The 288,358-nt window shown below is 32.7% G+C and overlaps 6 protein-coding genes and 1 long non-coding RNA gene across 21 annotated transcripts; 4 read left to right on the plus strand and 3 right to left on the minus strand.

The window, feature by feature from the left end:
• Positions 1–13,428: 13,428 nt before the first annotated feature.
• LOC140443732 (ATP-binding cassette sub-family F member 1) lies at positions 13,429–56,332 on the minus strand. The gene is made up of 12 exons (XM_072535126.1): positions 56,092–56,332; positions 55,767–55,832; positions 51,281–51,627; positions 47,264–47,895; positions 42,664–42,982; positions 40,453–40,592; positions 36,938–37,175; positions 30,582–30,756; positions 25,627–25,805; positions 23,570–23,803; positions 23,403–23,512; positions 13,429–13,990 (listed from the first exon to the last, which is right to left on the minus strand). The coding sequence occupies exons 1-12, from the start codon at positions 56,264–56,266 to the stop codon at positions 13,840–13,842; spliced, it is 2,766 nt and encodes a 921-aa protein (XP_072391227.1). The 5' UTR covers positions 56,267–56,332; the 3' UTR covers positions 13,429–13,839.
• Positions 56,333–57,891: 1,559 nt separating this feature from the next.
• Positions 57,892–127,400, plus strand: Galphaq (G protein alpha q subunit). 8 transcript variants are annotated; one of them, XM_072535140.1, is made up of 9 exons: positions 57,892–58,503; positions 77,070–77,254; positions 78,976–79,130; positions 85,510–85,638; positions 109,535–109,664; positions 111,729–111,882; positions 115,745–115,852; positions 121,889–121,972; positions 123,979–127,400. In XM_072535140.1, the coding sequence occupies exons 1-8, from the start codon at positions 58,386–58,388 to the stop codon at positions 121,969–121,971; spliced, it is 1,062 nt and encodes a 353-aa protein (XP_072391241.1). In that variant the 5' UTR covers positions 57,892–58,385; the 3' UTR covers position 121,972; positions 123,979–127,400. The 8 variants fall into 8 exon arrangements, with proteins under 8 accessions (XP_072391241.1, XP_072391237.1, XP_072391236.1 ...); XM_072535135.1 differs by lacking the exon at positions 85,510–85,638 and adding an exon at positions 97,443–97,571 and having other exon boundaries at positions 57,895–58,503; positions 77,070–77,257; XM_072535141.1 differs by lacking the exons at positions 115,745–115,852; positions 121,889–121,972 and adding exons at positions 97,443–97,571; positions 118,847–118,954 and having other exon boundaries at positions 57,895–58,503.
• Positions 111,906–160,936, minus strand: LOC140443733 (uncharacterized). Of its 6 annotated transcripts, XM_072535132.1 has the most exons (5): positions 160,870–160,936; positions 160,437–160,619; positions 160,258–160,383; positions 151,392–151,548; positions 148,739–149,301 (listed from the first exon to the last, which is right to left on the minus strand). In XM_072535132.1, exons 2-5 carry the CDS (start codon positions 160,555–160,557, stop codon positions 149,163–149,165), a joined length of 543 nt encoding a protein of 180 aa, XP_072391233.1. In that variant the 5' UTR covers positions 160,558–160,619; positions 160,870–160,936; the 3' UTR covers positions 148,739–149,162. The 6 variants fall into 6 exon arrangements, with proteins under 6 accessions (XP_072391234.1, XP_072391231.1, XP_072391233.1 ...); XM_072535133.1 differs by lacking the exons at positions 148,739–149,301; positions 151,392–151,548 and adding an exon at positions 111,906–115,433; XM_072535130.1 differs by lacking the exons at positions 148,739–149,301; positions 151,392–151,548 and adding an exon at positions 140,528–143,367.
• A 5,982-nt stretch (positions 160,937–166,918) lies between these two features.
• LOC140443736 (uncharacterized) lies at positions 166,919–192,820 on the plus strand. 2 transcript variants are annotated; one of them, XM_072535143.1, is made up of 4 exons: positions 166,919–167,140; positions 167,358–167,533; positions 167,587–167,712; positions 189,949–192,820. In XM_072535143.1, the coding sequence occupies exons 2-4, from the start codon at positions 167,413–167,415 to the stop codon at positions 191,688–191,690; spliced, it is 1,989 nt and encodes a 662-aa protein (XP_072391244.1). In that variant the 5' UTR covers positions 166,919–167,140; positions 167,358–167,412; the 3' UTR covers positions 191,691–192,820. The 2 variants fall into 2 exon arrangements, with proteins under 2 accessions (XP_072391244.1, XP_072391243.1); XM_072535142.1 differs by having other exon boundaries at positions 166,919–167,017.
• A 35,295-nt stretch (positions 192,821–228,115) lies between these two features.
• On the plus strand, positions 228,116–232,401 carry LOC140442785 (uncharacterized). Its single transcript, XR_011951143.1, has 3 exons — positions 228,116–228,218; positions 228,276–228,325; positions 229,375–232,401. It is a non-coding gene; the product is annotated as an uncharacterized lncRNA (long non-coding RNA).
• A 3,350-nt stretch (positions 232,402–235,751) lies between these two features.
• LOC140443737 (uncharacterized) lies at positions 235,752–256,271 on the plus strand. Of its 2 annotated transcripts, none has more exons than XM_072535144.1 (4): positions 235,752–235,875; positions 236,040–236,215; positions 236,271–236,396; positions 250,880–256,271. In XM_072535144.1, exons 2-4 carry the CDS (start codon positions 236,095–236,097, stop codon positions 252,499–252,501), a joined length of 1,869 nt encoding a protein of 622 aa, XP_072391245.1. In that variant the 5' UTR covers positions 235,752–235,875; positions 236,040–236,094; the 3' UTR covers positions 252,502–256,271. The 2 variants fall into 2 exon arrangements, with proteins under 2 accessions (XP_072391245.1, XP_072391247.1); XM_072535146.1 differs by having other exon boundaries at positions 235,789–235,875; positions 236,066–236,215.
• Positions 256,272–283,193: 26,922 nt separating this feature from the next.
• LOC140444563 (uncharacterized) lies at positions 283,194–283,874 on the minus strand. The gene has a single exon (XM_072536325.1). The coding sequence runs from the start codon at positions 283,872–283,874 to the stop codon at positions 283,194–283,196; it is 681 nt and encodes a 226-aa protein (XP_072392426.1).
• Between the last annotated feature and the right edge of the window lie 4,484 nt (positions 283,875–288,358).

A 288,358-nucleotide genomic window follows, 5' to 3' on the forward strand; every position in this document is an offset into this window, starting at 1 on the left:
TTAACGCCCGTGTTGGCAGTGATTTAGTTCCAGCGATAAAACAGCGATATAACGAAAATATCAGAAATGAAAACGGAAACTTTCTAACGGACCTCTGCAGCAAAAACCAGATACGTAATAATAATACATTTTTCCCTCACAAAGAACAATACAAATACATTTTTGAAAACAGTAGAGGACAAAGATCTATTATAGACCATATTCTGTCGAATAGAGAGCACTAACATCAGCAGAAATAGGAAGCGATCACAAATTGGTATTGTGCCGAATGAAAACACATATATGTGATAACAAAACACCGTAATACACCACAAAGATAAAAGTCGAAAGCTTACAGGATGACTCGACAAGATACCTATTCCAGAAAAGAAGAACCGAGAAAAACAGAAATACATATATCACAGAAAGTGATGGAGTCGAAGAAAGCTGAACGATGAGCCGAGTCTAATATCTTAGCCTCGGCCAAGAAAGTTCTCGGTAAAAGAAATATAAGTAAAGTGAAGGAAACATGTAAAGAAAACAAAAAAGCTTACCTGAAATACATGTCAACCAAAACACAAGAGGCATAACATAATTACAAGACAATTAGAAACGAAACACATGCACTTATAAGAAAAATAAAAAATGGTCACTGGGAACGTTTTTCGAAAGAAATAGAACATAATTTTTCTCGTCTGCAAAAGGAAATATAGCGCTTCATCAGACGTCAAAGAACGGAGGTAAAGTAACTAATAGAACTAAAATACATAGAAAATGATACGTGGATTGACTACCTAAAAAAGCTATATACAGGAGAAGAACAAACGACGCTAGAACCGGAAACATCAGAAATTCCAACATATAAAGAACTTAATATAAATGTACAGGAAGTTCGGAAAATACTTGAAAACCTGAGGAACAGAAAAGCAGCAGGTCAAGACGAGATACCAAACGAATACTGAAATATTGTGGAGCAGCAATGACAGAACAATTAACAATATTAATTAATAAAATTATAAAACACAATAAAATGCCGGAAGAATGGAGAAGGAGCGAACTAACTCTACTATATAAAAAAGGAGATAAAAACAGACAAAAAACTACAGAAGTATAAACTTGTTAAATACTACGCTCAAACTTACATCTAAAATTTTACAAGTGCTAATTAATCACAATATAAGTTTAGCAGATGTACAACCGGGTTTTTTAAGTGGTAGATCGTGTACAGATGCAAAATTCGTTATAAAGCAAATTACTGAGAAATCACTGAAGTATAATAGACTAGCATTTCTGTGTCTGATTGACCTAAACTTACAGAACCTATAGAAATAGGCAGCAGAATAAGACAAGGGGATTCGTTGAGATTGAGCCCCATGCTCTTCAATTTGATCATGGATCAAATCATCAAAAGCGTTAACAAACGAAGAGGATACAGAATGGGAAACAAAGAAATTAAAATACTCCGTTACGCAGAGGACGCAATATTAATAGCCCAAGATGAAGATAGTCTGCAAAGATTGGTCCACAAATTTAACATAAGAGCAAAAGAATTTAATATGACAATCTCATCTCAGAAAACTAAAACAATAGTAGTCAGCAAAGGACCACAGATGTAAAATAGAAATTGTTGGCATTAGCAGAAACAAGACCCGACACAGCCACAACGCAAAGAATAATGGACGCGGCAGAGATGAGAGTACTGAGAAGAATTACAGGAAATACTCTGAGAAATCGAAAAGAAAATGTAACATATAGTGTATAAATGAATGGATACAAAATAGAAAATAAGAATGGAATAACCACATAGGTAATGGAAATAAAATACCTGGCATTATGAATTTATTATGACAATTTCATCTCAGAAAACTAAAACAATAGTAGTCAGCAAAGAACCAACTAGATGTAAAATAAAAATTGATGGCATCAGTATTGAACAAATAATAAAAATAATATACTTGAACTTTATTTTACTGTCGTTTTGAAATTTTAAACTTTCTAGTGGGTATCTTTATGTCTTTATTACCAATTGTTATTAACATGCGTTTACACAACGTTATAACGTTGTGTCTTATAAAAGTATTCTATTTCTTTTTATCGTAGTAAGTCATTACTCAGACAAAATATTTTGGTGTCTTATGGTATTGGTAACTTGATTCTGTAATAAAATTCATGGCAGACGACAAGCGGTTTCATAACCACTAAACATATCTATTTCTTTATTGTTTCCGTATATACTATGTTTTACAGTTATGATATTATGTTCGGTCTAATTGTTTTAAAAACTTTGTCGCTTGTATAAGCTTTAACTTTAATAATAATTTTATAGACCTTAATCATTTAGAAGTAAATGTATATATAATTTTTTTTCTGTCACTTGGTTTAAATATAGTTCTTATTATATATATGAGCAGAAAATAACACTTATTTCAGTTCGTACGATTTGCGGTAATTTATTTAATGTTAATTCTGGAATTTCACGTTTATACTCAGTTTCTGTTGTTCCGCTTATTTATCTGAGAGATGTTACTTTTTTTTCTTGTTATTATTTCTCTTTATAAGCAATTTTACTTGTTCATTGGTGGAATATTACCTCTATGGAAGGTTATCACTTCATTTTTTGCGCGATCGTCCGATACTTCTTCTGCCGATTCGTGACTTATCTCTTCCAATTTTGACGTCACGGGTCTCCTCCATTCTGCTTATGTGATTATTCCATTCTTTTTTTCTATTTTGTGTAAATTCATTTATATACTTTACGTTACATTTTCTTTTAATGCCTTCACTTCTCTTTTGATTTCTCAGCGTATTTCCTATAATATTGTTCTCAGTACTCTCATCTCTGCCGTTTCCATTATTCTTTGCGTTGTGGCTGTGCCGGGTCTTGTTTCTGAAGCATATGTCATTATTTGTCTTACACTGGCTTTATAAATTGATATCATCTCAGTGTTAATGTGTCTGTTTAGCCATATAGTGTTATTAAGGCATCCTGCCAGTCTATTTGCTTTTAGTACTTGATCTCTCATTTCTTTGTCCAGGTCTCCGTAGCTAGACAGTGTAATTCCCAGGTATCCCAGGTAGATATCTCTACTCCCCGATTTCAACAAGCAGTCACCAAACTATTAAAACTGCTACATTCATGCTTCCTATTATCCAACGATTAGCCAGTCCATGACTATATGCATTATTATGGTACTGATATTGCTGCTGCCCCTCATAAGTAAATAGAATATGCAAGGGCGATTTTGGCAATTTAATAGGATTTTTGTGAGTTAGAATATAATTTCTCCGAGAAAGTAAAGAATATCTATCCGCTATCCGGATTTAATCCATAGATTAAATATTAGAATACTATATAATAATGCTATTAGCCGCAAAAAAAAACGATATAGTAGTCAGTAACGAGAAAACCAAATAAATGTTCATTAACAGACAAAAGAGACGATGTAGTAGGGCATATAACTTAACAATAGATCCCTATAATTTTGAAAGATAGGAGCGTTTTAGATATAGCAGATAATGTTTTCACATAAGAGATCAAAGGGAAAATTCAGGTAGCAAACTAATATAAGTATAACCCTCATAACAATTTTAAATCCAAAAGTCTAACACGAACTACTAAAATGAGGATATATAAAACAATGTAAGTAAAACTCAGGTATTAATTAGATCAGGATTGCTAGGAAAACCTCCAGAAGTGTTTTACGACCGGGAACTAATGCTAAGGTCAAACAGGTATAAAGATTGCAACGTCGTACAGGAAACTAAATCTCAACGCCAAAGTTATTGTTTTGAACTCTGTATTGATTGGTGATTCATAAGATTCATATATTTCTCTAAGAATTCTTCTTTCTGCGACGCTCAATCGGCTCTTATTTTGTTTTTTCATTGTCCGTGTTTCACTTACATACGTAGATTCTTATTTTTGGTACTGCGGGATGTATTTTTGGATTTAATTTTTTTGCTTAAAACGTAGCAATTACCAGCTTGTATTCTGTTATTATTCTCTTTTGTAGTGTTTTCATTAAAAGTGCTCTTAAATCCCAAATATTTAGACCGATGAACCATTTCAAAGTTGTACTAGTCTATTGAAATATTATGTCCTATCCTGTTTCGTAGTGCTCTTCTTATGATAGCCATATATTTTTTTGTCATCGTTGATTTGGAGGACCCTTCTTTGCGCTTGTTCCTATTAAATGTCTTAATGTTTTTTTCTTACTAATAATTATACTTGCTACTATATTTAACTCATCGTCGAAAGTCTGTATAATGTAAGGACCTTGCTTATTAAACTGAGATTTTCTGTATTTACTTTGCGGGTGATGCTCTCCAACACGATGGTAAACACGATTGGAGATACGGCATCTTCCTGTTTGAGGTCACTGTACATTTGAAAGTAAGTTGACAGTTAATTTCCTTAGGTATGCCTAGTTCTGCCATACAATTACATAACTAGTGTAATGTTTTTTTTATTCCTAACATTTTTTATTATGTATATAATTCTGAATATTTGATCAATGGTTCATTCAGTTTTTCTAATTTCATACTAATCTTTCCTAATTTCACATTTGTGGTTGCTGTCTGTCAAAGAAAACACCATTTTCCAGAGCTGATGCTATGATTTATATTTGTTGTTAAAATTACTTTGCTGCTGTATTGAGTACCGTTTACTGGTATATGAATTTGGTTACGAATTTATCTTGTGTGCTGAACTCTATTAAATCTTTTACCGCGAATTGAAAAGAATGTTTTAACCTTTATTTGTAACATTTTTATCGTTAACGTTCAGTGAAATATTTTACGTTTATCTAAATAAGTATTTACTATATTGTATAATGATTGTACATGTTTCCTGTTTGAGATCAATGTACATTTGAAAATAAGTCGATAATTTTCCTTGAAATATTACATTACTTGTACGTTACTCCTTGTTAAATTAATTAATTTCTTAGGTAAGCCTAGTTATGCCATAGTATTCCATAGTTTTATTCTTATTATTATATCATGTGTTTGTTCAAAATCTATAAATAACTAGTTTAATGTTTTTTTTTGTATTCTCAACATTTCTCATTAACTGCCTAATTGTCAATAATTGATCAATTCCACACTAATAGTCTCCTATTTGATAGTTCACCTATTCACTCAATCGTTATAGGTTTATTAGAAAAAAATCTGTATATCCTAATAATTAATATATAGCTTATACCGCTATAGTTTGTGCAGTACATTTTATCATCCCTTTTGTGTATGGGTATGCTTTTCAGCAAGTTGGTACTTGCTCATACTTTTAAATTGACAGGTTAGCTGTTTAACTGCCTATACTGAACTTTCTTCTTCATGTTGCAAATATAAATAAAAATTAATAAAAACAACTCTGACATACCGTTGACTGAAATATTGGAGACCCTATATTATTCAATCAATGGAAATACTAAGATCACACGGGGGGAATATTATGGGTTATTTCTGGTTTCGTCATAATTTACACTAGTAAGTAAGTAAGTTCGTGTAACCTTCTGGCCTAGTGTTAGGGTTTTCAGGTCGCGCAAGCGCCCCTAACATGACTTAACGACTACTTTCGTAGCCGGGACCGACGGCTTTACGTACCCTCCGAAGCACGGTGGCAGCGCAGTTAAATTAGAAATTGAAAATTTTGTCGGTGCCAGGATTCGAACCCGGGCCCTCCAGCTTGTTAAGCCAGTAACGCAGCCACTGAGCTACGGCTGCCACATAATTTACACTGAAAATACTAACAAGAGAGTGCTCTCACTTCCACATGTTAAAATTGATATATAGTACCAACAGATGCTAGTTATATACCATCAGTACTAATAAAATGGAAACTATTAAATTAATGTCAATTTCATTTAACCAAACGTACTAACCTTAAACATGGTCATTTAAGGAAACACCTCAAAAATATTGACAAAAAAATAAAAATAGCTTAAGCGTTATACAAGTAACAGAGCAGCAAAGCTCACAGCATGAGAATATTGCCTCGTACTTTTATATAGCAATTTGTTCTCACAATTTTATAGTTTTTCGAAAAATTAACTCCGATTAGAAGATTAAAACGTCAAACAAAATGTAAAAACCTATTCATATTTTGTGATACAAAATCTTCAATTTCGATATTGAATATTCTTAATAAATGTATAATCTAATATTTAAGCCTGTTTATGTTTTACAGACTTGGAAAACACTAAACAGACAAATATTTATTCCTTTATGTACTATGTTCTAAAAAAAGTGTACTCAAAACAAATAAATATTATCTACCAAGTGTTTTATTCCAGTTTCATATGAAAGCACCAGATATTAGATATGTATTATAAATTTCGTCATAGGTGCAAATTTGAGATAAAAACCAAATGATAGAGCATATAGTGAAATATAGATATCTTAGAATAGCTGTATCGAGCGAGGATAAGATAAGGTTATTGATGAGGAAAAAAAGACCTATCGCTGAGGAAGTGAAAAAGTAATTGGCAAACGCAAATGAAATATGCATTACAATCTATCATGATACACATATATTCGTACTGCAGAAACAAGACAATTAATAAACACGTTAAGGGAATCTTAATAATAAGCAAAATTTAACTTTTAATACACAGAAGAAATAATGATATGCAGAAGAAACACAAATTAAAAAACGTTATTCACTTATTGTACGCAAAAGAGATAACTCTAGGAAAAATCAAAACGACCGAAAATATATACCAAAATAACACAATAAAAGTAAAAGTAGAAGAAGAACCAACCGACCCTAATAAAGCTGACAATGGGATAAGGCAGGGATATTTCCTGAGTCCTCTATTGTTCAACCTGATTATGGATGAAATAATAAAAAAGTAAGAACTAAAAAAAGATACCAAATGGAAGAAAAACAAATTAAAATTGCTCTGCAAACGACGCAATACTACTCTTTCAAAATGAAGATGATTTACAACGTGTGCTGCACCAATTTCATATAACTGCCAGAAAATTTAACATGTTAATTTCCCCAAAAGAGACAAAATTCATGGTTACAACAGCAAATTTACTAAGATGTTAATTGGAGCTGAAAGGTCAGATAATAGAACAAGTGATGGAGTTTAAATATCTAGCCATCACATTATCTAGCTACGGAAAGCTCGAACCTGAAGTGGAAGATCCAGTGAATAGAGCAAACAGAGCCGCAGGCTGACTAAATGAAACAATATGAAGCAATAAAACTATCGGGAAAGAAACGAAAGGCAGAATTTACAAAACAGTCATCAGACCAATGACATACGCGGCAGAAACAAGACCTGACACAGAGAGGACAAAAAGGATATTAGAAACAGCAGAGATGAAAACACTTAGAAAAATTGATGGTAAGACACTATGGGACAGAGCTAGAAGTACAGATATACGACGTAGATGCAAGATGGAGAAGATCAAGAACTGGTTAAGAAATAGAAGAGTAGAATGGAACGATCATATAAGCCGAATGACAACAAATAGAGTAGTAAAGACGGCAAGAGACGGTCAACCCGTAGGAAGACGATCAGTAGGAAGATCACGAAAACGATGGAACGGCAACTTACTGGAGGCACATTGAAAAATGACAGTCATGTCTATATAAATAGAAGAAGAAGAAGAAGATACACAGGATAAACATTAAAATTGCTGCAAGAAAGATAAAATAAATCAGTCATATTAATGTAGAATAGCAGAGGACAGAGTGTTTAGACAAAATAATGAATCAGTCATATTAATGTAGAATAGTAGAGGACAGAGTATTTGTCATAGCTTTGGACAAGTGCCCAATTAAAAAAAGAACACAGGTCGTTCAAAAAAGACGGAACTCTAAAAAGAAAATAGAATAGATTTAAAAAAATAAAAGCATAAACATGTCTTTTCCTACTTTTTTAATATTGAAAATACGTAAATAGAACATTGAATTAAAATGTAATCTTTGATAATCTGTGATAAACCCATCACCTGAACAGTGACACCGATATATGTAGTTGAAATTGTTTACACTTATTTTAACTGTTTATTTTGTTATTATCTAGATATGAGTTGCGACCGATATCACAAACTTATTTATTTTTCACAAAGAGGATCTTTAGTACCTTAAATTATTACTATACAAATCTGATTCGAAATATCGTCAAAAAGTAATACACGGCATGTAAAATTTAAATTTTTAATAAAAAGTAAAAGATTAGGCATTACTTATGGGATTCAACGAACGAGCGTTAAGGAAGATTGAAGTACTAATAAGATCACCGCAATCGGGCATACCCCGGGTAATGATTAATTGGTCCTTTTTAGAACCAGCTATTCTAATAACATATGTCTATAACTGTTAAGGGTATATCTAGAGATCAAGAAACTTTACTTTACTTAAACTTATCAGACATATGAGCTAAACACGAATGTAACTTATCTCTAGTGCAGGAAACACATATAGGGTCTAACCTAGGGTATTTGGTATATAGCTGATCGCTGAAAACCACATCATAGATATAGACATGCTATTTCTGTCGCAAAAGAAGCAAAGAATAACTTAAAGTAAGAAAGGACAAAACCGGTCAGCCGAGAGAACCTTTTAACGATGTTGAGCTTGGATACACCATCTACATATTTAATGAAAAATAATACAACTACCGACATTGAGGATCTGAGCACAAAGCTTATTACGAAACCTGGACCAAAAACACTCTACAATGGCTTATCCGCATGATGAACAACTGTATTCAAATTATGGAGATAGCCAAAATTTAGAGACAAGACAAAGTTGTTACCTTGCTTAAACCTGGCAAAAAAAAAGACGGCTACGAAAAATATCCGGTATCAGGGGTGGTATTTTTCAATCTAAATGCCGCTTACGACACCTTAAATTACAGAATATTTCTCCAAAAACTATATGATATACCCTTAGATAACAAGCTCACTTACATTGTCTGCGTATGTCAACATAAGAGAATATTTTTTGTATCACTCACTGGTAAGAGTAGCAGATGAAGAACGGTCTCGCTTGGGGTAGCATAAAGGCACCTACACTGTATAACATTTACACAAACAAACGATCCATACCGGTAGATACTAGGACTTTTATTATATAGACGAGACACCTATTATTGCACAATAAAAATAAACTATGAATAAATTTTCAGCCAAAACCCCTGAAAAACTCGTGGGTGCTCCTTCAATTTCCTCAACATAGACGTTTTCACAAAACTGAACATCCAATCTTGTCATAAAATCATTGAACTGTAGACTTCCTATAAATTCCTTGAAAATAGTTTGTATCACACCGGGTCAGTCATAAATTATTGTTTAAAACTAAAAGGTAAATTGAGGACCAGAAATAATATTCTTCGCAAGCTTGTCAGCTAAAAACGAGGCGCACATCCTTCCGCCCTTAAAACATAGACGCTTGTACTATATGCTTCTGCTGCCGAATATACCTTTTAGACAAATTAACCATTCTTTCTTTTTGTGCACACTACTACCCATTTTAACACAAAAATATCTATTGTAGCACTTAACCATATTTATTTTGAGATAACCTTCTATCGAGATATCACATGTAGTACACAAATAAGACCAGAACTAAAATATTAAAAAAGCTTTATACAATATACCGCAGAAGATTAAATAAAATAAAAGTAGTTTTTATTAATCAGATGCTTGCATAAAATGTACAAAGACACTCACGTAAACAAAATATATTACGAAATTTCTGTAATTAAAAAAAAACATCAAGTTCGGCATTGAACTAATAAAATTATATTAAATGAAAAAACAACATCTTTAAAAATACAGAAAAAATAAAATTTTCTATGCAAGCGAACATTCCATTCAATAATAAGCCCAAATCCTTTTGTATCTTCATACCTGTTTTTTAAAGAACCAGTTACATTTTAGTACGTAGTTATACCAGGTAATATGATATCCTCTGTTACACAGTGTTATGCGTATGACATTCCACTGTCTACAAACAGTAGATAAAAATAAGGAGCCCATATAAACCGTTCAGGGTATATGTTGAAAATATACGGTATAATCGCACAGTTGCCAAACTCTCAGAGCTTAGTTAAACCGATAAACGTATGGTTCAAATATACAATGAAGAAGATCTGAACGACCCCTATAATATATACACGTGAACTAAGCGATATACATTTATGATACAGGGGTATTTACGGGCTCCAAAAAATTTTTATAAATTATTAAACTCTACATGCTGATGAATCGACTGAACCAATATTACGGAATTGTCAAGTGAGCTCCGTATATCGGTATCCACTTGACCACGGAGCTCAATTGAACCTGAATTTTAACATGGGCGGAGTTCACTTAATGCCGTAGATATATATATATATATATATATATATATATATATATATATATATATATATATTCGTATGGACTTTACACATTGCTTAACATTATCCACAAAAATTACATATTACATTACATTATAATGAAAATAATATCATATGGCATTTTTGCCAGGGAGATCCCTTCGTACAAGTTCCGGCGCGATTTGCATCTTTAACCCTGTTTCAAGTAGCTAGTGTCGATGCACACATAGCCCAGGGAAACCGGCGGCTTAACGTGCCCTTCGAAGCACGTTGAACGGCTCGAATAATTTTTAGAAATAAAAATGTCGTTGTTGCTGCCGATATTCGAACTCATGTGCTATGGCTTAGAAAGGTCGGAAAGGACGGTGAAAAGCCAGTAGCAACTCGTTCCAGTGAAACAGGGGAAACCTCCCTACTTATGGAGGTTCAGGAAGAGAAACAACCTTCTCCAGGTGGAACTGACACACTCATAAGGACTAGTGTCCAAGTGTGTGTCGGACCAACGGAAGAAGGAATGTCCACAGATCCAGAACCGGCCATCTCTTCGCAATGAAGAGAGAAATAGGGCTCCTGTAGGCCAATCTTCAACACGCAAAACCCGCATCAGCAACGCTAGTTAGAAGATTGGAACAAGAAGGCATTGATGTGGCCCTCCTGCAGGAGCCTTGGGGCTAATGCCCCTTCTATATCTAAATAATGTTACCACCAGCTCTTTGATAGGAACTATGAGTAGACGAGGCGCACCTGCGGTAATATGCAGATGGATAAGGGCATCCCTGGAGAATAGGACAGTAATTTCCACTCTGGGTAAAGCAACCATCAAAGCAAAAGTAGGTGGAGGCTGTCCACAAGGAGTTCTGTCCCCTCTACTTTGGGCAACCTTGGTAGATGATCTCCTCAGAAATCTGTCCACAGAAGGCTTTTATTGTCTAGGATATGCTGGCGATATAGCAATTGTTGTCAGGGGCAGGTTTGCTCAGATGGTGTCTGAGAGAATGCAAGCAGCCCTAAATATAGTTGACGACTGGTGTAAACAAGAGAGACTGATAGTCAATGGGCAGAAAATACAAATCGTCAACTTCACCAAAAAAACAGCACTACAAGGCCTAAAACCCCCGGTGCTGCGAAGAACAGAGATTTCATTTGCCAAAGAAACAAAATACCTTGGGATATATTTTGATCATAGGCTTATATGGAATACTCACATTCTGAAAACCACACAGAAAGCTACTATGTCCTCGGGCAGATGTAGAAGAATGTGCGGTAAGAATTGGGGATTTAACCCCAAAATGACTCTATGATTGCACACAAGGGTTATTAGGCTATGGCTCGGTGACGTGGTGAACAAAGACGCAGCAAGTGGGAGCAATAAGGCTGCTAAGTAATACACAAAGGCTAGCATGCCTGTGTATTACGGGGGCCATAAAACAACTCCTACTGCATCGTTGGAAGTCTTGCTGAATCTACCACCACTTCATATCTTTATACAGGGCGAATACAGATTAATCCATAGTCAGCGACATATAAGCCAGATGCATGGTACTGACAACAGAAGGCTAATCGAACAGCTAAAAGCCGATATTGTGATGGGGAAACCTATCGATGCAACAGCTACGAGATATAGCTTTAACAATAAGTTCACAATTAAGATACCAGGCAGGGAAGACTGGAATAAAGGTGTACCTATACAAGCTGCTGCTACATGGTACACATGGTATACATTTCGAGCCATGGATGGCTCAAAAACATCGGAGGGTGTGGGAGCCGGCATAGTACGGACAAATCAAGGGATACATTTCCCGGTAAGTCTATCTAAGGATGTAACAGATTTCCAGGAGGAAATAACGGCAATACATCATTGCGTGGAAGAAATAGAAAGGCAAGAAAGAACGTTCTGTTCAGTTGCCATCTTCACAGATAGTCAGACAGCGCTTAAGGCACTCAATTCGGTAGAGGTCAATTCTAAGCTAGTAAGGGATTACGTGTGTGCCCTAAATATACTAGGAGACTGTAGCAAGGTTACGGTAGCGTGGGTACCGGGGCACGAGGGTCATAAGGGCAATGAAAAAGCAGATGAAATGGCTAAACAAGGCTCCGCAATGCCATTCATTGGACCGGAGACAGCGAAACAGTTCATTACAGAACATTTGCCAAAATTTACGGCAGACCTAATAAGCAAAGACAGGAACACAGTCAAAGCCATAGTAGGTCTTCTAACACGGCACTGTTAGCTGAATAGACACTTGAATCTGATGGGATTATCAGATGATGACCTGTGCAGATTCTGTCACCTCGAAGAAGAAACAGCAGAGCACATTTTATGTCAGTGTGACAGTCTGGCAAATGTGCGGTTCTTTGCATTGAGTAGAAAATACACAGACTAGAGAATGTTATCTAGGACTAGAGGACCACAATAGATCTGAAAAGGTCGCAATGGAATAGGCCAAAAGGCCACCTTTCTAAATCTAATCTATGTGCAGAACGCAACACTTAATTCATATAAAAGTTAGCAATAACAAATTTTATATATATACTTCATAAAAATAAAATTTTTTTCTGGATTATATTTCATTGCTAATATCACAAACTTTATTTGACAGCAAATGTGACAGCTCTTAAGTATGGAATTTCATGATATTTACTTAACTCTGTTAAATAAATTGAACATAATATTAATCGTACAACCAAGCCACAGCGAAGTCTGCCCGGGTCAGCTACTATATTATCTATTTATTTTAAATATTAAGGTTAGGCTGTACAGCCAACAAATTACTACCCATTAATCTACATCTACATGTATGTGAGTGTATTCACTTGGCTGAGAAAAGTTTTCTTTTCACTTTGTATAAAATTGTCGTCAAAATGAAAATAAAATTAATATCGTTCAATAAAACTATATTAAATTAATGTTTTGTATTTTGGGAACGATTTCCAAAGTGGAAATCGAAATTTCAAAAATAAACTTATTTTAAAGTAAACTTGTGGCTTATTTCCAATAAAAATAGTAAACTCCTTTTTATTTTATTATTATACACGCAAGTTCTTGAAATTTGAAGCATTTTCTATGAAAGGTCAAATGATTAAGTAAATAAAACAGCGTTAAAATAAATGTGTCTTCAAGTCGATATATTTATAAAATGCATAATATACAATGAGCAAAAATAATTATATAAAAGATAAATAAACTTTCTGTAAATTATGCATTTAATTAATATTTATAAGGCCATTCACAATTACATAAACATGACTTTTTAAATTCAAACATCTAATAATCATATAAAGGGGCACAAAATTTTAGAGACTGATTTGTTTCTCAAAAGATACTTTTCTATATTTATGATATCATATAGTCCGAATATGATAATTCTTCAAAGTAATTATAATTGGTAAAAGGTAATAAGTATTATTATCATAATAAAATAACCATAAGTTTAATATGTTTTAAGTTTTTTTAAAAATATGGTCAAATCATGATTGCAGAATTTAAAAAAATCATATTTCAAGGACAAAATTATATTTATTATTGGGCCACCGCTGCATTGGCTGCTATACTGGGACTATTGATGACTTCTCCCAAACTTTCCAATAATTCCTTCCTGTAGTCATCGAAGTCTCCGTCTAGTTCGTTGATGGTTTGATCTTCTATGATATATAAAGAGCAATTGGTTTCCCTATAACCGAAATTATTAATTAGTCAATACTGTTTTTAAATTACAAGATAGCAAGTCTTAATCATTGAAAGTAGAGAAAATTCAAATATTAAGAAAGAAGTGTAAACAACATAAATTAGTAATAACAACAAACTGGAAGTTGCACTACTCATAAATAAATACAACAGTATCACATAATTAGGAAGCAAAGAGTTATTCCAAGCACAATGTTCAAACGGAATAATAATACTCTCAAATCCCATCAAACTGACCACCTCTCAAAACTTTTTAAAATTCCTAAGCTTTTCATAAAAAAGTTCATTGTATTTCATTCAACACTTGTTAGTCAATGACACTATTGGAAAAATAACATGAACATTCTTTAAAAATATTTAAAATTATCAGTATTTAAAGTGTATGATTGGCAGACTAAAGCAGACAGTCCAAATTTGAGTTTTTTCAGTAAGTGAAAATAAACTATCTTAAAATTAAACAAATCAGTCAATATAGTTGTTATTAACTACAATTATGTATATAATATACATTTAATATAAAGGAAAAAACATAAATGTTAAATATTTTGGATTTTGATTTACTTGTCCAGTTAGGTATGTCCTTCTTTAAGGCACAGGTCCTTATCTTATAAGGCACAGACGAAGTGCAAATTTTAAATAAAAAAACATAGTATTACCTATTATAAAATAAAAATAAAGAATACAATTACAAAACAACAAAAGCATTTTGAATTGATTTGTTTCTTCATCATCACTTACAAGACCGGAGTGTGAATTTTGAGCTGTAGCATTCGTATGTAAGCCTTGATAAAAACTATGAAAGCAAATAGGAATTAGAGGCAGTGGAGAGATAAGATCTGTTTGTTCCTTCTAGAAATAGGAACTGCTTGATTTGTTATAATGAGAACTTCCAAATGTAGTTGGCCCCCTCTTTCGTTGAAATTAACAGGCTTAAATGGATCATCTCTATTAAGGTAGTCTTTGAATTGAAGGGTTGCAATCTCTAATAACGATTGCAAAGTCTTCCGTATATCGAAGCTATCTTTTATCTAGCCACCGAAACTGACAACTATCAATCAGTGTCTCTAGTTCTTAATACCATGCAACCTGTAGGTAACGATGAGAAATCAAAGAAGTCTGTTTATGACATTTCCATCGATCCTACGGCTCTATAGCCCAATTCGAGCCTTGGCCTTTCCCAGCAAACCTCTCCATTCGTTACGGTCTGTTGACATTCTCCTCCACCATCGACTACCAAGAAGATTTCTGGCATCCTCATCCACATGCTATTTCCATAACAATGAATTTAGAGCTACTTGAATGGACAAGTTGCCTTCAGTGATAAGGGTGAAATATTTAAATATCCGTTTTCTTCTTTTTTTTTTTTCTCAAAGCTTCTTCTATGCTGTGATCAGTATCTACTTCCAAGTGAGTGTGGTCTGGTACAATAGACTTATGATCTATCACATTATTAAAAGAGAATTTATTCAAGGCCCATGTAACCATGGCAGGCACGTGAGAGTTACGGTTTTGTCTCCACATGTGTCTGAATAATAAATTACATGTTCTGTTGCAGGTGGTACGATCGTTTGCAGGTGTTTGTACAGAAAAGAGCTCTTATTTGCCCCTCTACCTGCAATAGATTCATACCACATAACCTGTGCAGTGATCATGAACTGTCAAATTTATCGTCCACAGCAGTCTCTTGCTCTCTCACGTAACCGATGATTTTCTATCTGTGATCTGGAGTTGGTGAGCACTGTTGTAGGTCGAAAGTGTATGTACTGAAATGTGGAACAGGTTTGTCAGTTACTGTTTCAGCTTTTCTTCTGTAGATGCTTGGTCAGCTTCTATTTGGTGTGATCTGTGGTCTGAAAAAAGTTTTTCATTCGAGTCATCTATACAAGTTTTTAATTGAATAATAAATTTGTTGTTCCATGGGGAGTTGTCTGTCTCCCATTGGACGCATCCGCAGGTGGTGGATAGGGGAACGCCCTAACCGGTCATAAGAACGGTGGATAGCTGGGAAATAAAAATACCAACAGCGAACCAAAACAGACTAAGGTATGGCAACCCTAACAGAAGAGTCCCTGGCCCTCCAGGTTGGAGTTTAGGCTAGAGGCTGATAACCTCTTCCTGTAAAAACATATTTTACGGAACCTCAGGAACTATTAGCTGGACGGAACTCACAACGACGACTCTGCAAAGGAAAAATGGAATTGAGATTAGGAATATGTACCGAACTGAAACACTCACATCTTTATTTGACATAGTGAACACATACAAATTAGATGTTTTAGCACTGCAGGAAATGCGGTTGACAGGAACTGGCACTTCTGACAAGAGAATCCATTCCATATATTATAGCTGCAATGAAAGCCAACACATAGATGGGGTGGTATTTATTGTAAACCGAAGAACAAAAGGCCTTGTTATTGACTTTAAAGCCTACAGTCAAAGAATGTGCTATTTGCGCTTAAAATGGAAATTCTTCAATTACAGTTTGATCGATGCACATGTCCCAACTGGTGAAACCAAAGGAAATAAAAGAACAGTTCTTCAAATACCTAGAGCAAGCTTACAGGAGATGTCCCAGAAACAAGATTGTGATTAAGATTGTAATAGGTGACATGAATGCAAGAATAGGACGAGAGCGAGTTTTCATGCCCACAATAGGAAAGCATAGCCTACACAATATCAGTAGCGATAATGGATTACGACTGATAAACTTAGCAGCAGCACTCAATATGACAGTCGCTAGAACCTATTTTGAACACAAGAACATACACAAGGTAACCTGGACCTCTCCTGATGGAAGAACAACGAGTCAGATTGATCACATCTTAATAGATTCAAGGCATAGGAAAAACGAAGTTATAGATGCGCAAACATAGACTCAGATCATTGCCTAGTGATCTCAACACTGAGGTCTAGAATTTCAAACACCAGTAAATAAAATAAAATGGTTACAAAAAAATGGAATATGCAAAAGCTGAGAGACGCGACAATTGCAGAACGGTACTCACATCACCAATAGGCTAAGATGTCAAAATTTAAAAGAATAAGGCCAGACAGGTATAGACTTCTACTAGATCAGAATAAAGGAAAACATTGAAGCAGTAGCGAAAGATGAAATATGAACAGAAATTTGTGCCTGTAAAAATCATTAGTTTGACGATGAATGCAAGAATGCAACAAAAGAAAAAAATGAAGCCAACAGAAAGATGCTCACCCGACGAAGAGAAGAAAAGAGGATATACAAAAGAAAAAAACGAAACTACCCAAATAAGGAACTTAAATATATAGAAAACCTCAACAAAGAGAAAGAATTCAGAGCATTCTATAGGAAAGTTAACATCAATAGAAAATAATTCAAGGCAACCACAAGACAATGCAGAAGTCAGAATGGCGACCTATTAACAACAAGGAAAGATGTATTTAACATATGGGTGGAATACTTTAACCAGGCACTTAATATAGAGGAAGAAAAAGAACACCTGGAAGACGAAAGAGATGAGGTAAAGGGAACAGACAAGAAGGAAGAGGAACCACCAACTATTCTTGAAGTTAAAGATGCAGTTAAAAACTAGTCAGAATCAAATCACCCGGAATAATCTCCCAGTTGAAATATATAAAGAAGGTGGCCATGATACCATAATGGCATTACAGCAGTTTATAAAATAAATATGGACACATAAATCTCTCCCCAATGATTGGAATATTGGAGTACTTTGCACCATACACAAAAAAGAAGATATCTTTGAATGCTCCAAACACAGAGGAATTACGCTTCTAAATGCAGCGTATAAAATATATTCCACAGTACTATGTTACCGTATGGCACCATATGCAGAACGGATGGTTTCAGAGGTGGTAAATCGACAATTCATCAGGTTGCAACCCTGAAACAAATTTTGGAAAAAACACTGAAATATGGCATTGATACTCATCACATATATATAGACTACAAAGCAGCCTACGACTCTGTGAATGGAAGAGAAATGTTCAAAGCAATGAAATAGCTAGGAATGCCAAATCAGTTGGTGAATTTAACAAAACTAACTCTTGAAAAAGTTGAATGTAGAGTATGAATTCAGGAGGAACTGTATGAACCTTTTAACACAAATAAAGGGCTGCGCCAGGGAGACCCTCTCTCCTGTATACTGTTCAATCTGGCTCTGGAGAAAGTAATACGTATGTCACAAATCACAACCACTGATTCAATATATAATAAATCAGTGCAAATCCTGGCCTATGTTAATAATATCAATATTGTTGGGAGAACGGAAAACACTGTACGAGAGACGTATGTAGCATTAAAAGAATCAGCTACAAAAATGGGTTTAATAATAAACACCAACAAAACGAAGTATATGAAAATAAGCACGCAACCACAAATCCTACGACCACGTGTTATAGAAAACGACGTAATCGAAGCGATGAACGAATTTTTATACCTGAGAGCGCTGATTAATACTGAAAATAATACTACCACCGAGATAAACCGCAGAATTTGCACGGCCAACATATGCTATTTTGGGCTCAATATCCTCCTTAAATCCACAATTATATCGAGAAATACAAAAATAAAACTAACCAGGCCCAGTACTAACATATGGTTCAGAGACCTGGACTCTAACAAAAAATACTAAAAACATGTTGGGATGTTTCGAAAGAAACATACTAAGACGAATCTATGGAGCAGTGAATGACAATGGAGTGTGGAGAAGACGATACAACTTCGAACTTTATAGAATATACCAGGAACCTGATATCGTAAACATATTAAGATAAAACGTCTGAGGTGGATAGGGAATGTAATGTGGATGGAACAAAATGACCCAGCTAGAAAAACGCTCCTTGATAGACTCATTGGTCAGAGAAGAAGAGGAAAACCCAGAACAAGGTTTCTTGATAAGATTCATGAAGACATGAGTAATATGGGAATACATTTTTTGTTATGTGTTATGTAAGATGGTAAGTACTTTTTCGAAGTACGATTTCGTGAACAGTGACTATCATAAAGAGAAAATGAAAGTATATGATTTTTTATTTCTAATGGTTTTTCTTCACCAATTTTCTTTTTTTGGTGCAGTCTTTCATCTCTTACCTTCGATCGTAGATCTTATTGGCGATATAGTTAAAATGAAGTTTTTGCTTTCATCGAAAACATTAAGAAGACATCCACGACAGATAGGCTCCCTTTTTTCCGTTTATAAAAAGAGAATAGACAAAGTTCTTGACCTACATTTTAATCTTGTCCATATCCATGAAAGTCTACTACAATTTATGTCACTTGATACTGTATATAAATATATTGCTGGCCATCTTTTATATTTTATATATTTTTTATGTTGTTTATTGTATTTAAGTCCTATATATTCTTAGTATTACTTTTAATGCAATTTTTTTAGTTTTTTAGTTGTATACATATTGGCTTACATATATCATCTATTTCAGCCTTTAGTTTCTTGAGAGACTGATGATGCTGTATAACTTGTAAACAGCGAAACCGGTCGCCCAATCTTTCGTTTAATAAAAATCTACAGCGTCTATAGCTAAATCTACAGCCTAACACGGATTACGAGTATAATTCCCCAGTCCCTAACATTCATGAATATGTGCTCACACCAGCAGTCTTTTCATCAGTAAAAAAATATTATTTCATATATTTCAAAATATGTAATACAAACTATATACAGTGTAGGTAAAAGTTTATGGTCGGTATGGTAAAATTTAACAGGATATCTAACACAGATATAAAATCATATTTTCAGCGAATAGACAAAGGTAACAATCATATTTCCCCTTGGTCTCCCCTCCATATTTCTTATTACTGCCCATTGCCCAGTAGTAAGACGATTAGTTCCGATTAGTTTCGATTAGTTCCGATCTGAGATATGCATATCTCTGGTTCCGATCCTAAGAAACTAGAGGTGGGTCGTTGACATTTTTATCGGAACCGTTTTTCGTAAACTGTAACTAGTTGATTGTTTATCAGTAGTTTCAAATAAGCGAGCACACAAAAAACATATTGGCTATTATATTGAAAGAAACTAACGAAGGATATATTTATTATAACTTAAAAAATAAATTAAACAATACAAATAGTACTTACATTTACATGACACATTATTAAATCGCGAATCGTCTAAATTGACATTTAAAAACATACGTTTTTCCACTTTTCTTGTTGTTTCTTCTTTTGTTTAACATTAAACCAGATTTTGAACATGTGTTCACAAGGAACAGATTTTGTTACAATACTACAATATTTTATGAATATAGTGGTTAAGTTAGGATATACATGGCGATGGTTTTTCCACCACTGTAATGGACAGTTCCAATCTCCGTTCGAAATTTTTTGTGGGTAATATCATCAGACAAATACATGTCAACTTCTTTTATATCTCTAGATACAGGTGTATGTTTAGATGAGTCATGTCCAATAAATTCATCAAAAATACACCATGGACTTAAGTCATCTTTATCAGTTTCTTTTTCTTGTACTGGTTGATTTTCACTAGCACAATCTTCTTTTTCTTTTTTTATAGAAGTAACCAGCTTCTTAACTCTTTCTTTTGTTTTTTATAACTAGGTATTCTGATTAATGAATGAGTTTCGATGTACGATTGATCTACATTTTCGATTTCAAATCTTTATTGATAGTTCGTCAAAGGATTTATTTATTGTAAATATTCAATTATGAATTATTTTTCTTAGTCAAAATTATTGACCTAGTATTAGAATAATTTTATTTTTAAAAAATGCACATTTGTAGAAGATGCAGCTTTTATGGTCCGCTTTCTGAATATTGCAATGATTGAAACTTCTCCTGACGCATTTCTGTCCGTTTCGACTACTTCTACTACAAGTACTGACATACTGCCACCGCCACCCAAGCGTCAAAAGGTGATGGATACTTCCATTAATAAAAATATTAGTTCAGAACAAAAGTAACAAATATATATGGATTTACTAAACCTATGCAAAGACTCGTTTCATCCGTTTTCCAGAGTTGAAGAACGAGCTTTTAAAAAGTTTGCATGGTGGATTCCTGGATATAAACCGCCAACAAGAAAAACTTGTTCATTACGTCAGGTTCATTTCTTCAGGAATGTTATATCAAAACTAAGCAAATTATTAGATCACAAGTTGTTAAAGAAGTAGAAAGGCTTTTAAAGTATCAATTACAACATAACAAAGTTCCCAAACGGCCAATCCAAGATGTGGAAACTAGGTAGAACTTCACCTATTACATGTTAAAAAGAATTAGAAGAGGCAATCCGTTCCACATTTGTATTAGTTAATACAGACTTAGACTTGGACCAAATCTAAATAATGAAGACTGGATTATTTGTTCTCAACTTTCCCAAATTTTACGGCTTTTTAAAGAAATAACAAGTACAATGAGTGGCCAAAAATACTTGAAGGGGAGTTCAGTGATTGCTATGGTACGCTGCCTGCAAGAATCTTGCAATAAAATTTTAGCAAACGGTAACCTTACATCCATAGTATCCGACGTAGTACAATTACTAATATCGGGTTTAGCAAAAAGATTTAGAGGGATAGAACAGAGTGGCACATTGTCATTATGTACATTTATGGATTCACGATTTAAAGTGCAGGAATTTTCTGATAAAAATGCAAGTAAAAAAACAAAAGAAAGAGTTAAGAAGCTGGTTACTTCTATAAAAAAAAGAAAAAGAAGATTGTACTATTAAAAATCAACCAGTACAAGAAAAGGAAACCGATAAAGATGACTTAAGTCCATGGTGTATTTTTGAACAATTAATTGGACATGACTCATTTAAACGTACACCTGTATCGAGAGTCCATTACAATGGTGGAAAAAGCATTGCCATGTATATCATAACTGAAACCACTATATTCATAAAGTATTGTAAATGTGAACACATGTTCAAAATCTGGTTTAATTTTAAATAAAAAAAGAACACGGTTAACAAGAAGTAAAGTAGAAAAACTTCCGTTTTTAAATGTCAATTTAGACGATTCGCGATTTAATAATAACGTGTAATGTAAATGTAAGTACGATTTACTATTTGTATTGTTTAGTTTATTTTTCAAGTTATAATAAATATATCCTTCATTAGTTTCTTTCACTTCAATAAATATACACATAAACGATAATATCCATTATGTTTGTTTATGTAGGTACTCTCTTACTTGAAACTACTGTTAAACAATCATAGTTATTGTTTACGAAAATCGGTTTAGTGGTGTTAAGAGCGTAGGCGCAAAACTTCGGGCCAATGCTTTTTAAATGTATTCATTTTTTTCGAATCCTGAGAAAACTGACAAATATTTTTGAAAAATTTAAACGCAGAATGAAAGGTGACATTATTGCCGAGGGCCGAAAGTCCCTTAGAATAAACAAAAAGTTTTTTTGAATGAGATACTTAAAATTCAAAATCACACTAAATTTTCTCTTTTTTCACCCCTGTAACTTATTAAAATAAACATTATAGAAGTTTTCAGAGACTTTCGGCCCTCGGTAATAATGTATTCTTTCGTTCTGCGTTTAAATTTTTCAAAAATATTTATTAGTTTTCTCAGGATTCGAAAAAAAGAATGCATTTAAAAAGCCATTGGGCCGAAATTTTGCGCCTACGCTCTTAACGATAAAAACATCAAAGACCCACCTCTACATCTGATTCGGTGCTTTTACTACGCGACATGAGACGTTGCCAAATAATTTCGTATGAAGGTTTATTTATTGTGGAGTTATATTCATTTTATTATTTTTATTGGAAATAAGGCACAATGTGACTTTAAAATAAGCTTATTTTGATGTTTAGATTTTTAATTCGGAAATCGTACTTAAAATACGAATTATTAATTTTATTTATATAAAACGATTTCCGAAGTGAAAATCAAAATGTTATATTACACTTATTGTAAAGTAAAATTGTGGCATAATCCCAATAAAAAACAGTAAGCTGCCATTTAAATCCATTTCGCCCAAATTTGATTATCTTAGAACATTGTTCAAATGCTAAAAAGACAACAGGTCAAATAAAACCAATAAGTTTGGCAACGTTGAATTTCCCCTTTTGTATTATTTCCACTCATGCAAGTTCGGCGATTTAAAGGGCGGACCTACTATACCTCTCTTTTTAAACAGGTGTTTCTCACTCTATCTCACATAAGGTCCATACCGACCATAAACTTTTACCTATACTGTATGCCCGCCAGTGAATGGCAATTGGCACCAATGAGATTATATATCCGGTCATGTTTATGTCGTTAAATTCCTCTTCGAATACAATTTCGTATCTTTTCGATAAAAAACATGCAAAAAAAAAGAAATTTTTATTGAAATTATAAAACCGAAATACTTTCTTATTCTTCACGAAGATCTCTTGTGGAAACAATGTTGGTATATATTATTTTCTTACCTAATAAGTCGCTCGTCGTGAGACACAATTATGACTCCTCCGGTATATTCGTTAATTGCTTCGGCTAAGGCATCTATGGATTCTATATCTAAATTGTTCGTCGGTTCATCCTAAAATTATAGAACATTAAAACTGATAATACTAATTAAATATTTTTATTGTCTCACCAAAATTAATACATCGGGAGCATTTAAGCAGAGTTCTGCCAAGGCTACTCTTGCTTTTTGACCACCAGATAAATCTTTCATCTTAATGGTATGTGCATGACTAGCTAATCCAAATGTTCCTAATTGTTTACGCGCCTTTTCATAGGGAAGATCGAAAAGACGCATTAGATATTCGCTGGGTGTTTCTTCGGCCGTTAAATGTTCACCAGAGTGCTGGTCAAATCTACCAATTCGCTAAAAATGTAGTTTATAATTAAGTTTATTCATCTTCTATGAATTTCAGTTACAAATAAAATCTCACTTCCAAGCAGTTACTTAGCATGTATGTAAAACATTGCAAAACGATACTTAGCAAAAACAACGTTACAACATACCTTTGTAGATATGCCAACAGCGGGCGCTACTGATAAATATGGGAATTTGGTTTAATAGAATATAAATGAACTGTTGGAACTTTATAGGAAGGAAATGGAAGAGGCCTATATTCGAACAAAAATCGAATAGAAAAAAAGAGTTAAAAAATGAACTGTTTCAAATTTTATAAACAAACGATTAAGTATAATACTTAGATTATCATTATATTTAACAATACGTCTTTATTTATATTAAAGGTAGTAGAAATGAAAAGATGAAGATGAGATGTTGACTACATATTCAATAGTATTTTAACCTATGTCAAGAGGAAATTATATATCAAGTTTCAAGGGTTAAACCCCCAATTAACATACCGATGCTTCTATGCGATATTAACCCTAAAATTATCAAAATTCTCAGATTCCTACAGATCAACCATATAAAATTATAACCTTCATAATAAACTATCCAATATTAACATTTAAACCATTTATAACAAAACAGAAAACATAAATAAAATGTAGATATTATGTAGATGAAATGTCTATATTTATGAGAGTGGCCCAAAAATTAACAAAACAAATGTACTGGCTGATTATTTAGTAGAATAAAGCCAAAAAGAAGAATAAGAAGAAGAATACAACAACAATTACATTAGGTTGATATACTACTTCGCTTAACATGAACATTATCAGTACATGTTTTCAGCGCAAAAATATAAACAAAGGAACATGGAGATCTCCGGATGGCACGACAGTAAACATGATAGACCATATTCTTGTAGACTATTGATCAGAACTACTTTTTTTAAGGTGAAAGGTATCTCAATATATTTAAAGTAAATTTACGGAATCTTTATTGAGTAATTCTAAACGAGCGATTTCTATCACTTTGTGATAGAAATCACAAAGTGATAGAAATCTATCACTTTGTGCACATGATCAAAAATAATGACAATTATGACATCTCCTTACACGGCTAACTAGAATAAAACAATAAATATCTTACATTTAACAATAAACCACAATTATCTACAAAAATATTAACTTTAGGTATAGGAAACCCTAATACTGTTTGAAAGATAATAAATTTCTTTTTGTATTAAAATTATAAAATATAGGGTGTTTCATTTGAAATTATTGACTTACTGTAGTTTGAAGTTTAAAGAAATAGTGTACCATTTGTGAACACCCTATAGTTAGAAATTAAATTTCGATATAAATTACTGAAAGAACGTTACCTACTCTTTGTATGCAGAGGTTTTCAAGACATGATTGCAAATTGATAAGATATTAACTTTGAAAAGTTTGTCCCTATCTGTCAAAATTTTTGAAAAAGATGAATATCTCAAAAAAATATGAAGTTTTGACCTATGGTAACTTAAATAGCAATAACACTGCAATGATATACAGGGTGTTCCTTTTAAAATAACAAAGTTGCTGCTCACTTCCGGCATAACCGGAAATATATTTGTTTGGCAAAATATTTTCTTTAAGTTCTTCATAACTTATAATCCCCATAAACTAATTTTCATAAATACCGTGTAAGTAGTTTTCGATATATAGATAGTGTAAGCTCTCGTGAAACATCCTGTGTATATGTATATTGTATATATATATATATATATATATATATATATATATATATATATATATATATATAATCGCTAATAATTTTTCTTTGGCACAATGATGACTACTTACCAATCTATGGTTTTTCCTATTTTCTCCTTTATCAGGAGATAAGTCTCCTGTTAATAACTTTAAAAATGTTGATTTACCAACACCGTTTGGACCTACGATTGCAACTCTACTGCTCATATCAATACCAAAATCTGTGTCTACAAATAGAGGTTTTTGTCCGGGATAGGCAAATCTTGTATCTAAAAAAATATTCTTATTTAATTCTTATTAGATTCTTGTATAATGTATAAACATTTGTTAAATTAGTAACATATAATGTAAACTGAGAGAGTATATATTCATTTTTAACGATGACTGCTATTATTATGCACGTTTCGTTCCTGGTCGTCTTCAGAATATTTTGTTTAAGTCTTTAACCATTAGAAATTATAATTAATTATTATTAATATACTTAACACTAAACTGACTTTTACAGTAGAGATGAAACAGAAATAAGGGACAGATCTAAAATCGTAGTTAACGAAAATATCGAAAATGAAATGTCCGATGTAAAAAGCCTACAGAAATTAAATATGAAACATCCCGAATAGGACCGAATTTTAAACGAGTGACTGAAATGTCGAGATGAAAGTTTGGTATAATAGTTGACAACATTATTACAGAAGATTTTCTATCACCATAAAATTTCAAACGAATGGTCGACCACTACCATTCTTATATTTAAGAAGAACAATACAGCATTTCTGTTATTGGCCCTACTAACAGTCTTAATGATTGTTTTTGCTTCGTTCTAATTCTGAGACTTTCATTTTGAAAAATGATTGAGATATCAAAACAAAGAACAAAAAATGAACACTGGGAACAGTTTATAATAAGGGTGGAAAGCGACTTCTACGGTAAACAAAATCAAATATGGAAATTCATAGGAAAGAAACAAATGGAAAGAAATTGCAGAATTGAAGGAATACAATAACATACCAGCAAACGAATGGGAAAGATACCTGACGGAACTGTTTAAAGGAAAGGAAAATAATAATCAACACAATAAAATACCTGAATTAAGACACGAAATAGAAATTTCAGGAGTTTTGAGGAAGTAGAGATAGCCACAAATACACTCAAAAATAGAAAGTCACCAGGACCAGACGGAATAACCAACGAGCTTCTAAAACACGCAGGAGAAAGTATAACCCTAGAGATGACAAAACTTATACAAAAACTAATGTTGCACTGCAAGATACCAGACGCATGAAGAAACAGCATAATGATACTAATGTTCAAGAAAGAAGATAAAAAAGACCCCAAAAATTATAGAGGTATAAATCTACTGAACATCGCACTTACGCTTACCACAAAAGTCCTAACCAACAGTATCAATAAACCAACAACTTTATCAGATGAACAACAAGGATTCAAATCCGGAAGATCCTGCGTAGACGCCGTATTTGTACTAAGACAAATCACAGAAAAGGCCATCGAGTACAATAAACCAGCATATCAATGTTTTATAGACCTGACAAAGGCTTTCGATCGCATCCAAGTCGAAGACGTCTTACACCTACTGTATAAAAGAAACCTAGCAATCAATATAATACAAACCATCGAAAACATCTACTTCCATAATCAAATGCAGGCAAAGATAAATGGAAAACTAACACAGTGTATACCAATACAAAGCGGAGTCAGACTGGGTGACTCATTAAGCCCACTTCTCTTTAATACAATAATGGACGAAATAATACAAGCAGTACGTAAAGGTCATGGTTACAGAATGGGGAACAAAGAAATCCAAATATTATGTTATGCAGACGACGTCGCATTAATCGCCGAGACATAAGACGAGCTCCAAAGATTAACACATATCTTCAATATAACAGCCAAGAAATACAATATAATAATATCAGCAGAAAAAACCAAATGTATGACAACATCTAAATACCCCTACGATGTAAAATCGAAATTGATGGGGAAATAATAAATAAGGAAGCAAGGTTTAGATATCTGGGAATATATATAACTAGTTACGGAGATGTTGAAGAAGAAGTACGACAACAAAGCTTAAAAGCAAGTAAAGGGCGGGATCTCTTAATGACACAATCTGGAAGAACAAACACCTAAGACAAGACACAAAAACAAGAATCTATAAAGCAGCAATTAGAACTATATTAACATACACGGAGGAGACAAGACCTGACACATCTAAAACGAGACGACTACTAGAAACAACAGAGATGAAAATACTTCCGACGAATATCAGGGAAAAGTCGGTTGGATAGGGAGAGAAGCGAAAACATAAGAAGAGCCTGCAATATAGAAGACATAAATGGATGGGGATAAAACGGAAACAGGAGTGGAACGAACACATAAGTAGAATGGCGGAGGATAGGATAGTACGAATAGCACGAGATAAGTCACCAAATGGACGAAGAAGTATTGGCAGACCAAGAAAAAGATGGTGCGATAATCTAAACAATTTAGGAGGCTAATATTGAAGAAGAAACAGGCTTTAAAGCCTACATACAAGAAGGAAGAAAAAGAAGAAGATTGATATATCTCACGAAGGTCTTGATCTTTTGTTTCTAAATGACGTCAAAGTTTGGCCGGTTTCATCGACTCATTCGACAAAACTTCGTAGAATATGACGCACTGACGAGGTCTTTCTTCACTGTTTAAATGAATGTATGTAATACCGAAAGCTAAGTATTCATCACAAAACTTATGATGAGTATTAACCTTTGAAGTCTATGGTTTTTCATTTGCCTCGTCTAAAGTCATTCGGCTTTAACCAGCGTTTCATTGTCGCAATTACATTAAAAACGCAATATCTATAAAGTTATCTACACTGTAACGCAACACAGAACAAAACAATGGGAATATGCGTAATTAAATCTTAACACACAAATAATAAAGCAGCCGAAGTGTAAATCGTAAAGCAAGTGTGGTGAAAGGGCGCGGCTTTGTGTGACAGGGAGAAGGTTCGCCGCGCGCACATGTTTTACTAACTTCACTCGGTCATCTTGATCGTCGTCTCTCGGTCAGTCTCGGTCGGATCACGCTTGCTGGCGCACGCTCGCGATCGTAACGGTTGGGTTGCGAAACTTACATTTATTAATTCACATGTCCATAGATAAGACCCCGGACCTCATAACCCCAATTTTTTTTATGTGTATTTTAAAGACTTTAGAGATAATTATCAAAGTTATACTAGAATGGTGGATACCTCACATTCTGGGAGAAATTCTGGAAATAAAAATGAAAAAAAGATTGAAAATGCTACAAGACCCCACAGATGAGAACAAAGCAGATTTTAACAGAACAAGAGCACAAACAAGGCGACTATTCAGAACTAAAAAGAAGAGCTACCTAGAACAGTAAATCCGGGAAATGGACAGAAGTAGCGAGAGGAATCAAATAAGCAAATTCTTTAGTGAAGTGAAGTCAGTCAGAAAAGGTGCAAGTGTTGGAGTAACACAGCCTATGAGAAATGAAGCAGGTGAACTTATAATGATAGAAACGGAAATCGTCGAACGATGGAAGGAATACTTTCGGAATTTACTAAATATTGAAAGTGAGACGGAGGAAGCAGATATTACGTTTCATTCTGCAGATATCGAAATACCAGCACCAACACATAAGGAAGTAAAGAATACGATCGCGTATCTAAAAGACCATAAAGTACCAGGAAATGATAGCATAAATGGAGAGTTGTTAAAAAAAGGAGGAAACCTTTTACACCAAAAATTATATGACATCATTCTCAGAGTATGGCAAAAACAGAAAATGCCTAAAGAATTGAATAGAAGCGTTATAATTCCCATATATAAGACAGGAAACAAAGAACAATTCCGACACTACAGAGGCATATCGCTTATTAGCACATCATATAAAGTGCTATCAATTATCTTGCTAAAGAGACTCACACCATATTCGGAAGATATTGTAGGCGACTACCAATGCGGCTTTCGTGCTGGAAGGTCAACTATAGATCAGATATTTACCATCCGACAAATATTAGAAAAAAACTGGGAATTAAACCGCGATGTGCACCAAATTTTCATAGATAGCAATGTTAGAAATGGGAATACCAAGAAAATTAGTTGAATTAACGCAAATGTGCGTGACAGACTCATATGCACAAGAAAAGATAGGAAGCAGAACATCGATGCCATTTGGTATAAATTCAGGACTTAGGCAGGGGAACTCCTTGTCGCCGTTGCTGTTCAATTTTGCTTTAGAATATGCAATAAGTAAAATATCGTCTGAGCTGACAGGAGGATTTGCTGATCAAGGATCAAAACTGTTGCTGGCTGATGATATAGATGCAGTCACGCATTCTACAAGAGACGTGAGAGAGGTCTTTTCACAGCTCGAGGAGGAAACAGGTAGTCTGGGTCTCCGAATAAATGAAGAAAAGACGAAATACATGGTACTAACAAAAAATCCTAAAAAGAGGTTTAATTCTTTGTAAGTAGGTATATTTAAATAATCCTTAGAAGGGCTACATTAAAATAACTAACGTTTTCGAAATAATAATTCCATCATCAGGTTAAAAGCCGGTTAACATGCCTGAGCCACCAAAATATTAGGGTAAAACCCTTTACAGAAGTTAAAGTTGCCAAAAAATGTACATATTGTTGTTAAAAATGAAGGATGTTTAAGATTTTATTAGATTTAACTTCAGGCAACATATAACCAAGCCTCACGTGAGTACCAGCGTCCGAAGGGTAGACCTCTTCCGGACGCTGGCTGACCTAGGATGCAGACAATAACACTGCAATTCAAAATTTATAGAAACCAAACCATTTCAACATTTTATTGTTAATGATAGACTTTAATGTATTGTTGATTTCGTTCTTTAATTCAATAAGCAAGGTTGTGAAGATGAACGTTTTCAATAAATTTTCGTTTGTCCGAACATTTAATTGTTGGGGCTCATATACTATTTTTGATAACAGTATAAGATATATTTAATCAAAATTAAGAAAACAGTAGTTACGAGTGATTTTTGTACTTACTGTGTAACCCTAAAACAGGTGGCTGTAAAGGAGGAGGTTCTGGGAAACGAAATTTGACTAAATAATCTTTAGGTCTTTGTAATAGTTCTGTGGGAGTTGTATCCTCTTCTTGTTTCTGCATCTTAGTTCTATTCTTCTCCTGTTTTCTAGTAAGGGCTTCTTTTTGTTTCTTTTCCTAAAATGTAATTTTTAATAAATACCTTTTAAATTGATTATCCCAAAAGGTTAGAACATTTTACTAAATTTTAATAAGTACAAAAAAAATTTTCAATTTCAGTTAAATTTAGAGAATTCAGAAAAACCTGAAAATGAAGCTGCGTTGTACTACGGAGGCAATATTTATATTTCCCACTCGCCTCCCCTCCACTGGTTTCGGCTTGAGGGGGCGTGTCGTTGTTTGTAGTAGCTTTTTCTTCGTGTTTGACGGGAAGGGTGTTTGTGGATTTTAACATTTGTATCTATGTCTTGTTAATTTTCAGTCTCTCTTCTATCCGATTAAAATTATTTGGGTGCTTATATATTTCCACCGCTTCCCGATACAACCATGGGTAGTACTGTGAAGTTTTGTCCAGCATCTGCGTTTCTTCAAAGAGTATTCGATGTTCTCCGCTTCCCAAAGCGTGTTCGGCAACGGCAGATTTGTCGATGTGTCCTAAACGACAATGGCTTTTATATTCATTTATCCTTGTGTTTGTGTGTCTTTTCGTGGTTCCCACATATACCATTCCACATGTGCATGGTATTCGATATACTCCGACCGTTGCTAATGGGTCGCGTTTGTCTTTCGCCGATCTTAAACAGTCCTTGATTTTCTTTGTAGGCTTGAAAATGGTCTTTACGTTGGCTTTCTTAAGTATTCGCCAATTCTGTCCGTTACCCCCGATATGAAGGGCAAGAACGCTTTGCCTTTACATTCTGATTCTTCGTCCTTTCTTCTAGAGATGTTGTTCATCGCTTTATGTATTTCTCTTCTGGTATAACCATTGGAGGTGAGCGCTTTTTCAATATGAAGAAGTTCACTTTGGAGATGCTGTGGTTCACAAATTCTCTTCGCCCTCTCCGCCAGAGTTTTGATGATATCTTGTTTTTGGCTTGGATGATGATTTGAGTTCCTGTTTACACTTTATGTCCTAAGTAACCTTCCTTTCGATTTACTAATACATCTAGGAACGCTAGTTGTTGATCTTCTTCTGTTTCCATGGTAAATTGAATATTTGGATGTAGTGTGTTTATATAGGACAGGAAATCGTTCAGTTTTTCTACTCCGTGACCCCAAATCACAAAAGTGTCATCGACGTATCTAAACCATACTCTTGGCCTGAATGCTGAGTCCATTACCCTCTTCTCTAAATGCTCCATGAAAAGGTTGGCTACGACCGGACTTAGAGGGCTTCCCATTGCTACTCCATCTATCTGTTCATAAATCTGGTCTTCACATAAAAAGTAGGTGGTAGTGAGGCAAATACGGTATAATTCCACCATATCCTTGGAAACTAGTCCCTTAATAAAATTCAGAACGTCTTCCAGGGAAACTCTTGTAAATAGGGAAACAACATCAAAGCTAACAAGAATGTCAGATTCCTGTAAAGTTATCCCTTTGATTTTCTCAATGAAATGGGCGGAGTCTTTTACAAAGGCATCGGTTTTTCCTATATGTGGTTGTAAAATATCGGCCAGATGTTTAGCAAGGCTGTAAGACGGAGATCCTATGGAGCTCACAATAGGGCGTAGAGGTACATCGTCTTTGTGGATCTTCGGCAAGCCATACAAGCGTGGTGGGACTGCTTCGCTGTTGCATATTCTTGGCTTTATATCCTCTGGTATGGACGAAGATTTTATAAGTCTATTGATTTTCCGTAGGGTGACTGCTGTGGGATCTTTTTTAAGTTTCTTATATACCGCAGGATCTAGAAGATTTTGTATTTTCGTTTTGTAGTCGGTTGTCTTCATTACGACGGTGGCATTTCCCGTGTCTGCTGGTAAAATAACAACATCTTTGTCTGCGTTTAATGATTTTATGGCACGGATTTTTAGATGGTGAGCAGAGTTCTGGAATTTATGGATCAAATCCTAATACTGACAGAACGTGATTTTGGAATTTACCTATTTCCATATTTTTTTTCATGGAGCTGTTGATCATCTTCTTTATTTAAAAGCTTGTTTACTTTTAAGTCTTCTAAAATACTGTAACGAGTCCGTTACTTTAATAATCCGTAAACATTTTTAAATACAATTTTAAAATCCCAATCCTCTTAATGCTTTTCTGAATTTTGAATTTCTAAGTTGGCTTAAACAGCGACACCTACGATGATGTAGGGCAACATGATCATCCGGCTAGCAATTAGCGATCATTCTGGTTTTAACCTTTTGGTAGACAACATCGTTTAACAAAAAAAAAGGGTAGGCGACAGAAGAAGGCTAAATTTGTTTTAAAGAATATTAATTTCGTTGGGAAGGAAGAATATATACAGTTTGAGTTGTTTCGTAGTGTATACCCGTTGATTTATAAGCCACTTCTAGTCGGTAAGTTGATTCAATTATAAATAACAGTGTAAAAACCATCAGCCATTTTAACTTCTATAATATCGTCATTTTTCCCTTCGTTAGGGATATATCTATCTGTCATTTATCACATTATTTCATTAAGAAACATTCTGGATTTAGATATAGTAATGTTATAAAATCATATCAATTTTCTATTTTACTTCCCGGCCTTAAAAACATATAATTAGGTATCCATTTTTAAAACTATCTATTATCTATTAAGTCTATCTGTAAAAATATTCTGCCTCATATCGTTCTTTTACATTCAAAAATATTTCCGTAGCAAGTTTTCGTTAAAAATTATCTATTTGATCAATTTATTTTAAATTTATCATTACAGCTTTTTTCTTTGATACAAGCTTCCCAGCAACTTTTTGTAATATTTTTCAAGTTATTTCATTTGTTAATAAACCTTGTATTTTTCCCTTCTTTTTATTAAGCGTAAGGAGGAATTGTAACACAACTGTTCTTTTTAGCCTACCCCAAGAAGTTAAATGCAGGATCGAGGATTTTTTTTTTCTCATTTATTTTTGGGGATTTTTTTTACAAGGAGGAAAAGAATTTGCGTTTTTGAATTTGCCCATTTGCCCGTCTGTTCCATCAGAGGTCCAGAGCTCTCTCAGACTACTCTCGGACCACTTCAGGATACCAGCCCGAAAGACCTCCCTTATTTAGAGGGTGGAACATTGTTCATTTTTTTTTATATTTTTTTTTATTCATTAATTGTTAATAATTTTGTTTATAATATTTTGTTTCCAATCTTAAATCATACTGTTTCATTTAATAATAAAGACCCGTCATTTTTTCTAAATAATTATAATATATATATATATATATATATATATATATATATATATATATATATATATATATATATATATATATATATATATATATATATATATATATATATATATATATGCAGTAAAATTGTCACGTCCAGGTCGAGGTTTTAAATCCTCCCATTTAACTTAATTTGTGCGATTTTATGTGTACACATCTAATCAGAGAGTTACTTATTAAGATTTTATTATTATTATATTTTCAAACCTTTGGACATTTATCCCTTCAGGATATTGTCCTCATTACTTTATTACAACCTTCGATTGAAAGCCAAATGACAGAGTTGCATCTCTGAGGCAAGTAATTACCTTTTTAGGTCAATCATTACAATTTTTTCTATATCTTATTATTGGTAAATTTAGATCATCAAGGATCAGTTGCGTACAACTAGGGCATTTATTTTTTTGTAGATAATTAACTAAGTTGACTGTACATAATTGGTGGTGGGTATTTTAGGGTAAATTTAGATTGTATATATTGGATAGGGATTAAATTTTTGGTGAAAACTAAATATTTCAATTCATACCTGTATCCTTTTTTTTGTATTTCAGCAAATAGCTTTACAAGATACATGGAAAGTTTATGTTAATACTTTCCTGGCGCCCACTCACATTTTGGAGCAACTTCTATAATCATTTTTATTTACCTCAGTTATATACCTATAGATTGTTTATTACCTTGTCATTCATTTTTTTATTCTACGGTCTCTGTAGGGCATGCAAATTTGCCGAATCCTCTTTTGAGTGTTAAGTAGTCACTCTCCGGCACATTCAGCTAGCCAGCTTTAATTTATTTGTTTTGTTACATCCTTCCTCATTTGTTTTTGTTACAATACCAGGTTTCTGCTGAAATACAGATGTTTCTTTGAGTACCTGAATCTTAATATTTGGTTTAACACTTTTTCCTTTCAAGGAATTTCCCAAATTTACTACAGACATATCTTCCAAAAACATTTCATCTATTATAATTTGTGAATTATCGCCTTCTTCATTATTTGGATGTAAAATGTTAAATAGATTAAGTAGTACCCTGAAACTTTTGCTAGTGTTATCAGAGTTTCCATTTTTTTCTGGCTTCTTTTAATAGCTGTAAAGTATCTTCATCGCATATGTTGCAAAAATCGGTTAAATTGATTGATTCTGTTGTGGTTTCGCCAAGTTTATCTACGGTATATTTTTACCTAGGCATTTGCTGTAGTCAATACTATCCGCGTTCCAAGGACAGAGACCACACACTCTAAAACCACTTAAGATAGCCGATGGTTTAAGAGTATCTACCGCTTCTTTTAAAATTGGAGCAAAGTTACTCTTGCTTAGTTGTTCAAATGGATTTTGTCTCTTCCAATTCAACAAAGCTCTTTTCCACGCATTTTAAGTGGCTTGAAACTAAACACGTCGGCGGGTTGAAGAATTCTAGTGGCATTTGGATATAATGCTACTAAGATTATTTCGAGTTCTGTACATAGTTGACTTAGTTGATATATTAAATGTGTTTTGTGCCGGTCTACAAACATTATAATTGGAAATGTAACATGTTGTTTTACTAAATAAGGATATAATATCTTAGATATATAATCATGAAAAACATCTGCTTTCATTCAACCTTTTTCACTAGTAGCAATACCCCACCCATCTGGAACACCTTCTGCGATGCTTTTGGGTCTGCTTCTGCGATCTTTTATAAGCATAAACGATCATAGGTGGCGTTGTAACTCCCGCAGCAGAAAATGTGAAATGACGGTAATATTTGTTTTCGATGGGCCTTGCTCTATCTGATAAACATTTTTGGCACCTTTTGGTGCAAGAACCCTATCTTCTTTCGGACAAAGGGTAAAATAAGTTTCATCTCCGTTGTAAACTTTGCTAGGATCAGAAAGAATGTCAAAATAGTTCTTTTCCATTAAATATTCTTGTATATTATTAAACCACTTTCTGATATCATTTTCTGACACGTTTTCACTGGCATTGTTTACAGCTTCAGGAATTCTATTTGTTAAATTAGGGTGTCTTCTAAAAACGATTGATACCAATGATCCCCAGGAAGATTGTTTTTTAAATGGAGTTGGGTCGGGGGTTCTGATCCAAAAATGACTTAACGTAAGCTGGGATGTCCTCTTTTCTTTTCGGAAACCCTTTTCTGTGACAATCTACCCATTTTTCTAATACAGTTCTTCTGAAATACTTAAATAAGTATTTGGACCATGTGCTACTTTTTTAAAATTTTTGCTTAGTCTAAATTGCATAGTAACTGTGGGTATCCCATATTTAACTGCTTCCGTCGACTTTGGCATGCCATTAATTATTTCCCGTAAAGCTTCTTGAAGAATTTCTTCATTATATTTTTTTGTATATTTTCTTTTGTACTTTAGGCATTTTTTTCTTCCTCAATTAAAGGTGCCAATCACTAAATGTAAATAAATACCTCGGCTACCTAATTATTGGCAGCACTGGCAATCACTAGCATTTGCTATAATATGACATCTAATTGTTGGCAAATTATGCTTATGTATATGACAAAAAAAATAATTATGCTTATGTAGAAAATAAGCATAAAAACGAGAAAACGGTACAATGTAATCTAGAGATTAACCTGATATATCATTCTAGTTATCACAGCCAATATTACAATTATAAACTTACCTCTAACACGGATAATGCCTTACTGAAATCAGGTAAAATGTAAGGATAACTTAACGTCTAACCTTCACTTTCGAATAGTTTTCGGAATATACCATAAATAATACATGTTGCCAGATCATTATAAAAGTGGAAGTAAGTACTTACAGTGAATTGCTCCTTAATTATTTAAAAATAAAGTGTCCACTGATAATAATTGGGCTAGTGACAACAATTGGGTGGTTTACCCTGATATTCGATAACTATTGCTGTTTGATTTTCAGATTAAACAAACACTTGAATACTAATAATATCGAAAAAATATTATTAATTAATTCTAGTCACAAAACTTACCGCCTGTTTTTTGGAAGAACCTGACGACTTCAATTCTTTTATCCTCTTTTCTTGCTTCTCATACTCTTTGATCATCTCTCTTTTCTTTTGCACATGCATCTTCTTAAACATAGAATAATTTCCTTTATAATAGTATAATTTCTTATTATCCAAATGAATAATTTCATTGCAAACGTTGTCTAAGAAAGACTGGTCGTGGGAAACGATCAACAGAGTCTTTTTCCAAGCTTGCAAGTAACTGTAACGAAAATATCAAATTTTTAAATTTTACAAAAAAATAATGAAAATAAATATTTTTTGGTAAGCTTATAAAGGTGCGAACGATTCGCAGAAGTTAAAATTTCAATAGTGCAACAAAATATAAGTCAGTCGACCAATACTCTTTATTGGTCAATCCGACAATCACTGGTATGACGAAGATCCAATAAGTAGCGTAATGATAAACAATATAGAAAGTGAAGAGGCATATGCTGAAAAATATCAATCACTAGTATGACGAAGACCGAATAAGTAGCGTAATGACAAACAATATAGAGAGTGAAGAGGCATATTCTGACAAACACGAGAAGCGAAGAAGATATGTAGAAGAAAAAACAGATTGTTCTAGGAGGAGAAATTGTGCTATAATGAAGGAGATTATAAAAATAAACAAATCAGGAACTTCTACGAAGAAATAAAACAAAAGAGAACCCAACATAATACAACACCAAGCCATTACAAATATCAAGAAGGAAATCATTAGGTGAAATTCAGAAAAAAATTAGAAATATGGGCCAAATATAGAAAATATATTAAACGCAGAGGATCAAAGTCAACAAATGCAACTACCAAATGAAGAAGAAACTACAAAGGAAAAAAATGTAACTATGATAAAAAACTTGAAAAACAACAAGGCATCTGGTAAAAATGGAAATGGAAAGAAGGCGTCGAAATGTTGCAAGAAGAAATCACTGAGTTAATACATGAAGTGTGGATCAAATAACAAAAACCCAAGCAGTGGAAAGAAGCTATCCTATGTCCAATACAGAAAAAAGGAGACGTTACAGAAAGTAAAAACTACAGTGAAATAGCATTACATGATACAATATATTTATAATGTTTGGCTATATCAATAAGAAACAACACTAAAACCAAAGTTGCAAATACCCTGTTGAATATCAAGCAGGCTTTAGAGCAAACAGATCAGTAATAGACCAAATTTTTATAACGAAAAAAAAATATTATCTAGCTAGAATATTTTAAATTTCCACAAAAAATAATAAGATTAACTAAATACATACTCAGTAACAGTAAAAAATATGATATAAGGGCGTGTCTCGGACAGTTTGAACATCGACATAGCATATGCGGATGAATTAAATAAATTTAATAGATTAGAGGGGAAAGCCTTTGCGTATGAATAAGAAATAAATGAGGAGAAAACAAAATATATAGTGATAAGAGCAAGTTCACACCATTTAGAACATTTCTTTTAAGATACATAACCCAATTAAGGATTATAATTTCGACATTGTTGGGAAATTGGACTACTTAGGAATAACACTAACAAACAGAAATGACAAGAACCAAGAAAACGTAAAAAAAACGCTAACAATAGTAAGAATGCTGGATTTTGTTTCTGCACTTGTTTTAAGTCTATTAGAACTACGTTGTCCCTTGCTTCTTGTTGCATAAAATTCGCTATAATTTTTTGGCTTTGCACGGACAAAACTTTTCGATTCAACTTTGATTTAAATTCCATTTCACACCACTTTCACTGTTATTCAAGAAAACTCTATAACTCACTCTCTCTCTCTCTCTCTCTCTCTCTATATATATATATATATATATATATATATATATATATATATATATATATATATATATATATATATATATATATATATAGTTCTATAGCTATATTTCCACGATCTGGAAATATAGCTGTAGAGTTACTTAAAGCAGGAGGTCCACTCCTAATAGAATGAATAACTGTTCTGATGAATCAATGCTGCCAACAAATTAAAGTACCATCTGAATGGAAAACCGCTCACCAAGGGTCCATCTTTAACAGGGTAATCCAAAAGATCCTAACTGCTACTGCTACTCCTACCTACTTTCGGGAGTTTGTTTAGAAAGATAATAAATGAAAAAATACAAGATGATGTAGGACATCTAATTAGCGAAGACCAAAGTGGATTTACGCCTGGTAGATCTTGCACTGATAACTTGTTTATACTCCAACAATTAATAGAAAAAGAATAGCGGTTGGTACCGAAGTACATCTAGCCTTCATCGACCTAGAAAGGCGTATGATACAGCCAGATTGTGGAAAGCTTTACAACAACTCGGCATTATTCCATACCTTCTAGGAATAATCACTGAAGTATACAGGGATAACACTACTTACCTAAAAATTGGAAATATACTATCAGAGCCAATAAAAGTAACTAAAGGACTAAGACAAGGATGCAGTATGTCACCCTTATTATTTAATTTATATATTGAGGCAGCCTCCAAAATTGGAAAAACCACTGCCAGGACATGGGAATCCCCATAGGAAATGACGTACTGTTCTCCCTGAACTTTGCGGATGACCAAGTCGTCCTAGCTCAAGATTCTTATGATCTAGAATTTATGATAAAGCTTCTATAGAGAATATGTAAAATAGGGGTTACAAGTCAGCATGAAGAAAATAGAATATTTAGTTATCAATTTAGATGTAAGGTTTGAAGTGTTGATAGACGAGGACGTGGAAATCAAACAAGTGGAAAAATTTAAATATTTAGGTGCACTCCTTGATAAGAACGGCTTAGGAGAAACCGAAATTAAACACCGAATTAATCAGGGACGTAAAATTGTAGGATGTCTGAACTCCTTATGGTGGGATCGCAACATTTCCAAAAGGAACAAAAAAGAATAGTTCCAACCACGGTTTAATCAGTTCTTTGTTATGGCTCTGAAGTATGGACAATTAATGCAGACCTGAAGAGAAGATTGTTGGCAGTTGAAATGGATTATTTGAGAAGTGCTAGAACATCAAGACTGGAAAGGAAGACCAATGAATCTATAAGAAATAACATGAATGCTACAGAAACGGTTATTGACGGAATAGAAAGGAGAGGTTTAAAATGGTTTGAACAGACACCTATTGAGAATGCCTGACGAACGTTGGCCCCAAAAACTTCACAGATGGAAGCCCCCTGGAAGAAGAAAAAGAGGTAGACCTCGACGATCATGGAATGAAGGAATTAGAAGAGCGATGGAATCGAGAGGTTTGGAGGAGGAGCCTGCCTTGGACCGGAAGGATTCTAGGAGGAGAACGGAAATACGGTGTCCAAAATGTATTGTATTTACAAGGTGGATCCTGTAATATATATATATATATATATATATATATATATATATATATATATATATATATATATATATATATATATATATATATTACTCTGCTGATCGCCACAAGCCACAAGATTCAAACTCGCGAAGATTGTTCCAGAAATACTAGTACTTATATAATAATGCATACTCACTTGTCAAGCCAAATTACAGCGTTTAAATCTAAATGGTTAGTCGGTTCATCAAGCAAAAGTAACGTTGGTTCGATATACAATGCTCTGGCTAAGGATACTCTCATTCTCCAACCTCCAGAGAAATTTTTGGTAGCACGATCCTAAAAAAAACCGATTTAAATATAAAATAATATAAAAGATAAATTAATATTAAAATCTATATATAAATTAAACTTCTTAAACTTGTTAAAAGTCTTAAGAGACTCAATATTATTAATTGTTGATAAAATAAATAGTTATTTTAGAAGATCCAAATTGTTTCTTATCTTGTGATCGAAGGAAGGTAGAGTCGTACTTGTTCGCAGCATTTAACATAATATATGTATAGAAATAATATGGGTCTTTTTTGGCTATGACTATTAGTCACTTAGCCATTCACCTACTGGATATCCCTATATCCCTAGCGTCATCTACTGCACCTAAAAGCAGAGAAAGAAACGGACGAACAATGTGGGATTTATTAGTACCAATATACAGAGTGATTGATTAGTGTGAGGAATCCCAGTAGATATATTATAATAAATGTTATTTACAAAAATTGCACGCGACTTTAAACGAAGGATTGTAACTTAAATGAGTTCAAATCCTTCAGGATGTTTCATAAAGGCGTGACAGATGAAAGGTATATACTTTTAACGGAACACCCTATATTTTATTTCAAATTTGAAATATGCTTTACTTAACCTGTTTTACCGGGCATTTAAAAAGTTATAACCAATATTACATAAAAATCGTGTCAAGTTTAACTCTCTGTATAATTAAAAAGGAGGTAGGAACCATGATCCATTGCATTCATGGTTTTTTAATAAGTATATAATTAATATACAGGATGGTCCTTAAGTAATTGTACAAACAGAAACCATAGATTCTGCACTTTAAAATATTACGATTTAAGCCAACTTGCTTTAATAAAATGTTGATACATATTAAGAAAAATACAGAGTGTAAAGTAGAAATTTAAAATTGTATTTTTCACTATAACTTTTAAGTTTGTAAAAATTTTTGGAAAAAAAAAATACAATTGGATGCTTTTGAGTAGAATAAATTATAATTTTATACATACTTTAATGTAACTGATAGAGGGCGCCACATATGCTACATGTGTGGCATAAATTTGCGCTTAACTTTTTTGCTGTTTAAGTTAGCTCTATTTGTGTCAATGACATTCAAAATAAAGGTCTTAAGCTCTCTTTGTTAGAATCTATGGAAATCAACAAATTAAAAAACAGATATAATTCTGAATGACCAGCTTGAGACAAACAGTTCTCCCCTCCTCAACCTATTTCATTAGAGACTATAAAGTGTAAACCCATGCCAAAAACAGATCACTTGAGAAAGGCAATCAGCCGAAACAGCTGTAGTGATAAGAATTTAAAATAAATTTTGTGGAAGTTTTGAAAACAAAGTTTTCAGTGTTTTATTGTTACTATTATTATTTATGTCTTTTATGTAGCTTGGGTTTATTTTTTTATGTCTTTGGTTGATGTTATGTTATTATTTGATGTTCCCCCCAAGGCGAATTCTAGATCTGTCACTGCAAGCAGGTAACCGTTCTTGATCAATTCTAGCTGAAAATAATGTATTTTCATTGCATTTCTCCAATATCCAGATCATATCTACCATTTTATCAGTAGTAAAATTCATGATTGCTAATTTAGGGTGAATTGATTACTGAATTAATAAACAATAATGGTTGCTAATTTAGGATGTACTACAATCCTGAATTATATCCAGAGAAAAATGATTGAGAACTTAGATGACGAGTAAACGGGATGCATGAAGAGCTTTAAGTGACAAAGGGAAGCACAATAGATACGTAAAGGTCGTAGTCTCTCAAGCTGAGAGCCTCCCTAGGTTGTAATCTGTAGCTGAAGATAGTGATAGTGAAATACTTTTGAGCTTGGATAATGTGTGATGATGGTTAATTTTATAAATATGGTTGTCTATTTATGTTTCCTTTTTTTCTGTGTTTATTGCCTATGTAACTGACAACCACATATTTATTTATTAAATTCAAGGAATTTGTTTAAAAATTCAAGATCAAATAAAAGACACAAATTCCGTATTGTTGTGTACCGTGTACCGTACCCAAATACCCGTTTTCAAATAACTTTTTACCATATCAGCAATTAATAATAACCAGTCTCTTTTAGATCTTTGGTCAAACCTTACCTGCATTTCCTTGTCGAATCCTAAACCAGCTAAAATTCTCCTAGCCCTAGGTTCAGCAGAATCGGCCCCTATAGCTTTAAGTTCACTGTAAACTTCGTTAAGTCTCTCCTGAATTTCTAAATCTCCACTATTAGCAGCGGTTTCTAATTTTTTACATTCGGCTAATAAATCATTACGTTTGACATCGGCTGCTAGGACAGTTTCAACAGCAGTATTATCATCTGCCACAACTTCTTGTTCACAATAGAGAATATCGATATTTGGAGGAATATCAAATGCACGTTGCGCTACATGTCTCAGTAGTGTTGTTTTACCATGGCTAAAATATAATACGGGATGATTCAATGAAACGGTACGATTTCAAACAAACAGACAAAAACTGAAAAAATGTCTTTTTATTAAATTTAATAATAAAAACGTATACTATACAGATGGAAATTAATGTTAAACAAACAAACGACTATCTGTTAAACAAAAATGTCAAAAATATGATTTTTGCCTATCTGTATCTGTAGAGTAGAGAGGGCGAGTTAAGTTTCATAGCACTTAGGCCACAATTGACCCATTGTGCATCCTCCCAGGGAGCTGCCACCCTTTGCTCATTGTCCAACCTGCCATTTCTAGGAAGGTGGACAAGTCACCAGGAGACATCTCTCTTATGTGGGCAGGTGTGGGCCAGGACTCGCCGAACGCGTACTCTCGTATTAACGATAACTCCGGGTATTCACATAGGACATGCTCTACAGTTTCGTCTTCTCGGTCACACTTCCTACATAGAGGTGTGTCTGCTAGCCCCAGTGTGTGAAGGTGTTTGCTTGGTTGACAATGACCAGTTAAAAAACCAACTGCCAAACGTAGGTTTTTCCTAGTCATTCCCAAGTACTTCTTTGATGTTGACTCTTCAAGGTTACTTAGTGTTACCCTGGCAAGTTTACATCCTTGCCCTTCTTCCCATCTTTTTACGGTTTGCGTATGGTAGTGGCATTTGACAATTTCCGCGATTGTTGTAGTTGACCAACCAAAAAGATCCCCAGGTCCTAAGAATCTTATGCCTGCCGCCTTCCTAGATAATTGGTCAGCAATGCGGTTGCCTTTATTCCTTTTGTGTCCTTTAACCCACCTCAGGATGATGGTATTACCATCCGAAGCTTGAGTTAGTGACTCGTGACACTCCATTACTAAACCTTATGTGACACGTGGTCTATTAAAGGTTAGTAGCGCTTGTCTGCTATCTGTGCAGATCAATAAAGTTTTCCCTGCTATACCTTTTTGGGTTATCTCTTTTGCGGCTATGGAGATACCAGTCAGTTCTGTCTGAACTACGATGGCATTTTTGCCCATACCCCACTTTATTCTTAGGTTCAGTGATCTGGAGTATATCCCGCATCCTGAGCCTTGTTTCATTTTGGAGCCATCGGTGTATATGCAATAGGCATTTGCCACGTTTGTCTTCATATACTTACTGATTTTAGCCTATTACAATCTTCCATTAAGAAGATTCAATAGAAAAATATTTTTTTTCTGCAGAGAAAAAGTCAGGTCTGAAAGGGATATATCGTTCATTTAATGATTGGTGTCCTAAGCGATCAGATCTTACCAAAATCCTATCTAATTCCATGCATCAAAAACCAACTCTGCAACAATATCACGTTTTGTACAAGAAATATCAAAATTTTTCCTTCCTGCAGCTGTTCCTAGCCATCAATTATTGCTTTTTTATCCGATGCTGCACCATATAATGGTCAAGGCAGAACAAAATTTACAAAATATTTTATACCAATTTAATACACGTTACTTGCTTAACACATGGAATGAACAAAGTTGCCGAAGAAATTAGAAAAAAGTTTCCTTTTGTAAACTCCTGATATCAAGCATAAAAAAGTATTCCTTAAATTTTCTATAAGAATTCAACTTTATAAAGAAATCCAAATATTCCACTTCCACCAGAACCCGTTCAAACCGATGGGTAACATAATTGAAGCTTTAACGGATGAAAATTCCCAATATCTGCTAGATGCTAAACATATTTATAACAACAACGTTCTTCGGCAGCAACTTTCATTCATTTAATCAAATTTTAGTTTGCTTCAAACACTATTACTCAATTAGAATCATCAAAGTAGTCCTTGGTAGAAGGAAAGAAATTAGATCGGCTTGTCAAAATTTGACACTGGAAAATATATTTTTCAAAAATTTTAAACAATAATTCAAAACAACAATGGTTTTCAGAAATTTATTGAGGTAGGTGACGTTCTTGTCGGTAATTTGTGCGGAGAAATAGATTTAGAGCCAAGTACATTGGAATTTAAAATATGTCCCATTACATCCATTGATGTGGAAAGAAGTTTCTCAATTTACAAATATATGTACACAGATAGAAGCTATCAGTTTTTATTGGCAATTTTTTAAAAAATTTAGTCATTTACTGTTTCTATAATTCTAGGGAATAGTATTTTACATTTTTACTACTGTCATTACAATTAATTAGTACATTATAACTACCTACTTAGTTTTTTAATTTATTTATATTGTTTTCTTTATTAAAATAAACATTAATTAATATACCGCTATTAAATATATGTTTCCATTGACAGTATGCATATTTTCTAAAAAAAATCCATATTTAATGCATATTTTCTAAAAGAAATGCATATTTTTGGGTAAATTAGTACATATTTATGCGCATATTTTTCACTTTTTTGCATATTTGCCCAAGTCTAGTAATCAACAACTATTCACTATAGTGAGTTACGAGATTTCTTTGAAAAATAATAATTTGGGTAGTGTTACTTTCGTTTTATTTTTAGAATTTCATTGACCATTCTTGCCTCGCTGTAAGAATGGTCAAACCAGCAGTGGAAAGTCGAAAAGTGATCCTGCTATTGACAATCCCAATGCCAGAGTTTTACCAAATATCCGGCTGCTTTCATGTGATATTGCTAATGACCGGAATGATAATATCAAGGATCCAGATTCACACTCTAAAGAGTGAGTCGGAGAGTTCGACAGCCATGATAGTGGAGAAGATTGGAAAAATGCTTGTGCGCCTGAAGGTGTAGAGGGAGTTAAAATACTTCAGCAGCTATTCTCGAAATATTCATGTACATTCGTGTATTATTTTGAACCCAAAAATTCTACTATTCAAACGCGGTCTCATTTAAAAAAGGACACTGAAACTGACTCGTTGAAGTACTATTTTAGACAATACTTATGTGTATTTTATTTCATATAAGAATATTTATGTTTGTTTCATTTTGTTATAAGAACAAACGTTTTATTTTTCTTCTGCCATGTTTTTTGCTGTGTGTGAAAAGAAAAACAAAAAAAAACGAAAGAGTGATATTAATATACTACCAAACCTCGTAAATCCTGAAATAAAATGCCATATAAAGTTCAAAAACTCGTATCTCACTTCTTAAAAAAATAAAAAAAATTAAACCTTATTTTCTTTAAATTTAATAATTGTCACAATAATTAAATTCGTTAAAATATCCACTGTATTTTTTACTATGGGAAGTTTTTACGTGATTTCTCAAAATATGCTAATTTTGAGATACAAGGAGTTGACGACGATATATTTTTATTAAATATTTTTATAAGTAGTAATATATAGTATTTTTCATATAAAAATGTTTGCACGTCACAATTTATATAAAGTGACGTCACTTATATTTAAAATTTCCAGAACGTCAACCTTAGAGTTCAAATTTTCCTAACACAGCTAATAATACGAAACCCATACGGAACTGCTCGATCTTTCATAGGCGTCAACATGGTATAATATTGACAAAATTTAATTATCATTATATTGGAAATTTTAGAATTATATTGATTAAATATCCAAAAACATTTGTTATTATTAATAATATAAATTTTATGAAATAACTCTTTAAGTCTAATATTCCACAAAATAATAATTTTAATGTAATATATTAGACAATTGTACGCAACTGATATGGGAATACTTCAAATTTTTTGACAGTTCAGCGTGTGGCAAAATTGTTTTAAAGGGTTGCCGCTTTTTTAGAGTAAGAATTTTGTTTATGTTTTGATTTCTTACACAATTTCATCATAATACATTATATATTAATAAATTGTATTTATAAATACATATTAAATTTAGATTAATAACTTTAAAAGCCAAAACAACTAAATAGTCTGTAGAAAGCTGATAAGCTTTCATATAAGATAGATTATTTTGAACAAGAAATAATGGCAGGACGTTTTTACTATTAATGCTCTAAAAGTGGTAAGTTTAAAATTTAGAATATATAATTTTGTATTAAAATGTTTCCTTATGTATTTTAGTGTGTTGCAGTAATCTTAAAACTAAGTGTATTTACTGTTAATATAATAGTTTGACAAATGATTGACATTTTAAAAATTCCTCACTTACTTACTATTCTGATTTTTTTGGAAACGCTATGGGGTTCTGACGTCATAAATCTTGAATAACGTGCACGCATTTTTGTATGAAAAATACTATGATATGTATGTTTTTGTTTCACATTTCTATGAAATAAAAAACAGGTATAAATTGTAGCAAAATTAAATAAAAAATTTACTTTCAAAAACTCATAAACTTAAAATTATTACTTACCCATTAGGTCCTACTAAACCATAATGTCTGCCCTGAGCTATCAATAAATTGGCATTCACAAATAAGTCATTACCTTTAGCAGAAATACTGAAATTTTCAACTTTTATATCTACAGCATTCTCAAATGCGGCTAATTGTCCAGCAGTCTTTTGAGTTTGTGATACAGTAAAATTACTATCTAGTTCAGAATGTCCTTGTCCACCCTTTTTCAACATGGTTTCCATTTGTTTTTCGTATTCCTGTTGTTTCTTCATTTTTTTCTTTTCTTTATGCGTAAGTTTTTTTTCTTTAGATTCCTCTAATTTATCATCACTTATTTGCGTAGTACTTATTTTTTCTGTTAAGTCTTCTACATCATTATCATTTTTATTTTCTAACTCTTTGTTATGTTTTTCAGTTTTGCCATTTTCTATTATTTTTTCCTCTACTATAGGAGAATCCTCTTTAGATTCCTTAATTTCTACTTTAACTTCTATATCAATTTTATTTTCGTCTTTCTTCGATTCTTTGCCTTTACTTTTCTTTTCGTCTTGTTTAATAGGTTTCATAATTTCTTCTTCGCTTACGTCATCCTCCTTAAAACCTTCATCTTTTGGTTCCATTTCCTCATCTTCTTGAGATTCATCAAGTACCTTAAAAGAAAAATATTAAAAATTCAATAATTATAGAAATAAATGATTTCAATTAAAATAATAGACTAAATGGGGATTAAACGTTGGTATAGGTATCGGAGGGGTTGTTCTTTTGCTGGTAAGAACAAACCATTAAATTCTCCGGTAAATGCCTAAGTGATAGTGACGAATGGGTCAGCTGATTTAAAAAGTCAGCCAGCGATGCCAACGAATCCTACCTCCTATGTCCACGAAGACATAATTGCGTAATCCCCGACAATCTATGGCGTATTATGGGAGTACGTTATATAGTAGAAGAAGGATGAATGGCGGGTTTCATCGCCTTATAATCGGAACAAACCAGCGAATCCTTACCAACCCGAACTGATGCAGTGTTGTAAGGTACGCCTCACAACCCCTAACATGAAAGATACATTCAAGTCATGGCCCTCATTATCCGTAAGCCCAAATGGAATCAATTCAGACTTGTAGAACTGGAAAAAGAAACTGAAAATATAAAATGGGAGGTCAAAGGAACCAGCGAAGTAAGAAGGAAAGATGAAGAGTTATTGGAATTAGCGTCAGGAAACACATGCTACTACCGAGGAACATCAACGGGCAAGACATGCGGTATTGGACTCCTAATCTACAAGAAATGGAAACAAAGAGTAGTAGAAATAACTAGTATCTCGGATATAGTAGCTAGCTTAACCTCACAATTATTAAAGATATACAATTTACAAATTATACAAATATATACCCAATTATTACTCACACAGATAAAGAAATCGAGGAACTCTACAGTACAGTATGTACAGTACAGTAACAATGAAAATCACTTCAAATATTTAATTAATGACTTTAATGCCAAAGTGGAAAAGAGAAACAACAAGGAACAAGTCATGGGAAAGTATGGAGTTGGTGAGAAAAATGAAAGGGGAGAAAGACTGATTCACTTTGCACACTACCAAAACATGCCTATTGCAAATACATTCTTTAAGAAAGATCGAACAGAAAATGGACTTGGGTAGCACCAAATGGCACCACTAAGAACGAAATTGACTTCATTCTAACTCTAGCCAACAATATTGCTACAATAAAAGATGTCAGTGTAATAAATGAATTTCAAACAGGCAGCAACCATAGACTAATCAGAGAAAAAATTGTTCTAGATCTAACTAGAAAGAATAAAATTAATCACAAAACCAACAGTAACCAGTATAAATATTAACAATCTAAAATAAAACTCAGATCACTAGCAAAGGACAATTGATGAAAGATTACATGACCAAATCGACAGATTTCAATTAATGGAAATCATCCTTAATAGTGCCAAAGAAATCGGAGGCCCGCAACAACAAAATGAACATAGTAAACTGTCTGATAAAACGAAAATAAGCTAAAATAAAGAATGGAAATGACAGTAAGTAGCAACATACAGAGAATACAATACACAGAACAGTGTAAGACAATCAGGAAAAATATTAAGGAGGAATAAGAAAATACAATGAAAGACTGGTAGAAAATGCAATCGAAAACAGAAAAAACTATAAGAAAACAAGAAAAAAATTAATCATTGGAAAGAAGCAAATCATTGCTCTACCAAACGAAAACTCCAGACTTACAGACAAAAATGAAATAATACAACTCGTGACTAAATGCTACAGTGAACTATACAAAGCCCCTGAAACACTTACAGAAGTAATCAGTAACCAAGACAATGTACAATTAAAAAATGAAAAAAGGTAAAGCAGCTGGAAAATCTTAGCAGGTATATTTATGAACTGCTTAAGATCAAGATGCATACCATACAACTGAAATACAGCAAAGATAATTCTCATTCATAAGAAAGGTAGCAAAGAAGATATCAAAATCTACAGCCCTATAAGTCTACTAGCAATCATATACAAGATATTCACAAAGATTGTCAACAACAGATTAACAAATGCATTAGATGCTGCACAGCTAAGAGAGCAAGCTGGCTTCAGAAGTGGACTCAGTATCTTAGATCATATCCATACACTTTGAGAACTAATGAGTAGAGCTAAAGAATATGAAATATGAAGGTTTTCATTTTTCAAGGCAGTAATAGAAGCTTTGACAAACCAAGGCATTGACAAACCATACATACAGACTTTAATAAATATATAAAGATAAGCAACAGCTAAGGTAAAAATTTATGAAAACACTCCAGAATTTCCCACTACCAGAGGCGTCTGACAATGAGACGCAATATCACCAAAGCTCTTCACTGAAACTCTATAAAATATATTCAGCAAAATGAATTGGCAGTACAAAGGCCTATTCATTGATGGAGAATACCTCAGCCATCTAAGATTTGCAGACGACATTGTTCCTATTGCTAATAATTGTGCAGAACTACAAGAACTTATAAGCGACCTAAATGAATCTAGCAATGAAGTTGGCCTAAAAATGAACTTGACAAAAACAAAAACCATGTACAATGAGCTAGTGGATGTCCAAGATGTAATAATAAACAACACTGCATTTAGTAGACAATTATGTATACCTGGGGCAATTAATATATAAATCTGGCTCCTGACTCCTAGAAATCAACAAAAGAATGAAACTGGCTTGGGCATCTTTTGATAGAAATGCAGTTATATTCAAATTGAAGACGACACTCCACATAAAGCACATAAAGAAAAAAGCATACAATCAGTGTATACTCCTGATCATGACATACAGCTGCGAAACTTGTACACTAAAGAAAGAGATAATAATGAAACTTATAAGTCATTGAAAGGTCAATGGAGCGATGCATGTTATGTATAACAAAGAGAGATCGAAAAATAATAAAATGGATCAGATAGAAAACCAAGGTCACTGATGTAATCCACAGAATTTATCTGCCTTTGTGTGTTTAAATGTCTTTCAAATGACAGAAGGCGAGAAGAACTGACAATAGATGGTTCACTAAAATTACACTGTGGTATCCAAGAGGCGCCAAGAGACCAAGAAGATGTCTAAATTTTCGATGGAACTATGACATAAGGAAACAAGCCGGTACAACATGACACAGACAAGCGAATATTAGACAAGAGTGGACAGAAATAAAGAATGACTATGTAAGGGATGCTGCACCATAATCAGTGGAATATGCTGAGAATAATGATGATGATGAATAGAATAAATATCAGCTTATTAAATAACTTAATTACATCGTGTGTAAAACACCTTATCATTGATATTTATTACAAAATACAAAAAAGTCTCACAATTTATCACATACAGCAAATAAGGAGTAAAATTTAACTGGAAAGAATTGCTGATAAATATCCAGCAGTTGATGATCATGCTCATAAGGGAGAAAGAATATGAAAAAGAAAATTATATTAAATATTAATATTTTTGTCAATTATAAAACTTTACTAAACTTTAATACCTGATTTTTATTCTTTTTATTTTTCTTAGTGGACTTTTTAACAATAGCTGGGGCTGGTTCTTCTTCACTCTCACTTAATTTAGTTTCTATTTCTATATCTTCTTTATCAGACCAATCATCTTTTTTTTTACTTTTCTTAGCTGACTTCTTAGCAATTTTAGGTGCCTCTTCAATATCACTTTCAGATAATTGTATGTCAACATCTTTATCTGACCAATCATCTTTCTTTTTCTTATTTTTCTTAGTAGATTTTTTCACTGCTACAGGTATTGACTCCCCTTCACTTTCTGAAAGTTTTATATCTACTTCTTCCTTGTCTGACCAGTCATCATTCTTATTGCCTTTACCTATAAAAAATATCTTTTTAATTTATTTTAAATACTATATTAATAACAACATAAAATAAAATGTCGTATTCTAATAAAATGGAATACTTATGTAAGAGATCTTGTAACACACCAAATTTTAAATAATCTCTACCACAGTTTATAAACCAAGGACTGGTCGATAATTTTTTTAAAAAATCTGTGTATTCTTAGCAGTGGCTTCAACAAAATCGATGATTTTATTGATGAGTAATGGAGTTTTATCCCCCTAGATTTTTTTAAGTTTCTTTGTTCCAAAAATTTACTGGTGCCTTTTTCAAATTTAAATTTTTTAGTTTAGTAATAAAGTAGAAAATAAATAAGACAGATCATTTTATCGGGTTTAAATGCTTCAGTAGTTTAGTCAAGTGAGTGAGGAATTAAGTACTTCACCCTTTGAAAACATTCATTTTAATAGAGCCAAGTGGAAGAATAGAAGTGGCAATAGTAAAAGGTTTTTTGCTTATCAGCGATTTTGACATCAGCTTATTCATGGTGGCACACGGCTCGCAAGTCAATGGTCCAAGGATACAGTTATGCTTTGTACATTAGAACTTAATAATTATTTCGGCAAAGTTAAAGGGATGCTGCATCTGCAGTTTTTCTGCAACTTTATGAGTATATAAACGGGAAAGTGATGGAAACCATTTTTGTTTTAATATGTCCATTTAGTTTCGATTTAACATGTAATAAATAATAATATTGGTAACACAATCGAAATAAGTGTAAGGAAAAATTAAAAGTTAGTGAAAATGAATTTTAATTGATTTTTTTTAATGAACAGAGCTGTATAGTGTATTATTTATGGTAAGTATAAAACTTTCTTTTATTCATTTGATGTCATGTGCTAAGGTTCAGGTTCACTAACTCTCCTATCCCCTGTCCCAGTTTTGCATTTTAAAGAAAAATGTCTTAAATACTAGCTCTTGATTAAACTTATTTATGAATGAATGAAATGTTTTTCAGGATGTGATTTTCAGAATATTTAGGTAAGAAATTTTTTAAAAATGCTCATTGTCACGTGTTCAGTTTATTTATTTCACAAATAATTACAGAATGTTGAAACTTTATTTTTAATTGTTTTAAACTACCTATGAAAAAATAAAATTTTCTCACAAAATTTTGTAAGAGCTGGGGTTTTTTGAGGGGAGTAATTATAATTTAACTAACTTTTTTAAAAGGATAGTCTTAGATGTCTTCCAGAAAGACTAAAAGACAGTCAGGTGAGTTCTATAGATAAGACAAGAGTAGAAGAACAGAGGAAATCTCTAAACAGGTGGAAACATTGAGAAAATATTTCAGACAACCAGAAAAAACTGAGCCCGAACAAAAAGATTTGATTCAAATATGACATTTGGTAACTCACACACAACTCTTCACATCCAACAGTACTAATGACTGTACAAACACTAAATCAATGGATTTCACACTAGATAAAGGCAATGGAATGGCAAGATCATCATCAACATTATCAAACAGTTCCATTCCCAGTGGACCTGAATGTGAAGATGAGGGTAAAGAGGAATAGGATTCTGCTTAAATCGCACTAGATGAGCCAGGTACTTGGCCTAATATTGTAACAAAAAGATATATTGATTTATTAGTAGAAAATTGTCCCGAACAAGTAACAAATTTTAAAATCGCTATATTTCACATTTATATTATAAAACAACTTTAGTGAACAGGGAGAAATGTAAATCACGTGTGACTCTCATATTCCATAATACTTCATAAAAAATTCCATAAAAAAATCATATTTTTTGTTTTTCATGTAATTTTCTGATTGGCATCATTGTTATGACTACCTTAATAAGCATGAAAATACTCTGCAACAAGTAAATTCTATTAGATTGTGATGTGAGTTAAAGATGAGACTGGAAAAAAATTGAACTATTGACATGGAACAACAACATATTCACAATCGAGAGAAAAAACGATGACATATTGATTGCTGTAATAATTGATTTTTAGCAAGTCAAAAAATTTGGCATTTAGAGGGACTAATCCGAAATTGTATTACAGAGATAATGGTAATTTTTTAAGGACAGTGGAGATGTTGGCCAAATTTGATCCAGTTATTTCAAAACACCTTAGGAATGTCACAAAATGTAAAGATAACAAAAACCCATAATCCACATTACTTGGAGTAGTATTTTCAAAATGAGATAATAATAATATGATAAATATTATTCTATAACTCTCGACTCTACACCAGATATTAGTTACACAGAACAAATAATGTTTGTAATTGAGTCTGTGAACACTACTGATAATAAAGTAGATATTTTTAAATTTTTTCTACACCTTTTTCCAGTAACTATGTAATACCACTGGAAAAGCTCTCTCTCTCTCTCTCTCTCTATATATATATATATATATATATATATATATATATATATATATATATATATATATATATACAGTAAAACCTCTGTTAACCGAAATAATTGGGGGGAGGCTGTTTCGGTTAACAGAGGTTTTACTGTATATATATAATATATATATATATATATATATATATATATATATATATATATATATGAGAGAGAGAGAGAGCTTTTCCAGTGGTATTACATAATAGTTACTGGAAAAAGGTGTAGAAAAAATTTAAAAATATCTACTTTATTATCAGTAGTGTTCACAGACTCAATTACAAACATTATTTGTTCTGTGTAACTAATATCTGGTGTAGAGTCGAGAGTTATAGAATAATATTTATCATATTATTATCTCATTTTGAAAATACTACTCCAAGTAATGTGGATTATGGGTTTTTGTTATCTTTACATTCTTTAACGGAAGAATTTCAGTTAAAAATAACATGGTTTTTTATATTATTCTTGATCAAAGTATTGGTATTAAAAAATACTGTGAGTAAAGGTTTAATTTCTTCTGTCGTTTCCCTACCAATCTTTACCTTTTCTTCTTCAGGATCGTCAATCAAAATCTTATCAAAAAGTTTGTTCCAGCATTTTTCCAAAGTTAAAGATTTGATCTTGGCCCACGACTCAGCTCACCAATAAACATGTTTCATTGTTAAAGATTTGAGAATTTCGGGAACACTTTTGGATTAATTCGTCTCATGTAATAACAGATGTCTTAAGGATGCTCCTCTATAATGTCTCTATGACTCCCTGGTCTAACAGCTGAATTAAGCTTGTGACATTCGGTGGCAAAAATCTGACAATTGTCATCATTTTGTAGATTTTGAGGGTGAGGGCGCATTGTCAACAAGCAACAATGCTTTCATGGGAAGTTTTTTTGATTTTAAAAAGGATTTTATACTTGAGACAAATTCATTTTCGACCCATTCTAAAGATAAAGTGGTCTATAATAAGTCTAAATATCTTTTAGAGCTCTTGGTTTTTGTGATCTCCCAACACACATAGACATCAATTGGTGAGTGAAATTAACGGAATTGTTTACGTTTTGCAACAAACATTTACTTTTTATTGACGAAATTATTGAAACTCTCAGCCGTTTCGGTTAAATATATATACTTATTCAATTTATTCAATAAGTAGAAATAAGTAGAAGTATACTCCTGCTTCAACTCCTTTATTGGTTTTAGATTCATCCATATAGAGCATGATCTACCATTTATTAGTTTTGTTTTATTTGACTCCCATGTATTCCCTCCCTGGAAAGAAAACAGTAATTGGCTTTTCAAAATTATATTTAGGTTGCATTGCATCTGGTAAAATTTCCAACTCTGGATGATTTTTATTACTCTCCAGATTTTCTTCTCCCTGTTTCCTGGCATCTTATCTACCTTCTAGATGCTCCTCCCACATACTGCGCATATCCCAGATCCATCTATTTACCAACAATAATATATATATTTTTACACCAATTAATAGCAAAATCTATTGATATTTTTTTGATTAGATTTTTTATTATTAAGACAATTTCATATTATTCTCAGCAGTTTCTGTTGGCAATTTCTGATACACTACTGCTTACTTTAAATTAAATTATTCTACACACCAGGAAAAAGTTTATTCTTTCTTTTACAGTAATATAGAAGCAGTAAAATGGTAAATACATCACCTTATAGTTGTTTCTAATAACTAATAAATGAAGGTTAAGTATACTTATATAGTATTTTAAATTAGAGTTACCCTTTTTGGCCTTTTTCTTGGCTACTGGTTTACTTTCAGATGGTTCAGATTGATTAATTTCTTTGCCTAAAACACACACATTAATATATTTATTTTATATTATATTATATAGATGAATCACAATTTATATAAATTATTATAATGTTTAACTTTACATAATAATATTTTTTACTGAGTTAATTTTATTGTATGCTTAATAATCACGTAAAATTATTTCTTCCTTAAAAATAAAATAAGCCTTAAAAGGAAGTAGTTATATATTTAGATACTAAATGTTAAGAATTATAGAGGTATTTTGAGTGATCATTATAGGGGGTTAACCAACCTTGTTCAATTTCCTCGTCATCACTCCAATCATCCTTTCCTTTTTTCCCTTTTTTAGTAGTCTTATTTTTGGGAGCTTTTGAATTTGTTTTTTCTTTTTCGCTAATAATACTGGAAGTGTCTTCAAAATCCTCATCCAAATTTTTTCCCTTTTTGGCCCCACGTTTTTTCGACATTTCTAAATTAATATATTAAAATTGGTAACAATATGTTAACCTTACTTTTAAAAAAGGGTAAGGACACTTGTGTCAAAGTCAAAGTCAATCATTCAAAAAATTATGTCAATGTGGAATATAAAAATTTAGCCTTCTTAGTTATAACATATGTAGCACTTCTTAATAAATAAAATGATTAGGAACAAACAAGGATGCGCTGAAATACTCTAACCAGAATAAAAGTGTTTGAATCAGTTTGAATCTAAATTAAAATATTGTATCTAATATTTCTTTCACAAAATTCAGAATTTTTATAGTTATCGTAAAGTAAGTTAATTTAAAAAAAATGTACAAAATCATTTATATTACAGAATCGAACTCTAAACAGGTTCTGAAACTGTTTTCTTGTGTCGTGTTTAAGTTAAATATCATATTTATGTGTGATTAAGCCACAATTGATTGTAATAAAAATAACATTTTAAATTTGTTTTGATGTTTCCCGAGCGAAAACCGAAACATCAAAATAAACGTAAAATGTAATTTTTATTACAATCAATTTTGGTTTAATCCCATGTAAATACAATATTTAAAGATATTTTCTGCAGTTGTTCAGAACTGCTCGTTGCAGTTTACCAGATAGAACGTCGGATATCTAAATGTAGATATTATGGTCAAATATAAAAAAAATAGTTGCAGTAAAACGATAAATAGTTACAATGTAATTTAATAACAAGCCTTTCAATAAAACGATTTTAGTTTATATCTTGATTGTGTTGTATAAGTAATATTAGGAAGTATAATATGAAGTCATAGTATTACTAGATCTCAGAATATTCTTCACATACGCTACCAAGGCGGTATTCGATGCTCATGTGATCAAACTAACATTCAGGTTTAAATAATTTTACGAAAGTCTTTATAATAAATATGATAGAAAATCTTTATAATAATTAAAATTAAAATATTTAAAGAAAATCAAATAAGGATTAATCTACTCTAATTAATAAAGATTATAGTTTTATTCTTACGACTTACCGGTCAGTGGTATTTAATTACAGTGATATTTTTCTCCGGATTAATTATTAATTTGTTTGATTATTGTATGTTTTATGTATCACTCATTTGTGTGATTATTGTATGTTTTGAATGTTACTTGTTATGGAAATAGGAAAAATATTTTTTATTCCTAAATGGCTGTTGAAGTAGTTAGTTTATTTTTCAATTGTTTTTGCTCATTATAATAATTATTAAAATGAAAATAGAATAGTTTCACGAAGATAAGGATAATTTATTTTTCATTATGTAGAGATATCTAAACTTTTGTACAATAAAATTCCAGAATAGAAACTGTTTTAAAATTAGTTTTATAAAGTATTATTTCAGAAGTAATCCTAGAGGTAGAATACCTACTCATAATGTGGATAATTAAGTGAGCCGATATTTAAAAACAGATAAGAGTTATCGTTGAATTTTAAAATAGAGTCTACAATAATTTAATGTTTTAGGGGATTTACCATAATCTTAAATTTTATTTCTTCAGGTATGGCAAAGACAAAAATAATGCTTTGATGTAATTCAATAACAAAATTCTTATCAGCAATTCAATTTTTCCGCCAGTGGAATATGGCTTCAAAACTTCCTGTCATGCGTGATTTCATTCATGAAATGTACAGGGGCAGCGCCATATTGACAATAGGCGGCTGCACTTGGTGAAAATGGAGGTTTTTTAAGTGTAATTAATCGTGTAATAGCAGACAGTGGCAATGGTGAACGTTCTGAAGGAGTGCATTAACGAGTGGTTGTGGCTATAGATCGCCGGGGTTGCCGGGTCGTCGCGAACCGCATCGGATCGTGCAAGTTGTGTGCAGCAGAGAACTAGCAAAGGCTCGTAGTGGCCGCTAATCCCCTTAGAAGGCCATCATAGAGGCTTCTTTAATCTTATTAACGGTAACTAGATTTAATTCTGGACTAAAGAGAATATAAGAGCATGTCAGTGGTCAAAGTTAATCACCACACCCAGCTTACTACGATGGTGGCCGTGGCCGTTGCGGGAAGTGTCAAATTGTAGGTGTGTGTTTTTCGCGATATTGTAGGACGCGGCGTGAATGAATATCGTGGCCCCATCAAGTAGTCCACGACCATGCAGTGTTGTCAGTCAGATGAGGCTCGGGAACAGAAGAGAATTAACGCCGAAATTGAGAAACAACTCCGTCGAGACAAGCGAGATGCCAGACGAGAACTTAAATTATTACTTCTCGGTAAGTAATTTGCTTGAATCTACACTTTTTTAAAAATAGGTTCATAGTTATTTAATAGCGGCTTGATAATCTAAGATTGCTATTTTAACGGTACACCGGATTGACTCTTAGAATTGAGTGTAGGTGTTCTTATCTATTCTTTCGAATTAACCCTAGAATACTGACGGTAGAATACTAACTACCTGTTACTATAAACAATTATAAATTTTCTGCACAGAAATAAGGTCTAACTGAAATTTATTATATTTATAGTTATTATTAAAATGATGTTTCCAGTGATAAAACAATAGTTTATAGCTTGGAGCCACACAAAGATCAAATTTTTCTATATTAAAAACTTTCCATAGTGTTCTCAATGGCTGGTTGTCATTTTAAGCACTTTTTCAACTAACCCATTCTACACTTAACCTGGCTAAATGTGATTTTTCTTTTGTACTTAATATTTCTGTAAACTTTCTTCAGTATCCTGCTTGAAACTATTTTTATGGCAGTTTCTAGTGTTATGACCTTATATAAAATATATTCTGTTGTGGTTTGATTTTCTCCAGGACATTTATTTTTCATTTGTTTTAGAGCTACTCTTATTTATGTTAGGTCTATGGAAGGAATTCCTGTTCCATGTTCATTATCTTTCTTGTAATTCCTTGCTGTTGTACATTAGAACAGCCTATTTATTTTTCATTGTTGTGATCTTTGTTTTTCCCTTGCTGTTCAGAGATGTTCAAATCTCACATAAGTTTTCAGATGGTGTAAAGTTACTACATAAATAAAATTATCCCATATGCAAAATGATAAGAATGTTCTCTGGCATTTTGGCAATCTTAGATAACCCCTTTTTATTGGAACACAGGATGACAGAATTAAAGTGTAGGTGTTCTTATCAATTTACTCAAATTAATGTGTTGCCATGTTCATGTTTTTGATAACAGGTCATATCTTAAGGTTTCCTTTCCTTGTGAAACTAGCATAATCCACATTCACATATATTCTGAAGTTAGGCCATAAAGCACCTCAAAAATTTCCATAAAGTTGTCAAACCAGTTGTTTATTAAAAACCATATAAAAAATCATTAGATCTTTTTTTATTAAAATTTATTAAAATCATTAGATTTTAGTTATATTTAGATTTTATAAACACAGCAACTTATAAATTAATTCCCAATAAAAATAGTGAATACTATTAAAATGCCACAAGAAAATAGCTTTAGATGAATTTTATAAGCTCTGTTAAATGCTTAAATTTGATCTAAACATATCTATAGAGAAATATATTTGTTAGTATTAGCTGGGAGTGTAAGTATACATTGAAAAACTAAAAAAGTTTCATCTCTTAGTCTTTTCCTGATGTGCTGTAGGCTTCACAGGAAGGCATGGCATAAAAAGTGAATATTTTTTACAATCATGACCTATCTGTTTCCTAGCATTTCTTTTTTGACTCACAATACTCTTAATTGAATATTTTTATATTCACATAATATATTTCACATATATTTTAAATTTATTTTTATAAAAGTTCAGGTCGAGTACATATTATGGTCGATGGAGATTGTTAAATTAGTAGAATAAAATGATTAGTAAATAAAGTATTTTACTTTCTGAGAAGTTAACACATACATAGAAGTGATGAACACATTCACTCAAAATATCATTGTTTCCTATTTTTTAATTAGTACTTGAATTTAATATGTTTAATATCATTTACAGTAATTGTACATATGTGATAATAATATAAGTTTATTAGAAAATATAGAAGTGTTAAAATGAGTCAATTCAAAATGAAATATAATAGGTCTAAAAATGATAATGTATTTGTTTGTTTTTGTTTTGTTATTTGGTACTGTAAATCTTTGGATGCACAGGCACACACACATATAATATCAATATCCTTTAGCAACATGCCCTACTTAGTGTCTCCCCCAGGTCTTCTTTGGCCTTCCTCTCCCACTCCTCCCAGGTACCTACAGAAAAGCTATTCTTCATATTAGGTGATTAACTTCTCAACATTGAACATGCTCTAACCATCTTAACCTATGCTCTCGCATTTTGGCCACTAATTTTATTGTTTTTTATCACTCCACTCATCCATATAAGCATTCTCATTTCCATGACATGCATTTGTTGTTCCTTTTTCTTTTTAACTCCTCAACTTTACTTTGTAATACTGATCCTAGGTAATTAAAATATATTACTTTTCACAATCATTTCACCTTCCAAAGTTATCATTGTATTTGTAGTAACTCCATTGCAAATACTTTGTTTTTGTCAAATTTTAAACTTTACAGGAGCTAGTTTAAACATAAAATTGTTCAACATGTTGACTGCCACAGCAATTTTCAGAAATCTGGCCTAAAATGACAATTTTATTTAATCACATTACATTATTAGTAGATAACTCATAGTTGGTGTCCTAGAACATTTATTAGTTATCTCATAGTTGACACTTAACATATTAAAACCTAGTATTATAAAAAAAATAATGAAAATCTAATATTTTTGGTAAAACATCAAATTTATACCTGGGTTAGCTCTATGTGAAGTTTTGATACTATAAATAAATATTTGGAGTTACAAGTATTGGTGATACAAGATTTTCTACCTTGATTTTAAGTAATGAAACTAGGAGTCAAACATTAAATTAATTATATAATAATTAATTTTTTGTTTATTGTTACAAACACACATAATAAAACACTGCAATTCAGTATTTACTTATAATGTATTAAAATTACAGTTGATTGTGAGGAATATTATTTTAAAATTCATAATAGTCCCTGTCTACAACTGACTTCAAATCTTGTAGCCCATCAAACTTCCCTTTCTTAGTCATCAGTCTTCCATCATAAATATTTGGAAGATTTTCGATGAGCACAGGAGTAAACTTTGGTGTCTTTCCTTTAGGGAAGATCTTCCCAGTCATCTGAAAAGTTTAGTTTGAATTGGATTTTACCATCTGGGAACATCTAAATCTCTTACATCCACAACACATGATGAACCAACACTCTTTCCAGGTCTAACCCATTAATAAAATAAGTGTTTATCAAAATATTTGAAGAAAACATAATGAAGATACTGAACATTATGAGGTTGAGACTTTCTGGCTTCGAGGCACATGGGAACATAGTAGACTGATATATTGATCTTCTTATTTTGCAGCCTTCTTGCGATAGTGAAATGCATACAATCAGCTTCCATCTGAGTATGCCCTTCCTCTAGGTATTTTTATTCAATTATAACATTATTACTAGAGATATGTAATAGGGCATTGGAAACATTACAACTTCTATTTTGATAGGCACATTTGTCACTGTAGAGCTCAATTTTTTCCTTATCTTCTGACAAAGAAAGAAGGATAACACAAAATGAGAAATAATGCTAGCAGATTCATTAGATATTAAATCTCATTCTGTTTTGTTCTAAAGAAAACAACATCCATCATTAGGTTTTAAATAAAAAAGGATTATGTACAGCTAGCTTGGATTTATAGTACATAGTAGACACTGTAGATTTTGGTGCAAGCAATAGGGCTTGAAGGTCCATTGTAAATGTTAGCATTTTATATCTTTTTATCATTGCCTTTCTCCATTCTAGCTTCTTGTTTCCATAATATATGGGCATAAATATTTACATCAAAATGTCCACACTTGTAAGACTCACATTTGTAATAGGTTCTTCTTGGGCTTAAAAAAACCTAAATTTAAGTAATTGAAAAAGTCATTTATTGATGTTAATAAATTTATTAACTGCTAAAATTACTATGAAATTATACTTTGACACTTAATAAGAGGTATATAATATAGAGCCTTAGGAGCTGTTTTAATTTAGTAAATAATTGACAACAATAAAGGCACTCAATCACCTGTTGATACGACAATGAAAACTGATGGGAGTTAGGTTTGAAAATTCAAATTAATAGATACTGGAGTTAAGGGGTTTTCTATAATATTCATTATAAAGTTAACATAATCAGCTGACACATTAGTGTTTTTTAGACAGAAGGAGAATAATTTTTGTATAATTTGGTGTAATAAAGTCATATTTGAAAAAAAAAGGAAAGAGTGTTGCTAATTACAATGATAATATCTCATATTCCTATCTGGTTTTATTTCCAATCCATCTCCATTAGTTTTTCATTATATTTATACTGATGTCTTTTATTTTACCACAACATGCATAGGAAGTATTTCTTTGTTCAATTTGAAAATTGTAATTACTTAGTTTGTTTTTCTACCTGTTTTTTTTGGCGTAATGTGTAACTATATTCTTTCCGCTACATATGGCTATTAATCAGTAAATATTATCATGTTTGTTTTGTGGTTGTGCCTGCAAAATTCAATATTTTTTAAGAAAATTGATTTAGTTCAAAATTTTCTTTTTTTTTGCTGGTTTAAAATATAACAAAAATACCTATTTTTTTCAGATATACCTACATATCATGACACTCTGTGAGCATAAAAATACATGTTTTGAAAATCTTGTTTGTGAGATTTTGAGGGAGATGTTACAGAGTGAGGTTTTGTTCCATTGATTTTTTTGTACTTATTGTATTGGTAAAATCCATTATAAAATCTAAAATTATTCAAATTAAATATTGTTTCACCATAGTCTAGATTATATCTCCACAAAATTCATTCTGCTGTATATTAAAAGGGAGACACTCACAATTATTTAATTTATATATCTGTTACAGCAGCCTAACCATACAGCCTAACACAGTTTTTCAACAAAAACATTTTATTTTTAATATTCAACACATTTATGACAATATTTGAAATTAGCAATGCCTCCATTGTAGCTTGATGTATCTACATCCTCAATTAATTTATATCTAGACAATAATTTCTTACCAGTAAGCCATTTTCCAGGTTTTAAAGCAGATGATAAATAATGATGTTAGCTAAATCTAGGTAATACAGTGAATGAGGCACTAATTCAAAATACAGTTTTTTAAATAGGTACATTATCTGTACCTGATGAATGATGGAAAAGTACTTTCTTGCTTATCAAATGAGCCCTTTTCTGTTTGATTTTGCCAAGTTGTAATGTTTGCAAAAAGTTGGCATATGTGTCATTTATCAGTCAGTTCATCAATTGTTATTGATATTGAAATTCCACTATTTTTATTGATTATAGTAGTCTTGCCTATGGATTTCATAATAAAATCTGTATAACAGGTTGGTGATCTTCCTTGGCTTCTTTTCCCTTAGACTATGCCCCCACTTTAAATCTTTCTTTATGGACCCCCATACAGAACTCATAATTGTTCAGTTAAGAATAGTGGACACTGATAGTGCTGTAACCAGTTTCGCTTTGATTTTGGTTTTTTTGCAGATTTCAAAGGGGTGATTTAGCCTGGCTGACCTTTCCACACTGTGCTATCTTCATCCATTTTATGTTCATAATTTTATTTTGAACATTCTTAAGTATTGTAAGTTATAGAAAATGTATGCAGAGCTCAGAGGTTGACAGTAGACTATGGTTATGATATCTTCAATAAGATTTTTTCTGTTCCTTGAGGAAGTATTGAAATAAATAGTTTATACTATATGAGCAAATGCAATCTTAAATTTAACTTTTAAATGACATAAATAAAAAATAATCCAATAAAAGTGCCAATAAGGAGATTTAGTATTCTAGTGACTGTTTACAACTATGTTCAGAATTTACTTTTACACACTAATGAATCATTTTAAGTTTATAAATACAAGCTACTAAAAGGAGAAGAGTGTGAAAATAGGAACCTGTTTTTTAGCTGTTAGAGCAATTCCTTAGATAGGTAGTTTTTCAAAAGGGGATCCATCCAATTCCATCATTCATGCATAAATTATACTGAACTGCAATAACTATTATCCAGTTTAGCATAATCTTTCAGTTTCATTAAAAAAATTTAAAGACATCTTTATTATTTGAATTACTTTAGTAATCTGGCATCTTCATTTAATAAAATTTGTTCTATTTATTTAATGTATCCTTGGCATGCTTGGCAAAGTTCACCCAAATTTCTCTTGTGCGCTTCAGAAACATCACCTACACAAACAAGCCATCTTCTGACCCCCAGCTCCTTAGTAGTCCACTACTTCTCCATTTGAAGATCATTCAACATGTTTTATCTCTGCTACTACTAGAAAAAAAAAAGAGGAGTACCCCTTCTTTGAAGAAGCATAAGCTTAAACAAGGTTAAAACTCAGGACCTATATGTATATGTATGCTTGTATGATAGATTTTTTAATAAACTCGGTTCGCTAATCCCAGTCCGAACTGTCTAGTGAATTTAGTAATTATTTTTTTGCGAAGTTAGTTACTTTTTGACAGACTAAAAGTGGCTGGAAATTACTATACAACCAAGCACCCGTACTCATAGCCAATATTAATAGTAAACAAACTAAATAGTAAATAAAATAGAACTTTGCGAATTACCGACAATCAATATTTATTTATCTGCACCATATAATAAATAGTTATGTTAAATTATAACAACTAAATATATATTTTTTAAATATATACTACCCAAAATTTGATGGGTTTAGTATACACTTCGACTATTTAGAATAATTCTTCTTTTTTTAAAGAAAGAAGTCTGTAATAGCAGGATACTTGAGCTATTAATACTGAGAAGTAGGAATTGTTGTGTTGTAGGTTTCCGACAATGAATCTGTCAAAATTTGTCCGAGCTAAGCAAATGGAGTTTATAGATACTCAATGTAATATTTTCTTAAACTATCTGAATACCATATTTACAATATTTGTTTATTAATTTAATTTTTACCATTTGATAAAATTGTTATATCGAATAGAGTTTATGGTTTAACTTGATTTCAGGTTCTATCTAGTTCTTTTTCATTTTCTATATTTAACTTATTACATTTTTTTTCTCTGCTCTCTGTTCTGTCTCTTGTCTAAGTAGATAATGAAACTGGATAGTAGTTGAATATACTTCTGATATAGCTGATTTTTTGTAAAAGGTAAATTCATATCAGATGTTTGTAATTATTCAGAAAATATGTGATAGTTTCTTATCTTGTCATAGATAATTCCATTATGTTATAAAGTATTACTTGTGAAATATTTTAATTATTGATAATTAAAAGTTTGATAATATTGAAGAGATAACAGCTCTATACATTTTTCAAAACATCAATTTCATTTTTATTGGTCTAAAATATGCTGAGAATCTTCTAGAATGACAGTTTATTCTTATAATTTACAGACCCACATAAATAAATATCTCTGGCAAAATTAAAATTACCATAATTTTTTATTATGATTTCAAATTTAATTACACTATCATTAGTACCACTTCAGTATTTGAACAAAAAGAACATAATTTTCTAGCTTGATATCATATTTTGTGTGTGTATTACTGACTTTCCATGCTTTACTTGTAATCTTACACTTATAATTTTAGGCAAAAAAAAGTGAAAAATATGCGCACATATATGCACTAATTTACCCAAAAGTATGCATTAAATATGTATTTCTTTCCGAAAATATGCATTAAATATGCTTGTTTTTTTTTTAGAAAATATACAAACTGTCAATGGAAACATTTATGTTTATTTTAATAATTAGAAAACAATATAAATGAATTTAAAAACTAAGTAGGTAATATTGTAATGTACTACTTAATTAATTATAGTAAATATTTAAATACCAAGGACAACATTGATGATTCTAATCGAGTAATAGTTTTTTGAAACAAACGAAAATTTGATTAAATGAATGAAAGTTGCTGCTGAAGAATTTTGTTTTTATAAATTTGTTTAGCATTTAGCAGAGATTGGGAACTGTCATCCGTTAAAGCATCAATTATATTTTTAAATCTACGAAATAGGCTGAATAGAAAAAAGCAACTTCCAACCATGTTCCCCATCATGTTAGAATGGGTTCTGGTGGAAGTGGAATATTTGGAAGCATTTCTTTATAAGTTGAATTCTTGTAGGAGATTTGAGGAATACTTTTTTATGCTTGATATCAGAGAGTTTTCAAAAGGAAACTATTTTCTAATTTCTTCTGCAACTCTGTTCATTCCATGTGCTAAGTTATTTTTGGCATTTTAAAATCAAAATGTTAACAAATTAAACCAGCTCAACTGAAAATGCTTTTTTCACTTTCACAAGTTTTCACTTTCACTTTTGAGAACAAAACGATTTGCAACATTGGTTACCTGCCTCAACAATACCAGGAATATTAGGTAGTATGTATAGGTACTATCCGTAATATTGAAGACTGAAATATTTATATAAAATGAACATTGAAAATTCCAGTTACTTAGTTATACCTTTGGTTAGATAAATATTATTTAAAATCCGCAATTCGAAATAAATTGACATTTATGCATTTTGTTCAATTTTTTGTATAAATTTGCAAAATCCTTAGATATTTGCATAAAATATGCAATATATGAATTTTGCATATTGGTCCGGTCTAGTTATAATGAATGCTACATAGGTATATTAGTGCTGAAAAAATACCAAACATATATTAAGTAGCCTAGTTTTTCGTTGTCAGATGTGACAAAAATGCACCTTGAAATTCTAGATTTGTAGCAAACATTGCACCAGCTCCACAAAATACCCCAAATTTAATTACCTTACAAAAATGGCTTATTTTGAAGATTTGCTCATAGTACTTTTCTTTGCCTAAACATATTATTCAATATTAGTATGTTATATTTTTTTTAATAAATGGTTAAAAAATCTGTTTACTGCATATTTTTTTCATTAAAAGATGTTACGATCTGTTAAGAAGTTTTTTTGATATGAAATTGTTGCTTGGCATATGTCAATGCATATAATATAATACATGAGCAATTAAAAAATTAATATAAGCTATAGAATCGCATGGCCTAGTCGCCGCTGAATTATACTTTGAAATTATCAATGCAATATTTTTAACTAATACTTTTGGGAAAATTAAGTAAAAATTATGTCCAAAACAGCAATTATTAATGAATATTAATTCTATGTAGATGTAAAAGTAAATAGCTAGTATCAAAATAAACACATCAAAATATCAGTTTTTTCCCCATATACTTATACATAAATTTTGATTGGATTTTGTGACATACCATTATAATGCCTGATTAGCCAGCAATGAACTCATCTCCATTTCAGTGGAATATGGTTTTTCTATGATGAAATAATCAAGCAAAAGTCAAGAAGTATACTAATTTAATGGAAATTTTTAACATAAAAGTCAATATAAACTGTAAAAATCTAACAAATAAGATCTACGGTGTTAACGCTTTAAACAACCACTATATAATGACTAATTATTAGCGACGGGACAACAAAGCAGGTTCGTAGAAAATTGACGGCGCGCAGTGTTGTCATTTATAGGGTGTATATCTAATTTAAAACTTAACATACTGTATGTGAATTTGTTGTTGTTGTGAATTGTTTGTTGCATGTTCTTTATCATATATTATAGAGTATTATATATAGAGTGTTGTTGTTGTGCTTATCTATTTGATCTGGTTTGTACAAGTAATTTTGTTTTATTTATATTAATTGCTAGTATTATATACATTGTGTGCCAAAATTTATGTATAATTTTAAAATTATAATTTCAGTCGTAATGAAAAAAATTTAGTTTGTTTTGTTTTTTTTTTTAAAGTTGCTTTTAGAACATCTGAAATAAAAAACTTTTCTTTTTTTTTTTACGAAAAATGTATTGCAATAAAACTACCTAACTTCTTAAATGACTGAGAGAATGAAAATTTTTCAAAAAATTAAAAAATTTAAGAAAATTAAAGAAGCCTTCTCTGGCATTTATTACTGCTTGACGACGATCTCCCATACTGAGAATTACCGTTCTTATTTCATCTTTATCAATTTGATCCCTAATTTCCACTAATCACAAAAACAGTTGATCTAATGTGTTTGGTGCGTTAGGTAGTTATCATAGTTGTCTCCCTACGATGTCCCATACATGTTCTATTGGGTTGAGGTCGGGACTTCTTTCATGCCAAACCATGGCAGGAATCCCAACCTCCTGACGATATTGCTGCACAATTCTTGCAATGTGTTGCCTGGCTTTATCTTGCATAACCATGAAATTATCCCTAATAAATGGTGCAAATGGTACGACATGCTCTTCTAAAATGTCTATACATGTGTGATGTAAGCCGCCCGTGATCTATTCTAACTCCGTACGAGCCTCCAAATTATCCTCACCCCACACCACTAGTCCCTACAATGTTACACTGTGCGTAGCGTTCCCCAGGCTTTCTGTACACTCTGTTCCCCCTTTAATCAGAAAAAAGACATAACCTGGATTCATCAGTGAACAATATTCTTTCACATCCGTCATTATTCCAAACAACATGTTCACGAGTAAAATGAAATCTTTGCCTTCTATGATCTCTGGTCACTAATGGGCCAGTGGGTGTTCTTCCAGGCCGCAGGTCGTTTGTGGCAAGTGTTCCCTTCTACGGCCTTGAGCAAAACTCAAGCAATATTATTTAAATATTTCAATTGTTGCGATGTCCAGGGCCGGATATCACTTTTAGGAGAAGATCTCAAAAACCTTGTTGCACATGTACAAAAATTTTGTTAGACCGATCGTCGAATACAAAGCATGCGTCCATGTCTCTCTGAAGACCCACCAACTTAGCGTATGACAGTGTCCCATTAGCCAAGCTATGGCAGGTGCTAGAAGACAAGAATATTCCACTGATTTACATTAATGCTGTAAGGGAGTTGTACGATGATATGACGAATGTAATAAAGATTGGACAAAAAGTGACAAAAAAGATAAGGACTTCGCCAAGGCTGCTGCATTGCACCTACACTCTTTAAGATTTATTTGGAGGGGGTTTTGGATATTTGGAAAAGAAAATGTGAACCTATGGGTGTTAAAATTGGAGACCATACACTGTACAGCTTGCATTTTGCTGATGACCAAGTAATACTTGCAGAAGATCAAGATGATATTCACTACATGTTACGAAAAATAGATGAAGAATATACTAAGTGAGGTTTATCAAAAACAGTGTATGTAGTAGTGGGAAGTGAAGGAAAGCACTTAGAACTAGGAAGCAAACAAATTCAAAATACTGATAGCTATAAATATCTCGGTGTAAACATTACAAACAATGGTCGGAATACAAAAGAAATAGCTACTAGAATTGGTCAAGGAAATTCAGCAATACGTCAACTGAATAGTATACTTTGAAACAACCACATCACCCGAAACACAAAAATTAGGATATACAAAAGTATCATAGAAAGCATTGCTACATATGGTTCAGAGCTTTGGGTAATAAATAAAAATGACGCATCCAAAATAAAAGCAATGGAAATGAATTATTGGAGAAGATGTTGCCAACTCACTAGAAGAGATAGAGTAAGGAATACTGAAATCAGAGAGCGTATGGGCATAGACATTGACGTCCTGGAAACTATAGAATGCAAAAGACTGAAATGGTATGGCCATGTAGAAAGGATGAATGATCAACAATGGCCAAAGAGAATGTTACAGTGGATCTCCACCAACCGCAGGAAAAAGGAAAGACCAAGAAGATCGTGGAGACAAGAAGTAAAAGGTGCAATGGAAGATAGGGGTCTACAAGTAGATGACTGGAACGATCGCAAGCGTTGGAAGCTAGGTTGCGAGAAACGGCGGCAGCTATATATATATATATATATATATATATATATATATATATATATATATATATATATATATATATATATAATTATATATATTAGCCAATATAACACCAATCAAGGACGGAATCCTAACCCTCAGCAAGAGGAAGAAGGAAGAGGGCAAATACTCACTAGGCTTCCCATCAGAAAAGTTCCATTTCCTCAAGCTAAATTTCTCCACAACACTGGACATGAACTTCCTGATGAGTATTTTGATATTCTAGAATCATTCCCCATCCAATATCTAGAGCTTAACAATCATTCCCCATCCAATAAGGCCTCTCTAGAGCTTAACAAAGAAAGATGAGAAAAAAGGCAAAAAGGCAATAAAACCAAATCAGCAACACCCGAGGATAAAAAGAGACTTCAGGAGAATACTATCAGCCCCTCGTAACAGAGTTATTTCAATAGGACAAACATAGGACAATTGTTCAATGAAATAATTTCGAAAATAGTCTAAAAAGTTTAATGAAAAGTCCTGAGAAAATGAAATTTTTGATTGATCAATTTTGAATTTTGAAACTTTTTTAAAATGTTTCGTAAATTTTTGGACAGGAAGTTTTGGTTTTTCGTAGTGTTGGAACAAACCTATTTTTAATTCAAAGCTATAAAATTTTATTTACATGTAATAAAAAAAATAAATACTTTGAATATTGTAAATTTCATACCTTTTAAAGTTTTAAAATTAAAAATTTAACAATTTAATATATTAAAAATAAACATTTTATGAAAAAAAAAACAGTTTGCAAATCAATGAAATCAAAATTTGATTACGCGTGGATTCTTAAGTTAAATAAATAGCTCTGTTCCTACTCCTTTCCTACTTCCCCCTATAACCTTCTTTCATGATGGTTTTAAGACGACGGCCACATCTTAGTTTATGCAGTCGCCCTCTTAAGGATTGTTTTGAAATATAATAACTGTAACCAAATCGCCCATTTGGACTGTCCTTCTTTATGCCTCTATATTGTTTGGTATTATACTGTGGTATGCAATTTATAATAATTATAAGTAATATTTCCAGTAAGAGAAACAAACAAGTTAGTAGTCAAAACTTTATTTTTTACTATTTAAATAAAGACAATCTAAAAGTTGTGGAGAATGTACAGAATAGCAATCATGTATTACAAAATATTGATTACTTGATTAATTTTTATCATATATTTACATAATCCAACTTATATGTTTTATATAAGAGTTTAATTTAAAAAATTAATTCTTTAAGTTTATTGAGATTAATATTCTTTTATGGTTCATAAAAATGTATTACAGCATTATCAAATTTAGGATTTTCTTTATTTTCTATTTAAAGAAATTAGATTAAATTTAAAGAATATACATGGGGAATTCAAGTTTTCTCTCTGTAAATATTTTTTTAATATTGACTTTCATATTGCACGAACTATTTAGGCGCGGTATGTGTGTTCTTTTTTAGAATCACTTTGCTGAGTACACTGGCATTACAGCCACTAGACATATTTTATTATATACGATTTAAAGATTTCTATTAATGTTAACGTAAAGAAATACACAATAATATGTTTCATTTAATTTGTATAAATGCATTATAAAGCGTTTTTATGAAGAACATTTGTTCGGAACACACTGTAGCTGTAATCGAACAAAGGTGATATTTTGGCATAAATTGGTAACACTTATTTGACAGTTGCGGTGTGTTTTCGCAATTTTCTCTAATTTTAAATTTTAATAAGTGATTCAGAAAGTCTTTAATATTTAACCATTCTACATACTTTGTTCAAATTACACGATTTTGGAAATATTCCAGTAATGAATTTGACCATCGAAATATGTATAAAATATACTTAATTTTTATGCTTACGAATTGGAAAGACATTTTTATATTCCTGCGTTATTATGAATATACACACTTTATGCAGAGAAACGTCGAAAAAGGTTGTTTTACTTTTCAATAAATCAGAAAACCCGTCCAAATCTCTGAATTTGTCTTCTTCTTCTTCTTCTTCTTCTTCTTAACATGCCATACACCAAAGTGCGTAGGCGACTATCTCATTACTAGAATTCTGTTCTTGGCGGCGTGACACAGCTCGCCTGTATTGTGTATTCCTGTCCATTCTTTAATATTCCTTAACCAGGATAATTGTTTGCGGCCGACTCCTCTCCTACCTTCGATCTTCCCTTGTAGGATTAACTGTGGTATTTCATATTTTGCTCCTCTCAATATGTGCCCAAGGTAACCAATCTTGCGTTTTTTAATTAATTCAAAGAGTTCTCTTTCCACGCCGGCTCTCTTAAGGACGTCATCGTTTCGAACTCTATCCACCCAAGGTATGCGCATCATTCTTCTCAATGACCACATTTCAAATGCTTCAAGTTTGTTGATAGATGTTTTTTTCAAAGTCCACGTTTCCATGCCATAAAGCAAGATGGACCATATGTAGCACTTGACCATTCTGTAGCGTATTTCGAAATTTAGGTTTTGATTACATAGGAGCGGTCTGAATTTCACAAAAGCTTGTCTTGCCATTTGTATTCGGGTTTTTATCTCTTGTTGTGGATCCGATTGGTCATTGATTGTGGTGCCAAGGTATTTAAAAGTTTTCACGCGTTTTATGCGATCGTCACCTATGCATATTATCGGGTTTTCTGGAGGGTTTCTGCTAATGACCATATATTTCGTTTTCAAAATGTTGATTTTGAGGCCATATTTTTTACCTATGCTATTCACCCTATCAAGTAATAACTGCTGATCTTCCAAATTATCAGTTATAATCACTGTGTCGTCCGCATAGCATAGGTTGCTAATTGGTATGCTGTTCACCTTAATGCCTAATTCCGTGTCTTCTAATGCTTCCGCAAATATATTTTCCTTTGCTTTCCTTTTTCACCTTTGCCATTTGGTTCCAGTATAGATTCTGAATAATTCTGATCTCCTTCTGGTCCATGTTGGCCCTATGTAGTAGTTCCATCATGATATCATGTTTAACATTGTCAAATGCCTTCTCGTAGTCGATGAAGGTGAGGTAGACATCTTTTCGTTGATCTAAACAGTTTTGTATTAAGGTGTTCAAACATAAAATTGCCTCTCTTGTTCCTAGTCCTCCCTTAAATGACTCATTAAACTGATTAAGCGGTGTTCATTGCATTTTGTGGCATTAGTTGTTTTTGGGATCATCACAAAGGATGACTGCAGCCATTCTCACGGAATGTAACCAGTATCATAAATTCTATTGAACAGCTTTACCAAGATTTCGATATTCTCCTCGTCTAGTAGTTTTATTGCTTCTATATTAATTTCATCTGGACCTGTTGCTTTATGCATCTTTGTGGTTCTAACTGCATATTCTATTTCACTTCGCATTATTGATGGCCCTGATAAGTTTTCGGAAGGAAGTTTGCGCGTTGGTTGTGTTGGTCTTTCCTCATTAAAAAGTCTTTCTGCGTATTCTTTCCACGCCATTGCTATTTCCTCTTCTGACTCTATGTATTCGTTTCTGTCGTTGCGTATTCTTGTTCTGTGGTGGCTTTTGTGTATATTCGATATTTCTTTGATCTTCTTATGTAGTCCAAAACTATCTCCTTTTTCCTGCAATTGTTATATTTCGTTGCACCTTTCCACCATCCAACGTTCTTTTGCTTTCTTAATTTTCTGGCGAATTTCTTTGTGTGAATTTGTCTGAATTTATATAATTTTGGCGTCCACCCTTTCCATTTTACAAAAAATTATTTTTTATTTGAAAATCCAATCTATGTGTTATTTTTTCAATTATGCTTATTATTTTAGAACTACTTTTCTTGACTGAAAAATATTACAAACATATTTTAAACAAATTACTTACTATAAACTTTGTATAATTATAAATAAAAATAGTAAACTTAAGTATGTAAATTGCAATATGTTAATTATATGTACAGACTAATTCCATAATTTTTGTTTATAATTATACAAAGCTTGTAACAATTAATCTGTGTAAAATATATTTGTAATGTTTTTGAGAAAAAGTAATTGTAAAAATAATAAGCTTAATTCAAGAAAAATTAACAAATATCGATTTGATTTTCAAATAAAAAATTAATTTTTGTATAATTTATTGTTAAATGGTATTATTTATAACTATAATAAATAAATGTTAAAGTTGCTTATTATTTAAAAACTTTTTCTACTAAGAGAAAAGTAAAATTTTGTAAAATAAATGGGTATCTATTTTAATAAATAAATTGTTTAAACAAATTACTCTGTTAAATAAACAAATCACAAATTGACTAAATGCATTTTTATAATCTATGTCACGAGGGACCTAAAAACATCAATTTTCGTTTATTCGAACCGGACATATTGCGAGTTTTATTTATGAATTTATGAATTCAGTTTTTGAAATAGTAAAATCGCTTCGCTTTTAAACCCTTTATCTTTGGCGACTCCTTTTTAAAGGAATGGTTTTTAATTTTTTTTCTTCTAAACTTTTATTGGTGAAAGTGGTTCGTTTTAAATTGCTCATTGTTTATAAACTCCGGTGTCGCCCCCGAACGGGTGACAACCAGGGCGGGTCGACCATCCCGCCCCACCCTAGCTACACCATTGCTTCCTATATGTTATTGCATCTGACATATTTTAATTGTGCTTTCAGAATTGATGTAGATCTAATAGTTTATGCATAATTACGTTGTAGATAAAAGCCTTTTGGGATAAACAATTTCAATTTTGAAATAACCATTAGGTGATATTGTCTCTGTTATCACGCAAAATTAAAGTTTTTTTTTGAATGTTTAGAAAGTTGTCATAATTTTCAAAAAATCAATTTTTGAAGCTATTTTTGCAATAATTAACCAAAGAATTAACAAAAATAACTTTGCAAACCCGTATTTTAAGGGATTTTCTATGCTTTATGAGTAAAATTGTCCCACTTTTCCATATAGTTTACCTGTCTTCAGCTTTAAAATGACATTTAATCCTTTGCATATTTTGTTTAATACATATTGTTACCACGAAATTTATCAAAAGCATTCTTAGTTCATTCAATTCAATTTATCAAAAGTTCCAATTCTTATGTGTCCTCCTTGTATATCTATGAAAATCTTATGTTTGTTAAGAGGAGCGGGGGGGACTCATGAAGAGATGCATGATCATAACACTAGACACAGGGGTGATCTTGTTCCAGCCTACTCGAGGATAAAGAAGTGTCGAACTGGATCAGGATATTGGGCAATTAAATTTTAGAACAAATTGCGTGATAACTTAAAGGATCTTCCCACAACACAGTTTAAAAGTAAAATTAAGGAAATTTTAATAAAAAATATATTTTACAGTAGTGATGAGTATCTGAAATTTCAATTTTAAACTATTTTAGCTGAAACTGATATGTGTTTTTAAGTAATTAGAATTGAAAACTTTTCAATAGAACTATTGTTCTGCTTTTATTTTGACGTGTGTTAGGCTACTGACAAAATTACAATAAATGAATTTGAATTTATTCTCATTTAATTTGGTGAAAGACTAGTGAGGATCTGTTCTATCCTTCATGTCTCCTATGACTCACATGGTTAGGTCTCTTGCGGCTAGGTCTCTTAAGGTTTAATTCCAGTGTTCTCATTAATTATATTTTTAAAAATCAGGAAAAAACCACATTTTCACTTCGGAAATCGTTTTCAAAAAAGATTAAAATACAAATTCAGTAAAATGTATACTTAACCAAAGTTTTTGTTCCCGGTTATGTCATCTCTGAAATGGCATTATCATAGACATATAATACAACATAGACTGATCGTTGCAATACTAGCCTATTCCCCCCAGTGCAACAGAGAAAACTGATACAAAGCAGTCCCTACATCTCTTTCTAATTTGCCAGGTTTATCGACAACGTGACCTAAAATGACCAATGATAAGGTCACGTGGTCGATAAACCCGGCCCATTAGACAGAGATGCAAGGATGGCTTTACAACAGTTTTTTTTCTATCATACTGGGGAACACGATTGTATTGCAGCAGCCAGTCTATCTTGTATTTATGATGATATATAATCATGTTAAGAGTTAAATTAGCAAATTCTAGCATGATTTTGTAAGTGACAAATTAGCAGTAACAAATCTCTGTGTTTTCTCTGAACATTTTCTCTAAGGCTATTGAGGCAAGGGAGCAGTTGGATGTTCTGTATACTGATTGCGAAAAATCATTTGATAACGTCAATCACTGTATTCTTTAAATAAACTGGTACAGTTTGGTTTCTCAAGAAAAACTTTTAATTTATTAAAATCTTATTTGTCAGATAGGAAGAATATGGTAAAAGGTAAAAAGTAGTGCCTTTCTCACCAATATGTGTCATCCTTAGCAGTTCCACAGGGGAGCAAACTTGGACCACCACTCTTTATTTTATTTATTAACGACTTACTAGACTGTATTAAATCTTGTAACAGCTTAATGTATGCAGATGATTTTCAACTTTTTAAAACAATCTCTAATAAGAAAATGCTGTTAAATTGCAGGATGATCTAAGGTCAGTTATTCAATGGTTCAACAATTTGAAAATGATCAAGTAATGTTAAAAAGTGTGCAGTAGTTTAAAATACTCGAAAACTTAATAGTGTTATTGAGGATTATTATATTAATGGTGATTGAGTGGAGAGAGTGAGTGTTATGAAGAATCTTGGAGTTAAATTTCAAACAAACATTAAGTTCAATATATACTTTTGTGAAATAACTAACAGAGACTATCGTGCCTTTGGTTTGGTTATTAGAAATAGCAATAACTTCAGAATAAGCAAAATTATAAAACTCTATAATGCGGTGATGAGACCATATATTTAACATGCTTCAAACATGTGGTCTCCTACATTTTAAATTTTCAAACATTTTTAACAATGGTACTGTTCTCCATGGTACTGCTCTTTTCCTAATGTAATTAAACATAATTTATATTCTATTAATACATCATTTGGTTTTAGGAACTGGTGAGTCCGGCAAGTCCACTTTCATCAAGCAAATGCGAATTATCCATGGTGCAGGTTACTCAGATGAAGATAAAAGAGGTTTTATCAAACTTGTCTACCAAAACATATTTATGGCCATGCAAAGTATGATTAAAGCTATGGACCTCCTTAAAATACAATATGGTGATTCCTCCAATCAGGTAGTACGTTTTTTTTTATATTTACATATATATATATATATATATATATATATATATATATATATATATATATATATATATATATATATATATATACATGTATTTTTACTTCTAAATTAGAAATGTAGATATTGTATACCAACTCTTTGTTCAACAGGCAACATTCTGCTTATCTTTTTCTTAACAGTTGTTAATTTACATATCTGTACCTCGGAGCTAAACTATATTAACTCAAAAAATTGAAGTTTTAAAAGAGAGCAGTTTAAAAGAAATATAAACAGTAAATTTTAAATTAAATTTTTATTTGTTTTTCTTCAAATATGTGATGGATACTATTTGATGGGTATAATTGATATTATATATTACTGTATTTGTAATTTTTTCGGCTCTTTAATTTTTTGAAAAAACGTGGAGTTAATACTATTTGGCATGAAAACAATTATCATGTTCGGGAGATAATACAATGGTAAGTTGACAGACATGAATAAATAATCCGCAGATAATATGGTAAATGAAACAAAATTTAGTCAAGAACACTTCTTTGTATTTAATTAAATGAAATAAACAAATCATATGTATAAAACAAAATGAATAAACAAAACTAATGCAAAACGAAACTCAAAGGATCATGTATGTTGTTCACTTAAATCATTTTGGACGCATTTTTTAAATCCTTACCTACTTTATAGGGGTGGGATAAATTTTGATAAAATTATGAAATTCACTTGGTTGAGCAAACTTTGCAGATGTGTGTATTTTTTTGTCATTATTTCCTTTAGCTTACCGTGAATCACAAGCAAGGGCACATGAAACTAAACATATCTAGTATTTCTGTTAAGATCAACAGATTGGAATGTTTCCTAATTAAAATTAGTTTTGAAAAAAGTAATCCCACATTATCGCTGCATACTTGGTGTTGGAACTTTGTCTGATCCCCACCAGTTTTTGGGGGAAAGTTTATTGAATTACTTTCCCCATTGGGTACAGTACCAAATATTTTAGGACCACGGACTGTTAACGATATTCCTTTGATATATGTAAGCAGACTTCTCGGCGATGATTCCTTATGTGTTTGATTGGATCGGGTTGTACTTAGCGAGAGATAAAGTGTAATCAATCGATAATACACATTTAATAACTAGAGAATATTTACAAATCATACAGAATATTTACATAGTGTTTTTGGGGCGCGCGAATATAGCGAAAACTAAATGCATTTTTTCACTGCATTTTTGAGAGTAAGAGAGCGTAGGTACCAAATTACCGTACACAGCCGCACGTTCGGCTATCAACTTGAGACACACAATCACATCTGCGATTACTTTGACTTGAACCAATCTTTATCTAAAAGTGTCGACAGTACAGCGTCAGTTATAACCCAAGGCCCTACTATAAAGTATTTATAACACAAATATCCTACAGGCAAGAAGTACAGTCTGTCACATAAAATCCAAGCCAATATTTGCGAGAACGAAAAACAAACTAATATTAATATAACTTATTGTTTTTACAACACTTCTTTAGAAAATGGTAGTTTCAAATCATATACAGAATTTTGTTTTTTAAATGTATTGACTGAATTATTGAAAAAAAAAACAGTAAGAGATTGATGGTTGCCTGGATCAAGCTATGGTTGTCATAGTATGTAAAGAGTTGAAGAAACAAATCGCTATTTTATTTTTCCTCCACTACTTTTATTTGTTTTTTTTTTGCTATTTCAGGAAAAAGCAGAACTGATTAAAGGCATTGACTATGAAACTGTGACTACTTTTGAGAGTCCATATGTTGAGGCTATTAAGGATCTCTGGGCTGATGCAGGTATTCAAGAATGCTATGATCGGCGCAGGGAGTACCAACTTACAGATTCTGCCAAATAGTAAGTCTCACAACTGCCATTTCTTCAAACCAAAAATTGCCACTCAGTGTTGGAAAAACTATTTTTTTAAATTAAAATAAAATTGATGAAGATTTATACCATTCCTTAACCATAAATTGTAGTAGTATATTTATCAATATTTCAAATTTATCTTTATTTTCAGTCAAGCATGCATACAATTGTTAACCCTAATTAAAATATTTTTGACTTAAAGACATGGTAATGGTTAAAGACTGCAATTATTGACTAATTACTATACCATCAAGGTTATCATTTCTTCACTAAGCAACACTATTAAAATTGATATCAACATAGACATGTCTGATTATATAATGTTATATATTTTCTCTTATGTCTCAGTTAAATTTGTGTGTGTCAGTTTTTAGTCCTTGTGAATAATACATATTTGTAAAATATACAGAGTATTAGTAAATACCTCCAACCAACTTCATCGAATAATTCTAATTGAAAAATAATGTCAGTTTGCTGTATAAAAGTTTGCCTGTAAATACTGGCTTTTCTGAGATACAGGGTATTAAAATTTTTCCTACAGCTACTGATTTATTTATTGCCCTGAAATTGTTTGAAATATGCAAATGGAATTTGGTGGGTTTTAATAGTTGGTTATTGTGCATTTTTTACAAACAACTTGGAATTTGATTTTCATTATTAGCGCTCATACAGGTAATGGTCTTAATTTTTTTAAAGAAAGGAAAAAAAATGCCACTGAGATTCTTCAAATTAAAAAATCATTTTTAAATTCTTCATTTAATATTTGTCAAAAAATCTTTCTCCTTTTTTTTTCATATCAGGCACTGTGTGTAAACAACATCTATACAAAAACAAAAATAAAACATCTTAATGTATAATTTTTATTCCTTTAATACATTCTCCAGAACTATCTAATACAATAACATTAAACCAGAACAATAACAGAAAGTACCACTAATATAATTTTAAATAGGCGCACAGCTACAAAAAATGTTCAAAATTACCTCCCTGAAATATGGCATAAGTTGCAACTCCTAGCTCCATTGGTTGTCGTATTCATGTAAATATTCCTGGTATTTGCTTATTTACTTCTTTTATTTAACTTATTATACTTATTTAACTGTCACATTTGCTTTAATTAAAGTGGTTATACTTATTTTAGGATAGCACTGTGATGTAGCCTGATATGGTTTTTACATTAATATACCTTTTATAAAGGAATTTTTTTTTAAATAATACACTAGGAATATTTGCATGACTACGACAACCAATAAGGCTAAGAGTTGCATTTTGTGTCGTGTCACGTTCCAGGGAGATGATTTTTGAAAAATTTTTGTAGCTTTCCGTCTATTTAAAATTTTATTAGGGGTATTTTCTGTTATTGTTTTGGTTTAATGTTATTGTATTAGATAGTTCTTGAGAATGTATTAGAGCCATGAAAAATCGCGTTAAGATTGTTTATTTTTTGTCCCAAATTAAAACAAAGAATATAAAACTGATTTTTTTATTTGAAAAATCAAAGTGGGATACCATTTTTTTCTTTAAAACAATTAAGACCATTACCTGTCTGCGCCAATGATGAATATAAAATTCCTAATTGTATTCCAAAAATGCACAATAACCAACTCTTAAAACCCACCAAATTTCATTTGAATATCTCAACCAGATTCAGGGCAATAACTAAATCGTTAGTTTGTAAGAAAAATTTCAACACTCCATATATCGGAAAAGGAATCACATCTGGGCATACGTTTTTATAGAAAACTGTCATTATTTTTCATTCAGTGTCACCCCCTGAAGTTAGTGGCATGCATTTACTAAAACTCTGTATATTTTCTAAATATTGTATTATTTAAAAGGGCTAAAAACCAACACTTTAAACCTTTGTACTCAGAAACAATTGATTTCTAAGTCTTGGTGCAATGATAACTTATGTTCAGAATGGTCAGGATGCAAAGTTTCAACCAACCTAAAACCCCACAGTTTTAACTGAAACCACTTTTATATAAGAAAAGCGCTGGGGTCCTTTGTCATTCATTATAATTATTATACAAATATGTGCCACTAACTTACATATTGTCTTTCTCTTCTTTATGAGTTTTGACCTGTTTAACAATATTCTTCCTTTCTGCCATATCATTTACTTTCCTTCTTCACTAGTTGATGTTCATGGCTTTAAGGAGCTCCTCTATATAATCCATATATCATTTACAGGCCCTTTCTTGTGTTATTTTTCCTTGAGTTTTCCATCTCTGGATTAATTTTACAGCTTCATTATCCAGCATTCTTTCGGTATGATCCAGCCTGTTTAGTCTTTGTGACTTTAGAAATTTGCGCTCAACATTGATTCATCTAGCTTGTGGTTCATTTTAATTTTTCATGTATCATTGCTACAATGGGATGGTCCAAATAACTTTCTTAGTATTTTGTGCTCAAATATTCTCAGTTGATTTTCATCAGTGCTTGAGATAGTCCATTGATACAATGGGATGGTCCAAATATCTTTATTAGTGTTTTGTGCTCAAAGATACTCAGTGGATTTTCATCAGTACTTGAGAGAGTCTACATTTTGCATCCATATGTGACTACAGATCTAATAACTATTTGTAGAATCTTAGCTTATACAATTGATTCAGTAATTTGCTTTTCATTAAATGTTTCAAAATCAGATTTTGTGCTTTTCATATATTTTGTTTTCTTTCGTTAATATTTCGGCCAGTAGATTAAAAAGTACTATTGATCATGCATCATCTTGCCTAACTCCATTTTCAATATCTAAATGTCTATTTAATCCCCATTTATGTGCAGCTCCCTTTGAACAACCCTAGATCATTTGTATAAGTTTAACTAACTTTGGGTATACCTATCATGAATAATTGCTTTAACATCTATTGTTTGCACATTCCATCGAATGCCTGTTTGAAATTGATATATAGGTTGTAAGTACACATTATATTCAAAACATTTTTCTTGTATATATCTCTTACATATGTATTTTGGTATACAGTTGATATTTTTATTCTGAAACCACAGTTGTATTCACCTATTATTTCTGCTGAAACTAGCTTCAGTCGATGGTGTATAATTCCTGTTAATATCTTACAGATGACATTTAAAAGTGTTATGCCTCTATAATATTCACAGAGTCTTTTGTTTCCCTTCTTGTACATAAGAAGTACAATTTTTAATTTCCAATCCTCTGAGATGACTTCTAGTATCCATATGCAGCAGATTAATTTGTGAATATATGCCTGAAGGCATAAAAAATAAAATAAAGGTGACTAAAAAGGGTGATTCACGAAAAAGAAGAATAATGGAATGAATGGAATGACTTTATCAAAATCAGAGCTCAAACCCTGAAAAAACAGAGTCTACGTTTCTGCAGACTTGCAGAAGATAATAATGTTGGCACATTTGGAAACCTGTAAAGAGGTCTTGTTTACGCAGAGGTTAACAACATACCACGAAAGTTTTGTTCCATTAGGAAATCAAAGTACTTCTTGCTGTTGTATGGCATAAGGCAATCAGTGGTCGAAAAAAAGGAAAGCTCCAGTCAAAATAAAACCTGGTGTTGGTATAGTTTTCTTGTATTGGTTGTAAATTCTCCTGAAATTAAAGCTGAAAATCACCCTCAACTACTTTGAAGTTGGCCATACATTTATATCGGCAGATAGCTTGCATCATAATGTGGTACAATCTCTAAGAAAACACGGTAAAACCTTTGTCTTCCAAAACTTTTGCAATGCAGTCCAGACTTCAAGGAAATCTATAGAAGTGAAACAAATGAATATTTCAGATTTTTATCAATGGATTAATTATTATACCTTACAAATTAAATTGAAAAAAGATCAAGAACATGGTTCAAGTACACTTTGTCAGAAAAAAAGTGTTTGTATTACAAGACATCTATCTCCATCACTACCTAAACCAATGGGATTTCAAAAAAAGAAACTTATTGAAGCAACTTATCCAGTTATTCCAGAAAACAGAAAAAACTTTTGGATTAATTTACCTGTGCATGAGTGAAAAACGAAAGATAAAAAATATGTAACAATAACAACTTGTTTAAAACATGTGTAAAACTATTTTGCTGTTTAAAAAAATATTTCTATTTAACAATATTTTCCTATCTGTTTAAGTATTTACTCTTTCAAACTGATTTGAATATTATAAATGTTCATTTAAATCAGTATTATTATTAGTTCTCTTCAACTCCTTATGCATTGTTCCTAAAAAATGCAAATTATTACAGTAACCATTTTTTATGTAATTTGCCACTTGTTTCTAGCAAACCACCTAAGGCGAATTCTCAAATTGTTACCACTAACGCAGTATCTGTTTTTTTATTGATAAATATGAAATATTGTGTATGTTTACCAAACACTGAGTTTTTCATAAATTCAGACTTACTAAAAAAAAACCTTCACATGTGAGTAACTTTTGAAATGATGACAGCTTTGCAAAGTCAATCTAATTTTTCTCTGTTTCATATCTTGTGTAAATACTGCGTTTGGCTTACGAGGGTAGTGTATATGATTGCTCCCATACTTTTAATTACAACCAACATGAAAAGGACAAGGTGTATATATTTTTTTTAAATTATCTCTGATGAAAAATTTTGAAAAAGATATGTTTATTCAGTCTGTAGTGGCAATTTTTGTTTATAGAATTATTAAATAAGTAATAAAGTATATTATAACAAAACAAAAAAGTCTAACAAAGAACTTTGTTTTAACCAGTTTTTCCAATAAGTCTTTCATTTGGATAAAAACTGGTTATTTTTATAGTATTGGTATATTTTGTAAGCAAAAAAAAATATCCAAAAAGTGTTGTGTAGCGAATTTACAGGAAGTATCCTTTTAAATAATATTCAATCTACTCTATATTCCATTAATATTCCAGGTTATTAAAATAAACTTTGTATTCATTAAAAAATACTGTGGTCAAATTATCATTTCCTATTTTTTATGTTTCCAATTACTAATTATATTTACAGTGATTCTGAGTTTTCATATTTTACAACAGTTTTTTAAGATTTTTTAAAATCAGCTGTATGTTTTCACGGATTTGTCATCAATTACCCCTCAAATACCTTTAAGAACCTTCAAATATCTGTATAAGATTTTTAAATGAAATCTTATTTTAGTTCTTATAGTTATTATTATTACGTATCTCAATTTTCTCTTCCCATAAGATAATTTCAGATATTTAAAAAATTTACTAGATTAATAAAATAATTCGTAGTATGCTATCAGAATATACCAATAATCTCCTATCTTCATGACTATTAAATGCGTAAAAATATATGCAGAAATTGATAAATACATTTGGACACATTTTTATAAGGATAGATTTATCAACAGTTAATTCACAAAACTTATTGATAATATATTCCTTAAACAGATGAAATATAAGCAGTCCTGTATATATTATATAGTTTATATATATATATATATATATATATATATATATATATATATATATATACAAACTGCATTGTATATTATAAGGTTTAACAATATTCCAGAACTCGTGATAACAATCTTTTTGTACCTGAACTATTAATAGCAATCTTTACTATCAAGTTATGACATATTATTTATAACAAAGCATTTTTAATGGCATATGGCATTTTTTTTAAAATAAATTTTACATCATTATTTTACAAATCAATTTCAATCTATGAGCTGTTTTGGGTCATTTTACTTACTAATGTCCTTAAATTTCCAATTATATTTGTTTTTAATTACCATTAGAAAGAGACAAATGAACTGGTATGGGCATATGATGAGGATGCAATCCAATAGAATAACAAGAAAAATTTATGAAGCAAAAAACATTGGAAAAAGAAAAAGAGGCAGACCAAGAAAAAAATGGATACAGCAAGTAGTAGAGGCGGGAAAACTTAAACAAAAATCACTCGAGGAACTGAAAATAATGGCAGGAAACAGAAAAGAATGGAAGAGGTGGGTAAATGGAAATTAAAATAGCTAGCCCAAATCCGACACCCTATTAGGGTAAAAGGAAGGGGAGAATGAAAGAAAGAAAGAAAGAATTACCATTAGACAGCTATGATTTTTCCTTTCACATCAAGCTCTTTTTTATTGTCTGAGCCCAAATGAATGAAAGTTTCATTTAATTTTTTCATAAAATTTGCATGGTTACATCCTCAACTAGTCCCAAATTAACTGTACATTTTATTTCTTGACAAGATGGTTTCCTAAGAATACAATGTGATATGTTTAATGTATGATGAAATATAATATTAGTAGATTCTCCTTATATTTTTACAATATTAAGAAATTAATTAAAAATTTATCTGTTTTCTGGAATATTATACCTCTTTAAAAATAAACAAAATAGAAGATCTACAACTGTACGTTTACAGCTATCTGGAAGAGATAGATAGAGTAGCGGCGCGGTCCTACTTGCCTACAGAGCAGGACATCTTACGTGTGAGGGTGCCCACTACAGGCATCATCGAATATCCTTTTGATCTCGACGAGATCAGGTTTAGGTAGGAGAAATAGTCTACCTACCCCGTCATTTCCTATATTTCCTGCACGGGCATTGAAATCTTAGACTGAATGTTCTTATCTCAAATTTAATTTTGAATAACTGTTGTTGCATTTTTGAATGTACAAGTCCGTTAATATTGTTACACAGAGTAAACAGTTATTGCTTTCCTAAAAATTAAGGTTTATAACAATTTACATTTCTCCACTTGTTTGATATTCAAGATAATTTTTTTGTAATTTTTTCCCTATAAATTTGATAATTTTAAGTATATTTGACACAAATTGGCAAAGAAATTTTATAATTAGGAATAATGATTGAGCAATTTTGGTCTAATATACCTTAGCTTAAAATAACTTTCTTTATTATTTTTTATGTGGTTACTTTTGAAAGATTAATCAATAACGTAACATCAAAATTCCACTATTTTAGATAAAGCCATGATAAATTAAATATTTGAAAGATTAATCAATAACGTAACATCAAAATTCCACTATTTTAGATAAAGCCATGATAAAATGTTCTTTATATACTGTAAGAGGTCATGAGGAGCTAGGGTATGCCATTGAAATACCTGACTATGGTATTCTACTGGTTGTGCTTTATTCTTGTCATCCTGCTTATGGCATAGTTTGAAGTAAAGAGTGGCTGCCATAGCTCAGTGGCTACTAGCTTACCACGTTGGACGGCTCAGGTTCGATCCCAGCACGGATATCAGACATTTTCAATTTCTAATTTAACTATGCCGCCACCCTGCTAAAGCCATCGGTCCCAGAAACACACGCCCATTAGTACCGTGAGTCACGAAGCAGTTCTAAAATTCAGTTTTTGTAATGGCCTGCCATGCCATCAGTGCTGAGATTGACTGAGTTGTGTAACATAATGTTTTGCAAAAAACTGTTGCACAAGATTCGTGCAACCAGTTGCCCCTAGCATTAAAAATATAGTAGTTTTCCTCCCAATGAGTTAAGCAGTCAGTTTAGAATTTGAATGTACAATTTGATTTCTATTTTATTTGTCTGGCTTAAAAAACCTGTCAATGCGCTTATCTGTACAATGTAAAGTCATTAAATTTGACAGGGACAAGGATGAATGATACTGGATCCACAAACAATTACAGATTTAGATGAAACAATAATTTTTCTGAAAGTTGATACTATAAACTTATAATATATGCCATATCACTAGGAATACTATTACAATGTAAAAACATACTGTTCTCAGCAATAATCTCTAATGATGAGTCTGCATCTACCTTTCAAGCAAACAAATTTTGGATAATGTTATTAAAGCATGAATTTCTGTAGCCAAAAGATTACTTTTGTCAGTTATGTCTAATGTTTTCTGACTATCCACCATCATACTATTTAAAAAATTATTACTAATCTTGGTCTCAAATTATTATCACGCATATTTTTCTTAGGAACTGGTATTCCAGACTCCCAATATAGTCATGTCAGCTTCTCCAGGAGCTTGGAGGAGTAAGGGCGAATTCGAAAAATGGTCATTTTAAAAACAGTCTCATTTTGCTCACATACTATTAAAGAATACGTCTGTATCATTATAACACCATGTTTCGCCCTTCATACTCCCAAAATTCTGTAGGAAATAAGATAGCAACCAATTCATGTCAGAAACTGAACGGCATAATCGTCTAGAAGAGGAAAGGCGAACCCACAAGCTATCGTTGCGTTTCCGTTCAAGGTTCGCCCCTACTCCTCTATAACCCTGTTACTTAACGCACCGGTGTTTCTGTAGCTTTAGTTGGTGAGACATTCTTGCGTTGTATGCAGATGTATGCGTTTTTCTTAAGTTTTTCTGTACGATCGTATGCTTGTAGTTTTTAATATTACATTAGCGGTTACATTAGCGTTAAAGTTATAGTGTTTTTTCCGATTTATTTTCAAAATGAACACCGAGAACACGACAAGGCGGAAGCAAAAGAACACGGAACAATGGGTTGTTAACGTATGTAAAACCAAACGAAACTGTGGTGAAGCGTACATTTCGAGAAATACAAACAGATCTGTATCTGCGCGCACAATCGGACCACCATGTAAGTGTCGTAAATCGTGTTTTGAAAAGTTGGGCATGAACAATATTAATATGATTTTCAATAATTTTTGGCAACTGGGCAACTATGATAATCAAAACCAATACCTTTCAAAAAAGTGTTAAGTTTCAGTGATTGTAAAAATTCTTTAATTACTGACAGAGCTAGTAGAAAGCTTCGGACCATAGAGTACAGTGTTTCAATAAATGGAGAAAGAAAATGTGTTTGTCGTCAGGCTTTTATTAGCATCCATGGCATAAGTGAAAAAAGAGTTCGCGTTGTTTTAGACAAGCAGACCACCACAGGAACTGTGCTGAGTGACAACCGAGGGAAGCTATACCCAGGAAATAAAATGTTTGGATATAGAAAGCAGTTGGTCAGAGATCACATTGATTCTCTTGTTACTGTTTCCAGTCACTATAACAGAGCCAAAAGTCCTTTTCGAAAATATATGCCACCGGGTTCATCAATTACTGGGGCATATGGAGCTTATATGGAATGGCTAAGAAACACATATCCTGAAGAACAGCCTGTGATAGAGTCCTACTACCGAAATATTTTTGTCAATGAATTCAATATAGGTGTTCAGCCTCCTTCTGTTGATGAATGCAATACCTGCTCTAAGACTAAAATTGAAATTAATGGGTTAAAGACTAGTAACCCGAATTCTCCCCGAATAATTGAATTGGATACGAAACTGAAGGTTCATTTAGCAAAGCAGAAAGCTGCTCAATTTATGATGAAAAGCTACGAAAGCAACCAGGATACAAATATTGAAGTTATATGTGTTGATTTACAACAAGCATTACCCACGCCTAAACTTACCTGCAACGTACAATATTACAAAAGAAAAATGTGGACTTATAATTTAGGAATCCATAACGTTAAAACTGGAACAGCCGTAATGTATGTATGGGATGAAACCATCGCTAAACGCGGATCGTGTGAAATAGCCAGTTTTCTCAGTCACTACTTGGAGAACTTTGTTAACAAGCAAGTGCGACAAGTTATAATTTTTAGTGATAACTGTGCCGGGCAAAATAAGAACATAAACGTTGTTTTGTCTAACCTCCGCCACATTCATGCAAACCGCTTTGATCTTATTAAGCACGTTTTTTTAATGTCTGGGCATTCGATGATGGGTTGTGATCGAGATTTCGGTTCAATTAAATTAAAGATCAAGGACTGTGAAGTATTTTCAAAACAACACTATATCCATTTCATTGAACACACGAAAAAAAAGAACAAATTCCAAGTTGTTAATGTCACGAGGGAAATGGTTAAGGATTTCAGCGTTCTTCAAAAAGCAGCAACTAAATCTCAAATATTGGGAGCTAACTTCAAGGATGGTAGAATATTCGAATTTTCAACAGATTTTAAGATGGGCTTTAAAATTCAAATAGCATACAACACGGATATTTCTACAAATGTCATACTCCAAAAGGGACGAAAGAGACTTCACGATATAACAAATTTTAACTTAGATAGTATAGAACTTCCTCTCAAATACCAGGGTGCCATCAAGCTTACAGAAGAAAAGAAAAAAGACTTACAAGATCTTCTTGATTATGTACCCATGCCTCACAAGCATACTTTACAAGAAGCTATTAGTGGAGGAAGTGATATAACTGAAGTCGAAGAAACTGTAGACGATGAAAATCAAATTGAGTTTAATTGAAGCTGTATTTGTGAATTTTGCAATGTATTCCACTATCACTAGCTCTCACAGAAACCTGTTAAAAAAACTAGGTATGTTTATTTTGTAGAATAAAAAATATTAAACCTCTTTTCATTTTATTTCATAAAATCCTTGCAAATCTTGCAAAATCCTCTTTTATTTTTTATTAATAAAATAAAACTTGTTCGGTGCTACTAGAGTATGCATTCCACCTCATTGGTTTAATCTACCTAAAGGATTTGGATTTCGAAAACCCTGGGAAGGGATTACGGTGTAATTTGCATAATCATAAAGTTTATAAAATGTTTATTAGTACTTAGCAATAAATATTTTGCTTACAAAGGATGCCTTTCATTATTGTGTTTAAACTCTTCTCAGAAAAGATTATGGTGATAGGCCGACGTATCAGTAGGTAGAACGTGTTTACACTCACAAATACCATCTTTACAGAGTGAATAAAATCATAGGTAAAACGAATTATTATTTCAATTTTACAGGTTAATACTTTGTCATATCAATTTACTATTTTGGTTGAGAATAAGCCTTAAAATAAAAATGATAATTCTTAATTTTTACGTGTTACGCGTTTTATTCACTGTAAAGATACACCGCATAATATAGTAGAAACGCGACAGTAGACCGTATAATAATATATCTACTATCGTAGCACCACTTATTCGCCCTTACTATTTTAATATGTTCGTAAACTTAAACTCAGTTTTCCCGAAACATGGTTTTTGCGGTTCGCCCTTACTCTTCCAGGCTCCTGAAGTGTATTATGCACGTGATGAAAATATGGTTATTCCTGTATCAATTGTCATTGATGTTGAGAATACATCCTACTCTCGAATATTTTTCTCTCTAATGGTCTAAGCCGCCATCTATATCATCAATCCCAATTATGTGAGGCCACAATTAAGTTCATCCTCAATCTCAATCCAAACTAATCAAAACACCCTGCATAGAGCAACTCCCTTAAAAATAAAATAGAAACATCCAAATAAAATCTGCAAAAACTCACGAAACAATGGAACATTTTAACAGAAAATACTGGACACAAACCTACTCATTCTGGAGGTCGGATACTTTTGAGCCAGACCTTGTATATTTTCTCTAAACTAATTGAGTAAGTCGCTTCCTAAACATTTTATATAATGCCCAACTAAAATGCCATAACCTGACCGATTCTAGTTAGTGATTAATGATCCCTTTGTTAAATATAAAAAATTTCTTATTGAAATGATGAGTAATAATTTGTTACATAAAGTATAATATTATGTAATCTTATAATAGTTTGATATAAAAATAGAGCTATTTTAAGGTACTCACTTTATGGTTGTGGTCCCTGGTGGTTTGATCAAATATTGAAAGATTATTATTGATGATTGTAAAAGCATTCTTTACTTTACATAATACATAAATTACCATCAATTTTAATAAAAATATACTTAAAAGAATATATCGTATGTATAATATTAATAAAAAAATAATTTTTCTTAATATCAGCAATAGGATTAATGCAAGTTGACCTAAAACATAATATTTGGGAATCAGTGCTAAATGCTTGTGGTGTTTCATTATTAACGGATATTAATATTGAGAAAAAGTTAACACAGTCAGATTTCTCGTAATTGTTGATTTGATTGGCATGATGACGACTTAGCGATTTTATTTTAGAAAATGATATTACAGTGTTACACTTGTGTTTTATTCGAACATGACAGCCATATTATTATAACATAATACTATAAATTATAGAAGTTTATCTCAAATTAGAAATTTTATTTGGATCAGCTACTTAATGTGTGCTACATTTTAATGGCACTATAAAGATTTGACCTGAAGCCATATTGTCCTTCAGCTGAGGTATCTAAGTTTTAAATTCAGGAAAATTTGGCTCAGTGAATATAGATCAATAAAGATAGAATGAGCAAAAGTTTTTGATATTATCTATTGATTAGAGCTTTTGGTCTAAATAGCATGTGTTACTGTACAAATAAGTACATGTTAGATGTACATCCAGATAGCACTGATGATGGAATAGTTATTCTGAAATCGTTCTGTGATGTAGCTCAATAGGGTTTTTATAAAGGAATTTTTGTGATACATGGTATACAGCCAACTACAGGAATTTAGATTCATTGTGGATTTGAACATGAAATATATTTATTATAATAGAGCAGGCATACTTTAGATATTTTAATTGTCCGAAGAAAAATATCAACTTTCCGAAAACATTAAACGGAAATACAAAAACATTAACTCACAGTTACAGAAAACAGAACACACCGTGGCCGTGTTCGGCGGCAGCAAATGGGTCGTTCAAACAGATTGCACCAAGCAACTGAAGTGGCTTAAGAACCAAGAATTTGTTAATTCCAAGTTCGTGCACCTCAAACCACATCATTATAAGGAGTACATAATTTATAAATCATTCATTGACAATGACAATTACTATTGAAAATTACTATGGCTTTAGACCAAGATTTTTACATTACTAATTAAATATACATAATATTCTTTAAAAAATGAAAGGTTTTAAATAGAAAAATAGAAAAATTTTTACTTATTTTTAGAAATAAATTGAGCTGTAGGGACATATAAAGTTTAATCTTGGTTGTTATATAAGCATTTATGTTGTTATATAAATATATAAGCATTTGAGATAAAACATTGGCAACACTGTAATATTGCTCACGGTTATTACAAAATTTAGTTGTATATTGTTTTAAATTTGCACGGTTTTTTTAAACAGACAACACTGGTCAGTCTCCCAAGAGGCACGCTCACACTGTCGACGTTACATCCACCATTTGATTGTCCCTATTAAATTTTTGTTTAATACCCATACCACTTTAATAACTATATTTTTGTAAACAATACAGAACTTTTAAAATAGTTATAGTTATAAATAAAATACTGAAAACTAATTTTATTTTCATAATCTTCATTTTTTTACCATCTCAAAACAACTTGTATGATTTTAAATGTTAACACACTCTTTTCTTAAGTGAAAAATTTAGATTGTACTAATACTTATGGGTTGATACTGAAAAAATATTTATGAGAGAGAATCAATATTTTTTTTTACTGTTTCCTGATATTTGTTGCTCTCGCAACTATATCTGGATGACAGGCACACATCAATTCTGTTTTTGCTGTGCACACTCTTTTTATGATGTCTATCTTTTACAATGGTCCAAAGATTTTCAATCCGATTACGATCCAGGAGTTTCCTAATCATTCTATATAGTAAGTTTTTGAAATATTCCGTCATGATTATGGACACATAACAATGATCTCAGTATTGATGAAACACTGCTTAACTGTTGTCATAAACTTTTCTTGTATTCAGTCTGTGTTCTAGAAATCCTCTGTATGTGAGTTGTAAAATGAATTATAAGCCCTCTAATATCTTTCTTAATGGATGTTTAACTGTTTGATCAATATGAGATGGCGTAGATTTTTCGTTGTCACTCTAAGGAAACGCGGTCATTGTCCTTATAAAATTATTATTGTCTTATGACTGTCATATGAGAACGAAACTCCTCAAATGAGTTGATATTTTTACCCAATATTATATATAGTTTAAGATCCGATATAAGAATAACCGATCTGTTTAATGGATAGAAATTATTTGATAGATAATTTAGTATGTTAAAAATTATAAACAGCAAGAGGTGCTCATTATAATTTTGTCCAGACTATAATTAATTAATAATTAAAAAATGACTTTAAAGATATGTTATTCAGTACTTAAAAACATTTTATTATTCTAAACCAAAATATAAATATTACATTTGTAATACATTGATTCCAATTAGTGATTTATTCTATTTCTGATTCATTGGGACTAAAATTTTCATTATTGCCTTCACTACATTCGTTCGCCATCATCTTTCGTCATGCATTTTCAAAGGTATTTGGTCCCTAATACATTCTGTTTGTTTTAAATAATTATCTAAATGCCAATCACAGTTTTCAGGCTGGAGTTTTGTACATTCCGGCTCAGTTGCATTAAGCCACATGGAATTAAGAAAAATAATTCTTTAAATAAAATAAGTTGATTGTAGTGAGTAGAATCATACATTTTTGTAGAACTGTATGTGGAAGGTTGTTTGTAACTAGAATTTGAATATGCTCCAGCTGAAAAAGTTAAGGAAAATTTCGGAGAAAATTTAGAACGAAAAATCCACGCTACAGACCCCTATTTTCAACCTTTTATCTAGAATATCTTGAAAATTATCATATCTATGACAAAAGTAGAAAGGAGTAAAATTGGTCGCAATTAAATTTCTTCAAAAGTTGCTTGTGTAAGTTTCTGCAAAATTTTTATAAAGAATTTGAAGTTATATCAAAAACAATTACGTACATAAAAATGCGATACCTTTTTGTGTTTCAAAATCCATCTTTGTCCCGGATAATTAGAAATGTTTCAAAACTTTGCTGCTTGAAAATTTGTTGGTAGGTATATAAATCGCTGATTTTTTAACCTATATTTCGAGCAAAAAATATTTGAAAAATTAAAATCTGTTAATTAGCTACCATGAGAAATTTTTGAAATGGGTTAAAGTCATATTTTTATTTATTTAAATTTATTTTAACACGTTCGCACCTAACCTATTGATACTAGACGTTCCTCAGAAACGGATATGGGTTTTTAGGTAAAAAACAGGAATATTGGATTAAAACTCGGACACATGGATTAGTATATAGATATTAAAACATTTTTTTTTGGTTTACTTAGCCTGTCAGTATACTGGTAGTCAGGATATAGATGTACGTTTTTAACTATATACTAAATACCAGTATACTGGCAGGCTAATCTAGACAAAATAAACAACAATAATCGCTGTATAATTGGGAAAAAAATTTCTCTTATCAATTTTATTATTTTTTTTATTACAAAAGAAACATAATTATCATTCTAAACTTAAAACTATAAGAAATAAATTTATTGTTTGACTTGTGTATGGAACAATTTGTAGCAAGGAACTATGCATAGTCCTGGTGAGTAGGGGCAGCTGGGACAATAATAACGGGATCTTTTTCGGGCATTTTGCTTAGTGCAATATCGGCACCGTAACATACCACTGTTATTTTTTTCCGTGACAGGAACTTGTTCTGGGTAATGCATATTGTTTGCAGTTGTTTGTACCTGAATAGCCTTGTTATTGTCGATGAGGTCCATTACTATGCTCTCACGAAATTGCAAAAAAGAAGTTTTCTTATTCGATGCTCTCTTGTAGATGTAAAAGCTGTTCCAAATGCATATGTCTAATAGATGGAAAAACAATTTTCTATACCACCGAAGTGTTTTTCTTGGTACCGAGTAATATGACAACATCTGGTCTGCTTGATCTATCCCAGACATGTGCTTATTGTAGTCAAGCACACAATCGGGTTTAATTTTCGTAGCACCTCGTTTACAAACAACCTCAGTCATAACGTGCTTATGCTTTGTGCTGATCATTCTGACATCACGCTTATCTTTCCATTTAGTAACCAATACGGGCCCTTTACGTTTCCATACAGCATCTCCTTTCTTTAGCTTCTTTTTTAACATGTCCTTGGGGTTTCCAGTTCTGTCTTCTCGTAGAGTTCCAACAACGTGTCTTTTCCTTGAATAGGGCTTCCGCCAATCCTACGCTGTTGTAGAAATTATTCATGTATAAAACATGACCTTTTCCGAAATAATCCTTCGTCAACTCTTTGACAATATCCGCCGTTTTCAAGGTACCTCTTCCGGTATATACAATAATATTTAATATATATCCATCGTGTGTAGTGAGTTCGTATAGTTTAATCCCATACTTGTGACGTTTACTGGCTATGTATTGTCGAAAGATGAGACGACCACGCCACAAGATCATGGCCTCATCAATAGAGAGTCTCTATTAGGGTATAGACAATTTTGTATATTTTTTAGAACTGCGTCCAAAATAGTCCGAATCTTGTAAAGACGGTCCTCAGTATTAACATCAGTATGGTCTACGAATCGTAGCATTTTTAAAATCCCTAGAAATCTATCGCGGGCCATAGTTTTTCCAAAAACAGGGTGGTAGTAAATACTTTCCCTGCTCCTAGGAATTTTTTGATTTCCTCATTAGAAACTTCTTTCCATACACTTCTTTTTCGTTGAAGTGTTGTAGATGTGGATACAGTGGGTCGTCTATTAGTTTCACATACCATTGTGTTGATTATATCGTTGTCGAAAAGCACATTAAAATAATCTATGGGTTTTGCATTGGCCGGAAGATTTACATTGATAGACGGTATTCCAGTAAAATCAAATTCTGTTACATCTTCTTCTACTTCGCCCCAACCATAATGTTCATCTGAAATGTATTTTGTAGATTTTTTCTGTGTCATAGTGGTATTTGTTGTCTTATTATAGCAAATATGTGGTTCATCTGTTAGATCAAAATGTTGTTCATCCCCAGATTCACTTTGATCGGACTCTGTATCTTCAGAACTATTTACACTAGTTTCGCTAAGATAAGTTTTATCAACTACAGAATCATTGTCAGAAAAATCGTCATCGGACTCATTAAGATTTTATGGGAGACTATCGAAACATTCTGCCTCTATTTTATTTGCTTCAATCTGTAATTCTTGTTCTGTTAACGGGCGATTGCTAGCATACTTTGAAAGTCTAGGTTTTTTCATACCACTTGGGCTAAAACAAAAAGAAAACAATTAATAATGCACAAACTATTGAACCACTCTGTACATAACTTTATTTTTCATCTAAATTTTATAATACTTTTAAGAACAATTAAAACATTTCAATATTATTTATTCGTCCAAGAAACATTCAAGTGTTTATAATGGGGCAATAAAAAAAAATCTTGTAACTAAATAAAGTGAACAAAATTTAAGAATGCTAAATTTAACTTAAGAGTGAGAGGTTTAAGTTCATACAATCAACTACATTTAAAGTAAAATCATCTAAAAAAATAATAAAAAAATTATCAAAAGTGGAATTAGTTGCACAAGTGCTTTTAATTAATCAGTAACTAAATAACACTAAAATATTAGACCAAAATTATTTTGTTTTATTACTAGCACTATTATGACTTATTCTATAAATGATATTTAATATTTCTTACCCCGGAATATTTGTATTATCCATATTTCATCAATAAAATTCACCAATATCACCATATAACCTTAAAATTATCACGTGCTCTAAATGTGTCAATAAAATTGTTTAGGAACGAACTACCAGTATACTGGCAAAGATTACAATATTAGAGACTACATACATATACGGCGTCTACATCTCGTTCCTTTACTCCTGGTCTGTGTGAATATATAAAGCATTGAAATTAGTAGAGCTGTGAGCCAGTAAAGTGGTAGTCAGTATATTACGGAAAACTCGAACTACCAGTATAGTGGTAGTCAGGTGCGAACGTGTTAAGATCAAAGTATTTAAACATTGATATACATTTTTCGGATTCCTAAAATTGTTTAAAAAACATCAAAAAAATAGTATAAAAATAGATTTTTTACGTTATTTTTAAAGAAAAAAAGTATTTTCATATATTATTTTCAGATACTTTAATCCAATTATAAAAAAAATTCCAAAATGTTACTATTGGCAAAATTTTCACCAGTTTTTATTCTTACATACTGGAAAATTATTTTTTACTAATGCTTAGTTACACAAGCAACTTTTGATAGGAAATTTAATTGGGAATATTTTTACTTGTATTAACTTTTTTCATAGAGATGGTAATTTCCTAGATATTATGGATGTACAGTTGAAAATGTGAAATCTTTGACATTTTTACGAAAATCTAAAATATGATTCACTAAAACCAACTCTAAATAGATTCCATAAGGACTAGTTTTTCGATCAATTTTCTAACAATTTAAGAAAGCAGAAGTTTTCAGTGTTTTATTTATATTGTTCTGTTTGTTTTTAAATAAATATATGTGGTATTATTCAAAAATTTATTTTTGGGAATAATCTCATCAAATAGGCATAAAATACTTATTTTTATTTATACATTATTTTAGTCTAGTTTTGTTTTGAATGCATGTTGCATGGTCGTTGTGTTGGTTGCAGTTACCTTAGTGACCTGGAGCGCATTAAAGATCCCGATTACTTGCCAACCGAGCAGGACATCCTGAGGGCGAGAGCGCCCACGACAGGAATCATCGAGTACCCATTCGATCTCGACTCCATTATTTTTAGGTATGGTAAGTTGGTTAGCGCAGATTTTAAGGTTTTGACATTTTAAATTTTCCTTTGTAATGTAGCTCTTTAAGCGATAAAGATCTTAGGTAGAGATGCTAATTTCAGTTACTCTTGCAGTTGTTACAAGCCATTGTGCAATTCAAAGATAAGCTGAAGCAGAATTTTATATTTAGAATTACACTTAGTTCACCAAAGAGAATAAAGCAATCCACAAAAAAATACTACTTACCTCTTCACCCCATTGTCGATATCATTAATTTATTTATTAACACACATTTCATTAACTTGATTTCATACATCCGTTAATTTCTATGTCAGAAATGGACAATCTCAAAGGTGAAATTCACAATCCAAAAGATTATTAATCTTCATCTCGATTCTACGCATCAGCGTGCATCTAATTCGGATCCTACTCCTTCTACATCTTCATATAAATCCGTATATTCAATCCATCACAGGAGAATAAGCAATATGCTCTTAAAGATCCACCACCTACTTATTTCTTGTGTATATTCCATCGTCTGTTTTTGTGGCCACATATACATTTGCGAAACTAAACTGACCCGTTAAAACAAGTATTCAAGAGAACAAAGATGCATTAGAGCTGGTCTTTGTTCCGATTATGCAGCGGCAAAACACTGCCGAGAAAACGAATACTCCATATTGATTGACAAAAACCCTTATTCTTTCCAAACATCTTTACCTTTATCCCAAAAAACTTCGTGGAGAGGTAAAAATCAGATAAGAACAGAAAGGGAGGCTACTTCTTATCCTATATGGAACCCAACTCTGCAGCAAAATAAGGATAACCATATTAATCAGCAACATACGCAACTGATAGACAGAATCATATGCCAACCGATCAGTGTGACAACTAGTCGCAGCATCAGAAATCCTTTCAACAAAAGTTTCGATGACAGTGGGTCTTTAAATCTAGCTACTCTATCAGTTCGGTACATAGTCAGCGGTTACAGTCGCATCAGGGATTCCAACAACACCATCACAAACAAACAGACTCTCTTCAGACTACTTTGATATAAATTGGTGGGTATAATGTAAACTACCCACGAGTTGTCGGTGGCTGTGGGAGGCTGGTGTTTGAACAGCGCCTAAACACTTAAACACATGTCAATTCACCTTACTTATAAATGTGTAGAAGGAAAATAGGCAGTTTCTCCTACCATACTGAGGAAACGGTAAAGGAAAGTTGACTCTTTCACATTTTGTGCCTGATTCATGCTTGATTTTGGCAGTACATCAGCCTTATTAGTGTATGTACATTATACAGTTTGACATGTGCTTGACGGATATACTTTCCCAGTGATTTATGTTCTGGTCGGCTCTGGAACAACGTATTTTGTGGCTGATCCTCTTCTGGCAAGTTCATCAGCTCTTTCAGTGACATTGTTACGTTCCGCAAGTCCATTGAGTTCTGGCAAAAACTTACAAAAATGAGGGTCTCCCACTTCATCCTCCCACCTTTTCCGTGGCCTTCCTTTTGGTATGTATTTTACTATCTAGGGCTCTTTTTGGTAATCTTCCGGTCTCCATTCTCACGACATGACCATCTAATCAAAGTCTCTAAAGTTTAACGAACTCTGAGATCGGTGCCTCTTTGAACAGTTGGTAGAGTTCATGGTTGTACCTGGATCTCCATATTCCGTTTTCGTTGATAGGTCCAAATATCTTCCTTAGGACTTTTTTATGGAGACTAATCGCCAAAAAATAACACACCTACCTTTGTAAAAGTGATTATTTCCAGTGAACTGAAGTTCACAGAGATTGTATCTCAACGGTAGGATATCTGAAAGGTTTTCATCTGGTCTATATCCCAGCGGTATTCTCTTGCTTCCTCTGTAAGTCGCGTTAATGGCTTAGCGATATCTGCAAACTTCTTAATAAACCTCCGGTAGTAAGTACATAGTCCAAGAAAACTTCTCACTTGATGTTTGTCAGTTGGTTTTGGCCATTCCTTAATGGAATCGATTTTCCCCTTATCCACGGCCACTCCTTCTTTACTGACTATATGACCCAGATAATTGACTTTACCTTGAAATAGCTGGCACTTCTTGGGGATAGGTCCAAATATCTTCCTTAGGACTTTTTTATGGAGACTAATCGCCAAAAAATAACACACCTACCTTTGTAAAAGTGATTATTTCCAGTGAACTGAAGTTCACAGAGATTGTATCTCAACGGTAGGATATCTGAAAGGTTTTCATCTGGTCTATATCCCAGCGGTATTCTCTTGCTTCCTCTGTAAGTCGCGTTAATGGCTTAGCGATATCTGCAAACTTCTTAATAAACCTCCGGTAGTAAGTACATAGTCCAAGAAAACTTCTCACTTGATGTTTGTCAGTTGGTTTTGGCCATTCCTTAATGGAATCGATTTTCCCCTTATCCACGGCCACTCCTTCTTTACTGACTATATGACCCAGATAATTGACTTTACCTTGAAATAGCTGGCACTTCTTGGGGTTTAGCATCAATTGGGCAGCTTTAAGTCGATTAAAAACGTTTTCTAAATTCCTCAAATGATCTTCGAATGTCTCCCCCAAGACGATTATGTCATCTAAATAAACCAGGCATGTTTTCCAAGATAACCCTCTCAACACATTTTCCATAAGCCTCTCAAATGTCGCAGGAGCATTACAGAGTCCAAATGGCATAACGTTGAATTGCCACAATCCAGATCCTGTGGTGAAGGCTGTCTTTTCTTTATCTACTGGGTCCATTTCTACCTGCCAGTATCCAGACTTCAAATCCAAAGTAGAAAACAATTTACTTCCAGCCAATGTGTCCAATGTGTCATCGATCCGAGGCAGAGGATAACTATCTTTCTTGGTAACGTTGTTCAGCAAACGGTAATCCACACAGAACCTCGTCGTTCCGTCTTTCTTCTTAACCAGGACCACCGGAGAGACCCATGGGCTCGTAGAAGGTTCTATCACCCCGTCTTTCTTCATTTCCTGGACAATCGTTTCAGCTTCCTCTCTTTTCGCCTGTGGTAATCGTCGAGCTGTTTGACGAACTGGCTTAGCATTACCAGTATCAATTTTATGCTTAACAACCGTAGTTCTTCCCGTCTTTCCTCCTTTCGGTACGAAAATATCACGATACTGCCGAAGAAATTCCCTTAATTTCCTTTTCTCCATCTGATTTAGAGACTGTCCTGCAACTGCAACCATTTGGTCGAATTTGTCGTTGGAATTATCAGATGTTGTCGCCTGACGGATTATGGATGTCACAGGTACACAAGTTCCTACTTTTGTCTCTTTTTTTATGGTCACTGGGTAGTCGTTGACATTGATAAGTCTCACAGGAATTTCTTTAGCCGAAGTCACCAATTCCTTTCCAATTATGATTCCACGGCCAACCTCATCGTCGTGGTTCCAAGGCTCCATCATAACAGGTCTCCCTTCGTCTACAATTCCCTGTAGTCGCGCTACTATGATCGTTTCGCTTCTCGCAGGCACGACTGTATCTTCTGTAATGGCTGCTTGCACAGTGTTGTCATTATGTGGATGGAGAAATACCTCCTCGTTGCCAACTTTGATTACCTTATTCTTAAAATCCAATTGGAATCCATGCATATTCATTACGTCCATTCCTAATATAACATCCTCTTCGATGTCAGCAACTATAACAGTATGGACGAACTTTTCTGCTCCAATTCCCAATTGTACCTGGATTTCTCCATGAATGTTGGCATTTTCACCTGTAGCGGTCCGAAGTCGCAACCTCGTTGGTAACAGTTTCTTTCGGCTGTTTATAACTGTCGGGCGTATAATGGTTCTGGTCGCTCCGGTATCCACCAACAACGTATGCTTTTTACCATTTATGTCTCCATCTACATATACACTATCTTCACGACATTTCAAAGAAGCTATTAGTATGAGAGGGTCTTTGGAAAAGTTCTGGGTCGAAGCTGCCCCCCTAAGGCTGACCCGTTCTAGTTTTCCTGGTGGTGAGTTTCTTGATTTGCGTCGTACCTAGGGTGCTTACAGGAGCTTCGTACGTGTCCTATTTCGCCACAATTCCAGCATCTGATGGTCTTCGTTTTCTTGTATGTCATGCTTTTTATCATATTAACGAGCTGGTCAAGTTTATCTTCATCTTCTTCCTCTTTTACAGTCCTAACTTTACTGTAACCGCCAGAGGCCTGCGTAGCTGACTCATATTCGAGGGCGGCGGATAAGACATCAACCAGCGTCTTGTGACGAGCTAATCGTAGTGTTCTCTGCATTTCATGATCACGAAGACCATCAATAAACGTTTGAACGGCCAACTTTTCCATCATGTCTTCGGGAGCTGTTGGATAAGCATATCGTACTAATCTGGCAATATCTACTTCATATTCTTGAAGAGCCTCATCTTTCTTCTGTCTACGATTTTTAAGCTGCGACTGATATACATGCTCCAAATGTTCGTGGCCATATCGCATATTTAACCTCTTCTTCAGTTGTTCGAAATCATCGGTCTCCTCTACGGCTATGGTCTGAAGCACATCTAAGGCATCTCCTCGAAGAGCGATAGTCAGGTTTACAGCCTTTTCTTTTTCAGACCATCCATTTGCTCTTGCGGCTGATTCGAACTGTTTCATGTAGTTGTTCCATGATGATTTTCCGTCGAAAGTTGGGACTTTCACATGGACAGTACCTCCACTTCCTTCAAATTTCGGTCGTGTTTCCAACTTACATTTCGTCTCGTCTTCTTTTGTCTCCACTGTAATTGGATTGTTTCCTCTCTCTGCTGTCCCGGTTTCCTCCATCTTCCTTTCTATCTCTTTAATCTTTTCTTCGAAGGCCGACATATCGGCAGCAACTTGGTTTTTTAGCGAAGACATTCTATTGTCGATGGCAGACATCTCAGAAGTTACTTTAGAGATTTCCAAAGAGATATTAGCAGAGACTTTGCTTTCCAGCGAAGAAATCTGGTTAGAAACTTTGTCTTCCAAAGAAGCGATGTCGCCGGAAACTTTGTTCTCTAATTTCGAAATCGACGAGATCACAGCATCTTCAAATATATAAGTCTCTGGATCTAGTCCTTCTTCTAGCAAAGCGTTCTTTAGTCGTTGGACTAACTCAGCCTTTTTTCCGGTAGAAGCTAATTCTCTGTCTTCAAGATGTCTTCTTAAATTAGTCACTGTCAGCTCATAAATCGTAGCCATTTTCACAATTTATTTTATATCACACTTCTGCACCACTGTTATGATTTTATTTCAATGTCTATTTAATTTATAATGTCTTACTAATTTATTATATTGTTCCTACTTTAATTTATTAAAAGGCACGATAATTTATATAAGTTTATTTATCACTACATATACAATAATTTATTAGTAGGCGAGCGTAACACAATATCGCGAGCGCGAATCTTCTTTATTAACTGCTTTCAAAATAAAAGTTCCCTCATATTAAACGAAAACAGCTGTTCTAGAACTGCATGGATGTTGACCTCAATTGACCTGGTTTCGCCTCGAATGGACAGGCCTAATTCCGGAAGATTCGAATGGAACCAGTTTTTTATTACTTGGGGTTTATGGTCGAAAGGTCTCGTATAATCTAAAACATATTAGAATCAGTCATCATATATTTTACAGTTATTTTTAGGCCAGGATATTTATCGTAACAATACCGTACCCAAAAATATTTTGTAATAAGCAGCGTCTTTAACAATGGCACTTGAATATCCAATTGATTTATATTATTATTTATATTATTTATTAAATATCTTCAGATTGCTTGTCTTTAAGTGATAACATATATGAAGATGTCCTATTTTTATTTCATGGATTATAATACATTATTGAAAACGTGACTTGTGGGGAAGGGAAAGTCTTAAAATAAAAGTGATTTATTTTTGTTACAGTTTTGTGCTGACCTTTATTTAGTTGCTTTATAATTTGAAATGTTGGTGCGATGTTCTGTGTATGATATTCGCAACATTCTTTTGTAAGCCCACATCTCGCAGACATTTATTTTTTAAGGTTGACGATCTTTAATGTCCATATCTCTGATGCATATGTGAAAATAGGAAAATCTAATGTGTTTAATAGTTTCAATGTAGTTTGTTGGGGTATTACTGCGTCTTTCCATATACGAGTTAGTTTTATAGTTGAAGATCATTTCAGAACGTTCGCGGAATAACTTTTTTGGTAGCATATGCAATATGTAGATAATGCCAAATGGCGTCGTCCGCACAGACTGAGAAATCAGAAAGAACAACCAAAATTGTTCAAAACTATAACGAGATGTCTTCGGTCTTTTGATAATTAGTCTTAGGCATATCTCAAAATAGTGGTGTGGTGTCTGAATGCCATTTTCTCCAAAAATTGATCTTCTTTAAGTTAAAGTTGTATGTGTAACTTGACTATTATTATTTCGCCCTACATTTTTTCTATGTGATGAAAAGTTTGAAAACAAAAATGTTGGTTTATTAAAAATCATCAATTCTATATAATCTGAGCAAAATTGATCTTGTTACAGGCTGATACATAAATAATAACTAATTTAAAAATCATTATACTGATTTATCGCACACTTATATCGTACAGTCTGGTCTAAAAATACACCTAACGTTTTTAATTATCTTGCAAACAAGATGAAATTTTATAATTGGATTCAGGAACTTCAAGAGTTTCTTGGATTTTTGTTTTATTTTTAAATACAAACCTAAAGCACTAATTACAAGGTTTTACTAAAAATCCATTTAGTGAATAACTATTTTTTCCTTGTAAGCTTTTGAAATACTCGTTTCAAGGTTGAAATTAATTGATTTTTTTAACAAGCAGCTAATTTATTTTGAATTTTTCTATTTTGATGAAGTACTCAATGTAGAAGAATCAGAAAATACCAATGTTTTGACAGTTTTCTAAATAATTAATTGTATCTGTTATGCTTGATTATATAAAGTGCGTGAAAAGTATTTTACTAGATTTTATTACTAGATATTAAATACATGTGGTATAACTGTCAGATTTAACTTGTATCCAATCCAATGTTCACGGTTATTAACAGTCACTGAAAAGAGATTGAGCTGGAGAGATATTCATTAAGTAGTAGTAATAATACTATAGTATATTTTAAAAACAGTAGAGTAAATTCTCAGAAGACTAATCTTCGAGACTCATAATACATAGGCGTGCATAATTTTATTATAAGTGCTCGTTTTATTTTATTACGTATATGAGTGAAACGTTGAAAGAATACATTTCATAAGTGTGTGATGAATGTTTTTATTATGTATGTATTTATAAGAGGTTAAATTTGATAAGTGTGCATACAAAATCATCTCTAAAGTTTCCCGGAGCAAGGTGTTCTCATGTTCGAAGTTCAAAGAGGTCACGCCTCGTGGAGATGGTACCTCCCTGACAATAAGCTGCCACCCCTAACCAATCGCAGACATTGGGTGCCTTCGGAAATGGAACATCCTAGAGGCCTTTTTAGGAAATATCCTAATTTGGCTAGTTTTTTCAAAATATATTTTTTTGTAACTTGATGATGCAGTATATTCCATTTTCTTGAGCCCAATTAATGCAAATATTCACATCATATAGAGCATCTTCAGATCTGACGGTACAACCCGCGTTCAAAATAACTTCTTCGTTAATTCAGATTGGAATGAGTTTTGTGGCTCAAGGGATGAAATGATAAACTCATCAGTTAACACTGGTTCGTACAATTCTGGAGTCTCTTGGACCATTTTCTTGTCTTAGTCTTTTGTGAAGCTTTCAGTTGAAGCTGTAACAATTCTTCTCAAGGTAGAACTTCCTCTCAAGTCTCGTTGTTTTGGTTTTTGGTTGGCCACAAGTTTTTCTAGGACGGTTATAACTTGTTCGCCTATGTCGTCACAAGCGTCAGAAGCAGAAAACACTGTGTGTTCATATTGTTCTGAAACTATTTTCTTGTGGCATGTTAAAGTAATTACTATTTAAATGGTAATAAGCCTCAATTAAAGGTTAAAGTAAGTTTATTGACGTTTCAATTTCCGAAATTGAAACGTCAATAAACTTACTTTAACCTTTAATTGTGACTTATTCCCATTTAAATAGTAATTACTGTCTTCATTTTCATCCTTCGGATGAATCAGAGGCGGACAGTTAAGAGGGCAGAAAAATTATTTTTATCGATCGAACAGTTAACGTGCCATGTTTTCGTTAGTAGTTTGTACTTGTGGCGCCTTTTTAAAGGCAGTTTTGATCGTGGAAAGGGAGGGGAGAGGGAACCAATAAAATACTGCTTTTTTATGAATGACTGACTTGGACTCCGTCGTGAAGAGCGAAGTTTTTCGAAAAAAGTTTAATTTTAGAAATTGACACTCTTTAAGATCTCATTTATGAAGTCTTGTGAGTTGTTGAGAATTTATCAAATATGTATACCCGGATCTTCTTTGTTAGAATAAACTCTGGACGACTGAAACAGTACACATTTTATATTACAAATACTTTGCAAAATAATACTCCTTGTATTCTAACAATTACTACTACTCTTAATTGCCGCTTGCAATAAACTATTTTCATATTTAACCGACTTAATAAAATTTATATAGTAACATCCAAAAAAATCAACAAGCAATACCCCTTCATGTCGCAAAATAGGGTACACACAATTTTCCAGACTGAAATCGCCTTCTTAAACTTCACTCTTTTGGGCGATATTGAATGTGGTAATTATATAGATTTTTGTTTTGTCTCGAATGTAGTATAATCCACTAACGTTTCATTATAGTGACAATTTTTCCTACGCAATAGTCACCGACAACATCGTAAGGTTCAATAAAAATCAAGTAACTGCCTAAACGTTTGTTTTTGTGTGCTACTGTCAACATTTTTGGTATCTATCGATAGAAAGCGTTAGATGACAATTTCGTGTTTAAGGCCATTTTTAAAAGCTCTTACCAATTTGTGTACCATTCCATCACTCTTATTGTTATGTCTGTGCACTTCATAAAATATATGACCATAAATTTCAACTGCTTCCACGCCTTTAGCACTAAAAAACGAATAACAGTGCGTTTTTCACAGTGGACTGAATTCTTAATCGGCCGAGTCATTTTAAATACAATAAAGCAAATAAGTATAAAGGATCTGTTATTGTCGAAATGACGTCTGTGGAATACCTGGAGATGTAGATGCATGTGAGGAACGCCCACCTTAGATTTTTTTATTTTAATTGACGGCCTTAATTAATGAGTTTTCTTCTTTCATTCCTTACTAGCACAATTAGGGCTATGAGTGCAATAACGGACCAACCCACAAAATTTCAAAACTTATTTTATTGTGGAATATTAACTGTCTAGTTGAAATCTATCAGCTGCGTAGTGGACCATTCCATATTTTTGTATTTGTTACTAGATCGCTGCACTAAAGTAGTTTTGAAACTCCATATTTGATAGGAGCTTAGAGAAGCAAAGTGGACTATGCGCGGTTAGTCCGGAAACGGTTAGAAACACGGAATCCCCTATGCTATTTTATTTTCTGAGAAATGTTCAACAAGGAATATAATTAATGCACACTTTCATCCACCAATTACTGACTCTTGTAAAAAGAGTGTTTTATTTAAAGTCAAAATAAAGGCAGTCAATAGTGAATCAAGTAAACAACGTTAAACTGAAAAAAAAAAAATTCATCAAAGGAAGGCGAAGAGTGCTAGAGATTCTTTAAAAAGAGACACTGAAATGGCAAAAAAAGGAAACGCGTCGGCCATCTGTTTCGATCTGATGAAGACTTTACCTACACCTGTGCTTACCAGGAATTTGTTACTACAAGTGGCAATTATGGACCTACTGCTTTAATATTCATGAAATGGGAACTAACAACTCATTTATGTTTGTGTGGGATGAAACCGTCGCCTTTAGGAGTCCTCGTGAGCTAGGATCCTGCATTTTATTTTACATAAAAAATTTCGTAAAATCGAAACGATTTATTATGTATTCTGACCAATGTAGCGGTCAGAATCGTAATATTAAAATGTCATTATTATGCAATTATATAACTACATCTCTAGATTTTATCGTGGAAGAAATAGACCACAAGTTTCTGGTAAGCGGTCATTCTTACTTGCCATCTGACCAAGATTTTGGTATAATAGAAAAAGAAAAGAAATTCCACCCACACGTATTTATACCTCAAGACTGGCATACAGTGATAAAGCACGCGAGAAAGAAAAATCCGTTCACAGTAATAAACATGGACAAATCAATTTTTTTCTTTCTTGAAAGTAATATAACCAACAGAAAAGGTCTGAATCAAAAACCAAGGTAGAGTGGCTTAAAATTCAATGGTTACGGTTTAGGAAACACTTTTACAATACTCTTCAATATAAGTATTTGAACAATGAAGATGTTTATTTTGAAACAGTGGATTTTAATAAAAGGAAATCTGTTTCCAAGAATACAATGGAATTACCACTTTTGTATCGAAATGGTAATAAGTAATAACTGATACCCCCTATACACCATAAATTTTATAAAAACCTGAGATCTTCAGCTCAAGCAGCCGGAGGTGAAGTAATTGGCCCATTTGACGACGAAGAGGATTAGACAGTCTAACTTCTGATGTTTTTATACACATTCTGTGGTAATAAAGTCTTTGATGCAATATCGAGTGTATTATTTTGTGGAATAACCCATTCACTAACTAAAAATATTTTAAATGCAAAGTGTTTATCCAAAATTTTTGATCAAATTTATGAAATAAGTAATATCTAACATACTTCCATTCATTCTAACCAAAAAATATTATTAAACAAGGTTATAGTGGATCTCCTAATTTTCACTTTTTTTTTCAAATCTATGTTCTAACACCTATTAATATTGGGGTTAGTTCGTTATTGCACTCATAGCCTCATTTATATCTCATATTCTATTTATTTATTATATATGATTGTCATGAAGAATATATAGATTTTTAGAGTTACATACAATTAATTTTAATTTTATTTTAAATTAATACATTATATAGGTTCAGGAACTAAGTAAATATTAAAATGTCAAAACATGTCTACGCTTACCTTAGTACATTAAGTTATTTTGTGATACCAGTGACCCTTTCCAACCTATTTTTTGTGCTTTTATTTATTCAGTATATATTGCACGTTTATATTTTAACTTAATAAAGTTTGGCTGTGGTTTGATATGTACTGCATGCATTATAGTAGTTTGATGTCAAACCGAGGTTGAATAAGAAAATAAACTGAAACCTTTATAATATATCTTCATTATTGATACATTTTTAAATCAAACTTCTCTTTTGATTTCTATTCTATATTTTCTATCATAATTTTTATTACAATATTGGTGTAGATGGTAATTATCAATAGAATTAGTATAGTCGAGCACCTGTAACCGAGGCTAACACATTTCGGAATTATGGCGGTTATATACAAATATGTAGCATTCTTATAAGTCCTTTATACTGTAGTCTTATAAGTCCGACTTCTTCGTTAAAGTAAGGATTGCAAAATTAAATTATTAACATATTAGGGAAGAGTTCTGTGGTGCACCAATTTTTTGTTATGGGGTCTCACACTAAGAAAATATAATACCAACTATTTTTATATGGGACACCCTATATGTTGTTGACATTTTTCTTTAACATTTTTTAATTCAATCTGCCTTTGATTTTATCAACTTTTCAGTATTTAGAAACATTATTTTCTATCATGAGTTTGTATTCTTCATATTATTGTAGTGCTTCCTAAATATTGTTCTTTTACTACATTGAAGATATTTTTTAACGTCATCAAATATAAGGGTTTCAGATTTTATTAGTTACACTGTATAAAAAAATAAAAAGTTCATACTAATTTTTTTAATAATATTCACAAATTTGGAAAATATTTTTCTGGATTGTAAATTGTGTTAAATTATATGGTTTTTTATACGGAGGAATAATATTAGTATGGACTTATCCACTATTATTTACATATTTTCTAATAATCAATTTTTTGTGTTCACAGGATGGTAGATGTAGGGGGACAGAGATCTGAAAGAAGAAAATGGATCCATTGTTTCGAAAACGTTACTTCCATCATCTTCCTAGTAGCTTTAAGTGAATATGACCAGATTTTATTTGAATCTGAAAATGAGGTACATATATAAGTATACTATTTCTAGTAGCTGCTAATAGAATGAAACATGTATGATTCATTAACATTCCACTGGTATCTGCATGATTAATTAATTCCCCTTATAATTATCCAAAACTTATCTTGTCTTACTTCAGGAATATTTTCTTTCACTGTACTAAAAATTTTACCTAGTCAGAATTTCCATATTAAAATAGATTTTTCTTATGGTACATATTTGTTTTCGTTTGTAGGTTTTCTAACCTTTCCTGGGGATGATTTTGGTTGCTAACTATATGTAGATATTTGTAGGTACATTGTCCACTTGCCAATTTCTTTCATGTTTTAACATAATTTCACCATATAATTACTTTTTGCAATTTGTTGGTGTTAAAATGTGTTAAAAATACATTACACAAAATTCTTTTTCATTGTTTTTTTAAGGCTGATTTTGCCTTATGTTTAACTTTAATGAATCTCAAAGACTGTACATTTTTAATAGTATAAGGAGACGTTTTTATTTACTGTCATACGAATTAGAATATAACACTATATCTTGTATTAGCATTAGTATCTATTAAAGAGAGGAAATTGCCTTGAAAACCCCATCCGTCTTTTCAGTTGTTGTGAATAACACTGAATGTCTTTTCTTTTCCAAGAAAAATTTTAAATATTGAATTTAATGATTTTAATCTTATAATCCTGCAATTTGCATACTTAATAAGGATAATAGCCAGTTAATCTTTCTTATTCTTCAAATATTTGTACAGAATGTGTAGAATGTGTACCTTGAAATGATTAGTTAATTCTGCAGTTATACTGTTCTATTAGTTGTAAAAAAGTAATATAATACACCTATAAAGAAGTACACCAAAGAAATGGCCACTTAATAGTGATTTACTACACACACTTCCACCCCTCTTTCTCACTCTCTCTCTCACTCTCTCTCTCTCTTCTCCCAATACCAAATCAAGTTTAGGAAGAACCAACTTCTTAACGATATATTATCTTGTCGTGATCGGTGTTGACACTTCAAAACCGTTTAGATTGGACCGGTACGAAAATGAGAATCTGCACTGTGTCTTCATAGACGGCCATTACTATAGTGTTTTGTATTTCTGAAACTACTTCTTCCTCCTTAGCAGTTCCCTTTCTAAGGGTCGCAGTTTTATACTCTCCGTCGTAACTCATTTCTGTTCATTGTGTCTTCTTCATTTAAACCTTTCTCTCTAGAGTCCTCTGCACACAGCGTTTCCTCGGTTTTGCTCTATCTCTCTTTCCCTTAACTTCTAACAGCTGTATCCTTTGTCCTACATAGTTCTTTTGTCTACATCTGACATCACCAAATCATTGCAGTCTTTGTCATTGAACCTTTTTTGAGACGAGACACATACTCCATTTTCGACATGCTTACTTTAAGTCCTCCCTCTTCAACCTGCCAACTTCTCGAACATTTATTTGCTCTGCTCCTCTACAAGGTATCATCAGCAAACGGCATAGACCAAGGAGCCCCTCCCTTACCTTATCTGTTAGAACATCGATAACAAAATTAAACAAGTAAGGACTCTTTGAAGAGCCTTGATGCAAACCAACCGTCATTGGAAAACTTTCTGTCAATGCGACACAAGTTTTTACTTTGGTAAAAATCCCTCATACATATCTTTCACGAGCCTTACGTACTTCTCTGGAATCCATTTCTCTCTCATACATCTCCATAGCTCTTGTCTAGGAACTGTGTCATACTTACCTTCTTAAGCAAACAAGACATCCATTGTCCTTTTTCCTGGCATAAACCCAAACTGTTCTCCTACTGATTTCTCCCTCCTTAATATTCGCTCTGCAGTTCTTTCCTAAAGTTTAACTTTAAACTCTACAGTACTGAATGTTCTTTTTATCTTTACATAGCCACCCTAACAAGGTATCACACTAAGCCATCACGCTAACCCTCCATGCATTGGGCATCCTTTCTTTCTCTGAATTTGTATTTCTGAAACAACTGATGAAATTATTTATTATTATATTATTTATTAAATTGAGAAAAATTAAATATTTATTATATAATTTTACCTTATTTATTTTCTTTTAGAATCGTATGGAAGAATCGAAGGCACTCTTCAAAACAATTATTACCTACCCGTGGTTTCAGCATTCGTCTGTAATATTATTCTTAAATAAAAAAGATTTATTAGAAGAAAAAATTATGTATTCGCATCTCGTTGATTACTTTCCTGAATATGAAGGTAAGTTAAGAATCTAACTTTTTGTTAACATTAACATCTAAATAAATTATACCTAGGTACTATATGACAAAGTTGAGTGGAGACCTTAACCTTGGGACACACAAAGCGTATGTGAATATTTTACTTCCACTTTTTAGGTTGTGCCAACTAACTGTTGTTTTGAAGTGGAAATCATAAACTTATTTCAAAGTAAAATTGCTTTTCCCAATAAAAATAGTAAAATTGTTGTTTTGAAGAAAAATCTGAATGTTTTCATTTTTTTTTAAATGGGTGTTATTTGGCTCAGCAAAAAAGCAATGTAATTTATGTTAAAACAGTAATAAACATAAATTTAAACAAAACTTGAAATTCAATTATTTCTTCTTATTGGAAAGAAATTCTTATATTTATATATTTTCCTTGCATATCTTATAAACTTCAGCAAACTATTATCGTCACTTTTATGGCACTAGGTAAGTCAAAATTTAAAGAAGTTAATGAATATTAGCTTGAACGTTAACCGAAAGTAATTTGTATCTAAAATAAGTTTAGTAAACTCCACTCCATTTATTTTCTAAAAATTTCTCTTCCATCTCGTTATTTTTCAATTAGATTATGGTTTGACCGACCTTATGTCTTAAAAAAATAAATGTTTCCTTTTTAAAGCGAAATTCTAGCGAGTATATGTACTTCTATTTTTATAATCTCTACAATTAATTGTACCTCCATAATCATTACTTCCAACAAATTGTTGGTAAAATTTGTGGTCAGATGATTTGGATAATTTTTTTCTTTATTTATAATATACAAATTATCATTTAGTACTTATCTGGCTAGCGTTACCACATGGTAATGCCTTATATAAATATGCTCACTGATAAAATGGGTTATATTTTATGATTATACATCAAATAGTATATTTATTAAAAAAAATTTAGTAAAAAATTGTAAATGACAAAAATTTGAAAACTTCTCAACATTTGACAATTTGAGTATATATTTTAATCTTCGAAATTTATAAATTAAATGATATTACCCATATTAGATCACTCTGACTAAAACGATGATAAGAAAAGTGGAAGTTTTCGAGATGTGGCTTAACAGAAGAATCCTAAGAATATCTTACATAGACAGGGTCACGAATAAATAATCCTTATGAAGACTTTCAGAAAATAACAGAACTGAATAATGAAATAAAGATGCCACTTTACCATGTGATAAGAGGAACAAAATACCAATTTCTTCAAAGTATCATGGAGGAAAAATTTTTTTAGGAAATTGTAGCATTTGAAGGAGACAAATATCATAGCTGCATAATCTCAGAAAGTGGTTTAATTGTTCGTCTAACTTGCTTTTTAGGCAGCAGTGAACAGAGTTCAGATACTCATGATGATTTCCAACCTTCAAAAGAAGATGGTACCTTAAGAAAAAGATCCATATTAGACTTTTAGTACAGGTTTGAAAAAAAATTCTCATTTAGAGATGAATGCAACTGTTACCATATCATAAATTTAGCCTGTAATGGTTTAATGTATTTGAATTGGATTTTTTTCGACAAAGCTATAAAACAAAACAAAATTGAGAAGTGTTTCTATATGAAATAAATAGTATATGTTTCATGATATACTGATCGTCCGCCTACATCATTTCCCTCTTGTGAACCTTCAGTGTGGCCCATTTGACCTCAGCTAATTAAACTCAGATTTGTCGTATAGTACTATTTCTAATAATCTTCATAAATTCCAACAACTATGACTTAAAAAATGTGTCGTTATGATTAATGTGAAAAGTGATCAAACTTAGTTTATAAATGTATTGTTTTATTAATTAAATTTAGTTTCTAAAATGTTTTTCAAATATTTATTGCAACAACAAATTACCTACTTCAATACCAAAGGACTTTCAAAATATTATTTTTTAGAATTGTTGGAAATACAGTTACCTTCAGTATGTTGGATAAGATTATGGTATTTTTTTAGTCCCAATTTTCTTTGTCATTTTGTAATGAACTATTTTGCCTACCACATAGGGTATTACTATAAGGGGTTGAAAATTGGGGACAGAAATTATTGGGTGGAGATAGGGCAAGCAAAACAAGTCGAAACTTATGCGAACGGCTCTCAGGGTTTATTTGGAAAGCTGGAGTCGTGGATAAGTGAATGAAACAATGGGATTGGATTGGAGCAACTACAAAAAATGAAACAAAGCGGTACTTACATGAATCTCCTGGACAAATGGAACAACAAAACAACAAGAAGGACCTCTAGCTATTTAAAATAAGGACGCCGCTTTGAGGAAACAAATTGTAACAACATATGTGAGAAACAAATTGTTTTGGGGAAAAAATTTAAAAATGTTAAAAAACAATACAAAATTACTGTATTAATAGTCACAAAAGTAAATACAAAAATAACAAAGAGAAACACTTACCATGTTCTATCTGTTTACAAACTCTAGGAGTTGGAGATACTACAAAACTTACTATTGTTACTGGGCTATAATTTATAACAGAAATAAATTATTACAAATAAAAAATTATCTTGGGGTGGAAACTAGACTTCACTGGAATTTCTGGGGGTAGAACTGGGCTTACACTTTCTGCCACACGAACAAATTCATGTCCATACTATGAAAAGGTATTCTGCAACGGCTTCTTAGGGACATTTGAGGTTGGGCCACTAGATACAAACTTTAAACGGGGCTTCTTAAAAAAACAGGAAACTGAAACATATGGATATCTTTCAAAACCTCACTTAAAACTGTAACTGAACCATTAACTGCCACAATACACTACATATTTTCCATAAAAAGGGACGAAAAACAAGAAACATTAAAAATTTGACGTAAAATTTGGACTAACGCTGAAGTCAAGCGCTTTTGACAACGCCTCAGCGAGAGTGCGCAATTATCGTTAAAATTCATTCGCACAATCTTGGTATAAACAAAACATAACCTGGAATATTTATTTGAAACGCAGAATATCCTAAAAGCGGCTTTCGATCAAAGAAAATATACATCAGTGGTATATTAACAAACTCTAAAAATGTGTTTTGTATCAACTCGGCGACGCAAAGAGGAATTGAAAGAATATTCTTCGGTGTTTTAATACGTACGAGGGGATTCCAATATATACCAAAGAATTTAAAAATGCTACAATTTAATAACTGTTTATAAGTAATAAAATATTTCTAACTATTCTATTTCTATATGCAAAAATAATTGAAAATGAACAAATACATTCAAATCCACAAGGAAAATGAATTTCCTGCAGTTAGCTGCATACTATAAATCACAAAAATTTTAATTAAAAAATCCTTTATAATTTGTTGCTATGTAAGGTCGGTATAGAGACGACCAGTTATGAATTTTACATTGCCATGAACTGAATCTGTTGAAAACTTTAATATCCTATAAAATTATTAGTAACAATGTAATATATTATGTAAATCTAATTTAATAACATTTAAAGGGTTTTCGCCCATATATTTATTGGCTTGAAACATACCTAGTAGCAGCACTGATGATGGAATTTTCATTTTGAAAACTTTCTTTGATGTAGCCCGAAAGGGTTCCTTTAAATAAAAATATACCAGTTTATAAAGAATTTTTTGATTAAAATTTTTAGCTACATTCAGTTTTACTGATTATTTTGTGTCTTTGTACTTTTGCCCTATTGCGAGACATATACTATTCTATATGCAGAAAACTGCTACACAATTCATTTTGTATGTGGACAAGGCTAGTAATGTTGTTAGGAACATACACTATATTAGTCCCAGTTCAAATCTTGCTAAAATTATAAGAACAAGTATATTTGTTGGAATTTTACAAAATTACAATAAAAAAATAACTATTTAATATTGAAAAACCTATTTTGGATAAGGTGCAAAACAAGATCATATCGGTGCCAGAGAATTCATTTTGAAGGTTTATCTTCGTGAAAATCCTGATCCAGAACGTTCCTGTTATTCTCACTTTACTACTGCTACAGGTTTAGTGACTTAACTATCAAATGTATTGCTAGTGTAAAGCTATTTGTATATACAGACTAATAAAAGTTAAATATTTTCTTGAAAAAGGACAATTCAGTTTGAACCACATATATCTCTAAAATGAGACAATCGCCCGCCACCTTGTATTAAAATATACACTGCATGTCATTAAAAAAAAGCCACCTAAAATTTTTGGCATTTTTAAATTTTTAAGAACTCTACGAGAAATTGATTGCCATTAGATGTTTGTGTAATATTTAAGAATATATTCTAAAGCAGTTTGCAACCATTTCTTAAATAACAAATGTCAAAAAAACTTCTCCCAAAATGATGATTTTAATGGAAAATTTAAAAAATTTACATTGTAAATTTTGTTCTCTGTTGTTGTCTGTTTTCTTAATAAAAATTACAATAAAGTCGTGATTTTTAATATTCTATATTAGCACCTCTATTTTGAATTACAGAATTTCGGTAATATATCGGTGAGCATTCAACGCTCCTCTATTAATATACAGGAGATCAGTACTCCCTTCGAATGAAATGACTGCCAAAACATTACAGAGCCTCTTCCAAAAGCAACACATGCTCGTCGAGCACAAGTAGCGTATCCTTCCCCATATCTTCTGTACGTTTTGATGCGATCGTCTGAGCCATAAAGAACCATTCTGGACTCATCTGTAAACAAAACATTTTTCCAATCTTCTATCGTCAATGCTCGTGATAACGAGCAAACTCAAGTCAGCGTTGTCGATGTGCTACTGTTAACAAAGGTCCTGTTGCTGGGCAGCGAGCCCTTAGACCAAATTCCCTCAACCTTCTCGCTGTAGAAGTGCTTAATGTCCATCTGTGAGCATTTTGAAAATGGTTTTGGATTGCTCTAGCCGTAAAGAACCGATTTTGCAAAGAAGTGCGTTGTAAAGAATAGTCTTCTCTGGCCGTCGCGATTCTTCTCGCGCCTGATCCTAGTCGTCGTTCGTGAGATCCAGTCTCTACGAATCGTTGGTATGTTTTTTGGACCATACAACAACCGGCTCCAAGCTGTCTGGTCACTTCTCTTTGACTGATTCCATTATCAATCAAAGTAACAATTTGAACAGATCTAGCAAATCAAAACTTATTCATCTGTTAAAACTATGAATTATTTCAAATTAAAAAACTCATAAAAACAACAAGAAAATTGACTTAATATCAATAAATATATTCAGCACAAACTTTCACAACTACTTTCTTCAATCTTTGTTTACAACATATATTTATATAAAGTATTGATAAGAAGTACCGTCTGGTTTATTATCAAATTTACATTGAAGAAATTGGTACCTACTTTGTTTGCACATATATTATATTCTGTACTGCCATTTTTAATCATCAGATAGATTGGTTGTCTTTTTTCGGATGATGTATACTTTAAAGTAGCTGTTAGTTTATTAAATAAAGAATTGTTCAGAGATAAGTATTTTTTAATTTGATAAACAAACATACATTTCAATATATTATCTGTTAAACAGATGAAAATGAAGATGATATAAAAGAGAACCGAAGGTCCTGCTTTATTTTTTTCTTATTCGAAATACTCTTACACATTAAAGTCAAATTGTTGTGCTTCAGAATTTAATGGTTTACCAGGCCAAAAAGAAAAAAATATTTAATATCAATCCTTTGACGTAGTTTTAGCTAGATTTATGTTAATATATTATTTCTCGTCATTAGCTAATAAAGTGTATGAATCAGTATCAATAGGATCTTATAACGTCATTTCAACATAACCCTGCATCGTCAGATATCCGGGTAGGTACAAACTCACACACACAGAACGGCCAGCGAATGCCCATGCTTAATTCCCACTTTAAATGGATAGCTACAAAAGAGCCATCTACTCTTTTAGTAACAAGTTTACTTGTGTGCATTTGGTAATATTCGTGATACCCATCTTGCAGACAATTTTTTATGTTAAATTCAGCAATAAGTGTATTATATAACAGATGGTTTGAGAGAAAATATCTGCAATAATTTGCAGCAGGAAATCACAAAGCTTTTTAACATTTACTCACATCACCTTGTCATCGCGTCATTTGATACTGCAGATTGCCTTAATAAAATAAATCTTTATAAACTTATATTGGAGTCTTCAATGCAATTATTGAATCACCACTTATTTCTGGATCCGATTCATTTTGATACTGAGATGTTACTCAAATTCAAATATCTGCTATACGCTCGCTTTAACAGTTTTATACTTGTAATTTTCTAGCGTGAATCTATACTTAACTTGTTTCAATGCGACGTTAAAAGTAAATAATTGTTTTGATTTATAAAGGGGTTAGGATATATTTTCAGACATTTCAACAACAAAAAATCACTGAATTGTAAATCTCAACTGGTTGATCAAGGTTTAGATAAAGGAATAGTTACTGGAATAATATTTATAAAATTCAAGTCTGTATATATAAATAGCAATCCTTGTAGTAGCTTACAGTAATCCTAAAAATATTTGAATTATTTACCTGCATAAAAAATTTCGATGTTACATATAAAAATAAAATAGAAATTCTCTATAATCTATTGGAGATTTACATTAAACACAGTGGCGATACTAGAATATGAACAACGTGTGTTAGACTCTTGATTCATAGCAGTTATGACTACTGAGGTTCATTTAAACCGAAAATGAATTTTTATTAAAAATAAGTATTAAAATTAAGAATGAGCCTGTGAAGAAGCTAGAATCATTATTTTTTTATTTATAAATGTACGTATTTATAAGAACGATATAGTTTGATCTTTTTAGGAGGAAGTATTTACTTGGGTTAAAACAATATTTTAGTTTAAAATCAATTGAGATTTGAGGAATATAAATGTCACTGATTATGTCATATAATAGCAATACTCGTACTAGTGAATATATGTTATTTAAACCAAAAAAATCAATAACATCTAAAAGTTTTATACTTATTATAGTAAGTAGAGCTAATTTTTAAACCAATTTTGTCTAGGTCCACAACGAGATGCGATAGCAGCTAGGGAATTTATCCTAAGAATGTTTGTAGACCTGAATCCCGACAGTGAAAAAATCATATACTCACATTTTACTTGTGCCACAGGTATTGCTAGAGTAATATTAGTGTTAGTGTCCAGAGTACAAACATAATAAAATTATTTGAAAGTTTATTCGCAAAACAAATGTAAAATATATAAAAATCTATAAATACAGAATATTTTTATCAATGCATGACAAATAAGAATTTTCAATCAATACATTGGAATATTTCTTAAAGCCTGTCCCCCTTTTGACTATTCTCGTTACATCTTAATCTACTTTACCACTATCTAGGATATTTCCGTATTTACTAAGTTTTCCTAATCTGTTGTCTATTATTGCCCAACAATTTATTTATATTATTTAACTGCTAATATATAGCTATATCAATTTAGTTATTTTGGAAATCAATTTTATTTTTTACTTTTGATCTGCTCATATCTCATTATATTTTTCATTACCTTCTGTTTGTATGTATATATGGTCTTTTAATATTTAATATTTAGGGTGGTGTCCATTTATATTGCAAACAACTGATATTAACAAACCATTTCTGGTTGTATTCCGTCAATAGGACCACAGACTGGTTCTGGATAATATGTAATTGAAACAAAATAAAATAACAAAAGATTGGGAAAATAAGCTTATTCTACCAATCTACACGCAATAGGACAGGACCAACTGGGAGAACTATAGAGCGATATGTCCAGTGGTATAATAGAGGATAATTAAGGGCCAAACTTGAAAAAAAAAACAGAAGAATAATAAGCGTCCTTCAGAAAACGGTAACAGATAATATTTTTGTACTGAAAACACAATAGAATTAGCATTCATAGACTTGAAATCTGCATTTGACCCAATAGAAAAATATTGGGGAAATTTTTAAAACAGCTAAAAACCCAGCATAATCCAATACAAGTAGTAAAATCAATATATGAAAATACTAGAAATATACTACTAAACAGCCAAAATAAAAAGAAGATTTTCTCCTAAAAAATGAGTGAAACATCACTCAAACACCACAACAAAAAAATCTATAGGAGGTAAAAAGAGTTAGTGAGAAGAATTTAACAAATCAAACAGTGATATCAAAAAGTAAGTAATACTTTTGAACAAGATTTAAAATGTTAATTCTATGTTCAGTACCAATCGATAATGATTTTAAATTGGTACCAAAGTACATGTTTTACTACTTATTGTTTCCAGTCTACATTGGCCATACTGAATCTCTATGTTATTTTTTTGTATAAGTAAAATGTTTTTCCTTGCGTTGATTGGCATTAAATATTCTATGTTTTTTTGTATCCTATATATCAGTGGTTTGATATACGGTGGAGGAACATCTACTGTTCTATCCTTCAAAACATCTCCTTTTTAGAATTAGATTAGATTAAGAGAGGTGGTCTTTCGGCCTATTCCACTGCGACCTTTTCAGATCTATTGTGGTCCTCTAGTCTTAGATAACATTCTCTAGCCTGACCCTTTTTATAAAGTCTAGTAGCTTCGAGACTGTACCTTCCATGTAGCTATTTGCCGGTGGATTTTCTTCTCCTAATGCAAAGAACCGCACATTTGCCAGACTGTCACACTGACATAAAATGTGCTCTGCTGTTTCTTCTTCGAGGTGACAGAATCTGCACAGGTCATCATCTGATAATCCCATCAGCTTCAAGTGCCTATTCAGCTTACAGTGCCCTGTTAGAAGACCTACTATGACCTTGACTGTTTTCCTGTCTTTGCTTATTAGGTCTGCCGTAAATTTTGGCGAATGTTCTGTAATGAACTGTTTCGCCTGTCTTTGTCCTGGTGAATTCCTCCACCATTCCAGAGATTTGCGAGCTACCCACTTCCTTGTAGCCGTTCTTGTTACTGATTTAGCAACTCCGCAGAAGGGTTCCGGTCCAATGAATGGCAATGATGAGCCTTGTTTGGCCATTTCATCTGCTTTTTCATTGCCCTTATGACCCTCGTGCCCCGGTACCCAGGCTACCGTAACCTTGCTACGGTCTCCTAGTTTATTTAGGGCACACACGCAATCCCATACTAGCTTAGAATTGACCTCTACAGAATTGAGTGCCTTAAGCGCTGCCTGACTATCTGTGAAGATGGCAACTGAACAGAACGTTCTTTCCTGCCTTTCTATTTCTTCCACGCAGTGATGGATTGCATTTATTTCCGCCTGGAAAACTGTCACATCCTTAGATAGACTTACCGGGAAATGTATCCCTTGATTTGTCCCTACTATGCCGGCTCCCACACCCTCCGATGTTTTTGAGCCATCCGTGTACCAGGTAGCAGCAGCTTGTATGTGTACACCTTTATTCCAGTCTTCCCTGCCTGGTATCTTAATTGTGAACTTATTGTTAAAGCTATATCTCGTAACTGTTGCATCGATAGGTTTCCCCATCACAATATCGGCTTTTAGCTCCTCGATTAGCTTTCTGTTGTCAGTACCATGCATCTGGCTTATATGTCGCTGACTATGGATTAATCTCCTTTTTAGAATACCGAACATCATTTCCTTTTTATCATGTATTAATATATCATTATCATGTTATTAATTTAGAACTTTATAGAGACCTTTGTAGACTTTTATACAATTATAACATAAACTACTTATCTAGCTTAATTGTTTAGAACTGAATCTCTTTCATTATTAGGAAATTTTAATGTTAGTATAGCTCTTATTTATTACATTTTCAAAGGTATGTATAGTGTAAATGTATATGTTGATAGGTTTAATTAAATTGCAATTAATTTTTATACCGAAAAAATAGTTCAATATTTTTCTAGTAAAAAATTGAATAATAATTGATTTAACACTGATTTTCAACACTTCAAATTTTTACTATGTTTGTTACTAGGGACACAGATATTTTACAGCTTTCCGCTTTATAGGTTATTCTATTATAAAAAAAATGTATAAGTTATTTTAATATTTTTTTCTTGTGTTAATGCATGCTCTCTTTGGATTGGATATTTTTCTTTTTCTATAAAGATACTGAAAATATAAAACTAGTATTTTGTGCTGTCAAAGATACTATTATGCAGACAGCACTTAAAGAATTTAATTTGGCTTAAGGTAATACCTTACATTATTTACTTATTTTAATTGATTTACCTTGTTTCATAAATTTTCTGCTGCATGAAATTGAGCTAATAAAACAAATATTTCTGGAAATTATATTTTTTAATAATATTTTACATTTTTATAACATCCATGAACTTTTATTAAATATTAATAAGGGACAAATATTCACCAAATTTCTCTGTATTCATAACTTCACGCAAATCTTCTCCATATTATGCAAGGCTGGTTCATTCCCTATACATTATTCCTTCATTGTTTTCTACATCTTCATTCTTTAAAAACTATGAATTATTGAATTAAGACCTACGTTTTCCTTGTGTGTGTTTTTTTTTTGTAATTTTGACAATAAAGTAAAGTTTGTGTAACTTTCTGGCCAAAGTCAAGTGTTAGGATTTTCAGTTCATGCAAGTGCCTCTAACATATTATGTTTGGTTTGGATCGTCTATCTTACACTATGGCTTCCATTCTCTGGAGTAATCCACGAATTAGCTTTCGAATATGGGGCCTGTTATTCTACTCCTCTATAATCATACCACCATGTATTTTTTGTTCATGAGGGGTCTTTTTAATAAATAGTAAATTTTCAATAGGATTTTCACCAGGTGAACATGCTGACTAATTTAATTTTTGTATTCGAACTTGAGGTAACTATTCTGTAACACACTTGCGGAATGTAATCTCACATTGTCTTGCATGTGAATACAGTGGTTATCTATTAAGTATGAATATGAGAAAACCTAGTTGACTAAAATATCATTAACGTATCTTCATGGCTGTCAGTGCTCTATTTTCAACAAAAACTAGTTCGGTGCAACCTTACATTAGACATTCCGATCCATACTATTAGTGATTCTCCTACAGACAGACAGAAGCTAAAAGTACACTTTATAAATATAGTAAAACCTCGATATAACGGACCTCTATTTAGCGGACTTCGGATATAACGGACAAAAAATCCGGTCAAATGTAAAAAAAAAATAAAAACATACTGTTAATATTACACATGCGTCTCATATATGTAATCAATATGGCATAAAAAAGCAAACTTTCGGACATAAAAAAAAACAAATACAAAATAAATAAATTTGCATTCATGTGTGATGTAGGAGAGCATAGCAATCTTGGAAAACGAATGAAATTGGCTCGTGAAACTGCACTGGAAGAAGCATTCTTAAAATGGTACGGGTAACAACGTTCTAGTGGGATCCTGGTCCGAGCAGTCGAATTGAAATTCGGGCATCATATGCCCCTTTCATACTATAGCTCTAAGAAGCCATGGTTCACCTCAGATATTTTCAAAAATTGGTTTTTCACCTTCAGTGAGAAAATTTCAAGACAAGAAATTGGGAATACCGTCAGAAGAGGTGAAATGTTTATTGCTTTTAGACAACGCTCCTGCTCACTCCTCTGAAAATATTCTACGTTCAGAAGATGGAAACTTCAGGTGTATGTTTTTGCCAAAAAAATACAACATCGCTTCTTTAACCCATGGATCAGGAGAAATTTTTGATTTGAAGATATAAAGGAAAATGGAGCACAACAATCATAGCACACTACTACTGGATGCTATAGGGGACATTCTAGATAGTATTTATAAGCAAAAATGTACCAAAGAGAGAATCACAGTAAAGAAACTATTTTAGGTAAATTCAAAAGATCTTTTGAAAATCAATCTTTAAATAATAAACATGACTTCACAAATTTTTTATATGCCCTATTTATATCTATTTTTGTGTAATACCGTTGGGAAAAATAGATACACAATATGTGAAAAAACGTGACGTGCTACTGCAAAACAAAGTTCATTTTTTCATTCAGCGCTTCACAAACCATATCAATCAGTTAAAATTATCAAAACAGCAGACCTGTTATTTTTGAGGATTTTTTAAGTTTGTCCTTAAATTGGAAATATTTCAGATTTAGATTTTTATTTGAATTTCCAGAAATACTTGTCCATTTTTTAAGTCTTTATGATTTATGTGTATTTAATTTTACAGATACAGAAAATATAAAATTCGTGTTTGCGGCAGTGAAAGACACAATATTGCAGTCGAATCTTCGTGAGTACAACCTAGTCTAGTACTACTTACCCTGGTCTAGTCTTATCACGGTCTAGTACTATCCTGGAGGTTTGTTTCGCTAAAGGTGCCCCCGGCCTATCTCCAGGCAGGGTTGGAAAAAATGTTTTCCTTTGTTTTAAGCGTGTTTGCATTACTTTTTAGCAGTATGTTTTTCAATTGTGTTTTATGATAACACGGTAGTAAAAACATGCATTTTGTAAAGAACGTGTATTAAAACATATTGAAAACAAGAAAAAACCTGTCTCCAACCAAATGCAGCCGCAGCCGGGACCAAAAAATGTGAAAATGTGATCTGTCCGTCACCGTTTAGTCCACGGGTCTTTTTAGAGAAAAAGCTGAATAAACTCACATAAAAACGTGAAAAAATTTATGTGTCCAACTGTGTGTAACACTTAGCATAGTGTGCCATTGGTGAAGATCGATGGATTTTTTTAAAACAGTGCGACAAGCAAAAAACGTGACTATTCATTTTACTGGGTGTGACGTTAGTTTTCACTTTTACATTAATTTAGCATAAGAAAGATTCCTTATTTCTTATAAAAAGTATACAGACAAAACATATATCTTAAAAACTGGTTGTTCTGATAATTATCAAGAAAAGCAGTGGTCTTTAAATAATAAGCTCATTAATATCATTTAATTTTTAAGCTGAAAATAGGTTTGACGGAGAATTCATAGTTTCCAACTTAGTGATGGAAATACAATATCCGTAAAATATTAAATTTTAATTTGTCATGACGTTGTCTTTTACGTTTAAAATGAATTTAATAGGTTTTTATTAACACATAAGTTACTTTACGAAAACATGTCTTTCAAAATTTGTACAGTTTGTTTTCTGTTATTAAAAATATTCTTGTGATGCGGTTAGAATAATTTATCAGAAAAATTAGAAGTCTTTGGATGTCTTGATAGAAACTATTATAAAGTGTTTTTGTTTCCTTAGATTCTATTGGAATTGTAATATGTTCATTACATCTAAATATAACGTAGACAATAATTACTGGCTTGCTTGTTTTAATACTAAGACTTAATTTTTGTAATATTAATGTAAAAAATTAATTCAACATTAAAATTTAGTATATCTATTGTTTTTTTACATCAATATTAACTTTGGTTGCAGAAAAGTCTACTGATTTCGATAAACCTCTTAATAACATATCAATATTTTATATTTTGAAACTGTTGATTTGAATAAAAATAGAAGGCTATCGATCTAATTATAAAAATCTATCTCTCTTTTTTGCAACAAAAGCTAAAGCTGTTTATTTGTTGTGATATTGAATAAAGTTTTCTACACCAGTCAATATATATAATTAGAAAATCAAGAGTAGTTACCAAAATCCACACCAAATCATTAAAATTGAATTTAATATGATTTGTATGCATTTTTGTTTTTTATGCTTATGAGACAGGTATGCATGTTCTGTTTCTTGCATTTTTTTATAAGAATTGCTGATCTTTCTTATATCTGAGAGCTGAACTTTTGTAAAACTGTTATCTAAAGCCACGCCCAACTGGTATTGTTATATATAATATATTAAATTAATGTAGAAAATAGGAAGTAAGGAAACTAAATTTTTTTGGTCCGGTACTTTTTTAAAAAAATGTTTTTAAAAAGGCCAAAATGGAGAGATGCTTTTATTTTGGCTCTCAAACTAGTCTGAAGCATAGTGATCGTAGTAGATTTTCATGGAGAAGAGGCTCTTGTACACTTTTTTTTATTAATTTATTCCTAAATCTCATGTTTTCCAATATTTTTTTCGTCAAAACCTACTACATCGCTAATCTCAAAGAATTTTTGACATTTATATTGTATCTTTAACGTTAATCACCATGTGTTATGAGAGATTTTGTTGAAACATTGATTGGCTACGAGGAAAATTTCACATGACCAAAAGTTACCAAGAAGAAACTTGAGTGTTGAGAGAAATATGTCCTGTAGACCTACAATGGGCCAATGCCTTTATATGCAATATGTTTTGTTGTATTTGATACTAAAAGTTGTGCATTTTACCTTTAATATAGTAAGCCAGCTGGTGAATACAGATAAATACTACATAGCAGCAATTTTTTGTGTAAACTTTTAATACATATAACACAAATGTGTACTTTTTTTCTACTCTTTTAAAACTTTGTAGACACAAAAAATTTAAAAAAGTTTTTAATTGAAAATATTGATGTATAAAAAACATGTTAAAGTATATATTTTGTATTTAGTTTGCATTTAATATTGTTTTCTACAGTCTAAATTAACTGCTGATTGATATTCTTTTTTGTCTTCAATCAGGAATATTGAAATCTGATACGACAGATAACTCGATCAGATTTTTGAACCGAATTTACATCACTACTTACTATACACTTAATATAATCACAACACTGCTCATTTTAATTTAATTTAAACAATTTTAACTTTTTTCCCGGTAGGTTTGTTTTATCTAAAACTCTGCATCAGAGTCATTACAAAATATTTTAAATTGTATCCAATAAATAGCCTTGTTAGTTTTTTTACTCTTTTTTTATTCTCTTAACATGTTTTTGAATTAAATATTTATATATTAGTTTCATTCGTAAAATATTTCTTTAAGTAATTCCATAATTTTTTACCATCAAAAGAATTATTCATTAACAAAGACCAAATAAAAAATGTGATACTCTGCTTTGTAGTAAATATTTGCAACAAATGTTTACCATAGCATTTGGCCTATGACAGTTGCGTTAAATTACTGTTTATATATATATAATTTTAAGTATTCATTGTATATTGTACAGTATGTGTCAAAACTTATTTGTTAATTAGCTGTTTTATGTTGCCTTTTGTTCGGTGTACTTCAGGAAATTAACAATGTGATTACATTATATTTATACAAACCTGCATTTGATATACTAATAGTTAATATATTTTAAATTGTTTATATTTTGTGGTAACACAGTTGTTGTTTTTAAGTACTGTATAATAAATTATTTGAGTAAATATATATTAGCTTTCTATTAATTTCCTGGATTGCAATGACATAAAATATTCTTGTCTAAAGTAATTGGCCCGACTGTATGAAAGTCCCTGCATGGAAATTTCTTGTCACTCTAAGAATGGCGGGAAATTGCCTTGAACGAGAAAGAAAGAACGTGATGCAAATCTTGCTTTCTTTGCGTATTTGTTCAGTTAACATACTATACTAATGGCAATTTAAAAAATATATAGGAGCTTGGTTTTTTGTGGGTATGAATGTTGCCTGTTTGTAATGATGTGTATGGTGAAGAGTGTTCGGGATGTCTTGCAATAGTTTATGAATTTGTAAAATCATTTCTTGTCAAAGTATAGAATTTTTTTCTGATAATCGTTTTTTTCACCTTTTCACCCTTAATCGAGTCCAGAAACCATGAAAATTGGAAGATCTAATTGAATGGATAAAAAAAAACTCAAAAAGTTTAAATACGCTTTTTACAGTTCCTCGCGAATTTTTAAAGATTTAAACATAAAATAGTAGAATTATAAGTTACAAATTGAGTTAATTTCGCTTCGGCATAGAAAATTGAATTTCACTTATCTACTTCAAAAGGTAACATTAGGTTTTAAATAGTATGAACGCAAATAGTGGAGGCGAATTAGAGCATAATGTGGACATATCAAATTCAGAACCTTGAGCTTCTGTAGAAGAATTAATAGGATACCAAAATTGTACTCAATCCACACAGATAAGTACTAAATACTTTTCTAAACCTGTTTACGAAGTAAATTTTAATGTAATTGACAATATTAAAAAAGTTTAATAAAAAGAGAGACATTACTGTATCATCAATTCGATTTGGGACCTTATTATTGAAAATGATTCAAATGAATTTAAGGGTATACTTTATGCGTTAAAAATAAGACTCACGTAATTTTAAGCCGTCATCCCTAGCCTCAAAAACGTCATTTTTCCGGTGAGCTGCAATAAATTTAAAAAATTCACACGCATAGTTGACTACATAACCTAAAAATACATTTTATTTTTATAAAAAGGTGCTTGACCTTCAAACATCGAAAAAATAGCTTTTTTGTGATTTACTCCAGTTTGTAGACTTAAGAATGGATTAAATAAGGGTTTTTATAGGTTACAGATAATTTGAAGTAACTGGGTCTTTTAGTTAACTAAACCCACAAAAAATCATGTGTTTTAATGGTTTTTGCCTAGGTAATGACATTTTTTGAGATCGATACAACCTCATAATTTTTTTATTTTTTACCTTTTTTGTGAACAAAAAATAAGATTCAGGATTAATTTTATCCCTCCATCCTCTCCCTCAAAAACGTCATTTTTTTCGTTTTTATTTATTTTTTTTGTGGGTTGCAATCGATTTAAAAATTTCAAAAAATTCACACGCATAGTTGAGGCTTCTACAAAACTTGTGTATTTTTGGATGTGCCACCAAAAAGAGGATAAACTGATTTTTAGGGGGTTTTGGCGATTTTCCCTATTTTATGTATGTATGTATGTATAGTGTTAACAGGTCTTTTAGGCCCATTGCTTGATGGATAATTTCCATAGTTTTCTTTCCTTAGCTGTCAGCTTCCAATCTCTGATTCCCATCTCTCTGACATCTTCCATCACTACATCTCCCCTTTTCTTTCTTGGCCTTCCTCTCTTTTTTTTTGTCTTCAGGTACACCCCAAATAATATTCTTGACTTTTCTATTACCTAGCATTCTTGCTAGATGTCCGAGCCATTCTAATCTACGTAGTTTCACTACTTTTGTTATTGTAGGGTTAGCATACAATTGATAAACTTCTACATTCGTTCGTTTTCTTCATTCTCCTACTATTTTTCTCAGCACAAATGCTTTTTCTAATTGTCATTTTTACCAATCTTACTATTTTTTCTGACACTTGGAATTCTTTTAATTCTTAATTTCTATTAATTTGTTTCTGTCTATTGTATCGTAGGAGGCTGTGTAATCAATGAAAAGTACTTATGCTGAAATGTTGTATTCATAGCAATTGATCAGAATTTATTTTAGCATAAAAATTTGATTGGTTGTTGATTCTTCCCTTGAGAAATCCTCCTTGGTATTCTCCTAGATTCTTCTCCACATATATTTCTAATCGTTTTTTTAGTTAGTATGACGAGCATTTTGTGTATTACCTCTAACAAGGATATTCCTCTATAGTTTGCGCATTCAGTTCTATCTCTCTTTTTGTGTCTATCTCTGTTCCGTCATCGAACCAGTGGTTTTTCCTAAATCTTTTTGTTCTTGGTATGTTCATTTTATTTTCAAAATCTTTTGTTGTATGTTACTCATAGTAGTAGTGCTATCTTGTTTGGCGTAGGTTTCTTCTATATCCTTTTGATAATCCTGCACTACCTCTTTATAGAGGTACCTTCTTTATAATTATTGCATATCTCATATTAATTCTAACCAAAAAATGATCAGAGTTTACGCCAGCCTCTCTGCACGTTTTCACATAAATTGGCGAACTTCTCTTAACGAGAATAACACGAGACAATATATATATATATATATATATATATATATATATATATATATATATATATATATATATATATATATATATATATATATATATATATATATATATATATATATATATAAATAGTTAAGTAAATTCAGTAGCCCCCCCCCCCAAATAACCCCTTTAAAAACCTAGTTTTTCCCCATAAACGATGGGTGTGTTTGCTTCTTTGAGACCCGAAAATTTTCTTTTTGAATGTGAATTGGAGAAGCATGGATTCAGGTTGTATCTAAAAAAAATATTATTAATCCTGCAAAACATGGATTTTGGGGGATTTAAAGGTGTTTTTCTCGATTTTTGGATGTCATAAAGGACTCAGTTCCTTCAAATTGTATATAAAAACCTTCATTTGATCTATTTTGAAGTCTATATAATGGGTAAAATCCCTAAAAACAGTTTTTCACGTTTTTGAAGTCGGCTTATGGAAAAAATCAGGAATATATTTTTTGATAAAATACACAAAATAAAAAATAGACCAGCAACTATTACCAAAAAAGTTTTAAGCTTTTTTCGAAATAAAATGCATTTTTACTTCATTTACATTTACATACGGGTCTATAAAAATAGACAAGTTTTTACGTAGACATATAATACAAGTAGACTGATTGCTGCAATACGGACGAATTCCCCCACTGCGACAGAGAAGACTGACGCAGAGCAGTCTCTGCATCTCTTTCTAATTTGTCAGGTTTATCCAGCACGTGACCTAAGTCACCAATGTCACGGTCACGTGGTCAATAAACCCGGTCCATTAAACTGCTGGGTCTGCTTTGCGTCAGTTTTCTCTCTCGCACTGGGGGAACAACGCTGTATTGCAACGATCAGTCTATCTTGTTTATATGTCTCTGGTTTTTAAACTCCTCAAAAAAGTGTGAAGTTTTTGAAATTATTAAATTGATTGCAACCCATAGAAAAAAAAAACGATAAAATGACATTTTTGGGAAAAGGGAGAGGAGAGCTAAAATTGCGCCTGGGCCTTATTTTTTATTCGCATAAAACTTAAAAAAAATTATTGAGGTGTATCGATCTCAAAAAATGTTATTAACTCCGCAAAAACCTTTAAAAAACATGGCTTTTTGGAGTTTAAATGAGTTTCGCCAAATTTTTTAATGTTCTATAGGATTAAGTTAATTCAAATTATATATAACCTATAAAAACCCTGATTTGATCTATTTTTAAATCTATGAACTGGAGAAAATCCCCAAAAAACTCCTAAAAAACAGTTTTTTGTATTTTTGAAGGTGTGCACATGGCGGAAAAATCTGAAAAAAAATCAAAAGTACAGTTTTTGAATAAATAGACAAACAAACTACACTTGTACTCCAAACAAAAGTTATACGTTTTTTACGAAAAAAATGCGTTTTGTAAAAGCTTCAACTATGCAGTGAATTTTTTGAAATTTTTAAATTGATTGCAGGTCACCGAAAAAAATTAGTGACTTTTTGGGGGTAGGAAGGGGTGGCGGCTTAAAATTACGCAGTCTTATTTTTTAATTACATAGAACGGAAAAAATTCTGGGAGTGAGGACGTTTTGCTTATCTTAACGAGGATAACCTTTATAAGTAAGACAGGCCATAATAAAAGATATTTTGATAAGAATTTTCGGTAGGTTATATTAAAAACAAAATTAAAATGTATGATTCTGTCAGTTTGATGTTTTGGAAGTAAAAATAATAAAACGAAAGCAAGTAGATGAAAATGGTACATAATACATCCCAACAACAACGTGTATCGTTTTCCTAAAAATTTATATAAAATAAGTTAAAGCTTATAAACAAAAACTGTTATGTTTTAATTGCTTCAGATACGGTCATCCTGGACGTCAATACAAGAGCAGAGCTAGGTGTGATAAATGTAGTGAATTCCACAATACCAAACATTGCCAAAAAATCGAATTTACTTTAAAATCTTTTAATTGTACGGGCAACCATTCCACTACCAATCTTAATGTGTCTTCAGAATTCAAACGACAAAAACTCGAATGTCAACCAATAATATCAGTTATCATGATGCAGCAAACAATTTCTTAAAAACACTTATGCAAATATAATACCCACTAATACAAATCTTTCTATCTCCAACGACAAACTTATCATGTCCCAAAATATTTCTTCCAATAAATCCTAGTAACGTCACACCCATATAATTTCCACTCAATTCATGGCCAACAACAAACTATTATTTCCTTAATAATAGTACAGATAGCAATAGCATTTGAACTAATAAAAGACAGAGACCAATTAGTCCAGATACAACACTAAATTTACATAAGGAAATTATATCTTATCCTAGATGTCAAGAACCTAGATAGCAATATTTATAAGAGTAATATTAGTAATCAATCGGTTTCACTATTTTCTTAGACTAGCGTATGATAAAATCAATCTTAAAGATAGTTATAGGTATTATCACAAAAGTTTTAATAACAAAAGTGTTAATGTAAATAAAAAAACCGCTAGAAAACTTTGTTAAAACATCTTTAGATGTAATTTTATCATCACATTCTCAGACCAAAATGGTAAAATAAATATTTTGCAATGAAACTGCCGTTCGGCAGTTTCTAATCTAATAATCCTAGAACACTTGCTAGACGAAGGCAAATACACCATTGGATTGATATCTGAGACCTGGTTTAAAACAAAAAAATATAAATTCAAAGGTTTTAATAATATCCGCTGTGATAGTGACGATGGATATGGTGGTGCAGCCATTTTATTAACCATATTTAATTTATCGAGAAATTTCAATTTCCACTATAATCAATTTTGATGTTTGTATTTCAGTTAACATACTTAGTTTCAATACTTATATATTAAACCAAGATCTCGAATATCAATTCAACAGTGGATACATTTTCTGGAACGAATTCCTAAACCTTTTATAATAATTGGGGCGATTTTAGTGTGCTCATAATTTAATTTGGAATAGAGAATATGACGTTGAAGTTCTTTTGGAACTAATTGGAAACTGTAATTTTATCATTTTAAATGACGGATCTCCTACATTAGTGAATAATAAGAAATCAACAATAGACTTGACTGTGCAACCATGAACTAGCACAAGAAATTACGCAGTTGACTTTAGAAGAACTTTATGGATTTAACGACTTACCAATATATCCAATTTAGAAATAACGCTCCTCCTGCACAAATTCATTAAGTAAAGCATACTATCTGGAGACTCGAGGCTACTAATTGAGATCTTCACACTTCTGTATTTGAAGTTACACAACCAAAAACATCATTAAACATTTATTATTGACAATATTAACAAAGCTTCGATTAAAGCAATTCCTTTGCGCTCTTAACTCCCAAAAACGTAACTGTTAGAATGTGGTGTACTGAAACCTGTAACACAGCTGCTAAAGCAAGGAAACAAGCTTTCCTATGTTACATACATACTCCCATAACCTGATAGAATATAAAAGACGAGTAACGAGTAGAACAGTAGCAAAAAAACTTTTAATGAAAAGCTGGATTAATTACTGTCAAAATCTAAATCACAACACTCCAATTAAGGAAGTGTGGAATAAATTTAACTGATATGAAATCGTAAACAAACAAACAGATCTCCAATCAATCCTAAATGTGACTGTATAAAACTGAATAATGTTGGGAGAGTATATCGTAATACCTATTAAAAAACCTGGAAAACCGGATGGCAATGCAAACTCGTATAAACCCATAACTTTAGCATCAAAAAATTCTACCCTATTCACAACATGCCTTCAGAAAGGGTAGATCTTTCCTAGAACCTCTTACAATACTAGTAAATGATGTCTACTTAGGATTTACTCAAAAATACAATACTTTAGCCACATTTTTGGATATAACTTCAGCATAATGATAATGGAGAAAACTTAAACTAGCATGTCAACACGGCGTTCCACTCAATAGCGAGACGGTAAATAGAGGTATTTATTCCATACCGGAAATCGGAAAATATTGTAGTTTCTTGACATAAAAAGGTCACTTTTCTCTACTTAGGTACCTACTTACCTAAATGTGTAGATACCTATGTAGGTATCTTTTGTACGTTTATGTTATTGAAAATAAAAATTTTATTTTAAGTAAAAAAGTTTATTTACTTACCTATCACCTGACACAATTATTATTATCAATGTTATATTCCCTAAGTAAGTAAGACTTCTGACAATAAATTTTGAAAATTGTAAATGTTAACACAGAAATTTATTCTGTGATGTTAGTCAAATATTATGTAAAGTTTGTTTAGCAGAAAATGGTTGACTTCAATTAGTGCGGTCGTCAATATTATTAAATTTATCTGACTTGGCCCATTGTTAAGATCTTGTACCTCAGTTAAACCATTTTTACCTGAAACCGGGCCTTTTATACTATTATCGGTTAACCCAGGATGTTTATAGTCAGTATAATACTATATTAATTGAAGTCGACCATTTACTGCTAAACAAACTTTACATACAACCGACTGTCAACTTTTGGAACACTGCCAAAATTACGTACAATTTCATGTCAAATTTATGAACAAAATCAAAATATTGCTGTTATTTTGCTATATTTTAAAAGTAGTTGAAACTAGCTACTGAAATAGGTTTAAAAACCTTTAAACTAGAGGACAATCATGGTTATATTTATTAAAATAATGACACGAACAACCAATATGTTGCAAAATTGCGGATTAGTAATAGTGTAGGAAAGTGCTAAGAGGATAAGTAAAATGAGACTTGCGGTGGAAATATTTTTATTTTATGCTGTACGAAATTAGTATGGAAATTGCCAACAAATCACCTTTTTAAGTGTTAATAAGAGTTACAAATGTTTATATTGAATATTCTTAAAAACTAACTAAATAAATACGTTAGATAGAACGATAAAGTTTAAATGTATCTCCAGCAACCCTATAGTATATCGGAGCCAGTATTTTACGATACTTGAGGACTAAAACTTTTAATTTCTTCTATATTATTTGATAATATAAGTACATCCAGCGATAATTTTTTTTAAGTTTTCGAATAAAGCAAGATAATGTTTTGATTAATGTAAAAAATCGGGGGTTCTTATTAGTCATAGTCATCTTTATTGATCCTTTAAGACATTCAAAATAAATGTATAGGATACGTCACTACAGAATTTGGTATAAAAAACATTAATGTGTATAATACAATATTCACGGTGTAAAAAAAATTGACAAAACAAAATATATAAAATAACATTTTTACAAGTAAAATATGAAGCTATTGCAGTTTGTCCTCAAGATATTCATTTATAGAATAATATGCTTTTCTTAAGAGTAAATCTTTAACATTTTTTTTAAATTTAGAGATAAGTGGTATTTCTTTCACAGTTTTTGGCAAATGATTGTATAAGGTCAGTCCCAAATATTTGAAGCAATTTTGAAATTTGGATGTTCTGTGTTTAAGAACTCGTAAAGATTCAGCACTTCTTGTATTGTAGTAGTGATTGTCTGAATTTACTGGAAATGTATTGATTTCCTCTTTGACATAAAGTAAACATTTATAGATATATAGACAGTAGAAAGTTAAAATTTGATGTTTAATAAAAACTGGTTTACAAGACTGTTGATAATCCAAATTAAAAATTTTACGGATAATTTTTTTTTGGTTAATGAACACTTTGTTACTATCTACTGAGTTCCCCCACAAAATTACATTGTAGCACATGTGGCTGTAAGCAAGGCTATAATAAACGTTCATTAATGCCGAGATGGGTAGTGTGTTTTTAATTCTAGATATAGCATAAAAAGCTTTATTCAATTTCATGTTCACTGAATTCACTTGCTCTGACCATTTGAGATTACAATCAATGAATACACCCAAAAACTTTGTAGAGTGAGTGGAAGATAACATATTGTTTCTATCGTGGATGGTTAAGATATAGTCATATTTAGATGAATTGTATGAATGAAAATAAATAATTTGCGTCTTGTCAATGTTTAATATTAGTCTGTTGGTATTACACCAGCGTATAAAGCAGTCAACAACAGTCTTCATTGTCATTTTTAATTCCTCTAGTGTACGTGCAGAGACTATTAACGAGGTATCATCAGCAAACATTGATATTATAAGTGCCCTTATGTGATCTGGTAGGTCATTAATAAAAATTAGGAATAATAATGGTCCCAGCACGGATCCCTGTGGTACTCCTTTATTTGTTGTGTATGGTTCTGAGCTTGATTCTTTCATCTTAACAACACTCTTCCTGTCACTTAAGAAATTTATTATCCATTCTAGAAATATCCCTCTACAACCAACGTTATATAATTTATTGCGAAGAAATGTTATGTCTAAGCAGTCAAAAGCACGTGATAGATCAAAAAATAGTCCTGCCACATGGTTTCTACTATCTAATTCATCATAAATACGCTCAAACAAGCTGCATGCAGCCGTGAGTGTTGACTTTTTTTATCTAAAGCCATGTTGGGTTGGAGTTAATAAATTGTATTCTTCTATAAAATTTAACATTCTGTTGTATACAACCTTCTCTATTACTTTTGAAATTATGCTAAGGACAGATACTGGTCTATAATTTGAAATATCATGAGGGTCATTCTTTTTGAAGATTGGAATAACTTTTGCCATTTTAAATATGGATGGAAATTGGCTGGTTGTTATTGAGAGATTAACTAAATGGGAATCGATATATGATCACTGATCAGTTTTATTATTTTTACAGATATGTTATCAATACCAGTACTAGGCTTATTTTTTAGTTGATCGATTGTATTTTTATTTCAATTGGGGTTACGGGTAAAAAGAAAAATGTTTTGTTACACATTTTTGAGGTAGTACAAGAAGGTAACGATGTGCCAAAATGAGTTTGAAGATTGTATTCTGTAATTGTAGCAAAATATGAGGCAAACGAATTAGCAATATCACGAGACTTTGTAATAATTTTATTATCATAATGTAGAATAATATCAGACCTGTTCTTTTGCCTACCAGTTTCACTGTTTACTAAATTCCAAATCGTTTTTGGTATATTGTAAGATTGATTAATTAAGTCACTATGAAAGTTTTTTTAGTATTTATTAATAGAGAATTATATTCTTTTTTTGCCTGTTTATAGGTACCTATCTTGAGACTCCCTATATTTTTTGCTATCCAGTGTAGATTTTTTAGTTTTTCACTAGCGTGTCTTACCTCATTTGTTACCCATGTAGCCTTATTTGTTTTGTGTGCTTTATACAGTGTTTTTATTGGACAATATAAATTTAGATTGTAATCTAAAATGCTAACAAATGAATTTGTGGCATATTCAGCATTCAATTGTGAATAAACTTCATCAAAAACTGTAGAAGAAATCCCTGCTTTAAACATCAGCATATTTTCATCTGACATATCCCTGTAACTGGGTTTTGTATCTTTTTTCGATACTTTATTGGCTTGCAAATTTACATTAAGTGAAAATACTTTATGGTCACTGAAGTGACCCTCGAACACATTTGATTTATAAAGATGTGGTTCGAATTTGTCAATATGTAATCCAATTTTGTAGATGATGTTTTACCTACTTTATCTACGAAAACTCTTGTAGGAGCCTCAGATGTGACTCTCAGATTATAACTTACTAAAAACTCGTTAAAAGATTGCTTATTATTAGACATGACAAGATAATCAATGTTTAGATCCCCACAAATATAAATATCATGATATGACTTACTGCATAGCTCCAATATATTATGTAATTTACACAGAAAACTCTGAACTTCTCCTGATGGCGAACGATAAACATTAATAACACAAATTGTTGACTAAATTGTTTTTATATTTATCAATTGTGTTTACCGTATTGTTCCATTTGTGCTTTTAAATATGTCAATTTTGTTTCTTTATCTGGTTTTTGAATGAGTTAGTACAATATTCGCTGGAAAAAATCGGGAATATAAATAATACATACCATCGTGCTGTTAAACTGTATTTATGATTAAAATCTACATACATAAGTTAAATTACAAAAATTATAAACAAACATTACTGCAGTTCTTCCTCAACACTGCCTGCAGTGATTTTCTATTTTTATGATGTATCAGAATGTTCCATAGTTCTATAGAAGCCATGGTACATAGTAGGAATTTTTCAAGTATCGCAAAGCCATAATAATCCAGTTAACTTCTTAGCTATTCGCAAAAAAATTGTGTATACTGTAGACGGAAATTTGTCAATACGAGATGAACGTCACTCTTTTGCTTTTGTTAGATCACAGCTGTTAGAATCGGAACTTAAATCATACTTAAAAAAAAAAACAACATTTGGTATATTATACGCAGTACTAATTTCCTCTATTTGACTGATTTTAATCATTCCTTTTCCATCGTCAGTTTTCCAATTTTTGTTGCTAATAAGGCTTTTGAAATCTAGGAAGTCTTCTTTTGACCTTTCTGTTACATTATATATATTTTCCGATAGTTTTGGTCGTTTTTATCAAAGTACATTGTTCAGGAACATTCAAGACCGACGGACGTTTTTTCGCGTTTTTAATTTCAGCATGCATGCTGTCTCCCTCATTTTGGATGTGACCGTTCTCTAAAAATCTATGAGTAATACTAACTTGGAAATAGCTGATAGCTGCATGAGCAAACATGGAAAATATGGTGTGGTTTCTGTTTTGCCCACTACAGTTATCCGAATAGAAGATAAGTGATTTAAATCACGTTTTCTTGGGTCTCTATAAACTTTCATAAAGAACTAGCAATTTTGTTTGAACCTCGTTTAGCAATTTGTTCATGCCATACATAACAGAAACCATCATTGTTGTCTATATCAAATATGGTGAAGTTGTATGTGGCATACTTACTTGTATAATAAAAATCGCTTACGTTCGATTGGGGAGTCGCTAAAACTTTTTAAAGATCGAAACATGTAAGGCAGATGGTCTTATTAGTCAAGACGAGTTCTTTGTCACTGTTTTTCATATCTCTAGCCAATATTTTATTGGCTAAGTGACGTTCATAGTTCTCCTGTAATTCGACCTTCCCAGTTTCATCAGCTAGGTTAAAGACTGAGCAAACACCGCACTGATCTTTCTTTGGTTTAAAGAAACTGATATTAAATTCAGTAATAAAAATGTCTCTATACTGACGATGCGTAGCAAGTTGTCCAACACTGTTTTCATCGCCATAAAATTTCGTACCTATATAGTTTATACATTTTTTGAATGCTTAAACCCTCCTTAAGACACATCCTCTTAGAATCCTTCTGAATAAATTTTATGTGCTTTCTCAGTTTCTGCAATATTTGGAGTAGGTCTATGAGGTCGTACTTTATGTTTTTCACGTTGATCTAATTGTAAAACCAGTTTCCTTTCTTTTAGCCAATGCTGTATTTACCCAGGTTTGTGAAATACCAAGAGCTTTTAAAAACATATTTTTACAAATTTGGTTTTGTTCGCCGCCAAGCTGAAAATGATATTGCGGAGAAAAATTCCTACGACAGTGTACACCAGCCGAAATGTACTTTGTTTTTTCTCTATCTGTGTCACATACTGCACAATAAAGTCCCATTGCCTTTTATGATCTTGCAAGTTCCAAAAGTCTTTAAAAATCCTCTGTCTCATTTCTTATTAACTCACGAGACAACGACGTTTCCGTTCGGAATGGCGAGGAAGACTATACTAACTTAAGATAGGATACTTTTCGTTGGAAAATGTAAAGATATACTATAATTATTATATACTATATATAAGTTAGTACAATATCGAAGTGCAAAATTGGTTGCCTAAAAATGGTGAAATTAACTTAAACTTTGTTCGTAAAAAATATCACGATAATCTAATTCTTCAGGAGTGTAACTCAAAATCGCCAAAAATTGAGTTAGTACAGTCTCCGTTGGACGAGTCGATATTGATGGAACAAAATGACCCGGCTAGAAAAACGCTCCTTGATAGACCCATTGGTCAGAGAAGAAGAGGAAGACCCAGAACAAAGTTACTTGATAACATCGATGAAGACATGAGAAATATGGGACATGATTTGCGGAGGAAGGCGATGGATAGGGATAACTGGAGAAATTCTTGAGGAGGCTAGGACCCACGCAGAGTTGTAAAACCGGATTGATGATGGTATTTGAGAACATCTACATAAACAACAAGATGGAAATCAGAATAGATATACAACTTACTGAAGCTAGAGATATAGGCAAAGGAATAGGACAGGGGAAATCCTTAAGCTCTATGCTCTTCAATTTAATCTTGTGTGGTATTAAATAGGTTTTCTGGTAGGTTGAGTTACCTTTTCGGTACTTAGTGAATTAAACTCATAATAGACATTCATTAATATATATATATATATATATATATATATATATATAATATATATATATATATAATATATATATATATAATATATATATATATATATATATATATATATATATATATATATATATATATATATATATATATATATATATATATATATATATATATATAATATATTAATTATAATGACATTTACCGAACTAAACGTTGTGTCTGTTTTATTTTTAATTTGAATTGTATTTGTTTCCTATATTTTAATTTGTAATCAACATCAACTACAATCAACATTATTCCAACAAAAAAATTTTTACTTGATGGTATTAAAATAAATCACACTGCCATTAACCTCAATTAAGTAAGTATATAAACAACAAACTTATTAAATTGTATTTTACCATGTTTTAAATAATTGTAGCTCTCATCTGATGATGCCAATGAAAATTGGCGAAATATAATGAATTGTTAAACAGAGTACACTTGGCTTTTAATCAGCTGTATACCCAATTAACCTCAACCCCCCTTTTTCATCTACCAGTTCAGCTGTTATTTTAGAGGATATATATATATATATATATATATATATATATATATATATATATATATATATATATAATATATATATATATATATATATATATATATATATATATATATATATATATATATATATATATATATATATATATATGGAGTCAATAAAAGGGGCTATTTGTTAACTATTTAATATCTCGAGCTTTCAATTGTGTTTACAATTCTTATCAAGAGCTGCTAAAAAAGACAAAATATCTTACAAAGTTGAACTAGAAAGAAAAACATTTTTTTGTTAACTCACCAAATAAAATTAGTTTCGTTAATAAAATTGCTGCAAATACATTTAAAAAGAATTAATACTAAAATGCCCTTATCTAATAAATTATATATATACTACTTGAGTATATACTATAATCTACATATAGACAATGGCCAGACCAAAGAAAGCAAAATACTCCGTTATGCAGATGACGCAACATTTATAGGCCAAGATGAAATAATCTCTAGTAATCTTCTAAAGACTAGTCCACAGATTTAACCCAACACCAAAAGAATTTAATATGACTATCTTAATACAGAAAACTGAAAATAATAGTAAATCAGCAATAAATAATAATAATAAAGGTCTTTATTTTTCCTTCAAATTCATATAATACACAAAATATATAAATTATATATGCATAAAATACAATAAGAAAGAAAAAATGCCGAAGATCAGTTGGTGCTGATTTCAAGAAATCAGTACCTCTGCTTTTCATCTTAAGCAATAGAAAAAAAATATATTTTTTTTGCACGTTCTGTAACAATCAATTAAAAACCATAACCAATAGAAACATTTAGCATTTAAATATTGTCCAAAAACTATCACACAGTTTATACATACTTCATAACAGGTCATCAGATAGTTGCACATGTGTTACTCACTTAGCAATTTAAATTTAAGAGATTTCTTAAAAGATATAATCGATTTTAATTTTAATTCTTTAGCTAATCCATTATATACTTTTGATATTTGATATGTAAATGAATTTTTGAATTAGTCTGTACGATGTGGCGGTAATGTAATTGTATTTTTTTTTATCTTGTATTAACATTATGTATGTCATTTCTGTATATAATTTTTTTAAAAAGATATGCTGGTAGAGAGTTTTTGATAATTTTGTGGAGAAGACAAGCAGCATGTAGAACTCTTCTCTTTTAAATGCTCAACAATTTTACATGTTTTAATTTGTGAGAAATAGGCTGGTGTCTTCTTACACCACAGATCAGACGAAGACACGAATTTTGAACCACCTGAATTCTTCTCCTGTCATCTGAACTAATACAAGATCCATACACAACATCTCCATAGTTAAATTTTGATAATACTAAACTTTCGCACAGTATTCTTATGACAGACAGCGGCGATTATGATATATTGTTCTTAGACTGAGAAATGCTTTACTCACACAGGTGTTAATATGTTGTAAATTTGAGGTAATTATCTAAAGTTAAATCTAGATTTTTTGCACTAGTTACAGGTTTAATGATTTCATTATCAACAACTATTTCAATGATGTTAACCAATCAATGATGTTATACCAATCGGATGTAAATTAGTCGATAGCAAGTACAATACCTTGGTATTACACAGTCCAGCTATGAACACGTGGAAAGAGAAGTGAGAGATCAAGTACAAAAAGCAAATAAGACGGGCAAGATGCCTTAATAACACTGAAGGCAAAAGACTAAGATGGAATTAAAAATTTATAAAGCCTGTAAAAGACCAATAATAAAGTATGTATAAAAAAACTAGTAGCTAAAACAGAAATATTAGAAACAGCGGAGATAAGAACAATGAGAATTGCAGGAAATACGCTGAGAGAACATAATTTAAACTACAGGATATAAACGATTTGGTACTAAGCAGAAAAAAATAATCACATAAGTATAATGGAGGTCAACACAAGTCAAAATATCAATATATAGATCACGAAACGGTAGAAGTATCGGTCGACAGGGCAAAGTTGAAATGGACACCTCCCATAGAGGTATTAATCCGCCACTGAACAATCGGAATTGCCAATGGCGAGGAAGAAGAAGACATTTTTATGCACAGTTATGAATATGTTCGTGATAACACGAAATCATTTAATATTAAATCATGAAAGATTCGTGTATCCATCAAATACATCACAATTAGGGCTGTAGGAAATTTGTGCCAATTCAGTTTTTGTTCAAATAAAGAATGTCACTTGTGAAAACCCTAATTTTTAAACGTTTAAAACGTGTGAACTTTCATATGTTTATTTAAATGACTTTTTTGAGTAAAGTGCTTAGGACAAATTTCACATTTATAAGGTCGTTCTCCAGTGTGAACTTTCATATGTTCTTTTAAATGCTTTCTTTGAGTAAACTGCTTAATACAAATTTCACAACTATAAGGTCTTTCTCCAGTGTGAACTTTTATATGTTGATTTAAACTATTTTTTTGAGTAAACTGCTTAAGACAAATTTCGCATCTATAAGGTCGTTCTCCAGTGTGAACTTTCATATGATTATTTAAATATTTTTTTTGTGTAAACTGCTTAAGACAAATTTCACATTTATAAGGTCTTTCCCCAGTATGAATTCTCATATGTTGAATTAAAACATGTTTGTAGGAAAAATGTTTGAGACAAATTTCACATGTATAAGGTCTTTCGTCACTATGAACTTTCATATGCATGTTTAAAACACATTTGTAGGCAAACACATTAAGACAAATATCACATTTATAACTTTTTTCTCTAGTATGAACGTTCATATGTTGATTTAAATTTTTTTTTTGGGTAAACTGCTTAAGACAAATTTTACATTTATGAGGTTTCAAATCGCATAGTTTATATCGGTGAGATCCTTGTATAGTGTGAATTCTCACATATTTATTTAATGTTTTCTCTTCAGAATGTCGACTTATATATTCCTCTTCTCTACGAGGCGAATGTGTTTTCATAATTTTAAGTTTGTGCTCCTCCTCTGAATAATCTAAAATAGAAATCAAGTATACAAATTTTGCTACAGAAAAAAAAACTGTAGAAACGTCGGAATAAAGAAATATTTATCTTTTTTGAAAAATATATCTTTCTGAGCTGAGGTAAAATTATACAATCGATAAAAAACTACTATGAAAAAAAAAGAAGACATTTTTGAAATAACAGCATCAAAAATATGTAAAATTCGTTATTTCTCAAGCAACAATTTTTTAAATTTTGTTTGGCTGTGTTATTATTCCTGTTTCATACCATTCAAGTTAAGCGTTTACTTTGTATTCCAATTCTTCATTTGGCGGAATTTTCAGTTTTTTATTGACGTTTATAAAATGAAAATATTTATAACTCAGTTATTTGACACTCAAAAGAATTTAATTTTTCTGTGAAATAAACTTCCAATCTTAAAATTACGTATCGTTCTGTTTACGCGATATAATGTAAACGCAACACATAAAATCAATTGCAGGGAAGACTGTTTTATGTAACAATATGATTCATGTAATGCCTTACTCGATGTATATAACCTCTTCCAAAAACAAGTTTTGGCATGTTTTAGAAGACATTATGTACATACAGACCAAACAAACATCTGCGGTTGCTAGTATTCTTTCTATTGATAGACTAAATAATTGAATATCCTTCTGAAATAACAATAATATACGAATTTGAGTATTTTACATCCTTAGGTATATAGTCCTTCGAAAAAGAAGACAAATCGGACCCGGAAAATTACAGAGGAATAAATTTATTAAACACAACACTAAAATTAACAACCAAAGTAATAACAAATAAAATAAATAAAATTACAACACTAGCAAAAGAACAATAAGGTTTTAGGTCGGGAAGATCATGTACCGACGCTATATTTTTAATGAGACAAGTGCAAAAGAACTAATTGTAATGCAAAAAACCGGCATATCTATGTTTCGTGGACCTTAAGAAGGCATTTGACCGGGTCAAATTAAAGGACGTTATCTACTTACTGTATGCAAGAGAGATACCTTTAGGAATAATTAAGGCGATCGAAAATATCTACCAAAACGACACAATAGTGAGAATAGATTGTTTTAATTCAAATTCAAATATAATTCATGTGACATCAGGAGTAACCCAAGGAGCACACTGTTTACCCTTGTTATTTAATATGTTCGTGAATATTTTAGAATATTTTAAAACTGCGATTTGCTGATGTTTGCAGGTGATTTGAAATTATTTAAATCCGTAGATTCAAATGATGACATAACTTTAATTCAAGAAGATTTAAACCAGTTGAGTATTTGTTGTGAGAACAATATTTTGCATTTAAATGTTGCTAAATGCTGCTATATAAGTTTTTATAGAGGTTTTAAAAAATATGATACTTCTTATACAATTAATTATAATGAATTGTCTTATGCCAAAACAATAAAAGACTTAGGAGTCACATTTGATAAACAGTTGCGTTTTTTAAAACATATAAATGAAGTAGATTAGATTAGATTATGTGAGGTCGTTAAGGCCATGCGGCCTCACCGCACTTCGACCTATAGAGATCTTTTGTGCATACCTTAATCTAGTTAAACTCTAGAATGCCAATACTTCTGATGAAGTTGATTAGCTTCCTAGGTGACTTGTTTCCTATGTCAGAGGACGCCAGACTGACCTCTCCTAGGAATTTTAGTCTTTTGCAGAACAGTGCTACGCAGTTGCATAGTATATGTTCTGCCGTTTCTTTTTCATTGTGACAGAAACGACAGTTCTCACTATCTGATTTGCCCATCTTCTTGAGATGATATCTCAGACGGCAGTGACCAGTGAGAAGGCCAGTGACCATTTTGATATCTTTTTTACTCATTTCGAGAAGGCGGTTTGTTGCAGTAGGCGACACTTTTATGAGCCTTTTTGCTTGCCTTTGTCCTGTTGTGTTAGACCAATATGATCTTAGTTGATTGAGTTCCCAGGTACGGAGTTCCTCTCTGATGTGGCTTTTCGATAGTCCACAGAAGGGTTCCGGACCCTGGAATGGGGTATTAGCTCCTTCTTTTGCGAGGCTGTCAGCTTCCTCATTTCCTGCAATTCCCTTGTGACCTGGCACCCACATCACAGTTACATTGTTGCGTTCCGCCAGCTTCTTGAGAGATTGTTTACAGTCCCAAACCAACTTCGACTCACATGTAAATGACTTTAGAGCCTTTAAGGCGGCTTGGCTGTCTGATAAAATAAGGACTCTTGCCCTACGGGTGTCTCGGTTGAGACATTCTTGGGCACTTATGTCTATAGCATGTATTTCTGCCTGGAAGATAGTTGGGGCGTTTCCAAGAGATTTAGATAGCCTGAAATTGGGCCCAGTAACTCCCACTCCTGCCCTTTCATCTATCTTAGATCCATCCGTATATCATACGAGTGAACCTTCTTCCACTTTTGGTTCAATTTTTTCACCCATTTGGTGGTTTTTTATGACCACTTCAAAGGGTGTTTCAAAGTCGAATTTGACTGGCATAACATCTGTCGGCATGTCCTTAGAATCCAATGGAATTTCTTCTAAGATTTTCAGGTGGCCAACTAGATCTCCAGGTTTCATTATTTGTGTCTGTCGCAGTTTTAAGGCGGTAGTTACTGCCTCCCTCCTTATGCAGAACTGCAAGGGAGGAAGGTTCAGCATCGCCTCTAGAGCTGCAGAGGGACATGTTGACATTGCCCCTGTGATTCCCAGACAAGCTAGCCGCTGCACTTTTTGAAGCTTGGCGTTAGCTGTTGTTTGTTGTGTTTTTGGCCACCATACGAATGATGCGTATGTAAATGAAGTAACAGTTATTTCATTAAAATCAGTCTTTATCATTCGCAACTGTCTGAGACTATCTGTTTGGGCTTTAAGAACGGTTTATTTTGCTTTGGTCATATCTAAAGTGGAATATGCATCTATTGTATGGTCTCCACAATACCAAGTTCATTCTACTACATTGGAGAGATGGCAGAAAAATTTTTTAAGATAATGTGCGTATAAATTAAACATTATTAATAATGATATACAGATATTTTAAAAACACTCAACATGAATTTATTAAAAACACGACGAGGTAACTAGTATTAGGTACTAGTATTAGTACGAGGATTAAGTATTAGTGTTCAAATTAATAAATGATTTAACTTGTTGCCCTGAACTTCTCCCATGTATTAGTTTATATGTTCCCTCCAGAAGTCTCAGATATGTTGATCTGTTTTATATACCTTTTTACCATACAAATTATAGTATGCATTCACCCATTGAGCAAACACTGAAAATTATAAATAGGAACAATTTAGAAATATTTGGTGTCTCCTTGGCTTCATTTAAAAATCGGATAAAAAGAGTTTGACAAGTTATAGGTACTTTTGGTTTATGAAGCTGAGTCCTCTATTGTTCAACCTTATTGTAGATGAAATAATAAAAAAAGTAAGAACAAAAAAAGGATACCAAATGGAAGGAAAATAACTTAAAATAATCTGCTATGCAGATGACGTAATACTACTCTCTCAAAGTGAAGATAATTTACAAGGTATGCTGCCCCAGAAAAATTAAAATGTTAATTTCCCCAAAAAAGACAAAATTTATGGTTATAACAGCAAATTTACTTAAATGTACATTGGAGCTGGAAGGTCAGACAATAGAACAAGTGATGGAGTTTAAATATCTAGGCATCACATTATCTAGCTACAGAAAGCTCGAAACAGAAGTGGAAGATCAAGTAAATAGAGCAAACAGAACAGAAGGTTGCCTGAATAAAAAAGCCTAATATGGAGAAATAAAAATATCGAGAAAGAAATAAAAGGTAGAATTTACAAAACAGTCATCAGACCAATACTGACATACGCTGCAGAAACATGAACTGACACAAAGAGGACAAAAAGAATATTAGAAACAGCAGAGACGAAAACACTTTTTCAGCTACATTTCACCAACATGAATAAACAGCAACATATTGTTAAAGAAATAATAAATCCCAAGAGTTTTACTAAAATAAATTAATTATTATTTGTACAAATTATAAATATTCCAGATCATTCATAATTTTTGTTTCAGAATTTTTTGAAAATAATTTCTGGATTGGGAATAGATGACATCAAAACAAACATAAAATGTAATTTGCATTACAATAAATTATGGTTTAATCAGAAAAGCAGTTATCAGTTAAGAATAAACCAGAAGTTATTACAGACTTATCAAATACCTTAGAAGCCATTTTCTAAGGCTGACCACTCACTATCAGGTACTGCTGAACAGTTACGCCTGATAACATAGTTAATCAAACTTACATTTTTACATAATTTAAAATTAAAATAAAATGAGCCACAAATACTTTTAATTTGATTGATAGTAATTATTTTTTAAATTGATTACCATTAATATAAAGTTGCCTGAGAAAAAATAGTGGCAAATTAGGGTTGCCAGCTGTTAAAAACGTAAAGTATCTACGATAAAGTAAAATAGAGTAGACACACAACAACACTGATTTGACAAGTGATAATATGTATATTATTATAATATATATGTATTGACACATGGTTTAAAAACTCACCCAACTGACACTTCAAACCAGTATTGCCAGTATTGTATTACCAATCATAGCGCACTGGCTGTCTTTTACTTTATCTTTAATATCTTACATTTTTAACAGTTAGCAACACTAATTTGCAACCATTTTTTCTCAGGCAACCTTATATCATCATATCAAGAAAAAAGTTTAGTAAAAAATTTTAATTTGATATAAAAACATGCATATATTTCATGAGCAGCGTATTTTATTTGAAAAATAAATGAATGAAATAAAATGTTTCAATTCACTCATTATGTAAAATTCTCATTAAATACCTCATTGCTAGCCGGCAACGGTGTACTAAGCAGATAAAAGTAAATTTATTTTTCTCCTACTAAAATCCCAAATATCGCGATTAGTAGCGAAAAATAATTTACGGTTTGTTTACATATATATGTGAATTTAAAACGGCTTCGTAATACAGCAGTGAGAAATTTCTGGAAAAAAAAACTAGCTTTCATTCAAAATAATTTTATGCAAAGAACTGCACTCCCCATAAATGTCCGATAATTACTGTCGGTCATGTCATCGGTGTATTTTTATGCCGCTTCGCACTGTGAAAGAAGGCGTTGCTTAAAATTTTACAACTCTTCAGGGGAATAATGCTTTGTTGCCACACATAAATTACTTAAATCAATGTTCTTTGTTAACTAATTAAGTAATTGATAAAATCGATGGTGACTGCCTCTCACTTCTATTCAAACAAGTGTTATCTTTGTTCCACATACTGAATAACGTATACGGTAGTTGAAAATTTGCCGAATCGGTATATATATATATAAACTGTTTTGGATGGGTTGGAGTCAATAAAAGCGGCTATTTGTTAATTATTTTTTACTCGAGCTTTCAATTGTGTTTACAATTAATATCAAGAGCTTCTAAAAAATACAAAATATCTTACAAAGTTGAATAAAAAATTGGTTATGTGGTATAATGAAGTAACTGACTAAAGTTTTTCATAATTATATTCGTCGCTTATATCTACGTCACTTTGATACGTGTCACAATCGGGGGCATTTAAAGATGACTCAAATAGCAGACCTTTCACATATGCTGGTAAATCTTTCTCTTCTGATCTTTCCATGTGCTGGAAGCTCGATATAAGTGGGTCTTCGAAAAAGCACCTAGAAGTATTACTTTACTATGGTTTTTTTTTGTATTACTTTTCTGTCCATGTTTCAGAATGAGTTAGTCCACTGTCACTGTGAAACGCGACCATTCTGCTGCTCTTATTTGTTTATCGATACTGATTACTATACGCACTAATATGCAGTATTATCACAAAAAATAGCATTACAAGGTTTACATTGCACTTGGGTTTTTCTCCAGTGTGCAACGTCAAATGTGTTTTCAAATGCGATTTCTGGGGAAACTGCCTAAAACAAATTTTGCACATGTAAGGATTTTCCGCAGTGTGAACTATTTTGTGTCCATCCGATTTGGACGAAAAATGTAAACGAGTTGTATATTTTTCAAATTTTCATTCTGTAACGCGATTTGGCATAGTTTTCTGGGGGGGGGGGGAGTGGTAACGCTGAACAAGTTTTTATATTACAAAAAAAGAGCAATCAGAACTCTACTTGAAATACAGGGATTCATGTAGAGGTAATTTCAAAAAACTAAACATACTAACAATGGCTGGAACATACATATGAATGCTTACTTTTCATTTTTAAAAATAGACATAAATTCTTGAAACACATAACAAACCATAATTCTAATACACGAAACAATCTCATAAACTATAATATACCAATACACAGACTAACAGCATCTGAGAAAACCACAGAATATGCCTGTATTAAATTCTTTAATAAATTGCCTTATAGCATCAAAATAGAAACTGACATAAATAAATATAGAAAGTCTGTTCAACAGTTGCTCATACACCTTGAACCGTACAAAGTGGAAGAATACCTTCAAGCTGACCTGCAGGGAGACTGAGGGCTCTTATCTGAATCTAAATGTCACTGTTATTATCCTTATATTTTAATATTACTTTTATGTTAAGTGTAGGTTGTTACAGCAACCATTACAAATTATAATTGACACCATTCTCTCTATTGACTATTTATATTTGTGTGTAACTTGTGAATCCTGAGAATAAAGCTTTTTTCTATTCTATTCATCCAAAGAAGTTTTCTTAGTAAACAGCTTAAATTTCGCACTTGTAAGGTTTTTCTATAATGTGCAATCTAAAATGTGTTTTCAAATTACTTTTTTGAGAAAACTGCTTTAAACAAATATCGCACTTCGCACTTGTAAGGATTTTCTCCAGTGTGAACTATTTTGTGTACATCCAAAGCAGTTTTCTGAGTAAACAGCTTAAAACAAATTTCACACTTTGTAAGGTTTTTCTCCAGTGTGCAATCTAAGATGTGTTTTCAAACTATTTTTCTGAGAAAACTGCTTAAAACAAATTTCGCACTTGTAAGGTTTTTCTCCAGTGTGCAATCTAAAATGTATTTTCAAAATACTTTTCCGAGAAAACTGCTTAAAACAAATGTCACACTTGTAAGGATTTTCTCCAGTGTGAACTATTTTGTGATCATCCAAAGCAGTTTTATAAGTAAACAGCTTAAAACAAATTTCACACTTGTAAGGTTTTTCTCCAGTGTGCAATCTAAAATGTATTTTCAAAATACTTTTCCGAGAAAACTGCTTAAAACAAATTTCACACTTGTAAGGATTTTCTCCAGTGTGAACTATTTTGTGATCATCCAAAGCAGTTTTATAAGTAAACAGCTTAAAACAAATTTCACACTTGTAAGGTTTTTCTCCAGTGTGCAATCTAAGGTGTGTTTTCAAACTATTTTTCTGAGAAAACTGCTTAAAACAAATTTCACACCTGTAAGGTTTTTCTCCAGTGTGCAATCTAAGGTGTGTTTTCAAACTATTTTTCTGAGAAAACTGCTTAAAACAAATTTCACACCTGTAAGGTTTTTCTCCAGTGTGCAATCTAAGGTGTGTTTTCAAACTATTTTTCTGAGAAAACCGCTTTAAACAAATTTCGCACTTGTAAGGATTTTCTCCAGTGTGAACTATTTTGTGCTTATCCAAAGAAGTTTTTTGAGAAAACTGCTTAAAACAAATTTCACACTTGTAAGGTTTTTCTCCAGTGTGCAATCTAAAATGTATTTTCAAAATACTTTTCCGAGAAAACTGCTTAAAACAAATTTCGCACTTGTAAGGATTTTCTCCAGTGTGCAATCTTAAATGCGTTTTTAAATTACATTTCTGAGAAAACTGCTTTAAGCAAATATCGCACTTGTAAGGATTTTCTCCAGTGTGAACTATTTTGTGGTCATCCAAAGAATTTTTATGAGTAAACAGCTTAAAACAAATTTTACACTTGTAAGGTTTTTCTCCAGTGTGCAATCTAAGATGTGTTTTCAAATTATTTTTCTGAGAAAACTTCGTAAAACAAAATTCGCAATTGTAAGATTGTTCTCCTGTGTGAACTAACATGTGTTTGTTTGATGACCTATGGACCAGTTGCTTAAAACAAATTTCACATTTTGTTCTTTTTTCTTCAACAAGTTGGCTCGTAGGTGATTCTTTATTACATGAACATACCCATATTGTTTTCATAATTTCTGATGTGTTGTCTTCTTCAAGAAAGCCTGAAATAAAAAGCAATATATATTTTTTATGTTAAGGAAAAATTTAGTGCAATATACTAATCCCAATATATATTTAATATTCTGTGCGCACATATCAACTAGTAGGTACATAATAGTCATTAGTATATACTAGGCATTTTTATGTATAGATTATTACTCATTAATTATCATTATATATAAAAGAGAAATTTTATTAATTCGAATTTTGTTTTCCCATTAAGGAATATTATGTAATCTCTCTTTAGTTTAGATACATTTTTACAGAATACGTTGAACATTGTTTTGAACAAATTTTATATGGTTTATTATTACATGCACATTCCCATATATTCTTAATGCATGATTTTTTACTGGACTTGGTCAACAATGGCATGTACTCCACGAAGCTGTGGAAGAAATCTCATGTCATCGCTCTACTCATATCTCGAAAGGATCCATCGGAAGCTAAAAGTTATCGCCCGATCTCGGGCTACACCACCTTTTCAAAATCATCGAGAGTATAGACCCAAATCGCATTCCAGCAACCATAGACGAAACTCTTGATCCGGGAACAAAGCTGGGTACGGCATTCGTGGACCTTTCCATCAGCGTATGACACCGTAAATCGTAAAACACTTGTCTCCAAAGCGTACAAAATGTTAAAAGATATCAAATTAACCAACTTTATACATTCCTTCGACATTAATTTATAAACGTCAATATATATATATATATATATATATATATATATATATATACATATATATATATATATATATATATATATATATATATATATATATATATATATATATATATATACAATAGCACTAAAGGCCTTAGAGGCCCATGGCTTAAAACGTTTGTTCTTTCTTCATTTTCGCTTTTCTTTATGTACTGAGATCTTCTCTGGCTCGATATGTGATTTTTCTCCATTCCTTCTTGTTATTCATTTTTCTTTTCTGGCCTTGTAGTCCAATTTCTTCCATATCTTTTTCTACCTCCTGATTCCATCTATTTTTTGGCCTTCGTTTTCTCTTTTTTAAAGTTATAGTGTAGTTCATTACCCTTTTTGAAGTCCTCGTGTTCGGCATCCTTTCTAGGTGACCTCGCCATCTTAGTCTCTGTGCCTTTATGACTCCTATTATGTTAGGTTGATTATATAATTTCTTTAACTCATCATTTGATCTTCTTATCCATAAACCGTCCCTTATTATTCCTCCATATATCTTCCTCAGGATTTTCCTTTCCCATATCTCCAGTAAATTTTGTTCATTTTTTGTCATTGTCCATGTCTCACTGCAGTACGTTACTATTGGTTGTATAGTTGTTTTGTATAACTGTATTTTTGCCTTTCTTGATAAAAACTTGCTTTTCAACATTCCACTAAGAGCATGTACACTTCTATTGCCTGCCATTATTCTAGCTTGTATTTCTTCTTTAATGTTAGGTTTGCGTGATATTATTGTACCTAGGTATGTAAATCTTTCTACCATTTCGAATTCGTATGATAATCTTTCTTCTACTTCTACTTTAAACTTTTGTCCATCCCTGAACTGATCATCTGTCCACTGCATACATTTTGTTTTAGTTTCATTTATGTAAAGTCCCATTTTCTTTGCTGCTTTTACTATTCTCTGTACTATCTCCTGTAGCTCTTTTTTTCCTCTTGCCAGCAACACTATATCATCCGCAAATGCCAAAACTTGGTGTCTTTTATGATATAGGAGTCCTTCTCTATTGATTTTCGCTTCTCGCATTATTTTTTCTAGGCATAAATTGAAGAGTAATGATGACAAAGGATCGCCCTACCTTAATCCTTCGTTTACTATAAATTTGCCCGATACATGATTGTTTACTTTGACTCTGTTTTCTGTATTCTCTAAAGTAAGATGTATCATGTTATGCAACTTTCTGCTAACTCCCAGTTCCTCAAGGGTCTCTTTTAATTCCTTCCTTTTTATTCTATCGTATGCTTGCTGGAAGTCGATGAATAGCGCTATCGTTGGTAAGTTGTGTTCATAGCTTTCTGCTTGTAATTCTCTGATTATGAATACTTGGTCCGTTGTGCTTCTCCCTAGTCTAAATCCGCACTGGTATTCGCCTATTATATTTTCAACTTCTTTTTCTAGCTTATCTTTTATGGATTTTGATAGGATTTTATATACGGTATTTAGTAACGCTACTCCTCTGTCAACGTCAAATATAGTCTATTCTAAAAGAGCTCCCTAAAAAGTTCATTCTATAGTGGTTTAATAGCTTATTAAATTTAATAGCTTAGCGAATAAATAAATTTAATAACTTAGTGAATTTTTAAATAAACAAACTACATTGTTTCCCCGTAATGGGGGAACACGGCTCACAAACGATGTCATTTCAGACGAAATATCACTTTATTGATGTTAACAATAAAAATTGTGCGATGAAATATAATAATTTTCAAACAAATGATATAAATAAAATTGCGACTCTGCCTATAGAAAATAAAAAGGATATTAAATGTTTCAAACTGGTCTTAGATAAGTACAATTTAGATAATACTTCGGTATATTAAAAAAAATTGGAAGCGAAATCTTGGGTAGACTACATTCCATGACAGTAGGCCATATATTTAAAATTTTGAAACTAACAATCAATAAACAGATAAAATGTATTGGCAGAAATCGTATCAAAGTTTTACTATTATCACGATTAGAAGCTAATAATCTTGTTAAAAATGAATCACTAAAAAATCAAAATTTAAGAGCATACATACCAAACCATTTGATAGAAATTAAAGGCTTAGTTAGGGATGTAGATATTCAATACGATATTAATTATCTCAGAGAAAACATTGAATCCTCGTCTGTTATACATATTTGTAGGATAAAGCGTAAGGCACAAAGAGAAGATAAAATTGACTATATAGATTTTAACAGAGTTTATTTTCCTGTCGAACGATTTATTAGTAGCGTTGTTCAATGCTATCTTCCTCTTCTTCTTCAGTGCCGTATCCGGTCCGGAGGTTGGCGATCATCAAGGCTATCATGGTTTTGTTCACTGCTCTGCGAAACAGCTCCGCGGAGGTCATCCCAAACCAGTGTCGGAGGTTTTTCAACCTCGATATACGACGGCGTCCCGGTCCTCTCCTTCCAAATACTTTACCCTGCACAACGAGTTGAAGAATTCGATATTTTTCTTTGTTCCGCATCACGTGCGCGAGGTACTCAAGCTTACGTTGTTTCACTAAATTAAGCACTTCTTTTTCTTTTCTCATGCGCTGTAGGACCTCAACGTTGGTGACATGGTCCATATACGATATTATTAGTATCCTCCTGTAGATCCACATCACGAAGGCTTCAATCTGCTTTTCTGTGGCTTGCGTCAGTGTCCAGGCTTCAACTCCATATAGTAACACTGGACGAATGTAGCACCTCACTATTCGCATCTTGGTTCCCAAACTGAGATCAATGCAGCACAGCAAGGATCTCAACTTGATAAATGTGGACCGTGCCATTTCAATTCTGGATCTAATCTCTTGAGCGTAGTCCCATTGTGAGTTAAGGGTAGTTCCAAGGTAAGTGAATCTGTCGACTCTCTGGATCTCTTCGCTACCTGCCATTAGTGTCCCGGGATCTAATTTTACACGGCTGAAAACTATGAATTTAGTTTTCCTAATATTAAGGTTTAGTCCGTATGTTACGCTCACAGTTCTCACTCGGTCTAGTAAGGCATGTAGATCTTTTAGGCTGGTTGCTAGCAACACAGTGTCATCGGCGTAGCGGATATTATTGATGTATTCACCGTTCACTAGGATTCCCATCTCTAGGTTTGTGAGGGCTTCAGAAAAAATTTCCTCAAAGTATATATTGAAAAGAGTCGGCGAGAGCACACAGCCTTGCCTTACTCCTCGCATAATCTTCACTTGGTCGGTAAGCTGGTGTTCGACCTTGACTTGAGTACGCTGGTTCCCGTATAAATTCATGATAATCCGAATGTCCTTATAATCTAATCCTACTCTTTGTACGGCGACGAACATCTTCTGGTGCTGATAACGGTCAAATGCCTTGACGTAGTCAATAAAACAAATATAGACATCACAACTGACATCGCGGCATCTCTGAAGTAGGACTTGTAAGGTGAAAAGTGCTTCACGTGTAAAGATAATTCATAATGTCGTGGACCTGACGTAATCATTTAGTGACGTCGATCTACGAACGAAACAGTGCTATGAGGTGCTAAAAACAAGCAGTTCTCTTCAGTGTGATATCGTAGCGAGACAGAGACGAACTAGTTTTTGCGTTAGTGAAAGAGCTTTAATATTTTTATTGTTTTTTTTTAACAATGGTTTACAATTCAATTAATTGGTAACTTTGTATTTCGTCTTAAAACATAATACCAGCAGAAGTGGTTCTAATTTATTTAAACAATAATTGTTTTTAAATAAATTGTATAAAAATTTCATCTGCCCGGACAATTTTTTTTTTCGGTTTTTTGGATTATTCTGAATAAAAAAGGTTTATTGTAATTTTTCTCTAAAGTTGATCGTTTTCAACAATTTAAAATTGAAAAAAATGCGAAAAATGATGATTTTTAAGGCTCAAAAACACACAATTATTTTTGAATTCACCAAACCTTGTTCTATCAGTTTCTGATACTTTAGTTTGGGCTTATTTGATTTTAAAACATTGTTTTTAGTTGTTTGAGGCCCTTATCACAAAATAAAAATGGATTTATACCAAACTGTTTAATAAATTAAGACCACTTTTTGTATGTGCGACCTCCTGAACAGTATTCTGCTGTATTTTATGAAAGTGATTACTTATGCGGAAAATCTCATGGGAGAATATTTTTCCCAAGGAATTCGAGGTTTTCGTCTCGTATAAACATATTTTGCTGAATTTAAAACCAAAATCCTATTATTATTCTATCATACATTGATTTTTTATTTATTTATTTGTCCTCTAGATTTATTTAAATTCTAAAAAGGTTTATTTATAAGCCAAATTGGTGCAATGTAAATATTTTACATTTTTACTTAGCAATTCTTATCGGCAGTAAGGACGGGAAGTCGTAACTTTTTATTACATCTTTCAATGTGAGATAAAATAAAAATGCGATGACTAACTGGAATGTTTAAGATTATATAAACATAATATGTCATGTTTATTGGAAATACTCGATATCATTAGCACGTGCAAATCCTATCCTGTCGCCTAATGTCCTATGAAATTAAAATGGTGCATGTTTTTAGGGTCCGTTTATTTTTTCGGGCATGCGTATTTACGAGGTTCACTACCCAAGGAATTCATCAATCAGCCAATCGCGTCCACTGCTGGACATAGGCCTCCCTTAGCTCTTTCCAGTATTCTCTACACTGGGCCGCTTTTAGCCAGTTAAGGAACTCAAGGAATTGCGGGATCCAAATTGCATTTCACCGAAATTTTCTTGGCACTTCTTGTAAATTCTGGCATGTATGATTTTAAGAAAAATCTTAAGTGCATGACTCATGAGGCTGATAGTTTAGACAACAGCCATTCCTCTGGGATATTACCTGAATCGTATATGGCGTTAAACAGTTCAGTTAACTCCTTTGTGCCCACTTCACGCATCACCGTAATAAGTTCAACAAGTATTCCGTCCGGACCTGTGGCTTTACCATTCTTAGACTGTTTTAAAGCTGTTTTTACCTCACTTTCTGGTATTGACGGCCCTGTCATGCAATTTATTTTTGGAAGGTTACCCCGGTAGTCCCAAAAAAGTTCTTCGATGTACATTTTCCAGGTCACCAACTTCCCCTTAACTGTCATCGCCAGGTTCCCGTCTTTGTTTATGAGGAGGTGTGTGTTTCTCCTCTTGTATTGACCAGTGGCTTCTCGAGTCTTTCTGTAGATATTTATATGATCGTGTTTCACTTGGAGCTCTTCGATTAATTTACATTTTTCTTGCATCCATGAAACGTGGTTAAAAAAGACTCTCAATATTCTTTTAGTGGTTATAATCTTATTAGAAGAGATGGGGACGATGGCTAGTGGGACGATGGCTATAGAGAAGTAGCTGTTCTAATTCGCAATACAATTACCTTCAGTGAACTAAAACTAAATTATAACTTCAATACCGAAATAGACGTCTGTGGCATCAAAGTTAAATTTGAAACAATTGATCTAAGTTTTATATCTATATACAAACCTCCTAACATTAAAAGCACAGTAAATAATTGGACAAAGAAGAAATAAATAGAGAACCTACTATTTTAACCCAACCAAATCCAAATAAGTCATCTATCCATGTAACATTTGTTCAATAAAATTTATTGATCTATATAGAGATTAAAAACATTAATTTACCTGAAGAAATTATTCCGGCAAGTAAATGGAATATAAGGAAGTCTAATTGGTCCGTGAACGAAATATCAGCGGAGTAATTATTCAATAACTATCACCAAATAGAAGATACGTCAGAGAAATGGGAGGATTTTAAAAGAGCAAGAAATGTAGTAGTTAATATGTTAAAAGCAAAAAAAGAACAATATTATTTTGATAAAATCGATAGGTATAAAAATAACTCTAGACTTATGTGGAAAACGCTAAAAACACTAATTAACAATAATTATTGTCAAAAATTCCCTTATCGCATTGAATTTAAGGTTCAGAATCAGTTATGCATTCTGAGTGACAAAGTTGAAATGGTGCGTCAGTTTGGTGAGTATTTCGTCTCTAGTATTCAGCAAATTGTTGAAACTATCGACTCTGAAGAACTATGGAGTTATGATAATCAGAATTTGTATCCTAGTATACATGAATTTCGGTTACTGTCACTGAGCGACTTGGCAGTCATGGTTAAGTCGTTAGATAATAGAAGTAACATTAATGAAATACTAAACTCCAAGATATTAAAAGATTTTTTTGTAACTTGTGGTCACATTATCTTAAATTTTATAAATACTTCTCTTAGATCATCAAAAATTCCAGATTTATTAAAAATCAGTACAGTTGTTCCAATACCAAAAGTTAATAATACATACTATTAAGGCGGATGAATTTAGACCTATAAATATACTTCCGCCCATTGAGAAATTATTAGAATTGGTAGTATATGATCAAGTCATGGATCACATTGATAAAAATGAAATCTTAATGAATACTCAGTCAGGTTTTCGTAAAAAGTATTCATGTGAAACTGCACTGCAACTTTCACTTTGTAAATTCAGGTTTGAATTGGACAATAATAATTATGTAGTAGTAGTATTCCTTGATTTAAAAAGAGCGTTTGAAACTATTGATTGTAATATACTTCTCACTAAATTAGAAGGCTATGGTATTGGAGGAAATGTTCTTGAATGGTTTAAAGATTACTTATTGAATAGAAAGCAACAAGTGAGGATTGATGATATTACTTCTTCTGCAATTGGTGTTAATATTGGGGTACCTCAAGGTAGTGTCTTAGGACCCCTTTTATTTATATTGTATTTAAATGATATAAACTTGTTTGTTAAATGTGATTTCTTTAATTTGTATGCAGATGACATCCTACTTGCATGTTTTGATTAAAACTTAGAAAATGCTGTATCTAAAATGAACTCATCATTGCAGTCTGTTAATAAATATTTAAAGATCAACAAACTAAAGTTAAATGTGTTAAAGACAAAGGCTATGATAATAACAATGAAATACAAATACTCAAATATTGATATTAATCTTCAAATTGACAATGACAAAATAGAAATCATTACAACAATTAAGTACCTTGGTTTTAAATTGGATAATTTATTGTCTTTTAATGACCATTTTAATTACCTATTAAAAAAGATTTCTAAAAAATTATACTTTTTTTCAAGAATATCTAAAAATTTGTCAACTGCAACTAAAATTACAGTTTTTAAAGCGATTATTCAACCTCACTTCGATTTTTGCTCTTCAGTTATTTTTCTCTTCAATTTAAATCAATCGGCCCAGTTGCAAAAATTACAAAATCGTGGAATGAGAATCATTATTGGTGGAAACATATATACACCTATAGCAACAATGCTTAGCATGCTGCAGTGGGTTTTAGTTCAACAAACTTACAATGTTGTTCATTTATAAAATTCTAAATAATTTGGCCCCTGCTTACTTTTGTGAGTTTATTACACGAAAATGTGATATTCACAATTACCCTACTCGAGGTAAGTGCAATTTACACATTGTGAAAACAAAAAGGACGGCTTCCAGAAACTCTTTGTTGTTTAAGGGTTTTGATCTTTTTAATAAGCTTCCTGAAACAGTTAAAAGTTGTTCATCTATACAAATGTTTAAAAGCAAATTAATGGACCATATTAAAAGCACCAATAGTTAGGTAGTTGTTTTGTTGTCATGTTTTATGTTACATATTATTCTTTTATATTTTTTAATAAGTGTAGATACTATATTTTGAGTGTAATTGTTATTTTTATCATATATGAATGTTATAAATTGATTAATTTTGTATGTATTAGGGCTTTCCCTATTTTTGAATCAATAAACTTCTTCTTCTTCACTTTATAAAAAGGGTCAGGCTAGAGAATGTTATTTGGGACTAGAGGACCACAATAGATCTGAAAAGGTCGCAGTGGAATAGGCAGAAAGGCCACCTCTGTTAATCTAATCTAACACTAGTGACATTTATAGCAAAACATACAGAAAAAGATCAAGCTTATATACAGCTGAAATTTACTGAATGTATTTAAAACCATAATAAAGAATAAAAAATTCACCCTTTTATTATTTATCTCACCTGAATTATATTCGACTGGTTCATTCTTCAAGACTCCCAGATTGGGAGATGGAGATAACTGCCTCTTTATATATTTTGAGTCACCTTCAGAAAACTCTTCCCTAATTTCAGCTTTTACTGCCCTAACTAAGAAAAATAGGAATTAAATCACATTCTTTACTAGGATTCTATTGTCTTACCTGAGCCATCTTCTGGTTCATTCCCTAAGTCATCCAGATTAAGGGATGTGGATAGCTGATTTTTTATATATCTTAAGTCATCTTCAACAAACTCATCCTTAATTTCAGCTTTTACTTCCATAGCTAACAAAAATAGTTCCAGATTCCAGACTGTACCCCTCAAAAAAATTTTTGTGAACTGTGCTGAAAGAAAAAAGAAAAGCTCAAATCAAATACAAAGGGAGAAAGCTTTTAAAAAGTACATTTTTATTATATTATTTTATGGATGCTGTAATTTTAAAGCAGATTTACATCTAGGCTATGCAAGTCCGTCTTGCATGGCATATCTCTTGCCTAGCCTGATCTGTTTCCATCAGAGCTATTTTGCAATTACTATAACTTTAGATATTTTACTTCTTAGAAATTACATCCAATAATTAACATTTACACTTACACAATCTATCTACCTATATAAAAGGCTAGGCTAGGACAGGAGTGACTCAGGGCCATCTATTCCGAAGTGCAAAATCGCGTTGTCCTTGCGCAGCTACGTCACTTGCAGCGTAGTATTCACATTGCTCCTAATTGTATACATAAGCACTCGTAACTTAGTCATCCTAAATATGGATATTTTGCATATTATTTTACTTTCTTCATACATTTTAAATAAAAACAAAAGTTTATCATATTTTATTAGTCAAATATGTCTAATTTTTATGCGAATTAAAACTAATAAGGTATTAATACAAAAAAATAGCTACTTATTTAGGTACCTACATACTTGCACTTTTTATAAACTTCTAAGGAACAAAATTTTTATATTGCACATAATTGGTAAATATATACTTAAATTTAAATACTTAAAACAACCGTCACTTACAGAAGTCAGATGCCAATTTTCAAAATAAATAACTATATATAAAGCAGTTTTTAAAAAATTTAGTTTAAAAATATATAACTATATACATTATGCGACAGTTTTTTGTATTTTTCTTTTATTAGTACGTGCTAAAATAATTTTTTTATTAAAATCTTTTATACGGAAGTACATACGCGATCGAAAAAATATTTTCTTAGCATCTTCAGGACAATCAATATTAATACTTGCGGATAACAGACTTGAAATATATTGTTTGCCAGTAAATATGGTATCTCCATTTAAGTTTTGAAAAATTTGCTCTAGTTTTTCCAAATGAGCCATAAATTCGTTAGAAGGTTTACATAGTCCACCTTCTGTCAAATGATTGGTCCAGGTGTAAGACGTTGAACTTTGTTTAGTTAAATTTGGTAACTTGCCTTTAAGCTTGTTACAAATATATCCTCCTAAATGTTCTAGTCCATCATATCTTAAATCATCGAGTTCTTCAGAGAGGACTATATCATCTCCATCCGTGGGATTGGTGTCAATGATTGTTTTTTTTGAAGCAAGCTTTTCCACCATACTACCGCTCATAGTTAATGTAGGAGTACCATCGTCTTCTACATTACAGTAATCTGAAAAAGCACCTTCGTTTTTTCCCATTAAATAAGAACGCAGTCTGTATTTAAAATCTAAAGAAGTTGGATGATCGTTCAAACCACCTTTCGCTCTTATGACCCCAAAAAAATTCTCCAAGGGATCTTGGTTTAAGCGTCTTGTCAAAAGGTAGTTCATATTGTATCGTTTACCTACATCTTCAAGCAGCAACTGCAGAGCCTTGTTTGATATAAGAATACCTACAATGTTTTATAAAATGTAACAAATGTGTTTTTACTTTGATATATTGTGTTACCTTTTTGGAACGGAAGCAATGATTTCTTGCCTTTAACGCGCATTGTTGAAATCATGTCAGACATTCCTTTTAAAATATCATTTTGCTCTTCTAGCGCCAAACCGTAAGCCCGGTTTCTGGTTCGAGTGTCGCTCACAGGAACGCTTACATTAAAAACATCAAACCAGTCGTTCACCTATAACAAGTTAAAACAAATTTGTAATTAATGTTTACCTTACAAATTATAACACTTACTAATTTAAAAACATCTGCTAGTTGTGTCCAATTTGTGTCTTGATTAATGAGACCAAGCATGCCGTACCTACTAATAGCCTTCGATACCGTATGGGAGAATAATTTTGCGGCATATTTTACTCTCTGTCTATGAGCTCCTCTGACATTGAGCTTTTCTTTGTCTGTTTTGTGGGTAATTTTTAAATCAGAACCTGCTGTAGCATCAAGAACAGATTCAACACAGTCCTTATTCAGTTCTCCTCCATTAAAAATAAAACCTTCATCCACAAAATGATTTCTGATAAGCTTTAATAAGTGTGGCACGTCAGCAAAAACATAAACATTTTGACCATTGTGTGGGTTTTAAAATAAGGTTTTGATTCTGTAATTTCCAATTCTGTGTGCAGTCCTCTATTTCCACCTCCCAAATCACAAACCATGGCTAATACTTGGAAACCTAGAGAAAATTTATAAGTTAATATGAGTACCTAAATATGGTATGCTGGTACTCACCTGCTTCTTCTACAAATGTAATAATCTCAGATATAATAGAAAAAGTCATTTTTGTGTCATAATTGTAATAGACAGGTTGTTTCCACTGTTTAAATAAACCTGTCAGCATTACGACTTGCACATACGCAAATGGCTGTAATACTTGGTCTTCCGATTTATCGTAGACATACTCTTTTTTGATTTTCATCTCATCAAATAACAAAGTACAAACTTTATCTTTCGTACTAAAGCTGGAGTATTCCACAATTTTAAAAGAGTTTTTTAATGTACCAGGCTGTATTTTAATGTTTTTTAACCAAGATTGCAGTGTAGATACTGCGAGATACGGAAAATTTCTTTTTATCATGAGTCTGTAAGCTCGAGGTCCAGCTGAATATAATGATATGGCTTTTGAAATTTCGGATGTAGACCACAATATTCGTTTGTTATTTTTAATTTTTTTAATTTGATTTTTCGAAAAAATATTTTCTACGGCTGAAATAGTATTTTCCATTGCAGACACCTTTGCTGTTGCCACATTTAGTTGTTGCTTTAGAAGTGAAATTTCATTAATCAGTTCTTGATTCCGGTGTATTAGTGGTTCTGTTTGTGTGCTAAAAATATTTTGTTTTTAATATTTATTTATAATTACCATAAATTAAATAATAATTTTACTTTGGAGCACTATGACACGCTCTATAATTTTAAATTTTAAAGCATAAATTTTAGAAAAATTTACCTTTTCTCTGCAGTATTATTGTTAAAACCATCACCCTGAATAAAACTTTGAGAGTTATCTTCAGTGCCTACTTGTTTAATGTTAGCCCCAGAGCCTTCACGTTTGCTACGGAAATTAAATAATAAAGATACAAACAAGCAATAAGTAAAAGATTTCTAAGAAGTTCTAAAGAAGCTTATATCTACAAAAACAATTACATTTAATTACCTGCTTAATAATTCATCAACGACTTGTTTTTTTTGCCTTTTTTTTATTGCGCCATCGTGGCTTATCGTGGTAACCTCAGGTTTCATCATAGGCAAATTCCTGTTGGGTACAACATCGTTTTTCAAACCCCTATAATTTTTCGGCCGATAATTCAGTAGTTGATGCTTAAGATTTACATAAAAGTCAGTCTCTGTAAAATGTTTTGAACAAATATAAGCCGTCTTTGGGTTAAATTTATCTTTCCTACCGGTGGCGTGCACCCACTGTTTAATTAGATTTTCCTCTTTAGGGAAACGAAAAAACCTCGTGTCAAGGCAAGGATTTCGCTTGCTCTGGTTATCAGAGGAACAGACAAATACCGCACAACGCATATCGTAAAAATTAAAACTATTACTGTGAGAAAACTCCGAAATTTATAACTGCACTCTTCGGATGCTAGTTTCTGACTGACTACACTACGCTGCAACTGACGTCACTACCTGGCCGACGGTCATGCGACGTGCGCAATATGTTACCTCTGTAGTTTATTATACCATGGGTTCGGGTTTTTGCATTGACTGTTTGACAACCGTCAGGAGTTTGCGCAGAAGAAATATAAGTGTTCGGTTTTATTTCGGATCGAGTGTTTTAAGCACTCCTTTTTCCTTTCTCATATCTTCTTTAACTTCGTTGCTTCATGCTGACGCTGTTGACGTCGGTCTTCTTCTTCGTCGTTTGCCTGTCAATGCACTAGACTAGATAGTACTATTCTGGGAATTATAGATGGAATCATTATCTGCAAATGACTAAACATATTTGTTCTTATTAATTGTCCATTTAAGTTTTTCCCACCAGATATTGCGCTTCAAAACTAATAAAAACCATTTGTGTTTTTTAGTTGTGACCCATTTTTCAGAAGTATATATCACTATTTGCCATATTATGGTCTTGTATGTCCTTAGTTTTGCTTTTCGAGATATATTTTTGCTTCTTAACAATCCATTGAGAGCATATAAAGCGCGGTTGCCAGACATAATTCTTTTCTGTATTTCTTCTTCACTGTTAGGTTTTCTTGTGAAGAGACAATTAGTACTCAAATCTTTTAACTTCTTCGAATTTATATTGTGTTACCTTTGCTGTTATCATTGTTATATACTGCTCCCGAACAAATTGCTTATTTGTGCATTTCATATACTCCGTTTTTGCTTCATTTTTATACATTCCCTTGGTTGCTACCCTCTCTTTCAGTTTGATGACTGTTTCCATCAGCTCTATTTTTCTTCTAGCCAAGATTACCAAGTCATCCATAAATGCTAAGTAGTGATGTTTTTTTGTGCTAGATTAGACCTGTTCTCTTCCTGTATAACATTTTCTAATATTATGCTAAACATTTTAGAGGATAATGGACCTCAAAGCTTTCTGTTAAACCATTGTTTATCTTGACTTTATTCGGTGTCCTTTGGAGAGTTAATGATGTTATAATATGTTAAGAAGAAAAAGTAGAAAATTTAAAAAGTAGATAGTTAGGTAGATTTATTCATGTAAATTTCTACATTATTACATTCATCAGACTTAAAAAAGACAATACAACCACATAAGAATAAATACAAATACATGGTGAAATTGCCATTCATTATTTAACTCACACATTCCTCTAACAGTCATACATAATTATAACTCAATTCTTTGCATGTACAGGTGGTTACATGAAACAGATACCCATCAATAGAATAGAAACTGTGGTAAATCAAGAATTATTTAACACTATGTTTAAAAGACTTAAAAAATCGGTTGCCTGTAAAGTCGGTTTTACGGGCGAAGATTTTACGTGACAACGTATTTTTCTCGGTAGAATATTTATTGATATGAATATTATTAAATTGCACAATAGGAACAAGGAATTGAATGAAAATAAGAATTGCACAAATTTTAACTATAGAAATATATTTTGTTTACTAAAACATTGTACATGTAAACTTAAACTTAACTAATTTCTATTTGAGTGATTTTGTTGAGGATAGGACGATGATAGGAGAAATATGAAATGAAAGGAAGTATTTCTGCTGTAATGTGTCTTGTGAAAGTTGTAACGCCAAGAACGCTCGAGAAAGACAGAGACACAAGCACGCACCGATTCAACGCGCCTAATTCTCTAGTGCTGCGCGCGCAGCGGACCGATCATGTTTGAGTGGGAGAGAGACGCAAGGCATTCGCCGGTCCGGCGGGCCTCTCTCTCGTTCGGTGACTCATCGTAACAGACGTGAGCGGGCGTTACACTTTTTCATGAGTGACTCCGAGCCACAACCTAATTTAAGACGTTGTTACGTCAAAAAAATATAACTGTTTATATCCTATGGGTATAGAATAGAATAAAATAGAGATATGCTTTATTGTTACAGAAAATTGTACAATTTTATGGACAAAGCTTATAAAAAGTCAAAAAATAACAATAACAATTAAAATTTACGTAAACTACATAAATCGTCAATATCACAAAATGAAAGATAATAGAATAAACAATCCATTGCAAAATTTAAATAAATTGTAAATTACATAATATAACATTACGAACTATAAGTTGAAGTTGCTGCATATGGTACCCAAATATAAATAAAAATACTCAAGTTACTTGTACATAAAGGTACTGTAAAGATTTTAGCTTCATTATCACTATTGCTAGAAGCAACTGCACAGCGCATTTTGAAAAAGGTACAAAACTAGATACACAATGGCAAATAAAAACTAAATACTGAAGAGTAAATGTTCGTAAATCAGTCTATATACAAAAAAGTAAAATTATGTGCAGGAAACAACAACGAAAAAACGTAAACAATCCATATCATTTGATGCCGTAGGTACATCAAAGCACTAAAAACAAGTGAACCTCTAAGTTTTACAAAAAAACTACTACGCAATATAATAATCTAAAAAGCAACTAAACACCGCAGGTACTTTTTAAAACACTATAATGCTTTAACTGAAGAAAAACGCGGTAAATTGTTAAAATATTTAAAAAAAAATTGTTGACTGATCCGAGGGTTCTTGTCTACGTCGCATGCCTGTCTTAGCTGTCAAATGTCATGCGCAATATAAATATCATACCAAAGAATATAAATAAGCTTATTAAGCCTCTATATTCTTTAATCATACCTTGTTTTCACGTCTATATTCTTTGGTACCATGATGGCATCGATTTTCGAGTTAGTATGGTCATAAGGTCATAGCACCGAACAAAGTCATAAATTTATCTGCCAAACTCATTTTTTGAGGTTGAGGCTTTTACTGGGGCCAAATGTGAAAAACATCCCACCGTCCCAGGCACAGTGAGTACAAGTGCATAGTACACTCACTGGTACAAGTGTACTTGTATTGCGCTAGCACAGTTTACAGTTCTTTTTTATACTATGGCGCTAGTCTCGTAGTTCGTACAAAGAATATAGTCTATATTCTTTGGTTCCTAGTTCGTAGTTCTCTGCTTTTGCCTTAAAAGCCAAGATTTCTCTCTTTGTATTTGATTTGAGCTTTTCTTTTTTCTTTCAGCACAATTTATAAAATTTTTTTTGAGGGGTACCGTCTGAAATTACCTTTGTTAGCTATGGAAGTAAAAGCTGAAATTAAGGATGAGTTTGTTGAAGATAACTTAAGATATATAAAAAATCAGCTATCCACATCCCTTAATCTGGATGACTTAGGGAATGTACCAGAAGATAGCTCAGGTAAGACAATAGAATCCTAGTAAACAATGTGATTTAATTTCTATTTTTATTAGTTATGGCAGTAAAAGCTGAAATTAGAGAAGAGGTTTCTGAAGGTGACTCAAAATATATAAAGAGACAGTTATCTACATCTCCCAATTTGGGAGTCTTGAAGAATGAACCAGACGAATATAATTCAGGTGAGATCAATAATAAAAGTGTGAATTTTTTATTCTGTATTATGGTTTTAAAAATGTTCAATGGATTTCAGCTTTATAAGCTTGATTTTTTCTGTAAGTTTTGCTATAAATGTCACTACAGTGTTACATGTTGGGGTATTTCTGTCTTAGTATATATAATGTTTTCTTTGTTCATTTCATGACAATTTATGTTATTGGGTGCTAGTGAAGAGTATGGTATAAAGACAAAGGATATGATCTATAGAAATAGAAAGTATTGAAATTTGAAACAAATGTATTCTGCTTCTTAACATACATGTAGCCATAGTTGCACTAAATAAAGTTTTTTTCTATGATTCAGATAAGTTCAGATTTATAAAAACTTAACTGTATTGTTGTCACAATTATTATTTTGTGACAATTTTTGTGAACAATTTAAACTTTTGTAGTATGAGGCTTCTAAAGTTGCAGTTAGAAACTGTTTTGGTAATACCAAAAATGCAATGGAAAGACCAACTACTAGAGGATACATCAAAGATGGAAATTGCAAACTAAAGACTATAGATATATCTCACTATCATTAAAGCATCTTTACATTCTCCATATATAAAACTTCCAACTTTTAAAAAACACTAAGAACAACTTCTTTTATAATATACAATTTACAATGTACTCTATATATTTCAAAAATATTTTAGATAAAAAAAATAATATCTGTACATTTAATAATCAATGGAGCGTTCCTCACATTACAGCTAATAAGGCGTCAGAGTGTATACAAAAAACATACATCTAACCACTACTAGATCTTTCCTATATACACTTCACATTCATTTAACCCTCTCCCACATTGAGTCCACTGCAGTGGACAGATTTTTTAACTCCAAAAAATATATTTTAATTCTATGAAACTTGTGCAAAATGCATGAAATCCTTTTCAGTGGACTCTAATCAAGTAACTACTACCGCCATCTACAATATTTATTTTGAAATTCAAAGTTTGTTTATGTTAGTATCTATAAATAACCTGACAGCGATGGCCACCTGTGAATTGCCTGAAATAAGTACCCATAGTTTTTATGGAAATATGGAAAAGCAAACAAAAAGGTAAGAAAATATTTTTCTTATAGAATTATGTCTTTTACACAATTGGCCCTTGTTATAATTTCAAAATAATTGAAAACTCACTGAAAACATCACCTTGAAGTCATGTCCACTAGACTGGACGTCATGTAATATATAATTTAGAATTTCACTCTTGTGGTATGTTTTATGAGTATAATTTTCAGAGAGGTAGTAACTTTCTTGTTCAAAAATTTTTTGTTATTTTCTTGTCAAAGATTTATTATTGAATCAGGGATTTTCGAGGGCATTTTTTTATCTACTTACTTATAATTATTTTAGTACAAATAAATAAATTTTATTTATTCACATAATATTACTTCTTCAATGGGAAATTTTATTCTATTTCAGAAAGTACTTTTTGCTGATGAAGATGACAATAGGGATGAAATACCTTTATGTTTACCAGAAAATGAAGAAATTATAGGTATTGACAATGATGACATTATTATTTATGATTTACCAGAAGGTTCAGATTTAGAATCTGATTACAATGACGAAGAGACATATTCACTCGAACATGTAATGGCTTAAGACCAAATTGATGAAAATGACTTAGAAGAAATACAGCCAGAAAACAGTGACGATGATATGAGTGAAGATGACATTCCATTAGCTCAGCGTATTTTGGCATTTTAATCAAAACATAAAAGTCAAGAGAAAAAATCAAAAAAGGCTGAGAAAAAGACTGGAAATGGTGCAATAATGACAGCATGTATGGGCCAGCAACTTTGCCACAGTTTAGAGTTTAGAAGAACAGAAAATATTCATGTTCAAGGAAACAATCCAATTGATTATTTTTTATCACTGTTCACCGCAGACATAATGGATGATATCGTCTTTCAGATCAATTTATATGCTGGCCAAAACAATAAATTAAATTTTGGTTTTACAAAATATGAGTTATATGCTTTCTTGGGCATAAATTTAGTGATGGCATACATCAGATATCCCAGAATGTGGCTTTACTGGTAAAGTGATAATGGCCTGATGATGGACCTTATTGCAGATGCTATGCCTGTTAATAGATTTAGATCTATTTTGAGGTTTTTACATTTCGTAAATAATGATAATGTAAATCAAAATAACATGGACAACTTGCGAAAAATCCAACCATTTTTGTATAAAATTCAGAAAAACTTTTTAGGTGCCACAGATCCAGAGGAATACCAATCAGTTGATGAGCAAATTATTCCACTAAAAGGAAAATTAGATATAAAGCAATACTTACCAAAAAAACCTAAAAAGTGGGGAGTCAAAGTTTGGGTAAGAGCTGGAATTAGTGGATATATGTATCGTTTTGAGGTTTACCAAGGAGCCTCAGGAGACAGAAGTCAAATTAGTAAACTTGGAGCGTGCGCTGATGTAGTTTTGCGTCTAACTGACGACTTGGATAGAATCAACCATAAAGTATTTTTTGATAATTTATTTTGCTCACTTCCTCTTATCAAAGAACTGCATAAAAGAGGTATATGGGCGACAGGAACTCTCGGATTGAATCGACTACAAAATTGTAATTCTGTTATGAAAACAGATTAACAAATGAAACAAGAGGGTAGGGGAACTTCATCCGTTGCAAGTACTGAAGGTGGCAATATAATTGTTTCTAAATGGCTAGACAACAAGACTATTTACATTGTTTCTAATTGTGCTGGAATAGAACCTCAGAATAAAACAAAACACTGGTGTAAATCTACTAAGACTACTATAGAAGTGAACAGACCATTTTCTGTTCAGTTTTATAACAGAAATATGGTAGGAGTAGGAATTATTCAGAAACGCGGCCAATAAAATTAAGATAGCGATGATGATTTCCAACCTCCGATAGGAGAAGGAACCTGAAGAAGAAGAAGGTAGGAGTAGACCTGATGGACCAGTTGTTGGCCCTGTATCCTCTAAGGAGAAGAAACAAACGCTGGTACATAAGAGTTTTTATGCATTTTATGGATGTTCTTGTTGTAAATGCATGGATTTTGTACAAGAAAAACGGAAATCAAAAAAAAATGTGCTTGAATTTAAAGCAAGTATTGCCAGAGCATTAATAAATTTGGGAACACAGAAAGAAAATAAACGAGGTAGAGCTTCTTCTGGTACACCACCTCCCATTTTGAAGAAGAAGAAACCGAATCATCATGCACCTCCTGAAATTAGACAAAGTAATTGGGGGCACTGGCCACAACTAATTGATATACCAAATGCTCGAAGATGTCACTCTAAAGCTTGCAAAAGAAAAATAAAATACATCCGCAAAAGGTGCAACGAGCCGCTGTGTCCATCGTGCTTTGACTACTTTCATACCAGTAACTGACGCTTCCGCGATTCCGCAAGTGCATAGTGACCACTAGAGTGGACGGAGTATTTTTAGGTTTTAAGAAAAAAATTTTATGTTTTTTCTCTTAAAATACTATTTTCTAATGTTAATTTTTAATAATTTGCAATAAAATAATTTTTCTAAGAAAAAAAAATGTTTTCGTAAAATTATACATGAGAGGGTTAATAGACAATCGAGCTTCCTTCGATGTTGCCACTAACTTTAGTATAACTCTGGTGGAAATATTTTTAGAAAATTTAATATTTAAGATATAAGTGCATATTATGTATTAGGTACCTATATTATGTATGTAGGTATGCTGACCAATAAATACTAATATATATTTTAATTTCTTCTGGATTAATTTATAAGTATTATTGCAAAAATAGAACAGAAAATGAGATTTTACCTAGGTAATACTAAAAATAGAATAATTACTAGAATAAGTACATTTTTTCATATGTGAAATATGACTAGATTTTGAAGTTTAGGAACTCTCGTACTTTCATGTTAGACACATCATCCATTATTGGAAATAACATCCTATAAAATAATATTTAAAGGTAGTAAAAATATTAAAATCGATAACTTAAGAGTTAGAGTTATATATTGTTTTGTATAAGAGGTCGCTGGTTAAATGATATTAGATAAATAATCATGAAGAAAAAATGCAATATTTTGTTTGTAAATGAATTAGCGAAAAATTGCAAATACAACTGTAAATAAATTAAGACATTAACTGGTCTTACTCATTATTGTTGTCTGTACAAAGAATATAGACTTACCTTTTGAAATATTGATGTATTCGTAACAGGCTGAAAATTTGGTAGCGGTGCATCACGACGCCCGGGACGCCGAGGCCAATAATACGAGATAGATCAAACTAGATGTTTGGTCCGCTGTCTTGGGATGAAGTGTTTTGAGACTTAAGACGGTCAGAAAAGAACCCTCTAACCGTTGCGTGTGGTCTGTATACCAAAGACAGTTCACCAATAAATCATTCTATTGTGTTGCGATTTTGAGTGTCGCCAATACACTTGTGTGTATTGGCGACACAAAAATAACAAAAGAAGTCAAATTCTCCGTACTTAAAACATAATAAATGAGATAGCCAGTTTAACAATTTTACGAAATAACAGGAAGCAATATATTTTAACACAGTCGTTAGAATACAGCATTGAATTAGATCACATTATAGTACACTAAAAGAAAAATATTAATAGTAAAAATATGAAAAGAAATAGTACATACTTTCCCAAACATTCTCCCGCGCCAAAAACGAATGTTTTTAAGAACAGCTGAAAGGATAAGTATAAAGAATAGACATGAAAAGATCGATATACTAATAAAGAACTAAGTAAGAGTAAAATATGAATTGACAAATAAGCGGCGGTCATATTTTGACCACAGAACATTCTTGGATGCCATCTAATCCTGTGCTTAGATTAACAACGCGTACAATGTCATCAATTAGAAAAGAATAGCGTCGAATCAGTAGAATTTTTCGACCGACTAAACTAGAAAGACTGTGTCATACATAATACCGTTGGCCCCTTTTCCTAAAAGAATTCCGTGGGGTGCGAAAAGGCAAAAAGAACTGCGTCGAAATCTCGGCGTGGTGTCCCATTTCAAGTCTTCAATGACAGCCGGGAAGTAATGATATTTCGACGAGCTCCACGGTAGGAAAAGACCAGTTTGGTGAAAATTGTAATAATTGTGCCAGTGATAAAACACGAATAACACAATCAGAGAGGTGTTGATTAGAAAGCATATAATGCCGAGTAGAATGTGGTATCAGTTCTTGTATGTGTTTAATACGATTGACAATTTATGGGTAGAAAAATTAGCTAAAGAGAGCGCAATCTTCGATATCGGAATCGAAATATCGGAAGGAGAACTCTTTGACAAAGGTGACTAGATCAGCCAGCAATATGGTTGCCAAGAGTTCCAATCTTGTCGAGACAGAGCGAGCATGAAAATTGGACTAGACTCGTTGACAAAAGTGACTAGATCAGTCAGCAGTATAGCTGCCAAGAGCTCCGATCTTGCGATAGATGTTCCTGTATAGAAATAACACCAGAAATGTAACACATACAAGTACAGAGGTCAGATGTATCTGGTTAGATGTTTCATCATCCCAGGATACATTGAAGTACCACAACGGTTTTAAAAGACGTTTGACTAGCAAAAAGACATGGAAAATGAATAAAAACAAGAGGATAGCAACAAAAATACGACTGATTTACGAACGAATAGCCCGCTTTGTGCACGATTTGTCAAAGGACAAGAAGAATGAGAAAAGACATCAGTCATAGGATTCCATTTTAGGCCCAGTACCGTAAAAATGAAAGTTTCCTCTTTGTCAACGAACAACATGTCAAAATGTCTAAGCCAAAGCCTGAAAATCATTAAAGATGGTTGCTGACGTTGTCGATTTGTCTAGCGAAAAACCATCGAGCTTTAAAAGCTAAGCGAGTGTTGCAGAAGGTGAGTAGTATCAAAGATAATCACTTGTAGCGTGATTCTGACTTAAGTCCGTCGAGATGGCTGCTGGTCCACTGTCTAGCGGAAAACCATCGTATCGTGCTTTAAAAGCTAAGCAAGTTCTCACTGCAGAAGGTGAGTAGATCAAAGAGAATCACTTGTAGTGTGATTCTGACGTAAGTCCGTCGAGATGGTTGCTGGCCCACTGCCTAGCGGAAAACCATCGTATCGTGCTTTAAAAGCTAAGCAAATTCTCACAGCAGAAGGTGAGTAGATCAAAGAGAATCACATGTAGTGTGATTCTGACGTAAGTCCGTCGAAATGGTTGCTGGCCCACTGCCTAGCGGAAAACCATTTAGCATTAAAAACTAAGCGTTACTCTTGTAGAGTTTATAAGCGAAATAAAACGAAGAAGTACCGTTAGTAACGATACGTAGTAAAAACTCTTGGAGAGGTTTAAAAAGTCCGATCTCCAGAGAACCCCTTTTATAGTTCCAAAATTCCTCATTTACTTTAATGTGTCGATACGTTTGCTTTATATCGCAAATAAAACAACAACGAAGATATCGTAAATTAAGTAAAGAACGAGATGCCCTTTTAGGACCAGTATCAAAAGCGTCGATTAGCGACACACCTCGAACGTCATATAGATTGCCGTCGAAGCTAGTACGAATTTTGGATAAAAGAAGCGAAATAAAAATTTGTTTTTTGAAAACTGTCTGAGAGTTATAAGAAATAATCGATTTAAAATCGGATTCAGAAACCGGTATCATATGTTGAGAAGTAACAAAATCTTCCATGAGTGCAACATATGTCTCTTTGAGATTCGGAAGTTTCCTGAAACGATTCTCTAGCATACAAAATGAAGATATGCATAAGAATAAAGAATAAGTAGCGAATATAAACAAGAGAAAAAGATAAATAAGGAGGATTGGGTTGCAGAAACGGTGGAATAACAGAAAATCGGCTTGTTAATTTTTGAAAAATCAACAACTGAGAAATATCCTTCACGAGCTTCGTCGTGTTGGGACAAAACTAACAGGTGCCTACTCTTTTCGACTTCCCAAAACCTTTGTAGAAAAGATCTATGTTTGTATACATAGAAGTAACGAAAGATGTGAAATAAAATATAGAATAAGTCGTAGAGACTCGCACTTATAGAACATAATTGAAAATGATTTCTAAGGCCACAGGATGATTTGGTTCGCCAAGAATTTTGACCAAAATTTACGAAACGAAAAACCAATTCAACCCCTATGAGTATGTCTATAAGATCTGATTACCAAAATGCGTGATTTGGTAGATCACTGAAATAAAATTGGCTGTGGAGGCTGTATCTAGCAGGATACGAATTATAAGAAAGATGCGAAAACATATTTGATCTGTATCAACTATGTGGAAAGAAATAGACGAGGACATTAAATGTGGTTGTGTAGCAAAATAGAAATGTTAGTATTTGAAAAAGTGGTTGTCTAAAGGAACAAGATGAATTTGAGCGTTGGTTAACAAACGAAGCAAAACGCGAGACCGTGATTCGCCAACCGTACAATTCGTCGCTCCGAATGGAGGTGGAATCAGGCCACGTACACAAGAATTATGTGGATTAACCAACGAGAAAAGTTCTTGAAGCCGTTTAGTCCCAAAAAATACGAACATTTATATGAATGGTGAGAACCAGAACACAAAGCACGAAATAGACGAGGATATTAAATGTGTTTTTGAAGCAGATTAGAAATGTTGGTATTTGAAGAAGTGATTGTCTAAAGGAACAAGATAAATTTGACGGTTGGTTAACAGACGAAGCAAAACGCGAGACCGTGATTCGCGAATCGTACAATTCGTCGCTCCGAATGGGGTGGAATCAGGCCACGTACACAAAAATTATGTGGATTAACCAACGACAAAAGTTCGATGAAATAGCGATAATCGAAAGCGAGTAGAAGAAGGCAATAAATTCAATCTAAACAAGGTTGTGAGATTTATGAAAATCTACCCTGGCTATGAATAATAATGAAGGCGTGTGGTTTTGATACTTGAATGCGTTTCATAGGCCTCCTTGAATCTAGAGAATGCCGAGTATGGCGCGAAAAGTTGCATTTGTTGGAGTTGGAAAGTATGATACAAGTGGAATGAAAATAATTCACAAAACTCAGCACAAAAACAATGTAAAAATGTAAAACAATCAATCGTAAATGTAATATATATGTATAATTAATGTATGATATTAATTAAAATATATATAAAAGTATTTTACCTACTGAAATTATGAATTATAAAAATAGAAATAAATTTAAAAATTGCTATATAAATATGATCCAATTTAATTATGTAAATTAATTTTAAAAATAATGCGCAAATGACCGAATCAAGCTTAAATAGAAAAGAAACAAAAAACAATTAATTAAAATGAATTAATTGAAACACAATGAAATAAATTGAATCAAAGTTAAAATTATTTATCATCCGGCTCGAAGGACCAAATGTTTTGTATAAACCTTAAGAGGTCGCTGGTTAAATGATATTAGATAAATAATCATGAAGAAAAAATGCAATATTGTGTTTGTAAATGAATTAGCGGAAAATAGCAAATACAACTGTAAATAAATTAAGAAATTAACTGGTCTTACTCATTATTGTTGTCTGTACAAAGAATATAGACTTACCTTTTGAAATATTGATGTATTCGTAACAGGCTGAAGATTTGGTAGCGGTGCATCACGACGCCCGGGACGCCGAGGCTAATAATACGAGACCGTTCAAACTAGATGTGTTTGGTCCGCTGTCTTGAGATGAAGTACTTTGGGACTTAAAATGGCCAGAAAAGAACCCTCTAACCGTTGCGTGTGGTCTGTATACCAAAGAGGGTACACCAATAAATCACTCTATTGTGTTGCGATTTTGAGTGGCGATAATTTAAGTTAATACAAAACTTGTAAGTTTTGTGGCGACACAAAAATAACAAAAGAAGTCAAATTCTCCGTACTTAAAAAATAATAAATGAGATAGCCAGTTTAACAATTTTACGAAATAACAGGAAGCAATATATTTTAACAGAGTCGTTAGAATACAGCATTGAATTAGATCACATTATAGTACACTAAAAGAAAAATATTAATAGTAAAAATATGAAAAGAAATAGTACATACTTTCCCAAACATATAGAGTATACTCCCCCTATAACGAACACGGTTATTACGAGTTTTCGCTTATAACGAGGTACATTAGATGTAACTTGAAATTTCTATTGAACTATAACCCTCTATAGCGAGGTAAATTTGCTTATAACGAGAGAAAATAAGATTGAAAAACGTGTTTTTTTACGTTTTGGCCGACCGTAGCTATAACTAAATACCCTTTTTTAAGTGTCGTCCGCAATAAACTTCTTACAATTTATGATTCTTAGTCGGAAATATACAATTTATGATTCACAAGTGTCATTGTAGGGGGTTGACCATTCACACCTAATAATATAGGTCCTAATAGACAAGATGTGGAGAACTCTTTTTTGTTTTAATGTATTTCATTGACAATAAAAGTAAACAAATTTTTTTCAAAAACGCCATTCAAACAATATTTATTAGCATCTTATATTGCTCCGAATGGCTTCACTATAGAAAGTTAATGTTTTAGAAAACTACATATTCATATGTATGCACAGTATTATTCTTAGGATTACAGGATAAAGATAAAAATCCGATACAAATAAAAAAAAATGATAAAATTGAAGTATCAAATGTCAATAATAATTTTCATAAAATGGCGTATAAGACAACAGGAGGCAGGATAGGAAAAGAGTATTGAGAATCATAAATTTTTATGTTTTTAATAATTACTAAATGCTTACACTGATTTAGCAGACAACTACCAAAAACTTTATACTTCCCTCTTACACGAAACTTAAATAGTGGGCACTTGAACATTAAAGCAATTGTTTGTTCAAATAAAAAAAATCAATGAAAGGTTTTTTTTGTACTTTTCATTTATTCCAAATAATACATTAATTACGGATATCTCTGCATTAAATAACAAAGTATGTTAAAATATTTTTCTTTTTGTTTACATAAATTACAAAACGTAACAAGATTTTTTATTTCTTAATAATTCAAATTAGGATCTCGATAAAAAAAATCCAGGTAGTCCAATATATTTCTGTACTGTTATGTTTTTCTGTAGCTTCAGAGGTTTAACTAACTTTATTTAACTTTAAAAACTCACTTAATTATAAATATCACAAATTCTAATTACATTATGTACAAGTAAAACGGCAACATCTGTAATTATCCTGGTCTACCAATATTCAAGAGTAGTACTCTGCAATATACAGAATCTAAATCTGTTACAAATGATTTTATATCTTTATTATTTTTTATTAGTTTTTCAGAGTAGAATTTTCCGTATTTATTAGATATTCTTTGAACACATTCAAATCAGTTGCCAGAGGTAATAATGTAATTTTTTCTTTAAACGTCAAATAATGATGACATTACTTATCTAACTTGATCCTGTCAAAGTTTGATGTCTCCGCCGGCAGCAGTTTTTTTTCCCATCTCTTTACGGCGGAGGGAAAAATGTCGTCATGGCAACAATATGAAACATGTCACAAAGCAACAATACAAATGTCATTAACAACAATTAAACATCATTTTTATTTATAGTAATATTAAAAGTACAATTAGTTAATGAGGCATTTTCAAAATTGAAACCGTGCAAAAATGTTCCCGACTCTTGATACGCATTGGTAATTGTTGATGATACTGATGGTCAAGAACAACTTTCAGCAATCATTCCCGATGTTGGCGAATCATGAGGGTTTAAAATTTTTTGAGCATTATCGTTCTTATTTCTTATTGAATTCTCTATATATCCTTCGGCAACCGTGCTTAATTTCCAGTCCCCATGTCGTTTGAGGCATTCTAGATTTCCGCCTCCATCAATTAAAAGTGTTGCTGAAGTTCGTCGTAAAGAGTGACCCGTGTATGCGCTTGCATCGTTTAAATTTAAATAACTAGCTACTTTTTGGGCTACTGCGCTGATCGAATGTATTCCCATGACGCTTCGGTAACACTTTCTGTGGTTTTCTCACGGTTTTCAGTTTCTCACGGTTTTCTGTGAAATTTTCAGGCCGCAGTGATGCATAATTTTTATACAGTTTAATGTAATTTTGACCAATTATCGTAAAAGATCTAATTTGTCGTGTTTTACTGTCTGGGATTTTGATAATTATTACTTTCTATAATATATTATTTTCTTTATCCTCAATGTCCACAGTCTTCATTTTTACCATTCGGCAAAGAAGCGACTTTTCTTGACTTGCCCTCTATTACGTGCCTCACTTCGTTCGGCGCGTAATATCGGGCGCGTCAAGAAAAGTCATGCTTCTCCGCCTCATAAAGTAATATACTATTATTTAATTTATTTAGTCACTAGCAGCCTTACTAGATATTTCGTAGCTCCTGTTGCTTTGTATAAGGTGTGTTATAGTTTTTCGAAGTTGCATCTGCCTCAGCAGGGGGTATAAAGAATATAATTCTCTTTAAAACAAGAACTATTGCGGTGCCACAACATTGTTTCGGGCTAGTGCCTATATTGAGTGCCAAAGTTGACGATTTAAAACTGTCTTGCACATAATTTTATTTTGCTGCACTCACAAATGTCGAAAGATTTCGGTTGAAGAACTTCAAACAAATCATGAATAGAAGGCTAATATTTCTTAATTTCAGTTAACAATTTAGCAGGCTTCCTCATTTTCCGTGATGCGCGGTTGCTAAACGCTTCTCTCTATTAGTTAGTTATATATCTTGCTGCATATGCGCATATTAAATCATCTTTTTCGCTTCCAAGCGAAATCAATCGCTTCCAAGCGAAGACCATCTTTCGATGATTTTTACTGTTATTGGAACTACAATTTTTTCTGTCTCCACAATTGCTGAGAATACATGTCCAGACTATTACAAGGTAAAAACTCTGTATCAGTTATTGATACTGTTATAGATTTTTTGAAACAATTACTATTCAAAAAATTTACTTTTTTTTCTAAATACGTCTAATAACTGTCTCCTTCGCTAGAACCCGCTGGCTTTGAAAAAATATGTTGTACCTCAATTTCATGAGAGTTGTTTCTTCGGAGGTGCCTAGAAAAAATTAGAACAGTATCGTCACAAAAAAGTGACTTTGTCACTTTTTTGTAAATGTGTTCCTTTATTTCCTTTGCGTTTCTGTTACATTTTTTCCAGTATCTTGATTTCAAGTTTTATCCAGTGCTTGGGGAATTATATTTTTTGAGGCATTTTGAGACATTTTAAATTATCCAATGTTGAATAATTATTTAAGGTTGATCTTCACCCTCGATTAATTTGTTTCTGATCCTAGAGATGGCTCTACTGCGGCATACTACTATGGTAATTTTTTTAACTTAATCGTAGATTTCTACATGATGACTCTGTAATATTTCCAAACCCGAACATAAATTGCAGTTTTCTATCATTATATCAATTGGCTGAGTTGCCAAGTTGTGTAAAGTTGTGTAAACAGTAATTTTATCAAATACCTACGCTATAACTTATAATACTAGTAGACCAAGTAAGCAAAGATATCTTTAACACCATCTTTATGTATAATACTTTACTGCTCTGCTGTGTCACTCGGAATATAATAATTATCTAAACAGTTTTATCGACAAAGAAATTATTGCGGCTATATCTGTGAATATCATATTACCATTAAATTGGTACATCATATTATATTACATTTTTGTTGATATGTAGTTAAAAATTAAATGATCTGGTATTATGTAATATTTATACTATCTCAGTCTTTATGGATTAATACACTTTACTATGTCTTCGTCTTCATCAAATTAGTTCATTTGTTTATTGTTTGTTTGTTCTTCATCAAATTAGGTCATTATTTTTAATGGGACTGATTGTACTTTTATTTTAATTTTGTTTAGGCTTCTTAATACCATAGTGAAAAGTAATCACATTTTTATCTCGAAAAAGAAAATATTACGATCACATCACAGCTACAGAGGGAAATTAATTACATTTACTTTTAAGTAAAGTGCATACTCAATTTTTAATTGTAATTAATTTGTTCCCAGCTCTGATATCTAATAAAAAGTCTATATTGTACCAAAGTATCGTTATATTATACGCGTTGACAGTACACGCAAAAATTTTAACAACGCATACATTTGCCTTTAGGTACTGAACGTAAGAGAGTATGCAAAATATTCTTCATGAATACCCTAGATATTTCCGAGAAAACCATCAGATCTGTTGTGAAAAAGAACAATAACTGTACTGTCAAAGGCATTCAGGATGAAAATTTTAGAGGAAGACACAATAATCATCACCAGATTAATCCATCTCTACGACGACGTCAGGGGTCATATTAACTCCATTCCGAGAATCGAGAGCCATTATTGTAGATCTCGTTCTAAACGCGAATATATAGAAGGCGGTCTTACCATTGCTGCTTTACACCGAAATTATGTTACTATTTATAAATGTGTTTCTGAGGATAAACAATATATTCCACACCAAATGCATGATCACATTTTTGTGATAGACTTTAATATCTCCTGTCAGCCCAAGAAAGACCAGTGTGAAGAATGTACATTCTCTAATAATGCTGACGATAAACCAAGTTTACAAGCGAAACAAAAACCAGATGAAAGAGAAAATTCTTTCAAGGTCAGAAAAAGAAAAAGACAAACAAAAAGTTACTGAGATATTTATAGTTGCAGTATATGACTTGCAGGCTGTAATGCCTTGTCCACAGGACGAGGTCTCTAGTGTTTATTATATTTGAAAGTAAATGTACTTAATTTTACAATTACCAGTTTGTGGCTCTTTTGTATTGAAGTAGCGATATATAGCGAGTATATTTTAATATACAATACATACAACACAATACAAAATATACAAAATAGGGGGGTTTTGGGGGTTACACCCCCCTTCCCCAGAGCATATAAAGTAAAAAATATATAAAGAATAGTAGGAAAATGTAACTTGTCTTTCACATACAATACAAAAAATTCAAAACGCTAATTGAATAATTAAATTACCACGTTAAATATGTAGAACATAATAATTATTGTATAAATACACAATAATTAATAATATTTTTTGTTATATTTAGATATAGATACTTAATATTAGGCTTATGACAAGAGTAGACAGGTCGTAGACATTGTGGACTATCACGGGTTGCGTTTCTCTGCATGTGCTAGCAGTAGAAAAGACACATCTCTATGAGAAAAGAGAGCATTTGACAACAGCTATAAAAAAAAGAAGAAAGGGAAAGATCAATGGAAAGATGGCAAGAAGAGGAGAACAACAAGGCAGATGTTGCCCAGTGGACCAAGATGCTGATCCCGAGCCTAAGGAGACTGGTTAGATTGTCTGTTTTAGGGCGTATCTTCACAGGTTCAGAAAGACAGATACAGATAAACTCCTATACTGCGAATATTCCGACATTGTTACTCACACAATGCTGAAGTATAATAGATCTACAGTGGAGAAAAACAGAATGTATAACGAAATAGGTATAAACCCTGCGACTGTAAGAGAGATAATCGTGAAGATGACGGGAAGTACGGAGGGATGGAATAGTGTTCACAATTACATCCGAGCAGTCATTAAAAAGAAAGAAGAAGAATGGAAACACCAACCGGGCCTACGACTGGATTACTATTTTAATGGGAATAAGCCGGAAATGAAGGTTAAAATAAGTTTATTGACGTTTGAATCTTTGATCTTGCACTGATAACTTGTTTATACTCCAACAATTAATGGAAAAAAGAATAGTAGTTGGTACCAAAGTACATCTAGCCTTCATCGACCTAGAAAAGGCATATGATACAGTTCCAAGACTTAAATTGTGACAAGCTTTACAACTACTCGACATTAGTCCATACCTTTTAGGAATAATTACAGAAGTATACAGCGATAACACTACTTACCTAAAAATCGGAAATAGACTATCAGAGTCAATAAAAGTAACTAAAGGACTAAAACAAGGGTGCTGTATGTCACTCATTGCTAAGAACGGCTTGGGACAAACCGAAATTAAACACCGAATTTATCAAGGACGTAAAATTGTAGTATGTCTGAACTCCTTATGGTGGGATGTCAAGATTTCCAAAAGGAACAAAAAAAAGAATAGGGCAAACCATGGTTGAATCAGTTCTTTGTTATGGCTCTGAAGTATGGACAATTAATGCAGACCTGAAGAGAAGATTGTTAGCAGTTGAAATGGATTATTTGAGAAGAAGTGCTAGAACATCAAGGCAGGAAAGGAAGACCAACGAATATATAAGATATAAGATGAATGCTACAGAAACGGTCATTGACAGAATAGAAAGAAGAGGTTAAAAATGGTTTGGACACCTATTGAGAATGCCTGACGAACTTTGGCCCCAAAAACTTCACAAATTGAAGCCCCCTGGAAGAAGAAAAAGAGATAGAACTTGACGCTCATGGAATGAAGGAATTAGAAGAGCGATGGAATCAAAAGGTCTGGAGGAGGAGCATGCCTTAAACCGGCAGGATTGGCGGAGAAGAACGGGAATACGGCGATAGCTGTCTCCAAAATGGAGTATTATAAGTTGGATTAATGTCAAACATTAATAAACTTATTTTAACCTTCAATTGTGGCTTATTCCCATTAAAATAGTAATTACTTTAAAATGCCACAACAAAATTGCTTCAGAACAATAGATAAGATTTAGATAAGAGAAGGGAGTGTCCCAAAAAGTGAGTGTCATCAGTCTTACAGTGACCTCCCCACCTCTTTCGGAGTACGGTACGTGTCTCCACACTCCTTTCGGAGTACGGTACGTGCGACAGTCAAATGCACACAAGTAAGAGAGGGTGGTTTTAGTTGGTAGGCAGGATAATGAATACCTGAATCTTTGGCACTGCTATCTTTAGTACTTTAAATTAAACTAAAACCCAAATTTTAGGGACTCACAATGGAGGTAGCATAAAAAAATTTCAAAACCCAACCCTCAGAAAAATTGTGAGTACGCCACTGGTTATGCAAGGAGCACTATTGTTTATAAATACTAAAATAATTAACTAAAAACGCCTAAATAGTTTTGTAAAACTAAATAGGTTTTTTATAGATATATTACTTACGAGTGTAAATTTTATAATATCGTACTTTCAAAATAAAAGTTGCAGTATCTACTATTGTGTAACTCTGTAAGTTTCAGCATGACCGGTTCAAAATTCAAATCGATAACATTTATATTAAATTTTGTTATAATCTGCCAAAGTGTTGTACAAAGTAATTGATATGGCAACCCTGTTAGTATGACGTTTAGTTTGAAGCGTTTCGAAGCCGAACGTAATGCTATCTATCGATGATAAATACTACCATTGTTTCAGATGGAGCCATCTCCCTACATTACAATTTGAAGGCGGTAGTTCAAGACATAATTCTTGTTTAACGCGATTTTTCATATGTTTAGGAAAAAATATTTAAGGTTTTATTGCAAATATTTTCCACTTTTACAGTTTTATATATGTTGTTATTAAAAAAATTTTCGGTTTCTTACCGGTAACTTTATTATAAGCCGAAACATATTATTTTTTCCTATTGGGACAAAACTGTAAATTCAAAAATTTTCAAAAAATTCATAAGTATTTTTTATAATTATATCTTGATGCTGTAAAAAAATTAACAAAATCCTATGTTTGGTTTTCCCGCTTTATACTTGGAAAAAAGTAGTTTTTTTGAGTTTTTTCAAAAACGAAAACATGAAGTTTGCTTAAAAGTTGCCAAAATACTTCTAGTTATCACATATACCTCCTCAAATTTTTTCAAATTTTTTGAATTTACAGTTTGTCTTTTGGGGGGTGCAGATCAACCTTAAGAGATTCGTGTACTTATTATTATTTTCGTTCGAGTTGTGTTATTCCACTAAAATAGATCTCATATCATCTTTATTTTCATTTGAGGTCTGAGTTTTTGTTTGACTTACGAATATTAATAACTTACCTGTTTAGGTGGGAAGGCTCTAACTGTTAGGAAACATTCTCTTTCTTTTTTTTTAAGTAAACCACGTCAACCATGAAAGGTTATTGTCGGGGAAGAGTTGTGCATAAAATCAGATGTTTGCTTATAACAACTAATTACAATTGAGAACTTAAGTCTATTTTTATATTAAATTGTACAGTTTAGTTAGTTTTAGAAACTTAGTCACTTTATCACATTTACTATAGTTCAGAGCACTTTTAAGATCACTTGGTAAATTACTTTGAAGTCGTTCCAGGTGATAGAGTGGGCAACTAACAATAATGTGTTCGATTGTCAGAGGAATATCACAAACATAGCACAGTTTTTGTTGTTCTTTCTTCATTAGGTACTGGTGGGTAAACCTGGTATGTCCTATTCTCAAGCAGTGTTGTATGACTTGATCTCGTCGTTTTTGTGGCATTATCCCTTTTGGTGACAAATTTGGGTTGATGCGTTTGTTGTAGTCAAGTTTTTTCCATCTTTCGAGCCATATTCTCATTGAAAATTCTTTGATGGTGTTTTGAATGTCGGAATGAGGAATTTCTAGATTCTCTTTATCTGGTCTATTCGTATAGCTGGCTTCTTTAGCTTCCCGATCAGCTTTTTCATTACCTATTATGCCTACATGAGATGGAGTCCAAACAAATTCTACCCTTTTATTTTTACTGTAAAGTTCTTTTAGATCAATTTTAATTTGACATAGTATTGGGTGGTTTGGGTAAACCCTTAATATTCCTTGTACTGCGCTTAAAGAATCTGTGAAAATGAATCCTTCCAATTTGGGCTGGTTTAATATATGTTGTAGGGCTTTAGATATGGCATAAAATTCGGCGGAATATATGGAGTACTCCCTAGGTAGCTGGAACTGATGTTTAATTGTTTCGTCAACGAAAGCTGCGCCTACCGTTTCCATTTCAGAAGTTTTTGACGCATCTGTATATATTTGGTAATATCTTTTGTACTTGCCTTTAATCACTTGAAACCGTTGTAGAATTATATGTGATGAAGTATCAGATTTAGGATATAGTAGAAGATTTGTATTACATTTGGGTAGTTTTATGGTCCAAGGAGGAGGGTAGTTTATTTCATTGGAAATAACTTTAGGAAAATTGAAACCTGTGATTCTTTTACTAAATGATGCAGAAAGAAAGGGTTTTTGTTCAAAAATTAAATGAAAATTGTCAAAAAATGTGTAGGAATAAGCAGGGTTATTAGAGTTTGCTTCAATTTTAACTGCATATTGTAAGCTTAGTCTTTGTCTTCTAATTGAAAGAGGTGGTTCATCAGCTTCTACGTACAGACTTTCTACTGGACTGGTCCTGTAGGCTCCAAGTGCAAGCCTTAATGCGGTATTTTGTATGATGTCCAATTGCTTTAATAAACTATCTTTAGCTGAACTGTAGACTATTGATCCATAATCTAGCTTGATACGAATCTGTGTTTTATATATATTTAGTAATTGTATGGTATCAGATCCCCAATTATGATTGGCTAATACTTTAAGAATGTTCATATTTTGCATGCAAGATTTTTTAAATTGTTGAATGTGGGTTTTTCAAGTGAGTTTTGTAATCTAATATCATTCCCAAAAATCGATGTTCTTCTACATACTGCAAATTTTGATTATATAGTATTAATTTTGGCCAACTTGTTTGTTTGTTTCTTGAAAAACATATTGCTTTTGTTTTTCTTGTAGAAAAACGAAGACCTGTTCTCTCTGACCACTTTTCTAAATATTTGATGGATCCTTACAGAAGAGTTGCAGCTATCCGGCTATTTTTATTGCTTACATAAAGAACAAGGTCATCTGCACATAAACCAATTTGTACAGGAGTATTAATGTTATCAACAACTTCATTCAGTGCAATCGAGAAAAGTGTTACACTAAGTGTTGATCCTTGGGGAGTTCCGTTATCTTGAGTATACGATCTTGAAAAATGATTAGTAAGTTTAACTCTAAAATTTCTGTCATAAACAAAATTTTTAATAAAAGCTAGAAGATTTCCGTCCACACCCCATCGTTTTAATATTTTTAGGACATCATACTTTCACACAGTATCATAGGCTTTTACTATATCAAAGAAGACGGCCAGTTCTTGACGATTACTTGCAAATGCCTCGTGTATGACCGATTCTAGTTTAATCAAGTTGTCCGTTGTACATATGTTTTTCCTAAATCCGCTTTGTTGTTTGTATATTAAATTATTGGATTCCAGGAAGTATTGCAGACGTTTGTTAAGTATTTTTTCTATTAGTTTGCACAAGGTGGATGTTAAAGATATCGGTCAATGCGAATTTGGATACTTCTTTATTTTATTAGGTTTTAAAATAGGAATTACAATTGCTGCTTTCCAAGATTTTGGGAATTGTTTCGTATAGAATAACAGATTATAGATATCCAGAAGCATTTGCTGGAAGATTTATAAGGAATGCATAAGATATTTCGTCAGATCCTGGGCTAGAATTTTTAATACCAATTTTAAAACCAATGTCTTTCAGTACAATATTGAGTGACATACGATAACCACTAAACAGATCTATTTCCTTCAATTGAATCCATAAATGAGTCAAACTCACATGAGTGACAAAAGAAAGAGTTGCAATCCTGACTTTTTGGTTTCCAGACAAAGACGAGTATTAGTAAGATTGTAGTGTTGATAACTCAATTTGTGAAAAATTTGCACTTGTGTCACTGTTTCAACGTTTGTCAACGTTGGTAATGTTAAATATTAACAATATTAACTTTGTTGTGACTCTTTTTAAATTTATTTATTACCGTTCTATATTAATGTTTATATTAGTAATAGTCGGTTTGAGGTTCAAGCTGTTTAATGTTGAGTCCATCAATCTCCTTAAAGTGAAAAAGAATAAACACTTCAATAAAAAAAAAAATTGTGTTTACTTAGTATGCACGTAAAAAGTTATACTTATATGATTTCAACGAAATAAATATATTTTAAACAGTTTATTTGTATTTTTTTTTAATATTAAACTAATTTGAATACTTACTATTTTCCAAAAAAGTCCTTAAAATAATACTAAGAATTAAAAAAAAAATAAGGCAACAACACGAGGTGTTCCAGAGTTACGTGGTTCCGTAGCGGTCACTTATCCAAATCATAACCGCGTTCGACACTACTGCTATGTAACAATAGAATAAAATTGATACAAAATTAATTATTTTGACAGATTGTACAAATAATATTAAGATTAATGTTTAATCTTCTTTTCAATTTTTAATCACCTTAATTATCTTTTTTAATCCTATTCCCGACGAATACTAATCCAAATACACAAAAATTATAATAAATCATATACATATTTACTAAATTTAACTTTATAAAATACATCCACCGGGATAATAATCATTTCGTAATTATTACATTGACAGTAGTAGGTATCAATGATAATTATCTACACATAGACGTACATTTCATTTAATATTTTGATTTAACTTGTTTGACAATGAATAATGACGTACAGGAAAAGATAGAGTGGACGTACTATATTTCTTTTGTGGAATGTAATAAGGAAGGAATAATCTTCGAAGTTTAAGCAATCATCTGGGTTTAAACGAGGATCAAAGTTTGCTATACTACAAAATGATCCACAAAGTGGAGGTGAATTTTTAAGTTTCCAAGATTTATTTTATTACTTTTTGCTAAATGATATCCTGACATTTCAAGTAATTTTCAAAGTTAGGGTTTTTTTATTGAATATTTATTTAATTTGAAAGTGCTTTTTTTCTCTCTTTGATAATATCATCACAATTTGTATTCCACCAATGCGGAGAATTTCGAATTTTACCTTTAAAAGCTTTATATTGTGGCATTGACAGTTAAGCTGCATAATTTATACAATCGATCAAAAAATTATATTTCTCTGATGTATCTTCTATTTGGTGATAGTTATTGAATAATTGCTCCGATGAGATTTCGTACACGGACCAATTAGCCTTCCTTATGCCTTATATTCCATTTACTTTTCGGGATAATTTCTGTAGGTAAATTAATGTTTTTAATCTTATATATGTAGATCATAATGATTTGGTCCTAGAGTATCTGGATATATATACCAATTAATTTTATTGACTAGATCTGCCGTAACAAATGTAACATGGATAGATGACTTATTTTGATCTGGTTGGGATAAAATAGTAGGTTCTCCATTATTAATTACTATAAAATTGAGATTCTCTGTAGTTTTAATAAGTTGTTTTCCAATTGTATCATTATAACTAGATCCCCAAATTGAATGATGAGCATTAAAATCTCCACCTATAATTAACGGGCCACCGACCTGTGAGAGTATGTTTGTCCAATCATTTACTGTGCTTTTAGATTTAGGAGATTTGTATATGGATGGAAAACTTAGTTCAATTATTTCAAATTTAATTTTGATGCCACAGATTTCTATTTCGGTATTGAAGTTATAATTTAGAATTAGTTCACTGAAGGTAATTGTATTGCGAATTAGAATAGCTACGCCTGAATAGCCATCGTTTCTATCTCTTCTAATAAGCTTATAACAACTAAGAGAATATTGAGAGTTTTTTTAACCACGTTTCACTAATGAGCACAATATCCATTGTTTTATTATTATATTGCATTAACCTGCATTTATTTGACATAATAGATCTAGCATTCTAGCAATAGGAGCTAGTATTGTTTATTGTTTCTAAAACGTGTTCCAAACCAGTGATTGTTGTTTTATCGTCTAATATTTCTATATCTTCGATTGAACGAATATTTTTTTAAATATTAATTAATTATAAAAGTTGTTACACTTTTTGTTAATTGATTTTTATTTTCTACATTGTGATAATTTTGTTTATGTGGGTTAGCTGGTAAACGTTGGGTAGGTCCGAATTAAAAAGGAAAAAAAGGTTTATGTATTGGAGATTGTGTGATAGAAGAGTTTGGTTTCCTTTTCTTTCCTGTGGATACATCTGAGCTATTATTCAATTGGGATGTTAAAAAATCAGGTTTATAGATATCTGCACCTGACTGAGTTGACGCAGAATTTTCATAACTTTTTGGAAGTACCTATAGGAAATTCTTGTTCATTATTTTCAAGTAAATAAAAAGGATTTTGATTCGTAAGACTTGAAAATGACCGTTTTACAGAAAATTTATTCTCTTTTATATATAATAATAATTAATGAGTATTAATCTATACATAAACATTGACTACTATAAATGCCTATTATGTGTTAGTTGATATGTGCGCACAGAATATTAAATATATATTGGGATTAGATATTGCATTAAATTTTTCCTTAAAATAAAAAATATATATTTTGCTTTTTATTTCAGGCTTTTTTGAAGAAGACAACACATCAGAAATTATGAAAACAATATCGGTATGTTCATGTAATAAAGAACAACCTACGAGCCAACTTGTTAAAGAAAAAAGAACAAAATGTGAAATTTGTTTTAAGCAACTTGTCCATAGGTCAATAAACAATCACATGTTAGTTCACACAGGAGAAAAATCTTACAATTGTGAATTTTGTTTTAAGAAGTTTTCTCAGAAAAATAATTTGAAAACACATCTTAGATTGCACACTGGAGAAAAACCTTACAAGTGTGAAATTTGTTTTAAGCTGTTTAATCAGAAAGCTTCTTTGGACGGACACAAAATAGTTCACACTGGAGATAATCCTTACAAGTGCGAAATTTGTTTTAAGCAGTTTTCTCAGAAAAATAATTTGAAAACACATCTTAGATTGCACACTGGAGAAAAACCTTACAAATGCGAAATTTGTTTTAAGCAGTTTTCTCAGAAAGCTTCTTTGGATGGACACAAAAAAGTTCACACTGGAGAAAATCCTTACAAGTGCGATATTTGTTTAAAGCAGTTTTCTCAGAAAGGTAATTTGAAAACACATTTTAGATTGCACACTGGAGAAAAACCTTACAAGTGCGAAATTTGTTTTAAGCAGTTTTCTCAGAAAGCTTCTTTGGATGGACACAAAAAAGTTCACACTGGTAAAAATCCTTATAAGTGCGATATTTGTTTAAAGCAGTTTTTTCAGAAATGCAATTTGAAAAGACATTTAAGATTGCACACTGAAGAAAAACCTTATAAGTGCGAAATTTGTTTAAAGCAGTTTTCTCAGAAAAATAATTTGAAAACACATCTTAGATTGCACACTGGAGAAAAACCTTACAAGTGTGAAATTTGTTTTAAGCTGTTTACTCATAAAAATTCTTTGGATGAACACAAAATAGTTCACACTGGAGAAAATCCTTATAAGTGCGAAATTTGTTTTAAGCAGTTTTCTCAGAAAAATAGTTTGAAAACACATTTTAGTTTGCACATTGGAGAAAAACCTTACAAGTGCGAAATTTGTTTTAAACAGTTCTCTCAGAAAAGTATTTTGAAAACTCATTTTAGATTGCACACTGGAGAAAAACCATACAAGTGTGAAATTTGTTTTAAGCTGTTTTCTCAGAAAAATAGTTTGAAAGCACATTTTAGATTGCACACTGGAGAAAAACCTTACAAGTGTGAAATTTGTTTTAAACTGTTTACTAAGAAAACTTCTTTGGATGGACACAAAAAAGTTCACACTGAAGAAAATCCTTACAAGTGCGATATTTGTTTAAAGCAGTTTTCTCAGAAATGTAATTTGAAAACACATTTAAGATTGCACACTGGAGAAAAACCTTATAACTGTGAAATTTGTTTTAAGCTGTTTACTCAGAAAACTTCTTTGGATGTACACAAAATAGTGCACACTGGAGAAAATCCTTACAAGTGCGAAATTTGTTTTAAGCAGTTTTCTCAAAAAAGTAATTTGAAAACACATTTTAGATTGCACACTGGAGAAAAACCTTACAAGTGTGAAATTTGTTTTAAACTGTTTACTAAGAAAACTTCTTTGGATGGACACAAAATAGTTCACACTGGGGAAAATCCTTACAAGTGCAAAATTTGTTTTAGGCAGTTTCCCCAGAAATTTTATTTGAAAACACATTTGACATTGCACGCTGGAGAAAAACCTCAAGTGCAATGTAAACCTTGTAATGCAATTTTTAGTGATGCATTTTAGTGCGGATAGTAATCAGTATCGATAAACAAATAACGGCAGCAGAATGGTCGCGTTTCACAGTGCCAGTGGACTAACTCGTTCTGAAACATGGACAGAAAAGTAAAAAAAAAACCGGCAATTTGTCGAAACCGAATTCGTATAAAAAATTGGTTGTGGTATAATGAAGTAACTGACTAAAGTTTTTCATAATCATATTCGTCGTTTATATCTACGTCACTTTGATACGTGTCACAATTGCGGGCATTTAAAGATGACTCAAACAGCAGATCTTTCACATATCCTGTTAAGTCTTTCTCTTTTGATGTTTCCATGAACTGGAAACTCGATATCAGTGGTTCTTCGAAAAAGCCCCTAGAAGTATGACTTTACTTGCACACATTTGCCGTGATGTCATACTATCATTACAACGTAAGCAACATATCATGTCAGTAAATTATCGATCGTTGGAGTGGTAGAATATCTTTTGGAGGATGGAAATTAGTAACCTAAGATTTGCTGATGACACATTAGTAATCGCTTTAAAACAAGAAGAAATGGAAAACATAATGTCTGAGGAGAAAAGCCAAAAGTATGGTCTACAACTAAATAAGAGTGAGACAAAAATCATGCTTTTAGACAGAGCACAGAACAATCTTAAACACATTAAAGCCATTGGGGGATTGGAAGTAGTAAATAGTTTCATTTACATGGGGTCTCCCATAATAAACAAACAAAACAAATATAAAAAAATCAGCATAAAATGCACATACTTCTACAGAAGAGAAAGACATGGTTGTAAAAAAAATGAGTTCTATGAATAACTCGGTGAGCTAATTGGAAGATTACCAAAATATGACATAAATATAATCGTGGGAGATATGAATGCGAAAGTAGGAAGAGAAGATATTTATATGAATATAACAAGCATGCGTAAAGAAAGTAATGAGAATGAAAAAAAAAAACAAAATAGAATTTTTAATGGAACATAACCCTAACCGTGCTGTCCAGTTCGAGTCAACTACACAAATGTTCTGTTCAGGTCAATATGAGCCAACTATAGTTTACGCTCCTTAATCGAAATAAAATAAGCTAATGGTGCTAAACAAAAAATAGTTAATTAAACAAAAATTATGTTGGTATTGTAAATTAAACCTTATTAACAAAAATAAAAGGTATTTTTTTTTCTTTCATTAACCAGAAAAGCCTAATAACAACTATCTACAAAATTTAATTCAGTTTACAACTGGAACAGTAAAGAAAATGTGTTTTACAAATATGTTTATGACGTGTTATCACTGTTCTAGCAAAATTTACAGCGTGCTCGTTTAGCAGGCGGGGTTGAATTGTCCATAGACACTTCACTAGAGTTTTCACTATCTTGTCTACTCGAGTCCTTATTACCAGTTCTTGTGAGTCTTTAGTTCCTGGTATATTTTTTCTGGAAACGATTAGTGGTTTCATCACTGCTTTTCCCAATTCCTCAAGAAAATTCTCCGTTTTGTCAGTTTATTGATATTCCATTGGGGAGTCATTGATGTCCATAAAACAAACTATAAGCAGAAATGTCCAGCATATTATAAAAAACAATCATGGGCCAGCGTGTTGCCTCCTCTTACACCTATATGTACCAACAAGCTGATCTGAAGTATCCACTTCTCCCTTACTGGAATTGTAACAGTGGTATCTTGCCTGAAGTAAAAAGAGAACATTGTAAAAACACGTGACTCCATTATCATTCATCGATAAAACTAGTAACATACTCCTATTACTAAAATATTTATACTTTGTCGTAAAATCCTTATGGTATAATGTAGTTGATAATTATTTAACATGAAACGTATTAAAACTTTATTATATCTACATATTTCAACAGTTAAATTATTTAATAAACGAAGAGTAAGTAACAAAAAAAAAGAGGACTTAGAGGACAAGGACTTTTAAGGACAAAAAACAAACACATGGATAAGACAGAAAACCAAAGTCACCGATGTGGTGCAAAAATCATTAAAGTTGAAATGGGAATACGCCGGACATGTAGCTAGGAGCGATCTAAACAAATGGCACAAATCAATTTTAACCTGGAGACCATACCAACACAAAAGACCCAGAGGCAGACCTCCTATGAGATGGACAGATGATCTGAAAAGGACTGCCGGGAAAAATTGGCTACAAGTAGCGTACAATAAAAAACAATGGAAAGGAAGACTTGAAGAGGCTTATGTTCAGATGTGGACGTTAATGGCTAGACGAAGAAGAAGTAACAAAACCTGTAACTCCACTGAATAGAAAACTAACCAAACATTTTGATTTGTAAGAAAACCAAGTAACTATAATGTCCTTCTTGGAATTTATCGATTGGCTAATATATTTGAGCTTAAACAGGCGAGAATAAGCTGAGGTTAGAACATTAAAGTAACTTACCATCAAATTTGAGAGTCATTGGATGAACTGGAAACATATAAATACACAGACAGAATAAATCAGCCAAGCACCACACAACTCACGTGCTACACTATGGAAACAGGTTGCCACAGCCATGAGTTACGAGGTTTGCATTAACAAATTTCTCACCAAAAAAGATATGTTTTTTTTTCCATTTCTATAATTAGTTAAAATTTTTTGGAGATTAGTGCTTAGACAGAAATGTAGAGCTATCATAGATCATTATAACTGTAGTGAATTTATTTAACTGCTATGTCTTTATTTAATTTATAATGTCTTTATTAAAAGGTTCTTATTTTAATTGATTAAAAAGCACGATAATTTATATAAGTTTATTAACTACTAATAATACATAATTTATTTTAGGCGAACGTAACAATTAAAATCGCGAGCGCGTCTTCTTCAAAATTAACTAACCTCCATATAAAATGTTTCGTTTATATACAAAAACTGCCGTTATCTCGAAAAGTCGACAATCCTCTCGACTTGACTGAACGGTACCTTCCAGAAAACGGTAAGGGCAAACTGGATTTCCCATCGACTCGCCTCGAACTTTGTTTTTATAACATCGTGTGTCAGGTATTCATGACCTAGAAAATACTCGAATAAATAAAGATATTAGTAATAAACATGTTTACCGTTTTTGGGTCAGAATTTATCGTAACATAACATTAAAATCCAAAATTCGATTTATTTGGAGTTACGTGGTTTGTTAATTAGGCTGTCGCAAGGATACATTACAAGATCAACAGTTTGAAAGGACAAAAATGGGACAATTATCAGAAAGAAAGAGCAAATAATGAAAAGGTGGAAGGAGCATTTTCAAGAGCTGTTAAAACCAGACAAAAACAAAACGAAGGTGAAGAAATAATTCACCACAGCAGAACAACTAGTTGAGCAACCAACATTGGAAGAAACGATAAACGTCATAAAACATCAAAGCACCTGGCACAGATAGAATACCTGCAGAACTGATAAAGAATTGTGGACATGCATATGGACACTAGAAGTCCCAGAAGATTGGAACGTAGGAATCGTACTTCCTATGTACAAAGGGGGAGACAAACGACTCTGCAAAAATTTTAGGGTCATAACAGTTTTAAATGTCGTCTACAAGATATCAGGAATTCTATACAGCCGCCTGGAATCGTTTTGGGAGGAGATGATTGGTGAATACCAATGTGGCTTCAGACCAAAGAGGTCAACTATAGACCAAATACATATGTTAAGAGGTATAGGTACATGAAAAAGGTGTTGAATATAACATACCTATTTAAAACTTGTATATCGATTTCAAACAGGCGTTTGAAAGCACAACAAAATATATGGAGTGCGCAAAATCGAATCAACATGAGAATCTGAAGGTAGACAACTATACCTACAAATATGCCTCCACTTTTCACTACCTAGCCTCAATAATAAATGACAACAACATCAGTCAAGAAATACAAGCACGGATTCTTAGCGGTAATAAGTGCTTTTATGCATACAAAGACTTAATGATAAGTAAGTTACTGAATCGTCACTCTAAGCTTAGAATCTACAAAACAGTATTTAGACCAGTGGTCACATATGGATGTGAAACATGGACCCTCTTAACCACTGATGAAAATCAAGTGAGAATATTTGAGCGCAAAATACTAAGGAAGATATTAGGACCAACCCAATGCAGCGATGGTTTGTGGAGAATTAAAATGAACCACGAGCTGGATGAACTAATGAAGAGCGCAGATATTGTTGGATTTGTAAAGTCACAAAGACTAAACTGGCTTGGTCACCTAGAAAGAATGCCAGATAATCGAGCTGTAAAAATAGTCCACAGATGCAAGCCCCAAGAAAAAAGAAGAAGAGGAAGGCACCGTAAAAGATGGATAGACGACGTAGAGAGGGATCTTAAAACCATGAACATCAGGCAGTGGCGAAGGAAAGTATCCGACAGGGCAGAATGGAAGAACATTTTTAACCAGGCCAAGACTCACAAAGGGTTGTAGCGTCATTAGAAGAAGATGCGTAGGAACTAGACTAGCAGTGTTACTAGATGGAAGCGTGCACAAATAAAAACGTGCGTTGAACTTGGCTATCCTTGTTACCAATCAAGGTTTAATCTATCTGTGATTCACAGCACACTTCCACCCGCTTTAATTTATCTATGGAATCATGGTATCATACTTATATTACAATCAAGTAGCCTCTATCCAAACTGAAGACAGTCCGACTCAAAAAATATCCATCAAACGTGGAGTACGGCAGGGTTGTGTTTTGTCACCCACTTTTTTTAATCTGTACTCTGAAGAAATCTTTAGGGAGGCTTTGGATGACAGACAAGAGGAAGTAAGACTAGGTGGAGAAGTAATCAACAATATTAGATACGCTGACGATACAGCCATTCTTGCAAAAAATTTACAAAATCTCCAAACATTACTAAATCTAGTCAGTGAAGCAAATTATCGGAGAGGCCTTAAAATCAACATTTCAAAGACAAAGTGGATGGTAGTTGGAAAGATCAATATAGATCAAGGTCTGATTTCTCTTAATGAAGAGGAGATCGAAAGGGTAAATCATTTCAAATACCTTGACAGCTGGTTAAATGTAAATTATGACTCTGATGAAGAGATAATAACCAGGATCGAAATATCACGTAAGGCTTTTATGACCTGGAAACCAGTTTTATGCAACAGAAACCTGTCGATGAATATTCGTAAGAAGGTCTTGAAATGCTATGTGTGGTCCATCCTATTGTATGGTTGTGAGACATGGACGTTAAAAACCACAATGCTAAACAAGTTAGAAGCATTCGAATTGTGGTGCTATAGACGAATCCTAAGGATATCGTGGGTTTCGCACACTTCCAATGAAGATGTTCTTCAAATGATCAATTCAGAACGTCTGCTCATAAACACCATAAAGAGGAGACAAACAGAATACTTCGGCCATATAATTAGAGGACCTAAATACCATCTACTTCGCCTTATATTACAAGGAAAAGTGGAAGGAAAGAGCTGGATTGGTCGAAAGAAACTTTCATGGCTGCGTAATATTAGACAATGGTGTGGTTCCACAGTAGAAGAATTATTTCGCGCAGCAGCCGACAGAGAAAGGTTTCAGGAAATTGTAAACATGATGACGGCCAACGTCTGAATACGGACACGGCACCCAAAGAAGAAGAAGGAATCATGGTACAATGAATACAAGGTATGATATTGCGCATGACATTTGACAGCTGGCCTAGGAGTGTGACGTAGTCTAGACTAATTTTGAAATTATGGTCAAAAATGATCGATTTTTTTTTAAATGTTTTGTTTTGTTTATAATTGAATAAGAATATATTTTCAGTCGCGTAAAACCTTTACTTTTCCTGGGGGTTCAGGCGAAATATTTATTTTTGCTTTTATACATATTCTAATAATATATGCACTCTTTTTGTATAGGTAAATAGTAGTAGATTTGCGTATTTTGATTTACTGTCACTCATTTCCAAGTAGTTTTACTGAAATAAAAACAAAATAGATTACAATAAAGAAAAATCTGATTTATAATTCAAATATGGTATTTTTGATTTATTTATTTTTAAATTTAATAAAATAAAAAATATACACATTACTATAACCCACCGATTATTATATGCAAAATTTACTTACCAAACAATACAATAATATTAAAATAAGGCACAAATTAGTTCAAACGCAAAACACAATAAATATCGACTTCAGACGACTTTACACTGACAAGACAGAAGGCTTGTATAAAAACAAAAGTTCGACAATAATATCAATGATATCGACTGCAAATTGCAAGTTATGAGATAATAAATATATTTTAAAGTAACTCAATACTGACTGAGTCATCTATTTTATAATAGAAAAATAATTTAGATATATGCTTACATACAATTGTAGAGACATACAATTTGTATGTCTCTTTATACAAATATGAACCATCGCTATTTTTGAATGTTTGTTATGTGTTAAAAATAGGTGCTTTTAAAAACATTTGGATAAACTGAGTGATGTGCATAGTTATGCAACTAGAAAAAACTCCATTATAATATCTTTCATTTTGTAGATTAACGAAGACCCAGAATTCACATGAATATATCAGTTTAAAGCTTTTTAACATGTCAGTCTGTACATGGCTACTGTAAAATTGTTGTTATTTTTTTAGACAGCAACCTTAATGGTTATTTCATATCGATTTGTTAAGTAAGAAACTAGCCTGCTATATAATTTGCAATAAGATCTGTTTCGGAGGAAATCAATTTAGCATCTTCCAAAATAACATATTTTTCTTTCTTTCCAAAATATAGGTATAATGTTATCATTAAAACAATACCAAGATAATTTTATGTGTGAAAATTACAAAAGATGCCATTTAAAATATTGTGTGACCCATGGACGTATAAGTGTGACCTCACTACTACACTCATCTTCGATGGCCAGCTAAATAAAGTTGACTTTATCATTATTTATTTTGATTTTGTGTTTAGTTCAGTATATACATACAAATTTTGTGTATCATTACCACTTTTTTGTATCTTTTTAAACATCTGAAGTATTAAACTCTGGAGTATAAGTTGATTAACCTGTACTTACGTGTAATAAAAGATAATTAAAACTTGTTTTATAAAGGATATCTATATTAACAAAAGTTGGTACCCCAAAAATCAATAAATTTAAATTAACGTCAAAATTTTATTTATGATTAAATATTATAACATAATTTTATCATCTCTGTATAATTACTATAATTAAATTAGCCAAATTATATAAAAGCACTTAAAATTAAGTCTTTCCTATACAAAACTACATTCAAATGTATAATAATAATGAACAATGTATAATAAACACGATTCACATTCACGATTCATTGCGCATCGTCGAAGTATGAGTCATATTCCCAAACTTAAGTTTGTTGCAGTATACATTTTTTCATTTTTATTATATTATTTTACGAAATCGTGTATTTTTAAATTTATGTAAAACACGAACGAATAAATATTTGTTTCTTTTGATATTAGTTGCAGTTAGTTATTAGAAAAAAAAATTATAATTGGCCTTTGGTAGATTAGCAAATAAACTTGGCAATATTGTCAAAACTTTGAAAACACTAGTTGCCAGATTGCAACAGATGTTCAGCAGATTTTAAGTTTATGCCTATTTTCTTATAATTTTGGGATGAAATGGTACCTAAATACCTTAAAAAATTAAAGTTAATTTAAATTATAATAAATTAAATTTAAATTAATTAAACTTCCTTTAAAAACTTAAAAAGAATGTTTAGTAATATTAATTAATATTATATCGCATACTCTTTCGTGATTTATTTGTGATATGGCAACAGTGCCAAATACAAATCTGTCCCTCATTTGTAGCTAACTTCATCGGCACTTTCTCTATACTTTTGCCGTTTTGCCAGAGAACTACCAAAGAATATAGGAAGCGTCTATATTCTTTGGAACTACCATAGTACATAAAAAATACTCTGGAGAACTACGAAACGGAACTAGCGTCTAGCCCAGTTTCTAATATTATATTATTTATCTATGGTCTAGCTAGCCCACGGTTCGTAGACGGAAGAGGCAACCGTACTACGGTTGCCTCTTCCGACTGGGGTGGGGGTGCTTGAGTTACGTCACAAGAGTACACAAGAATGCAAAACCCCTTTATTCGCGATTGAAACTCATCGAGTTAGAAGAGGGCGTCACGTGACTAAAAACGACCTCACTTCGGCCATATTGTTTTGACACTTTTGACAGATCGTATATGTTTGTTTACGTTTGTTGATTTTCGAATATTTTTAGTTTTATAATACTTTTATAGAAACTGTAATAATATATTGTGATAGTGCATAATAATGGTTTCTTGTTCTCAACGTAGTTGCAGTGGCAGAAGCAATGTTAATAAAAATTCTTCAGGAATAACGTTCTACAGGTTAGTATACAAATATGTAAACAAAGTAATGGCCCGAACTTCAGAGAATAAATTAATAGTATTTGACTGTATTAATTTATCTTTATGTATAATATATCGTGTTTTTAGTGTTTACCGCGGGATAAATAAATCATAGTTTATTAAAAATGTACCTATTGCACTTTGTAGATTATGATTAAATCTTCTGAATAACTAGTCATATTTTTATAGTAGTTTTAATATTATTGAGTCCGGCAGTGATCTCACCGCCATATTGGTATCACCGTTAGCCACGCCTACCTACGCCGATTTTAACAGAGGTCGCATCATTTCGGAAGGCATCTAATTTGCATATTATGAGGTATGTCCAAATTGTATAAGAACCGCCTTTGAAGTTGGTGATTGATTGCTGAAATTTGAACTAAACGACAGTGGCGCACACTATTTAGTAGATACAGCTAAAACATATTATACTGATTAAAGGTGATTTTTTAGTTTTCAATAATTTTGAACATATAGCCAATATTTGAAAAATGATCAGTAAGATATTTGATGGGACAAAAACAATAATACCTTCGTAATACGTTTTACCTAGACAAACAAACTATTTCTATTGTAAAAAAGAATTATTAAGTTCTGAATATTGATAAGCTTAACAAAATGGATTTTTGAAATAGCAATTAATTGTCAAGCGTATTTTCCAAAATATCAAATACCAATACAATACCAAAATATTAAAGAGTGAGGATAATTATATGCTAATGAACGGTCCCAATTACATGTACCTAGAACTTCTACCTGATTTAATTCTTTTCTTGGAAGCCTTTTAGTGATATAATAAAGTCATGTAAACATAAATATTCCTGTCTTTGGAAAAGGCCTAATTTCATGGACCTACCCGATTTAAGACGTTTCTTGAAAATATATATTAGCCATATATTAAAAACAACCGTCAATATTGCTGTCGTTCTAAAATATATGCACATCTAAATTTGTAAACGAAAACCTAAAAGATATAAAATTAACTCTATATACATACCCCTTAAATATTCATATACCTAATGTGAATGTTTCAAAGAAGAACAACAAAATCTAATTTAATTTTCTTATTCCGAAGAACACTTGATGTCACTATCGTCACTTCCTAAGTTTATTATAATGGGATTTATATCTTCTTGACGGTCTATTTGGACTTCGGATGTTAAATAACTGTCTTCTATTTTAATTGCATAATGGCATCGTTTTCTCCACTCATCTGGGGTTATTTCGGAAACTCGTTTTTCCAACAGGTGTCTCACATCTTCCAATTTGAAAGTTATGTTATTTTGTGCGATATTATTTTTATTCGCAGCCCATATTAGCTCTATCGGATTTAAATCCGGATTGTATGGAGGTAGTCGTAAAGGAGTGTAACCATATTCACGCAAAAGTTCATCGAATCCATACCTTTTGGAACGAACTTTAAAACTTTGAGGATTAAATGTTATATTGTTTTTAATCAACCAATCAATCATATCATTTTTTTTGAATTACTATTAGACGCAGGATTCACTTGTCCAAATGGTATGAGGCATTATCGCAAACAACTACTGAGTTAGGGGGTAAATTTGGATTTTGTTTTTCCTTTAGCCATTTGCGGTAATTCGTTTCATTCATTTCTAAATGGTGGCCACCGGATTTACTACCAGACTTAAGTATTAAAAGCGCGTTTGAAATAAATCCCATATCACCACCAGCATGCACTATTATTAAACGTTGACCCTTCGAAATGTTCATCAGTAACCCTTTACTAGAATTATCATTCCAAGTTTTCGACAAAGTATGTCCACTGTGTACATATGTCGCATCGAAGTAAACAATGGGTCTGTTTTCGTTTCTATAAAGTTTGATAAGTCTTAAGTATTTGATTCTCCAAGCCCTTATTTCCGTCTTTTCAAGCAACAATTTTCTGTTGTCCTGTGCTCTTCTCCAACGGAAATTCATATTTCGAAGAATTTTTCGTAGCGAGGCTTCTGATATTTTAATGTTCAAATCTCTCTCAATTTTGTTCTTCAATTTATTAACAGTAACACGAAAATTCTCTGTTCTATGAAAATCGTATATTATACGCCGAATATCTTTAATTTGATATTCTGGTAAATCTGTCACAGGTGACTTTCGTAAAGGTCTCTTTGAAGAAAATTCAACTTTGTTTTTATTATTTAGAGACCGTTTGCTCTCGTGTAGTATTCTGGATACGGTCCGTACAGAAAAGCCTATAACGAAGTAAATATAATCAGCGTATAATTAGAATGAAAGATGCAGTAAGAGAAGATCTGGAGAAAATAGGAGTAAGACAATGGGAAATAGTGGCACAGGACCGACAAACATGAAAGGCAATAGTAAACGCGGCAAATACTCACAAAGAGTTGTAACGCCATTGATAATGATGATGATGACGTAAATAATAATTCAATATGATTGGTATGTTGCAGGAATAATTCTTTAAATTTTAAAGAGACAACATAAAGAAACAAAGAAGTACATTGAGAAGTAACTCAAAGCGATAGTAGAAAATTAAAGAATAAATAAATAAGAGCTTTTACTAAATGAACTAGCTAAGAGAATAATGACAATTTGGCAAAATTATTTTACAGTAAATGTGGTTATTATTTTAAAAAAAAAATATGGCAAATAAAAATGAAGTAGTAATGGAAACACACCATGGAATTGTAGATGATCACATACTACATACAGACCAAGAAGTAGTAAACAAAATAACGAAGTAAACGTAATAATAGCTAAAAATAACGACTGTAACGAAAGAGCAGAGAATACGATATTTTGGACACATCGAAGGAACGAAAAATGAAATATGTCGAAAATGGTATTCTCGACACACCCAATACAAAAGAGAAGCGAAGGTAGGCAAAATGGGGTACAATAGCAGAGTATAAAAGATTGACAAATAAGTAACATTGAGAACTAAAAGTAAAAAGTGTAGGAACATTGAATTTGAATATCAAAAATTAATACTAAATGCATTAAAACTGCTTACCTGCTGCTTCAGCAGTCGTATTTTTTACCATTAGCAGAGTGTTCATTTCACGTTTCATATTTTTAAAATAATTATACATATTAAATATTATTTGACGACCCTGCTCTTTGACACTACGTTTTTTCCGTCCATCTTCAGCAAGATTGTTTGAAAATAAAATTATCTAATATTTAACACACACAACTTGTCCTCAACTGCACTGCTGCGCCACTGAGTGTTGAAATGATTTATTGGTAAGGCGTGGCTTAGGTAAAAATTTCAAATTTTGACCTCTGCCCAGTGCAATAATATGCAAATTAGATGCCTTCCGAAATGACGGGACCTCTACACACGTTAATATGCTCATAGCTTCTCCATAGATTCTAACTCGATGTTGAAACTGAATGTAGAGGGCAGGTCGATTGCAGTGTTGATTGGTTGAAGGGGAAGAATTACGTCACGAGAGTACAGTTTCGGGCTTAATGTTCATTGGTTAGGCGGAAGAGGCAACCGTAGTAACAGTACGAACCGTGGGTCTAGCCGTTGGCAGGTCAGGATAATGCTGACCAATCCAATTGAACTTGATTTTGTGTGTGGCGCGTCATTCAAATTATGTACAGGTTTGAATGTAACAGTTCTTATTTCTCATATCACGAAACGTTCTCAGATTGTTCACACAAACAAGGAGTTGTGTTTAATTGTTTTGAATACACAGTTTTATTATTTTACGTTTGAGCTGAATTTGAATTTCAATTTTGTATTTCGTTACGAGACTCCGTGAAAAAAAAAAAGAAAATGGATTGCGAGTGCAAAAACTGTAAAAAAGTATTGTTAAATACCTCAAATTTACGCAAACATATTAAGAAGTTTCACTCAGAATTAGTGCAGGTGGAAGTAGTAAATTACAATTTTAAATGTAGAATATGTGGTAACAATTTCAACCAAAAAAAAAACCATTTACGTTATCATGAAAAACTCACAAAAATATTGTAGACACTTCAACGGAAGATAGCAAAATCAACAAAGATTCTAAGAAGTGTCCTTTGTGTAATTTTCATTTAAGTTATGTTGCAGAATTGCACACTAACTTTCAAGAAGAACACAACCTAATCCTAGAAAGTGAAACACTTCAATTTTCCAATTTAGCCTCTTTTCAGGAGTGGAAATATTCTATTGAAAGTAGTACAAAAACCAAATACGTTAAAGTAGAGAACTTTTCCGCAAAGACTCACAAGACAATGAAGTTTCTGTCATCGGTCAGGCTGCTTTAATTCCGAAAGCAAAGGAAAGAGGCACTTAAAAATGAAAAGCAGTATAAAAATTGGTGGATTTTGCCCAGCAGGTCTCAAGGTTGTGGTTGAATTGGCAGAAAAAGTTGAAGTCAATTTTATAAAAACACACATTGGACATCAAACTGATATTGGACAGTTATTTCTAAGTGTATCTGAACGTCAGTCTATTGCTGAAAAAATTGCCTTGAGAATTCCATTTTCAACTATTCTAGATGAAGTGGGTGACTCTGTTCGAAATTCTGAGTTAGAACGATTGCATCTTCTTACAAAAAAAGATTTGTACAACATCGAATGTGCATATAATTTAAATACATCTTCAGGGCACCACAAAGTTGATGGCATTAGTGTGGATGCATGGGTAAAAGACATGGAGGCGACTGGAAATGTTTTATTTTACAAGGCACAAGAAACCACTAATGAAAAATATCCATTCTTGAAGTCTAACGACTTTGTTTTAATTATTATGACTGACGCACAAGCTGAGATAATGTGTAAATATGGTTCGGACTGTGTATGTGTAGATGGTACACATGGAACAAATGGATATGGGTTTGAGCTGAATACTGTTTTAGTGTTGGATAATTTAATACAAGGATTTCCATGCGCATTTTAAATATCCAACAGAAGCGATCAAGAGGTCCTTACTGTATTTTTCTCCGCTATAAAAGAAAAAGTAGGGCTAATATCCTGTAAAAATTTCTGTATATCTGAACGTCAGTCTATTGCTGATATTTGATTGTGGTTATTATTTTTATTATACAACAACATAACAACAACTATAATCTATAATAATAATAAGTGACAAGCAGACAAGCCCTCCCTCGACCTTTGTGTCACTGTCTCTGTCTTGTCACTTGTTGCCAACTCACAATAAGAAAATAATAATTTATATGTAAAATAATAAAACTGTGAGTAGATAACACCTCACTTCAGGGCACTTTTTTCCCCAGATTCTGGGGAAAAACCGCCCGCGCCTTATGGAGAATATGGCAAATTTCCCCAGACCCCTGACCCAGATTTCACGTGACCTAACCTAACCATCACGTGACCGCGGAGTGAATGCGACGTCAATTCTTCTTCTTTTACGTGACGTAAATTCTTCTTCTTTTACGCAACGTGAAGATAGCGTCAATTCTTTTTCTTCTTTTACGCAACGTGAAGATAGCTTATATTCTTCTTTTACGTGAATATAGTCTTTTCATCTGTCAATTACAAAACCTACGAAGCGCGTACTATCAAAGAAAATAATAAAAATACAAGTTATATACGAAAGCCCAAGATAGAGACCAAGAAACGAATACATAAAGGAGGATTGCAAAGAATTATTTTAAAACGTAGTATGGAACGACCATATATCTTCTCATTTTAGGAAAAAAAGATGGAAAACTGGCAAGAAAACAACAAAGAAATATGGATAAAAAGCATACAATCAGCAATAAATGCTAAGGAAATACAATAAATGGCAAATAAGTCATTAATCATATCTAACGGCTGCAATCTCTCGAAAACGAGGAAAAAAGATGGCAAACTAGCCAGAAATATGGATAAAAAGCATACAATCAGCAAGAAATGCTAAAGAAATACAATAACTGACAAATAAGTCACTAATCATATCTAACTGCTGCAATCTCTCGAAAACGAGGAAAATATCGGATAAGGGTATTTCGTCGATCAGTAATTTTAATTATTTGATGTAATTTAATTTGAATGTCGTCTATTAATGCCTCAATTTGCGTTTTCATGTGTAAAAGTCGTTCTTCTTCTCTAAGTTTTCGTTCTGCTTCCATTCTCCTTTGATATTCATTCTCTCGGTTTGACCGTTGCTCAGCTTGTTCTTTTGATTCTTCGTGATAGTGATGTTTGTTACATGATATGAACACAGTTCTAGTATCGTTCCAATCGTTCATTTGGAAAAGTGTTTTACAACCGCAAGGTTTTTCAGATTCACTTATTGTCTCATAAGACATTATGTCACATAACCAGAGGAATGTAAGAGACGTCTGACAACTAGGAATATCTGAAACAAAATGAAGTTCTTAATTAGGGTATAGGGTACACGTTCATAGGGTTCATCCATAAGAATCAATGTAAAAAGTGCTGCATTTATCGCATTTAGTAAAATTGATTACATTAGCTGTAAACTGTCGTCTCCGGTGTAATTAATAAACGTAGGAAAAACTGATTGCAACTTGGTGCAAGTTTCCATGTTTATTAATTTGTCTAACTATTGCGCAATATGGTGTAATATTGCGTAGTTAGCCGGTACGTTCTCATTGTGGCATTATCTTGAAGAGACAATGCCTTTATGGTTTTATTGTTGGTGGAAATAAAACACAGTCTTTCTAAGAAGAAAAAAAACTCAGCTTCAGAGTCTTAGAAAGTTCGCAGAGCCCTTCGAGCAAAGTGCTCTAGGGAGCTACCCTACACGGGTAAAACCATGTGTTAACACTGACTGACTGAGATCCGAAAATGTCCCATATTTAAAGATAAATTAACTTTTATATGAAACCTTTTCATTTCTCAACCAATTAAATTTAATTATATGTTCCAGAAGGAAGGGCGATGCACATCGAGGTGCGTGATTGGTGGCACCTGATGACATCCCCCCTGCTTTGGAGAATCTGAGGCTGATAAAAAAAGCTGATTTTATTAAAAATACTTAAAAACAATTTTTTTACAATTCACATATAGGGAATAAAAAAAATGCGTAAAATATATCAAAAATGTATATGTCTATATTGTCAAATTAACTTACAGTTCTCTAACACACACTACACTCGCGTAGCACGCACTTACACTCGCGTAACGCGCACTTGCACTGCACAAAAACACTCACAGGCGGTGGTCCGTGTTGTTGACAGCATCTGCAGGTCCATCCTCGACGACGTGCTCGTTCTACGGCGGCTTCGTCCTCTCTAGCTGTACATTTCCCATCTGCATGTCGCCGGTGAGTTTGCCTGAGCCTCCGTGGTGCTCTGGACCACATAATGGTAGGGCAGGCAGTGACTGGCTACTGCGGAGACATCCATTGCATCAGGTACTTAGCATCAAGTAGGCTGGCTCGTCGGAGATATGGCACATCGACGGTTTCAGGGCTGCAGAAGGTGGATATCGGCATGTTAGTTTGGTGTACTAACATCCGATGCTTCTCCCCGCTGTTTTCTTGAGTGGTTTTGATGCAGGCATCGTGTTGGAACTTTTTGCGATTTTCGATCGCGGAGCATGAGAACTCTGACATCTCGGAGTCGTGGTAGAGTTCGTTGAAAGGTTGGGCGCCATGTCGTCTCCGGTGTAATTAATAAATGTAGGAAAAACTGATTGCAACTTGGTGCAAGTTTCCATGTTTATTATTTGTCTAACTATTGCGCAATATGGTGTAATATTGCGTAGTTAGCCGGTACGCTCTTATTGTGGCATTATCTTGAAGAGACAATGCCTTTATGGTTTTGTTGTTGGTGGAAATAAAACACAGTCTTTCTAAGAAGAAAAAAAACTCAGCTTCAGAAACTTAGAAAGTTCGCAGAGCCCTTCGAGCAAAGTGCTCTAGGGAGCTACCCTACACGGGTAAAACCATGTGTTGACACTGACTGACTGAGATTCGAAAATGTCCCATATTTAAAGATAAATTAACTTTTATATGAAACCTTTTCATTTCTCAACCAATTAAATTTAATTATATGTTCCAGAAGGAAGGACGATGCACATCGAGGTGCGTGATTGGTGGCACCTGATGACAAAACTGCCGTAGCGTCCTCCTGGTTTTCAGGGGTTTCTGGACGATCTACGACCGCCGCTCTTGAAGAGGATCTCAAGTTTCGAGAGTCCATCTTCGTATTTAAGGAGTTTATTGAGATACCGGCCGTTACGGGCAAGAAGATCCGCCGAGCCTTTGTGGTAGGTGAGGTGACACCGGCAATCAGAATTCTCTAACAGTTCGAGCTTTCTTACAGACAAAATATTCTTACACTGACTTTATATATGTTAGAATTCTGATGCGTGGTGTATACCTCAAGTTCCACAGAGATGTCGGCCTTCTCACGTCGTGTAGCCGCGTTCCCTCTCCTCGAGAGAGGTACAAGAATGCCGGCCGTGTCGACTCTTCCTGCTGCCAGTCGCTTCGTATAGCTACCTTTTCGTTAACAGTAATTCATATAGTTACTATTTACGTAAGGTTTCGGAGACGAAGTGTTATTGCAGCTCAACCTGATCGGAAAAGCAATTACAAGTCCCCGTCGGGGCTTTTATTCGCTCTTTACCGTGACAGGCCCAAATAACGCTGTGATCAGTTCGACACGATGTGAGGTAGTTCTAAGACTAATGTCTTTTCTATCTCAGTAAGTCGTGTTCTACTGCCAGGAAGCGTTTTGCAGTCGACACGCCGGTTCTCGTACACTTGATGATTTAACTTCTAAATTGGATAACCATTATCAAGTATTCTTCAACTCGGGACGTCTTCGACGATAATAGGATAGCGGTGATTAATAAAACTCAAAGGTAGCTTGGTAGCGCACGGAACCAACAAGGTCTTACGGGGCTAGTAGTGTATGACGACTGGATCCCGATCAGAAGATGTGCTGTTCTTTTATACACATCGTGTTTGAGAAATTTCAGCACACTTCCGCCGAGAGGCCAATGACAGCGCAGTTAATAACGGGCACTGTGGTTGGCCGACCAAAGTAACAATCTTTGTCGTGATTGGTTACCTTGGCGACAAAACAACCAAAGTTATATCTTCGGTCGGACGGAAGATTAAATGGTATAACATTATGCTCAAAAGGCCTCTGAAATGTGCAGATTTGTGTTTGTTCATCCATAAGAATCAATGTAAAAGTGCTGCATTTATCGCTTTTAGTAAACTTGATTACATTAGGTATAAACAGACAAAAATCTTGATTACCCCCCCCCCCACTTTCATTATTAACACGCTCTGAATAATACCAACCATCAAGTTTTCATTCATCGAATAACAGTCAAAGCAGACACATCGCAGTATGGCCAATCTTATGAAGCAGTACATTAAGTTAAACTTAATTAAGACATGTATTGAGCAAGAATTTATTCGGGACAACTACGCAGGCGCGTGTTTACCGACTAGTTTAATATTGCATGAAGTCGCAAAGCAATATGGAATAACAACAAAGGTCGTAGTAGGTACAAAGTTTTACTCAAATGGAGTTACAATCACACCACATTTCTGGAATGAGCATAATGAAATAGTGTTGGATCCAACAGATGCAATTACAAAACATCATCTACCTCATCAAATAGAATTTACTATGAAAAAAGGAATGGTCATGTGTAAAAGTGATGAAGACAGAAAAATGGTTGATATTTATCACGATTTTAAGAAAAACAGATCGACGGCAGCATATTTTGAGGAGGCTCCGGAATCTCTACTGGAGTTACGTAAAAACATTTTTATTGCTGTAGCACAGATACTAGGAAATAAATAAAAGTAATGTTTTAAAGTAATTGTTTTTTACAACCCATTGTTGAAATGACCTACCTACGAAGAAAATGTTCGATGAAACCTCTAAAAATATATAAAATAGTACTTACGTTTTTAATTTTTATTTGTAACACAAACGAACACCTTATCGCTAAGGTTCTTGTGGCACAAACACCCACTGTTACTTTTCGTAAATGTTGACTGACACAAACACCCACTGTTACTTTTCGTAAATGCTGACTGGCACAAACACCCGTTGTTACTTTCGCAATGTTGACTGCAGACTGGTAGTACAAAACGTATTCGTTCATTAAATAGACAGGCTGTTATGACGTAACTCACGCTAAAACTATGATGCGCAATATTTCGTAAGACTATGCATTTATGCGAGTCTCATAGCACGAAAATTGCAGACTGATTTGACCGAAAAACTTTGCAATCTGTTGGGCGGTTGTTATAACGATGGCTTTACGTTGGATGATTTTAAGAAGGCAGAGGAGTTATTGGATGTGCAGATAAAGATTATTTGTGCAGAAAATTTCAATACTATATTATACGAGGGTTCCGAAAAAACAACCAAGATTTATTTGTATAAAAACGGGAATCATTTTGATGTTGTAAATAGTTTAAAGGGTCTTTACGGTGCTCAATTTTATTGTGCGAAGTGTGATACCCCTTACAGTCATAAACGTGTACACAAATGCGTAAAAGCACCACTTTGTACGATTTGCAAACATCCCGAGCATGACTTGACTACAAAAAGCAAAGTTTTGTGCAAGGACTGTAACCGTTATTGCTACAACAATGAATGTTTGAGAAACCATACAGAAGCTTGTAAGGAAGTATTTAAATGTGAAAAATGTAATAAACTATGCAAGAGAGATAAGGAGCATGTATGCGGTTACTCGATGTGTATAAACTGTAATACCTTTGTGGAAATAGCTACGCATCAATGTTACATGATAAAAAAACCAGCCAAAGGAGGATTTTGTACTGTATCATGTACTTGCAATAACAGATCAAGTGTGATAAATTCAGGTTGTAAAGAACAAACAGTCACAAATTTGCAAAGACCCGTGTATATGTAACAATCTCTCTGAAGAAAAAATAATGAAATGCTCTTACAACGAAAGATATATATTCTTTGATTACGAGGCAATGCAGGATACAGGCATTCATGTACCGAATCTTGTAATTGCGCAGGATTTCGAAGGAAATAAATTTGTTTTTAAAGACAATGAAGAGTTCTGTAGATGGTTAATTTCCGAGAAACATAGAAATTATACTACGATAGCACATAATAGTAAAGGCTACGACAGCTATTTTATTTTAAAATATTGCGTGGGAAACACGATAAAGCCGTACACTATCTACAACGGGTCAAAACTTATGTTACTAGAAGTACCATCTATTAAACTGAAAATAATAGACAGCTCTAATTTTGTAGCCGGCCCCTTGACCGGTTTTTCTAAAACTTTTGGTCTGCACGAATTAAAGAAAGGGTATTGTTGTGAATTTATTAAAAGGTTCAATATTTATAACACTTACGGAATTAATTTATTTCTTTATTTATATTAACTTATCTGACAATAATTTATTATATCCGTACGTAACAAATTCGCGAGCGCGGGTCTTGAGAATTAACTGTCCCTTCCAAATAAAGTTCCGTTATTATATACCAGTGCCGTTATCTCGAAAACTCTAAAACCTTCGATGGCGAAACGGTAAAGGCAAACTGGATTTCCCTCGCATCGGTTCTGGAAGGTCGCTCAGGTAAATCGAAGTCTCTCGTAAATTCTAAAACATATTAGAATAAAAACATGTTTACAGGTTAAAACTATGACTCATATTTTTACGTAACATTGCCCCCCTCTCAAAAGATGGTTCCTCCTGGAACCTTGTCGGGACTAGAACTGGAACGGTATGCTGGTATCGGCAACTGGACCCTCTTTTACAACTTCCAGTTGTATAAAAATGACAAGGGACGGTTTTCTCTCCGCACCAGTAACTATGCGGATTGCAACAGACTAACACCTGGACTTCGGTGTCTTTAAAGATCTCCTCCATCATATTTCGGATAACCCTCCAATCTAATTGGCGGCACTCCAACTTTGGCATGGCTAACTTTTGCACGTCGGACTCTAGTACGTGCCCTCTCAATTGAAGTAAGGCTTCCCATACATCTCGGTAGGTAGGTTGGTCACGGGCAGTGTCTTTTGTTACCAGGTAGAAAAGGTAACGTGATGCATCTTGGAGTTTCAAAGTTTTACCGGGAGCTGGCACTTGGCATTGAAGTTCTGCAACTCGACCAAACTTCCTTCGAAAGACGGATGCCAACCCTGGTGCGTCTTTGATACTGGCCGGGATGCTAAGGGCCAGCGAGTAGTCATCGGGGAGCGCGAGTAGATCTTGCTTTTCTTCAGTGGTAACACCATGTCTTGCTTTACCGGTACCTCCATAGGCACCCATGAATTCCTCAAACGTGAGGTCAGACACGTCTTGGACTTGGTTTACTTCCACTTCTTCCTCTACGTCGTGGTCACCTTCGAAAGACGCCAGCCGGTTATGGTGTACTATCATCGGCTTTCCCTTCGGAATCTTGCTTATTCGGTAGATGACATCGTTGATCTTCTCCATAATTAGGTATGGGCCTTCCCAAAACTGCTGCAATTTGGGAGAACAACCTTTTCGCTTCTTGGGGTTATAGAGCCAGACCTTGTCGTTCTTCTTAAAGCAACCCTTTTCGGCTTGTGTATCGTACCGTTTCTTCATTCGGTCGCTAGCGATCTGAAGGTGGGAACGGACCAACTCATGTACATCGTCCATTCTTCTTCGTAATGCGATCACATAATCTTCACCTGCTACATCTTCTCCAGGTCGACATCCAAACTCGAGATCACAAGGTAGTCGCATTTCGCGTCCGAATAGGACTTTGGCTGGTGTCTGGCCTGTTGATTCGTTAACAGCAGATCTGTAGGCCATTGTGAAGAACGGAAGGTATTGGTCCCAGTCTCGCTGATGATCGGACACCATCTTTGTCAAATACTTGCCAACTGTCCTATTCATTCGTTCTACCATACCATCCGATTGCGGATGATACGCGGTAGTTCTTGTTTTCTTCATGCCTAGTCTATCACATATTCCTTGGAATAGATCGCTTTCGAAGTTCCTGCCTTGGTCACTATGGATCTCCAAAGGCACTCCAAATCGGCTGATATATTCTTGGATCAACTTATCTGCAACGGTGGCGGCCTTCTGGTCTGGAAGTGCGTAAATCTCGACCCACTTAGTAAAGTAATCCATTACTACCAGCATGTACTTGCCTCCATTTTCACTTTCTGGAAATGACCCAGCGATGTCCAAAGCTATTCTTTCAAACGGGCTTCCAACATTATATTGTCTCATAGGAGCTCTCCTTTTTCGGTAAGGCCCGTTACTCGTGGCACAAATAGTACATTTCTTACACCAGTCTTTTACATCGTCGGAACTGTTCATCCAATAAAACCGTTCCCGAATTCGCTGAAGGGTTTTCTTTACACCAAAATGCCCTCCCGATGGACTATCGTGTAACTGACGAAGTACTTCGGCTATTCTGCTCTTTGGGATCACCAACTGTCTTCTCTTCTCTGAACCGTCATCATTTTCCAGGACTCGTTTGAGCAAGCCATCTTCGATGATAAAGGAGTCCCACTGGGCCCAATACGTCTTAACTACTGAGCATAGGTTTGATATTTCCTGCCAAGGTGGTCGACGGTTTTCCTCTTTCCATTTTCGGATTTTCTGTATAACTGGATCTCTCTCTTGTTCTTCCCTTATCTTAGTAGGCGTCCAGTCGTCGTTGACAATCGTCGTTCTTAGCACTGCTGCTTCCTTGGATTCCGTTTTGTTGCAGTGGGAACACTCTGCTGGGCATGGCCTTCTGGAAAGAGAATCAGCGTTTCTATGGCTAACTCCGGCCCGGTGCTCAATCTTAAAATCGTATTCTTGGAGTCGTTCGATCCACCTGGCTATCTGACCCTCTGGATTCTTAAACTGCATCAACCACTTAAGGGCGGCATGGTCGGTTCGGATTAGAAACTTTCTGCCATAGAGATATTGATAGAAGTGCTCTACTGATTTCACTACTGCCAGAAGTTCTCTTCTCGTGACGCAATAATTCCGTTCAGGTTTTGAAAGAACTTTACTAAAATATCCGAGGACTCGTTCCTGTCCTCCTTGAATCTGAGACAGCACTCCTCCAATTCCCACATTACTTGCATCCGTATCTAAGATATACTCTCCTTCTGGCAGTGGATACCCTAAAATTGGTGCTGTTATTAAATGCTTTTTCAACGTTTCAAAGGCATTTTGGCAGTCTATATCCCAGCGGTAATCTCTTGCTTCCTCCGTAAGTCGCGTTAATGGCTTAGCAATATCTGCAAACTTCTTAATAAACCTCCGGTAGTAAGTACATAGTCCAAGAAAACTTCTCACTTGATGTTTGTCAGTTGGTTTTGGCCATTCCTTAATGGAATCGATTTTTCCCTTATCCACGGCCACTCCTTCTTTACTGACTATATGACCCAGATAATTGACTTTACCTTGAAATAGCTGGCACTTCTTGGGGTTTAGCATCAATTGGGCAGCTTTAAGTCGATTAAAAACGTTTTCTAAATTCCTCAAATGATCTTCGAATGTCTCCCCCAAGACGATTATGTCATCTAAATAAACCAGGCATGTTTTCCAAGATAACCCTCTCAACACATTTTCCATAAGCCTCTCAAATGTCGCAGGAGCATTACAAAGTCCAAATGGCATAACGTTGAATTGCCACAATCCAGATCCTGTGGTGAAGGCTGTCTTTTCTTTATCGACTGGGTCCATTTCTACCTGCCAGTATCCAGACTTCAAATCTAAAGTAGAAAACAATTTACTTCCAGCCAATGTGTCCAATGTGTCATCGATCCGAGGCAGAGGATAACTATCTTTCTTGGTAACGTTGTTCAGCAAACGGTAATCCACACAGAACCTCGTCGTTCCGTCTTTCTTCTTAACCAGGACCACCGGAGAGACCCATGGACTCGTAGAAGGTTCTATCACCCCGTCTTTCTTCATTTCCTGAACAATCGTTTCAGCTTCCTCTCTCTTCGCCTGTGGTAATCGTCGAGCTGTTTGACGAATTGGCTTAGCATTACCAGTATCAATTTTATGCTTAACAACGGTAGTTCTTCCCGTCTTTCCTCCTTTCGGTACGAAAATATCACGATACTGCCGAAGAAATTCCCTTAATTTCCTTTTCTCCATCTGATTTAGAGACTGTCCTGCAACTGCAACCATTTGGTCGAATTTGTCGTTGGAATTATCAGATGTTGTCGCCTGACGAATTATGGATGTCACAGGTACACAAGTTCCTACTTTTGTCTCTTTCTTTATGGTCACTGGGTAGTCGTTGACATTGATAAGTCTCACAGGAATTTCTTTAGCCGAAGTCACCAACTCCTTTCCAATTATGATTCCACGGCCAACCTCATCGTCGTGGTTCCAAGGCTCCATCATAACAGGTCTCCCTTCGTCTACAATTCCCTGTAGTCGCGCTACTATGATCGTTTCGCTTCTCGCAGGCACGACTGTATCTTCTGTAATGGCTGCTTGCACAGTGTTGTCATTATGTGGATGGAGAAATACCTCCTCGTTGCCAACTTTGATTACCTTATTCTTAAAATCCAATTGGAATCCATGCATATTCATTACGTCCATTCCTAATATAACATCCTCTTCGATGTCAGCAACTATAACAGTATGGACAAACTTTTCTGCCCCAATTCCCAATTGTACCTGGATTTCTCCATGAATGTTGGCATTTTCACCTGTAGCGGTCAGAAGTCGTAACCTCGTTGGTAACAGTTTCTTTCGGCTGTTTATAACTGTCGGGCGTATAATGGTTCTGGTCGCTCCGGTATCCACCAACAACGTATGTCTTTTACCATTTATTTCTCCATCTACATATACACTATCTTCACGACATTTCAAAGAAGCTATTAGTATAAGAGGGTCCTTGGAAAAGTTCCGGGTCGAAGCTGCTCCCCTAAAGCCGACTCGTTCTGGTTTTCCTGATGGTGAGTTTCTTGATTTTATGGTCTTCGTTTTCTTGCATGTAATACTTTTCATCATATTAACGAGCTGGTCAAGTTTATCTTCATCTCCTTCCTCTTTTACAGTCCTAACTTTACTGTACCCGCCAGAGGCCTGCGTAGCTGACTCGTATTCGAGGGCGGCGGATAGGACATCAACCAGCGTCTTGTGACGAACTAATCGCAGTGTTCTCTGCATTTCATGATCACGAAGACCATCAATAAACGTTTGAACGGCCAATTTTTCCATCATGTCTTCGGGAGCTGTTGGATAAGCATATCGTACTAATCTGGCAATATCTACTTCATATTCTTGAAGAGCCTCATCTTTCTTCTGTCTACGATTTTTAAGCTGCGACTGATATACATGCTCCAAATGTTCGTGGCCATATCGCATATTTAACCTCTTCTTCAGTTGTTCGAAATCATCGGTCTCCTCTACGGCTATGGTCTGAAGCACATCTAAGGCATCTCCTCGAAGAGCGATAGTCAGGTTTACAGCCTTTTCTTTTTCAGACCATCCATTCGCTCTTGCAGCTGATTCGAACTGTTTCATGTAGTTGTTCCATGACGATTTTCCGTCGAAAGTTGGGACTTTGACATGCACAGAACTTCCACTTCCTTCAAATTTCGGCCGTGTTTCCAACTTACATTTCGTCTCGTCTTCTTTTATCTCCACTGTAATCGGATTGTTACCTCTCTCTGCTGTCCCTGTTTCCTCCATCTTCCTTTCCATCTCTTTCCATATCTTTTCTTCGAAGGCCAACATATCGGCAGCAACTTGGTTTTTTAACGAAGACACTCTATCGTCAAGAGCAGATATCTCTGAAGTGACTTTAGAGATGTTAGCAGAAACTTTGCTTTCCAGAGAAGAAATCTCGTTAGAAACTTTGCTTTCTAAAGAAGCGATGTCGCCGGATACTTTGTTCTCCAATGATGCGATGTCGCCGGAAACTTTGGCTACATCAGAAGAAACTTTCGAAATATCGTCAGAAACTTTGTTCTCCAATTTCGAAATCGACGAGATGACAGCATCTTCAAATATATAAGTCTCTGGATCTAGACCTTCTTCTAGCAAAGCGTTCTTTAGTCGTTGGACTAACTCAGCCTTTTTTCCGGTAGAAGCTAATTCTCTGTCTTCGAGATGTCTTCTTAAATTCGTCACTGTGAGCTCATAAATCGTAGCCATTTTCACAATTTATTTTATATCACACTTCTGCACCACTGTTGTGAATTTATTAAAAGGTTCAATATTTATAACACTTACGGAATTAATTTATTTCTTTATTTATATTAACTTATCTGACAATAATTTATTATATCCGTACGTAACAAATTCGCGAGCGCGGGTCTTGAGAATTAACTGTCCCTTCCAAATAAAGTTCCGTTATTATATACCAGTGCCGTTATCTCGAAAACTCTAAAACCTTCGATGGCGAAACGGTAAAGGCAAACTGGATTTCCCTCGCATCGGTTCTGGAAGGTCGCTCAGGTAAATCGAAGTCTCTCGTAAATTCTAAAACATATTAGAATAAAAACATGTTTACAGGTTAAAACTATGACTCATATTTTTACGTAACAGTATTTTCCTCACTTTTTCAACACTCCTGAAAATACTCACTACGAAGGCTGCTTACTAGATATTGCGTATTATGGACCCAACACAATGAAACCAAAACAAAGATCTGATTTTAAGAAATGGTACGACGAGCATAAAAATGATCACTTTGTGTTCTAGAAAGAGCTCCATAACTATTGCGATTCAGATGTTGATATTTTACGACGTGGGTGTTTAGAATTTCGCAAAGAATTTTTGGGGATCGCAAATATCGACCCATTCCAATATCCGACTATTGCCAGTGTGTGCATGGCCATATATAGATCTAAATATCTTCGAACAAACACCATTTGCATTGTAAAGTAGGAGATAAAGGGGACATATAGCCGGGCATCAATAAAATGGCTCAATCAATTTTCTAACGTCCAACATGCTCTTAATGGCGGAGAAGTGACAATTTGCGGTGGTAAAGTTGATGGTTTCTCGAAAGAGTCGAATACTGTGTACCAGTACCACGGTTGCTTCTGGCATGGCCACCCAAAATGCTTTAAGAACGACACAGTTAACCACGTCAACAATGAGACATTGAGTGACTTATACGAGAGAGCAATAAGACGATCAAAACAAATAAAAGAAGCAGGGTACAACTTGGTAGAAATCTGGGAATGCGATTGGGTCAAATCAAAAGAATGTAAAAACGCAGCAGATCCTCAACTTATTGAACCCTTAAAGCCTCGTGAAGCATTCTTTGGCGGTAGAACAAACGCCATAAAACTAAATGTGACTGGGAAAAAGCTCAGATACATAGATATTGTATCACTGTATCCAACCGTACAATATTACGATCAATATCCAGTTGGCCACCCTACAAAAATACATGCACCTGAAGTATACGATCCTAATTGGTTTGGCCTAGTACATTGTCAAATACTACCACCTACTGATTTATACCATCCTGTATTACCTGTTAAAACTGACAAACTAATGTTTCCTTTATGCTATCGTTGTATATTGGATAGTTCGGAAGAATTCAGACATGCTGAATCAGAAAGAATGCTGAAGGGTACATGGATAACTCTAGAAATTAATAAGGCCTTAGAAAAAGGGTACAAAATAATAAAAATTCACGAGGTGTGGCATTTTGAGCAAACATCGACAGATTTCTTCAAGGGTTATGTCAAAGATTTTATGAAGATCAAATTAGAAACTAGTCCACATACGTATGTCACAAATGAAGAGTACGCTCGGGCTGTAAAAGAGCAGATGGACATAGAGCTCGGTTTATCTAAAGTAGCCCCAAATCCTGGTAAACGAGCAGTCGCTAAAATATGCCTAAATAATCTATAGGGTAAATTTGGCCAAAGAATGAATATGAAACAGACAGAGTACGTTGTGGACATTAAAAGATGGTACGAAGTTTTGATGAACGATAAAATAAATTTAACAAACGTCACATTTATTAATGATAATATAGCACAAGTCTCTTACGATTATAAAGACGTGTTTGTGGAAGACCCAACATCTACGAATATTTTTGTGGCATTATTTACGACCAGTAACGCTCGTCTAAGACTGTACGAGATGATTGATATGTAGCTTATTTCAACACAGACTCCATTGTTTACATTGATGATGGCCTAAACACTGTCGAAACAGGTGAAATGTTGGGCGATTGGAGTGATGAGTTGCCTGGAGATGACTACATAGTTGAATGGCTCAGTACAGGTCCTAAAAGTTATTATTACAAAACAGCCAAGGGCAAATAGGTGACTAAAATCAAAGGTTTGACTTTAAACTACGAAAACAGCCTAGTACTCAATGCCTCAGCCATGAATGACATCATACACGATCCAACCAAAGAAATTAAGCTCACGTATGACCAGATCGGCAGGGATATTGAGACCAAAGATATTGTTACGAGAAAAAGGGTGTCAAAGACTTTCAAGATGGCCTACAAGAAACGAAAAATAATACAAAGTGATGACTCATTAATTGACACAGCACCTCTTGGCTTTCAAAAATTATAATAATATTACGCATTAGACATTGTACATCATTCTGTATTAGACGCTGTTACAGGAAAGACGTGTTTTGTCTCGCTCGTGTTTTCGATCAATTTTGATTTTGTAAAAATTAACAATGTCTGATCAATGGTCAATAAATATTATAAATCAGCGAGAAATAAAAAAATTCAACGCTTATCTATGCACTTTTCAAGTTAATTGTGACAACTTTAAAATAGGTGAAGGTTTAGAAAAAGACAAAGACTATCCAAAAAACCATTTAGAGACCGCTCTTGAGAATATAAAAAAGCAAGCTGGCTACACAACAGATGACAAAATCAGAATTGTTGCCTTAAATGATGACTTTAGACACCCGATATCGACAGAAACAAGTTCAAGTGCCAATATGTCAAAGTTATTAGAACAAATTAGCAATATATCGACATCTAACGCTACTGTCCACCTGAGAAATACAAAATTTGATGTTCAAATCTTGAAAATACCTAATCCGAAAAAACAATGATCTTCCTCTGGTATGGTAACTTTCTGCAGTATCAATGATGATGATGATGTATAGGAGATAATGGTTCCAAACCCAAATGTCAAGAAAGAAAATATAACAAAAGTTATTAATATTGTATAAAGTCAAAAAATTGTAAAATTTATGGACACATAAAATACCAAATTGTAATTAGTATTAATAAATATAATAATAAAATACAAAGTTTTTTATTTATAACACATTCTATATTGTTTAGCAAAAAATAACGGTCTCAGAATATGCTTTAGAGCGTGCTATATAAAAAGTTTAAGAACATGGGCAAACTCCGACCGCCATAAGATTTAAGAAATAACTGCGTAAAGACAAAACTTTCTTAGAAAAAAAGTCAAAACAACGACAATTATGTAAATAAGATGTAAATATGAACAAATAAAAATCTAGCATAAAAACAATAAATGAAACGTAATATTATGTATTTGTACCTGTTTAATGCATTATCTTTAAAAAAACCTGATTTGCTTGGTACTCAGTGCGTTTTTAAACATAGATAAAGAATATATATTACTTTTTTAAACTTACTGTTTCAAATGGCGTACCGTTTCAAATGACGGCAACATTTTTTGGAATTTAAAGTGCGATAATATTCGCTGTGAGCCGATGAATAGAGGGGATTTGACAGTTTTCACCAGCGCTGTTAGTGGCAGTTTTCTGCGTTTAACCCTGTATTGCCCCTTGTAACTCTCAAGTTACATACTGAATAAAAGTCATAAAATATTTTCTAAACCTTATATTTCCGTAAACGTCCGTTGTTTCCGTAAGGTTACAGACAGCTGTCTACCACAAAGCATTCCAATCATACACAAGGTCATATTTTATGCATAGATTCTAGCAATTGTAGTGTGTTGTCGTTAGTAGTGTTACAGCGTTATAGTAGGTGACTTTGATCACAATTTCAAGTATTTTCTGTACTAGCTGACGACTTAAAAAAAAATAAAACTAAAAGTAAGTACAATCTGATTCTTATTGTAGCAAATATATGCTCTGATCATAAAATATTAGGTATTTTGTGAGTAAAAAATGTTGTGTAACTTTAAAGTTACAATGGTCCATAATGTATAACATATTTTTTTTTGCAGGTCGTAACAGAAATGGAACCTATCTGTGTAAAATCATTTTATGGCAAGAAAGGACTAAATAATGTTCAAATAAGAGACATTGGTGGATATGACTCTGAAGATTCCATTCTAGAATCCGACAGTGACGATGATGAAGTGGTACATATTTCAGAAAATGTTTGTTCGGAAGAAGTGTGCCTGGAAGATATGGAAGACAATAATGAGAACCAGGAAGATGATAATGAAAAGGAGGATGACAATGACATCGAAAATGACGTGCTCAATCATCAGAATATCACATGGAAACGAATTACTAGTCGTTCTGCACAGCCAATTCAACCTTGGAAAGGTAGTTTACCGCCAGAACCTGAAAACCCGTATACTCCAATCAAGTATTTTAGAACGATGATAGATGACAATAATTTGGACAATATCGTTTATCAAACAAATCTGTATTCTACCCAAAAGAACACCGAAAAATCTTTAAATGTGGACAAGAACGAAATAGAACAGTTTTTCGGTGTATGTTTGTTCATGTCAGTGTATGGTTTACCCTCAACTAGAATGTACTGGAAAGCATCTACTCGAATTTCAGTTGTTGCAGAAACTATGAGTCGGAATCGCTGGGAACAAATAAAAAACAATATCCACTTCAAAATGACAATAGTCAGATAATTCCCGGAGATAAGTTATACAAAATCAAACCGCTTTTAGAACCAGTTATAGAAAATTTTCGGAAAATTCCAATGACAGAAAAACTATCAGTGGATGAACAAGTTATTCCTTTCAAAGGAAAACATAGTCTAAAAATGTATATAAAAAACAAACCAAAAAAGTGGGGCTATAAAGCGTTTCTCCTATGCGATACCAACGGAATTGTATATAATTTTGAACTATATACTGGTAAAGAAGAGCATCCAGAATCTTTACCAAATGTTGGAGTCAGCGGAAATGTGGTTCTTCGATTAGCCACAATAATTCCAAGAAATGCTTACCATAAGATATATTTTGATAACTGGTTTACAAGTATGCAATTGCAAATTGAACTGGACAAGTTGGGTATTCCTTCTGTAGGTACGGTGCGTCCTAACAGATTAAAAGGATGTAATTTCTCTACCGACAAAGATATGAAAAAGAAAGGAAGGGGGAGTTTTGAAGAACTTGTCTACAAGAAAGAAGGAATAACCCTTAGAGCAGTCAAATGGTACGACAACAAGCCGGTGCATTTACTGAGTTCGTTTGTAGGCACGTATCCTACAAGTCAAGTTGAAAGATGGGACAAAGCAAAGAAAGAAACCATTCTTGTGGAATGTCCTAACATTGTAACATGTTACAATAAATGTATGGGCGGAGTGGACTTAATGGACTCGTTGATGGCTTTATATAGAACTAGGATTCGTTCTAAAAAGTGGTACCTCCGCATTGTGTTCCATATATTTGATTTAGCAGTTGTGAACGCTTGGTTACTTTATAAAAGAGACACTCAGTTACTTGGTATAAGAAAGACCGATGAACTAAGTCTTTTAGATTTCAAAGCATCTATTGCCGCTTGTCTTTGTCAAGAGGGTAAAGAGAGACTCAAGAAGAGGGGAAGGCCCAGTCTATCTATAATAGAACAAGAAATCGAGCAGAAAAGGAAAAGAGGACCTATCGCTTCTCTACCGGAGAAAAACATACGGAAAGGCGGAATAGGCCATTGGCCTAAATTTTCAGAAAAGCGCGGACGTTGCAAGAAACCGGGATGCCTAGGCGTACCAAAAGTATTGTGTGAAAAATGTAATGTAAATTTGTGCTTTACGCCTAATTCTAATTGCTTTGTGGACTTTCATAAAAATTAACTTTTTTTCCCATTGTAACTTGAGAGTCACAAACCCTTATGAAACAAAGGAAATAAAGAATTAAAAAAAAATCTTCAAAAATGTTTTAATTTGATCCTATCCTGGAAGTATGTAACAGAAGAAATTTTTTTTAAGTTAAAAAAAAATTGGGCAGTACAGGGTTAACTTGTAAATTTTCAAATAATGGCGAATACGGATTTTTCAAAAAAAAAAGATATAGCAGCTGTTGTATTGATACATGTAAAAATACTGGGTATAACAGTGATTGTAAATTTTATTATTCATTGTTTAATGAATGTATTAAACATTGTTCAATGTTTAATATTCATTTTGATAAAATTCACACAAATTAATATCTAAGTCCTAAAGGCGGAGTCCCATGTATCCGATTTCCGACGACACGATGATCCGAAAGTATTCTCATTGGTCAGAATCGAATCAGAATATTTTCGCGCCGAATTTCATCCGAAATTTTTAACTATGCTTCGGACATCAGATAAAGATGAAATTATTTTAACTTTTTCCGATAAAACGGATGTTTTGTAACCTATTTTTATTCCAATAGTTTAATATTTGTACATTTAATTTAATGAAACATTAATTTTAATCGAAGAAGCTATGTTCGTAAAGTTAATAAAACGCTATTATTATGTCTACTTCTTTTAATTCGCAAAAAAAAACAAAATGTACAATTCGGCAAAGAAAATAGTGGGTTCGTGAAATATTTAAGCAAAGAAAGTCATAAGGGGCTTTTAATAATATATTGCAGGAAATGAAGCTAAATGATATTGATAAATATTGCAATTACCTTAGAATGCCTAATTGCACATAAGTTATTGAGTCTACATAGTTTCTTTTACGTTATCCATAAAAAACTGAATAATCCAAAGCAGGAGACGGGATTATTTCCGCATTCTGCTGTTTTACCACGCAAAAGTGGTAAAACAGCAATTACCATCCAAACAATAAACAAAGAATAGACCATTGAGAGTTGACAGTTTATACGGATTTTCGTATCCGACAATCGCAACCATCTGACTAGCTTCCAAATACCAACTACGAAAACAGACGATTTTCGTATGTCGGAAATCGGATACATGGGACTCCGCCTTAAGGCCTACGCACACAAAAAATAACGCTGAGCAAAAACAATAAACAGATAACAGAATGAAAAATGAAAACAACAGGGCCCTGATTCTAATTGAGATTTCGACTCAAAACATGTCGAAATTAATATGGCGACGTCGAAATGCGACTTTGCGAACCTTGTGGATTTCAGCTGAACTAACCAAACGACGTCACTAATTTTCGATTTATCGAAATTAATTTCAACTTCAAGAAAGTGGTTGAAATTTCATTTCGAGTCGAAATTAATCTGACATGACTGGCTGGAGTGGGAGACGGGAGAACGGAGAAGTGAACTTAGGTTCAGTTTAGGTAGGCGGTGTTGTGTTTTGATCCTTGCAAGGAAAACTGAGGCAAAAAGTATTAATATGGCTGTGTTTTACGGACATTTGCTAGTTTTGGAGGAATTAGAGAGGATAGATATCCGTCGCTCACAACGGAGGATAAGAAGAATGTTACGGCATACTCAAAATTCTTTTTCACTAAGTGATGCTCAATTTAGGCAGTAATTCCGGCTTAATAAACAAGCTGCAAATTATTTAATAAGGGTATTAGAACCATATTTGGAAGAAGGTGTTTATGCCTCTAGGATACCCAAAATGTTTAGAGTTAGTATTACTAAGCTGCAGTAAATTTAAAAATATATTAGAATATAACCACTAAGTCAAATCTTAGTGGTTATAACTTAAGGATCTCCCACATCGCCTTTTTTTCTTGTCATCTTTTCTTTCAATTCAAAATATAATTGAGAATGACCACTATTTATGATTTAACAACTCAAACAAGAAAAAAAAAAGACGTTCACGTAACGTAAACAAAACAAACATTCAACAAGCTTAGTGCAGCGTGCAGCCAATAAACAACAGGGCCAACCCAAATTTTCAGCAGTGTCAAAATGATAAAGTAAATATCCCCAGTTTTAACTACAATCGAAATGAATGAGAATCGCTAGCGATTGCGACTGTCATGGCGTAGTCGCTTTTAAATTTCGACATCGAAATGAAATAGAATCAGGGGCCCTGATTCTAATTGAGATTTCGACTCAAAACATGTCGAAATTAATATGGCGACGTCGAAATGCGACTTTGCGAACCTTGTGGATTTCAGCTGAACTAACCAAACGACGTCACTAAATTTCGATTTATCGAAATTAATTTCAACTTCAAGAAAGTGGTTGAAATTTAATTTCGAGTCGAAATTAATCTGACATGACTGACTGGACTGGGAGAAGTGAACTTAGGTTCAGTTTAGGTAGGCGGTGTTTTGATCCTTGCAAGGAAAACTGAGGCAAAAAGTATTAATATGGCTGTGTTTTACGGACATTTGCTAGTTTTGGAGGAATTAGAGAAGATAGATATCCGACGCTCATAACGGAGGATAAGAAGAATGTTACGGGATACCCAAAATTCTTTTTTACTAAGTGATGCTCAATTTAGGCAGCAATTCCGGCTTAATAAACAAGCTGCAAATTATTTAACAAGGGTATTAGAACCATATTTGGAAGAAGATGTTTATGCCTCTAGGATACCCAAAATGTTTATAGTTAGTATTAATAAGCTGCAGTAAATTTAAAAATATATTAGAATATAACCACTAAGTGAAATCTTAGTGGTTATAACTTAAGGATCTCCCACATCGCCTTTTTTTTTCTTGCCATCTTTTCTTTCAATTCAAAATATAATTGAGAATGGCCACTATTTATGATTTAACAACTCAAACAAGAAAAAAAAGACGTTCACGTAACGTAAACAAAACAAACATTCAACAAGCGTAGTGCAGCCAATAAACAACAGGGCCAACCTAAATTTTCAGCAGTGTCAAAATGATAAAGTAAATATCCCCAGTTTTAACTACAATCGAAATGAATGAGAATCGCTAGCGATTGCGACTGTCATGGCGTAGTCGCTTTTAAATTTCGACATCGAAATGAAATAGAATCAGGACCCAGGACCCATGTGTAAAGGTAACCTTTAACCTTTAAATATTTTCACATAAACGTCTTATTTTTCTCAATGGCCTCTTGTGTAAGTAGTCATCCAGTCGTAGTAACTTATACCTTCAATATTATAATTATAATGAATAAAATAAAAAAGCGTAATTACTTTTATTATTCATTCTGTGTATTCGTTCAGTAGTCAGTTTACAATAATATTTCAGTTCATAATTTGTGTATTTTTAGATAAATATCTATTTTTCTCGTTTTGTCATATTTCACTTGCACCGGTTTTACAAGAAAAGTACAAGTTTCAAACCGCGAGAGAACGCTACCGGCGAAACTCACAGCCAATAGGTATGTGTCTGGTCGAATGTCACGTTCTACGTCAAATGTCACGTTCTGCGTCGAATGTCGCGTGCGTCACGTTCTACGTCAATAGGTGTCAGCTCGCGTCTGCTAGGTGTCAGGTATGCGTCAGCTCGCGTCAGAGACGTTTTCGCTTTTATTAAAAAGCGTTAGTTCACTTTATCGATGGTGATCAGCACTTTATATAGATACGCGTCAATTTTTCAAATCATTTAGTGTTTGACAGCCTGTTGAGTAAGACGTGATTATGGTTGAAGAATATGACTATGTGTTTGGCCCCGAGTATGTTGGCGATAGAAAATGGAAGCTGGGAGAGAAAACTTTAATATTTGAAGAGGATAATATGTTAGTAGATGAAGAAAAGTTTCCTGCAACAGAAGGTCTTCAGAATTTATTATTTTACAAGTATCCTAAAAACTTTACGCCTCTAGATCATCAAATGTACAAACGAATACTGCAAATAACTAATGTATATAGAGATACGTTGGGAAAACTAAGACACCAAGCTTCGCCCGAAAAATATCGTGACATTATTAGACCACTGTTTAAAATGACTAAGAAGAAGAATCATATGAAAACATATGGCAAAAAGGGAGTTTTAGATAATAAAAGCCAGCAAAATAATATTGGTAACCGGATATCGATAAACAACGATCCACAGAAAAGCTACACTCCAAGTAGAATAGATTATCTTTGTAAAGGTGAAATACGATATGTATGATATACATGTATATTATTAATACATTATGTTAATTTGGCCAGTGTTTTATTTTCGGTGTTCAAAGTTTTTTAAATTCATAGCTAAGTTCATTACCGTGTTTTGGCGTTATTTATTTATTATTTATATATTACCTTACCCTAAGAAACCCTTCATAGTCACGCTCGTAGGGTACAGAGGTGTCTAATTACCACTATTTTTTATGTAACCTCGTATACATATTCAATCATGTAAATTTTTAAAATATATTTTTTACTGAAATTTTCCACTTCACCCCGTATTTTGTTTATTGTTATTTTATCAATACTATTTTTTATGTTTATTTAAAGCATATTTTGATCTTTTTTTGACTACATAGCCATATACGAATAATAGTTTGACTATATAGGCATATACGAATAATTGTGCTAAAAATTTTTGGTAGTACTAAAAACGTTTTATAAAAAAGGTCTACAGAATCATCTTCGGTATCACTGGCTGGGAAAAACTGAGTAGCTATACCAACAGTATGCACCTTTCCTCCACACGTAAATTTATACATTGTAGGCATGGCCTGATAACCACAACGGGGGTGAAGCGTTGGTGTAGTAGGTCTAAATACATCTGCTGTAATATTCTTCGTAAACGATGTTTTACATACTTGGCAAAAAAAATGTCACCTCAATATATACATATATATATATATATATATATATATATATATATATATATATATATTTCTTATGTATTCTTATGACGTTATTTGTTAAAACATAATAGAATAAAGAAATACAGAACCTACTTATCGAATATAAAAATAGTTTAAACACTTTTCTCAGTGTAGTAATAGAAATAGCATTCTTTGTTTGCGAATCCAGGAATTTTTGCACTTAATTTGCATGACTCATTTTTATCTAAGAATTTTATCTATGAAATTTATAGTTTATTGCAAATGCATCCTGTCTAAAAAGCAATTAGACCCATTGAATAAACTGATATCTACAAACATAATGATTCACTGACCTTAAATGCAGCTGGATAATATGTGAATTTTCCCATGATATAATTACAAATACTACCGGTCAAAAATATAAGACTGCATTTTTTTTTTGGTATTCTCTGACTAATTATTGAAATGCATAAAAAGACGGGATGATCTATTTTCTGCGACATTTTCTAAACAACTAACAATGGGTAAGTTACTCTGTATAAACAATTAGTCAAGTGTCTTAAATACCTATATTTTTCCAGAACAAGCCATCAGAAACAGGAAAAGGGCGCACCTCACCCCGCAGCAGAGAGTAAGTTTTTTGTAAAATTTTTATTTTTTATCATCTATTACTGCTTGAAAACTGCTATGCATAGGCCTGCTCTTCTTCTGCATAACGTTGTTTAATTTTTTGTGTGTTGATATAAGTAACTTGAAACGTATACTGCTATGCATAGGCCTGCTCTTCTTCTGCATAACGATGTTTAATTTTTTGTGTGTTGATATAGGTAACTTGAAACGTATACTGCTATGCCTAGGCCTGCTCTTCTTCTGCATCCCGATGTTTTTTTTTAATTGCTATTAGACATATTTCTACTGTTTTATTTTTTATATGCTGATATAGGTAACTACTTGAAACGTATACTGCTATACATAGGTCTGCTCTTCTTCTTCTGCATCCCGATGTTTTTTTGAATTGCTATTAGACATATTTCTACTGTTTTATTTTTTATATGCTGATATAGGTAACTACTTGAAACGTATACTGCTATGCCTAGACCTGCTCTTCTTCTGCATCCCGATGTTTTTTTGAATTGCTATTAGACATATTTCTACTGTTTTATTTTTTATATGCTGATATAGGTAACTACTTGAAACGTATGCTGCTATGCTTAGACCTGCTCTTCTTCTGCATCCCGATGTTTTTTTGAATTGCTATTAGACATATTTCTACTGTTTTATTTTTTATATGCTGATATAGGTAACTACTTGAAACGTATACTGCTATACATAGGTCTACTCTTCTTCTTCTGCATCCCGATGTTTTTTTTTGAATTGTTCTTAATTTCTACTGTTTTATTTTTATGTGTTAATATAGGTAACTACTTGAAACGTATACTGCTATACATAGGCCTGCTCTTCTGCATCCCGATGTTTTTCTGAATTGTTGTTAGACATATTTCTACTGTTTTATTTTTATTTTTTATATGTTGATATAGGTAACGGCTGCTTGAAAACTGTTATACATAAGTCTGCTATTCTTAGGTGTCCCTGTGTTTTTTTTTGTAATATGATCGCTACAAAATTTTAGATATATGTATTTTAATCTTGTTTTTTATTCTGTTTTATTTTTTGTTTCAGAACCTCCCAATGATAGTGCTACGGGGAGAGGCTGCACCTAATGCTATCTACCCTGACGATATGACGTCCCTGGGAACCTGCAGGGGCAAAAAGATATTGATTGGGGTGAGGCGGGCCAGCGTGCTGGTCTGAATTTTAAACGGTACTTTTGTTTATTATTATATTTTTAATACTTGTTTTTAATATGGTGTGTATTTTTTACAGAAGAAGAATATAACTTTTCTGTTATTCTACCTAATTGTTATTTTATCTGTGCTATTTTAACCTTTTTTCATTCTGCTTTGTGATTTAATTTTTTGTTTATATAAATGACATTTTTACAAATAAAAAAAAGGAAAGCTGTTTGGTTAGTTGAAAACAATGTTCACACTTTAGAGTGTGGACATTATTTTCAACCGTAACAACAGACGGGACGAGAACCCACAGCTTGTGTCTGTCGGGTTAATGGGAGAGGCTGAAAAGGAAAAGTAAGGAAAAGTTTAAGGGTTGTGGTGAGATTTATAGGTATCTTAAGCTAACATTGATATATTACAAGTATTTCTGTTTCTTCATCTATATGGGAATGATTCCCGGAAATTTATCTACTAATAAAAACATCTGGAGCCATAACAATATGGGCTTATAAAATAGACGCATTCGTCATTTAGCATTTGTCATTCAAACGGTATGGCTGAATATTTACTGTTAGTTTTATTAAATAGTAGTGAGTTCGTAAATGTACCAATCCACCCGGTAGTAATCAATTTTTTTTATTTTTCTTTTCACGTGATCGGCTTTTTACCTTCTCCTATTGTGTCAACGAGTAGGTTTATACAAACGATATACGATTACGTCGTGATTTTGTCACGGGTGAAGTTCTACAAATTCAGTTCGTGGTAGATTCAGTTATCGTCTTAACGATCAACTATATACATAATACTGGCTTATTAGAACAACCCCTTGATAATTTCTCCACTGCTGCCCATGTGCAAGTTTTTACACCTTATCCTCTTCCTTCTCAGCCTTAGTTTGATCTCGCCCGTAACACTTTCCCTAAAAGCAACTAGACTTTTTATTTTCTCGCGATAGCTGCGAAGATTTACAAATCAGTGACCTGTGTACGATTCTATAGCCTTTCAGATCATTGTAGTAAGGTACGTTTTTAAACAATTTTCTTTTTACAATTTTTATAAAATTACGGAAATGCTGTGTGAAATTTAAAAAATCTTACAATCAGCGTTTCTTCTCAGTGTTCGTGTCTATTCATAATTCACCTTCTTTTTTATATATACACATAAATGTTACATTTTAAACCAATAGACAAAATATCTTAAAAGTGATTTATTTTAATGAATTTTAAAATTAAAAAAAAGTTAAAAAATGAAATACTTGTAAAATTAAAAATTGATCCTTTACGGCATTCTTGCGGTTAACTGTAAAAATTTTTTATTAATAAAAAATTTCGAAAGGAGAAAATAATTTTTTAAATTCAGAATATTAGTTGTCAAAAACTTTTAAAATAATAATTTTCAATCTTACATCAAAACAGCTGATTGGCTATAGTCAGCATGCCTATCAACACTGCTGCATCTGCAAAAATAGTTTTTCAGTTTGTGTTCCATACATAATTATAAACGATTGTACTTACTTACAATCAGCAGAATAGTGACATACACTGCTCGTTCTAAAAAATGAAAAAAAAATGTGTGTGACTAATAGATTTTTTTATCTTACCAAATTACTACAAAACTACAAAATACTTACCAAATAGTCTTATAGCTGTAAAGTAAATAAACTGTATATTTAAAAATAAAAATAAGAAACGTTTTTTACCATGCCACCATGCCACACACAAAATCAAGTGCGATTGCAGCCTAGGTTTGGCGTGATTGGTTGGTGGGTGGATCCCAATTTAAAAATTGGCGGGTTTCATGTTTATTAAAATTACAATTGAGGTATCTCTCTTAGGTTATTAATTTAACTTAGAAAAATTATAATAATTTTATATTTATTTTATCTTTTGGGACTCTGAAATATTTCAGCCCGAAAATAACTTAGACGTATTTTGCTAACATTATTTTCTCTTTTAGGGACTTCGAAAATATTTCGAATATTTTATTTCTTTTTCAGGTTAAAAATAACTTGGATTATTTTTCTGATATTTATATACTGTTTTGGGACTTTGAAACATTTTTACTATAAAAATAACTTATTTTTACTTTTCAGGTCTTTTTCGACTTAAGAAATTTTTAATACGAAATTTGTGAATAACTTTTTATTTGTTTATATTTTGTTGCATGTCTTTGTTGATTAGTCCCGGAGGCACTACGACAGACACAAATTTCGCATTTTCAGGAAAATCTGACAATTTTAAATAACTTTTGTTTCCCGAAATTTTTGGGACTTTTTTCACTTTTTTAAAATTTTACTCTTTTTTTTTTGCTTTTTGCATTAATTAGTCTTAGTTGTCATAACTAACGACCTTGTTTTACAGATTCTTAGTTCTAAGACTAATTAACACTTTATTTTCAGATTCTTAGTATTAAGATATCTAACCCCTTTCTTTGCAGATTCTTAGTTATAATACTAATCAACTTTTATTGCAGATTCTTACTTGTAATAAACATTTAATTGTATTTTAATAAGGGTATTTTTCCCGCTAGCTAGGGTTCATATATAACCTATATGTCCACGGACCGTGATTCCTATATGCTCCGGTCCAACATAGCTATGGATAGTGCGACTGGACCACCTTCCCTCATTCCGGAGGGTTAAATCCAGCGACAATTAGTAATACATGTAGTAAAATTTCATAAAATATATGTATAAATGCTTAGTTTAGGCCTGAATTTTAAAGCTGTGTTAAGTAATGATGTTATAATGATATTATATTTATAGGCTTTTATATTAGATTTGTATTTTTAAATCGGGATGTACTGGGCCCTAGGCGAGGTTTAGAGGGGTTTTCCTTCGCCATTGCACCAATAACGGCCCCCCCTCCTTTGATTTCCCAGATTTTTAATAAAGAATAAAGACATTTTAAACATAGCCGTTTAGTGTTTTATTTGGTTTGCAATAGTTATTTCCAGTAAACCTCTGCTTCATTTTGTTGACAATGACAATTTTTTATAGTACTCGATTCACAATATATCTTTTTATTATCCTACATTTGTGGTGAAATCTAACATAATTCAGTGTTCTAAAAAATGAAAATGGATAAATGTCAATTTGGATTTATGCAAGGAGGCAGGTCTACATCAGCAATTTTTATTATAAAACAGCTAATTTAACAATTTAGAGTGAAAGAGATAGACTTGCACATAGTATTATTAATCTTGAGAAAGCACATGATGAAGTTATCAGAAACCTACTGTGGCAGAGATTTAGTAGTTAGTGTTAGAACTACTATATATAGTTAGAATAATACTATAGTGTTAGAACGATACAATTGTAGATGAAACTGGCCAATTTTGTGTGAAAATAGGGCTTCATCCGGGTTTCGCCCATATTTATTCTCATTTGTGCTGGATTAGATAACAACTGTAATCTGTCCTTGGTATAGAGTAGCGGAGACAGGTCCTTAATGAAAAATGATTAAAATTAAGTTGGATACAAACAAAATATTTAGAATATTCTTTTAAAGATGATATTTCAAGTCCAGATAGAGTAGTTGGCTTGAATAGACAAGAACTCACAAAAGATGATAATTTTCGGCTTTTAGGATCGGTATTACCGTTTTATTTATCATACTTCAATTAAAGGTAAAGGAAAGAGGCAAATTGAATAATGTGTGATAAAAAAGGTACCAAGAAAACTAAAAGGTAATTGTATAGGACTGCTTTTAGACCAGCTATGATGTATGGTACTGAATGTAGGGCAGTAAAAAAGGGGATGAACAGAAATTGCATGTTTCTGAAAAACCATAATCTTAGAGAAAAAGCGGAGAGGTACTTAGTCCCTGGAAGAGAACAGAAAAGTTTACAGGAAAATAATTAGAGAAGCCGATCCCACATAGAGAAAGCTAACGAGAATAATAATGTTAATGAATGTTCTAGAAATAAAAATAATAAGAAGAACCTCTAAATCTTAATAAAAAATTACCTAATCAAAAAAATTAAAACAATATCTATATATCTAATAAAAAAAAGCATCACTAGCATATCAAAATAAAAAAACACAAGTCAGGTCTCAATGGCTAGACCCTAGCATAGTAACGCTAGTCCGCTAGTCAGTCCGACGTCCGTCAGTCGAAGGTCGAAGTAGTCTGTGTATCGTGACGAACAACGAACACCCCAGAACCGCAGAACCATTGATGCCATGGTACAAAATGAATACACAAGGTATGATATTGCGCATGACATTTGACAGCTGGCCCAGGAGTGTGACGTAGTTAAGATCGCCTGAACCACCTCGAACCCATTATTACAGCTTAACGTACACATTAATTTTGAAATTATGGTTAAAAAGTGATCTAATTTTTTTTTAAATGTTTTGTTTTGGTTATAATTGAATAAAAAATATATTTTCAGTAGCGTAAAACCTTTACTTCTCCTAGAGATTCAGGCGAAATATTTATTTTTGTTTTCATACATATACTAATAATATAAGTACTCTTTTTGTATGCAAATCCCTTGAAATTTAAAAATTGTCTGCAGAGGAAATACTGTGAATAGGTAAATAGTAGTAGATTTGCTTGTTCTGATTCACTGTCACTCACTTCCAAGCAGTTTTACTGAAATAAAAACAAAATAGAGTACAATAGAGAAAAATCTGTTTTACAATTCAATATGGTATTTTAGATGAGTTATAATGAAATGTAGTAAAATAAAAAATATACACATTACTATAACCTACCGATTATTATATGCAAAATTTACTTATCAAACAATATAATAATATGAAAATAAGACACAAATTAGTTCAAACGCAAAACACAATAAATATCGACTTCAGACGACTTTACACCGGCAAGACAGAAAGCTTGTATAAAAACAAAAGTTCAACAATATTATCGGTTATTAATGGTGACTATTGCAAATTGCAAGTTATGAGATAATAAATATATTTTAAAGTATCTCAATACTGACTGAGTCATCTATTTTATAATAGAAAAATAATTTAGATATATGCTTATATATGTGTCTTTATACAAATGGTGTTTAGTTACTACCTATTTATTTATACTGTATAGTATTTTTTTGTAAAACTGAAAGTTTTTATTTGCCATTGTATATCTGGTTTTGTACCTTTTTCAAAGTACGCTGTGCAATTGCTTGTTGCAATAGTGACAATGAAGATAAAATCTTTAAGTTTCATACATTTCCTAAAGATAGCGTGACCAGAAAACTGTGGATTATATCTTGTTGTAGATAGGATAATTTTAATTGTAATACTGCAAGAATTTGTTATACACATTTTAAAACTGAAGATTACCAAAGAAATCTACAACAGGAACTTTTAAATTACGTTTCTAAAAAGGGTCTAAAACTCAAACCTGAGGCAGTACCTAGTCTTTATTTGCCTAAATCAACATCGGCTACCCTTTTAACCAACCAAAAGAAACGCGTACAAGGAGGCGAACACAGAGAGTCCAAAAAGTATGTTGAGCAGCTTCTTACTACTTCTAGGTCAACGACGTAAGTCTAAATCTTTATTTTTATTAATTATTAGTCATTAAACCTTAAACGGTTTTTTCATATCGATTTGTTAAGTAAGAAACTAGCCTCAGCCTGCTATGCAATTTGCAATAAGAACTGTTTCGGAGGAAATCAATTTAGCATCTTCCAAAATAACATATTTTTCTTTGTTAAATCATGTTATCATTATTAAAATATACAATGTTATCATTATTATAATCAATACCAAGATAATTTTATGTGTAAATATTACAAAAATGTCATTTTAAATGTTGTGCAATATTGTGTGCCCTCACTACACTCATATTCGATGGCCAGCTAGCTCATTCGATATAAATAAAGTTGACTTTGTTATTATTTATTTTGATTTTGTGTTTAGTTCAGTAGGTATATATACGTACAAATTTTGTATACCTCCATTACCACTTTTCTATATCTTTTTAAACATCTGAAATATCGAACTCTGGAGTATAAGTTAATTAACCTGTACCTACGTGTAATAAAAGATAATTAAAACTTGTCTTATAAAGGATATCTATGTTTTATAAAGGATAAATATTATAATGACATAATTTTATCATCTCTTTATAATTACTATAATTAAATTAGCAAAATTATATAAAAAAACTTAAAATTAAAAGTCTTTCCTATACAACTACATTCAAATGTTGCGGGAATAAGCGATCTTGACTACGTCATGCGCGAAAGCGAACCGATTTTGGAACATTATGTATCATACCTTGTGTATTCATTGTACCATGCCTTGTGTACTCATTCAATGAGTCTCATTGTGTATGATTGTGTATTCATTGTACCATGGGATTGGTCAGTCAGGATTATCCTGAGTGCCAAGCCAACGGCTAGAAGACGCTAGCAAGGTAGCAAGGTACAGTACAGTTCTTTTTTATACTATGGCGCTAGTCTCGTAGTTCGTACAAAGAATATTATAGTCTATATTCTTTGGTTCCTAGTTCGTAGTTCTCTGCTTTTGCCTTAAAAGCCAAGATTTCTCTCTTTGTATTTGATTTGAGGTTTTCGTTTTTCTTTCAGTACAGTTTTCAAAATTTTTTTTGAAGGGTACCGTCTCTAATTACCTTTGTTAACTATGGAAGTAAAAGTTGAAATTAAGGATGAGTTTGTTGAAGATGACTTACGATATATAAAAAATCAACTATTCACATCCCTTAATCTGAGTGACTTGAGGAATGAACCAGAAGATAACTCCGGTAAGACAATAGAATCCTAGAAAACAATGTGATTTAATTCCTATTTTTTTATTAGTTATGGCAACAAAAGCTGAAATTAGGGAAGAGTTTTTTGAAGGTGACTCAAGATATATAAAGAGACAGTTATCTACATCCCCCAATCTGGGAGTCTTGAAGAATGAACCAGTCGAATATAATTCAGGTGAGATGTGAATTTTTTATTCTTTATTAGGGTTTTAAAAATGTTCAATAGACTTCAGCTTTATAAGCTTGATTTTTTCTGTAAGTTTTGCTATAAATGTCACTACAGTGTTACATGTTACATGTTGGGGTATTTCTGTCTTAGTATAATGTTTTCTTGGTTCATTTCATGACAAATTAGGTTATTGGGTAATAGTGTAGAGTATGGTATCAAGAAAAAGGATATGATCTATAGAAATCTAGAAATTTGAAACAAATATATTCTGCTTCTTAACATACATATAGCCATAGTAAATAAAGTGTTTTTCTATGATTCGGATAAGTTCAGATTTATAAAAACTAACACTCAATTAGGTACTGTATTGTTGTCACAATTATTATTTTGTGACAATTTTTATGAACAATTTAAACTTCTGTAGTATGAGGCTTCTAAGGTTGCTGTTAGAAACTGTTTTGGTAAGACTAAAAATGCGATGGAATATATATATTATATATATATATATATATATATATATATATATATATATATATATATATATATATATATATATATATATATATATATATATATATATATATATATATATATATATATATATATATATATATATATATATATATATATATATATATATCTCACTATCATTAAAGCATCTTTACATTCTCCATATTATATAAAGCGTCCAATTTTTAAAAAAACACTAAGAACAACTTTTTTTATAATATACAATTTACAATATACTCTATAATATTTCAAAAATATTTTAGATGAAAAAAATAATATCTATACATTTAATAATCAATGGAGCATTCCTCATATTACCAGCTAATAAAGCATCTGATTGTATACAAAAACATACACCTCACCACTATTAAAATTCCTATATACACTTAGCATTCATTTAATAGACAATATAGCGTCCTGCGATGTTGCCACTAACTTCAGTATCTAATGTATGTTATATTTTTAACTCTGGTGGAAATATTTTTAAAAAATTTAATATTCAAGATATAAGTGCATATTATGTAATAGGTGTATTATATATGTAGGTACGCTAACCAATAAATACTAATATATATTTTCATTTCTTCTGGATTAATTTATAAGTGTTATTGCAAAAATAGAACAGAAAAGGAGATTTTACCTAGGTAATACTAAAAATAGAATAATTACTAGATTAAGTACATTTTTTCATATGTCAAGTATGACTAGATTTTGAAATTTTTATCAGGATCCTTTTTTTTAATGAGATTAAAGTGAATCTTGTTTCTTCTGTTGTTGTTGTTTCTGGATTTATAACATTGCACCTCAAAACATTGGTGTTGGCCAGAGAGCCTGGGAAATAGGCACATTCATATTTGACCTTATTTTTATTGTGCATTAAAATAAGTAATACTTAAATATATTTTATTAATAAATGAAACGTTGCAGAACTTCGACCTAAATTATTGAATGCAATAAAAAAGTTTTATTGGAAATAACATCCTATAAAATAATAAAGGTAGTAAAAATATTAAAATTAATTCGAGTTATATAGAGTTATATATATTTAATATGAATCCGTTTTCAGTGCTGTTGCTTCGATATAATTTAACACAATCATCTAAGTAAGTTTTCGATTTAACGGATTACAGGACAAAGATAAAAACCCGATACAAATAAAAAAAATGATAAAATCGAAATGTCAATAATAATTTTCATAAAATGGCGTATAAGACAACAGAAGGCAGAATAGGAAAAGGATATTGAGAATTGTATAAATTTTTATGTTTTTAATAATTACTAAATGGTTACACTGATTTAAAAAACAATTACCAAAAAGTTTATATTTACCTCTTACATGAAACTTAAATAGTGGTCACTTGAAAAATAAATCAATTGTTTTTTCAAATAAAAAAAATCAACAAAAGGTTTTTTTTGTACTTTTTATTTATTCCAAATAAGTAATACATTAATTACGGGTATTTGCATTAAATAACAAAGTATGTTAAACTATTTTTCTCTTTGTTTACATAAATTACAAAACCTAACAAGATATTCTATTTCTTAATTCAAATTAGAGAGTTTGGGTTTAGCAGCCAAAGCGAACACACGTGCAGACAACGACATCGACGAAAATAAATTCGCATATCGGACCTTTTCACGGTGTCGGAAGTCAAATAATAAATACAAGTGATTAAAGTAAAATATAGATAATAAGTGTTTATAAAAAAGAACTTTCGATTCGTCTACATTGAAAAAAAAACGTAATTTAATTAAAATAGTGAAAGAAGCATTGATAAATAAATTAGATTTCGGCAAAGTGACAAAAAGATAAGAAATATTTATCGGTTGGTTTTTAAAATCATTAGCCAGATAATTAAGTAAACAATACAACAGGATATCGTAAGTAAGCAGAATTTTAGTTTTAATAGTAATAATAGTAGCTTTGATACAAACAATATAAACATATAGTCAGGGCCGGCTTCTGAGTTTTAGGAATAAAAGTGTTGGAGTATTGGACACAGCCAGCGCGGGTGTGGGCGGAAATTTGAATTGAGTAGAGTTTTCGCACAACTGCACCCGTGACGCAGTGACTAATAACCCTAGCACAGAAAATTACTATAAATAAAGAACAATGAATTCAGATGAGGAGTTAACTGATGAAGGAAAAAGGTGGAGAGATGATGAATATTACTCCAGGAGATCAAAAAAAAACACCGAGAACCCCACAAAAAAGAGAAGAAGAAAACACAAGTGGAATCGACCAAATGATGAAAATGATGAAAGAATTAGCAATGGATGTAAAAGACATAAAAAAAGAACAATATAGATCACGAGACGAAATTACGCAACTAAAGAGGGAAATTACAGAACTAAAAGATCAACAAAGCGACTACAAAGATGAAATAAGAAAGATGCGAGAAACAAACGAAAAAGCTATTAAACAAATAGGCCAATTAGAGAAAGAAATTACCGCAGCAAACGAAAAAATAGAGAAACTGGAGAGAGAAAAAAAGAGGAAAAATGTAGTAATACAAGGACTAAACATTGACACAAATGATCAAAAACTATTGCGAGAGGCCGTAGAGAACTTTCTAGAAAAAGAACTACAAGTGTCAGTAGATGTAAATGGAGCGAGAAAAATAGGAGAAAATACTACCTTAGTAGAACTTAACAGCGTGAAGAACAAAATTGAAGTAATGAAAAATAAAAATAAACTAAAAAACAAAACAAACGAGCGAATCTACATAAATGATGATATGTCAAAGGAGGAAAGAATTATCCAGAAAGAAATTAGAAGTAAGGCTATGGCAGGGAGATATAATGGAAAAAATGTAAAAATAGGATTCCAGAAGCTAATCATAGATGGAGAAATATGGACATGGAATAACAGCCAACGACAATTAGTAAAAGATAAAAATGTAAAACCAAAAAACTAACAGCAAAATTTAAACAGGCTAAAATAACGAAGACAACTTGGCAAGATAAAGGTATAAGAGATGAAAAAAATGTAGAGATCATTACTGGAAACAAAGTAATAAACGAATGCATATTAGTAGGGACATGGAATGTAAGAGGAACGTACGAGGAAGGAAAACTAAAACACATAATCGACGAATGCAAAAAATACAAGTTCGAAATAGTAGCACTACAAGAAACAAAACAATTAGGGCAAAACTCAATGGAAATAAACGACTATTTATTTTTCAACAGCGGGGGAGAAAATAGAATGTTAGGTACAGGCTTTGTGGTAAATAAAAAGCTGAAAGATCTAATCGTTGACTTCAAACCAATTTCAGAGAGAATATGTGTATTAAGAATAAGAGGAAAATACCAAAAAATAACATTTATAAATATACATGCACCGACTGAAGACAAAAGTATAGAAATAAAAGAAGACTTTTATAATCAAATAGATACAGTATTCGAAAATATCCCCAAATACGATGTAAAAATAGTGCTAGGTGATAGTAATGCAAAAATAGGAAAAGAAGAAATATATGTACCCACCATAGGAAAATACAGCTTGCATGAAACAACGAACGAAAATGGTCACTTCCTAATTGATTTCGCGAAAGAAAGAAATATGATCATTATGAGCACATACTTCCAACACAAAAGAATACACCAAGGAACGTGGAGATCACCGGATGGGAAAACCATAAACCAAATTGATCATGTGCTTGTCGAAAAAGATATGCAAAAATGTATAAAGAACATAAGAACATACAGAGGTCCAGATGCAGATTCAGATCACTTTATAGTTGGAATACAAATGAAACAACTTATTCCAGTGCTTAGAAACCAGCGGAAGAAAAAGTATAAAGTAACTAAACCTGTGAGACTACTGACAGAGGAGGAACAAAATAAATATGAAAGAATAGTCAGTAGAGGATTAGATAATATTGCAGAAAATGGGGATATTGAACAAACATGGATGCAAATAAAAGTATGTATGACCAAAGCAGCTCAGGCCAGTAATAGAAATATAAAACACGAATACAAAGAATGGTTCGACGATGAATGTAAAATGGAACTAGATGAACGAAATAAATTAAGAATGAAAATGATGCAAGAAAAAACAACAGAGATGGAGAGAAAATACAATGAACAAAGGAAAAGAGCCAAAAGAATAATAAGATCTAAGAAAAGAAAATACAATGAAGATAAACTAAAATGTATAGAACAGAGCTATAAAAATAGAGAAATTAGAAACTTATATCAAGGGGTGAAAAATGAGAAAAGGGGGTACCAAGGAAAACCTGTACACTACAAAAACAAAAATAGAAGAAATTTAGTAAGTGACGAAGAAATATTGAGCAGATGGAAAGAATACTTTGAAGAACTTTTAAATGAAATTCCCACAACAGAATATGAAGAGGAAGAAGAAGTGAAGGAAAATGTCGATCAAGAACGAATAGAGGAAAGACCGCCTAACGAAAAAGAAATAAAAGAAATAATAGAGAAACTAAAGAATAATAAGAGCCCAGGAAGAGATGAAGTAACAGCTGAAATGTTTAAATATGGAGGACCAGTACTAATTAAGCATTTGGAAAAGTTGCTAAAAGACATATGGGAACAAGAAAAATTACCGAAGGAATGGGCCGAAGCGACACTGTGCCCTTTTCACAAAAAAGGCGACAAAAGTTTATGCCACAATTACAGGGGAATAGCCCTACTAAATGTTGCATATAAAATACTTGCAGTATATATAAAAGATAAGCTATCTCAAAATATAGATAATGACATAGGGGAATATCAATGTGGATTCAGAAGAGGGCGCAGCACAGTGGATCAAATTTTCCTACTGCGCGAAATACAAGCAGAAAGCTACGAATATGGGAAACCTACAATGGCCATATTCATCGACTTTAAACAAGCGTTCGATAGGATAAAGCGCAAAGAAATATACAAAGCACTACGTGAAATGGGAATTAGTGAAAAACTCATAAGAATGGTAAAAGTGACACTCCGAAAAACAGAGAATAGGGTTAAAATAAATGGCGAAGAAACAGATAAGTTTGAGGTCAGTGAGGGGGTGCGACAAGGAGACCCACTGTCATCGCTGTTGTTCAGTATCGTCCTCGAAGTTACCATCAGAGAAGCTGGAATCAACAGGTCAGGACTTATATATCAAAGAAAACACCAATGCTTAGCATTCGCTGACGACATTGTACTGATAGCCAGAAGTAAGCAAGAATTAAAAGAAATAATAAAAAGATTAGAAATGAGAGCGAGAAAGATAGGGATGTACATAAATGAAGAAAAGACCAAATATGTGGAATGGACAGAAAGAGATTACCTACAAGAACAATATCTGACAGTAATAACAGATGAAAAAACATAAAAATTCGAAGAAGTAGAAATATTCCAGTATTTAGGAGCGACATTCACGAGAAGACCAAATATGAAGGTAGAAATCCAAGCGAGAATTATGGCCGGTAACCGTTGTATTTTTGCACTAAACAATTTATTAAGAAGTAAAAACATATCTAGAGGGGCTAAGATAAGAATATATAAGACAGTAATAAGACCTATTGTATTATATGCCAGTGAAAGATGGGCAATGAAAAAATCCGAGCAAGTCTTGCTGCAAGTCTGGGAAAGAAAAGTCCTCAGGAAAATATTTGGAGGTAAATTATGGAATGGTATATGGATAAAAAGACCAAATATGGAATTAGAGGAGATGTATGGAGAGCCGAATATCGTAGGGATCATAAAGTCACAAAGACTGAGATGGTTGGGACACATCCAAAGGATGGAAAACACGAGACTGCCAAAAAGAATGCTAATGGGAGGAATAGGAGGGAAAAGGAAAAAAGGCAGACCGAAAACCAGGTGGAAGAAGGATGTTGAAAAAGACATAGAAAAACTTAAAATACCAAACTGAAAAAATAAAGCAACAAACAGAAAAGAATGGAAAAGAATAGTAACTCAAGCCATGGGCCTTCTAGGCCTGGAGAGCTAAATTATATATACATATAATTCAAATTAGGATCTCGATAAAAAAAAATCCAGGTAGCCCTATATATTTCTGCACTGTTATGTTTTTCTATAGCCTCAGAGGTTTAACTAACTTTATATAAAAGGAAAGACAGTTAAGATTTGATTTCACGTACAGTGCGTTTGTGTATCCGCTTATACGTATTTCATCCTAAAAGGAATCTTCGGAGCGGCTATTCACAAATGCTCTTCTTAACGCAAATCTTAACTGTCTTTCCTTTTATTTCGCTATACACTTTATGAGTACTAGAAACCAATGCGCTAAAGACTTTTGCTTAGTTGAGGAGATATGTTGTGGAATGCAATTCTTAGAAGGCGCAGATTAAAGCAGAAATCTGAATTTGGTTTCGACAATTAGAAATCTCCTGATTTTGTTTCGTGATTTAACTTTATTTAACTTTAAAAACTCACTTAATTATAAATATCACAAATTCTAATTACATTATGTACAAGTAAAACGGCAACATCTGTAATTCTCCTGGTCTACCTATATTCAAGCGTAGTACTCTGCAATACACAGAATCTAAATCTGTTACAAATGATTTTATATCTTTATTAGTTTTTCAGAGCAGAATTTTCCGTATTTATTAGATATTCTTTGAACATGTTCAAATCAGTTGCCAGAGATAATAATGTAATTTTATTCCATTTATTTAGTCACTAGCAGCCTTACTAGATATTACGTACCTCCAGTTGCTTTGTATTAGGTGTGTCATAGTTTTGCGAAGCTGCTTCTGTCTCAGCAGCGGGTATAATTATTTTCTCTTTAAAACAAGAACTACTGCGATGCCACAATATTGTTTCGGTCTAGTGCCAAAGTTGACGATTCAAAACGGTCCTGCTCATAATTTTATTTTGCTATTATTGTTGTCGCACTCATAATTATGTCTCAAACAAATCATGAATAGAAGGATATTATTTGTTATATATCTTGCTGCATATGCGCATATTAAATCATCTTTTTTCGCTTCAAACGATATAAAGTCTAGTCGCATTCTGGGAAATACTTATCTCAATTTTGGATTTATCTTCAAATTTTCTTCAAGTAAGTTTTGAGCAAAAGAGCAATGATTTTTACTGTCATTGAAACTACAATTTTTTCTGTCTCCACAATTGCTGAGAAGAATACGTGCCTATACTTTTACAACAAGGTAAAAGCTCTGTATCAGTTATTGATACTCTAATAGATTTTTTGAAACGATTACTATTTAAAAAATTTCCTTTTTTTTCTAAATAAGTCTAATAACTGTCTTCTTTCGCTAGAACCCGCTAGCTTTGAAAAAATATGTTGTACCTCAATTTCATGAGAGTAGTTTCTTCGGAGGTGTCTAGAAAAAATTAGAGTAGTATTGTCACAAAAAACAATAATATGTTCCTTTATTTCCTTTGCGTTTATGTTAAATCTTTTTCCAGTATCTTGATTTCAAGTTTTATCAAGTGCTTGGGGAATTATATTTTTTGAGACACATAAATTATCCAATGTTGGATAATTATTTAAAAGATTCATGGACGTATTATTTTCGTTCGAGTTGTGCTTTTCCACTAAAATAGATCTCATATCATCTTTATTTTCATTTGAGGTCTGAGGTTTTGTTTGAGTTACGAATATTAATAACTTACCTGTTTAGGCGGGAAGGCTCTACCGTTAGGAAACAATCTCTTTTGTTAGTGCCGAGAATACAACAAAATATTAAAATTGAACTTATTAGGCACAGACTATCTATATCGAATCCACCGTTGCTAACACTTTGGACGCCCAAACGCGATAGAAATGATGCTAATATAATTACTCTGAAAACTATACGTCGAGCTAGATCAGCGCGCTTTCGACGCCTTAAACTATATACGTTTATCGTATCTTTTTTTGCAAAATTACCATCATAAAGCATTCCAGTAAAAATTTGCAAAGAGGTTATGGATGACTTTTAGACACTTTTAGCAATGAAAAAATTAGACCGTCCGTATACGCTTTATTTATGGTAGGGTTAATAAAAACAATAAAAGTTACAGTTAAAAACACGAGTTTTTTAAAATTTATACAAACATTAAAAAGTCACAAAAATGTCACAATATATTAACAAGAACAGTATAATATAATACAATAATTCTATTCTATCGTTGATGAAAAATTATCGAAACATGAATCCAGGAGAAAAAGTAACTTGTTTTAATTGAGCTTAGTGAAACAATTTGAACAAAAAAAATTATTTTTATTGAAAAAAGCATGGAAAGTTAACTTTATTGTTAGAGTCACAAAAGTAATTAAAAAAAGCGCCTATTTTTGACAGATAGGGTTTCCGGACTCCGAAGGGTAAAAACAAACAATAAATGGCTTGGGAAACAGTCTATGCGAAAAATCAACTAGATAACAATTATGTGTTTACATGACAGAATAGAAAAGTCAATTTATTTATAAATCTAATTAAAAAGAAGGTTGGATATAAAAAGTACCGATGACCATTGTTGGGGAACCTAAAATTAGTGAATATTAATGAAGTATAATGTGATATGAATTTGTTTAACTCACCAAGTGGTTCCTTTTGGAAAGGATTTTACATCGAATATGATGTATGAAAATTGCTAAAGTTCTCGTTGAAATGAATATAGGGATTTAATTTTAGAAGTATCAAGGTAGAAGTTACCTTTTTTCTAGAGGACAAAAACTGAAAGATTTAGGCCATGTCTTGATCGGATTTAGGTGTAACTAAGTTAAATTATGAAATGTAACATTTAACTAGAAGGATTTTAAGGATTATTCAACAGCAAGGAGTGATAAATGATGCTGAGATTATCGAAGTCAGTACGTCTTCATGGAGTTTTTTTCCTTAATTGGTGGTTAAGAGAGATAGAGTGGGTACTCAGAGCACAAAAGTTCTTGTTGCATCTGATATCACTTTTATGTGATATAACACGCCCTTTAAGGGTTCTTTTCGTTTGGCCAATATATTTCAAATGACAGTCTTTGCATGGAATGTTACATACTACATTTGATTTCTCCCAAATATCTAAAGGTGTTTTAGTGTGTGAAAAGAGATTTCCAACTGTTTTACAATTTTTAATGACTATTTTAGTAGATAGTGGTTTAAACAATTTAGTAAGTTTCTCTGTAACTTGTGGAAAATAGGGTAATGAGAAATATGTAGGAGAAGACTCAGATGTGGATACCTCATCAAGGTGGAGTTCATTGTTGTCAAGTATGTTATTATGCAAATCTCCCACATTGGTATAAGTCGGGTCAAGTAAGGACCTTGCAGTAGAAAAAAGATATTTATTAATAAGAAAAGTTGGATAAGAATTCTCAACTAATATAGTTTTAATTAACTGAGTGGCTTCCCTTTTGCATAAAGGATGTGACAACTTATGAGTCCTTAAGGCTAATCCCTGTACGAGGTTGTGTTTGAATCTTTTAGGATGAAAGGAATAATAATTAAGGAAGCGATTGCTAGCAATGCTTTTTCTAAACCATTTGGTTCTTAGGATGTTGTCAACACCTCGTACAATTAACATGTCAAGGAACGGAATGGTGTTATTTACCTCCATCTCACATGTAAACTGCAAGTGGGGATTATATTCATTGAAGACAGAAAGGGTGTGAGTAATTTGATCAGTGGGTACGGCCAGGATCAAGTCATCAACATACTTGCGCTCAATTTGCGCTCCTACATCAGAAAAGCCAGAAGAGAATATCGAGGAGTTCTACGTACTTGTACAAAAAGCACTAAAATATTCCAAGAACGAGCTTACCATCATCATGGGTGATTTCAATGCCAAAGTTGGCAAAAGCAGAATAGAAGACATCGTCGGACAACACGGCTTAGGCGAGAAAAACGAAAGGGGAGACCGACTTACTCAATTTTGTCGGAAAGATTTTACCATTGCTAACACCTGGTTTAGACTTTCCCCGAAACGACTTTATACGTGGAAGTCACCTGCAGATACAGCCAACAATATCAGAAACCAGATAGATATTATTTTCATTAACAAAAGATTCAATAGAAGACATCAAAAGTAAATCTAAACAGAACCTGGATTATGACACTCTAAAAGACCCCGTAGTTCGTCAGAACGTAAGAGATGTAATGAGAGAAAAACTAGAAACCGCTAGACAACAAGAACAGAGTGTAGAACACAAATGAGTTATATCAAAGACGTCATGCTAAATGCGGGAAAAGAACATCCGGGAAAGTAAACGAGAGTAAAAAATAAAGAATGAATGACTGATGACATTCTGCAGATGATGGACCAAAGAAGATTAATGAAAAACAAGGACGCGAAGAAATACCAAGAAATCAACCAAACAATTAAAAAAAGCAATACGAAGAGCCAAGGAGACATGGATGCAAGAAAAATGTAAACTAATTGAAGAGCTCCCAGTGAAACACGATGATATAAATATCCACTGAAATATTCGAGAAGCCACTGGTCAATACGAGAGGAGAAACACACAACTCCTCATAAACAAAGACGGGAACCTGGCGACGACAGTTAAGGAGAAGTTATTGACCTGGAAAATGTACATCGAAGAACTTTTCTGGGACTACCGAGGTAACCTTCCAGAAATAAATTGCATGGCAGGGCCGTCAATACTAGAAAGCGAGGTCATAGGTCCGGACGAAAAACCCGTTGAACTTATTAAGGTGATGAGTGAAGTGAGCACAAAGGAGTTAACTGAACTGTTTAACGCCATATAAGATTCAGGTAATATCCCAGAAGAATGGCTATTGTCAACATTTGTAACGCTACCAAAAAAAAAACTATCTGGGAAAACGTGCGAAGATTTCCGAACTATCAGCCTCATGAGTCATGCACTTAAGATTTTTCTTAAAATCATACATGCCAGAATTTACAAGAAATGTGAAGAAAATGTCGGTGAAATGCAATTTGGATTCCGCAATTTCATGGGTACACGTGAAGCACTTTTCACCTTACAAGTCCTACTTAAGAGATGCCGCGATGTCTATATTTGTTTTATTGACTACGTCAAGGCATTTGACCGTTGTCAGCACCAGAAGATGTTCGCCGCCCTACAAAGAGTAGGATTGGATGAGAAGGACATTCGGATCATCATGAATTTATACTGGAACCAGCGGGTTCAAGTTAAGGTCGAAGACCAGCTAACCGACCAAGTGAAGACCATGCGAGAAGTAAGGCAAGGCTGTGTGCTCTCGCCGACTCTTTACCCTCACAAACCTAGAGTTGGGAATCCGAGTGAATGGTGAATACATCAATAATATCCGCTGTGAAACTAGACAGGTGATAAGGCACTGAAGAAGAAGAAGAAGAGCATTGAACAACGCTACCAATAAATCGTTCGACAGGAAAACAAACTCTGTTAAAAGCTATATAGTTAAATGTCACCCTCAATAGTTACAACTATAGTTTTTTTATCTATATGGTCAATTTTATCTTCTCTTTGTACCCTACGCTTTATCCTACAAATATGTATAACAGACGAGGATTCAATGTTTTCCCTGAGATAATTAATGTCGTATTGAGTATCTACATCCCTAACTAAGCCTTTAATTTCTATCAAATGGTTTGGTATGTATGCTCTTAAATTTTGTATTTTTTTGTGATTCATTTTTAACAAGATTATTAGTTTCTAATCGTGATGACAGTAAAACTTTGATACGATTTCTGTCAATACTTTTTATCTGTTTAATGATTGTTAGTTTCAAAATTTTAAATATATGGCCTACTGTCATGGAATGTAGTCTACCCAAGTTTTCGCTTCCAATTTTTGAATATATACCCAAATATTATCTAAATTGTACTTATCTAAGACCAGTTGGAAACATTTAATATCCCTTTTATTTTCTATAGGCAGAGTCGCACTTTTATTTATATCACTTGTTTGAAAATTATTATATTTCATCGCACAATTTTTAATGTTCACATCAATAAAGTGATCTTTCGTCTGAAAGGATGTCCTTAGTGAGTCTTGTTCCCCCATTACGGGGAAACAATTTAGTTTGTTTATTTACATATTCACTAAGTTATTAAATTTATTTATTCACTAAGCTATTAAATTTAATAAGTTATTAAACCACTATAGAATTAACTTTTTCGGGAGCTCTTTTAGATTATACTATATTTGACTTTTAGTCCCATTCTGTGTGCAGATCCTCTTAACGACCGAAATGCTTCAGTCAGAGATTCTGTGGACCTACCTATGATGTCTATGTCGTCTGCGTATCCGACAATTTGTACTGATTTGTTAAATATAGTAACATTCGTAGTAATCTGTGACTCTCGAATTATTTTTTCTAATGCCAGGTTAAATAAGAGACACGATAGTCCATCACCCTGTCTTAGTCCATTTTTGCAATGGAAGGGTCTTGAGAGATCGTTTTGGATTTTTACCATGCTCTCTGCACCTGTGAGTGTAAGTTCAGTTAACCGGACAAGATCAAACGGAATGCGAAATTCTACCATAGCAAGTAGAAGTTTATTTCTATTAACGGAGTCGTATGCGGCTTTGAAGTCAACAAATATGTGGTGGGTGTCGACGCCGAACTCTAGGGTTTTTTCGAGGATCTGCCTCACTGTAAATATCTGGTCCGTTGTTGATTTATTAGGACGGAAACCGCACTGATATCCTTCCACTATTTGTTCGGCGTAGGGGAGGAGTCTTTTGTACAATACGTTGGACAACACTTTATATGCCATATTGAGTAGAGTTGAGGATCGCTGCTAACCAAAGATAACAACGTCAGTGAAGAAATCAAAAGAAGAATAGTGCTCGCCAATAAGTGTTACTATGGCTTAAGAAGACAGATGGCCTCAAAAATGCCTAGAAAAATTAAACTGACTGTATACAAAACACTAATAAGACCAGTGCTAACATATGGTTCAGAAACTTGGGCACTAACACAGAATGACCAAGAATTGCTAAAACGTTTTGAGCGAAAAATACTAAGACGAATATATGGAGGCATAAAAGAACAAGGTTTGTGGCGCAGGTGTTACAATTTTGAGTTGTATAGAAGATTTGGAGAACCTGACGTTGTAAAATTCATTAAGGTAGCACGCCTCAGATGGATAGGTCATGTAATCAGACGAGAGGAAGATACCATAGTCAGAAAAGTTTTCGACCGAAGAGGGCCGATCGGACAACGAAGAAGAGGAAGACCGAGACTTAGGTACCAAGACAACCTAGAAAATGATTTGAAGTCTATCGGAATTAGAGCATGGAGAAGAGTTGCCAGAGACAGGGGCGAATGGAGGATTGTTCTCAAGAAGGCTTTGGCTCATAAAGAGCTGTAACGCCACTGATGATGATGATGATGATATTTGACGTTTATAAATGTCGAAGGAATGTATAAAGTTTTTTAATTTGATATGTTTTTACATTTTGTACTCTTTGGAGACAAGTATTTTACGATTTACGGTGTCATACACTGATGGAAAGGTCCTCGAATGCCATGCACAGCATTGGTTCCGGCTCAAGAGTGTCGTCTATGGTTGCTTTAATGCGATTTGAATCCATAGTCTATACTCTCGATGATTTTGAAAATGTGGTTTAGCTCCGAAATCGGGCGATAACTTTTAGCTTCCGATGGATCTTTTCGAGATTTGAGTAGAACGATGACATTAGATTTCCTCCACAGCTTCGTGGAGTACATTCCATTGTTGACCAAGTCCAATAAAAAATAATGCATTAAGAATACATGGGAATGTGCATGTAATAATAAACCATGTAAAATTTGTTCAAAACAATTTTTAGCGTATTCTGTAAAAATGTATATAAACTAGAGAGATTACATAATATTACTTAATGGGAAACCAAAGTTCGAATTATTACAATTTCTCTTTTATATATAATAATAATTAATGAGTAATAACCTATACATAAAAATTGCCTATTATATACTAATGCCTATTATGTACCTACTAGTTGATATGTGCGCACAGAATATTAAATATATATTAGGATTAGTATATTGCATTAATTTTTTCCTTAAAATAAAAAATTAATATTTTGCTTTTTATTTCAGGCTTTCTTGAAGAAGACAACACATCAGAAATTATCAAAACAATATCGGTATGTTCAGGTAAAAAAGAACCACCTACAAGACGACTTATTGAAGAAAAAAGAACAAAATGTGAAATTTGTCTTAAGCAGCTTGTCCATAGGTCATTAAACAGACACATGTTAATTCACACAGGAGAAAAATCTTACAGCTGCGAATTTTGTTTTAAGAAGTTTTCTCATAAAAATAGTTTGAAAACACATCTTAGATTGCACACGGGAGAAAAACCTTATAAGTGTGAAATTTGTTTTAAGCTGTTTACTCATAAAAAATCTTTGGATGATCACAAAATAGTTCACACTGGAGAAAATCCTTACAAGTGCGAAATTTGTTTTAAGCAGTTTTCTCAAAAAAGTAATTTGAAAACACATTTTAGATTGCACACTGGAGAAAAACCTTATAAGTGTGAAATTTGTTTTAAGCTGTTTACTTATAAAACTGCTTTGGATGATCACAAAATAGTTCACACTGGAGAAAATCCTTACAAGTGCGATATTTGTTTAAAGCAGTTTTCTCAAAAAAGTATTTTAAAAACACATTTTAGATTGCATACTGGAGAAAAACCTTTCAAGTGCGAAATTTGTTTTAAGCTGTTTACTCAGAAAACTTCTTTGGATGGACACAAAAAAGTTCACACTGGAGAAAATCCTTACAAGTGCGAAATTTGTTTTAAGCAATTTTCTCAGAAAAGTAATTTGAAAATACATTTTAGATTGCACACTGGGGAAAAACCTTACAAGTGTGAAATTTGTTTTAAGCTGTTTACTCAAAAAACTTCTTTGGATGAACACAAAATAGTTCACACTGGAGAAAATCCTTACAAGTGCGAAATTTGTTTAAAGCAGTTTTCTCAGAAAAGTAATTTGAAAACACATTTTAGATTGCACACTGGGGAAAAACCTTACAAGTGTGAAATTTGTTTTCAGGTGTTTAATCATAAAACTTCTTTGGATAGACACAAAATAGTTCACACTGGAGAAAAACCTTACAAGTGCGAAATTTGTTTTCAGGTGTTTAATCATAAAACTTCTTTGGATAGACACAAAATAGTTCACACTGGAGAAAATCCTTACAAGTGCGAAATTTGTTTAAAGCAGTTTTCTCAGAAAAATAGTTTGAATATACATTTTAGATTGCACACTGGAGAAAAACCTTACAAGTGTGAAATTTGTTTTAAGCTGTTTACTAATAAAGCTGCTTTGGATGTACACAAAATAGTTCACACTGGAGAAAAACCTTACAAGTGCGAAATTTGTTTAAAGCAGTTTTCTCAGAAAAATAGTTTGAATATACATTTTAGATTGCACACTGGAGAAAAACCTTACAAGTGTGAAATTTGTTTTAAGCTGTTTACTAATAAAGCTGCTTTGGATGTACACAAAATAGTTCACACTGGAGAAAAACCTTACAAGTGCGAAATTTGTTTAAAGCAGTTTTCTCATAAAAATAGTTTGAAAACACATTTTAGATTACACACTGGAGAAAAACCTTACAAGTGTGAAATTTGTTTTAAGCTGTTTAATCAGAAAACTTCTTTGGACGGACACAAAATAGTTCACACTAGAAAAAATCCTTCTTCTTCTTGATGTGACTATCCGTTACGAATGTTGGCGATCATCATGGCAACCTTTATCTTATCTGCAGCAGCGCGGGAAAGCTGCACAGATGTTGTATTGAACCAGATTCTTAGGTTCTTTAACCAAGATGTTTTTCTTCCTTTAACTCGTTTTGAAAATATTTTTCCTTGCAGGATAGCTTGAAGGAGAGCATATCTGGATTCATTAAAAAATCCTTACAAGTGCGATATTTGTTTAAAGCAGTTTTCTCAGAAATGTAATTCGAAAACATATTTAAGATTGCACACTGGAGAAAAACATTACAAGTGTGAAATTTGTTTTAAGCTGTTTACTCAAAAAATTGCTCTGGATGTACACAAAATAGTTCACACTGGAGAAGTGTGAACTACCTTACACGTGCGAAATTTGTTTTATGCAGTTTCCCCAGAAATTTCATTTGAAGACACATTTGATATTGCACACTGGAGAAAAACCTCAAGTGCAATGTAAACCTTGTAATGCAATTTTTAGTGATAATAGTGCGGATGGTAATCATTATTGATAAACAAATAACGGCATCAGAAATGGTCGCGTTTCACAGTAGTAGTGGACTAACTCGTTCTGAAACATGGACAGAAAAGTAATAAAAAAAAACTGGCAATTCTTCGAAACCGAATTCGTATAAAAAATTGGTTATGTGGTATCATGAAGTAACTGACTATAGTTTTTCATAATCATATTCGGCACTTATATCTACGTCACTTTTATACGAGTCACAATCAGGGGCATTTAAAGATGACTCAAACAGCAGATCTTTCACCTATACTGGTAAGTCTTTCTCTGTTGATGTTTCCATGTGCTGGAAGCTCGATATTAGTGGGTCTTCGAAAAAGCACCTAGAAGTATTACTTTACTTGCACACATTTGCCATGATGCCATACTGGCATTACAACGTAAGCAATATAGCGTGTCATTAAATTATCCATCGTTGGAGTGGTAGAATATCGATTGGAGGACCGAAAATTAGTAACCTGAGACTTGCCGATGACACATTAAAAATCGCTTTTAAACAAGAAGAAATGGAAAACAATGTCTGGAGGAGAAAAGCAAAAAGTATGGTCTACAACTAAATAAGAATAAGACAAAAATCTTGCTTTTAGACAGAGCACAGAACAATATTAAATACATTAAAGACATTGGGGGTGATTAGAATTGTGTGAGCTGGTTCTTGTTTCAGATTATAATGTAGTCTTAGAAGAAATGGAACTCGATTGATATTCGATATAACTTTATTGTTCTGTATACTTGTAGCGTCAATGATTGACTAGTAGATTGAAAGTAAAGTCGGGTCCACCGATATTTTGTCCGTCGGCAAATTCATACAGATAATATTTGTATGTTGTGAAATTCGAGTAACCGATGTCCAGGGACGTCTCGCGATATTGGTTGCTTCACCGACACAAATTTTTTGATACAAGTATTAAATCATAAAATAACAATGTGTAATGTGTATATTATAGTCAAAGAGCAGAAAATCTGATTTTGGAAAAACAAACAAAACGTTATATTTTTTTGTGTGTGTGTGCTTGGGATGTTGACTGCGAAACCTATGGTTTCATTCGTCTAATCATGTTTGACTTTGATTCTTGTCAATGATAAAATAAAATCTATTAATATTTAAAATTTACGTTATTAATATTTTAAAAACAATATAACTACGGTAAAAATCATGTATTATACAATTGGTGAACTTACAAAAATCATATATTTTTTTTACAATTTTGTAAAAAAAGTTTTTTTTTATTTTATTTATTTATTTATTTATTTTATTTTTTATTTTCAATATTTTTTGTGTATCTTGTTTTTATTAATATTTATTTAATTTTTTTTTTCTTCATTTATGTACAAGTTTTGGTATACATTGGTCTTTATAAACTATAATTTCATATTCTTATTTTTAAACTGCTTATGTATTGATATAGCAACTTATAAACTTCTAAATTGTTAGAAACTATTAACCCATAAAGGTTGATGGGTTTTACTAAGATTTTTATTTTCATAATGGCTTCCATAAAAATTTTGGTCTTTATTCTATGTTTACTACAATTTAATATCATATGTTCTAGTGTGCCATATTCTCCACACTCGCAGTTTGTGGAATTTACAATTTTTAATTTAGATAAGTGAGATGGTGCTAGGGAATGATTGAATCGAATTCTACAGATAATTCTGATTGCATCTTTTTTTGTTATAAAATTACAGAACCATGGTTTGGTAGGAATTTTCTGCTAAATGCCTTTATAAAAAAGTCCCTTAGTGGAATGATCATATTTATTCATCCATTACATGAATGAATGAATAATTTACAAAAGTATCGGAATGTAATGCTTCCTTGGCCAATATGTCTACTTTTTCATTGTTGATGATCCCACAATGAGCTTTAACCCAAACAAACTTAACTATTTTTCCTTCCTTTATTTAAAATTGGTTAATATATTTTGTAAGATATAATTAATATTAGTAGATATATTTGAAAGTTTATGTAAAACACTTTTAGAATCTGATATAATTAAAAAAAATTTATTATTAATTAAATTAGTTTTAATATATTTTAATGATTCTAATATAGCGAGTTGTTCAACTGAATAACTTGAAAATTCACTCGGAAGTTTTTTATCCTCGAACTAGTTTTGTGTAGGGTCCCAAAATGCACAGGGCGTTTTTTCGTCTTTTTTGATGCATCTGTAAGTATGATGTGATAATTTTTAAAAATCATTTTCTAGGTCTGAATTAAACATCACATTTCTCAACGACTTGGGGTAATTAGAATAATCTCTTAGAAAGCGTATTTCTATCTCAGGCACATCAGTTAAGTTTGTTTGGTATATAGGTAACGGTTCGTTTTTATGCATATTGTCTTTATATTGTAAGCAGTCTTGATATGATTTATATAAAACCAGTGATTCTTTTTTCTTCCAGTACTTATAGTTAAATCCATTATAAATAGGTTGTGAACTTTACTAACTAGACTACTATTTTTAAATAAAAATTTGGCACAAAAATTTATTACAGAGATATTTTCTCCTTAGCTCTAAAGGCATTTCACAACATTCTACTTGAAGATTTGAAATTGGTGTACTTTTAAAGGTTCCAAGGGACAATCTTAGACATTTATTCACTAAATTGTCTAACTTTTTTAGGTTACTGGAGGCTGCTTGAGAGTATAGAAAGCGTCCGTAATCCAGAGTTGATCTAATAAACGACCTGTATAATAACAGGGTCATTTCTGAATCGGCTCCCCAACTGTAGGAACTTACAGCTCTTAATATATTTAATCCTTTCTCGGCTTTTTTTTAATATTCTTTCTATGTGCTCTTTCCAGACTGATTTTCTATCAATTGTTACTCCTAGGTATGTTACATGAGAAATAACGGGAAAACTATGCTCTTGTAAAACAATCTGATTGGGAATAGTTCGTCTCCGGCTGAATATACATGATTTCGATTTCGTTAGTGAAATCTTTAAACTTTTCTCGTGACACCATTCGTTAAATCGAAGAAAAAATTGATTTAAAGAACTAACCAGATTCAAGATCACAATTATCATGTAAATTATGTAAATGCAATTATGTAAATGCATATATACAGGTTGGCGCACCGAAAGCGAAACAGATGCATTTACTGGCAGATGATTCCTTTTTAAAAAAACGCTTGGACCTGTCGATTTTGTTATCGAGGGGGAAACAAAATTGGCATAAAATCACATTAACATTTGCAGCCCCCTAAGCGGGGGTGGCACCATCCCTAAAATCTTAAATGGAAAGGGGGGTCGAATGATCCATCATTTAAAAGGTCTTTCAACTCCCTTTACAATGATGTAAAATTCATGTACTTCAATTCAGTAGTTTTGGAGATTTATTGATTTAAAGTTTAAATACATCATCGTAAGAGGAGATCAATACATAGCAGTAAAGTTGTTAAAAAATAAAGAATGAACTGACCTGTCAGCCGAGTAAATGTTGAAAATGACCACCATTACTTTCCATGCAATAATAAAGATTTTGCTGAAAACGTTGCCGGACATTTTGCACTCATTCACAATTCTTTGTCGTAAATCTTCTAAGGATGTTGGCTGAGTAGCATAGATTTTGCTTTTTAAGTAACCCCACAAAAAGAAATCCAAAGGTGATAAATCTGGCGATCTTGGGGGCCATTCAACGGCACCTCTTCTACCAATCCATTGACCTGGAAAGGTCTGATCTAAATGATGCCGAACTCTTAATGCGTAATGTCGTGGGGCACCATCCTGTTGGAACATCAACATATTCTCAACGTATCGACCATCATTCTGATTTTCAATTATATCTGTTAGCGCAGGATCTATGGCATTTTGCAGTAATTCCAAATACATTTCACCAGTCAAATTTCTAGGTAAGAAAAAAGGACCAACCAAATGATCGCCAAAAATGCCAGCCCAAACATTTAATTTTTGTGGCTGCTGTGTGTGTACCTCATGGTAAATTCTGGGATTAGAGTCCGACCAATATCGACAATTATGACGATTTACTTCGCCATTTAAAAAAAAGGAACATTCGTCGGAAAAGCAAATGTTAAATAAAAATTGTTCATCGTTTGTAATTCGTTCTCTCATAACTTCACAAAATTCTAATCGCTTATCAAATTCGTCTTCATTAAGTTCTTGTACAAGGTGAATTTTATACGGATGAAAATTATGGGCCTTTAGAATCCGTTGGATAGTACGTTGACTAACACCACACCAAGTTTGCAATTTGCGGGCACTTAATGTAGGATCTACAATAACTTGCCCTAAAACCCCCACTTCTGTTGCTTCGTTCCTTATAGGATTTTCAATATTACGTTTTTTATTGGCGACTGATCCAGTTTCCCGAAATTTAGCTACAAGTTCTAGAACATATTTTCGGTGCACATTATTGTTCTCATGTCGCTCATTAAAAATTTGTGCTGTTCTATTAGCGCACTGATTATTTCCGAAAAATATTTCAATAATTTCAACCCTTTCTGCCGTGGAATGTACCATGGTTAATTTAAGTATAAAGTAATAAATGATATTTTAACAACAAAGATTGGTCAAATCAATCGCAAACTAATGTACTATTTACTATTTAAAATAAGTACGTGGCATTCTCTACTTATCTTTCTTCAAGAAACAACTTTTTTTGTCACAAAGGACACTTCAATTGCTATTTTTATTATTAATAAACCATGGGCGTAGTAAATAAAAGCATTTACTTATCAAGAAAATGCTTTTACTCAAATTTCTTCTGAATGAAGTACAAACTAATTTGATGTACCTATTAAAGTCTACTTTAAACTTTAAATCAATAAATCTCCAAAACTACTGAATTGAATACATGAATTTTACATCATTATAAAGGGAGTTGAAAGACCTTTCAAATAATGGATCATTCGACCCCCCTTTTCATTTAAGATTTTAGGGATGGTGCCACCCCCGCTTAAGGGGCTGCAAATGTTAAAGTGATTTTATGCCAATTTTGTGTCCCCCTCGAAAACAAAATCGACGGATCCGAGCGTTTTTTCAAAAAAAGGAATCATCTGCCAGTAAATGCCTCTGTTTCGTTTTCGGTGCGCTGTATATCGTCAGCATATTCCAGTATCTTAATGTTCCTGAATTCGTCTGTTAGCTTTTCTAGGTCAAAGGTATAGATTGTATACAATATAGGACTTAAAACGCTACCCTGAGATAATCCCAGACTTGTTGTTCTTGTATCTAAAATTTCCTCATGTATTTTAAGGTTAATTATGCGATTACGATATAAGTTTATTATTTTTCTAGAAAATTCACAACTAAAACCAATTCGCACCATTTGTTGATGTAGAGTTCCTACATTTACTTTATCGTAGGCTCCCTCAATATCCATAAACAACGCTATGGTAGAACGATATAATTAGAATGAAATATTAATGTCAGTGATTAGATGAGTAATATTTTCTATTGTGGAATGAGCTTTTCTAAACCCAAACTGATATTTTGGTAGCTTGATGTTGGATTCTAGCCAATATTCCATTCTTGTTTTGAGCATTCGCTCGAATGTTTTAAGTACACAGCAGGCCAGTGATATACCTCTGTATGATTCTGCTAAATTTGGATCTTTTTGCGATTTTAACATTGGAATCATAATATATTTCTTCCAATCTTCTGGATACTGCGTATTTTCCCATGTATTATTTATTATTTCTAACAAAGTAATTTTGCAGGATAATGGAAGGTTGTATAACATTATATAATGAATGTTATCGATACTAGGAGTCGTATTTTTGTGCTGTTTAATACTGCACTGGAATTCTTTGAGACTAAATTTCTTTAACAGACTGTCCATTGCAATTTTATTGATATTTTCTACTTGAAGAGGGTAAAAATGTTCTAACCTCTGTCCATATTTGTGTGATTGGTGTATTTTTATTTATTGAAGTACAAAAATTTGTCCAAGATTCTTTTTTGAGCTTTTTTATTAGTATTTTACACAAAGCCATTGTTCTTTCTAGACAAATATAATTTTTTGCATTTGAGTTTAGTTTATATCGCAAAAGAACTTTTTTTTTGATTTTTCATTAATATGTCACATTCTTCATTCCACCAATGTTTATTAAATTTCGAGTTGATCACTTTTTTCTTTTTGGGTATTGAATTTTCTTCTGCTTTTTTTAATTCTGTTATAAATTTATCATATCGTCTTATATTATTTTGATTCTTACTATGTTCAATTTTTTCAGAAAAAAGTGACCAATTTGCTTTGTTTAAATTCCATCTGTTTTGATTTGATTTAATAATATAATTATTACTTTTGATTTCTATTAATATAGGAAAATGATTAGACCTAAAGTATTTATTTTTGTTTGCCAATTGCATAATGTAACCAAATCAGGAGATACAATAGAAAGGTCGATTTATTCTTTTGATTTAATGAAGGAATGAGTGTTTCCACGCCGTTATTAAGAAAATCTAGGTTGGTATTTTCAATTGCTGAAAGTAAATTAATTCCTGATCTATTAGTAATATCACAACCCACACTTGATGGTGACAATTAAAGTTACCCGCCAACAGAAAAGTTTTTTCCAGGCTTTCAAGATACTATGACCAACTTCTTTCAGATATTTTTAATTTCTGTTTGGCATATATCGAATAAATATTTAATGTAAATAAGTTACTTACTTTAACAGCTAGAGAGACAGTCATTAAACCTTCAATACTCTTAAAACTCTTTGTATTGTTAAAAGCAATATTTTTCTTTAGAAGAATACCTACACTACCATACCCATCCCCTCTATCTGAACGAAACAAGTGATACCCATTAAAATTTGGTTTCAAATGTTTCTTTAACCAGGTTTCACTTAAAATACTCAAATGAATATTATTATCAAACAAAAATTTTTCTAGTAACCCTTTATTGTGTATTAATGATCTTATATTATTATACTAAAGGATATTGAATTTATTGTTGAATGTTATTAAGAATTTGTAAAATATTCGTTTTAATTGAAATTAACATTTGCTTATCACCTGTTGGTATATATTCTTTTATAACTTTTATAATTGATTCTATTATTGTGTTGCCCTGTATACATGCAACATCAAAGTGAGTGAAAGAAGAAGTTGACTCGGTTGACTTACAGGTACCTTGTGATATTGTGGTATATTTCTAAAACTCTCATACACGGGTCTAGAAGGGATAGTTGGAAGGGTTATTATTATATCTCTAAGCTCTTGGTTTATGGGATCTGGTGATAATGGACTTGTTGCGATTCTCTTTATTTTTACGTTGACTGTATATTTAGATCCCTCTGTGGAAGATTTGGTAGCTGATGCATAGCTTGATTTATGTCTATTAAGGGCTTCCACATAACTTATGTTTTCTGTTGCCATTAACCGTTTAATTGAGTTTTGTTCCGAAAATTCTGGACATTTAAATTTATCGGTAGCAGAATGATTGCCTTTACAAAAAATACACGAAGAGTTGTTTTGTTTCTCGCAAGTATCACATATGTTCATTACCGTAAAACTTACATCTTTCTTTACCACGACACTGCTTAGCTATATGTCCATACCGTAAATATTTTAAACATTGTATTATTTTAGGAATATATGTTTCGACATCATAAACAATTTTTTCTATTACTACTTGACTAGGAATTGTTTGTCCCTTAAAAGAGACAATAACAGTCCCCGTAGGAATTAATTTATCCTCAGATTTTCTAAACATCCGCTTAACCTGTGTAACTGTAACCACCTGACCAAATTTACCTTTAATTAAACCTTTTAATTCAAGTTCCGGAATATCAGTATCTACATGTCTAATTCAGCTAATTTATTTGCGGCCAAAAATGTATTACATTCTACTTTCAGTTTATTTCTACCAATTATTGAAACAGTAACAATGTTATGTTTAATTTCATTTTCAGCATTTAATATTAACCTTGCGGCTCCTATTCTATGCAATTTACCTATATTCCCTGATTTATTTTCTACGAAAACATAGTACGGTCCCTGATCTCCAAGTGAATAATAATTCTTTTCAATAGATATTTCGCTTACCTTATGATTGCCGGTTTGATTTTTATAATTTAAATTTAGATTTTCATACTGACTTTCCTTCCTTCCCCGATCTGGTGGGATATTCCGATCGTCATCAATATCCATGTTGTGTTAAGCACACACACACACAAACCTATAGTTCAATAGACCCAAGTACAAATATTAAATAAAAACTGGTACTGGATAACTGTTATATTTCTTTGTTTTTTAAATGGTTGAAAGTGAAATGTAAAAAAAAATTATCACTCTACCACCCTGTCGGAAAAAAATACTAGGTGATACAACGGCATCTTCTTTTTAACGCTTCTCATTTGTTTCAGGCACTTGTTATATGTCATACAATTTTAATATATCTACGTCATACGTCTTTGGTATGTAAACTGTGGAAAAGTATTTTACATTTAAGAAAATATTGTTGAATGAATTCTGTCAACTCAGTTGATGAAAACTGAGTTGTTTTAACTGAAATAATCAAAATATTAGCGTACCTTGTCTAAAATATTTCTCCTGCAGGCGAGCTCTCATCATCGTCACTATCCACAAGATTAATAATAAGTTGTCCACTGTTTGAAAATAATTGTCCTAGTCTTCTGTACTCATTTTCTACTTTCACTACACAGTTTACTGCTTTTTTCCAGTCGGCACTTGTAATCTCTGATAGTTCATATTGAATTAAATCGATTACTTTCGTGTCAAATTTAGGAACTATTTTTCCACCGAATCCGTTTTTTTACTTGTTCCCAAATAAGTTCGATAGGATTCAATATGCAAAAATAAGGTGGTAATGGTAACCTTAAAACAGTATAGCCAAGTTGTATTACAATAGTGTCCAGTATATATTGTTTCTTATAAGTTTTAGTACGAAGCACTTCAAGTAACTGTTTCTTATTATAGTTGTCTTCAAAATACAAATCATTATCTGAGAGGAAATCTTTTAGTTCCTGTTTTGAAGACGAACTGTTAGGAATTTTTTTGAGAAGCCTTGAGTGGTAGCTAGCATTGTCCATAACTATCACCCTGCCCGGTGTTATATTGGGAAGTAGTGTATTTTTAAACCATTCTTCGAATATAGTAGAATACCTATTCTGATGATAATCTATACTACATTTTTCGGAGAACCTTTATTCGGAGGTACTCCTTTCAACTGGCACCTAAGTGAACCATCAGTCCAACCCTTACTAGCGGTACCATGCGTTTCATACCATGTCTCGTCTAAATAATATATAGCCCGCTGTTGGTCTCGATATTCTTGAATTTTTTTTAAATAATCTAAACGCCAGTGTACTATCCTCTTACATTTCATAACAGCCACCCGTTTATCAACGATTTTGTATTTGAACTCAAGTTTTTTCAGCTGTCTACGTAAACTGGTTTTAGGGCAGCTTCTTCCCATCACAACAAGCTTGGTGTATATAATATCAATTGTTGGTATTACATTTTTTTTTGTAATGCCGTTTTTGTATCCGATCTTGTTTTTCTCTTTTTAACACCACTTTTCACGATGTCGCCCATGGTAGAATACGGAATTCCTGTTAGAAAGACCGTTTTTCTTATAATACTGCTTTTACAACTATTTTCAGGATAATTTTGAAGATTTTTGTAAACGTTCATACAAATTCTCTTAGATTGTTCATTCAAAACAATCCTTTTCTTTGGAAGTCTTGAAACACTTTTCTACAGTTACAGTCTCAGTGTCATTGTTTTTTTGTATCATTTACACTTAAAATATTGATGACTACTACACTTTCTCTACTACTACTTGGGTTCTCTTCTTCCCATGCACGAAAAACTGTAGGTGATTTTTCCCATGGTCTAAACATTTTCTTTATATACAAATAGACAGTTTTAAAAAAACAAACAACAAAAAAATACTACAATTATTTATAACTACTCACAACAAAATTTCAACACAACTCAAAATTAAAGCAATGCACAATGCACATCTATCTATAAACAAGCTAGTTGCAAAGATACAAATAAACTAAAAAAAATTATTCTGCACAATATATTTGAAGCATTATTTGGGTAAAACATCTCATTTTTGATGGTAAAAAATATATTAAATGCATATATTAGTTTGTCTAGAATAAAGGTGATAAAAGATGGTTTGGAAGTTATATTTTTGTTTGAATTTGCCGACGGACGATAGATAATCGGCGTTAACTATAACATACAAATATTAATGAAAAGAAATACAAAATAGTAATTCAAAATTAAAATACGGAATTGATATAAGGTTGAATGCTCGAATAAATGAACTTTGATAAAATAAAGGCATTAATTTTATGTTTATGACATTCTGGGATTGTTGGATAGCCCAAAATTGACGAAATGCCCCTGAGGATGCTCTACTGAGCGAAAGTACTTGGGCAAGATTTAATTAATAAAACTGTGCTCGATATCTGCCTTTATTTTATCAAAGTTAAAATGGAATTGTCTTTAACGGAATTTAACACTAAAATAAATTGTTAATTCACTGTGTCTTTTTCTATAGACAAAGGACACAAATGTCTCACGGAACAGATCACAACTTCTGCCACTCGCGAAACTACATCCTTTCCAGCGAACAAATGTAGAATTCTTCCTATTGGCCACTTGCTTGAAGGTTGTTGATCATTCTTGATTAATACTAGTGTACCAACAGCAATCAGAGTAGCATGATTTTCCATTTATATGAAAGTGCAGTTGAGAAATTTATTCTTTTGTGAATTGTATCCAAAATTGTTGGTATAATTGTTGAACAGATTGTAGTCTGGACAGCCTGGTTGGCGGAACTTCTGATACTTCAAGTTCAGGAAGCATTGTAATTGGACGACCAATTCAAAAATGTGATGGAGTAATGGGTTCTAGGTCATTAGGATCATGGGATAAGGAATACAGAGGTCTAGAATTTAAGATTCCCTCAATTTGAATAAGAAGCGTATTAAAATTTTCATAAATTAAAATTCTATTCAACATTGTTTGCTGTAAAAAATGTTCTGTGCTTTTTACTGCTGCTTCCCATAGACCACCAAAGTTGGGCGAATATGGTGGTATAAAATGACAATGAATATTGTCTTTTGATGCATATTGAGTAATAGCATTTTCATTTTTTAACAAGAATTTTCGAAACTCTTTTAATTCATTTCTCGTTCCGACAAATGTGCTACCGTTATCCGAATAGACATCTGAAGGTACTCCTCGTCGAGAAGTAAAACGTTTGAGACAAGATAAAAAACATTCTGTTGTGAAATTTGATACCAATTCTAAGTGAATTGCTTTTGTGCTAAAACAAACAAAAACACAAATGTAACTCTTCAATATTATTAGATCCTGTCAAAAGGTCATCTACATAAAAATCATTGTGAATAGTTTTAGATGCAATTGGAAATATGTTTTTATATTATGTAGCTACTTTTTTTATGACACAATCTTTAGCAATCAAAACAGAAATAAAGTTCTATAAGCTAATTAGCTGGCTGCGGAGCAAGGGGCTCCTGTTGGCGTGGTGAGGTCTTCTCCAGTGATATTACCACTTTAATCGGTTTTCAGGTCAGCTGGCCAGTTCCTTTTGAGTCTCCTATTGGTTTTTCATGGTGCTTCGTGTTGTATTTAGTGATTACATCCTGTACAAATGGGATTCTTAGGTCTTCATGAAGTGTTAGGTTTGACACATACCAAGGTGCATCAGCTATCGTTCTGAGTATTTTTGATTGGCATCTTTGAATTATGACTGTGTTTGACTTGCTCGCACATGCCCAGAGTTGGATTCCATACGTCCAGATAGGTTTTATGATGATTTTGTATACAAGGATTTTGTTTTCAAGGCTCAGTTTCGATTTCCTACCTACTAACCAGTTTAGATCTTTCATTCTTAGGTCAATTTGTTTCCGCTTTTTAAGAATATGTTCTTTTCAGGTGAGTTTTGAGTCAAGATGTATTCCTAGGTATTTAGTGCTAGAGGATTGGGGAAGTTGGATATTGTTAAGTAAAACTGGGAGACACGGGTCTCTTCTCAAGGTAAAAGTCACTTAGACTGATTTTGTTTCATTCATTTTAATTCTAAACTGTAAGACCATGTCTCGATTTTATTCAGTTGTACCTGTAGAATGTTAGATGCTATAATTGGATTTTAGTCGGCTGCAAGGATGACAGCATCATCTGCAAATGTGCCAGTGATGGTTTCATTAGTGGAAGGTAGATCTGCTGTGTATAGCACATATCATATTGGTCCAAGTTCCTGCTTTTGGGATCAGTATTATTTCAGCGGTTTTAAAGAGAATAGAATAGGTTTTAAAGAAAAATAGAATAGCATTGAAGATGAGAGTAATCAGTATGATTCCTTTATCTGGTAGTTCCTTCATCATCTTGGGTGATATTTTGTCCAGCCCAGGAGTTTTTCTAATGTTTAAATATTGGATTTCTTGTTGAACTTAATTTTTGGTTAGTGGTCTGATTACTGGTATGTTCTCTGGAATGTTATTTATGTCTCTTTCAATTTCAATATCTGGAGAGTCATTGTTGGGAGTAAATACTTGAGCTAGGTGCTCGGCAAATATCGTTGTTTTTTCTTCATAACTTCAGGCCCACTGTAGTGTTGGTCCCTGTTCGTTTCTAATTGGAGGTACCGGAGTCTTGGGTTTTTTGGAGTTTTTGATCGGTTTCCATATTGAGTTATCGTACCGGTTTAGATTTGTTATGTAGTTTGTAAATGACAGTTCTTGTGCCTCTTAAAGTTTGGATTTTAGTTGATTGCTTAGCCTGTATAATGTGGTCTTGTCTGCTGGGGCATGGGTTTGTTGCCGTTTGGTCCTAGCTTTCCTTTTTTGAGCTACCAACTTTTTAATTTCAGCTGGATGTATTTGGTTTTGCTACCTGTATTGTTTGCAGGTGTAGCATTTTGTACAGCCTTTATAAGAGTGTTGTTTAAAGCCATTAATGTTTCGTCTATCTCTCTTGTTGTTTTGAGGCTTAGTTGTAGACTAATATCTTCTTCTAATTTGCTGCGGTATTTTTCCCAGTTAGTTCTCCCAGTGTGTAGCCTTGGTGTGGCCGTTTTGTAGACTATAAAGCTGCTGATGGTTGCTATAATTGGGGAGTGGTCAGATGAGAGATCATAGTTCGGCATGACCTCCATGTAACCAAGAGAGATGCCCTGAGTGATAAATAGATCCAGCAGATCAGGTGTTTTGTTTGGATCCGTTGGCCAGTATGTAGGAGAGCCTGTTGACAAAGGGTGGTAGTTTTTTTCATGTATTAAGCTTACTAGTTCTCTGCTTTTAGTTGTTGTGAGACTAGATCCAAATAATATATGTTTCCTGTTGAAGTCTCCCCTTGTTATAAATTTATGTCCTAGAGTTTCGAAGAAGTTTTTGAAGTCTTCTTTCTTTAAGTTGTATCGGGGTGGACAGTAGACTGCTGCGATTGTTAGTTCGTAAGACCTCATACTGACTTTGATAACTGTAGCTTGCAAGCAATTTTCAGCATACTTTGGTAGTTCTGCGTGTTTAATAGTATTTTTTATCAGAATAGCTGATCCAGCGTGGGCTGTATTGTCTGGGTGGTTTGAGGAATAGTTTGTGTAGTGAGATATCTTAAAGTAAGTTTGACTTGTGAAATGGCTTTCACTTATTAACAGAATGTCAGTTTCGTTGTGTAGTAGAAATAACTCAACCTCATTTTTGTGCTTTGGAAGTCCATTGACATTCCACTCTGCTATTTTAATGAAGCTATTGAATTTTAGATATAAGCGTTGTCAGCATGTTTAGGACCATGCTGTTTTGTTGTAGTAATTGTTGGAACATGTTTTTGAATTCCTCTAAGAATTTGTTCATCATGTCATTAATGTTTGATTGTTGTTCAGTACCATTTCTTACTGCATTAGCATAACTGCCTTCCGATTGTTTTGGGTAATGGGTTAGAGGCACTGATGTTGCTGTACGCATTGTAGGTCTAGTTGTTGTATTGTTAGCGTTTTGTTGAATATTCATACGATTGTTGCCATTGTTTGGCTTGAGTAAGGTATGATAGAATTGGCATCCTTTGTAGTTGGCTGGATGGGCACCATCATATAAAGCACACCTAGCAGGGGTATCTTTACTTTTTTTGCAGGCTGACGTATTGTGTTCTCCACCACATTTGACGCACACAAATGGTCTATTGCAGTATGATCTTGAGTGGCCATATTGCTGACATCTCATGCATTGGGTGATCCCTTTTATTGTTTTTGGAGGTTCCACTTGTATAGCTCTATTTTGAAGATTTGTCAGTTTGTAAATCTGTTTGTTGTTTTCTGCTGGTTCTAAGTAGACCAAGAATATATTTAAAGGTTGTTTCGTTGTTCTAATTATGCAATTCATCGCGTTTCTAACCTTATGTCCATTTTTGGCTAATTCAGTTTTTATTTCATCGATGTCCGTCGTATGGTGTAGGTGTTTGATGACTATTCTATAGGCACGCTCTTCTTTAGGTTGATAAGTATGGTGTACTACATTTTTGTTCCTCATGTATTTTATTATTTTCCTATATGTGTCTGGTGTATCGCAACTTATCTTTACCGTGTTGTCTGCTAAGGATTTTGTGATGTATTGTGTGTTTTCTGCTATTAGATCTATTTGTTTTATCATTTCATTGTATTTAATTACTCCGTAGACGTATATTGGAGGTGGTTTTGATGTTTTATTTGCGTTTTCGTTAGTTTTAGTGGATTCTTCTTCCTCTTGGTCTGGGAGTGTTAGAGAACTATATTTGTTATTTATTACTGTCTCTGAAGGTCTATTGGTAACATCTACTTTTCTTCTTTTCAAGGTTTTTTTTGACTACTTGCCAAGGATTTTCTTTATTTTGCTCGATCTCATCAAATCCTTAGAAATCTTCATCGCTAGTTGATGATCTTCTATGGCGGTGTTGGCTATTATTTATCGCATACTGTGTGGGAATTGGTTGAGGTTCAGTATTCTGAGGTTGCTGGTGTTGTGGTGTGTATGTTGTAAGGTGGGACATCCTGTATAGTAAGTCCATTATTTGTTGACAACATTTGTTGGTTGTAATTAATTCCTGGTCCATTAAAAGCAGGTAATGTATTCATTTTTTTTTATCTACTATTCAATTAGTTGATCACTTTTATCAATATACTGATAAGCTAATTTGTTTTGTTTTTGTTGATTACACTTTCCGTAGCACTATTGATAACGGGAGCAATCGACTGTATACTACGAAAGCCAAGCCGGTACTATGTAGCTACTTTATTGGGACATTTAATTGCTAGATAAGGATAAGATTTTGTACCATATATAACGGTATTAAGTTGTTAGTTTGTTTCTCCAGATTATGCAGTGCAATGAACTGTGATCACTGCGCATTAGAATTTGTCTGTACATTTTAGATACATTTGCAGAAACAACATATTTATATAATCTGAATCTAAGTGTAATATCAAAAATATTTAAGACCTTTGGTCCCATGTATTGCAAATCATTTAGAGACCGCCCAGATTTAGTGGCACACGAGCCATCAAAAACAACTCTTATTTTTTATGTTATACTTGTTTGCTTCAAAACTGCATGATGTAGTAAATAATAGTGTGAGCTTGTTAAATTACCTACTGAAATTTTAGTCATATGACCTAATTGTATGTATTGAATAAATTGTTTGTATAAATTATAAAATACAGTGTTTGATTTAAAACGTTTTTCCAAAGACAAGAAATGTTGAATTGCTTTCTCTTTTGAGTCACCTAATAATGTACACTTCATCTAATTTAGTTAACGATGTACGTCATCGGCGTCATAGCCTGTGACGTCACATGATACCAACACGAAATATTTAGGGTGTAGGTGTGTTCTTTTTTAGAATCACTTTACCGAGTACACTGGCATTACAGCCACTAGACATATTTTATTATATACGCGTAGAACTAATATTTAAAAATTTCTATTAATGTTAACTTAAAGAAATACACAATAATATGTTTCATTTAATTTGTATAAATGCATTATAAAGCATTTTTATCAAGAACATTTGTTCGGAACACACTGTAACTGTAATTGAACGAAGGTAAAATTTTGGCATAAATTGGTAACACTTATTTGACAGTTGCGGTGTTGACACTTTTTGTACTTTATTATTTTAAAGTGAATACCTCTTGTTTTATATTTTTACATATTTAATAAAATCTGTTCTTTTTAGAACAAAATTAGTGTGTTTTATTTCAAAAATGTCATGTAAGAATTTAAATAGTCGTTGTAAAGAGTATATTAATAATTATGTGACCTATTTGATTTAAAATGGATTCAGGATTTTTTTATACTTTGGCAACTATGTCAACTTCAATCTCTGACGTATATAATGACGTAAATCGTTATCTAAATTAGATGGACTGTAGATCATTTTAATGGAAATTTTAATTGTCCATTTTCATGGCGAGAAGTACCATTGCCAAATAACTCTTCACAATGCAGTTCATCGGTTGATATTTCAATAGAATTATCTAACTCATTGAGTTCCCTGAATTGAGATCAATTAATTGATCTTCTGGTATAACATTTTTTGAAAAATTGCAAATAGAATAATTTATTGAATTATTTATAGCATTAGAAACGATACACCCTTATTTGGAATTTTGGAAAATTGGTTTATTTTTTCCTACAGTAATTTGTCCATCCAATATTAAATCACAAAATGGTATAACTTCTATGAGCATATCTATTTCATTAGGTGAGTAAAATTGTGGATCTGGATATTTCTTTACAAACAAGAAGAGATATGATATTACAACATGACGGGTGTCCTGCGTACTTTTCCAGATGATTTCGAGATTCTTTGTATGCAAGTTATCCAAATAAATGAATTGGAAGGGGAAGTATATTTTCATGGCCAGCTAGATCTCCAGACTTAACATGTCTGGACTTTTATCTGTGGGGAAGATTAAAGGACTGAGTGTACCAAACTGGACCAACCACGCGAGACGACATGAAACAGCGCATTATAAACACAAATAGTATATCAACAGCTTAGATTGAAGCAGCTGTTATGTCTACGCGCGAAAGATTGCATCTCTGTGTGGACAACGATGGAAAACAATTTGAAAATTTAATTGGACATTAAGTTTTAATGATCGACATATTTGTATGGTCTTTCACATATTTAATTTTAAGTTATAATAATGGGTCAGTCAATAAGGCGTAAGGAGTAAAAGGTTTTTTATGGGCATGGATTTGGAAGCAGCTAGAGAGATAATCTGAAAGAGTAGGGCTGTGTTCTTATCTTTAGAAAGATTATCGGTTGATAAAAATGTAGATATTTGTTTTTCCATATCTGTCTGAAATAGTCTAAAGTCAGCGCGGCAATCGTTCCATTTTGTTGACGGATTAATTAGGAATGAAGAAGGAATAATTTTAAGTTCTCTTTTAATAGAAAAATGATCGGATCCCAATGTGTTGGGATATACTGACCAGTTTATACGACTTCTTAATGTAGCTGAGGTGATAGTCAAATCAACAGCTGAATGATTCCCATTCGGGGTGATTCTAGTAGGTGTTCCGTCATTTAGAAAAATTAATTCGGAAAAATCCATGCTTTCGACTAATATTCTACCATTACTATCATTCAGAATGGGACCCCACATGTAATGGTGGGCATTAAAATCACCACAAAACACTGTTTTATTATAATAGAATTGTTCAAATAAATGTATCCAATCAGCCTTTTCTACTCTGATGTTAGTAATGATGTGGTAATTCCGGGATAACTTGAAATACTTGTGTTTCAGTTCATTTCACATCAATTTTTTTAATATATGTTTTTTTTTACGATACTATTTTTCTATTTAAAGTTGCCTTATACATACATAAACAAAAATTGCCCCTGTTTTTATCATTAGTTGGCGCTACAGCCCTTCGTGAGCCTTGGCCTGCTTCAAAACATTCTTCCATCCTTCGCTATCGAGTGTCTGTCTTCTCCAGCCACTCACTCCAATCTCCCTCAGATCTTCCTGTACATCGTCCAGATATCTGAGTTTAGGTCGCCCCCTTCTTCTTCCGATCGGCCTGTTTAGCATAGTTATTTTAGTGGGATCACTCTCATCCATCCTCATAACGTGGCCCACCCACCTTAGGCGGTTTATTTTGATGGTCTTCACAATATCTGCATTACCAATAAGTCTATAGAGTTCAAAGTTATATCCCTTCTCTACAGACCCTGTTCGTTTACTCCGCCATATATGGTCCTCAATACTTTTCTTTCAAAGACTCGCAGTAACTCTTCATCTCGGGTCGTCATTGCCCATGTTTCCGATCCGTATGTGAGCACTGGGCGTATTATTGTTTGCGTTATTGACTGTTTTTATAGTTTACAAAAAAAATGATTATTTATAAGCTAAATATCAAATATGTTACCTGTCACTTGAAGGGCTGTTATCGAAAAGATAAACGATTTATAATTTGGGGATAACTATTAATACTTTTTTTTTTCGATAGCAATAAGTTCTATTTGTATTGCTTTTTTTTACAGTTACCAGTTTGTCTAATATATATAAATAAAGAAATTATTCTAAGAATTCTTAGTGTCACCCCAAACACAGAATAATAAACAATCAGAATGCCCATCCTGCTTGAAAAAATAAGTATGCGCAGACCGAATCAGCCATGTTTTAAACGGAACCAGTGCTGTTCAGTGACATTTTATCTGGTGTGCATAGAAAAATTAACCCGGTTTAATTTATTTACGGCAACCATAGACATAATATGCACTATTTTATTCGTACTTTTAGTTAAAGAATAGATTAAACTATTTCAAATTTACTAAATTGTTAATCTCTAAAAATTTAAATTACACTTTTGTCGAGTCTGTTTCCGTCTAAAATATGGCGATCGCGTGCTGACAAACTTCAAAGGCGGCATCTGAGATTGGGCATTCTGATTGTTATTTATTCTGTGCCCCAAACATGGTCAAATATGTTACCACTGACGTTATACGATTTTTGTAAGACTTAGCAACATTGAGATTCAGTGTCAGTTTAGTGAATGCACGACTAACGTTTTCCGTTTTTATTTGTGAAAAATTAGTAGTGTTTTTTAGTAAAATTTTACAGTTTTTTGGCAACGAACTATTGATATCAGGTACGTATGCTTATTATATGTCAAATATGTTATTACAATTACTTTAATCCATTCTAAATCAAATTTATTACATTGTCGTAAAACATAACCTTACATATGCATGCTTCTTTTGGTTAAGCAACCGTCAACATCTTAATGAATTTGGCGGCAATTTTAAAATATATATTATAAAATGTCAAATATGTTATCACATCCATGGTAACATATTTGACACTAGGTAACATAAATGACAGGGTTAAAGATTAACCAAGAAAAAAATATGAAGTATTCTTAAGGCTTTTTTTACAGGTGACTGAGAAGCACAAAGGCGCTACAGAGAAAGAGTGAATGCAGACCGATAGCGACGAAGTGAATTTCTAAGAAAATTGCGGAAGCATGCAAAATGACGGAAAGAACTTAAGATTGATAAACCCATAAATAATTTATTGGAGCGAGAACAGAGACGCAAAAGAAAAAAATGGAAAGAAACTCAACGAAAATATCGTGAAAATAAGAAAGGTCGTGGAAGAAGATGGGAAGCTATTGTAAACAATACACCACCGAGTACCCCATCCTGCGAATTGCCAGTTTTACAAGTCAATGCATCTACAAGAGGTAGAAAGAAAGTACGAAGAGATCGAGCAGCAGCTTATAGAAAAATAGCAAGGCTAAAAAAGGAATTAGATGATGCAAAGAAACGAATTAACCGATACAAGACTAAAGTTCGGCGTTTAAAGAAAAAAGAATTGGAAACACCTAGTACATCTCAGTCTCCTCTATTTTAACTCAATCAAGAACTTAAAGACCAAGAAATTTCAAAATCGGTGAAACAAACATTGTTATTTCAAGACGTTCTTCTTGGAGAATTAAAAACGACTTACAAAAGAAGTCCCAATGAAAAATTAAAGCAAACACTCTCACAAGTTTATAAAGGACCAAATTTAAAAAAATTAAATTTGTGACTTTGGCTTCTAAGAAAATGGGATTCAGATCCGATGCCACAAAAAAAAGATGCTCAAAGAAAGCGGCTTAGTAAATTATGCTTAAAGGTAAAGAAGTTTTTTGTCGAGATGATAATAGAGAACAAACGCCTGGAAAAAAAAAACAAACAATCACTTTTCGAGGAGTTAAAAAAAAATTTTTGTTGCAGTCAAATTACTAGTCTTCATCAAAAATTTTGCAAGGAATTTAACATAAAATGTGAAAAAAGCAACTTTTTTAAACGGCGTCCTTTTTGGGTGGTGCAACCAAAATTATCAGAACGTGACTCATGTTTATGTAAAAAACATGACAATCTACAAAAAAACTGAACACTTTAATTAGAGAAAAAGTTGTTGGTGCAGTGGAATTAGAAGGGCTCTGTGAAACTGTCAAATGCCATGTGAATTCGTCATTATGTATGATTAATAAATGTCCAATTTGTAAGGATAAAAAAGTGGTTAGCCAGGATGTATATTCATCCAAGCAAGTTACATGGTTTGCTTGGAAAACCGAAAGAAATATAATAGAAAAAAATGGAAAAACGTTACAATTTTTAAAGACAGTAAAAGTTAAAGAAGGGGGAAGCTTGTTCGATTTAATTGAAGGTTTTAACAAAGAATTTAACGAACAATTCTGTCCACACGTATTTCGAATCAGGCATCAATTTAACCAGTCCACAAAATGCAAATCAGAATTATCCTACGATGAAGTTGCCGTCCACATTGATTTTTCAGAAAGTTACTTATGCATTTATGCATAATTACAATGCATTTTGGTGCCTGTCATAATCAAGCTACTTTGCACACAGTGGTCGTCTATCGGGAAAATGGAGAACAGCAGTCTTACTGCACAGTATCTGATTCGAGAAGACATGATCCGTCAGCAGTGTGGGCCCATCTGATGTTTATTTTATTAGAACTCAGAACAGAAAATATTGATGTTGTTATTTTCTTTAGTGATGGAAAAACCTCGCAATATAAAAACAAAGACAATTTTTTTTTCTTTAATACTCTGTTTCATAAATTTGGATTCAGGTGTGGTACTTGGAATTTTTCAGAAGCTGCCCACGGAAAAGGAGCGCCAGATGAAATCGGTGCTGCTGTAAAAAGGACTGCAGATAATCTTTTTGTTAGGGGATACGATGTGGGGGATGCTAAGGCTTTCTTTCAACTGGTACAAGACCAAACCAAAGCCATAAAAATGTTTTTTATTACTGAGGATGACATAACATCTATGGAACACGAAAAATCTCTTAATCAAATAATGAAAATTCCAGGAATAATGAAAGTCCATCAAGTTTTGTCAGTTGGCCATAAACAAAATCTCTACATTCGAGAATACTCATGTTTTGCAAAAAATTTCCGGTTTTGGATTTAATGTGTTTTAACTGCAAAGAAGTTAAAGTTTTTGAGTCGAATACGCTACCAATAGAAAATAAAAAGGAAGAAATCGTTGTACAAGTAAATCATATTCTGCTACACGAAAAAAACGCGGCTGAGCTTTTTGACTGGGAAGATGATATTCCACTATCATCAATAAGAGACCTAACCAAGTGCCTGACCGTGGGCAAATTTCAGATTTTGCAGATTCACTTATGATGAAGGAACAAAACATGAAACCAAAAAACATTCCGTTGGTGTTATTCTCGAGGTCAATGATGACACTTCATATTTTATGAGCTGTTTAAGGAAAAAAGGAAATGAATTTGTTTTTCCTAATATTGAAGACAAGAATGTTGTTACATTTGAAAATATTATTTGTGTTTAATCACAAGCTCATATTAGGCGGGGACGTTACAGTTTTGGGGAAACACTTCCGGAAAACATACAGCTTTTTTTAACGTTTTCACAAAATTTGTCATTTATGTTACTTTAGCTCTCTTATATTACCTCTTATTAAAATCAGTATTTTTCATAGATTTATAAATCTATTTTTAAATGGGGACGTATTATTTGTTTTTAGAGATAAATAAACCATATACTTATTTTTAGTAGTTTTACGTTTATTTAGTGTGCGTTTATACCTACTTTATTATTTAATCAGTAGCATATATGACTGTCATTTATGTTACGATCGTAATAATAAAAAAACAAACGAAAATTATTATAAAACCTCACTGCTAATACCATATTTGTGGTCTCCTATTAACCCGGCGCCAGTGTGGTAGACTAAAATGTAAAAACCTGTGTGGTGAGGATACCCCAAATTAAAAAAAAATTGAAATAAAAATTTATATTGTGATTTATATTTCAACATATAACAAACTTAAATCAAAAAGAACTAGTGTTCAGACAAAAATGGCAAATTAAATACTTGAATATTCCAAAAAAGTCTCATTTAACAGCATAAAAAACGTCACACTCATTTCTCGATTATAAAAAAAAGATCAGAGAACTAGTAAAAATAAATGAATGCTTGGAAAACCATAACATACAGAATACATTTTAATTGTTTTTAGCTAAATATCAAGAATCACAACGCACCACTGAATGCTCTAAAAATATAGCTTTTTTACAAATCACACAATTATAAAAGGTCTTTCTGTCATTTTTTCTCGGGCAAACATTACATCTCTTGGCTACTTTCATTCGTTTACCTGATTGCACTTCATCATTTGTTGCAGTTCCTTTAGGAGGGACTTGTAAATTTCGCGGATACCTTAAGTTGGTAGACCGAATTTTTTTGTATTCTGTTAGTAACTGTATTACTAATAATTTCAAAAATTCACTTCGATTGACTGAAAATCGCCAGTATTTTGTTGATAAATTACTCTAGCATTTATACCTGCACAGTTGAGTATCGCATAAAAAATTATAATGGGTCATTTTTTGCTATTACGTGAAACATCGTATGAAGCCGACAATTCATCTACCATATCTACCCCACATTTTATAGCGTTATAAAAAGAAATTATTTTTGGTTCTAGTCCAAACAATGCTCTTATTTCAGTTGCATTGGTTTCGCGAACTGCATACTGATGGTTTTCATCGTAGCAAGTGGGCTTCCTTTTTATTTTTAAATTAGTCCAAGTTACGACATCATCCATCATACTAGGTGTAAAAAGTAAATTGAAACATTCCACGGGAGTTTTCGCCATTTTTGCATTTCGTTTTACACCTGGTAAATGCGTAATGATATTTACTGAGCGTGTTCTTACATTTATAGGAAAGTATGTTGAAGACCATTTAGTGCCGTCCTTACCTACGTAATGTTTCTTTTGACTATCCTGTCCTTGTCCCAAAAGTTCATTTTCGATTTCTGTATCAGCCACCGACTGGTCTAAATCAATAGCATCTTCCTCGCTGTCATTGTTGTGGCTACTGTTGTCTTCATTGCCGGATTCGTTCTCGCTTGCAGATCCAATTACTACATTATCGTCTTGAGAATCGTCCCATAAAGCTTGAAGCCTCGTCTGCTCCCGTTCATATCGATAAGCCATAATCTAGAACAAACACATAAATAATTTATGTATAAAATTTCACATTTTCATTAAAATTAAATAATTTCAACGGAAATTATATAAAAATGTGAATGCCCAACTCAAACAATACTAAAATAAATATATTAACTTACCTGTGTGGTGGGGTATATGATACCCCAACGACGTTTGGATCAAAACAGCGATGCGTGCATTCACTTTTAAAGTAAATCAACAACTGCGAGACCTCCTTCAAGGTTCCAACGAAAGGTACTGAAATGCCTGTCGCGCTAATTTACCGATAAAAATATTGGCGCTAATTTTAAACTCACTGGGGTATGTCATACCCCACCACACTGGCGCCGGGTTAAATTACTTTTGTCTGTCGCCAAATTTAACAAGAAAGAAAAAACAATTTTTTTCTATTTTTTCTGGTTCAACATTTCAAGTTATCTTGGAATTACCATCAGATGGTTTATATATAGACACAAAAGATATATTAATTTTATTAAATAAGACTGCACACTAAAACCTGATTTAGTGGGATATTTATAACATTGCACCACCGGATGTATGTATGGATCTACTGAGAAATTGCATAAATTAATTATTATGTTTTGTGGAATCTCGTTGCCCAAAAATTCTACAATTATCATTCGTCTTGGTACTAATTGAGTTGTGCCATCGTTGTTCGTTATTTTCCATTACATCCTTTGAACATTTACCACTTGTCTCTCGGACATTTTCGCATCCTTTAGATAATTCTCCGAAAAGAAAGTGTCAACCATACGAACTATAAACTTTCTATATGTATAAAATTTTGGGATATAAGCTATAAGATCATTTTTATTTATTAAATCATGATTAATTATTTTATTTGCAAAAGAATAAATTTTAAAAGACAATTAGCCTATTAATACCAACTGTTTTTATATCAACTACATCGTTTTTTATTGACTAATCATTTAATAAAAATGTCCTACCTTCATTGGAAATAACCTATAGATATTTTTATTTTTGTGTTCAATATATACAAAGAATGGTGCCTTATCGCTGGGTTTATACCGGTTTTCAAAATCAATTAAAGTCTTTACAGTTATCATCCTTATAGCGGCTTCTTTCATAATTAGATTTTTTGGAATACACAATTATGTAGGAGTAGATAACAAAGCTTAAGGAGAGAGACATCGATAGGAGAACAGTTTGGGTTTATGCTAGGAAGGAGGTCAACGGATGCCTTGTTTGCGTTGAGACAGCTGATAGAAAAATACAGCGAGAAAAAAAGAGAGCTACATTTGGTATTGATAGATCTTGAGAAGGCGTACGACACAGAGTCCTGAGAAGTACGTAAGGCTCGTGAAGGAGCGTACACCAAGGTAAGGACTGCTGTCGGATTGACCGAAAATTTGACGAGTAGGAGAATTTAAATATCTTGGCTCCTACATAACGGAAAACGGAACACTACATCCAGAAATTATCCACAGGATACAGGCTGGTTGGTTTAACTGAAAGCGAATGTGCGGGGTACTTTGTGATTCAAAAATCGGGGAAGGGCTGAAAGGAAAGATATATAAGAGTGTGGTAAGACTCAGCAGGGAAGTGCGGCCTGTGAAGAAGATCCAGTAAAATAAGATGGAGGAAGCTGAAATGAAAATGTTACGGTGGGTGTTTGGTAAGACTCAGTGCCGGATTAAGGGGGGGGGGCTATGGGACTTTTTTAGCCCCCGGCAGTAAATTTTGAGAGGCGGTACGTCGCTCCCATCACCTTTTAATTCTATATGTGGATATTTCAAATTTATGGGGTTGATTTTCTGAAATATGGTAATAATAATAAATTACGTAAGATACCACAAATAAATAGCTTCAGAACAATATTAATAAAACTTCGTCTCGTCACCGACAAGATCCGTGCCTGCAGTAGCAGGTCGCACAAAAACACGTTTCATGTTTCCGGGAAATCCACTGCGCCTGGCGACAGCGTGTCCGGCTCCAACACGGTATGTCGTCAATCGTTAGTCGTGTTAGCGCAATTTTCCAGACTAGTCTCAAATTTTACTTATTTTTATTAGTGAAGTGTTTTTGTGACGTTTCTAAAAAATGAGCGGAAAGGAAGGAGGTGCATTTTGGAAGCGACAAAAGTTAGAAAAGCAACAAAAATTAAATGCAGTATTAAAAAAACCCCCAAGATTCAGCTTTTTTTACCAAATCCAGGCAACATAGTATACCAACGAGCACTTCTTTTCAAGACGATCCAATTGCAACAGTTTCAGATGTTTTAGATGCAGGGGACAATCGTATGACAATAGCCCGATTAAAATCTAGGAATAGTTTGGCAAAATACGTACCATGTGCAGCCCATTCCCTAAATTTGATTGTGCAGCATGCAGCAGAATGTACTATGGAAAGTACTTCTTTTTTTTTAGTTGCTGAAGAAATTTATGTTTTTTTCTCAGCTTCAACTTACAGATGGAAACGACTCACTGATCTATTGAAAAATTGTGGCCATACAACATTTGTTCCAAAAAGAGTTAATATGACTCGATGGTCAGGACGATTTAATGCATTAAAAGCTCTTAATTTATGCTATCAAGATATAAAGCAAGCACTTTTAGAGTTATCCGCTAACGATGACGAGAAGATGCCAGTACGCTGTCAAACAAACAATTTACACGAAAAGATGGCTACGTTAGCATTTGGTATTTATGTTGCCTTTTGGTTCGAAGTACTGGAAAGAACTGACCTAGCGAGTAAATCTTTACAAAGCGCAAATATGGACTTACATACATGTTCGTCTTTGTATAGCTCATTACAACATTTTTACGAGTCTCTTCGTGATAAATGTAATTTATTTGAACAAAAGGGGCAGCTCTTATCACAACAAACGGAATACAACAAAGAAATTAGAAGTCGCAAAAGAAAATTACAGTTTGACGAAGCAGATACAGAAGAGAACCTTACACCGCAAAATAAGATTAGAACCCAAGTGCTGTATAAACAATTGATTATTTGGCAAATAATCTGAAATCTAGAGGAAAAGCTTATGAAGATCTTGCCATCACTTTCTCATTTTTATTTTCTCTACCTCTTTCAGAGGATAACGTGATTTCAGACAAAGCGTCGGTATTAGTGAATATTTATTCGAATGACTTGGACACATCTCTACCAAGTGAGTGTATTCAATTAAAACATTTTATAATGTCACTAATAGGCCAAGTTGAGTATAAAAATCCAACAAATCACAGTGCTACTTTTGTGATGGAGCTTTTGCATAAAAATAATATAATTGCAACCTTCCCAAACGTAGAAATAGCACTAAGAATCTTCTTATCGTTGATGGTTACTAACGCAACTGGTGAAAGATCATTTTCCACTTTAAAACGGGTCAAAAATTATTTGAGAAATTCGATGACGGAAGAAACATTAAATTCGTTCGCTGTTTTAAATATTAATAATGATCTGCTTACAAAATTAGATTTTAATAAAATCATTGACCTGTTTGCAAGTAGGAAGTCCAGGAAAATTTGTTTGTAAATAATTATGTTAATTTACTTTATAAGTTGTGAGTTTGTGCCTTTGTGGCTTTTTTGTATATTTGTAATAAATTACGTAATAATATTAAAATAGTTTTAATGAATTGTTAACCTAAGGCAAGGCGCTCACCAACGTGGCAACCAAATGGCGTGACAATGGCGAGCGAGTGCTGTGGTGTCCCAGTGGCAGATAGAATTGTTAAACCTTTATAAACATAATGTAGTCGCACGTATCGAAAGGTCGCACGTGCGACTACATATGTTTATACATTTTACCTGCCACTGGGACACCACAACACTTGTTCGCCATTGCCACGTCATTTGGTTGCCACGTTGGTGAGCGCCTTGCCTAAGACGCATCTACACCTACTGGAGAGTGGCGGTATAGTATGACTTAGCCCCCGGCGGTCCATGAACTAAATCCGGCACTGGTAAGACTATCAGAAACAGCTTTATTGCGGAAAGAGCCGGGGTGACCACAGTCTCAAAGAATATTCAAGAACAAAGACTGCAATGGTTTGGTCATGTCAGAGATAGAGATGAAAACTATGTGGGACGAAGAACAGAGTTGTTAGGATTGATTAGGATAAGTTGATGGAAGAAAAGGTTGAGGAAAACGAAGAGAAGAGAAGATGGAAGGACTGTGTGGCAGATGACTTAAAAGAGAAAGGTTTAGATGAAGAAGACCTGATGGAGAGAAATGAGTGGCGACAAAAAGTAAGGAACAGTGACCCCTGAAATGGAAAAAGCTGAGGAAGAAAAAGAAGTCGGTACTTCACTAATTTCTAGACACTTATTAACAATTATTTCTAGCATTTTTACTATGTTTTGTCCTCCATACTTTTTCATTTCCAATACTATTCCGTCTTCTTATTTCGCATGGTATTCAAGGCGTTCCTTAATCTGTTATTTTTAATAAACGAGTACTTTCAGTTTTTATGTATATGTTTTTCTTCTTATCATGTTGGTGGATGGAATTAAATCAAATGGATATAAAAGAGTCTTTAAACTATGCTCGGACAAGAAAATGAAGACGGTGACTCATTTTCACTCATCATTTAATTTTGGTCAAAATACTGTACCAGGTGCAGTTTATAATATGAGGTTTACAAGACCCAAACCGCTTGAAAATCTTTTGATTGCCCCTCGTATCAACCGTCACATTGAGTAAAGTTAGCCAACTGTAGTTTCGTCGACAGTACGCGTGTTACTTTTAAGTAATTAATTTGTTGCATATCAGATAACTGAAATAAAGCCATAAAATAAATACAGTCCATCACTCGGTGGCGTACCCGCATAGACATAAATATTTAGTATGTATACCCTTAGAATAATGGATTATGTTGTAGATATTGTAAAATTCTTAAAAAATGAATTTACGTGGTTAATAAAGAATACAGTTGTCACCTTTATAGAACAATAGTCATTTAGACATTTATAGCAAATATGGACTAAAAAGTAACACTTATAAAACTAAAGTCATGATAATCGACAAAGAAAAATTGAGAGGGTACAGTTTACAGTTTACCATCAACCAAAAAGTAGTAGAACGTGTGTCAAAATACACGTACCTTGGCACTACATTAAATGAGCAGTGCGACCACTCCCAAGAAATAAAAGCTCGAATAAAAAAACAAGGGCAGCGTTCATCCAAATGTCCAAGCTCTTCAAATCACACAATTTGAATTTAGAACGGAATTTAGACTCCTCCGATGTTATATATTCTCCATCTTATTATATGGAGTAGAGTCTTGGACTCTAACGGAAGCAACAACGAAGAGACTGGAAGCGTTCGAAATGTGGACATATAGAAGAATTCTTAAGATATCATGGATGGACAAAATATCAAATGCCAAAATACTCCAAAAACTTAATAAAGAGAAGGAAATAATGTGCACGGTGCAAAGAAGAAAATGAGAATATTTCGGACACATCACAAGAAATGAAACAAAATATAACCTGTTAAAATGCATTTTGCAGGGAAAGGTGAATGGTAAAAGAGGCGTCGGAAGAAGAAGAATATCTTGGCTCAAGAATTTGAGGACCTGGTTTGCGACATCCACTAGAGGACTTTTCAAGGCAGCAGCTAATAAGATTATCATTGCCAGAATGATTGCCAACATTCGTAACGGATAAGCACCAGAAGAAGCAGTCACTTATCTAATTTAGACCTATTGATTACTTACTATACATAGAGTGCGGTTACAATTTTTAAAATACTAATTTTTATAAACATATTGTTGTAGTATATCCAAAGTCAACTAAACCACGTAAGAAACTAATAACTTTAAGATAAAATGACTCCAGTTTAGAGGCAACCGAATTTGTGATTTTTTTTGTAATTATAATTTTGTTTCATGAATTTACTCAATAAAATCTTTAGTGTTTGCAGAACTAATCAATTAATCATAACTGAACCAACTTTTTCATAATCTCAGGAGGTGCAGTTAAAACCTCTCTAATTATCTTGTTTCCACACCACCCATGAGGTAAAGTTATCTGTGCCTTTTATTTTTATGTGGTGTCTCCAATAGGCCTAATCCACAATGCAATATTCATTCAGAGTCTGTTTCTGACTAAGAAGACGAATCAAAATGAGATTGTATTACTATAAGAGTAATAAGTTTTTTTCACAACACTGGTAAATGCGACTGTTTTAATTAATTTTAAAAGCACGTATGTACCTCGTCTATCTAGCTATGGAAAGCTCGAAACAGTATGGATGATAAAGGCATAATTTACAAAAGAGTCAGCCGACGAATCATTACATACGCGACAGAAACACGACCTGATACAGAGAGGACGTAAAGAATGCTAGAAACAGCAGAGATAAAAACCTTTGGATAAATCGATGGTAAGACATTATGGGTTAGGGATAGAAGCGCAGATATACGACGGATATACAAGGTGGCAACATTAATAACTGGATAAAAAATAGAATGGAACGATTACATAAACTGAATGACAATAAATAGAGTAGTAATGACGGCGAGAGACGGTTACCCAATAGGAAGACGATCAGTGTGAAAACTATGAGAACGATGGAATGACTGGAGGCACATTAAAAAAACAGACAGTCAAGTCTACAAAAAAGAAGAAGAAGATATGTACTCCTAATTTAGCAAATCATCTTACTTCATTGATTCTGCAATCTGCAGAACTGTCTGAATCATTTGATCCTAAATGTATTATCACAGGCTCAATAACGTTATCCACCGTGGCGTCCAACCTCCACATATCGGCTTCTACTTTAATAACATGACTTATCGCATTCGTCCAATCAGTTGAATGTATATTGTCCAAACTAGCTTGCAAGAGGCGCTGGACATGACTAATTTTAAAAGTGACATTTTCCCGAGCTACATATCCTTTCATTTGTGCCGAAATTAATTCTATTGGGTTTAATTCGGAATGATAAGGTGGTAGTCTTAAGACGGTAATGCCATGAAGTCTAGCCATTGTATCTATTACATGTTGACGATATGTACCACGATATTGTCTAATAATAGTCATTAGCTCCATTCTAACCATATCCTCGCCGTATTGAATGGATTTTTCCCTTAACCAATTTTGTAATACTGCTTTTCTGTCACTCATAGTAGGAATTCGTTCAACAAGTCGGCTATGGTACGATGCATTGTCTAATACTACCACTGAATTAGGTTCGATATGCTGAAGAACGTTTTCGAACCATTTTTCAAAGCATGCAGCGTCCATGTCCTCATGATAGTCGCCAGTTTTCTTTGATACAAAAACGAGAGCACTGTTTTGCAGAATGTTAATCCAAGTTTTATCAAGATAATACATTTTTTTTTAGAAACACGATAATCCCTGCTAGTGCGCAGATATCTTCGTCGCCATGATACAATTTCGTCTTTATCTATTAGAATTGATTGCCGAGACCGTTTCATATACCGAAAATTCAACTTATGTAAAACTGTTCTTAGTCGTTCTGTTAAAATCAAACAGCGATGTACAGCTTCCATTGTAGGATGTGTTTTCTTAAGTCGACACACTTTCCACACGATTTGTTTCTCAGCTTTTGAGAGTGTTTTGTGCCGATGAGATTTTGTGGTACTTGCGCCAGCAGCTGCATCCATTTTTATTTCTATAAAGACGAAAATATACTCTCATTAATATTGCCGAATTTTATTATTTATTACATGTTTTAACTTCTGTATTAAACAATGTCAAAGTATTTTTATTATTGAATGTTGGTTTATTACCCAGTAAACTTGAACAAAAATTGAAAGGACACAATGAACAATATTTCTTACCTTAACTTAAATATGACGATAAAAGTTTTCAACAGTATCCGGACCCTTTTTAAAATCATTTGCCGACCCCCGTTATATATTTTTTTCGAAATTTTCTTAATTAAAAAAAAAATGATAATACAATAATTAATTACTGAATTTTCGATTAAAAATCAAGTATTATGTAATGGTTTTGCTTTATTACAATATACTAATTAATTCTTGATTTTTTTTTATTAGACATCTAAGTCTTAATAGTTTTGTAAGTATTAAATTTTACACTGCGTTTAATGCGTTACTTGTCATTTCATGATTTCATTTAAGATAAGAAGTACCTATGACAAATCAATAAATCTAAATTTCACAGCTAACCGTTTTATGTACTCACCTCTAAATAACGAAATATATTTATATCTACGAGTTTCCAGTGGAAACTTTCCACTATTCACTATAATATCGTATCAAAAATCACACACGCTCACTGTGCACTACAGTACGCTATTGACACTCGCTAGATATGCCAATTTGCAATCCCTGCAAATTTATGTGTCACCGTCTTCAATATCTTGTCCGAGTTTAGTCCATTAAAGGAATTAATAAACATCTATTGTAAAACAATAATTTATTACGTCTAATAAAAATACATTTCAACGGATAAAAATATACAAAATACTGATAATTACTCGATGGACAAATAAAATAAGTTAGTGCGAAAATTATCACTAGTAAAACTTGGTAAAAATAATTAACTAATACAAGTTCCAAAAATAAATAATTTGTGCTATAAGTATCTGACAATGTTTTTTTAGTATCAACACGAATTCTTAACAATAAACAAAAAATATAAACATTTCTCTAATAACGTAATATATACTATACAATATAAATCAACAATAAGTTACAATTTTAATTTAATTTCATTCCAATGTAATTTTATCTTAATCGTGAGTTAAAAATGCAAAAACAGTTAATCAATATGCTTACAAAAAATGTTAAAACAATAATTAAATAAATTATATACTAATGCAGATAGTTAAAGAAGAGACAAAGGGAAAAACATTTACGATGCCATAATTACTTGAGAAAAATGTCTGATACAAATCTAACCAAAATCACATTAAGATCGGCTGAGATAAAAACTTAGAGAATGATAGCGGGCAAAACTCTTATAGACTAGGATGCACAATGGGCGACATAGTTGGAAGGTGACCGCAAAGGCAGGGCCGGTGATAATGGGCCCGCAAGGGATTGCAGGCAGGCGCCTCTATGAGCTGTTTTTTGCTAGTGTTATACAAAATAGTAAAACAAAAGAATTAATTTTTTAAATGTGATTTCAATTACAGTCATAGTACGCTAATCTGTGTTTATTATTTTTGTATCCAACACAGTAAAATATACAAAAATGTACAACGCATAGAATTCCTTCGAACGACGTTAGTCGACTAAAAAATTTTACAATTAACCCAAGTACGCCATAGTAAGTACGCCGACAATAATTAATTTTGGAACGATTTACTTTTCCGACATTATCATTTAATTTAATTAATAATAATAATAATAATTTAATTAATTTAATAATAAATCGTACCCAAGCAAAGAAGAAATCCATTTGTTTTGGGGAAATCAACTTTCCACACCAGCTGCTCTTAACACCAATGCTGCCAACACTACGTTACTGCACCCTACGAACCCTTTACTACTGAAGAAGATTCAAATATTATCAAAGAGCTTCAGAACTGAAATCTCCTGGGCCAGACAGCGTTCAGAACTTCTGGCTTAAGAAGTTCTGGAGTATTCATGAGTGCTTATCAGCATTAATTAATCACAATATTTCTAATCCGCAGGAAATACCATCTTTCCTAACCCAGGGAACAACTTATTTAATACAAAAATATCAAAATGGCACCCAAGGTCCAACCAAGTATCGCCCAATTACTTGTCTTCCAACTCTGTATAAATTGGTCACATCCTGTGTAGCGTGTATCTACCAACACTGTGCAACAGTATCATAGAGCCTCAACAGAAAGGATACGCTAAGGGTTCCATGGGTTGCAAAGAACAACTTATCATCGTCATTTCTAACCAAGCATATAGCAAAAAAAGGAATCTCTTTACTGCTTTCATCAACTACAAGAAAGCGTTTGATTCAGTGCTGCATGAATGGCTTATAGATATATTAAAAATATATAAAGTGACCTTTTTAAAACATATAATGTCAGATTGGAAGACAAAAATTCACCTCCAAATACCTAGTGAAAACAATATTGAAACTGAAAATATTGCAATCAACCGGGGCCTATTTCAAGGAGCCTCGTTGAGTCCACTGTGGTTTTCTCTAGCAATAAACCCCCTATCCCAGCTACTGAACTCAACTGACACAGGTTTTAGCATCAAAAATAACGCTACTGTTGAGGCAAAGCTTAATCATCTATTGTATATAGATGATTTAAAACTATTGGCTTCCACTCGAAGCCACCTGGATCAGATGCTGAAAACAATGGAAAATTTCCCTACTGATATTAGTATGCATTTCGGCCTTGACAAGTACCGTGTCTTAAATATAATCAAAGGAAAGGTTCAGCATGGTGGATTCGATATGCAAAACGGCCAGAACATTGAGGGCATGGGCGAAAATGGTATGTATAAATACCTCGGAAAAAATACACACCTATGCATGTTCCGGGCTTAGCTACTCATTTGGTATTGTTAAGTGGACAAAAACGGATATAGAAAATTTTCAGCGAAAAATACGAACACACCTCACAAAGGCACAAAAACATCATCCTCGAAGTGCAGTAGAAAGAACGACATTACCGCGGTATTTAGGAGGACGAGAACTTATGGATATAAGTGAGTAACTAGAAAAATACATTACTAATTTAGGAACTGATTTTAAGGTGCAGGCTGGGACATCTACTCAACATCGTACGATTTGTGCTGTAGATGATACAACACCGATCAATCTGAGGGAACCAGAAATGCGCATAAACCATCTTACTAAGGACGAAAAAATGCGCACCTGGACGGGTAAACCTCTACACGGGCGACATCTCAATGAGCTTAGTCAAGACAATGTCGACAATATAGCGTCGAACTATTGGCTGACACCAGGAAAGATGTTCCCTGAAACAGAAGGTTCATTAATCGCCATTCAGGATCAGGTTATACCAACCAAAAATTACCTGCAACTGAATATAAGGAACGGCACAACTCAGTAGGAAAGATCCTTCATCAAGAGATAGACATCAAACTGGGACTTCTCCAAACAAACCATCTCCCATATTGTTAATACGTTCTTGAAAGTATACTTGAGAATGATAACTACAAGCTATACTGGGACCGCACTGTGCTCACAGACCAGCGGAACATAATAGACCAAATCTCATATTAGTTAATAAACTAAAGAGACAAGAAACACTAATTGATGTGGCGATACCCAACAGCAATAATCTTCGTGTTAAACAGAACGAAAAGATCGCCAAGTACAGGAATCTGGAAATTTAAAATACTAAGACACTGGAGAATGGAAAGTACCCAGACAATACCCATTATTCTCTCTACTACTGGAGTCATTCCGAAGAACCTCCTAGAAAACATAAAAAAGCTGGGCCTGAATGAACATCTCTACAATACCATGCAGAAAGCTGTACTGCTCTCAACGTCCAGATGTGTACGAAAATTTTTGGGAGATACTCCAGCAGACCTTGTCACCTAGAGCTCGATAACATGGAATGAGTCCCACCAGAGCTCAATCCTTATGATACGATGAGTGAATTTTCCCCTTAGAGGGAGTGTCAGCCGTATGGCTAAATCTGGTATAATAATAATTTAATTAATTTAATCTCTTCAAAAAATGTAATTCGTTCAAAGCTAACCTAGAGAAAAGACACTCGAAACCAACGTCAATTCGGTAGAAAATCTTATCCGTACACAAAACGAACATCTACAAGATAACTTACAGGTCATGAATAACCCAGAACCTAAACAACTAACATTCATAAGCCCGGACAGATAACCAAACAGCTTTATTTTCAT

This window comes from Diabrotica undecimpunctata, chromosome 6 (assembly GCF_040954645.1).
Source record: "Diabrotica undecimpunctata isolate CICGRU chromosome 6, icDiaUnde3, whole genome shotgun sequence".
NCBI classification, from domain to species: Eukaryota; Metazoa; Arthropoda; class Insecta; order Coleoptera; family Chrysomelidae; genus Diabrotica; species Diabrotica undecimpunctata.

Coding starts and splice junctions, on each gene's coding strand:
- LOC140443733 (XM_072535127.1), bottom strand. CDS start 160,557: ATGGAAGTAAAAGCTGAAATTAAGGATGAGTTTGTTGAAGATGACTTA. Junction 160,384..160,436: donor TGAACCAGAAGATGGCTCAG/GTAAGACAATAG, acceptor TATTTTTCTTAG/TTAGGGCAGTAAAAGCTGAA. Junction 151,549..160,257: donor ACCAGTCGAATATAATTCAG/GTGAGATAAATA, acceptor TTTTTATTTCAG/GCTTTCTTGAAGAAGACAAC.
- LOC140443737 (XM_072535144.1), top strand. CDS start 236,095: ATGGAAGTAAAAGTTGAAATTAAGGATGAGTTTGTTGAAGATGACTTA. Junction 236,216..236,270: donor TGAACCAGAAGATAACTCCG/GTAAGACAATAG, acceptor TTTTTTTATTAG/TTATGGCAACAAAAGCTGAA. Junction 236,397..250,879: donor ACCAGTCGAATATAATTCAG/GTGAGATGTGAA, acceptor TTTTTATTTCAG/GCTTTCTTGAAGAAGACAAC.
- Galphaq (XM_072535141.1), top strand. CDS start 58,386: ATGCAGTGTTGTCAGTCAGATGAGGCTCGGGAACAGAAGAGAATTAAC. Junction 58,504..77,069: donor ACTTAAATTATTACTTCTCG/GTAAGTAATTTG, acceptor ATTTGGTTTTAG/GAACTGGTGAGTCCGGCAAG. Junction 118,955..123,978: donor ACATTTTACTTGTGCCACAG/GTATTGCTAGAG, acceptor TTAATTTTACAG/ATACAGAAAATATAAAATTC.
- LOC140443732 (XM_072535126.1), bottom strand. CDS start 56,266: ATGTCGAAAAAACGTGGGGCCAAAAAGGGAAAAAATTTGGATGAGGAT. Junction 55,833..56,091: donor TGACGAGGAAATTGAACAAG/GTTGGTTAACCC, acceptor TGTGTGTTTTAG/GCAAAGAAATTAATCAATCT. Junction 47,896..51,280: donor ATAAAAAGAATAAAAATCAG/GTATTAAAGTTT, acceptor TTTTCTTTTAAG/GTACTTGATGAATCTCAAGA.
- LOC140443736 (XM_072535142.1), top strand. CDS start 166,998: ATGATGGCATCGATTTTCGA. Junction 167,018..167,357: donor ATGATGGCATCGATTTTCGA/GTTAGTATGGTC, acceptor TTTTTCTTTCAG/CACAATTTATAAAATTTTTT. Junction 167,534..167,586: donor TGTACCAGAAGATAGCTCAG/GTAAGACAATAG, acceptor TATTTTTATTAG/TTATGGCAGTAAAAGCTGAA.
- LOC140444563 (XM_072536325.1), bottom strand. CDS start 283,874: ATGTATTATCTTGATAAAACTTGGATTAACATTCTGCAAAACAGTGCT.